The sequence below is a fragment of the Alosa sapidissima genome, chromosome 12 (assembly GCF_018492685.1).
Source record: "Alosa sapidissima isolate fAloSap1 chromosome 12, fAloSap1.pri, whole genome shotgun sequence".
Lineage (NCBI taxonomy): Eukaryota > Metazoa > Chordata > Actinopteri > Clupeiformes > Clupeidae > Alosa > Alosa sapidissima.
Genome location: NC_055968.1, coordinates 38,029,926 through 38,272,982, shown reverse-complemented (window position 1 = coordinate 38,272,982; position 243,057 = coordinate 38,029,926). Strand labels below are relative to the sequence as shown.

The 243,057-nt window shown below is 41.6% G+C and overlaps 7 protein-coding genes, 3 long non-coding RNA genes and 1 pseudogene across 16 annotated transcripts; 6 read left to right on the top strand and 5 right to left on the bottom strand.

Moving 5' to 3' along the window:
- The first annotated feature begins 8,467 nt into the window (after positions 1 to 8,467).
- LOC121678570 lies at positions 8,468 to 9,969 on the top strand. The gene is made up of 6 exons (XM_042058192.1): positions 8,468 to 8,549; positions 8,740 to 8,794; positions 8,933 to 9,214; positions 9,312 to 9,492; positions 9,635 to 9,733; positions 9,820 to 9,969. The coding sequence occupies exons 3-6, from the start codon at positions 8,934 to 8,936 to the stop codon at positions 9,967 to 9,969; spliced, it is 711 nt and encodes a 236-aa protein (XP_041914126.1). The 5' UTR covers positions 8,468 to 8,549; positions 8,740 to 8,794; position 8,933.
- Positions 9,970 to 21,294: 11,325 nt separating this feature from the next.
- LOC121678356 lies at positions 21,295 to 25,088 on the bottom strand (annotated as a pseudogene).
- Positions 25,089 to 31,691: 6,603 nt separating this feature from the next.
- On the top strand, positions 31,692 to 34,039 carry LOC121678569. Its single transcript, XM_042058191.1, has 9 exons — positions 31,692 to 32,101; positions 32,292 to 32,346; positions 32,485 to 32,766; positions 32,864 to 33,044; positions 33,187 to 33,285; positions 33,372 to 33,517; positions 33,697 to 33,759; positions 33,848 to 33,910; positions 33,994 to 34,039. Exons 3-9 carry the CDS (start codon positions 32,486 to 32,488, stop codon positions 34,037 to 34,039), a joined length of 879 nt encoding a protein of 292 aa, XP_041914125.1. The 5' UTR covers positions 31,692 to 32,101; positions 32,292 to 32,346; position 32,485.
- Positions 34,040 to 52,522: 18,483 nt separating this feature from the next.
- LOC121677697 (vitellogenin-like) lies at positions 52,523 to 74,284 on the top strand. Of its 2 annotated transcripts, XM_042056592.1 has the most exons (34): positions 52,524 to 52,611; positions 52,737 to 52,757; positions 52,871 to 53,022; positions 53,115 to 53,366; positions 53,474 to 53,620; positions 53,701 to 53,849; positions 53,945 to 54,095; positions 54,189 to 54,346; positions 54,629 to 54,794; positions 54,877 to 55,002; positions 55,092 to 55,310; positions 55,399 to 55,616; positions 55,701 to 55,798; positions 56,886 to 57,010; positions 57,180 to 57,284; positions 57,393 to 57,512; positions 57,630 to 57,816; positions 57,925 to 58,018; positions 58,638 to 58,823; positions 58,917 to 59,025; positions 59,106 to 59,307; positions 59,402 to 59,679; positions 59,823 to 59,867; positions 59,990 to 60,073; positions 71,932 to 72,138; positions 72,252 to 72,394; positions 72,473 to 72,611; positions 72,698 to 72,818; positions 72,907 to 73,090; positions 73,176 to 73,270; positions 73,356 to 73,450; positions 73,535 to 73,700; positions 73,795 to 73,950; positions 74,060 to 74,284. In XM_042056592.1, the coding sequence occupies exons 1-34, from the start codon at positions 52,572 to 52,574 to the stop codon at positions 74,167 to 74,169; spliced, it is 4,848 nt and encodes a 1,615-aa protein (XP_041912526.1). In that variant the 5' UTR covers positions 52,524 to 52,571; the 3' UTR covers positions 74,170 to 74,284. The 2 variants fall into 2 exon arrangements, with proteins under 2 accessions (XP_041912525.1, XP_041912526.1); XM_042056591.1 differs by having other exon boundaries at positions 52,523 to 52,611; positions 72,252 to 72,611.
- A 14,484-nt stretch (positions 74,285 to 88,768) lies between these two features.
- Positions 88,769 to 103,519, top strand: LOC121724871. The gene is made up of 3 exons (XR_006035317.1): positions 88,769 to 88,779; positions 98,536 to 98,542; positions 103,378 to 103,519. It is a non-coding gene; the product is annotated as an uncharacterized LOC121724871 (long non-coding RNA).
- Positions 94,666 to 118,637, bottom strand: LOC121724873. Its single transcript, XR_006035319.1, has 3 exons — positions 118,627 to 118,637; positions 113,200 to 113,207; positions 94,666 to 94,757 (listed from the first exon to the last, which is right to left on the bottom strand). It is a non-coding gene; the product is annotated as an uncharacterized LOC121724873 (long non-coding RNA).
- rubcn (rubicon autophagy regulator) lies at positions 104,746 to 167,968 on the top strand. Of its 6 annotated transcripts, XR_006035316.1 has the most exons (22): positions 105,178 to 105,332; positions 107,217 to 107,370; positions 111,721 to 111,804; positions 115,320 to 115,479; positions 115,777 to 115,883; positions 116,505 to 116,697; positions 120,282 to 120,758; positions 128,708 to 128,803; positions 134,728 to 134,849; positions 136,318 to 136,513; positions 137,130 to 137,234; positions 142,964 to 143,038; positions 146,008 to 146,068; positions 151,647 to 151,779; positions 156,507 to 156,652; positions 160,090 to 160,154; positions 160,308 to 160,546; positions 161,991 to 162,052; positions 162,169 to 162,322; positions 162,950 to 163,043; positions 165,827 to 167,482; positions 167,617 to 167,968. XR_006035316.1 is itself a non-coding variant. In XM_042111752.1 (21 exons), the coding sequence occupies exons 1-21, from the start codon at positions 105,044 to 105,046 to the stop codon at positions 165,976 to 165,978; spliced, it is 2,913 nt and encodes a 970-aa protein (XP_041967686.1). In that variant the 5' UTR covers positions 104,746 to 105,043; the 3' UTR covers positions 165,979 to 167,968. The 6 variants fall into 6 exon arrangements, 5 of the variants coding, with proteins under 5 accessions (XP_041967686.1, XP_041967684.1, XP_041967685.1 ...); XM_042111752.1 differs by lacking the exon at positions 105,178 to 105,332 and adding an exon at positions 104,746 to 105,081 and having other exon boundaries at positions 165,827 to 167,968; XM_042111750.1 differs by having other exon boundaries at positions 165,827 to 167,968.
- Positions 167,969 to 168,292: 324 nt separating this feature from the next.
- Positions 168,293 to 189,176, bottom strand: LOC121724869 (5-hydroxytryptamine receptor 3E). Its single transcript, XM_042111755.1, has 9 exons — positions 188,934 to 189,176; positions 188,242 to 188,405; positions 187,493 to 187,537; positions 187,270 to 187,379; positions 186,998 to 187,167; positions 185,942 to 186,102; positions 183,372 to 183,582; positions 169,113 to 169,388; positions 168,293 to 168,628 (listed from the first exon to the last, which is right to left on the bottom strand). The coding sequence occupies exons 1-9, from the start codon at positions 188,983 to 188,985 to the stop codon at positions 168,402 to 168,404; spliced, it is 1,416 nt and encodes a 471-aa protein (XP_041967689.1). The 5' UTR covers positions 188,986 to 189,176; the 3' UTR covers positions 168,293 to 168,401.
- LOC121724872 lies at positions 172,566 to 173,865 on the top strand. Its single transcript, XR_006035318.1, has 2 exons — positions 172,566 to 172,956; positions 173,704 to 173,865. It is a non-coding gene; the product is annotated as an uncharacterized LOC121724872 (long non-coding RNA).
- A 546-nt stretch (positions 189,177 to 189,722) lies between the features above and the next one.
- On the bottom strand, positions 189,723 to 222,496 carry LOC121724870 (5-hydroxytryptamine receptor 3E-like). The gene is made up of 5 exons (XM_042111756.1): positions 222,441 to 222,496; positions 213,448 to 213,611; positions 203,014 to 203,224; positions 200,467 to 200,667; positions 189,723 to 190,222 (listed from the first exon to the last, which is right to left on the bottom strand). Exons 1-5 carry the CDS (start codon positions 222,448 to 222,450, stop codon positions 189,945 to 189,947), a joined length of 864 nt encoding a protein of 287 aa, XP_041967690.1. The 5' UTR covers positions 222,451 to 222,496; the 3' UTR covers positions 189,723 to 189,944.
- A 55-nt stretch (positions 222,497 to 222,551) lies between these two features.
- LOC121678568 (5-hydroxytryptamine receptor 3A-like) lies at positions 222,552 to 224,905 on the bottom strand (the record flags this gene model as incomplete). Its single annotated transcript, XM_042058189.1, has 6 exons — positions 224,827 to 224,905; positions 224,611 to 224,674; positions 224,100 to 224,272; positions 223,954 to 223,998; positions 223,243 to 223,349; positions 222,552 to 222,687 (listed from the first exon to the last, which is right to left on the bottom strand). Coding segments are annotated over exons 1-6 (549 nt in total), but the record flags the coding sequence as incomplete, so codon positions are not given.
- Between the last annotated feature and the right edge of the window lie 18,152 nt (positions 224,906 to 243,057).

Genomic DNA, 243,057 nt, shown 5'->3' with positions numbered 1-243,057 from the left:
TCATATTATTTTATTTATAGACAGTTGACCTTTTCATACCCTATTCCCCTCCTTGTTGGTGTGGTTGGATCCAATCGGCCAGTGCACTCACAGTCACCCACTCCACCAAATATCATTTTCCCCTAACCTAACCCTAACCCTAACTGCGGATTCGTATATGATTCTGGCCCTAGCCAACCGCCTAGCTCCGCGACGCAAGGTCACAGCGAGACGGGGGTGGCGCCATTGCGTCCGGAGCGTCAGAAAACATGGGGGCGCATGGGGGTGCCGCCAGTCTACCACCAACGCTGCACGACTTGTGGCCAAAAAACCAACTGCACCCCGGTGCACTTGTGGCTATTACCTCCTATCCTAACCCTAACCCTAACCCTAACCCTAACCCTAACCCTAACCCTAAACCCTAACCCTAACCCTAACCCTAATCCTGGTGATGAGTGGGATGACCCTGACCTAACCCCTGACCTAACCCTAACCCTAAACCAAACCCCCCCCCCCCCCCCCCCCCCCCCCCCCCACCCCAACCAATTCCTTACCCCAACCAAATTCCTAACCCCAACCACAATCCCTACCCCCTACCAATTCCTAATCCTAACCCTAACCTCTACCCCCCTACCATTTCCTAATCCTAACCCCAATCCCTAATCCTAACCCTAACCTCTACCCCCCTACCATTTCCTAATCCTAACCCCAATCCCTAATCCTAACCCCAACCCGACTCTGGGGTCTTCCCCTCTGATCCGGGGGTCCTGGTAAAGGATAAACCCTAACCTAACCCTAACCCTAACCCTCAGCCACTTGGCTACATTCCTACCCCAGCCCCTTAACCTAACCCTAACCCAACCCTTAGGCCAACCCCAGCCCCTATCCCTAAACCCAACCCCCATCCCTAAACCCAACCCCCACCCCCATCCCTAAACCCAACCCCCACCCCCATTCCTAAACCTAACCCCCATCCCTCAACCTAACCTCCAGCCCCCCACCCCTTATCCTAACCCTTCATGAGTTGTTTGTTTATTTATTTATTTATTTTTCTTCTTTTTTTCCCTTTTCTAATTTACTTTTTTCTTTATTAAATATTTTTCATATTTATATTATTTTATAGACAGACAGTTGACCTTTTCATACCCTATTCCCCTCCTTGTTGGTGTGGTTGGATCCAATCGGCCAGTGCACTCACAGTCACCCACTCCACCAAATATCATGTTCCCCTAACCTAACCCTAACCCTAACCCCAGCCCCTTAACCTAACCCTAACCCCTAGGCCAACCCCAGCCCCTATCCCTAAACCCAACCCCCACCCCCATTCCTAAACCTAACCCCCATCCCTAAACCTCCAACCCCCCACCCCTTAACCTAACCCCCATCCCTCAACCTAACCTCCAGCCCCCCACCCCTTATCCTAGCCAGCCCCTTATCCTAACCCTTCATGAGTTGTTTGTTTGTTTATTTATTTTCCTTCTTTTCTAATTTACCTATTTCTTTATTAAATAATTTTCATATTCATATTATTTTATTTATAGACAGTTGACCTTTTCATACCCTATTCCCCTCCTTGTTGGTGTGGTTGGATCCAATCGGCCAGTGCACTCACAGTCACCCACTCCACCAAATATCATTTTCCCCTAACCTAACCCTAACCCTAACTGCGGATTCGTATATGATTCTGGCCCTAGCCAACCGCCTAGCTCCGCGACGCAAGGTCACAGCGAGACGGGGGTGGCGCCATTGCGTCCGGAGCGTCAGAAAACATGGGGGCGCATGGGGGTGCCGCCAGTCTACCACCAACGCTGCACGACTTGTGGCCAAAAAACCAACTGCACCCCGGTGCACTTGTGGCTATTACCTCCTATCATAGTCAGGGATAGTGAGAGTGAAAACACTGAGGCATAGCTGCCTGATTTCCACACGAGGGCGACACTAGTCACGCTAGGGAGGCGCTCACATGTGAATCCCCGACCCCCCCCCCCCGCATGTGGAAGCACGCTAACTGCGGATTCGTATATGATTCTGGCCCTAGCCAACCGCCTAGCTCCGCGACGCAAGGTCACAGCGAGACGGGGGTGGCGCCATTGCGTCCGGAGCGTCAGAAAACATGGGGGCGCATGGGGGTGCCGCCAGTCTAATACCAACGCTGCACGACTTGTGGCCAAAAAACCAACTGCACCCCGGTGCACTTGTGGCTATTACCTCCTATCCTAACCCTAACCCTAACCCTAACCCTAACCCTAACCCTAACCCTAACCCTAACCCTAACCCTAACCCTAACCCTAACCCCAACCACAATCCCTACCCCCTACCAATTCCTAATCCTAACCCTAACCTCTACCCCCCTACCATTTCCTAATCCTAACCCCAATCCCTAATCCTAACCCTAACCTCTACCCCCCTACCATTTCCTAATCCTAACCCCAATCCCTAATCCTAACCCCAACCCGACTCTGGGGTCTTCCCCTCTGATCCGGGGGTCCTGGTAAAGGATAAACCCTAACCTAACCCTAACCCTAACCCTCAGCCACTTGGCTACATTCCTACCCCAGCCCCTTAACCTAACCCTAACCCAACCCTTAGGCCAACCCCAGCCCCTATCCCTAAACCCAACCCCCATCCCTAAACCCAACCCCCACCCCCATCCCTAAACCCAACCCCCACCCCCATTCCTAAACCTAACCCCCATCCCTCAACCTAACCTCCAGCCCCCCACCCCTTATCCTAACCCTTCATGAGTTGTTTGTTTATTTATTTATTTATTTTTCTTCTTTTTTTCCCTTTTCTAATTTACTTTTTTCTTTATTAAATATTTTTCATATTTATATTATTTTATAGACAGACAGTTGACCTTTTCATACCCTATTCCCCTCCTTGTTGGTGTGGTTGGATCCAATCGGCCAGTGCACTCACAGTCACCCACTCCACCAAATATCATGTTCCCCTAACCTAACCCTAACCCTAACCCCAGCCCCTTAACCTAACCCTAACCCCTAGGCCAACCCCAGCCCCTATCCCTAAACCCAACCCCCACCCCCATTCCTAAACCTAACCCCCATCCCTAAACCTCCAACCCCCACCCCTTAACCTAACCCCCATCCCTCAACCTAACCTCCAGCCCCCCACCCCTTATCCTAGCCAGCCCCTTATCCTAACCCTTCATGAGTTGTTTGTTTGTTTATTTATTTTCCTTCTTTTCTAATTTACCTATTTCTTTATTAAATAATTTTCATATTCATATTATTTTATTTATAGACAGTTGACCTTTTCATACCCTATTCCCCTCCTTGTTGGTGTGGTTGGATCCAATCGGCCAGTGCACTCACAGTCACCCACTCCACCAAATATCATTTTCCCCTAACCTAACCCTAACCCTAACTGCGGATTCGTATATGATTCTGGCCCTAGCCAACCGCCTAGCTCCGCGACGCAAGGTCACAGCGAGACGGGGGTGGCGCCATTGCGTCCGGAGCGTCAGAAAACATGGGGGCGCATGGGGGTGCCGCCAGTCTACCACCAACGCTGCACGACTTGTGGCCAAAAAACCAACTGCACCCCGGTGCACTTGTGGCTATTACCTCCTATCCTAACCCTAACCCTAACCCTAACCCTAACCCTAACCCTAACCCTAAACCCTAACCCTAACCCTAACCCTAATCCTGGTGATGAGTGGGATGACCCTGACCTAACCCCTGACCTAACCCTAACCCTAAACCAAACCCCCCCCCCCCCCCCCCCCCCCCCCCCCCACCCCAACCAATTCCTTACCCCAACCAAATTCCTAACCCCAACCACAATCCCTACCCCCTACCAATTCCTAATCCTAACCCTAACCTCTACCCCCCTACCATTTCCTAATCCTAACCCCAATCCCTAATCCTAACCCTAACCTCTACCCCCCCTACCATTTCCTAATCCTAACCCCAATCCCTAATCCTAACCCCAACCCGACTCTGGGGTCTTCCCCTCTGATCCGGGGGTCCTGGTAAAGGATAAACCCTAACCTAACCCTAACCCTAACCCTCAGCCACTTGGCTACATTCCTACCCCAGCCCCTTAACCTAACCCTAACCCAACCCTTAGGCCAACCCCAGCCCCTATCCCTAAACCCAACCCCCATCCCTAAACCCAACCCCCACCCCCATCCCTAAACCCAACCCCCACCCCCATTCCTAAACCTAACCCCCATCCCTCAACCTAACCTCCAGCCCCCCACCCCTTATCCTAACCCTTCATGAGTTGTTTGTTTATTTATTTATTTATTTTTCTTCTTTTTTTCCCTTTTCTAATTTACTTTTTTCTTTATTAAATATTTTTCATATTTATATTATTTTATAGACAGACAGTTGACCTTTTCATACCCTATTCCCCTCCTTGTTGGTGTGGTTGGATCCAATCGGCCAGTGCACTCACAGTCACCCACTCCACCAAATATCATGTTCCCCTAACCTAACCCTAACCCTAACCCCAGCCCCTTAACCTAACCCTAACCCCTAGGCCAACCCCAGCCCCTATCCCTAAACCCAACCCCCACCCCCATTCCTAAACCTAACCCCCATCCCTAAACCTCCAACCCCCACCCCTTAACCTAACCCCCATCCCTCAACCTAACCTCCAGCCCCCCACCCCTTATCCTAGCCAGCCCCTTATCCTAACCCTTCATGAGTTGTTTGTTTGTTTATTTATTTTCCTTCTTTTCTAATTTACCTATTTCTTTATTAAATAATTTTCATATTCATATTATTTTATTTATAGACAGTTGACCTTTTCATACCCTATTCCCCTCCTTGTTGGTGTGGTTGGATCCAATCGGCCAGTGCACTCACAGTCACCCACTCCACCAAATATCATTTTCCCCTAACCTAACCCTAACCCTAACTGCGGATTCGTATATGATTCTGGCCCTAGCCAACCGCCTAGCTCCGCGACGCAAGGTCACAGCGAGACGGGGGTGGCGCCATTGCGTCCGGAGCGTCAGAAAACATGGGGGCGCATGGGGGTGCCGCCAGTCTACCACCAACGCTGCACGACTTGTGGCCAAAAAACCAACTGCACCCCGGTGCACTTGTGGCTATTACCTCCTATCATAGTCAGGGATAGTGAGAGTGAAAACACTGAGGCATAGCTGCCTGATTTCCACACGAGGGCGACACTAGTCACGCTAGGGAGGCGCTCACATGTGAATCCCGACCCCCCCCCCGCATGTGGAAGCACGCTAACTGCGGATTCGTATATGATTCTGGCCCTAGCCAACCGCCTAGCTCCGCGACGCAAGGTCACAGCGAGACGGGGGTGGCGCCATTGCGTCCGGAGCGTCAGAAAACATGGGGGCGCATGGGGGTGCCGCCAGTCTAATACCAACGCTGCACGACTTGTGGCCAAAAAACCAACTGCACCCCGGTGCACTTGTGGCTATTACCTCCTATCCTAGCAACAACCTAGCAACCACCAGAATATGACCACAGTAACCACCATAGCAACCACAGTATTTAGCATAGTAAACGCCATATGTACCCTAGCAACGCTATATATTTACTCACCTGATCAACATATGTGTGTTTTTTGGCCAAAAATTTGAAAATGGCTAAATGTTAAATCGCCAAAAAAGTAGTTTTTGCCGGCACATTGCTTTGCTTTACAGCTAGAGAGATGAAACTTTGCACGCTCCATCTGGGTCATGTGCAGAAGGTCTGACTTGAATTTCAGCCTCGTAGCTCCATGCTACCACCCACAGGTCCACCTCTGAAGTGGGAATGGTCAACTTTTTTATGTTTTTCCTTCACAGTTTTTTTTGTGGGTGTCTCAGAGATCCCACTTTTGGAACAGTTGTCAGGGGCCTCTAGGCAGTGCCTTGCGTCTTGGTCCCATCCCTCTAGCACCTAGCGTTACCGAGGCAGAAGAGGGAAACCTTGTATGTTTCGAACCGTTTATCTCCTTCCGGGAATAATCCACCCACTCCAAACTGAGCCTGGCTTGTTTGTGACGTCCCGTTGTTAAACATATTCTGATTTCATACTGATCGGACCAACATAAGGGAGTTTTTTGGCTAAAAATGTAAAATTGGCAAAATGTTAAATCGCCAAAAAAGTAGTTTTTGCAGGCACATTGCTTTGCGTTACAGCTAGAGAGATGAAACTTTGCACGCTCCATCTGGGTCATGTGCAGAAGGTCTGACTTGAATTTCAGACTCGTAGCTCCATGCTACCACCCACAGGTCCACCTCTGAAGTGGGAATGGTCAACTTTTTTTATCAAACTAGCTAACACCCTCTATGCTAAGCCCGCAACACAAAGTGGCAAACACCCCCCCCCCTCTGGGTACCACCCCCCCCACGGACAACCAGGCTTAAGCACCGATAAGTACTGGTGCACTGTGCCCCACTTAAGCTAACCTCGCAAGGGTTAAAGCCTTAAGCAGAGCCGAAAAAATCTCAAACCCATGGTATACCTGCAGGTTCGTATATGATTCCGGCCCTAGCAAACCTCCAGGCGCTAACTCAAGAGTCATATGTGATGAACATGTAACAGACTGTCATTCTCCCATACTGCCACTAAGGGGCCAAGACTGAAAAAGCGCTAACTCAAGACTCGTATGTGATGGAAAATGTAACAGACTGTCATTCTCCCATACTGCCACTAAGGGGCCAAGACTGAAAAAGCGCTAACTCAAGACTCGTATGTGATGGAAAATGTAACAGACTGTCATTCTCCCATACTGCCACTAAGGGGCCAAGACTGAAAAAGCGCTAACTCAAGACTCGTATGTGATGGAAAATGTAACAGACTGTCATTCTCCCATACTGCCACTAAGGGGCCAAGACTGAAAAAGCGCTAACTCAAGACTCGTATGTGATGGAAAATGTAACAGACTGTCATTCTCCCATACTGCCACTAAGGGGCCAAGAGTGAAAACCCGCTAAGTCAAGAGTCGTATGTGATGAACATGTCACGCTAGCTGCGGATTCACATACGATTCTGGCCCTAGCCAACCGCCTATCTCCGCGATGCAAGGTCACAGCGAGACGGGGGTGGCGGCGTTGCGTCCGGAGCGTCAAAATTAATCTAGAATCTCACCCAATCCTGAGCGCCCCCCCCCCCCAAACACACACACATTAGCTTAGGCTAAGGCCTTGTGAGAGGCCTACTAGCTACTGTGACGGGACGGGCCGGGAGAGGCCTGGGGATGAGTGCTTGTGCTCAGACGGGCTCAACTTGGGCCTAGGAGCAGGGAGAGACACAGAGAGCTGTGCTAGACCCCCCCCACCAAGCACAGCCACACACACGCATACAAGCGCGCGCAGGTGATAGAGAGGGACAGTGAGAGGGGCCTGTTGCTCAGAGAGGCCCCAACTTGGGCCTAGATGCTGTGCTATACCCACTGCAGCACCCCTACACACACACACACCCACCCACAGGCCCCAGCTGCTCACAGAGGCTCCAAAGACTCCTCTCTGTCCCCTGCGCGCGTGTGTGTGAGCCTGGGAGCATTACCCTGTATCCTACATCTAAACTTAACCCCGATTAATACACGAACAGAGGCCCAACCTCTTCCCTATCCCCTTTTCCACAGCTAGCACAACCTAGACTCTGTTCTCCCAAAATTAATTTACAATCTAATCCAATCCTCCAGCTTAGGCTGAGGCCTTGTGAGAGGCCTACTAGCTACTGCTGACCTCTGACTTGACCCCTGATGCTTGGAGAGGCTTGGGGAAGAGTGCTTGTGCTCACACAGGCTGCAGCTACTCACAGAGGCCCAAACTTAGGCCGAGGCCTTGTCAGAGGCCTACTAGCTACAGCTTGACCTCTGGTTTGACCCCTGACGCTTGGAGAGGCACAGAGAGGCCTAGGAGACAGTGCATGTTCTCACACAGGCTGCAGCTGCTCACAGAGGCTCCAAAGACTCCTCTCTGTCCCCTGCGCGCGTGTGTGTGAGCCTGGGAGCATTACCCTGTATCCTACTCCTAAACTTAACCCAAAATAAACACGCTAATCAAACTAGCTAACACCCTCTATGCTAAGCCCGCAACACAAAGTGGCAAACACCCCCCCCCTCTGGGTACCACCCCCCCCCCCACGGACAACCAGGCTTAAGCACCGATAAGTACTGGTGCACTGTGCCCCACTTAAGCTAACCTCTCAAGGGTTAAGGCCTTAAGCAGAACCGAAAAAATCTCAAACCCATGGTATACCTGCGGATTCGCATACGATTCCGGCCCTAGCAAACCTACTAGCTCCGCTAGTGAAGACCGCTGCCAAAAGTATCAAATGTGGAACACACTTCCAAATGTGGAACCCACCACCACAAATGCTCACTAACCCATAGTTGCATCATATGTGAAATCCACTGCTAGAGACATCACATCTGAAGACCACTGCAATGGCATCGTATATGGGGAATCCACTACATGATTGTCACATATGACGCTCACTCCCACAGTTTAAAAGACGACCTGAAAATTTTTGTTCACAAACTAGTGTGTCTGACTCGCCTTTTGACCCAGAGAGCGCTAAGAAGTTGGAACATTTCACTGACGGAAATTGGAATTGTGGAGGCTACAATAAACGGTATGGTACACAGTAAAACATATTTTTCTGTTGTTATTCTAAAGAAATCTGACCCATGTTTAAACTCTTTGGGACAGATGTGCATTCATGCTCTGAAGACAGCAAACTACATGTTGATGTACTAATAACCAGCAAGCTGACTAGACCATTTGAGTGAAATGATTTTTTCTTAAATTATTTTCCTTTTCAGGGCCTACATAACTCATCAGGATTGGTATTCCTTGGTTGTCAAGCAGCATTGACAAGTAAGTACCACATGGAGCAGATAGCAAAGCTCAATGGATCAGACATCCTACTCATAACATTGGTATTTCACTATTTCAATGAACTCTCTCTCTCTCTCTCTCTCTCTCTGTGTGTGTGTTTTTTTGCATTTATTGAAGGATGGCCGCTGATAGGCGTATTGTCTACTGCCTGTTATGTGAGAAGCCTCATGAAAATTTGTCAAGTCACCTTAAGAAGGCCTGTATGAAGGACAACACAGAAGAAGAGCGTAACGCTGAGTTGACCAAGGCCAAAATATCCCAAAAAGAATGGACGAGAGTGGGCAGACGTTGGGAGTACCATGAGGTTGATTCCTTAATGAATGAGGAAGATCCCCTCCGTGCCCTCATCGACCGGCTGAAAAGCAAGGGCTTCTTTATAGTCAAAGACCCATCGGAAAGGTTAGATTCTCCCTTTAAATGACTTATGGTTTCAATCTTTATTAGTGTTCATAAGGCGTCTAATATGTGTCTCTCATCTGTTGTTGGTTATAATTAGCTCTCCAGCTGAGCAACGGCAGCTTCTGCAAGACGTCACTCCGTGGATGCGCAGTATGGTTGCCAAACTTAAGACTGGAGTGAACGTGGCAACAAACTACACGACACAGTTCCGATACTTTTGTATGGGCGTGTTGTCTGTGGTATACAACAAATCTTTGAAGAGTATAGAGACTTTCAAAGTACGCAAGTGTCCAAATTTTATTCCTGCACAACAAAATTAAATCATCTCAGTCATGAAATGCTTTGCATACATTTAAAGGTAAGAAATTATACCTGTTTCAAAAAAATTGTGCTCATTCATGTATACCATCTGCTCTACAGACTGCAGGTTGGGTTGATAGACAGCAGACATCAAGTGGTGTGACCATCCAATTCAGTGATAATTCAGTGGCCTGTACACTCAGAAAGGAAGAAGAAGAGGTACTGTATGTTGCCACAGTCTAAACGACTTGAATAATGTATTCCAAATTCAATCTGGTTGCTGATATTTTCATTTAATTCAACAGTGGTTTGAGTTGTACTTTACCAAGATACGGCCACTGGCTTTACTTAGACAAGATGAATATACGGACGACGAAGGCTGCTTCTTTCTAGGACAGAATGGTGGTCCCATTGCAAACACAAAAACAGATTTACAACGTCTTTGTAAGTTGTAAGTATATGTACTGTGCACACACACACACACACATACACACACACACACAAGTACACTGTATAAGTTGATCCACAGACACCAGCTAGAAGATGTTTAAATTGGATCAGGTTCTATTTTTTTCACAGTTCATGTCATGCATACATAGGTAAAGCATATTTATCATACTTTAGCTAGTGGGAGGTGTGTGCAAGCAGTGGTATATGTTCTTCCAAGGTCTGTGTCATGCACACCAGTGTAAACCATATGTATTTTTTTCCCATTTACTCAGTTGTGAGCAGACGACTCAAAGCAGTGAGCCGATTCCTGAGGATACACAGGTGGCTGGTGAGAGGTGTGTATTGTGTTTGCAAACAATTATCTTTTAAGGTCCCTGTTACACCAATGTAATGCACATTAATTTCCCTATATTCTCAGTTGTGAGAACATCAGTCAGAGCAGTGTTTCCCAAAGACTGGGTTAGGTTATTTAGGTCGTCAGCAAAATTTATGTTGTGTAATAGGCCTAACTTATACCATTTAGCCAGGAAAGCTATCAGTTTTCTATTAGGATAGTTTACCACAGTCACGGCCCTCTGCGCAATTTTGCATTTAGAATAGCTCTGAAACTGGGGGGGGGGGGGGCAACACGTCGCACAGGGGACAGCGTGGACATCTCATTCGCAAAATGAAACATTTCTGTGCGGACCACGCAGTGGCAAAATGCAAGGGACATCAGCCTAATCAGCTATTGAACTTGAAATCCAGTCAACTAAAGCAGGCATCCGTATGCGGACATGGCTATTCAATTTGCGTCATAGGCTGTAGATAGTTTTGATTGTAGATTTAAAGTTAATAGCAACCTCCTCACATTCCTTATTATTTCGGATTTAAAATGCTCAACAGTGCATTATTAGGCTACAATTTAAAAGGACATTTTAAACGCTACTATTTCCTCTCGTTTTCCACCTCGCAAACTCTATACCGTAGGCTACAGTAAAGGCGCATTATCTTTTGACTATTACGCGAAAGCCTCTTGTTCTGATATTTATTCATTTCACATTCTTACAATCTGGTGAAAGGTATGTGCTATACGAATGAGTGAATGCTTTAATGTAGCGCTTTTGAAAGTACACCCAGCAGTCCTGAAATTAACCTATTCGCATAGCTCTTCTTCCTCAGCTTTGAATACAACAGCTCTTGACCAGTTTGAAACATTTGTTGAAATGTTTCCCGTCACTCTCAACGACGAACCACCCACAAAAAAGAGGAGGATGAGCGCTGGATTTGAAGGCCGTGACGTTTATGACAAGTGGAGAGGAGAGCAGTACAAGATGCGCTTAAATTATATCCTCGGTAAGCATCATGCCATGCATCATGTCATAAGTGTCATGTCTTTGAAAACAAAAAAGAATGTTGTAGATACTCTAAAAGAGAAGGTGTGCTGATTTTCATTGTTTCTGTACTGACACCAGCTTACAATTCCATCTCAGCTCACATTGGCAGGCATCAACCGACTTTGGACAAAGTCCGTCTCGTCATCTCCAAAGAAAAGTGGCACGCAAACCTCCCGGACCTTAAGGATATTCTTCAGGCTTGGATATCTGAACAGAAGACGAGCATTGAAAAGGATGGCAAAATCATAAAGGCAGTTTCGGAGCAAAAATGGAAAGGGCTTCAGATCCAGGACTTTGGTGGAGATAAGGGAAAAGGTGAGCAAACAAGAAACATAACAAATGAAAAGCAATGTCAAGATTTGAAATGGACATGGCCGTAAATATTCTAGTCTGTTCTGTTGTAGGTGTCGTTGCCACCATGCCATTCACCAAAGGAGATGTCCTTTGTGACTACCATGGCCGAATAATCCCGGCATCTGAAGGAAAGAAATTGCTTATTGCCAAAGCAGGTAATAAAGATGTAAAAAGAAAATTAATAAATAATAATAATAATATTTAAAAAAAAGAGATAAAATAGCAGTGAAATAGGTGAATAAATGTATAATAATAAAACATAACAATGATAATAATAATGACAATAAAAAAGAGCATTGTGCTTTGTTTATATTATTTGGTTGACTCCTCTCTCAAAATGTGGCAGGACTGTAGGTATTTTGAGGCAAGTTGGGTAAGTGACTATCTCACCCAGGAGGAATGGAAGTTTTAGTTAATTTTTGAGAGTAATGAATACAGGGTGAATATATTCTATATCATTGTAGAGTGTTTCTCTGAGGTGTTTATATTTGGGACAGTCGGTGAGGAAATGTAATTCATCCTCTATTGCTCCATTATTACAATGAGCACATAATGTGCACTGTCTCACACACACACACACACACACACACACACACTGTTAGACTGTAATCTCCCAATCTCTCTATCTCTCTCTCTCACACACACACACGCACACACACACACACACACTCTGCTAGACTGTGTTCTCTCTCATAGACACAGACTGTCATTATCCTATGTCACTAGAGGGCCCAGAGTGAAAACATGCTAATAAAAGTCATATGTGATTACATTTATGCATTTAGCAGAAGCTTTTATCCAAAGTGACATACATTTTGTCAGCTATCAATTACTTCAGGGCCCTAACATTTACACTCTTCCTTTTCCAGAAGCACTATCAGAAGCACTCTTTTTAGAGCTCATTTCACATCTCCCATTAGCCTACATTACCAGTGGCGGAGCCAACTGGCCAAAACAATTCCCTGCACCCTTTTCACTTTGAGGTTTTTTGCACATACACTTTAAAAGTGTTTTAAAGCTTACTACACACCAGAAAAGGACACAACCTGTTTTATAAATTTCTTGGAGTGTTCCTTTATTCGTTAATAATTTTTAGATTTGAATTATACCTTATTTTACAGGCTTATACACAAGGGAATATTTTACAACACTTGGAAACTTCATTTATTGCATTCACAATAGGTTTTTTTTTTCAACTTTCTTACTTCAGTCAACATTTCAGTTAACAATAACACACTTTAATATTCTTTTTTTTTTACTTTGAAACACTTTATATTCGTATTATAATTATTATGTCTGACTGTTATTTCCTCAAAGTCCAAATGGCAGGGCCTTGTTAAAGTTTAGGTTTACACATTGTGTTATACAATAACAATGGATGTGTGGATAGGATAGTCCACATTGTTAAGGGCAATGATGGGTTTGAGACAGTCGCAAGGTATGTCATGGGAAGGGGGTTTGTAGGAAACAGTCTTGCTAGATAATTTAGCCTACTTGACGCAAGTACTTGACGCAAGTTTGTCCTTTCCACCTGACGACCCCCTGGTTTCAGCACGGATCTCAGATTGCCTTTCAGACATAGCTACATGGATGAAGGCACACCACCTCCAGCTGAACCTCTCAAAGACTGAACTGCTGGTCATCCCAGCTAAACCTACCATACACCACGACATCAACATCAAATTTGACTCCCTGTCTGTTTCACCGACCAGGACTGCAAGAAATCTTGGAGTTGTTCTCGACAACCAACTAAACTTCTCAGATCATGTTGCCTCAGTCGCCCGGTCATGCCGTTTCGCACTCTACAACATACGGAAAATCAGGACTTACTTGACTCAAGATGCTACCCAACTTCTGGTTCAGGCAATAGTCATCTCACGACTCGACTACTGCAATGCCCTCCTGACAGGTCTCCCAGCCTGCGCAGTGAAACCACTTCAGATGATCCAGAACGCGGCAGCACGCCTGGTCTACAACCAACCCAAAAGGGCACATGTTACCCCGCTGCTCATCCAGCTACACTGGCTACCTATGGCGGCCCGTATCAAATTCAAGTCTCTAACGCTTGCCTACAAAGTAGTCTCCGGTTCTGCTCCCACCTACTTGAATGCCCTCATACAGACTTACACTACCTCCAGACCGCTGCGCTCCTCTGACGAACGACGTCTAGCTCTACCACCGGTACGCTCAAGCCAATCCAAACTTTTCTCATCTGTTGTTCCTCGTTGGTGGAACACACTGCCAGTTCCTACAAGGGCAGGGACATCCTTTTCCACTTTCAAAAAACTCCTGAAGACCCAGCTCTTTAGAGAACATCTACTCTCATAGCAACACTTACAACAAGTCTTACTGATCCTAGCACTCACCAGCCATTAAACTGACAAGTAACTGTTAAAATACAGCACTCACCGACGCACTTATTCTTACTGTACTCTAATGTGTTTTTTTTAAACTGTCCTAAAATTGTGAGAATTGTTATAAAACTTACTGTTTACCATGTTGTTAGTCGCTTTGGTTAAAAAAGCGTCAGCCAAATGTAATGTAATGTAATGTAATGTAAAGTATGGATGTTTAATCTGCTCACCAATATCGCCATAGGGGAGCAGTATTGCCATAGAGCAGTCTTTTAGGCTATCCTTGTCTCGGCCTATCATTGCAGAGCGCGACCTCCAAAACATGACGTAAGCCCGCCCTTAAAACAGGCACACACACCCCCGTCTTTAACTGAGAAGACGTAGCTTACAGACAGCAACGAAGAATTATCAGCAGCAAAGGAATCAGCTAAAGGTAAGCCCATGGAAACTTGATTTGTTGGATGATAAAGTTTGTCAGTGCAGTGATGTTAAGGCCTGTAAACGAAGTCTTTGGGGTCACTTTTAAGAGAGCCCCGTGCGCAGGGATGGAGTGAGAGAAAGCGGAGAGGGGATATGTGTGTTCTAACTGAATGAGATGCGTGTGGAAAAAGTATATGTGCTGTTGAGACTGGAGCTAGTCATAGTCAAAATAATGCAAAAATAAATCCGCAGATAAAACCTTGTTCATTTGCTAACCACTTTCAGATAGAATGTTAGGGAGTTAGCCCCGAGTACGGATAACTTCGGCTCTGGAGTGGTAAGAAGCTCCCTGTTCTCCGACTAGGTCAGAAGAAAAAAACAGTAAAGGTTAACGCTATCAAACAAACCCACATTTTTCTCCAGTAACTGTAATGTATTACTGTTACATTTATTTTGTCATTAATTTACGTAACGCAATTACATGTATCTCGTTACTCCCCAACACTGAGCATCAGAGACGTCTCTATCCCACCGGTGAGATACATAGCCTACCTATAGCCTATTTTTTTAAACCTGTTTTAGGCTTAGGGGAGAGCCGGGACGATTGAAACACGGGACGAATGAAACAATCCAGTTTTCTCCGAGTGTAATGGTGATAGACAGACGTCCTTTGGTCAAAACATAGAGCATGTTAACCTCCTTCTATCAGCCAAATATCTTCCTGCTATGTCATTTTATCACGGAGTTACAGGCGATAAACGAGTTTTAATGCGCAAAAGTAAACTTCATTAGCGGTTACATTTTTTCGATTATTAATCAGTGTTTTTCATTTAAAGTTTCGACTTAATGCTTATTCAGTACACCATTTAGTGTTCTCCACAATCCCAGACTTTCATATCGCATGCTTGTTTACATGGAAAGCAAAACAAGCTATAGTGTCATATGTCTGTGTCGGTACCTCCATGTATTTTAATTAAATGCACAAATATCTGTGTTTAAACAATCATCTATGGAGGTGAGACATGGAAAAACAGTTTTAGGAAGATGAAAATACATTTGGGCCCACCAGGTAGGGGGTTGAGTTTTCCCATGTTATCCTATGGAGACTGACGGCCGATGGGTCGTTAAGCCTACTTATTTGGATGTGCAGTGGTCTAACCCACGTAAAAACCTAGTGAAACGACATTTTCAACAATATAAACATGATATAAATGGGAAAGCTTACCATTCTAGCTATAAACATGGCAGAATCATCCACAGGACATGATATTTCAAAAACCGCTTCATACACGCTTCACGATGATGGCAATGAATTGTAAACAGACATGCACGAAGACGTATAGCCCTGCAACAATCTATCTAAAATAACACCTTTTGGGAGTACTATTCATGATATGTAGTAACATTTTGAAGTTGTGGGACGTTTATATGGCTTAAACTGTATGTTTCATTCGTCCCCTTATGTTGTTTCAACTGTCCCGACCAGGAGGGACGAATGAAACAAAACGCACGTCCCACTTTTGCTGTAATAATTCCTGAACGGTTTTGTTCAAAGCTGAAAATGCATTTGTATTTGACAGAGGACAGATGTAGCTTACTAGTGACCAAATATTAGCTTTCAGTGTGGTACGATCGCTTTGTAAATTACGTTTAATTTAAAAGTGTTTCAACTGTCCCGGCTCTCCCCTATTATTACAGTACTATTACTATTACTCTCCCCTACTATTACAGCTCCGCGAGTTTTTGTCCCAGAGACATAAAAGTATCGTCTAAAATGTGAATCTTCTAAAATGTAAGATTAAATTTGTTGTCAGAGATATGTAGGGATCAAGAAACCAATTTTTACCTGCTCCTAGGTAGATCACCCAGGAGATCGCGGGGGGTGCTTCGCACACACACACACACACACACACACTTTAAGATACACCCCTTTTGTTGCTGGGGACAGTGGTAGACACACAGAAAGTGAGTGACTAAATCAACTTCTTACCACTAGCCATGAACCTCACTGTTTGCGTGCTATATTAGCACATTAGCACATGTGCATAACCCCTCCCTCCTGTGTATACTGTTTTTTAGAATTGATTAAGTGTTAGTTAGTTAGTTAAGTCTTAATAGATTAAGTGTTTGTTAGTATAATTTGTATTTTAGTATATTTAGTATATTATTTCTCTTCTACTGTCCTTGCTTAGTTGTGTTTTTATATTATATACTTTAATTACTTTTTCTGCTGTTAGTGAATGTGTGTGTGTTGTCTGTATGCTACTGAGACCTTGAATTTCCCCTGGGGATCAATAAAGTATCTATCTATCTATCTATCTATCTATCTATCTAAATTCGCCTCATTCTGTGAAAAGTTTGCTTATAACAGTGTCATATAATAACAGTGTAATTTCCTTTATTTTTCATTTTGATTTCTAGGTAACCCCTGCCTTGAAGTGCAAAGGAACAGTGTACATCAATCAACAGGACCTTAACATGTAAATGTACCAGATTTAGTCACTAACTAGTTTTCATCTGCAGTCCCTGGCAGGTTGATGTTTTAAAAATGGGATTGCACATCCCAGTGATCTCATGACTCTGTGTATGTGGATTGTGATGAACCCCTTTAGGCCTATCCACTCTTCCGTTGTTTCTGCATGTGTTTGCACGTGTCTGCATGAGCCAGTTGTAACAGTGTGTAAATCATTGTTTATTTATGTTTTTTATAGGGACGGACCTGACAGGCGAATCCTTTACTGTCTCAACTGTAAAAAGCCATACGAAAATTTGTCCACTCATATGAGAAAGGTCTGCATGAAAAAAGACACGAAGGAAATGCGGAAAGAACGACTCAGGCAAGCAAAGATATCCCAAAAAGACTGGACCAAGGTGGCCAGAAGTTGGGAATACAGGGAGATTGCTGAGTTGGTGAACAGCGCAGATCCCTGCCGTGCACTAATCGACAGATTGGAGAGCAAAGGATTTTTTGTGCTAAAGAAGCCAGGATGCTCCACGGCAGATGTCGTGACAAACAAAAATGAAGTGGTATGATTTTTTCCTTAACTTGTTTTGTGTGTGTGTGTGTGTGTGTGTATTTGTTGTTTTCATTGCTGTTGTTTCTGTAGATGATCCAAGCTTAGGGGTTAGGAAATTTACATAAATCGCTGTTTGTTTGTATAGCAGGTGAACAATGTTCCGGGTAGCCCTGGGGAACAACAGAACCATGTCCTGGACAGGTGAATATTACATTACATTACATGTATGCATTTAGCAGATGCTTTTATCCAAAGCGACTTACAAACGAGGATTAACAATCAAGCTACATAGAGGGAAGTGTGTAGAAGAAAGTAGTGCTGTACAGGGTGGAGAGGGTAATGCAGGGTAAGTGCATTACAGGAGGTGCTCTCTAAAGAGTTGGGTCTTGAAGTTTCTTGAAGCTGGAAAGAGACACCCCTGTTCTCTTGTGTGTTCCTCAAAAAGACCAGATCTTGATTTCACAACTGACGATGCTGGGACCTCTGCCACCTATCCCCAGCAGTGCAGTGCTCTAAATATAAACTAAATTCATGTGTGTGTCACACTTCTTTTGTCAACTTTTATATAGCTAAAAACATGAATTCTGGTTAATGATCACTGTGGAATTGTTTTGTGTAAACATTTTGCATTATTACAATATTGTTTATGTCAAATGATTAAAGACATAACAAAAATGTATTTATATAGTGTTCATAACAGCATAATAATAACCACATTCATAATCTCATGTCAAAAACAAACAAGCACAAGGCACATTTTTGGACACATTGGGGACTGAAATGGATTTAAGAACCCCCTGAGATTGAATGTCATCACTGAGACATGGTGAAACACATGGATGCCAATCAACATACATGTGTATGAACACCAGTCAACACTAAGATATTACTCTGTGCTCTTCTGGGAGTACTTGATGCAGGCATTTCACATATATTTTTTACATCACTTTGGCTACGCAAGGCTCTGACTTGCACAACACTGACACAATGCAACACAGGACCTCAACAAGCCCCACTCTTTAACTTTTTTTTTTTCCTAACGAGGCGCTGTTGGATTCCCGCTGACCTACTCTATCCCATTAGTGTATCGAAGGAAAACCACTTGGTAAAGGTTAGGAAGCAGTCGAGGGCCAGGAGAAGGCGCTGCACCATCCTCCCTGGAATGTTTTACCCCCACACGTGTCGTTGAAGATGAGGCAGGAGTATCCAAGAGACCCGGGAGTATGTAATCCTCCAGGTCAATCAACTGATTTTCCCACCACGCTCTCATACTCTGGAACGCCCACCACAGATGTTTCATTTTTAACTTCACTTTTCTACGTTTTCACTTTTTTTTTTTTTGTGTGTGTGTGTGTGTGTGTGTGTGTGTGTGTGTGTGTGTTTTTCCTCCTTTTTTGTCCTTCTCCTATAATACATCCATTTCATTACAACCCAGCTACAGTTATTGTTTTATGCTTTTCTTGCCAGTGCTGAACATGACCATAACATGAGCTGTTTTAAATTTGCTTTAGAAATGACATGTATTTAGTTGCAGCTCTTCATCCTCTGTGGGCCACATGAGCCAGGAAGTACTAACTGTACTTTCCCTGACCATTCCTCTTTAATAATGACTGTATATCGCCAGGAAACAACTGTATTGTAATGTGGCGCTGCACAAATGCAGTCTGTAGTCTGGAAGACAGGCCATGAATCTTGCAGAGTTAGGAATGCCATGTTCATTCACTAATGTATTTTTCTCCGTTTCCATTCTGCTAAGTGAGCCAGAAACAAGTGGTGCCACAAATATCCCTGAGTGGCCAGATTACAGCCAAGACCCCATGGCTATCCTTGACCAACTGTTCCCACAAGAGGTTAATATGAATCTAGTAATCAAGTAACAAGTAATCAAGTGCATTCCCTCTATGTCCCTCCGCAATCTGTGTTCTCTCCAGTCCTGTGAATCCGCTCTTTGTTACTGACTTTAACTGTACATTTTTTGACAAAAGCAGACCATAATTATTCTTTTCACTTCTGATTTTCATGGCTTGTGAATCCCATTTTAGTTTCACTAGAGCAATATTCACATGTCTTCTGTCTTTTTGTTTTTTTTCAGTGCACGTATGACACAATTGATTTGGAGGAGTTTTTCGACATGTTATGGGGCAGCTCCCCCTCCCTGAGCAGACACTTTGTGTGTGTGTGTGTGTGTGTGTGTGTGATGGGGCAGCTCCCCCTCCCTGAGCAGACACTTTGTGTGTGTGTGTGTGTGTGATGGGGCAGCTCGCCCTCCCTGAGCGGACACTTTGTGTGTGTGTGTGTGTGTTTGTAAATATTGTGTATATAGTTTGTGTTTTATAATAAATATTATATAGTTGTTTTAATTGTTTTTGTTTTAAATAAACTTTTCTTTAAAAAAAACTTGCTATATCCTGCTTTTTTTTCTACCTTTAAAAATCTAGACTAGGTGCCTGATATCACTAAATCCCCACAAGTTAGTCACACATCACATCATTCCCTCTCCTCACTTCAAATAAGGGTCATGGGGGTCAAATCAGGGACAAGTTCAAAGACCACCTCTAAGGTAGAGACTAGGGTCTGAAATGGACAGTGTAAAACACAGGGTGCCGAGGCTCCTTCCCAACAGGGGGTGCCTACACACCTCCTGATGAAAACAATAGAGGTGCCGTCCTGCGAGAACATGGGGGTTTGACCGGACTGGTAGGTGTGTCTTGGTAGGTGAGGCAAAAACAGACTGTCAAATCATTCAACCACTTTATTTGAGCAGAATGGAAGGCAGAAAAGCAACACAAAAGACCAAACATCTGGAGTCTCTCTCTCTCTCTCTCTCTCTCTCTCTCTCTCTCTCTCTCACACACACACACACACACACACACACACACTCTGCTAGACTGTGTTCTCTCTCATAGACACAGACAGACTGTCATTCTCATATACTGTCGCTAAAGGGCCCAGAGTGAAAACATGCTATTAAAAGAGTCATATGTGATTACATTTATGCATTTAGCAGACGCTTTTATCCAAAGCGACATACATTTTGTCAGCTATCAATTACTTCAGGACCATTGTATTCTAATTGTTAGATTTTTTATTATTATTGTTATATTTTTATTATTATTACTATTATTGTCTGTTTGATTGCCCTGTTCTACATTTTAAATATTTTTAATAAACATTTCATTGATTACAACCTTGTCTTTGTCTATTTACATTCTTTTTAACTTTACTTTTTAAACCTGGAGCCATTCATAAGGCTAAAACCATGCAAATAACTCCAATACAATAATACTAATACATATTTTGTTTATTTAAATGCAGAAACAAGTCATAAAATCAATGTTTTACTTTACTTTACTTTACTTTACTAACTTTGAGCCATTCATAAGGCTAAAACCATGCAAACATAAATGCACCTTTTAAAAAACAGGCCTTGTTGCTTTAAATGTGTGCTGGTGCCTTTAATACGTCATATGGTAAGTAGCCATGTGCTCGGGGTGACATGAACAACAGCTTTTGAGTGACACGATGGGCAAAGGAGGATGAAAGGGGGTTTCGTTCCAAAAAGATTCCAGTTTTTACTGCAAAATTCTTCTTCTTCTTATTATTATTATTATTACATACCAAACAAGCAACTGACACAAGTGATAATGGATAAACCTTTGAAATGTTTATTTATGTCTGCAAATTGTTTAACAACATCATTGCATTTTGGTTTTAGTGTAGAACATCTCTTTTCCATCATATCGGCATAACAAAGATGACTCAGTGATTTTGTCTGTCAGAAATGTCCCATAATCCACGACCCGGTCGACTCCTGTACCCATCCAGTCAGCGCCAGCACGGAATTCCAGAGAGAGTCCCCGAAATCTGGAGGTTCGCTTTACATCCTCCGCTATCAGAGTGGGAACTTCACACTCGGTGATCCGGAATAGGTTCCTTCTCCTTCTGTTGCAGAAGCGTAGAGAAGTGGCCCAGTTCAGCGCTCGGGGAGGGTAATTGTCGGCACCCACTCGTACATGCCGCGGCTCTCTTTGCAGAACAGCCGGAGTTTGTCCAAAGCAGGATCCTTCCACGAGTCCACATTTGGGCTCTGCAATAACAAGGCACACAAGAATTAGTATGACCTAAACACGAACTTAACCTACAAATAGCTGCAGCATAAATGTCATGATAGGTTAAACAGGAACTGAAGTGATGCAAAAGTGTTAAGAAGTGATAAGAATGCAGTGAGCGTCTTTAGATTCCTCCGACTCGTCAATGCCAACGATACTGGCAAGGCGCTCGATGTCATTTACCCTCACGATGTTGATGTCGTTTTCAAAGCAAAAAGCCTGGAAGAGGGTGAAGTGAATCTGACGGGCAATGTGGCATTCGTACTCCTCGTCAATCACTAAGACGCAGCATGCCACATTGTCTGGATAACTGTTGAATGACAATGACACTTGGTTAGAAACTGATTCAAATAACCATGTCATGTAACAATAGCAGATATATTTATCAGGTTCCAGAAAGATTTCTTATCCAGAAATATTCGCTGCTTTACTTACACATTCATGACTTTTGCTGATTCATGTACCCCGACTGTCAAGCAATCTTGATTCTTCGCCGAAACGAGTAGCTCTTCCAAAGCAGTACCGATGACCTGCATTCTGTGGATAAGAGAATAACGAGTTAAATCACTATTGTAAGCAATTGCGCAGTAGGCCTAGGCTAAATCAGTGTTTCCCAAAGACTGGGTCGCGACCCACGGGTGGGTCGCAGGAGATTTTATTTGGGTCGTCAGCACAATTTATGTTGTCTAATAGGCCTAATTTATACCATTTAGCCAGGAAAGCTATCAGTTTTCTATTAGGATAGTTGGCTATTGGACATGGCTATTCAATTTGTGTCATAGGCTGTAGATAGTTTTGATTGTAGATTTAAAGTTAATAGCAACCTCCTCACATTCCTTATTATTTCGGATTTAAAACGCTCAACAGTGCATTATTAGGCTACAATTTAAATATACATTTTAAACGTTATTTTTAACGTTATTTCCTCTCGTTTTCCACCTCGCAAACTCTATACTGTAGGCTACAGTAAAGGCGCATTATCTTTTGACTATTACGCAAAAGCCTCTTGTTCTGATATTTATTCATTTCACATTCTTACAATCTGGTGAAAGGTATGTGCTATATGAATGAGTGAATGCTTTAATGTAGCGCTTTTGAAAGTACACCCAGCAGTCCTGAAATTAACCTATGCTCATAGCTCTTCTTCCTCAGCTTTGAATACAACAGCTCTTGACCAGTTTGAAACATTTGTTGAAATGTTTCCCGTCACTCTCAACGACGAACCACCCACAAAAAAGAGGAGGATGAGCGCTGGATTTGAAGGCCGTGACGTTTATGACAAGTGGAGAGGAGAGCAGTACAAGATGCGCTTAAATTATATCCTCGGTAAGCATCATGTCATGCATCATGTCATAAGTGTCATGTCTTTGACAACAAAACAGAATGTTTTGAGATACTCTAAAAGAGAAGGTGTGCTGATTTTCATTGTTTCTGTACTGACACCAGCTTACAATTCCATCTCAGCTCACATTGGCAGGCATCAACCGACTTTGGACAAAGTCCGTCTCGTCATCTCCAATGAAAAGTGGCACGCAAACCTCCCAAGATTTGAAATGGACATGGCCGTAAATATTCTAGTCTGTTCTGTTGTGTCGTTGCCACCATGCCCTTCACCAAAGGAGATGTCGTTTGTGACTACCATGGCCGAATAATCCCGGCATCTGAAGGAAAGAAATTGCTTGCAGAACAGCAGAGTGGAGAGTGGAGACATGCTATCTTTTTTTTTTTTTTTCAAGACCAGAGGTGGTGCCAGTCTTTGTATCCATGCACAGACCTTCCCTTGTGAATGTCACCCTCTCAAAGACACATTTGGGAGGAGGATGAATCATTCTAGAAAGCAATTCAATGTCAAGCCGGTACATTTCCAGTTGAACCATCCCTGATGGTTGCAGAGACACTATACTGTTATGGCATCAAGTCAAGTCAAGTCAGATTTATTTGTATAGCACATTTAACATGCACAGAGTGCAACCCAAAGCGCTTCACATATAAGACATTGTCATTGACACAGACTAACAAAGACAATAGATGCCGGACGGAGCGGCGTAGTCGCCAGTGTACCCGTGACACCAAGACATACAAGAAACAAATTAATAAATAAAATAAATACAAATTAAAAATAAAATTAGTCCAATTTCCAAACGGCTGAATATGTCCAAGGGGCAAAGATGACCCGCGTGACAACTGCGCACAGCTGTGTCTTCACGATGCAACACCAAAAGTTCTTAATAACTGACCAACCCGGAGAATCCACTGGCAGTCTGGAGAGCACTGGAAGGACAAATGGTCGCTGTCAATGTTCACCGAGTTGCTGATCTGTAGCATCACCTACGACTTCAGAGTGTTCATTGCTTCCAGTGCTCTCCAGACTGCCACGGTAACGTTAAATCCTCCGGGTTGGACACAGCTGTGTGCCTTCATCATTGCCCTTGGACTATTTCAGCCGGTTAACTAGATTCAACCAACTGGACTAAATTAACATGAGTTTTCTTTTTAAAATGTCTTATTAATTATTTATTTTATTATTTGTTTTTGGTTGTTTGTTTGTTATCCGTCTTGAATGTTTCATATGTTGTATGTTTCACGTGTCATGGGTACGCTGGCGACTACGCCGCTCCGTCCTGCATTTTTTGTATTTGTGATTTTTTAAATGTATGTCGATGTCATGGGCACGCAGACGACTACGCCGCTCCATCCGGCATCGTTTGTGTTGTTATGTGTCTTGTTTGTTGGAGCGCTTTGGATTGCACTATGTGCATGTTAAATGCGCTTTAAAAATAAATCTGACTTGACTTGACAAGACAGTCCGAATTTGTGATGGGCAACCCTGCTGATTATCAGCTCGGTGGTCCTAGACAGTGACCGTTTGTTGTTTCATGGTTGACGCGGTCATCAGAGTTTCTTAGCACTCAATCCAGACTCCAGGCACCGGTAGATGCTAGCATAGCAGCTCGCATGTCAGTCGCAGCTCGGTGGTCGTGGCAGCTGCAGATCTCTTGCAGATTGAGGCACCCTTGCTGAGCAATCCCTCCGTCCAGACATTGCATGTGCAGCGTCACGGATGGATGAGGGACTTCAGAGACATAAGGCAGGCTAGCCAAGGCGCTCATCAGCCCAATGGAAGCTGGTTAACGTTAACGTTAACTTGACGTTGATGGTGTCAGCCAAGTTTGTTAATCAGAAAAAAGGACTAAGAATAAAACAATCGAAAATAACATAAATAAAGAGTGATTACATTTAACTTGAAAAATAAATACAAAAAATTAACAGAACATTACATAAAATTACGAACATTACATAAATACAAACAAAAACATGATGCCAGACGGAGCGGCGTGTCTCGCCAGCGTCCCCGTAACCTAGCAACTGCCATCAAAGGATATCCAGTGCAATGACGAAATCTTGTGGGACTATGGCGTAAACAAGACTGGTTAGATGAATGAGTGACATTTCTCATTGCAAACAAAAATGTTTGCAGACGTTGCTGTGCTGGATCTGCCTCCTCTATGCCGCTTTTAAGCACCTAAAAAGAAAATATGTGTATGTTGATTTGCATTCAAATAAAGTTCAAAGTTCTAGACTCTGCACAATCTCTCTCTCTCTCTCACACAAACACATACATACACACATACACACACACTGCTAGATGTTCTCTCTCTGTCTCTCTATCTCTCTCTCTCAAACACACACACACTCTCTCTTCTCTTTCTCTCTGTCTCTCTCACACACACACACACACACACACTGCTAGATCAAGCTTTCCAGTGGGGTATACTACGAAGCACGTTAGACATATCTAGGCTATGTAGACATATCGAGGCTTGACAAAGCCTTGACTCAGGGGTATACGTTAAGTGATAGTACGATAGCAGTTATGTGATATATTTGTCAAACTAGGCTTTCAGCTCAGTGGGGTATACTACGAAGCACGTTAGACATATCTAGGCTATGTAGACATATCGAGGCTTGACAAAGCCTTGACTCAGGGGTATACGTTAAGTGATACTACGATAGCAGTTATGTGATATATTTGTCAAACTAGGCTTTCATCTCAGATTTGTGTGCGTTCTCGGTGTTGGGATGACATTGGCCAATCGTGAAACGTGGAGACGCACAAGACCGCCGCTATTTAAAAACAATTACTTCCGCATTCATGAGCGATAGCTTAATCTACACTGCGGTAATTTTTTGTGTCTAACATATAACATCAAATAAATCAATTGTCATCAGTTGTTGTATGGTATGCATGTCCACAGTGGGATATTTGCACGCACAGCACTATTAAAGCGCATTCGAGATCCAAAATGTTAGTAGAGGCGGAGCTCCACCTGTAAGATATATGACAGAATCCTACACGTGAGAACTTCGTTTTTAAGACAATTGATTGGTCAGTGGGCAGTAGATTACACGATTTGCCATGGTGATATAGCGACACTAAAACAAATCCACTTTCGTGTCACAGCATACCCTAGCTTTGAGCGCAACATACCTCGCTAACCCACTAATCGAGATTCGTAGTACACCCCACAGTTCTAGTACATCGTAATCTGTAGGAAATGATCCGTCCTTACTCATATGATTATCGACATCAACAACAAACACTTTGCCTGCAAAGTTTTCTAAGCTGTTTACGTTTTATATTTTTTTAAAAATTGATTAGCCATCACCTATACTAAAACTGAAAACAATAAAACACAGAATTCTGCTTTGTTTGCAATTTAATATTATGCTAGTATTTAACTACCAGTGGCTTGATGGTGCAACAATTGTATTGTAGGCCTACTCTACTTTTTTTAATTGTCCTAGAATTGTTGAGAGAATTGTTTAAAAACCTTAAACTGTTTACCCATGTTATTCGTTAGGTTATAATGTGTCAGCCTAATGTAATGTAACAACTTCACTTAAATACCTTAGTTGTATTGAACAATTGTACAATTGCAGACATTCCTTGTTTTGGTATAACTGTTAAACTTGTTTGCTTTTGCCTTTTAGGCTCCAGACCAGACCAGTGGTGATGACCGTGTATGACATTACGTGTGTGCCTGTCTGTGTGCACACCTGTCAACCATACATCTCTGACAATGTTGCTACCATATCTCAACATATCTGTGCACATACCATTTAACCATACTGAGACTTATCTGAGATCAACACTGAGATATTCTGAGAACTATATTGTTGTGTGAGGATTAAACTATATGGAACATGTATACCTGTGAATCGTATTTGTCAACTATTCATACTTTTGAATCATACCTGTGTTGTGACATCTGTGAAACTTAGCTGTGCTGTTAGACCTGAGCTGTGCTGTGTGAAAATCAGGATTCTAACCTAAGTTCTATCTAAAACTGATCATCTCTTTTATTCTTCAGTGTAGTATCACCATCAAATTTGACCTAATACCAATAACTGAGGCCTAGCTGTTGCTGCCAGTTCAGAATTAAAACTGATAAATAGATAGATAAGACAGCAATTCTATAAGTTCTATAAGAATGCAAATTCAGTAGACATCTGGTTTCTCCCTGATTATTGGTTAACTTTAAAATAGATTTCAACCTGGCCTACCCTGGAATTACATTTTCTAGTTCTTTTTATTCTTCCTCTTTAGCAGCAACCAAAACCATCAATGAGTGCAAAAAAGACATTTCTGATTTAATAAAGCAGGCACAGCCAAGCTCAAAACAATGTGTGTCAGACTTGATCCATGTCTGTCCAAGCACAAGATATTCATAATTACCAACAAACATTGACTGCATTTTGGTGGCAAAAGGAGAGAAGTGCCGCACACTCCCGAGTTACACAAATAAGCCTTTAATGTGACAACGTTTCGGCCTGTCGGCCTTCCTCAGGTCACGTGTAAAATAACAGGTAGTACCTTGCCTTTTAAAGGGGAAGCTTAATTGCTCCCACCTGACACATAATTAGGTTACAAACAGGTGTCAATTAGTGTTCAATTGGTTACAATGAAGGGTTGGACACAAGGTTTTCACATAACAATCAACATAAGTTTTTTTCAATCATAGTCCACATCTTTAGTACTACATTCTGTTATTTTAGGAGGAAAAAACAAAAGAAAAAGATCAAAGATCAAAAGACAATATTACAGCATCAGTCCAAATGGATCATCATAAATAATATCATCCGTTAATCATAGTAAGTCTATATGTCAAGTATCAATCACAAGACACATTTTAAATCAATCACAAGAAACATTTTAAATCAAAATCCACATTCAAACCGTGAGGTGCTAGAGTTCTAAGATGGTGAATCCAAAAATGTTCCCTTCTTGATAACAACAGATCTAGGTTACCACCCCTAGGGGGCAGAGTCACCTTCTCGATTCCAATGTATTTTAATGAAGAAATGGGGTGATTAAACTCCACAAAATGAGCTGCTACAGGATAATTTAAGTTCTTACATCTTAGTACTTCTGTGCTCTGCAATCCGCATTTTTAGATCTCTAGATGTTTTGCCCACATATGATTTACCACAAGGGCAAGTAAGTAAATAAATTACAGATGCATTTTGGTGGCAGCCATCGACAGGCGTAGGATGATCGAGGGCAGTCCCCAGACCATGAGGGGCCTGGACGACACGCTGGTGGGGTTCGGAGTCCATGGGGACATGACATACAAGGCCCTGTACGAGTTGACAGACTAGGGTTATAGCTCCTCTCTTTTATTTCTTCTTTTTAACTTTTATTTGATTTTTAGATGGGAATAGTGCGGCGAGAACAACTGGCCAGTGCATAATAGTCAAAACAACTACCCACCAAAATAAATTTTAATTCTAATTTCCTAAACCTAACCCTAAAACGTACTCCTATACACTTTCTGTGGGAACTTTTTTCAGAACCCACTTTTGGAAAAAAACGATTCATAATGGGAGTCAATGGATATGTATTGATGAGAGGAATGCATTGGACATGGTTTCCATATGTTTCGTGCTTGTTGGTACCTTGTATACAGATATTAGCCTGCTGTTGGTATATATTACCAATCAGCAGTTTCCAGCTGCACCACGTGGAGGTTTCTGTATAAGCAGCCCTTTTTATTTAAACTAAACTAACCTACACACTAACTACACACACAGAAAACCACACGCAGCAAACAACACACAGCAAACCACACTAAAACTATATACAACCTCAACTCTAATCTAACCCTAGCCAAAAACACGACTTACGGTTGCCATCATCAGGTCTCACACACTCATGCGTGTAAATAAAAAGTCAAAACAAAGTAAAATAAAAACACTAACCCTAACTCTAACTCTGCATTTCTAATCTCTTTTGCTTAAAGGCCCTGAACGACCTAGCAAGCAACCCAAGGTCCTGGCAGCTCTTCAAGTACTGGCTGTATGCCAGTCTTCCCTCCCCAGTCAGTGGCACCAAACTAAGCTCCCTGGCAGACCACACTCGGCTGGTGTTTGCAGGCATAACCATTGCCCTTGAGCGCTCAGGGACGTGGTCCTCTTCCTGCAACAGCTGCATTTCTTCCGGCTCTGGATCGCTCTCCTCTGCCGGAGGATTTTGCTGCACAGCTGGGCCCACCCTCTCAGGACCTACTTTATAGGAAATGCCCGGTCCGAACTGGTACAGCTGCATCCCCTTGATGTTATGGGGCAGCGTGAAATTTCCGAAGACTTTTGCATCCTTGAGCCCATTTGATTGTCATAGGTAAGGTCCTATAAAGATCCAACAGCCGCTCAAATTCGACAAATGTCCCGTTCTGTATAAGGCCTATGCAGCTCACGAAAGTCATGAGCTTCAGTTGTCTGTCCTCGTCCTGCGGGTTTTGGGGCAACTGAAGATGGAAGGAGAGCCTTTGTAGGACATCGGGGATCCACGGCATCCCCCACTCCCGATACCATTGCATCCCCGAGTCGAACGACAGGTTCCGGTCCACAATGAACCGGATGATTTCATTCTGGAGTGACAGGTTGGTTGTCGTCAACCGGTCTCCATCGTTGTTAAAAACCTCCAGAAATGACCTCCCGTCCCAATTAACCCGCCTGGTCCTCCCCTCAAAGTATTTTAAGGCGGGGAACCACCTTATCCCGACAGCAACCAGTCCCTCTATTAGGAGGAGCGTCATGTCCAACCCAGCAGAGGTGACCATAGCTTCGGCCCTTTTAAAGTATATATTTTTTGGGCTTTTTATGCCTTTAATTATATAGGATAGTGGAGATTGACAGGAAGTGAGTGGGAGAGAGAGTCGGGGTGGGATCCGGAAAGGACCACGGGGCGGGAATCGAACCCGGGTCGCCGGCGTACGGTGCCCCAGCCAGTCGCGCCACTGCCGGGGCCAGCTTCGGCCCTTTTAAAACACGCACGGGAACTTGAAATTTCCTACGTGATCCAACACCCCCTTCACAAAAGCCTCACAGCGCCAGAGCCCAAGCGGCTTCAAGGTTGCTGATGTTCTCAATGGCCGTGACAACATGGCCAGTGTCAACATCTTCAACTTCCATTGTACTGGATGGGGCAGTACTAGCAATACTAGCAATGGCAATGACTAGCTAGCAATACTAGCAATGACAATGACTAGCAATGGACACAGTGCAAGGACTAGCGATAGCGAATTGCTAGTGAAATGCTATCTACAATCGCCTGGTCCTGTGCAGCTCTGAATGGCACTCAAGCCAGAGCACCCCTATTTATACCTTGTGTTCAAAAACCGAATATTAAAATATTTGATGAAAATGTCTTTTCCATTTAATCTTCTCATATTTTTTTCTCTTGATAGGACTCCTAAACTTAACCCAAATTAAACACGCTAATCAAACTAGCTAACACCCTCTATGCTAAGCCCGCAACACAAAGTGGCAAACACCACCCCCCCCCCATGGACAACCAGGCTTAAGCACCGATAAGTACTGGTGCACTGTGCCCCACTTAAGCTAACCTCGCAAGGGTTAAAGCCTTAAGCAGAGCCGAAAATATCTCAAACCCATGGTATACCTGCGGGTTCGTATATGATTCCGGCCCTAGCAAACCTCCTAGCTCCGCGACGCAAGGTCACAGCGAGACGGGGATGGCGGCATTGCGTCCGGAGCGTCAAAATTAATCTAGAATCTCACCCAATCCTGAGCGCCCCCCCCCCCCTCCCTCCCAAACACACACACATTAGCTTAAGCTAAGGCCTTGTGAGAGGCCTACTAGCTACTGTGATCGGACGGGCCGGGAGAGGCCTGGGGATGAGTGCTTGTGCTCAGACGGGCTCAACTTGGGCCTAGGAGCAGGGAGAGACACAGAGAGCTGCGCTAGACCCCCCCAGCAGGCACAGCCACACACACGCACACACGCGTGCGCAGGTGATAGAGAGGGACAGAGAGAGGGGCCTGTTGCTCACACAGGCTGCAGCTGCTCACAGAGGCTCCAAAGACTCCTCTCTGTCCCCTGCGCGCGTGTGTGTGAGCCTGGGAGCATTACCCTGTATCCTACATCTAAACTTAACCCCAATTAATACACGAACAGAGGCTCAACCTCTTCCCTATCCCCTTTTCCACAGCTAGCACAACCTAGACTCTGTTCTCCCAAAATTAATTTAGAATCTAACCCAATCCTCCAGCTTAGGCTGATGCCTTGTGAGAGGCCTACTAGCTACTGCTGACCTCTGACTTGACCCCTGATGCTTGGAGAGGCTTGGGGAAGAGTGCTTGTGCTCACACAGGCTGCAGCTACTCACAGAGGCCCAAACTTAGGCTGAGGCCTTGTCAGAGGCCTACTAGCTACAGCTTGACCTCTGGTTTGACCCCTGACGCTTGGAGAGGCACAGAGAGGCCTAGGAGACAGTGCATGTTCTCACACAGGCTGCAGCTGCTCACAGAGGCTCCAAAGACTCTCTCTCTGTCCCCTGCGCGCGTGTGTGTGAGCCTGGGAGCATTACCCTGTATCCTACTCCTAAACTTAACCCAAAATAAACACGCTAATCAAACTAGCTAACACCCTCTATGCTAAGCCCGCAACACAAAGTGGCAAACACCCCCCCCCTCTGGGTACCACCCCCCCCCCACGGACAACCAGGCTTAAGCACCGATAAGTACTGGTGCACTGTGCCCCACTTAAGCTAACCTCTCAAGGGTTAAGGCCTTAAGCAGAACCGAAAAAATCTCAAACCCATGGTATACCTGCGGATTCGCATACGATTCCGGCCCTAGCAAACCTACTAGCTCCGCTAGTGAAGACCGCTGCCAAAAGTATCAAATGTGGAACACACTTCCAAATGTGGAACCCACCACCACAAATGCTCACTAACCCATAGTTGCATCATATGTGAAATCCACTGCTAGAGACATCACATCTGAAGACCACTGCAATGGCATCGTATATGGGGAATCCACTACATGATTGTCACATATGACGCTCACTCCCACAGTTTAAAAGACGACCTGAAAATTTTTGTTCACAAACTAGTGTGTCTGACTCGCCTTTTGACCCAGAGAGCGCTAAGAAGTTGGAACATTTCACTGACGGAAATTGGAATTGTGGAGGCTACAATAAACGGTATGGTACACAGTAAAACATATTTTTCTGTTGTTATTCTAAAGAAATCTGACCCATGTTTAAACTCTTTGGGACAGATGTGCATTCATGCTCTGAAGACAGCAAACTACATGTTGATGTACTAATAACCAGCAAGCTGACTAGACCATTTGAGTGAAATGATTTTTTCTTAAATTATTTTCCTTTTCAGGGCCTACATAACTCATCAGGATTGGTATTCCTTGGTTGTCAAGCAGCATTGACAAGTAAGTACCACATGGAGCAGATAGCAAAGCTCAATGGATCAGACATCCTACTCATAACATTGGTATTTCACTATTTCAATGAACTCTCTCTCTCTCTCTCTCTCTCTCTGTGTGTGTGTTTTTTTGCATTTATTGAAGGATGGCCGCTGATAGGCGTATTGTCTACTGCCTGTTATGTGAGAAGCCTCATGAAAATTTGTCAAGTCACCTTAAGAAGGCCTGTATGAAGGACAACACAGAAGAAGAGCGTAACGCTGAGTTGACCAAGGCCAAAATATCCCAAAAAGAATGGACGAGAGTGGGCAGACGTTGGGAGTACCATGAGGTTGATTCCTTAATGAATGAGGAAGATCCCCTCCGTGCCCTCATCGACCGGCTGAAAAGCAAGGGCTTCTTTATAGTCAAAGACCCATCGGAAAGGTTAGATTCTCCCTTTAAATGACTTATGGTTTCAATCTTTATTAGTGTTCATAAGGCGTCTAATATGTGTCTCTCATCTGTTGTTGGTTATAATTAGCTCTCCAGCTGAGCAACGGCAGCTTCTGCAAGACGTCACTCCGTGGATGCGCAGTATGGTTGCCAAACTTAAGACTGGAGTGAACGTGGCAACAAACTACACGACACAGTTCCGATACTTTTGTATGGGCGTGTTGTCTGTGGTATACAACAAATCTTTGAAGAGTATAGAGACTTTCAAAGTACGCAAGTGTCCAAATTTTATTCCTGCACAACAAAATTAAATCATCTCAGTCATGAAATGCTTTGCATACATTTAAAGGTAAGAAATTATACCTGTTTCAAAAAAATTGTGCTCATTCATGTATACCATCTGCTCTACAGACTGCAGGTTGGGTTGATAGACAGCAGACATCAAGTGGTGTGACCATCCAATTCAGTGATAATTCAGTGGCCTGTACTCTCAGAAAGGAAGAAGAAGAGGTACTGTATGTTGCCACAGTCTAAACGACTTGAATAATGTATTCCAAATTCAATCTGGTTGCTGATATTTTCATTTAATTCAACAGTGGTTTGAGTTGTACTTTACCAAGATACGGCCACTGGCTTTACTTAGACAAGATGAATATACGGACGACGAAGGCTGCTTCTTTCTAGGACAGAATGGTGGTCCCATTGCAAACACAAAAACAGATTTACAACGTCTTTGGAAGTTGTAAGTATATGTACTGTGCACACACACACACACACATACACACACACACACAAGTACACTGTATAAGTTGATCCACAGACACCAGCTAGAAGATGTTTAAATTGGATCAGGTTCTATTTTTTTCACAGTTCATGTCATGCATACATAGGTAAAGCATATTTATCTTTCCATGTTGTCAGTTGTGAGCAGAAAACTCAAAGCAGTGAGCCGATTCCAGAGGATACACAGACAGCTAGTGGGAGGTGTGTGCAAGCAGTGGTATATGTTCTTCCAAGGTCTGTGTCATGCACACCAGTGTAAACCATATGTATTTTTTTCCCATTTACTCAGTTGTGAGCAGACGACTCAAAGCAGTGAGCCGATTCCTGAGGATACACAGGTTGCTGGTGAGAGGTGTGTATTGTGTTTGCAAACAATTATCTTTTAAGGTCCCTGTTACACCAATGTAATGCACATTAATTTCCCTATATTCTCAGTTGTGAGAACATCAGTCAGAGCAGTGTTTCCCAAAGACTGGGTTAGGTTATTTGGGTCGTCAGCAAAATTTATGTTGTGTAATAGGCCTAACTTATACCATTTAGCCAGGAAAGCTATCAGTTTTCTATTAGGATAGTTTACCACAGTCACAGCCCTCTGCGCAATTTTGTATTTAGAATAGCTCTGAAACTGGGGCGGGGGGGGGGCAACACGTCGCACAGGGGACAGCGTGGACATCTCATTCGCAAAATGAAACATTTCTGTGCGGACCACAGACAACATCCAGTCAACTAAAGCAGGCATCCGTATGCGGACATGGCTATTCAATTTGCGTCATAGGCTGTAGATAGTTTTGATTGTAGATTTAAAGTTAATAGCAACCTCCTCACATTCCTTATTATTTCGGATTTAAAATGCTCAACAGTGCATTATTAGGCTACAATTTAAAAGGACATTTTAAACGCTACTATTTCCTCTCGTTTTCCACCTCGCAAACTCTATACCGTAGGCTACAGTAAAGGCGCATTATCTTTTGACTATTACGCGAAAGCCTCTTGTTCTGATATTTATTCATTTCACATTCTTACAATCTGGTGAAAGGTATGTGCTATACGAATGAGTGAATGCTTTAATGTAGCGCTTTTGAAAGTACACCCAGCAGTCCTGAAATTAACCTATTCTCATAGCTCTTCTTCCTCAGCTTTGAATACAACAGCTCTTGACCAGTTTGAAACATTTGTTGAAATGTTTCCCGTCACTCTCAACGACGAACCACCCACAAAAAAGAGGAGGATGAGCGCTGGATTTGAAGGCTGTGACGTTTATGACAAGTGGAGAGGAGAGCAGTACAAGATGCGCTTAAATTATATCCTCGGTAAGCATCATGCCATGCATCATGTCATAAGTGTCATGTCTTTGAAAACAAAACAGAATGTTGTAGATACTCTAAAAGAGAAGGTGTGCTGATTTTCATTGTTTCTGTACTGACACCAGCTTACAATTCCATCTCAGCTCACATTGGCAGGCATCAACCGACTTTGGACAAAGTCCGTCTCGTCATCTCCAAAGAAAAGTGGCACGCAAACCTCCCGGACCTTAAGGATATTCTTCAGGCTTGGATATCTGAACAGAAGACGAGCATTGAAAAGGATGGCAAAATCATAAAGGCAGTTTCGGAGCAAAAATGGAAAGGGCTTCAGATCCAGGACTTTGGTGGAGATAAGGGAAAAGGTGAGCAAACAAGAAACATAACAAATGAAAAGCAATGTCAAGATTTGAAATGGACATGGCCGTAAATATTCTAGTCTGTTCTGTTGTAGGTGTCGTTGCCACCATGCCATTCACCAAAGGAGATGTCCTTTGTGACTACCATGGCCGAATAATCCCGGCATCTGAAGGAAAGAAATTGCTTGCAGAACAGCAGAGTGGAGAAATGGGCTATCTTTTTTTTTCAAGGCCAGAGGTGGTGCCAGTCTTTGTATCGATGCACAGACCTTCCCTTGTGAATGTCACCCCCTTAAAGACACATTTGGGAGGAGGATGAATCATTCTAAAAAGAAATTCAATGTCAAGCCGGTACATTTCCAATTGAAATTCCCTGATGGTTGCAGACACTATATACTGTTCCTGGCATCAAAGGATATCCAGTGCAATGACGACATCTTGTGGGACTATGGCGTAAACAAGACATCATTCAGAGGTGAAGGTCTTGACTTGGACTGGTTAGATGAATGAGACAAACATTTTTCTGGTGTTTGCTGACATTGCTGTGCTGGATCTGCCTCCTATATGCCGCTTTTAAGCACCTAAAAAGAACATATGTGTATGTTGATTTGTATTCAAATAAAGTTCAAAGTTCTAGACTCTGCCCAATCTCTCTCTCTCTCACACAAACACATACATACACACACACTGCTAGACTATGTTCTCTCTCTGTCTCTCTCCGTCTCTCTCTCTCTCTCTCAAACACACACACACTCTCTCTCTTCTCTTTCTCTCTCTCTCACACACACACACACACACTGCTAGACTGTCATCTCCCAATCTCTCTCTCTCTCTCTCTCTCTCACACACACACACACACACACATACTGGGCTCTCTCTCTCTCACAAACACACACTGCTAGACTCTAGACTGTGCTGTCTCGCTCTCTCACTCACACACACACACACCCTTTGCTAGACTGTTCTCTCTCTCTCTCTCTCTGTCAAGAAGCTTTATTGGCATGAATGTAGATACAATATTGCCAAAGCAGGTAATAAAGATGTAAAAAGAAAATTAATAAATAATAATAATAATATTTAAAAAAAAGAGATAAAATAGCAGTGAAATAGGTGAATAAATGAATAATAATAAAACATAACAATAATAATAATAATGACAATAAAAAAGAGCATTGTGCTTTGTTTATATTATTTGGTTGACTCCTCTCTCAAAATGTGGCAGGACTGTAGGTATTTTGAGGCAAGTTGGGTAAGTGACTATCTCACCCAGGAGGAATGGAAGTTTTAGTTCATTTTTGAGAGTAATGAATACAGGGTGAATATATTCTATATCATTGTAGAGTGTTTCTCTGAGGTGTTTATATTTGGGACAGTCGGTGAGGAAATGTAATTCATCCTCTATTGCTCCATTATTACAATGAGCACATAATGTAGGTCTCACTGTCACACACACACACACACTGTTAGACTGTAATCTCCCAATCTCTCTCTCTCTCTCTCTCTCACACACACACACGCACACACTCTGCTAGACTGTGTTCTCAGAGTGAAAACATGCTAAAACATTTTGTCAGCTATCAATTACTTCAGGGCCAGTCTCCCCAGGCAGGATTCAAACACACACTAGAGGGGCTCCTTAACATGTCACAGACGGTCATTCTCATACTGGATCGCGTGGTCTTTTATTTTGAAATTTCGGCTAAATTTTTAGCAGAGACACTTTGGTTTTAGCCGCTTTTGCTAACATTGTCATGTCCGGTTTCAACGTTCTATTTTCATCGAGCTAGCCATCGGGATCATGGGAACAGTAGTAAGTTTTTCGCATTAACATATTAAATAGATAATGCTTTGTATAAGAAAATGTTTCAACTGAAGCAGCAAGTTCGAGTAACCTTATATTCTTGCAGCGTGTTGCAGCATGATTTACAAGTCTAAATATCGAATTTCATAGGATATTTTAACGATGGCTACATGGCTAACATCACTTTGAAAATGCATATGATACAGTCCCGGTTTTTTTCTTTTTCTGGCACAAACATTAATATGTTTGTTGTATCTTAGATTAGGTTACACATCCGGAAAAGTAGCTGATTTGTCGTTTTTTGAAAGGCAGTTAGTTAGCGTTAATGCCATTATGCTGGTGTGTTTTAACATGTTCGTGTGCATGGACGAACGTTAACAATCTGCCAACTTCACGTTAAGCGGTAGCAACGCTAATATTTGCATTTTTGTAGGTGGATATCAAGTATTTTTGTCCTATAAAAGTCCTATAAATCTAATACAAAGGTCTAAACGTGGATAGACTGAGTGGCGATTGAAATATAGCTAAGTTAATGTAAGATTTACAGATTTGGTTGATAATGGCAGACAATTTGCAAATGAACTTGCTTATCATGAGAAACTGGTGAGTGATCAAATGAACAACTTAATTTCATTTGCACCATCTTATTATAAACGAAGACATTTTCTAAAAACAAAGGCATCTTTGTGTTTACTTTTTTGAGGTACGACCACAGGTGGAGTTACAGGCACTGCTACAGCAGGCAGGTGCTGACAAACTTGTCTTCACCTTGAAAGTGGTGAGTCTAAGGACAAACTCCAGCTCACCTGGCACTAGTGTTTCCAAGCTGGGCACTAGTGTTTGCAAGCTGGGCCCATGCTTTTCACTTTAGTCTATGAGCACAATCTCTGAAGCACAATGCCTTCATTTTCACTAGAAAAACAGTTTTAAGCCTTTGAACATAATTTGGCAAGTGGATATTAACTTCCATATGTACAGAGATTTCTAACCATCTAATACATAACTACAGTAAAATTAGTGTACCTCATAGTGAATATGGTCTAGCTTCCCATTTCTGAGGTTTGGGTTAAAAATAAGTGCTTTTCATTACAAGGGCATGTGACTGGAAGTTGTTTGTGTTGTCAAACCAGTTTGATATTTGCCTCTGAACTGTGACATGGGTGCATTAGGTTTCAAAACCAATCCAGTCTTGTCCAGGCATATACTGTGCAATTTGCAACATTATCATTTTAATGGTACAATCTGTACATAACCTAATAGTTTTAAGCACCCTGGGTTCAGTCAAAATGTCCTGGTAGGCTTAAGTATTAATTTAACTTAAGTAGTAATTTGAATACTATGGCATTTTTTTCTTGCCATGGCTGTGGGCTCGAGGGAAGCTTGTATGAATTAGTAAGGAAGTGTTAGTCATCCCAGACCATGATAGACAGATTACATGTACTGGTCTACGGAGGCGAAGGCAATATGTGGAATAGTTTTTTACTCATCTGAGACAAGCTCTGCTCTCATCATTGGACTGAGAAAAGACTAACAGCCATGGTTAACATAATTGTTTCTGGGCGTGTAGAGTAGTAGAGTAGAGATACTTTATTGATCCCGAAGGAAATTAAGGTGTCCAGCAGCAGATAAATTTATCACAAAGCAAAAATCCAACATTTGACATATCCACATATCTACATATCACATATCCACATATCGCTCACTGCACATACCAGTATACATATATACATGCAGACATTCGTTAACTGTCAGTTTAGACTGTCGCCAGATAGAGAAGTGTCTGAAGACTGAAATGCCCACCATTGTAATAAATAGATAAGTATTAGTGCATGACAAGGTGTGTCTAAGTGTATGAGTTAAAAGTGATTGCTATTTGTTTTTGTAGGTGATGTATTACCTCGGTAAGTACATCAAGATAAAGCATCTCTACGACCAGCAGCAGCAGCACATAGTGCACTGTGGAGGCGACGCGCTTGGAGCTCTGCTGAGGGTCGAAACATTCTCTTTGAAAGAGCCACGGTACTTAATGATACATGAACACTTTTGTGGACGACACAGATATCTCTCTTTTTGTCCCTCCCCCTATTATTAATTTCTCTCTCTCACTCTCTCACACTTTCATACTATTTCTCTGTCTTAATAACACAGAAATTCTCTCTCTCTCTCTCTCTCTCTCTCATGCACACAGAGGGTATGTGTTGGGAGGGGTGGCAGTGAACAGCTGGGCTGTTGAGTAGTCCTCGGGGGCGTTTAGGGACAGGGAAGGGTTAGGAAGGGCTGGAGCACAGGTGTTGGTGTCTGTGCACACAGCTGCCCCCCACTGCTGTCCTTCTGTCTGACCCTGCACAGCTACGGTACTTCTTCACCCTCCTGTACTGAGTTAGTGCCGTAAACAAAAAAAAGCGTTTTGGAAAATAGTGTTGCTGTATTTGTGACCATTTACACTTCCATAAGTTGTTGTCACTGAAAGCTGACTAAGATAAGCAAATGAGCGCTCATAGTGAAAGCAAAAGCACTTTGCTGTTTTTGACTCTTAACTGTTCTTACATTCGCTCTGCAGAGTCTTGTTTGCTATGATAATGAAAAACCTAACTGCAGTGACAACCACTCAAACAACAGGTGTAGTATTTTTATGTATTCAGTTGTATCTTTACATACGTTTACTATGAGCTATTAAACATTAACCTAAAGTTTTGCTGCATTTAAAAAGTTCATGACTTCTCTCTTTTCTATGTAGAATCTCAACCTGCACTTTCGCAACTCGACAGCCAGAATAAAGCAGAAGGGAGATCAGAGGTAAAGACATTGGTTTGTTCAAAAGGAAAGAAAACAAAGTCCTGGTTTAATCTGGAGGCCTTGTTTTGTGTGGCTGTTTTTTTTTAGATTGTTTTTTTGTATGAATGAATGAAAATGAACATATGAAAATGAATGTGAGCTACAGTGGGCAGTGCTTCGAATTGGCCAGCTTCACTCGCGGTCCGCGCGTGGGATCACGCGACTTTAATTTGTATTTTTCCAGTGAGACGCTGCAACAACCCAAACAACCGGTAGATGGCTCAAGTGAGCAGGGTGTCTCGTAAAAAGAAATGGAGCCTGGAAAACCCTACACAGACTTCACTACAGACTTTAGCAGACTGGTTTAGAAATAATGTAATAGCCAGAAATATGCCTGCCCTAATAAAGAAATATTTGGTTAACTGCGAGTGAATCCCGTTTGCAGCCGTAGAGACGCAGGACAAATTAAACATTCTGGTTTTCTCCGAGTGCAACGATGATAGACAGACATCATTTGGACAAAATATAGAGTATTAACCTCCGTTGCTCAGCCAAATGCCTTCCTGTTACGTCCTGTTATCACGGAGTTAGGCCTACAGGCGATAAACGATTTTTGATGGTCACAAGTTTACTTCATTAGGGACTGTTCGTTATTTATTTAAGGGGCTACCGGAGGAGTTTGGGGAGCATTAGTCCAAAAAGACGTGACCCTCCCTCGCCAGCAATACATTTTTCTATGACCCTCCAAAGTGATTATGAAAAAATCACTGTCAACTTTTTCCGGGTTTATCGCCTACTGTATTTTAACGTTTTCACATATTTGGCCATAAGCCGTTTATCATAGGCTATCACGAAACCAAACTACAAAGGCGAACACTTTAACAGGGGGAATTAATTGGGCATGAATCATGCTGAACGCTATTTCGCTACCTTAGAATAATAAGGTTCTATCTGCGTTTTGAGTAGGTACAACCGGGACGATTGAAACGGGGACGAATGAAACATTCCGGTTTTCTCCGAGTGCAACGATGATAGACAGTCATCATTTGGACAAAACATGGAGCATATTAACCTCCGTTGCTCAGCCAAATGCCTTCCTGTTACGTCCTGGTATCACGGAGTTACGAGCGATAAACGATTTTTGATGGTCACAAGTTTACTTCATTAGCGGTTTATTTTTTTGGATTATTAAAGAGTGTTTTTCATTTAAAGGTTTGACTTCGTGCTTATTCAGTAGAGCATTTAGTGCTCTCCCCAATCCCAGACGTTCACATTGCATGTTTGTTTGTAATGGATGCAACCGCGAGATAGGCTATGCGTTTGACAATAAGTTGTTAACAGAACCAAGACATATAGCCCAGCAGCAATCTAGGGACTGATCGTTATTTATTGAAGGGGCCACCGGAGGAATTTTGAGTGCTTCAGTTGGAAGTTGCATGACCCTCTCTTGCCTGCTAGAAATTGTTCAATGACCCTCCGACAGAATTGTTAAAAAAGACATGACCCTCCCCTGCCAATTGTCTTCCGCCCGCGCCACAACCACACACTTTGTGATAACATTCTTAAATCAATCTTTCCTGTGAGCTTGCATGCTACCAGTCCTTCCTTTTCAAATGTGTTGCGCCTGTTTGCACAATTTCACAAATAATCATATGTGATTAATAGTATGACAAATAATCCCTGTGCACGGGGACCGAAACAATGCATGCCAACTTTTTCCGTGTTTATCACGTATTTTAACTTTCCCCGCTGTCTTGCCGTTTTAATGTTTTCCCTTAGAATATCCCATATTTTAATACTCTCATAACAGCCCTGCCATCGGGCCTGTCTCTGTGTTGCCCTGTTGCTACCCCTTGCCCTTCCAACGAAACAGATGTCTTCAAATCATCGTTTTCCTTGCTTGAAGGCGAACTTAGAGTGATGTTAACCTATTTAAGTTTAACGGCACGATTGTCGTGAGAGCACGATTCATTGGCGCTTGCATGTTCGGCCTTATGTCTACGTGCGCACCTGAGGCTACTCAGCTGCAAGAGAAATAATTTCCCCTGTTTGTATGTTCACTGCATGTTGGCCTACCATAACTTACCAACTCTGCACTGTAGACTGGCTATTTATATTTTTCTGTGAAATAAGCAAATGTATTTGTTCAACTTTATGAAGCAGAATTACGCATAGGGTACTTGGAACATAATACATTTGACAAAGGACAGATGAATGTTGCTAGTGACAAAATATTAACTTTCAGTGTTTTACGATGTCTTTGTCATGGGGAAGTTTTCCCCCATGCATTTATTCTAGGTTACTGTCAATGACTGCCGTGAGAGAAGCGGGTTCTGTGTTTCGTTCATGTCAGTGACTGACGCGAGAGAAGCGGGGTCTGTGTTGTGTTGCGTTGCGTTAATTTATTTTCATTGGGCATACCGTGCCGTGCCGTCCACAGCTCTTCAGTTCTGACAAAGCCAAAATTACTCCTTTTGAAACAATGAGTGCAGGAAGCGTGTTTGTATGGTTATATTGCTTGACGGGGGGGGGGTTGTCCCAAGCAGCTTTCAGCCATAAGGCTACTTTGAGAACATTTCAATTCACCCGACACATATTCAAAATTTTGAAAACTATTTCGGCATAGCCTATAAAGCAGTTTAATTAAATGGAATGTTAGTTGTAAACAAACGAGCTACTTGGTGAGGCTTGGCCTCACAGATGCACTCGTGCCTTAGATGGCAGGAAAAATCTTCACGATAGGCCTATTAACTAACCACCCGATTCACGTTGGCTGGGGGGAAGGGGGGCCATCAGACAATTGTGCCCAGTTAATCCGGCCCTTCCCCCAAAAAATCACACCTTCCCACCTCAGCTTAAAAGAAGTCAAGAGGACTCCTTACTCACAGACCTATTCACAAACCTGCGGTTTTGAAATCCTATGCAGCTACAGGAGCTTCCGATCGCGAGGAAGCAATTTTGCATTGTAGGCATAACTAACATGCAATAACGCCGCCAACAACAACCAAAACTAGGCTAATCATTGTCAACATGTAAATTAAATGTAACATTATTGTGAATCAAATTAAAATGTTCTCTTTTGCAAACATAGGCATAGTAACAGAATAATTTAATAATGTTACAAAGATACTACATCAATCCGTATGTTTCATTGGGCTACTAGGGTATTTGTTCTGCCTTGATTCATTTAGGCTAGGCCTTTTTATTCAGGGGCCATATTCACAAAGAATTTTAAGGCTAAAAGTAGCTCCTAACTGGCGAATTTAGGAGCAACTCCTAAAAATAATGGGCGTGTCACTCCTAACTTTAAGACTCCTAATTTTTTCACAAAAAGTAATTCACGAAGCATTTTAGACCTAAAAGTAGCACCTAAGTCTGGGACAGCTTAAGTCGAGAGGACTCCTAACTCACTAAGACCTATTCATAAACAGCTTTTTTGTGGCATTTTACGTTGCGATGTTTTGAAATAGCCTATGCGCAACAGGAGCTTCCAATCGCAAGGGAACAATTTTGCATTCATAAAAGGGATGCAATAACGCCACCAACAACAACCAAAACTACTCATTGTTAACATGTAAATGAAATGTAACGTTTCATTGTGAATCAAATTAAAATGTTCTCCTCTTTGCAAACGTAGCCTAGGGATATGGTGACAGATTAATTTAATAATGTTGCAAAGGTAGGCTACTGCATCAATCCATAGGCCTATGTTTTATTAGGCTACTAAGCTATTTGTTTTGCCTTACTCTTTATTCATTTAGGCTAGGCCTTTTTATTCAGTTCTTCCGTCCTTCGCACTACTTGTGTAGCGCACGCATTCTCCGACCTGTCACCTGTCAGTCATCATCGGAAGAGAGGTGTTTGGAATTCCCGCGTTACAATCGTCAGCCAATCAAGGTGGTCACTTCAGTCAAGCTCGTGCATGAATAATGACGTCATCCAATACGAAGGCTTTGTGAATAACTTTTAAGAGAAAACTCCAATCTAAAATCTTTAAGTGCGATTTAGGAGTAGCCTACTCCTAGTAGTAAGATAAAAGCCTTTGTGAATAGCCTACGGCCCCAGTTATTCATCATCTTCCGTTCCGACCTTCCGTCCATTCTGAGACCTGTCACTCATCATCGTAAGGGAGGTGTTTGGAATCATGCCCGCGTTACAATCATCAGCCAATCAGCCAATCAAGGTGGTCACGCTTGCCCATTTACCCAAATTAATGGTCGAATATTACTGATGATCATTGTTATTTAAGAACATGCAGTGTGCATAGGGTACCAAAAACATCTTGCTCGTGAAAAAGCATCATAACGCACATTCTGGCGGGTCTGTTATTTACTGTAGGCTGCGCAAACCACATGCCTTTATTTTGGGCAAGCCTGCATTCATTCATTCATTCATTCAACCTTTATTTATTCTCGGAGGGTCATTGAGGGAAGCCCTCATTTTCAATGAAGCCAAAATTACAGAAGCGAAGCAAAGCGCTCCACAAACAAAACAACATTCGAGGCCTTCTGTTGAAGAATTTTATATAAAGCCTGCGCTGACAGTAATCCTCCTGCCCCTGATAGGCCTACCACAGCTGTGGATAGTGTGGAATGTTCAAGTAATAACACAATCCAATGTGTGTCTCAATTGTCCCCCGCTGACCACCTCACACATTTCTCTAGATTTTGCAACGAACTTACATGACACAATGCCATAAAATATGCCAGTTTTAGGACACAGAATAATGTTTGTAATGATACCAGGTAGGCCAGGTATTGTCGAAGGTGCATGGTGAAGTGAAATTCTTACTTTGGAAAACAAACATTTGCCGATATCATCGCCGATCATCAGAATATTGCAACAGATTCTGTGTTCTGGACTGTAGGTAACTTGTTAAGCCAGTGGTTCTCAAACTTTTATTTAATTCCCCACTTTGATCAAGGGGCATGACTGATGATAGTGGAGATAACGTGTTATCCCGAGGCTTTTGGAAGTCAGCATCTTCGACGGTAGTCTATTAAAAATATAAGTTTTCGATGTCCCAAACGGAGAGCCATACTTTATTGTTTTTAACGATCTCTATGCTACTCACAAAAATGTAGGCATGGGGACATGATGAAGTAGGCTATCCAACTGTCGTGTGTTAAATTATTGTGATTACGAGCCAGTGGTTTTCAAACATTATGCGTGACTCGGACATCTAACTAAATGCAACAGGCTCATATCGTCCTCGCATTCGCAAAATGAGGACCAGTGTTTTGTCAAATTGCAAATAGCTATTCGTTTTAACTATTTTTTTATGATAGTAGCCTATACAAAAAGCACTTCATACTATCTTAATCTTGGAATATGGGGAGGGAAGTGGCGCGTCTGCAGTCAGCCAAATATGAATGTAATTCTGCGGCATAAAGCAGATGTAATTGTTTATCGTACAGAAAAATAAAAATGACATGTCAAGCAGTCAATTGACTACATTGCAGTCAAGAAGTAGGGCAAATTAATTTACGAAACCAAAACGTGGGTCATAGTTGTCTAAGCCTCTATTGCGTAGCCTGTTAAAAACGTCGCCAGATAGTATTAAATCGGCAACAACATTGTTTTCTGCAGAAGCCTACCCAAGGCTACAGATTAATTCTGAACAGTTATTTCTCTACTGGCTCAATTATCACACCACTGTTTTGATTTGCGTAGTTGCGTTAACCCCAACACTGACAATAATGTAGACAGCAAATTTCGATTTCGATTTTCGTGTAGTCAAGCCTTAAGCCATACCCAAGTAGCCTAAATCGAGGTAATGTTTAATTATGCATGATTTATTTTGTTATTGAATTCGTAGGCTGGGATTACTCTCGGCAACAATTATGTAAGTGAATAAAATATAAAAATGTATAGCATAATGACAAGACTTGATGTGCAAAATTGTACTGCAAATTACAAAAACATTTAATAAAACAGATATATGTGGGTTCTGTAGAATCAGTACGGGGTCCACCCGTTATTATGACCGCCGCGCAGCGAAGCGGCGGTCATATAGGTTTAGTCAGATTTTTTTTTCTTTTTTCTTTTTTTCTTTTTCGCATGCCCAAATTTCTGTCAATGATTCCCGGGACACTGAAAGACCGGGGTACACGAAACTTGGTGGGCATGTAACCCCACATGGATAGCATGGAACCATCGTTTTTCGTTTTGATCTGTAGCCCCCCCGCTGGACTGGACCCCCCGAAAGGAGGGTAGGGCAGACACAGTTTTCTGTGAATATCTCGAAAACCGTAGGGTTTAGGAGGACCATTTTTTTTTGTATGTTGATCTCAAGGGGCCATGTCAACCCATTCCATAACCACTCATTTCATGTATAGCGCCACCTAGTTAAACACAAAAAAGTAAAAATGAAGTGTTGTAATTTAAGGTATCTGTGACCTAACATAGTCAAAACTGCACGAAATTGGAAGTGTAGGATCATTATTACACCCTCTGTATGCACGCCAAGTTTTGTGGAATTCTGTTCATGGGGGGGGCCACACAATAAATTAATTTATGTTACTATACACCAACTGGCCTGTAGGTGGCCAGAGACAGTTTTCTGTGAATATCTCGAGAACCGTAGGGCCTAGGAGGTCCACCTTTTTTATGTATGTTGGTCTTAAGGGGGCATGTCAACCCATCCCATTACCACTTATTTCATGTATAGCGCCACCTAGTTAAAAATTAAAAAGCAAAAAATTAGGTGTTTTCATCACAATATCTCTGGCTGACAAGGTCAAAACTGCACGAAATTAAAAGTGTATGATCATTATGACACCCTCCGAATGCATGCCAAGTTTTGTGTACTTTCGTTCATGGGGGGCCTTACAATAAAATAATTTATGTGTACATTTAGTGACGTACACCAACAAGGATTCCCGGGACACTGAAAGACCGGGGTACACAAAACTTTGTGGGCATGTACCCCCACATGGATAGCATGGAACCGTCATTCTTCGTTTTGATCTGTAGCCCCCCCCGCTGGACTGGACCCCCGAAAGGAGGGTAGGGCAGACACAGTTCTCTGTGAATATCTTGAGAACTGTAGGGCCTAGGATGACCAATTTTTTCCGTATGTTTGCCTCCAGGGGTCATGTTAACCCATTCCATGTGCACACATGTGCATAAACAGATACACACGCACACACGCATGCATGCACATGCACAAACACACATACGCAGGCAAACACACAAGCACGCACACACACACCCACACACATAAACATAAATTTGTACACGCACACATGCACACAATTCAAGAATTTTTCCCGTCATCTACTCCCTGAATTTTTGGTCATTGATACCCGGGACACCGAAGGTTTTTCCTAAATAACTACCTGAACCGTGGCACTGAGGATGAAGAATCTTTTATGGTATGTTGGTCTCAAGGGCCCACATCAACCTGGCTCATAATCACTCATTTGTGATTTGCACCCCCACCCCCCGGTAAAAAATGAAAATGCAATATTATTCTGCTTTAATCGCCCCTATCTTCAGTTAAGATGTTCAGAACTGCACCAAATTTTATGTGTATGATTGACCTGGCATTCTCTGTGGGTATGCCAAGTTTCGTAGAATTTCATCCATGGGGGGGTCTAAAAAAATTGGGTTATGTGTACATTTAGTGACTGTACACTCATTGGCCTGTAAATGGCGGTGCACACATATACACATGCACACACACAGGCACCCACATACTATCGGTATTAGAACGGCCGATACATAATTACAAATTCAGTAGGATTAAAAGAAAGCCAAAATAAATATTCATCATCATCATCATAGCTGCATTTTCAGTATTGGCGATAAGTAGTCGTTTGTCCACTAGATGGCGCATCGTTGCAATGAGACGTAATTTTGTTGGAAGTTAAAAGTGGGTTGGAAAAAACAATGAACGCTTCCTACCAGGACTGTAATTTACCGCAGCGAACATCTAATAAGGATAGGACGATGTTCACATGAAGTGTAATTCCCATTTCTTCTTGAAGCCGAAATAAATCTGAGGATGTTTATCGGACATGCTTGGTTTTTACTGCAGGTACGTTCATCTTGTAATATCAATAAGGACCTAGGTAATGTTACCGTTAGCGTTGGTTGAGTGATGGAGGAATTTGATTGATTGCATTTGTAGAAAACTATAAATGCGGTTATACCAAGCAAATTGATAGCAGCACTGTTTGTATCTTTCGACTGTCATTTATTGCACGTGCTACAAAATCATTCTGTGCAATGGAAGATTTACCAACGTTACACCGGTCTGATACAGTTTTGCCTATACATTCGTGAGACTGAGACGCCTGTTTATTTAGTTTTAAGTGCGTGCAGGGTGTGAGAGGGGAATCGATGTGCTTTGATTACAGCTTGGTAGTTGTAGTCTGTGAAATTAAAAAGCACGTGTGTGTGAAGTATCCAAACAATGACACCTTCATTTCATTATGGCTGCTTTAGCAACACACCTTAAGCTACTGTGTAGTGAGTCCCATTTAGAAGTGGCTACTTCATTCGCGCTTTCCTTGACACATGGAGCTGCGTGAATGTTATTACAACTTTTCGCCACGATATGACAGTTTAAGTCAGCTTGATACTGTAAGGCGTAAACCATTGGTTTCCAAAGGAGATTTTATTTGTGTCGCCAGCATAGCCTATTGACAATTTATGTTGTAAATAGGCCTACCTTATAATCCTACCTGTAGCTTAGGGAAGCTAACAGCTTTCTATTAGGATCTAGTTTGTTATTTACCGTTTTGTCATAACTCCCTGATGCATTTTTGCATTTAGAATAGCCAGAGCGTGTATTTCTCAATCGGAAAATTAAACAATATCGGGTGCCTATGGACTAGGCTGGGTGAACCCAGCCTGATCTGCCCGCTATTTATTTTTTGATTTCTTAAAAGATTGAGCTTGGTCTGATGAAAGCCAGACTAGCCATGGACCTCAGTTACACAATGCAAGGGAACATGAATCAGCCTATATTTGCACGAACAATAACGGACAAAAGCTCTTCAACTTTGACCCGTTAAAATGTGTATGAACAGTCTAGCGACGCATTTCATCAAGACCCATTTGGACATGTCAGTTATTTGCACCACTGGTTAGATGTAAAACAGCATTTCGTTTCAGACTAGGCTACTGTTACTTAATTTGTGCATTAACAATAACGTTTCAGACTACTGTGCATTGACAATAAAGTATTACATGAACTAAAGATGACTAAAATCTTATGTAGAAGAAGAAACATTCACAAAAAATCCATCCATCCAAAAATGACCTTTGTTTTTGATAGCTGTTGAAAACGGCATGGAACTGACAGAGATGTTTTTGTTTATAAATACATATAAATAAATAAATAACATTATGCTGATACCTTTTGCTTTTCCCAAATACAATGTAGCCAACAGGTGTAAGTGACCTTTCATCAATCCAGTTGCAATGGATGAACTGTGATGAACTGCCCTACTTGTGATTGTTTAGAGATTTTAAAGGTTTTATAACAATGCTACTTCTTTGGCTATTCTACAATCTATTCACCTTTTCAGCGCCAGTAGGCTACTTTCTGTGCAGCCGCACACACACACACAGGCATGCCAAACAAGCATACACAAAAGTTTCAAGGGTGGGGGATGGAGTAAAATATGGAGACAAATTGAAGTGTGATTTATTTTCGCGGAACGGATGTACAGGACTGAGCGGCAGTCATATTTTGTACCGCTATGCGGTACATCTAGTTACAACATACCGTTATTACGACAACCCTCTATTACGACATGACGTTATTACGACATGCCTCTATTTAGACATGCCCCTACTCCGTTTTTTTTTAGTACCGCTATTGCGACATGACCTATCCACATTTCTTTTTTTAAATCAAATTTTTAGTAGGCCTACCTCTATTCTGACATTACCAATCTTCATTTTCAATTTATCTCTGCAGTTCCTGAGCTGTAGTCATGTCATCTGCACCTGCAGCTACATCAACAATCCACCCGCCATCCACTCCAAACAATGTTTTTCCCAATAATTGATATCGGCACACATTTCAGTCAAAACCTTAGGTGATTTTGAACTGGCCATGTGAATAAATGTTACACATTATGTAAAACACAGGTAGCTCTCCTCATTTTATTCTCTAAGCTCTCAGGAGAAAAAGGTCGGAAACTCCATGCATCAAACAAACTCTGTGCGTGCAGGCCAGGCTACTTAAAAAATAAATAAGAAGAAGCACGAATAAGGCTGTAGGACCTGAAGTTTGGACTTTTTCGTTAGAAATCAATTTCATTTGAATTATGGACTGCTTTTGAATGAAGTTTGATCGGACTTGATAGAACGAAGTTTCAAGATGTAGGCATACCTTTTTGCGCTGTGGAAGCCTAATTTAAGAACGGCAAAATATTATTTTTCCGCCGCCCCCTCTTGATTTGCTATAGGCTAGTATGCGTTGTACTCCGACAACTAGGCCTATGTCACACGAATGTTGCATTACCTTATTATTCCCTGTGATCATGGCCAGGCGCGTAGCCACATGGTTATGATTGACAGCTGGCCTATCAGAAGTGCCCGGCATTAACTTGAAACTCAAGGAATGAAAAAATAGCCCATAATAATGTCGTCAATTGTAGGCCAATATTTTATAATTTGAGGTGCATTACCTTTCATCTGCCTCTACCAAATAGGCCTACGAACAATAGCCCTTGACTGATTCTTGCGTGTTTTAAGGGAATCTTTTTTATATCACGACTCTCGTGAGACAAGCATCAAGAATAGAATAGGCTAATCTATAGCATACCCGCTGTCCAAACCCCTTTCAGGAAAACTAATTGACTGAAAGAAATTACATATTTTTGTGTCGGTATGGTTAAATGAACCCCATGATGGTCATTGTAGAGCAAACAACCTACTTTACATTTCATTCGTTGTCTTCATCCTTTTTTTTTATTCAAAACAATTCTTAGGTATCCATACTCAAGTCTAATTACCACCAGACACAAATAATCATCACCTAGGTTATATGCTCTCTCTCTCTCCAAAATCTCTTCCTCTGAGATGCACGCGCTATATGCTATAATTTAGGCTACCCGACATTTCAAATGTGACTCTCTAATCAACTTTTTTTAGCTCTTAAACATGACAAATACACTGTTCAACAGAGCTGGTGTGTGTGAGGTACACTCTTGGACTCCTTGAGACGCGACTAACCTTTCGGTTTAATTCGGTTAAAGTTCTTGTGTGTAGGCTATATAGAATCCAATCCTGTCGATGCCCCTGCTATTTATTAAAATGTAGCCTTTTATTGTTTTTTTGCCATGAATTGTCTTAGCTGTGATGAAATTGTGTGTTGTTTAAAGTTCGTGAGATTGCTGTAGGCCTAGGCTACTGCCCATATTGGAATAAAAAAAATAAAGGCCCACCCTACTTTGCAAAAGTCTACTCTGTTGAAAAATCCTGGCTACGCCACTGTTGATGACCTCATGTCGGAATGGCAGGACGTTTGAAAAAAGGTAAAGTGCCGCTACTCCGACAATGGAAAAAAAATGTTGCAGTAGTGGGACGCTTGAAAATTAATGTTAATGCGGCCACTTCGACAATTAGACGCCAATGTCTAAGTAGCGGCATGTCGTAATAGCAGCATGTAACCAATCAGTACATGGTTTCATGGATATGTTTTTTTGCTTTGTTAATGATCTGATTTGGTTTTGTTTCCCAATAGTATTTATCACTATTTACACACATCAGTGTTGCAGGGCCGTCCTGAATCATAGTTTTCTTCAGTTCATAATGATTCTAAATATCAGGTTAATTCCAACACTTAACTTTATTATAAGGTCCAGTAAAATCCAGCAATCCAGTTAACTCAACTCATGTGATGTCAGACAGTGTTTTAAACTTGCGACACCACACATGTCATAATGACATCAACTTTGATTAAGGTCAGACTGACATCTGATGACACAAGGTGCATTTTGTGTAGAACAAATCCCACTGTAGAGAAATCTACTAGCTTTCTAGTGGAAAATTGAAATGAATATTGTTTGGGGTGAACACCTGAAACATGATCATATCATGAAGTACATGAAATCTATTACACCATTCCTCACCATACCACAGACCAAATAACCCTTTCCATGAATGCAAATTCTATTAATGCAAATTCTACAGAGGGCAACTACAAATGCCTTTATGCCAAATGCTGTAGTGTTAGCCACACCAGGCCCAAGGGGGACACACACTGATGGAAACATACACACACACTGTAGTACAAGTGGTCTGTTGCATGAATACAAGTAAATGTAAATTGATTCATTTAGAAATATCTGCTATTCTGTCCTTTTAAATGCTATGTTATGGAAAAATACAGTATATAATATGTATTGGAGTTATGTGTGGAGAATTCATTCCTTCTTCCATTTGATCAATAAAGTATCTATCTATCTATCATTTGGTGATTATAATTGATGGAAAAGCCAAATATCTAGGGTGTTTCTTCCTACATTCACATTTCCATATGGGGATTTGTAAATATTGACCAATCTCTGAGTGCAGGTAGAAAAAAAACAATCAACCAACCATACCACTGGTCCTAGGATACTCAAAGAATATGGTCAGGTTAACCTAACTGTTAATTTAGTTGTTCCATGTCATAGCCTGAACGTGGGCTGTACAAAAAAGGGTCAAACTAAGAGTTTAGTTAATGATACATTTCAGATTAAACATGTTCTCAGCAAAATTTGGAGTATAAAAGGGGACCATGCTGGTGTTGTTCTTTACATCCATCCGACAATGAGAGTGGTTGTGCTCGCACTGACTCTGGCCCTTGTGGGTAAGTTGACTCATATTTTTTAATTCAGGTTTAAAATACGTGTTCAGAGTAGCAATGCCATGGAACTTATTCAAGACTTTAAATCAACTTCTTACAAAAATCTTTTTATTTGTATTATTTTCTAGCAAGTCAACATATTAATCTTGGTGAGTGTAAGCACTTGTTAACTTTATCTTAAGTTATTATATTTTTAGAGTTATTGGGGAAAAGATTCAAACGCAATAGGTTCTCAAAACAACCTGTTTAACTCTTTCCACAGCTCCTGAGTTTGCTGCCTCTAAGACCTACATCTACAAATATGAGGCGTTGCTTCTTGGTGGGCTTCCTGTGGAAGGTCTGGCCAGAGCAGGAATGAAAGTCAGCAGCAAGGTTCTCATCAGTGCTGTGGCTCAGAACACCTACTTGCTGAAGGTAAGATAACATCCTATTTTAGTTCAAAAATGTGTTTTAAAAAATAAATTCAGTGAATGATTATTAATGAATGGTCAATTTAATTTAATTAGCTCGCAGATCCTGAGATCTTTGAGTACAGCGGTGTCTGGCCAAAGGACCCTTTCGTCCCAGCCACCAAGCTCACCTCAGCACTGGCTTCTCAGCTTCTGATTCCCATTAAGTTTGAGTATGCTAATGGTGTGGTTGGCAAGGTGTTTGCCCCCGCTGGAGTCTCTGCTACAGTTCTGAATGTTCACAGAGGTATCCTCAACATTCTTCAGCTTAACCTCAAGAAGACCCAAAATGTTTATGAGCTGCAAGAGGTGAGAAAATAAACATGAATGATTATATCATACTGTTTTCAGATAATATTCTGAAATGAATGAAAAATGAATGTCATCTCATGAATATGTCCATCTTTGCTCTTAAGGCTGGAGCTCAGGGAGTGTGCAAGACCCAATACATCATTAGTGAGGATGTGAAGGCAGAGCGCATTGTTGTCACCAAGTCCAAAGATCTCACCAACTGCCAAGAGAGGATCATCAAGGATTTGGGCCTGGCTTATTTGGAAACACTGGTCAGTAGAACAAGATCATTTAGTTTAGATCTGGTGATGTCTAGTGATCTTATAATAACTGTCCAATCTCACACACACAGCAAGCAAAGAGCCTGACTGGAGCCGCAACCTACAGCTACATCATGAAACCAAGTGCCACTGGTGCTCTGATCACTGAAGCCACAGTTCGGGAACTTCATCAGGTCACACCTGTTGCTGAGATGGGTGGAGTTGCACAGATGGAAGCCAAGTATGTATTATTACATGTTGTATGATCCTATCATCACAAAATATATTGATAGCCTATGAATTAAATGCCTTATAACTATCTATTTCTCTTTCCAGGCAAAGCCTGACCTTCCTGGAGATTAAGAAGACTCCCATTGTGCCCATCACTGCAGACTATGTGGCCCGCGGATCCCTGTTCTATGAGTTTGCCACTGAAATTCTTCAGTCTCCAATTCAGCTTCTGAAGATTAGTAATGCACAGGCTCAGGTGAATTTATAATGTGTCATATAATGTGTCACCTGCACACCTCATTGTCTCAACTCATTTTCAGATACTTCATCATTTCAATTCATTTTCCAGATTGTGGAGATTCTGCACCATCTTGTTGCCAACAATGTGGCTAAGGTCCATGAGGATGCTCCTCTGAAGTTCATCCAGTTGATCCAGGTCTTCCGTGTGGCCAGTTTGGAGAACATCGAAGCCATCTGGACCCAGTTCAGGGCCAGGCCAGAATACAGGTAATACATTGCAGACGAATACAGGTAATACATGGCATAGTTCAAGGCCAGAATACAGGTAATACACTGCAGACAGAATACAGGTAATAGATGGCATAGTTCAAGGCCAGAATACAGGTAATACATTGCATAGTTCAAGGCCAGAATACAGGTAATACATTGCAGACAGAATACAGGTAATACATGCCAGGCCAGAATACAGGTAATACATTGCATATTTTCAGTATTTCCCAGCACCTAAATTGAAATATTTGTACATCATGTATGTACATCTTGTTTTAGACGTTGGATTTTGGATACCATTCCACTTGTTGGAACACCAAATGCTCTGCAGTTAATCAAGGATAAGTTTCTGGCTGAAGACATCAGCATTCCTGAAACTGTTACGATTCTTTTGGCTGCTGTGCATATGGTTCCTGCTGATCTAGAGATCATCAGACTCGTCAATGTAAGCATACCAAAGCAGCATAGCTTTTAATAAAACATTTATATTAAAAAACCCTAATATGTCTACTCTATCAATCACACAGATCCTAGCCCTGCACCCCAAGATTCAGACAAACCCTGCTCTGCGTGAGATTGCTATACTGGGATATGGCACCATGATTTCCAAGTACTGTGCTGCAGTTCCTACATGCCCAGCTGAACTTCTGAAGGTTCATATTTCCCTTAGTCATCAGCATTTGCCTGAATTTGCATAGTTTTTCTTTATAATTGACAGAAAATATTAAAATTCTTTCTTTAGCCCATCCATGAACTTGCAGCTGAGGCTATTTCTAAGGCTGATATTGCTGAGATCACCCTGCTGGTCAAAGCTCTCGGGAATGCTGGTCATCCTGCCAGTCTTAAACCAATCATGAAGATCCTCCCTGGATTCGGTTCCGCAGCTGCTGCTCTCCCTATCAGAGTGCAAGTCGACGCCATTTTGGCTCTCAGAACCATTGCTAAGAAGGAACCCAGATTGGTAAGTCTAGTATGCATCTGCCAACAAGGACAATTACAAACCCAACTCTTACTGATGTTTAACGGTATAGTTTAATTTGGTCTTGTAGATCCAGCCATTGGCCCTGCAGCTGTTTGTGGACAAGGCCCTCCACCCTGAGCTGCGTATGGTGGCTGCTGTGGTTCTGTTTGAGACCAAACCCACAGTTGCACTGGTATCTACTATTGCTAGCATTCTGAAGAAGGAGACCAGCATGCAGATTGTCAGTTTTGTGTATTCCTACATCAGATCCCTTGCCAGGAGCACTGTCCCAGACTACGCCACAGTGTAAGCACACTTTGCCTTTGTGCATTTTGCTTTCCTCTTGAACCATGGTTAGTTGTCTAACACAGTCATTCATGCCCATGTTAGTGCTGCTGCCAGCAATGTTGCTATCAAGATCTTGAGTCCCAAGCTGGACAGACTGAGCTACCGTTACAGCAAAGCTATCCACCTTGACATCTACAAAAGTAAGTTTATACCCCTCTGCTCTACTAAATAAGAATAAACATTACTAGTTAAATTACGAGAAGTGCTGTATTCAAGGTGGGTTTAGACCAGTCTAGGTTCTAAATAAGGGGGGGGGGAATTAACAATGAAACAATAGGTAAAGTGATATAAATAAATAATGCAGGTTTATTAAATACAAGTATACATTTTCTCTAGGAGAATAGAAGAGAGAATATTAATAAATAAAATAAAAAAATAAATAGAAACCCCACAAAATAATAAGAGCTCTTAAAATACAAAGTATCAAATCAATAGTTAAAAACTCAAATGTCCAAAAGAAAAAGAAATACTCGTGAAAGATAGTGTGAGTGTACAATGTGTATGTGTGAAGGCTTATCTGTGTCCAGGGAACAGAATAAGGGTTTGGGCCAAGGGGTCAAGTTCCAAAGGTTGGGAATCCAGTATCAAAGGGCAGAACAGTTCAATCGGGATCCAAGGGGACTGACTCGCCATTCAACGAAATCCAGAGTACATAAAAAACAATCCGCTTACAGCAGTTTGAGAATACTAATCAATGTAATATATTAAATATTAAAGTTATGACATCTCATTAAATTCCAATTCTAAAACAAAGCTCTTCAAGCTTTCTAGATAGCAAAAAAATATATAAGGTAAGCTGATTCAGATAGGTAGACTTTGAAAAAAGTTTGAAGTAAAAAGTATTATTTTTCTCAAGAGGGTCATTAATAATGTCTAGTTATGTTCATTCAAGTGGAGCATCCAGAGTGAAAAAACAAACCAGTCACCTAGGAGATGACCAAAATAAAAGTCTTTGAGAATACTTTATAATCATGTAAACTTAGCTTCTTGTTCTTGCTATTTATTCATATTTATTTTATTTATCCATATTATATATTTATTTAGTTATTGGACTCAGACCATTCTAATACTAAAGTTATGGTCTTAGCAACCAAACTTTAAGGTGGGTTACATACGCATGTTTGTATTTAGCATTTTCCTGAATTTATCCAGGTTAAAATGAAAAGCAGAATAATTGTTTTTAAAGTCCCCCCTGTTCTGAAGTAAAATTCTCTATTATCTATAAAGGTCCTGTGATGGCTGGTGCTGTCGGTACTGCTTTCATCATCAATGATGGTGCCACCATTCTGCCCAGAGCTGTTGTGGCCAAAACTCGTGCCTACCTGGCTGGAGCTGCTGCTGATGTTCTGGAGGTGTGATACCAACAATGTTCTCAGATCAATCTCATCTTGTTCTCATATACATCTCATCTTGTTCTCATATCAATCTCATCTTGTTCTCATATACATCTCATCTTGTTCTCATATAAATCTTATCCATTTTTCCATCATTTTATCTAATGTGTTACTTTTTCACTCTCAGTTTGGAGTGAGAACTGAGGGAATTCAGGAGGCCCTTCTGAAAACTCGTGTTTTGGAAGATTTGGAGAATGACAGGATCACCAAGATGAAGCGTGTCATGAAGGCGGTATGTAAAACTGAAATCACTTTTCACTTAATTATTTTCAAACGTAAATATCTTGAGAATATTGAAAAATATAATATTTGACCGTGATAACATCTTATCTTCATGAAGATTGCTGAATGGAAGGCCTTGCCAACTAGCCAGCCACTCGCATCTGTCTACGTGAAATTCTTTGGACAGGAGATTGCTTTTGCCAACATTGACAAAGCTATTGTTGATCAAGCAGTTCAGGTATACAATAATGTCTTCCCCCTGCTTGTTCATGAGGTGACACTGTCATATGTATTTGGTTTGACTTCCAATGATATGATTAAAGTGTGGAAATGTTATCGTCCTGTTTATCTCCAGCTTGCCACCAGTGCCGATGCCAAGACCATGCTGAAGGATGCTCTGAGGACACTGCAGACTGGCATTACCGCTCAGGCTGCTAAGCCTCTTCTGGCCGCGGAGATTCGCCGCATCTTCCCCACTGCTGTTGGTGTGCCAATGGAGCTCAGTCTCTATTCTGCTGCTGTTGCTGCTGCTACCATCAAAGGTAGGTAGGATTAGGATAATTATGCAATAATGAATGGGCATAATTGGCATATTTCAATGCTATTTGTTTTTTAATACAATACATCTCCCCTCCATCCAATATCTACAGTGAAATCAACAATTACTCCTCCTCTTTCTGAACCTCTCAATGCTGCGGAGCTGCTGAAAGCAGACATCCAGTTGGAAGCTGAGGCCACTCCAAGGTACATCTCAACATTTAGTCAACATTCAGCTTTCAAAACACAGGAGATTTGTTTCTGGGAGCACTCTTATGTACGTTTGAGAACTGACTTGTTTGTGCTTGTTTTTGCATTCTTATAATTTCTGCAGGTGTAAAGTATAATAGAATATATAGAATAGAATATTTATAATATTATTTATTTAATTTTATTATATAATAATAATAATATATATAATATATATAATAGAATGTAATCATTTATTATATATTTTAATACAAATATTATTATTATTTTTAAGAAAATAAATTTCACTATTTTACAACCCATTAAGGTATTTGAAAATAAATAAACGAATAACACTTTTCCACTTTTTATACTGACTAGTAAATATAATAACTCATTTACTGTTCAATTCCTGCTGCAGAGCTTTCACTTCAAAGCATGTGTCATATACTGTAATCAAATTGTCTTCCTCATGTAGTGTATAATTTACGGTAGAACCTGTTGCCTCAGCCTCAATTTGTGTGCACACGGCCCTGCAGTATCATGTCCTTTTATGGGGATTGATAAAGATATTGATGAATGAAGCCCATTTACTTTAATAGAAAACATACAAAATGTAGATCTTCTCCTTCCTCAGCATCTCCATGCACACTTTTGCTGTGATGGGAGTCAACACTGCCTTCCTTCAGGCTGCCGTCATGGCCACAGCCAAGGCTGTCACTGTGCTTCCTGCTAAGCTTGCTGCAAGAGCAGACATTCCTAAACTGAACTTCAAGATTGAGGCTCTTCCTGTTGTGACACCTGAGCACATTGCAGACATTCGGTAATATTACCCGTGTTAAACGATGTGAAAAATAATATAGATATTATATAGACATTCATGACTATAAGCCTGTATGATATTTATTGCTCCTAGTGTTGAGACACTGGCTATTGCACGTAACATTGAGGACCTTGCAGCTGAGAGAATAACACCAATGGTACCTGATGTTGCTGCACAGCGTGTTTCTGCTGAGTATAGTTTGGTAAGTCTAATGGGAACGGTTCTTTTCTTACTTTGAGGTATTTTCTGATGTGCTGATGCGCTGATGATTCTCTCTTGCAGTCTCAGTCCGCTGATGTATCATCTGAAGTGCAACCTCAGCTGAAAGCAAATGCACCAATCCACAAGACACTTTGTGTCCCTGCTGCTCTCCTGGGAATTAAGGGATGTTTCGAGTTCACCTCTAGCAATGCTGCCTTCATCAGGAACGTTCCCCTACTCAACCTACTTGGACAGCATGCAGCTCTTGTTGCCGTGAAACCAGGTCAGTTATTTATATATATATATGTTATGAATTTCTGGAGTGGATAGGAGTAATCAGATAGTTCAACTCAACCCATTTTTCGTCTTTTGTGTAGCTGATGGCCCAGCAATTGAAAGACTGGAGGTTGAAGTTCAAGTTGGACCCAAGGCTGCAGAAAGGCTCCTGAAGGAGATCAACATCATTGATGAGCAAAGCGCCGAGGGCAGAACCATTGTTTCTAAGCTGAAGAATATCCTTGAGCCTACTCTGAGAAACAACTCTTCCAGCTCGAGCAGCTTCAGCAGCTTGCTCAGCTCCAGCCTGTTTGGCGTTAGCAGCTTGTTGAGTTCCTCTAGCTCCAGCTCTAGCTCCTCCAGCTCCCGCATGTCAAAGGTCAGTTTGGGCCATATCACATGGTATCATTGATCAAGAATGTTAATGTGTCAGGACTGAGGACATGCATGATTCATTCACTTTTTGTATTTATGGCAGAAGTTATTACATCTTTTACACATTATTATCCTACTTTTCTGTAGACTTCTTTTAAGGACTACCCATTCAAGAAATTCCACAAGAACCAGGTATAATCAGTGTTGAAAAAGCTCAAATATATAAAGTATAGTGAAACATGTCTAACATGTCTCAAATATCTAAAATATAGTGTGAAACATGTCTAACTCCAATATGTGTGACTGGATATCAGCACTTGGTCTCTCAAGGAGTCTCTGCTCAGAAGCTCAGAAGCAGCGGAAGCAGCGCATCCAGCTTTGAAGCCATTTACCAACAAGTAAGGCCCATGAAATGACACGAGCCATTTACCAACAAGTAAGGTCCATCAAATGACACAAGCCATTTACCAACAAGTAAGGTCCATCAAATGACACAAGCCATTTACCAACAAGTAAAGTCCATTAACCCTCTAGGCGCCACGGTCGAGTTTACTCGACAAGATGCGGTACTGAATAAAACGGCCGATTTAGTCAAATAGGGTGTCATATTTCGTTCGACCTCCACTCCACTAGATGGCAGACATGTCATACGTCATCCCGAGTCGAAAAAACGGCATGCTTTAAACAAAACTTTCTAGCTACAGCGCATTGAATCAGTGCGTGAAATACCGGAGCTAGTGTGCATGTGAGCCACTTTGTCAGAGCGATATTGTCAACGTCAGCGAGTATTTGCATTAGATTATCGTCTAATGGCATCAAAAAAGTTTACCTGAAATGAAGTGTTGGGTCTTCTATTCGCGGACCCTGATTCTGAAGGGGAATATCTGCCTTCAGAAAATGACGGTGATTCGTTTAGTGAGGCTTCAGATGCGTCCCTGCCTTGCAATGATGCAGCTGGACAAAGTGAGAGTTTATTCCATAGTTTAGCTTACACCAAGCACAAACGTTGAATCGTTTGCCCAATGTCACTGGTGGGAATAATGTTTCACGGGTTCGGAGTGTTCATCGGGAAGTTAGCAGGGTGTTAGTGATGTGGCGAACGAGGCTGGAGGTAGCCTAATGTCCATAGCGCTAGCTTCTGTCTTCTGAACGTGTGCCTCTCCGCAATCGCGGCGACAGTATGCCACTGGGTATGTTAGACGAGGTCGAAGTGCTCATAGGACAGTTAGGGGGGAACGTAGAGGCAGTGTGGGGAGTCGCAATGAGAATGACAGTAAGCCTAGTCCGAGCTGCGCAAATTCTCTCCACTCGACGCGAGCGCGAGGCAGATCTGGCCATGCTGCTCGCAGCAGGAGCAGAGGTGGTGACACGGGGCAGGAGAGCCATTAGGCCATGCATAGTCTATCACAAGATGATGGGAATGCCGGCCCTGTATGGATATGGATAGTCATTATCTCTACAGCAAAAGGCCTGCTACATAAAAAAAAAAAAATGTCAGCCATTTATTAGTAATGATTTACACTGTTGATTATCTATTTCCCTGACCATTTAGGACATGTTGTGTGTTCATGTCCTTGTGATGTGTGTGTCTTTGTCAGCTAAGAAAAAAACAACAAAAAAACATCAACAAAAACAACAAAAAGAAAACAAATACTAACATTGTCTCTTGTCTTGTCTCGTCATCTCACTCCCGACCTGTGCCTTGCCGTGGCAAGTGAGCTTTTGAACTAAACAGGTCTTGTCTACTTGTGTTTGTGTGTCATCTGAATAATATATATGCCCCATACATGGAATCAGAGTGCCTACTGTATGTAGTAAATGGGGAATCTCTACAGCAAAAGGCCAGCCTACCGGTACATGCATTTGATTTGTTTCTGCCATTTATTAGTAATGATTTATACAGTTTGTTTACTACTTACTATTTACCTGAGCATTCAGTATTGTGCAATATAGCATACAGAAAGTGAGGGACATTTTGGGGGAAAAGAAGTGGTGCATTTTATCATTCAAACATGCAACTTTTCATGAAAATTCTATAATCCAAGATGGCCGCCACCATATGACGTCATAATATGCAAATTACATATAAACATTTAATCTCTACATAAACTTTGGGTCATCCTTAATATTTCTCTAATATTTCTAATTTCTAATTTAAAAAGAAAGTCTCTATCTCTTATCACTTTTAAGATATAGCCTTTTGAAATGAAGATGTCAAAATCGAACGTTTCGAAAAAAAACCTCTGGCGCCTAAAGGGTTAAATGACACAAGGCATTTACCAACAAGTAAGGTCCATGAAGGTCCAATAATGCATCAACCATTTAACAACAAGTAAGGTCCATTAAATGATACAAGACATTTACCAACAAGTAAGGCCCATTAAATGACACAATCCATTTACCAACAAGTAAAGTCCATTAAATGACACAAGCTGTAGCCACTCCCCCATCTGTGTGTTTGTGTGTTAACAGCATATCTGTTGAACCATTCGTGGGATTGATTTCAGACTTGGCAGGTGTCTTGCTTGCACACAATGATTCCGCGTATGTTGCAACACGGCAACAAACACAGATATGCAGTGGCTAATTAAAATGACGTGAAAATGCTGTGCAATAAACTAACGATTGGAATAGCCCAGGCTACTTTGGACTTGAGACTTTGAATAAACAAACGATAATTCCGACTGCAAGGTCCCAAATTGAAACGAGCGAAGGAAGTTATTCAATAAGATTAACAATAAACATATAGGGCCCTATCATGACATTCTAAAGTGCATCGTCACTCGTCAAAAGTCTATTCAAATTTAGTAGGATGTCCAGTTCACATTGGGAGGGCTTTCGTTATCAAACGTGGAGCGCATGGCGCAACAAGGTGTTCCTAGGTTTTTTAATCAGTCATATGGGTGTGTTTGGGGTGTAACATCATTTAAACCAATGAGAATGACATCTGTCATTCCCTTTAACAGCGCAAAGCGCGATATGTCAAATAAATGCATCGGTATTTTGGCATTCAACGGCGCATTTGAAGGAGGCTGCTTCATTCTTAAACCATGCTTTACTAAAACCTAGCATAGCCTTCACGCATTTGCACTCGTCTATTATTTGAACTCATTGGCAAAGTGAAACTAACTTCACCAAGGTGTCAGTCAACGAAGACAGTTATATGCAGTTACTTTCACTATTGACTGACAATGGGTTACCATCGAAAACATAGGCTGGAAAAAGCAACACTTATCCTTAACAACATTTATCCTGCAGATGAGTTGCTTATATCTCGTGACAGTGCGTCTTTAGCTGTGCTCCATACGTGTCTCTCGCCTCTCCCCTAATCACTTCTCTCATTACCAATTTGCAAATGATGGTGAATAACTACTCATCATGAGATTTACAGTATTTCGTAATATCTTTATTCTAATTATGTTTCCCATTGTAATCGAGCAATTTGTAATGCTTTGCATGGACCTGCGCTGGTGTGCGTTCATGAATGATAGAAGGATGGTGCGTGCACCACTCGCCATTGACTTCTGACCAGGTTTAGGTGGTGTACGATAGCGATTTTTAGACAACGTGCCAGGCCCCTCCCTAGGTTGTTAATTGCCACCCCCCTGGGCGCAATGTTTAAAAAATAAATGTGCAAAATACCGAATTAAACTTTGCATGGGTGGAAAACGAATTTTTACGCCATGCGCTGGTGTGCAAAATACAGCCCATAGCCTTAACTCAAAGCAGCTATTAGGCTTGTCATTTTTATATGTAAAAATGTCACTTTGGCTGGAGTGAGATTTTGTGAAGTCATAGTGCGTGTGTGTTAAATTTTTCCCTAAACCTAATTTTAAAAATGTCTGTCTCCTGACTCTTTTGCTATGTATAATCACTGATTTATGTAAAAAAAACCTAATAGAATGGAAAAGTTTCTTCAAAATGTACAATTAATTAAATTACATGAAAATGCACTTGAAAACAAGACCAGTGTTTTTAACCCTGTGTCATGGAAGGATTATGAGCCACTGCGCCCCTGGGCACAGACATGAAAAGGGGCGCCCTGCCCTGCCCACCTGAAAAAGGTAGTAGCTCAGCAATTGTAGGGGGGTCTGGGGGCATGCACCCCCCGTAGAAAAAATTGAAAAATAACCCCTTAAATAATGACTTCTGGCGAGTTTTGTGGAAAGAAATAGACGGATTGAGACTTACACATATGAATGTGTGTATGAATGTACGTATGTATCAGGGATGGAAATACAATATTTTTTTCCATCCTACCATTGTGGCTGGTGGATTCCAAAGTCTACCAGCCACTCAACTTTACTACCAGCCACTAGAGATACAGTATGAACATTTGATGAAAAATCATGACCAAAATGATCACGGTTATTGGTATTATTGCGATATGATTGTGTTGACTTTTTTATCACAGCAAATAGCGTTTATAGCACCGTATAAAAGATGAGAAAAAGTTCTTTCATGTGATGTCTGGGCTACTTAGCGAGTAGTTCAACAGAGAAGAATGGGCGGCCAGACTTTGTGTCCGTCTGCCTCATGTCTAAATAGCAGCGTGTTCCGAAGGTGTCGCCGGACCGGATTAAAATAGCCGTCAGCATGGTCTAGTATAGTCACATCCATAACCCCAGTTAAAATAGCCTAGTCAGCACGGTCTAGTATAGTCACATCCATAACGCCAGTTAAAATAGCCTAGTCAGCACAGGCTAGTATAGTCACATCCATTACGCCAGTTAACCCTTTAGGCGCCAGAGGTTTTTTTTTCGAAACGTTCGATTTTGTCATTTCATTTCAAAAGGCTATATCTTAAAAGTGATAAGAGATAGAGGCTTTCTGTAAATTAGAGAAATATTAAGGATGACCCAAAGTTTATGTAGGGATTAAATTGTCATATCTAATTTGCATATTATGACATCATATGGTTGTGGCCATCTTGGATTATAGAATTTTCATGAAAAGTTGCATGTTTGAATGATAAAATGCACCACTTCTTTCCCCCCCAAAATGTCCCTCACCTTCTGTATGCTATATTGCACAATACTGAATGCTCAGGTAAATACTAAGTAGTAAACAGGCAGAAACAAACCGAATGCATGTAGCGGTAGGCTGGCCTTTTGCTGTAGAGATTTTCTATTTACTACAGTGGGCAGTGCTTCAACTTGGCCAGCTTCACTCGCGGTCCGCGCGTGGGATCACGCGGTATCACGCGACTTTAATTTGTATTTTTCCAGTGAGACGCTGCAACAACCCAAACAACCGGTAGATGGCTCAAGTGAGCAGGGTGTCTCGTAAAAAGAAATGGAGCCTGGAAAACCCTACACAGACTTCACTACAGACTTTAGCAGACTGGTTTAGAAATAATGTAATAGCCAGAAATATGCCTGCCCTGCCCTAATAAAGAAATATTTGGTTAACTGCGAGTGAATCCCGTTTGCAGCTGTAGAGACGCAGGACAAATCAAACATTCTGGTTTTCTCCGAGTGCAACGATGATAGACAGACATCATTTGGACAAATTATAGAGTATTAACCTCCGTTGATACGAATGCCTTCCTGTTACGTCCTGTTATCACGGAGTTACAGGCGATAAACGATTTTTGATGGTCACAAGTTTACTTCATTAGGGACTGTTCGTTATTTATTTAAGGGCTACCGGAGGAGTTTTGGGAGCATTAGTCCAAAAAGACGTGACCCTCCCTCGCCAGCAATACATTTTTCTATGACCCTCCAAAGTGATTATGAAAAATCACTGTCAACATTTTCCGGGTTTATCGCCTACTGTATTTTAACGTTTTCACATATTTGGCCATAAGCCGTTTATCATCACGAAACCAAACTACAAAGGCGAACACTTTAACAGGGGGAATTAATTGGGCATGAATCATGCTGAACGCTATTTCGCTACCTTAGAATAATAAGGTTCTATCTGCGTTTTGAGTAGGTACAACCGGGACGATTGAAACGGGGACGAATGAAACATTCCGGTTTTCTCCGAGTGCAACGATGATAGACAGTCATCATTTGGGCAAAACATGGAGCATATTAACCTCCGTTGCTCAGCCAAATGCCTTCCTGTTACGTCCTGGTATCACGGAGTTACAAGCGATAAACGATTTTTGATGGTCACAAGTTTACTTCATTAGCGGTTTATTTTTTTGGATTATTAAAGAGTGTTTTTCATTTAAAGGTTTGACTTCGTGCTTATTCAGTAGAGCATTTAGTGCTCTCCCCAATCCCAGACATGTTTGTTTGTAATGGATGCAACCGCGAGACAGGCTATGCGTTTGACAATGAGTTGTTAACAGAACCAAGACATATAGCCCAGCAGCAATCTAGGGACTGATCGTTATTTATTGAAGGGGCCACCGGAGGAATTTTGAGTGCTTCAGTTGCATGACCCTCTCTTGCCTGCTAGAAATTGTTCAATGACCCTCCGACAGAATTGTTAAAAAAGACATGACCCTCCCCTGCCAATTGTCTTCCGCCCGCGCCACAGCCACACACTTTGTGATAACGTTCTTAAATCAATCTTTCCTGTGAGCTTGCATGCTACCAGTCCTTCCTTTTCAAATGTGTTGCGCCTGTTTGCACAATTTAACAAATAATCATATGTGATTAATAGTATGACAAATAATCCCTGTGCACGGGGACCGAAACAATGCATGCCAACTTTTTCCGTGTTTATCACGTATTTTAACTTTCCCCGCTGTCTTGCCGTTTTAATGTTTTCCCGTAGAATATCCCATATTTTAATACTCTCATAACAGCCCTGCCATCGGGCCTGTCTCTGTGTTGCCCTGTTGCTACCCCTTGCCCTTCCAACGAAACAGATGTCTTCAAATCATCGTTTTCCTTGCTTGAAGGCGAACCTAGAGTGATGTTAACCTATTTAAGTTTAACGGCGCGATTGTCGTGAGAGCACGATTCATTGGCGCTTGCATGTTCGGCCTTATGTCTACGTGCGCACCTGAGGCTACTCAGCTGCAAGAGAAATAATTTCCCCTGTTTGTATGTTCACTGCAAATTGGCCTACCATAACTTACCAACTCTGCACTGTAGACTGGCATTTTTCTGTGAAATAAGCAAATGTATTTGTTCAACTTTATGAAGCAGAATTACGCATAGGGTACTTGGAACATAATACATTTGACAAAGGACAGATGAATGTTGCTAGTGACAAAATATTAACTTTCAGTGTTTTACGATGTCTTTGTCATGGGGAAGTGTTTTTCCCCATGCATTTATTCTAGGTTACTGTCAGTGACTGCCGTGAGAGAAGCGGGTTCTGTGTTTCGTTCATGTCAGTGACTGACGCGAGAGAAGCGGGGTCTGTGTTGTGTTGTGTTGTGTTGCGTTGCGTTAATTTATTTTCATTGGGCATACCGTGCCGTGCCGTCCACAGCTCTTCAGTTCTGACAAAGCCAAAATTACTCCTTTTGAAACAATGAGTGCAGGAAGCGCGTTTGTATGGTTATATTGCTTGGGGGGGGGGGGGGGGTGTCCCAAGCAGCTTTCAGCCATAAGGCTACTTTGAGAACATTTCAATTCACCCGACACTAATATTCAAAATGTTGAAAACTATTTCGGCATAGCCTATAAAGCAGTTTAATTAAATGGAATGTTAGTTGTAAACAAACGAGCTACTTGGTGAGGCTTGGCCTCACAGATGCGCTCGTGCCTTAGATGGCAGGAAAAATCTTCACGATAGGCCTATTAACTAACCACCCGATTCACGTTGGCTGGGGGGAAGGGGGCCATCAGACAATTGTGCCCAGTTAATCCGGCCCTTCCCCCAAAAAATCTTCCCACCTCTGACAGCTTAAAAGAAGTCAAGAGGACTCCTTACTCACAGACCTATTCACAAACCTGCGGTTTTGAAATCCTATGCAGCTACAGGAGCTTCCAATCGCGAGGAAGCAATTTTGCATTGTAGGCATAACTAACATGCAATACCGCCGCCAACAACAACCAAAACTAGGCTAATCATTGTCAACATGTAAATTAAATGTAACATTATTGTGAATCAAATTAAAATGTTCTCTTTTGCAAACGTAGGCATAGTAACAGAATAATTTAATAATGTTACAAAGATACTACATCAATCCGTATGTTTCATTGGGCTACTAGGCTATTTGTTTTGCCTTGATTCATTTAGGCTAGGCCTTTTTATTCAGGGGCCGTATTCACCAAGAATTTTAAGGCTAAAAGTAGCTCCTAACTAGCGAATTTAGGAGCAACTCCTAAAAATAATGGGCGTGTCACTCCTAACTTTATGACAAAAAGTAATTCACGAAGCATTTTAGACCTAAAAGTAGCACCTAAGTCTGGGACAGCTTAAGTTGAGAGGACTCCTAACTCACTAAGACCTATTCATAAACAGCTTTTTTGTGGCATTTTACGTTGCGATGTTTTGAAATAGCCTATGCGCAACAGGAGCTTCCAATCGCAAGGGAACAATTTTGCATTCATAAAAGGGATGCAATAACGCCACCAACAACAACCAAAACTACTCATTGTTAACATGTAAATGAAATGTAACGTTTCATTGTGAATCAAATTAAAATGTTCTCCTCTTTGCAAACGTAGCCTAGGGATATGGTGACAGATTAATTTAATAATGTTGCAAAGGTAGGCTACTGCATCAATCCATAGGCCTATGTTTTATTAGGCTTATTCATTTAGGCTAGGCCTTTTTATTCAGTTCTTCCGTCCTTCGCACTACTTGTGTAGCGCACGCATTCTCCGACCTGTCACCTGTCAGTCATCATCGGAAGAGAGGTGTTTGGAATTCCCGCGTTACAATCGTCAGCCAATCAAGGTGGTCACTTCAGTCAAGCTCGTGCATGAATAATGACGTCATCCATAGCCACGAAGGCTTTGTGAATAACTTTTAAGAGAAAACTCCAATCTAAAATCTTTAAGTGCGATTTAGGAGTAGCCTACTCCTAGTAGTAAGATAAAAGCCTTTGTGAATAGCCTACGGCCCCAGTTATTCATCATCTTCCGTTCCGACCTTCCGTCCATTCTGAGACCTGTCACTCATCATCGTAAGGGAGGTGTTTGGAATCATGCCCGCGTTACAATCATCAGCCAATCAGCCAATCAAGGTGGTCACGCTTGCCCATTTACCCAAATTAATGGTCGAATATTACTGATGATCATTGTTATTTAAGAACATGCAGTGTGCATAGGGTACCAAAAACATCTTGCTCGTGAAAAAGCATCATAACGCACATTCTGGCGGGTCTGTTATTTACTGTAGGCTGCGCAAACCACATGCCTTTATTTTGGGCAAGCCTGCATTCATTCATTCATTCATTCATTCAACCTTTATTTATTCTCGGAGGGTCATTGAGGGAAGCCCTCATTTTCAATGAAGCCAAAATTACAGAAGCGAAGCAAAGCGCTCCACAAACAAAACAACATTCGAGGCCTTCTGTTGAAGAATTTTATATAAAGCCTGCGCTGACAGTAATCCTCCTGCCCCTGATAGGCCTACCACAGCTGTGGATAGTGTGGAATGTTCAAGTAATAACACAATCCAATGTGTGTCTCAATTGTCCCCCGCTGACCACCTCACACATTTCTCTAGATTTTGCAACGAACTTACATGACACAATGCCATAAAATATGCCAGTTTTAGGACACAGAATAATGTTTGTAATGATACCAGGTAGGCCAGGTATTGTCGAAGGTGCATGGTGAAGTGAAATTCTTACTTTGGAAAACAAACATTTGCCGATATCATCGCCGATCATCAGAATATTGCAACAGATTCTGTGTTCTGGACTGTAGGTAACTTGTTAAGCCAGTGGTTCTCAAACTTTTATTTAATTCCCCACTTTGATCAAGGGGCATGACTGATGATAGTGGAGATAACGTGTTATCCCGAGGCTTTTGGAAGTCAGCATCTTCGACGGTAGTCTATTAAAAATATAAGTTTTCGATGTCCCAAACGGAGAGCCATACTTTATTGTTTTTAACGATCTCTATGCTACTCACAAAAATGTAGGCATGGGGACATGATGAAGTAGGCTATCCAACTGTCGTGTGTTAAATTATTGTGATTACGAGCCAGTGGTTTTCAAACATTATGCGTGACTCGGACATCTAACTAAATGCAACAGGCTCATATCGTCCTCGCATTCGCAAAATGAGGACCAGTGTTTTGTCAAATTGCAAATAGCTATTCGTTTTAACTATTTTTTTATGATAGTAGCCTATACAAAAAGCACTTCATACTATCTTAATCTTGGAATATGGGGAGGGAAGTGGCGCGTCTGCAGTCAGCCAAATATGAATGTAATTCTGCGGCATAAAGCAGATGTAATTGTTTATCGTACAGAAAAATAAAAATGACATGTCAAGCAGTCAATTGACTACATTGCAGTCAAGAAGTAGGGCAAATTAATTTACGAAACCAAAACGTGGGTCATAGTTGTCTAAGCCTCTATTGCGTAGCCTGTTAAAAACGTCGCCAGATAGTATTAAATCGGCAACAACATTGTTTTCTGCAGAAGCCTACCCAAGGCTACAGATTAATTCTGAACAGTTATTTCTCTACTGGCTCAATTATCACACCACTGTTTTGATTTGCGTAGTTGCGTTAACCCCAACACTGACAATAATGTAGACAGCAAATTTCGATTTCGATTTTCGTGTAGTCAAGCCTTAAGCCATACCCAAGTAGCCTAAATCGAGGTAATGTTTAATTATGCATGATTTATTTTGTTATTGAATTCGTAGGCTGGGATTACTCTCGGCAACAATTATGTAAGGGACGGCAGGCAGAGCGATGTACAGTGGCAGAGCGACGCACAGTGGCTGAAAGTGGTACTAAAGCTTCACGCAGCTTCACGCCGCGTAATGCGCGAATGAAGTGGTCATTTGAAAGCGATGCCCACTGTACATACAGTAGGCACTCTGATTCCATGTTTGAGGCACAGATATCTTATTCATATGACACACAAACACAAGTAGACAAGCCATGGCAAGGCACAGATCAGGAGTGAGATGACGAGACAAGACAAGAGACGATGTTAGTATTTTTTTTCTTTTTGTTGTTTTTGTTGATGTTTTTTTTTATTGTTTTTTTCTTAGCTGACAAAGACGCACATCACAAGGACATGAACACACAAAACAGAACACATATTGTACTAAATGGTCAGGGAAATACAGTAGATAGTAAATCAACAGTGTAAATCATTACTAATAAATGGCTGACAAAAAAAAAAAGAATTTATGTAGCAGGCCTTTTGCTGTAGAGATAATGACTCCCTATCCGTATACATACAGGGCCGGCATTCCCATCATCTTGTGATAGACTATGCATAGCCTAATGGCTCCCCTGCCCCATGTCACACCACCTCTGTTCCTGCTGCGAGCAGCATGGCCAGATCTGCCTTGCGCACGCCGAGTGGAGAGAATTTGCGCAGCTCAGACTAGGCCTACTGTCATTCTCATTGCGACTCCCCACACTGCCTCTACGTTACCCCCTAGCTGTCCAATGAGCACTTCAACCTCGTCTAACATACCCAGTGGCATTAGACAAAGGCTCCACCACGTTACTGTCGCCGTGATTGCGGACAGGCACACGGTCAGAAGACAAAAAAGCTAGCGCTGCATGGACATTACCTCCAGCCTCGTTCGCCACACCACTAACATGCCTGCTAACTTCCCGATGAACACTCAGACCCCGTGAAACATTATTCCCACCACTGACATTTGGCAAAGGATCCGCGAATAGAAGACCCAACACTTCATTTCGGGTAAACTTTTTTGATGCCATTAGACGATACTCTAATGCAAATACTCGCTGACGTTGACAATATTGCTCTGATAAAATGGCTCACACGCACACTAGCTCCGGAATTGCACGCACTGATTCAATGTGCTGTAGCTCGAAGGTTTTGTTTAAAGCATGATGTTTTTCGGACTCGGGGATGACGTAGGACATGTCTGCCATCTAGTGGAGTGGAGGTAGAACGAAATATGACACCCTATTTGGCAAAATCGGCCGTTTTATTCAGTGCCGCATCTTGTCGAGTAAACTCGACCGTGGCGCCTAGAGGGTTAAAGTTGATTTTTCAAGAAAAATCCCTACTCACTACTATCTTGCTTCATGTCCCTTCATTTGTCAAAAACATTTTTAAACCAGGTGTACCTGCGGGCATGTAATTGGGCTACGAGTCTCCTACAGGAATGGCATGTTTGAACAGGCACTGCACTAGAAATATGTCATTTTTAATCCATACTTTCAGAATAAGTTCCTTGGTAACGGTGTCGCTCCTGCGGTGGTGGTCCTCTTCCGTGCTGTGAGAGCAGACCAGAAACTGCTGGGATACCAGGCTGCTGCTTATCTGGACAAGGCCAACTACAGACTGCAGACCATCATCTCTGCCCTGGCTGAGACGGACAACTGGAAGATGTGTGCTGATGGTGTGCTTCTGAGCAAGCACAAAGTCATGGTGCGATTCGGTCACACATTTGACCTTTTCAGCATTTTCTTCAGATTTGGCTTGAAAGTAAGTTTCAACCATTATTGTAAATGGTTGAGTGTTTGACATTTTTGTGCAATCAGGGTAAGATTGCATGGGGAGCAGAGTGCCAGGAATACGCCACTATCCTGAAGGCGGAAGCTGGTCTTCTTGATGCTAGCCCTGCAGCCCGTCTTGAGCTGGAATGGGTGAAGATCCCTAAAATTGTCACCACCTATGCAACCAGGTACTTTGTCATTCATCAAAAACTGTCAGCTATAATGTACAATCCAGGAATATTTTTTGAACATATTTTTCCACCCAGGCTGTCTAAGTATATCCCTGAAGTCGCTCTGGTGGCTGGAGTCACTGTCAACAAAGCCAAGAACAGTGAGAAGGAAATTGAACTGACTGTTGCCATTCCCACAGAGAGGACCGTCGATGTCATTGTGAAACTGCCAGCGGTGAATATCTCCAAATAGCCTCATAATTATTTTCAAACGAATGAATCATGCTGATGTTCATCACACCGCATGTTTTGTTTGTCTAGATGACTCTCTCCAAACTGGCCCTGCCTCTGCCCATTGCCCTGCCTATTGGTGCTGATGCAGCCGTTCCCGAGGACAACATCCTGGACAAGTTGCATTTCCTGTATGCTGAGGCTACCTCTGGTAGGAACAAATAAATACGCAGTGAAAGATGTGTGATTCACTTTTGGTCCCTGCTCATTTACATGAAAACGTTCATAATTACTTTCAGCCCAATGTAGTTTGGTCCAGAAGAAACTGACCACATTCAACAACAGGAAATACACAATTGAGATGCCACTCTCTTGCTACCAAGTGCTGGCTCAAGACTGCACTCCAGAGCTTAAATTCATGGTGTTGCTGAAGAAGGATCAGATTACCGAACAGAACCACATCAATGTGAAGATTGCTGATATGTGAGTATTCCTAAATACTGAATGCCATATTGCATCATAATGGTGTAGCTAAGAATGCTGATGATTTTGCTGTGTCCTCCTGTAGGGATGTTGACCTGTACCTCACTGACAGTGATGTCCTAGTGAAGGTTAATGGTGTTGAGGTTCCTATTTCCAACCTTCCCTACCAACATCCCTCAGGTAAACTGAACATTTTCCTTTTCCTTTGATGCAAAAATACTTATTTTTCCACGACTGTTCTATAACAATATGTTTCTGGCTTTAGTCCCAGTTCAGATTAGACAGAAAGCTCAGGGCCTGTCACTTCACGCTCCTAGCCTTGGTCTTCAGGAGGTTTACTTCGGCAAGGACACATGGAGGGTAAATAGAGCTAAGATGTCACATCAGCAGTGTTTTTTTTAGAAGAAATACAAGTGGATAAAACTCAATAAAAATGTTCTTTAGGTCAATGTTGTGGACTGGATGAAGGGCCAGACTTGTGGGCTCTGTGGTAAAGCCGACGGAGAGATCAGACAGGAGTACTCCACACCCAGTGGCTACCAGACCAAGAGCTCCATCAGCTTCGCCCATTCCTGGACCCTTCCAGCCGAGAACTGCCGTGACAACACTCGTAAGAAAGATACCTTTCAATATCCATCGGAAGCTTTGGCAGGAATGTTCTTCTCTTGACATGATGTGTTGAAATGCCGTTCTTTTTGTTTCAGAGTGCCGTCTGAAGCTTGAATCTGTGAAGCTGGAGAAAGAGTTGATTGGCCAAGATTCTAAATGCTATTCTGTTGAACCAGTGCTGCGTTGTCTGCCTGGTTGCGTCCCCGTGAAGACCATGCCAGTCACTGTTGGATTCCACTGCTTGCCCTCAGGTGAGTCTTATACATCACTTGGTGGCTAATAAACTGATTTCCTAGTTGATCTAAACATTAACGTTGTGAAAAGCTTAACTGAACCTACGCTTATTTTTCTTTTCTTTAGACTCCATCAGCCGCTCGGTGGATCTTAGCAACATCTCTCAGAAGAGTGTGGATCTGAGGGAGACTGTAGAAGCTCACATGGCTTGCCAGTGCAATGCAGATTGTGCATAGAATGTTTTAAATTCCAGCCCATATATTTATCAATTAGGTCTGTCTGCCCCTGTCGTGATGCTAAATCCCATGTATGCAATCTATGCAAATGAATGAAATAAATAAACATTGAGCACTTACATTGGCAATTTCATCAATTTTGTGCCAATATGCACATGGTTTATCAGTTAGTCATCCAGTCTTTGAATATGGTTTTTGGGGTAAAACTGAAGTAAAAAGTTGGAGAGGCAGACAGACTAAGCAGAGAAGTCTATCTCTCCTCTTCCCTTTAGTGAGGCATTGAACAGTTCAATGGCCCTTGGGACAAATGACTTCCTCAGCCTTTCAGTTGTGTATGGCAGTGAGCGAAGTCTCCAGCTGATCAAGCTCTTTTGCTTTTTAATAGTGCTGAAGAGTGGATGACATTCATTGTCCAAGATGTTGATCAGTTTGTTCAGGGACCTTTTGTCAGATATTGAAGTGATGCACTCCAGTTCATCTCCCACTACAGAGCCAGACTTCCTTACCAACCTGTCAAGTCGCCCAGCATCCTTCTTCTTTGTGCTTCCTCCCCAGCATACCACTGCATAGAAGAGGACGCTGGCCACAACAGACTGGTAGAACATCCTGAGGAGCTTGCTGCACACATTGAAGGACCGCAGCCTCCTCAGGAAGTACAGCCTGCTCTGTACTTTCTTGTAGAGTGCATCAGTGTTGGCTGACCAGTCCAGTTTATTGTCCAGGTGGACACCCAGATACTTGTAGGTGCTTACCACCTCCACGTTGACCCCATCAATGGAGTCTGGTAGCAGAGCGGGCTTAGACCTGCGGAAATCCACCACATTCTCCTTGGTCTTTGAAGTGTTGAGTTGAAGGTGATTGAGTTTGCACCACTGGACAAAGTCCTCCACCAGGCTCCTGTACTCCTCCTCTTGCTTGTCCCTGATACACCCCACAATTGCAGTATCGTCAGAAAACTTCTGCATGTGGCATGACTCGGTGTTGTAGCAGAAGTCAGATGTGTACAGGGTGAACAGGACTGGAGAGAGCACAGTTCCCTGTGGCGCTCCGGTGCTGCTAATCACAGTGTCAGAGAGGATATTGGTCAAAGGAGTTTGGAAGGAATGCATTTTAGAGCGGGATACCAAAGAGACAATCAGTTGTTTCTCACACACATTTTATTATACCTTGCATTGTATCAAAGTACCATTGTATCATTACACCTAGTATGGGGAATTGTGTTATTTTAGGAACGATTCATATAGATTTTTGCAACTGGTGTTTTTTTACTTGCTAGGACCCCACTGAATACAAAACAACCTGTTTCCAATTTTTTTCTTCATTTTCAGTGCCAAAATTCAAGATGGCGGACAATATATGCGGAAAAATAATATAAAGGCTTAAAGTGGTCAACTTTTTGATAAATATACACCTAATAAGGTAGACAAGTGAGATACAGACTATTTTCAAAAGATGTATTGCATCATTTGCCAAAAAATTTGGAGAAAAAATGGAAAAAATGAAAAAAAGATTAAAAAAATCTGCATCTTGTTTCATTATTGAAGAGTTCAACAAAACATTGTCAGTCACTCAAGTATTTATACTCACCACTGTCACTGTCTTTTTAATATTGGTGTACATCTCCTCAGAGCCTTCACACCTGCAAAGTTGCGTGAATGGTAAGTTGTTACTCTTGCAAGAACACCTTATACTGCATTGGCTGGCAAGACAACAACACTTCACAAGTTCCACAACAGCCTCTGGTGCTGGTGGAAGTTTTGACAGAACAGGAGCCGATTGCCCCTCAACAATTTGTCTCCATCTCAGTGATAGTGAGTCAAGAATCTTTGGAGCAGGCACTGTATCTTGTGCCCAAACATTTGCTTGCCTGTGTGCTTTCAGAATTTCAATTGTATTTCCCTCACGGGATCAAAAAAGTATATATACTTATACTTAATTTAATTTCAGTTATAGAGCGTCTAAACATTACACATGTCTCATGGCGCTTTACAGAGTGTTAAACATTCAGACAGAGCCCATGAGTTACAGGGGCGAGGAAAAACTCCCAAGAATGGGAGAAACATATAGGATGAAACCTCAAGCAGATCCACGACTCAAGGGCCTGACCCATCTGCCTGGGGTCAGTTACAGGACAGTAAGGTCTATATACAGAGAATAACATGGTATTTAGAGCCACCTGAGGTGTTACAAAGTGGTTGGATGGTTACATAACCAGTATGATAATGCATGAATCCTATTTAGTGTTAAGTTCAAATAGTCCAGTTGTAAGGGTCCGGTGCCATGTGTTCCTTTGTTTGTTCCCCATGTGCTTTGTGTTTACCTGCCTGTCGCCTGTCTTTGTCTCTGCCCCATCTCCTTATTTGGTCTGTGCTTCCTGTCTTGTTAGTTTTCCCTCCGTTTCTGTGTCCACACCTGTTCCCCGTTAATGTCTTGTTGGTCTCGTCCAGTCCTCTGTCTTTCTGTTAATTAGTCTGTTAGTTTAATATTGGTTTCCACCTGTCTCTTGTTTTACCTTGATCATTGTCCACCTGTGCCCTGTTACCTATTGTGTATGTAAACCCTCTGTCTCCTCTCAGTCCTGGTCGGTTATTAGTCTATGTGGGTTGTGTTCTAGAATAAAGATTCTTGTATTTCAAAGATTCCCTTGCCTTGCCATACTTTGCCCGTGCAGCCGTGACACCAGTGTAGGGGATGAATTGTCCATAGGAATTAGGAGTTGTCATCGGGCAAATAGTGGGTCGCTAGGCTGCGCAGGCAGGAATCCGAGCATGGAGACAGCAATAGGCGATGGTAGGGCAATCATAGGGATGGGATTTCCCTAGTTTTTCCACTCCCTGGTTGGGTTTTAGAGTTTTAAACATGTTCCACCGAAGGGCTTTAGCTGTTTGAAAACCATGTTTTGAGGAGCTGACACACAAATTTCTCACATCCAGCTAACACGTCTGGAGATGGATGAGGACCTACTACAAGCCTACAAAGTGTGTTAATGACTTGATTGACTTGAAACAGAAACCTTTCCTTTCCCACGGGATAAACGGTTGACTTTCAATTTCCTGATAGGATAGGATACAATAGGATACCCGATAGGTCCACCGACTCTATACACGATGTGATTGTCCTGAGCGAAGTTTGGTTTTTCCACCTCACAAGCCGGAGAGTTGTTAGACTACCCTGACTGCAAAGTACATTTGCTGCCGCTAGGGTGCTTCAAGATTTCTAGGCTGTATCTTTTGTCGACCTTCTCCAGTGCCCATGACAATGAGACTGTCTTTGTTGATGTCTGGTACCCTGCGAAGGGCAAGCACCAAGACATCTGTGTGACATGTAGATAGATATATGGGGTTTTGCCAAAATGACTTACTGCTACTGCCACCTTTGTAAACTGCCAGTCAGTTCACACACACATAGTTCAACAGCTTTATAACCAAGGTAGAGGATGAGGTTGGCTTTGGTTTCCTTCGATCCCAGGAAAGCTTTAAAGTCTTTGATTGGTGTAGAGTCTTGTATTTTGTATCCCTTATCATGTGCTTTTCCCATTGTATGGACCTGTCTCGTCTTGTCTTTCATGGAGTTTGTGATGGTGTATAGTTGTTAAATAATAAGTATATGTCATTGTAGCCTCATACCTTACTTTCAACATTTTCAAAGAAGCATTCTGCCAGATCTTGGCAACAGTTTATGTCACTTTTCCTGACAACCATCTCCTGCACAACAGCCATGCCATCTATTAAGATGGTATCCAATGTGTGTGTTAATTGCACTGAGCTACTCTCTGTAGATTGTTCAGAGGATGCTGTTTCTGAAACCAGTCACAATTCATGGATGAAGGCCGACTTAGCTGTAGTGGGCAGCATTAGGCTTGCATATAATCAACAAATTCATATGTTCCCACAATTTCTCCACAATAGAAATTCTCCACAAAGTCCTGTTAACAGAATTATTGAAGACTAAAGAGCTCATTGTGGACTTCAGGAAGTCTAAAGCTAGCACACACACCCATTCTCATCAATGGGACTGAAGTGGAGTGTATCACCAGCTTCAGATTTCTGGGTGTCCACATCTCTTGGACCTCTCTTGGACCCTCAACACCTCTACCCTGATCAAGAAGGCTTACCAGCATCTCTTCTATCTGAGGAGGCTAAAGAAGGTCCACCGGCCTCCTCAGATCCTGGTGAACTTCTACCCCTGCACCATCAAGCGTTTTTTTTTATTTAATTTAATTTAATTACTTTAATGTAAATTTAATTAATTTATTGTGCTTATAGAGCGCCAAAACATTACACATGTATCATGGCGCTTTACAGAATGTAGGCAATCAGAGAAAAAGGAAAGAAAGGAAGAAAAGAAAGAGAGAGAGGCCCATGGGTAACAGGGGCGAGAAAAACTCCCTAGAGTTGGAGATACATATAGAAACCTCGAGCAGATCCACGACTCAAGGGCCAGACCCATCTGCCTAGGGTCAATACAGGACAGTAAGGTCTGTATACATGACAAATGCATATGATAGTCAGGTGTAGAGAATAAGACATGGTGTTAATAGCACTTGAGCTAAAAGTTACAAGAGGTGGGGTGATTACGTATCTGGTTTGATAATTCATTAATCCTGATTTAGTGACAAAGTTCAAATAGTCCAGCATTGGATTTGTCCAGGGGAAGGGAGTTGTCAAGTGGGAATGTGGTGGGTCGGCAGACAGGCCAGGAATCCGGGCAGAATTGTCGTAGGCAGGTGATGGGCCGCTAGGCTGTACAGGCCAGGAATCCAGATAAGGGGACAGTAGTAGGGCAGTCGAGGATGGGACTTCAGGTGAGATGGGTGAGAGGAGACCTGTGTCACAGCCAACACAAACCAACTGTGTCACAGTTTGGTATGGCAACTGCTCTGCCCACAACCGAAAAGCACTGCAGAGGGTGGTGAAAACTGCCCAACGCATTCCTCACTCCCCTCCATTGAGGCCATCCAGGGCAAGCGATGCTTGCATAAGGAGCACAGCAGGTTCAGAGGAAGCTTCTTTCCTGCAGCTGAAGTCTAGCTCTCCATTTCAGTGACAACCAACCAACTAAGCCCCCCCACCCACCCCTGTCCAATGCCTCCTTGCCTGTGCCTGTTGAGGTGTCCATGACCATGGCAACCTTGACAGGGACAACAAGGAGGCAGACCCCCACAAATGTATGTTGTTCATACATTGTTCACATTACATAGACATATTTATTCTGCTTTTATAAGGTAACTGTTAATACACTGCACATATTTATATTAGTCTATACCTCTCTACTTTATACAAATCAACTGTATACTACTGTCTACACTGTACTATATTTCTTGACCTGTCTATGCACCACCTGTCTATACTTTGCAGTGTTTCCCACAGAATTCAGTTCTATTTGTGGTGGTAGGTGATGGTGGGGGTTGCAACAGTTTTGCGCAGCATGTTTATGATGCTAACCTGATTTAATCACGATTTAACCAGTCATCTTCTATGCCAACAACAATCCTTACACAAATAACAATGTTTTCTTTAAATGTGCATGCAGAGGAGGGGCAGGTTCGTTGAGAGAGAGAAAGAAAGAGAGACAAGGAAAGGCTTTGCAAAGGTGCCCATAGCTCTACAATTAAAGGATTTCATCCAATTTAAATAGTACAACATGGCAAATCATTGTGTGGTGGTCAAAGTTAATATTGTGGTGGGCCGCCACAAGTAAGTCAATGTATGGGAAACACTGCTTTGTATATCACATTGCACTTTTCTCCTTTTTTGCACTTCTGGTTAGATGCAAAACAACATTTCGTTGTCTTCATACTTGTACTCTGCAATGACAATAAAGTTGAATCTAATCTACTCTAATCTGATCTATTGGGGTGCAGAACATTACTTCTGGAGTGCAGAACATTACTTTAATTCAAATGATTATTAGAATTGTTATGTGAAGGTAACTTTTTAATCAGTCAATGTGTTTTTCTGGGTATGCCAATAAATAGCATAATGGTGGTTATCATGTCACCCATGGTCATATTTATTACCTCAAGTCATTCAATTTTATTAGAAAATGTATGTATACAATGATACCTAACATATATCCATTTAAAATGTTTAAAAAGGCGATTATTTGCAATTTTTGGTGATATATCCGCCATCTTGGATTTTGGACCTGTGCAATCCGGGAAACAATTGGAAACAGGTAGTTTTGCAAACTATAGGGTCTGAAGAAGTGAAAAAACATAATTTGCAAAAATCTATATGAAATGTTCCAAACACCTTTTTTTGCTACATATCGCCCTGCACTAACCTCCCTGCACACACACACACACACACACACGCGCTGTTGTCAACACAAGTTCGGTATTTTACACTTAAAGTTTTACACTTCCAGATTGTTTCTGATGAAATAGAATGGTTAAGATTGAAATTTGGACATATGCTGCTGGTCTGAGAGTTTTCGGTTTCTGTGGTAGCGTCCCCCACCTCCACAATGGCTGCATAGGTGCACTGGAACAATCCTTTCTAAAACGCGGTGGGGGGGCCCTACCACAGAAACCGAAAACTCTCAGACCAGCAGCATATGTCCAAATTTCAATCTTAACTGTTCTATTTCATCAGAAACAATCTGAAAACAGGGCTTTAAGTGTAAAATACCGAACTTGTCCTTTAAGAACATTTCTGTTCACACAACACATCATTTGCGATCTACACACCAATTACAGATACAGAAGTATCAAATAGAAACATAAAGTCAAGTCAACTTTATTTATATAGCACATTTCATAGGTCATTCAATTTGTAGTTTCTACATCAGGTAAGTTGTATTCGTCCATAGACTGTACATAAGATAAGCTTACTGTTCAAAGTCAAAGTCAAAGTCTGCTTTATTGTCAATTTCTTCACATGCCCAGACATACAAAGAGATCGAAATGACGTTTCTCACTATCCCACGGTGAAGACAAGACAAATTTTACCAATTAACCCTTTAGGCGCCAGAGGTTTTTTTTCGAAACGTTCGATTTTGACATCTTCATTTCAAAAGGCTATATCTTAAAAGTGATAAGAGATAGAGACTTTCTGTAAATTAGAGAAATATTAAGGATGACCCAAAGTTTATGTAGGGATTAAATTTAAGTTTATATCTAATTTGCATATTATGACATCATATGGTGGCGGCCATCTTGGATTATAGAATTTTCATGAAAAGTCGCATGTTTGAATGATAAAATGCACCACTTCTTTCCCCCCAAAATGTCCCTTACCTTCTGTATGCTATATTGCACAATACTGAATGCTCAGGTAAATACTAAGTAGTAAACAAACTGTGTAAATCATTACTAATAAATGGCAGAAACAAACCATGTAGCGGTAGGCTGGCCTTATGCTGTAGAGATTTTCCATTTACTACATACAGTAGACACTCTGATTCCATGTATGGGGCACATATATATTATTCAGATGATACACAAACACAAGTAGACAAGACCTGTTTAGTTCAAAAGCTCACTTGCCACGGCAAGGCACAGATCAGGAGTGAGATGAAGAGACAATGTTAGTATTTTTTTTCTTTTTGTTGTTTTTTTCTTAGCTGACAAAGACACACACATCACAAGGACATGAACACACAGTGTATGTCCTAAATGGTCAGGGAAATAGATCAACAGTGTAAATCATTACTAATAAATGGCTGACAATTTTTTTTTTTATGTAGCAGGCCTTTTGCTGTAGAGATAATGACTCCCTATCCCTATCCATACAGGGCCGGCATTCCCATCATCTTGTGATAGACTATGCATGGCCTAATGGCTCCCCTGCCCTGTGTCACCACCTCTGCTCCTGCTGCAAGCAGCATGGCCAGATCTGCCTCGCGCGCGCGCTGAGTGGAGAGAATTTGCGCAGCTTGGACTAGGCCTACTGTCATTCTCATTGCGACTCCCCACACTGCCTCTACGTTCCCCCCTAACTGTCCTAAGAGCCCTTCGACCTCGTCTAACATACCCAGCAGTGGCATTAGACAAAGGCTCCACCACGTTACTGTCGGAGGCACACGGTCAGAAGATAGAAGCTAGCGCTACATGGACATTAGGCTACCTCCAGCCTCGTTCGCCACACCACTAACACCCTGCTAACTTCCCGATGAACACTCCGACCCCGTGAAACATTATTCCCACCACTGACATTGGGCAAACGATTCAACGTTTGTGCTTGGTGTAAGCTAAACTCTCACTTTGTCCAGCTGCATCATTGCAAGGCAGGGACGCATCTGAAGCCTCACTAAACGAATCACCGTCATTTTCTGAAGGCAGATATTCCCCTTCAGAATCAGGGTCCGCGAATAGAAGACCTAACACTTAATTTCAGTTAAACTTTTTTGATGCCATTAGACGATAATCTAATGCAAATACTCGCTGACGTTGACAATATCGCTCTGATAAAGTGGCTCACACGCACACAAGCTCCGGTATTGCACGCACTGATTCAATGCGCTGTAGCTCGAAGGTTTTGTTTAAAGCATGCCCTTTTTTGGACTCGGGGATGACGTATGACATGTCTGCCATCTAGTGGAGTGGAGGTTGAATGAAATATGACACCCTATTTGCCTAAACCGGCCGTTTTATTCAGTACCGTGGCGCCTAGAGGGTTAAGTCCACAGACAAACATAACATTCAAGTAAACAATAAATGAGTAAATAAGAAGGCACATACAATGAAGAAATAAGAGCAGCAAAATTGGGTTGAAATTGTGCATAGACAGTCAATATAATAGTGCAAAGTCAGGCCAATAAATGGCTGAGGTAGTTCTGTTTGACCTAAGTAAGCAAATGGCATAGTGGTGCAAGTTATGTAAGAGCAGCAGAAGTGTTGTGTTTCCAGGACAACAGGACAACAACAACAAGTTGCAAAGTGTGCAAGTGTACAAGTGGAGTAGTGCAAGGCAGCCATTGTGGGTCCAAAGTCCAGGATGTTATGTAGCTGAGGGTGGAGGGGGAGAGGGGGGAGAGAGTTCAGCATCCTAACAGCCTGGTGTATGAAGCTGTTGGTGAGTCTGGTGGTGCGGAAGCGCAGGCTTCTAGTAAGTAATTGGTAATTCATTTTTATTTATAAAGGCTGGCTGGAAAAGAAGATATAGTTGGCTCAATATTGATCATATGTTCGTTTCATTATTTTTATTATTACCTAGCAGTGGTAAAAGTAGTCAATTGTTGTTTGTGTCAGATCTAACAGTGCTATGAGACAACCCCATATTCTTTCCACGCATGCAGAAGTCCAAGCAGTAACGTTAATCAAGGATCTTTGGTTTGCTCACTATCAATCTTTTGACATGATTTGCCAGCCTGGGGTTGGACTAGGACAGCCCAACTTTTCAAGGTAGGTTATCTGCTTTTTATCTCTGTTTTATTCAGAGACAACAACAAGCAACGGAGCGATTGATAACTTTAAGGATACTATTATTTTCCAGCAATATGGACTAGGCTACTACCTTAGCTTAAGCAAAACCGCCATCACAATAACTATTTTGGAAAAAACATTGATAACGCTAACAGGATCACTGATGATAAAAAACGTGTGTAATTGTGACTACCTATTTTCAAAAAGGAATAAATGGCTAATGTTTATTTTGTGTTGATTCAGATTGACCATGGAGATGACTGAGGAAGACAGCCTGAATATCGATGGGAACAGTGGAATTAACACGACTTAAACTTTGTCTGGGATTGCACTTCTACAGCCAGGTTGTTGAATAAAAAAATAATTAGACACTTATGTGTAAAGTTTTTTTTACCCCCCTTTTGTGTTTGTAGCCTAGCTTATGTTTATCGGTTGAGCTGTTGGGAAAACGTTACGAACTTTAGCCTGGGTGAACCTATAACGAACCTGTTAGCAAACAGATTTTTCAGGATAATTAGGCCTAATTACCAATCACATTTCACATGTCAAATAAAGCCGGCTGATGTCTGATAAACGGGTCCGTACCACACACAATAAGCGGACCCGTATTGCATATGATAAGCAGATCTGGAACACGTCAGTAACACAGACTACCATACGGAACTGGGCCAGTCTTAGCCCTTATTGGTACCAGATCCGTCAAACAGATCCAGACCAATTTTGGACCGATGTGCGTTTGGACGCCGGATCAGGTCCATTATGCAGATCCGTGCCGGACGTTGTGGTAGGTATGGCCCAGTTCCGTCCCAGTGTATGTTTGCTATCTGGGATGACTCATTACTAAACGCATCCCCTTTTGCAGAATGCCAAATTTGACAGCAATTTGTTTATCAATAAAACAAATTCGCCAACCGTTACACTCCAGGGCCATACAAGCTACTTTAGTTTTATTATGTACGTTTTTTATAACTAGCTCCTGCTGTACAGGAATCCCAGATAGCAAACATACACTGGGACGGAACTGGGCCACACCTACCACAACGTCCGGCACGGATCTGCATAATGGACCTGATCCGGCGTCCAAACGCACATCGGTCCAAAATTGGTCTGGATCCGTTTGACGGATCTGGTACCAATAAGGGCTAAGACTGGCCCAGTTCCGTATGGTAGTCTGTGTTACTGACGTGTTCCAGATCTGTTTATCATATGCAATACAGGTCCGCTTATTGTGTGTGGTACGGACCCGTTTATCAGACATCAGCCGGCTTTATTTGACATGTGAAATGTGATTGGTAATTAGGGCTAATTATCCTGAAAAATCTGTTTGCTACACATTTGCTAACAGGTTCGTTATAGGTTCACCCAGGCTAAAGTTCGTAACATTTTCCCAACAGCTCAACTGATAAACATAAGCTAGGCTACAAACACAAGGGGGGTAAAAAAACTTTACACATAAGTGTCTTATTATTTTTTTTATTCAACAACCTGCCTGTAGAAGTGCCATCCCAGACAAAGTTTAAGTCGTGTTAATTCCACTGTTCCCATCGATATTCAGGCTGTCTTCCTCAGTCATCTCCATGGTCAATCTGAAACAACACAAAATAAATATTAGCCATTTATTCCTTTTTGCAAATAGCCTAAGTCACAATTACACTCGTTTTTTATCATCAGTGATCCTGTTAGCGTTATCACTGTTTTTTCCAAAATAGTTATTGTGATGGCTGTTTTGTTTAAGTTAAGCTAGTTTTGAGCTAGCCTACGCCTTGGACAAGTTCCAACACTGTGGAAGACATCATGTCTCACCCCTGTCCCTAAGAAGCCACACCCTAGTGAGCTTAATGACTACAGGCCTGTCACTCTTACATCACATGTGATGAAGACAATGGAGCGATTGGTCTTAGGCATGCTCAGACCCCAGGTACGCCATGCACTAGACCCGTTACAGTTTGCTTACCAGGAGAAAGTGGGCGTGGACGATGCCATCACTTATCTTCTACACAGGACACATTCCCACCTGGACAAGGGGAAAAGTGCTGTGAGAATCATGTTCTTTGATTACTCAAGTGCTTTTAACACCATCCAGCCCCTCAGATTGGGAGACAAGCTCTTGCAGATGGGTGTGGACGCTCACCTGGTAACCTGGATTACAGATTACCTGACCGAGCGACCACAGTTCGTCAGACTGAAGAACTGTCTCTCTGACACTGTGATCTGCAGCACCGGAGCGCCACAGGGAACTGTGCTCTCTCCAGTCCTGTTCACCCTGTACACATCTGACTTCTGCTACAACACCGAGTCATGCCACATGCAGAAGTTTTCTGATGATACTGCAATTGTGGGGTGTATCAGGAACGGGCAGGAGGAGGAGTACAGGAGCCTGGTGGAGGACTTTGTGCAATGGTGCAAACTCAATCTTGCTGTGGGGCGAATTGACAGGCTGGTAAGGAAAGCTGGCTCTGTAGTGGGAGCTGAACTGGAGTGTATCACTTCACTATCTGACAAAAGGACCCTGAACAAACTGATCAACATCTTGGACAATGAGTGTCACCCACTCCACAGCACTATTGTTAAACAGAAGAGCCTGATCAGCTGGAGACTTCGCTCACTGCCTTGCACAACTGACAGACTGAGAAAGTCATTTGTCCCCAGGGCCATTGAACTGTTCAATGCCTCACTTAAGGGAAGAGGAGAGATAGACTTCTCTGCATAGTCTGTCTGCCTCTTCATCCCCTCCATGTTTGGTACTGTCTGTCCACTAGCCACTTGTACCACTGTCTTTATGCCTCACTGTTTGCGTGCTATATTAGCACATTAGCACATATGCATAACCCCCCCCCCCCCCCCCCCCTCCATGCCACAGCCGAACTGTGACCACACTTATACATATTCTTAAATAGTTAAATATATAGATATATAGACTTTACTTTAATTTATTTCTGCATTGTTGCACTGTTGACTTACTCATTTGCACTATCACCATGACCACTATCACCATTGCACTACCACCATGACACTCATTCACACAGAGCACCTTAGAGCACCTTACCATACCTTACTATGCACAGAGAATCACAGGCTCAGTCCCTGCCTCAGTCATTGCAAGCGCCTCTGATTTATTAATCACCACTATGTGGATACTGTTTTTAGAATTGATTTAGATTAAGTGTTAGTATAATTTGTAACTTTGTTATTTGTATTTTAGTATATTTTTTTATATTGCATTAAGTGTTAGTATAATTTGTATTTTAGTATATTTAGCATATCCTTTATCTTCTACTGTCCTTACTGCTTAGTTGTGTGTTTATATTATATACTTTAATTACTCTTCTGCTGTTAAAGAATGTGTTTGTGTTGTATGTATGCTGCTGAGACCTTGAATTTCCCCTGGGGATCAATAAAGTATCTATCTATCTATCTATCTATCTATCTATCTATCTAGTTGTTGTTGCTGGAAAATAATAGTAAAGTTATCAATCGCTCGGTTGCTTGTTGTTGTCTCTGAATAAACCAACAGAGATAAAAAGCAGATACTACCTTGTAAAGTTGGGAAGTCAACCCCAGGCTGGCAAATCATGTCAAAAGATTGATAGTGAGCAAACCAAAGATACTTGATTAACATTACTGCTTGGACTTCTGCATGCGTGGCAAGAATATGGGGTTGTTTCATAGCACTGTTAGATCTGACACAAACAACAATTGACTACTTTTACCACTGCTAGGTAATAATAAAAATAATGAAACGAACATATGATCAATATTGAGCCAACTATATCTTCTTTTCCAGCCTTACTGTAGAAATGAAGTGGCCATGGGAACATAGTGCACCCCCATGGTTTCTAAATTTGTGCAATTCCAAAATACCTTTTTTTTTCTTTAGCAGCCAGTTGACAATGAAGTAGGGAAAGGACAGACAATTTAGCAGAATCAGCACCTTAACTAATATCATTACCACCTGGGTCTGCTGTGAACAAATGGTCCTTCGGCTCATATCCGTATCACAGGTTTGGGGAAAAACAGTGTTTTGTATTTTAAACGCATCTCCTGATTTCCAGTTGAGTTGCGGAAATTGGACCTGGGACAAATCTGTAAACTGGTGATAAAACAGCATTGCTAGCAGAGCTGAAACCTGTATCAGGAGTAGACCTGGCCCACAGTCAGATACCGTATGTCCGCTACAGGTGGATCTAAAGGCTTTTATGCGGATCTGGCCCAAAGGAAATTGCTATCTGGGATATGTACTTGATGGAAAGACGACAGAGTAGTAGTTGGAGCAGCTGAAGGTGAGGCTGAAATTTCAACGGAAATGCCTACCAGCTGTTGTGATAGATTTCCTCCAAATTCTTTCTGGTTGTACCTACCAAACCTAGGTTCAACACCAGATTCTGCATTGCATTGTCAAACTTGAAATAACAAGAAGCTACTGACAACGCCAATGTCAATGGAGAAAAAGTGCTTTCTGGTATTCTGCGTTTTTTGGAGTACACAATATGTATTCATCATTTGGTCAATGTCCCCTGATCCCTGCCAAGACTTGGTTCCCCAGTAGCAATGGATATTAGGGAGGGAAGTGAACCCCATGTAAATGATCAATCCCAGAAACCAAGCACAAGCTCCCATTCCTTCCAGTTGGTAAAGCCACATATGCCTGGGACAACAATGTGAGTAAAAAAGAACATAACAAGTCTATTTCACACAGTGTTTTAGTCTGCGCCTACGCATGGCAGATACATCTATACCTTCTTCCTCCATCCCCTCATGGTCTTCAGCATTGTGAGCGCAAGCTCATGAGCAGTCAGCTACCTCTTCAGGCTTGCGAGAAGGTCTGTGTAGGTCTTGTCATCCTCCATCTGAAACAAGAGCGAAATCATACAAATACCTTTATTAATGTAAAAAATAAAATCACAAAACTACAGATTTGTGCATGTATGCACACAAAAGAAGAGGTAGCCTAAACTATTGAAGCATCCTCAAAATATACTCGAAATATTTCTAAGTAGGCCTATGAAAAGTCATTGTATTACACATGGGTTTAGCTACCCTAAATCTGATTGCCTGGCTGGCATCAAGATAAAGACAGATTACATTTAACCTAGTAACAAACTGCTGAAATGCAATAATGACATTTCTGACAGAATATGTGATTTCACATCATGTTTTCTATAACTAAATATTGAGGAGTTGTGCTTCATCTATTTCAAGTCATGCCATCTTAGAAAATGTTGAGACAAGCACGTCTGATGTTTGTCATTTAGAATTTAGCAAGTTAAATAGTTCACTACAGACTGCACTACAGATAACAACCGGAGGAAAGGCAATAAGTTAATCACATTTCTGACAGAATATGTGATTTCACATCTTATTTTCTACAACTAACGTTACATATTGAGAGGAGTAAAAATATTGCTCAACTTATTTCATGTAAGAGAACGCAACTTAGAAACGCGGCGCCCATTGATTTATTCAGCTTTGGTTTGCTATAATACTGTCTTGCCAATATAATGCTTACCTAACAAGCAAATTGGTACTAGAAAACAAACTTACCTACAGGTTATATACTAACAGGTTTTTAAATGAAACTGTTAAATGAAAATAACTGACATCAAAAGCAAACAATAATATTGCAAGCAGTTCACAATTATTAGCTAAAGTTACATGACGATGCACTAGCTCCCCCCGCTAAGCCATAATGTTGACACTGATGAGAAAGCATATTACTGTCAAATAACATGATTTAAGGACTTCAAATTAAGATAAACCATAACTAGAACCGATGTAAAAACAATATTACCTCAGTTTATCCAGCTGTGTAGTTTAAGTGCAGGTGGCATTCGGCTGTCCACATCAAATGCACCGACTCAAGTGAAAATATTTTTTCAAGACATTTCAAGTATCCAAAACATTTCGCGCCATAAACCCCTTAACCAATCATATCAAATTGAAGCTTATGTTGTCGGCATTACGGAGAAGATTTCAGAAATAAAATCAGTCATTGGACAGCTGAGCTATTAGACGATTGGCCATCGTTACTTTTGTAACGAAATTAGAACGGTCGGGTTCGTAAGGGTTAAGGCAAGCAGGGACAGTACCCGATGACAGACAAGAATTTACAATAAGTTGAAGGGAGGGGCCTGTGGCATCAAAGGTTTCCTGTAGAATGGAACAGGGAATCTCATCACTAGGGGAGGAGGTGGATTTCATGGGGAGGACAATGTCCTTTAAATCGCCCAGGGAAACAGGGTTGAAGTGGGGAAAAGTTGCTGTGGGGTGAGGGGTGATATGTGGAGATGGAGCAGGAGGAGGGAACAGAGCTCTGATGTTCTCAATTTTGTTGGTGAAAAAATGTAGGAAGTTCTCACAGATGTCTGAGTTTATAATGGGGGCTGGAGAAAGAGGTGGGTTGATGGAGTTTATTGTGTTGAACAGGATTTTGGGTCTATTGGAATGTCGGTTAATGATATCTGAGAAATGTCTGGCTCTGGCATTTTTGGCAGTGGTCTGAAAAGATGATAACGCAGCTTTAAAAATTTGGAAGGAGATGGTGAGGCAGTCTTTCTTCCACTTCCTTTGCTCTGCGACAGGCCTGCCTGAGTGAGCGAGTATGGTCATCATACCTCACCTTGGGTTTAAAATTGGGCTGTTTGAATTTGAGAGGGGCTACTGAGTCCAAAATCTCAGAGCAGGAAGAGTTAAATAAGACAATTAAATCGTCAGGGCTACATGAGGCATCAGCAGCTGCCACCATAGCTGAGGCTACATCTTTACTTAAAAAAGAGTCAGTAAATTGGGCTGTAGCCTGTGGGTTTAAGCGACGAACGAATTTTCCGGGGGCTTTGACTATCTGAACATTTCCAATGTTAATGTTAAAAAAGATTGGCTTGTGGTCTGAAAAAATAGCACTGTCCACTGTGATGTTCTCAACAGAAAAACCATAGGATAGGACGAGATCTAGAGTATGACCCAGTATATGGGTAGCTTGATCAATGTGCTGGGTGAAGCCAAACGAATCCAACACGTCACAAAACTCCTTGACCATGGGTTTATCAGGACAGCAGACGTGGATATTAAAATCACCAAGTAATAATAGGCGATCATACACTGACACAAAATCAGATAAAAAAGATGAAAATTCTGTAATAAAGTCTTTATCAGGCTTTGGAGGTCTGTAAATCAATATGCACAGCAGTGGATTCCGAATTGATTCCACAGTAACACATTGCAGTTCAAAAGTAGAAAAGGTTCTCGTGGATAGCGGCTGAATTTTTAAAACGCTTTTATAAACGAGAGCTACTCCACCTCCGCGTCCAGAGCGCCTGGGAGTGCTAATGAAAGAGCAGTTTGTAGGGCACAGTTCACCAAAGGCAGTGGCCTCACCGACTCCGGCAGAAATCCAGGTCTCAGTCAAAAATAATAAATCCAATTCATTTTGGGAGAAAAAGTCATTTAGTATGAACGTCTTAACACTGATCTGCTGTTGACAAGCACCACTTTCGCTTCAGTCTGTGTCGCGAGCTGCACACAACGAGAGAATTCCAACTGTCGGATGTTATCCGGGTTAACTCCACCACTGCAGATGCGAGGTCTCGATCGGATGGGAATGACAGGTTCCAAGGGAAGCCGTGGGACAATGGGTATATGGCAGGAGTAGTTCAGGTCCCAGGATCGCCGAGTCAGGGAAAGATCAACCCGACCTGTGTGGGGTAGGCGGCGACCGCGCAACCCTGACCATGGCTGTGAGACAGCGAGACGGGCCCAGGCCTTGATCTTCACTCGGAGACCTCCGCGTTTACCCCGCCGCTTCCGACGTTTCTGGCGGCGAGCAGAGCAGCAAGGGAGCCGGGGAACGCACTCCACTGGCAGGTGAGAGAACGTAGGATGGTGTTTGAAACTGGCAGCCGGATTTCCACTCGTGTATTGCTCGAAACAGTTCTTAATATGCAACAGAGACTGGCAATCATAAGTATGAAAAGCCACTGAGGGTTCGCACAGCAGCAGAAGAATTAGCAGTGAGAGACACAACAAACGAACAGGTAGGAACTCTCGGAGCAGACGGCAAGCCGACAAACACACTGGCGCCATCTTGCTTTTTGAAATGATAAGCTTCTGTACCTCTTCCCAGAGGGCAGTAGATCAAACAAATTGTGAGCGGGGTGACTTGCATCACTCACAATTGTGGTCGCCTTGCGGGTGAGGTGGGTAGTGTAAATGTCCTTCAGGGAGGGGAGTGAAGCACCAATAATCCTTCCAGCTGTGTTCACTATGCGCTGCAGGGCTTTCCTGTTGTATTCAGTGCAGCTTCCGCCCCACACAGCGATACAGCTGGAGAGGATGCTCTCAATGGTGCCTCGGTAGAATGTGGTCATGATGGCTGGTGGAGCACTTGCTCGCCTGAGTTTCCGCAGGAAGTAGAGGCGGCGCTGAGCTTTCCTCGCCAGTGATGCAGTGTTGGTGGTCCAGGAGAGGTCTTCACTGATGTGCACCCCCAGGAATTTGGTGCTGCTCACTCTCTCCACCACAGCACCGTCAATGGTCAGTGGCAGGTGTTGGGTGTGACCTCTCCGGAAGTCAACAACAATCTCCTTGGTCTTGCTGACTTTCAGCAGGAGGTTGTTGTCCCTGCACCACGAGGTCAGAAGGTCGACCTCCAACCTGTATTGAGTCTCGTCGCCTTGGTGATGAGACCCACCAGAGTTGTGTCGTCAGCAAATTTCACTATGTGATTGTTGCTGGCTGTAGGTTGCAGTGCATCAGCAGGGTGAAGAGCAGCGGACTGAGCACGCAGCCTTGGGGGACCCCCGTGCTCAGTGTGATGCTGCTTGAGATATTGTTGCCAACATGTACTACTTGAGGCCTCTGACAGAGGAAGTCCAGTAGCCAGTTGCAGAGGTAGGTACTGAGTCCCAGTTTGTCAAGTTTGCAGATAAGTTGTTGTGGTATTATGGTGTTGATTGCAGAACTGAAGTCTATAAACAGCAATCTCACATATGAGTCTCCTTTTTCCAGGTGGGTGAGGGCTGGGTGGAGGGCAGAGCAGATTGCATCCTCTATGGACTGTTTGGCTCGGTATGCAAACTGGAAGGGGTCCAGGTTGGGGGGGGAGAAAGGATTTGATGTGTGACATGACAAGCCGCTCAAAGCACTTCATGATGATGGGTGTCAGTGCCACAGGGTGGTAGTCATTGAAGCAGGATGGAGCAGTTTTCTTCGGCACAGGTATGATGGTCGCAGCTTTGAAACATGATGGGACGATGGCTTGCTTCAGGGAAGTGTTAAAGATGTCTGTGAAGACATCCTTAAGCTCCTCTGGGATGTTGTCTGGGCCTGTTGCCTTACGCGGGCTTGCAGTCCGTGAGGGCCTGAATGCCCTGCCATAGGCTTTGTGCATTCCTGCTGTCTTTGAAGTGGGTGGTTATCTTGTGAGTGTATTCCTTTTTTGCTTCCTTGATGCCACGGGACAGGTTGGCTCTCGCTGTTCTCATGCCAGCTTCATCCCCAGCTCTGTAGGCTTTGTCTCTGGCCCTCAGCAGCCTGAGGACATCCCCTGTCAGCCATGGCTTCCAGTTAGCCCGAGTGATGATGTCTTTTGTGTGGGTCACATCATCGATGCACTTGGTGATGTAAGAGGTTAAAGTGTCTGTATACTCCTCTATGTCTGTCTGGTTGTTGTAAGTGGCTGCCTGCTTAAACATTTCCCAGTCTGTTGTGTCAAAGCAGTCTTGAAGAGCATCAGAGGCTCCCTCAGGCCACACTTTTTCCTGCTTACGAACCGGTTTGTTTGCTTTTACTCTTTGTCTGTATGCGGGCATTAGCATAACAGTGATATGGTCAGAAAGTCCAATGTGGGGGAGGGGGGTGGCTTTGTATGCTTCTTTTGTGTGTAGTGTAGACCAGGTCCAGGATGTTATCTCCTCTTGTTGGAAAATCAACATGCTGGTGTAGCTTTGGAAGTACAGTTTTAAGATCAGCATGGTTAAAATCTCCAGCGAAGATGGTGAAACCGTCTGGGTGTGCCGTCTGTTGTTCACTGACAGCCTGGTACAGTTCACTAAGAGCCGCGTTCCTATCGCTGTTATTGTTGGTAGGCGGGATGTATACTGCGACTAGCAGAATCGCAGTAATTTCCCTTGGCAGGTAAAAAGGACAGCACTTTATGATCATAAACCGCCAGTGGTGAGTAGTGTTTGCATACTACTACAGTGTCCCGGCACCATTTGTCACGGATGTAAAAGATTCCTCCTCCTCGTGATTTTCCTCCCTTTACAATGGCACTGTCTGCTCGATAGCATGCTAGCTGCTCCAGTTGTACAGCAGAGTCCGGAATGTTGTCATTTAACCAAGTCTCTGTTAAGTGACAGGCAGCAAGATGTAACCGTTAACTAGCATAACAGCTAATCTTATCGTTTCATTATGTTGGTGACGTATGTAACGGAGTTAAATTATAAATAAATATTTCATATTTTATTTGCAATAGCTTCGTGAACCTTCACCAAATCCTGATTTATTTTCGTTTCCCTGTATTAGTTTTAGAGCATGTGAACCTGTACTGCCCCTTTAAGAGACTAAGTTTCGTTTTGTTGGCACCTCCGGTTTTTCTTCAGTCTGCGGTTGCTGATCTGAGGAAAGGTATACTTGTTTGTTAGCCGCATTATGAACATTTGTTTTACTCTATAAAATATCCTTTATAATGCAGTCATAAGGGTGTAGGTAATAATCTTAGTGAACAAACAAACTTAGATACATACGGTGTGAGTTTGTATTTGATGCATTTAGATTAAGTACACTGTTTTCTCTGCTAACAGGCTACTGATATCATGTGTGTATGAAGACTGCATGTCACAAGTTTTCTTGTTTTATGTCAATGTGTACAGCTCCACTTCGATGGAATAAAGCAACCAGAACACCAGTGCATGGCCATTCTTTACTTCAAAAGCAGACTCACACAGAACACAACGCAGGGCCCGTTACACGTACATCGTTCGAGACTAGAGATGTAGTCCACTGAGCGGATTCGCAAAAAAACAACATAACTTCTCATAAGTCTATCGAACAACAGTACCTTCTTTTCGTGAAAAATTATCTTTTAAATTCACACACATCATATGTGACATTCGTGGCACAATGCAAACGGGACCAAAAAATAATTGTTATCTCTCCATTAACTCCTGTTCATATTTTTTTTGAAAGATAGGTCCCATGGACTGGAAGTAGAAGGGCGTGACTTCGGCTCGCTTGCGTCAGAGCCCGTCTACGGAGAGCCTCCCCACTCTATTAATCCCATACAAACCGAATTTGGCTGCAGTTCACCAGAGTTCACCTAGATGGCGATCACGGGCGAGTCCAAAATACATGGGGTCCTATGGAGCTACATGGCTACATTTATTGTTTTCACCTATTTAACAACTGAAACCCTCAGATTTTATTTTATTTTTCACAAAATGGATATGGATTATCAATCAAAAGTGAAATAATCCGGGAGTCATGTCCTTTATTTTTCGTAGAGGTTGGGTCGTTGTTGGCCATAACACGCTAGCATTGATGCTATGCTATGATCATGCTAATGAATGACGTCATTGACACGTTTGAAAGGCTTTTTAGAACAATTAAGTGACTTTAAAAAATATAATACTCAACCAAGTGTATTGTCTTTGTCTCCCCTTTCGAATACAATATTCAAATTACTTGAAAAAAAATTATATCCCGAGAAAAGTGGATTTTGAGGGGTACAGCTCCATAGACCTCCATTCATTCTGGACTCGCCTGCGAGTGCCCCTAGATGCAGTACCACACCGGAAGAGTTCCGAGAGTGAAGGTTCTCCCTTTATTAGACATTCTCTGCTTGCATCGAAAAGTTCCAACTTTTCAACTTTTCCTGCACCAACAAACAACAACAGAAGGCACCAGCCAATCAAATTACGGTTATACAACAAGTCATTTGCATAGCTTCCTACTTGCGGGAACGCCCACTGGCATGCATTGACGGAACGTGTGGGAGCAGTAACTGCTCAGAGCCATAGAGAGAAAGAGTTGCGACACTCCCATTGGACTCCGTTGTACGCTTTTTGCCGCCTACTTCCGGGGTATGCAGCCTCGCGTAGTTCCAAAAAGCCATTCTATGGCGTTGGACATCATTCACTTCCATTGCTGACTGTCGAGTAACTTCTGAGGTAAGTTGATTAAATAGCTACCTGTTTTGAATTGTCAACTGTCTATATTGTATCATAGGCCCTTTATGATGCATATACTGATCTTTTGTTGTATGTACACAGCGTAATTATATATATATATTTTTTATCTTGGTAGACAACCAATTGCCTGCTAGTTTGTTAGCTTGACTTGCCTTCTGTGAAGGTAACGTTATATCCAGGGGTAAATTGATTAAATAGCTACCTCTTTTGAACTGTCAACTGTCTATATTTTATCAGAGGCCCTTTATGATGCATATACTGATCTTTATTTGTATGTACACAGCATAATTATATATATGTTTTATCTTGGTAGACCACCGATTGCCTGCTAGTTTGTTAGCTTGACTTCGCCCTCTGTAAAGGTAACGTTAACGTTATATCCAGGCGTAAATTCATTAAATAGCTACCTCTTTTGAATTGTCAACTCTGTATATTATATAAATAGGCCCTTTATGGTGCATATGCTTATATTTATTTGTGCACAGTGCAATTTATATATATTTTCTTAACTTGGTAGCCAACCGATTTTCAGTCATTGCCTGCTACTTAGTTATCTCGATTTTGCGAGCTGTGAAGAAGGTATCGCTACACCAAAAATTACGAAGTTCAGTAGTGAATCTCTGACATATTTTATTTAGTAAATTATTGATGTTAGATTACTAGGATCATTAAGGTTGATTAAGGACGTTTTTTTTAGGTTGTATCTGATGCTAGTAGAAATAAGGTTTGTTTAATTACACCCTTGAAAGGGCTGTTGAATTGCATGTACAGTGGGTCCCAGTTAAAAATTGACACTTCATTCACGATCATGGTGAATGGTGAAATGTAAGTACAACTGCAGCCGCTTGGGGGCAGCATAGTCCACTGTGGAGTTCCACGGTCGAACCAGACGGCGCATTCAACAGCAAGGGCTGTGATTGGCCGAGTTTTCAGTGCGTTTCTCTGTGTTTTTAGCAGCCCCTGCAACATGCTAGTCCACTGTAGCCTAAGCCTTGTACATAATGTTAAACATAGTTTTGGATTCAGTGGCAAGATTTCTTGATTGTACAGTGTCTGTCTCTCAGTAATGTTTTAAAATGAGAGCTTCGTCAGCTGGCAGTAGGCTACTTTGTCGGTAGTCATGAGAAGTTCGCTTGCTAACAGAACATAAATATGTTGCCCAGAAACCTTGTGGATAGTTCAGATTTTTTTTACTACACTAACGAGGTTGAAATATAGACTTTGCCTACAGCATCTCCTTAACAGTAATGTTAACAAAATGACAGCATTCATATGACAAAGAAAAACGAATTCGGTCACTCAAGACTGTGCCACAGCAACCAGTGTAGGCTACAGTCCTACCCAATAGGCCTACTGAGACATTGACATTCTGTAGAAAATATTACAGATTCACGCCCCCCAGGTATTGATTCGAATGGCATTATACATGTGGATGAGTCTGAGAATGTTTTCTGCAGGGTAACATACAATACTACTACCATAGATCAAGCTGTGTCATGCAATAGCATGACTTATGCTCATAGTTCTATTCCAACGTTGATTTCTACCCAACGTATAGTAAAAAGAAAAGACAAATTTAAAACTAGAAACCTAACAAATATTCTTTCCATACCTCAGCATATTCCTCAAAAGCCAGAGGCATTTTCAGCTAACATGGGTTTACTAAATATAGGTGCACTTACTACCAAAACCTTTGCAATCAATGATTTTATTAGTGAAAAAAAATTGGATTTTCTGTTTCTTGTTGAAACCTGGCTGACTTCAGACAGCGAAGCTGTTCTTGTTGAGACTTGTCCCCCAAATTATAATTTCTTCCACTCAATTAGACAAGGCAAACGAGGTGGTGGAATTGCCTCCATTCTCTCAAACAAATATAGTTGCGCACGAGTCAACTTTGGCGAATTCGCTTCCTTTGAGTATATTGCCCTCACTCTGAAGGCTGACCCAGCTGTACTTCTATTAACCTTATACCGCCCTCCTAAACTATGGACTGGCTTTCTCGACCAGTTTTCTGAACTTATGTCGCTCATCATCACTAGCTATGATCGGATAATTGTAAATGGCGACTTCAATATTCATGTCAATAAGACAACTGATGCTAAAGCCAGTAAGTTCCTTAATGTGTTGGACAGTTTAGAGCTAAAGCAGCATGTTACAGGACCCACCCACAACCTTGGCAACACCCTCGATCTAGTCATTTCCAGAGGGATAGAAGTCACAGACTTATCAGTAAATGATATAAATATGTCTGATCATTATTGTGTATCTTTTAATATTGTACTACATACTCCAAAAATTCATCCCGAAATTGCAATCAAATCGCGACTCTTGGACATTAGAGCAGAACAGCAGTTCATAGCTCTTATAGACTCCATAAATTTAGATATTTTACATCATCCCATTGATCAAATGGTAGAGGCTCTCAATCGTGAATTAGGCGCTCTGCTTGACAGAGTGGCACCCTTAAAGACTAAAAAAAGGCCCTGTAGCAAACTGACACCTTGGATGAACGAAAATATCCATGATCTAAAAAGATCATGTAGGAAAGCTGAGAGAACATGGAGAAAAACTAAGTTACAGGTTCGCCGTGCCATTCTAAAAGAAAAAATTGCAAATTATAATAGAGCTATTCGGAATGAGAGGAGGAACCACTTCTCTAAGGTAATTGCTGAAAACAGTGGAAACTCTAGGGTGTTGTTCTCTACCATTGATAGGCTATTGCATCAAACACCTTTTGATACACTCAGTCAGGCATCCTCTCTAAGATGCGCAGAATTTGCAGACTTCTTCAAAAACAAAGTCATTTCTATAAGGGAGGCTATTGGTAACACAAGTAATATGTTTGATAGTACACCCAAAAACAGCCCCCCAAAATTAAGGTCCTTTAGCACTATTACTCAATCTGAGCTTGGTAAAATTATAACTCAAACCGGCTCCTCAACATGTGTTTTAGATCCAATCCCTACTACATTCCTCAAAAAAGTATATGATGGCTTAGCTCCCTTTTTTCTCAAGGTAATAAATACCTCATTAGAAACAGGTATATTTCCAACTGCTTTTAAAACCGCTGTTGTGAAACCTTTACTTAAAAAGTCAAATCTTGACCATACCAATCTGAGCAACTACAGGCCTATATCAAATCTATCGTTTTTGAGCAAAGTACTTGAAAAAGTTGTTTGTAATCAGTTAAATACCTTCCTCAACGAAAACAGTATCCTTGAAAAATTCCAATCAGGTTTTAGATCAAATCATAGCACAGAAACGGCTCTAGTAAAAATAGTCAATGATCTCAGACTAGCTACCGACTCAAACAACGTCTCAATCCTTATTCTTCTGGATTTGAGTGCGGCATTTGACACCATTGATCATAGCATCCTAATTCACCGCCTTGCGAAGTGGGTGGGTCTCTCTGATAATGCTCTAAACTGGTTTCAAACCTACATTACTGGCAGAGATTTTTATATCAGTCTAGGAGATCATGTATCTGAAAAACAAGACTTGCCTTTTGGTGTGGCCCAGGGGAGCTGCCTTGGTCCCCTGCTATTTTCTCTATATATGCTTCCATTGGGAAACGTCATAAGTCAACATAATGTAAACTTCCACAGCTACGCAGATGATACCCAATTGTATCTTTCTGTGGAGCCAACTAACCCAGATGGCCTTTGCTCCCTCACTGCATGCCTAACCTCCATTAATCAGTGGATGAGCAAAAACTTTTTGAAACTAAATGATGACAAAACAGAGGTACTTCTGGTTGGACCAAAACTAAAGCGAGATATTATTCTTAGTAATCTGGGGAACTTGGCACACCAGGTCAAACCAAAAGTAACAAGCCTCGGTGTCATCTTAGATGCAGAGTTAAGTTTTAAGCCCCATATCAGTAAAGTTACTCAGACAGCCTATTTCCACTTGAGAAACATTGCCAAAGTGCGGCCCTTTTTAACTCAACAAGATGCAGAAAAACTAATTCACGCCTTTATCACTAGCAGGTTAGACTACTGCAATGCACTTTTCACTGGTCTTCCCAAAAAACATCTAAAGAAATTGGCACTCATACAGAACTCTGCGGCTAGACTTTTAACTAAGACTAAGAAGAGAGAACACATCACCCCTGTGTTGGCTGAACTGCACTGGCTCCCTATTTCCTATAGAATTGATTTTAAGGTTATGTTAATTACTTACAAAGCTCTGAATGGCATAGCACCTTCATATATCTCTGAGCTTTTAATATCTTATCAACCACAAAGGAAACTTAGATCATCCAATTCTAATCTTTTAATCGTACCCAAAGTGCTCCACAAACAAAGTGGAGAAGCTGCGTTTATCCATTATGCCCCCAAACTATGGAACACCCTGCCTCTGTACATCAAGCAGGCGAGTTCAGTAAATATTTTTAAAAAAGATCTGAAAACATACCTGTACAGGAAAGCTTTTAGTTAACTCATCTTATCCTGTAGACTACATTTTCAGATTATTCTACATCTGCTACTATTGGAGGGCGCAGCCAGCCAAAAGCAGATGGGCTCCCCCTATTAAGTCAGGTTCTGCTCAAGGTTTCTTCCTGGAATATGGGAGTTTTTCCTTGCCACAGTTGCCATATGGCGTGCTTGTGGGGGGTAAGAGGGTTAAGGCTGCCAGTCTTATGACGTCATTTTCTATATTTTTGATATGTTGCTGAGTATATCATAAACAGCAAAGAAAAGTGATTGATAATGACTGACTATTATTGTGTTACATGCTTCAAATGTAAAGCACTTTGAGCTGCATTCTGTGTATGAAAGGTGCTATACAAATAAAGCTTTATTATTATTATTATTATTATTATTACTCGAAGCAGATAGCGTTGTCTGACGGTCGAGTGGGTTAATGCACGTATTTCCAGAACAGGTCTGCAACTTTCAGGTAGTTCTGAGTTCGAATCTAGGCAGGAGCAGAGCCATATAAAGGCCTAGGCCTGTTGTTATCATTTTTTGCAAGGTGTTGCTCCTGGCAATACTTGTTTATAAGACGTTTGGTGATTAATTGATAGAGGTTTTTGGGACACGTTAAACGTTCTTTATAATGAGCGCATCCGGGGAGTAAAACGACTGTTACGCGCTGTTACAACTGTAGGCTACAATGATTGCAATACAAAAATATGCGCGTGTTAGTTTAGTTAGTTTTGTGATGTTTTGCACTTTTGCCTCATATGTTTTCAGGTTTAAGGGCTTTTTTGGCAAGATTGACCTTGGTTAGACTCTGCATATGTTATTTCTCCGTATGGAAAATAAAGTCAATTTTCGACACACATCTGTTATTAGTTCAATAACAAGTGTTGCTTGTTAAAACATGTGACTAGTGAAACTCAAATGATTTTAGAAATATTTAGCCAAAGCCAAAAAGTGTTAAGAGAGAAGGAGAGACGCCGGTGCAGCTCAGATGTCTTTTTAATTTTCTTTATTCTTTAGTAAAAGGTGCAGAACATTATTAAACTTTGACTAACGTTTCGATGTTCGTTAGTCAAAAACATCGAAATGTTAGTCAAAGTTTAATAATGTTCTGCACCTTTTACTGAAGAATAAAGAAAATTAAGAAGACATCTGAGCTGCACTCTCTAAAATATCTGTCCTGGCCTGGTTGCAACGGATTGTGGCCAAACGACAGAAGCGCGGAGAACCCTCCTTTGTCTACCAAAAAGTGTTACTTTGTGCCCTGTGCTCCCCCACTGCTTGTGAAAGAAGGGGATGGGGGAGGGGGGCTTAACGTGAAAAAGCTTAATGTCACAAAATGGCAACGAGTCGTTTTAGGCTACAGCCCTTCATAATGGTAGGCTACAGGAAGTGGGGGGTGGGTATGGGATGACCAGAGCCGTCATCTATCGTCTTTCCAGGCACACAGCTCGTTATATAGCCTATCGACTGCCTTAACAGATAGGCTTTGCTCTTGGGTTTGGCCTTACAGCGAACTCAATGCTCTTGTTGCTTGCAGTTTGTTAAATAAAGCGATGCAGATTACATTATTTATTTCTGATTAATTGCGTCTTTTGATGTATTTTGCAACATTTGCTTGTTAGGCTGGGCTACTGTCAATGTCCTGTACAGGTCAATGTTCAACAATTGCTGGTGTAGGCCTAGGCTATTAATCAATTAGGGACTAGCCTATAACATTAGCTGAGTCACATATTTGGCCATATGGTGTTTATCATAGGCTACATCACGAAACCAAATAGTGTAACAAAGGCGAACACTTTAACAGGGGGAATTAATTGGGCATGAATCATTGTGCTGAACGGTATTTGTCATTGAGCAGAAACACACACGACATTCAAACTATTGCTAAGATGTACTGGTCTGTATGTATAGGCTAACATTGGACAAATAAATGACACTGACTCGCCATATCCTGACTCAGGAAAAAAAAACATTTTCTTGCTTTGCCGCAAACTCAGCAATGAAATCATAGGCCAGTTTGCAGGTAGCCTAACGTCTTTTTCATAGAAGGGAGAGCCCAGTCTCTCCTGTGACATGGAGGTGCGCAAATAGTTTTTAATAGCCTGTTCAACTTCGAAAAGCTTCGTTCACCCGATGCCAGTCACTGATCGCAATTTCAAAGTTCGGAAAGCTTCATCTTTTTAAGTTTTAAGTGCAGTGGCCCCTATCTGCCCCCTTTGGAATTATATCTCGAGCCTATTATAAGGTCCAGTGCGTTATGTCCTGGGATTCGGATGTGCTCAAAAAGAAAAGAAAAAAACACTTTTTTTATAGATGGTTATGAGGAGCAATGTGAGAGAGAAATTTGATAATCATTGATCGTTGTTTTGGGACGTTAAGCCCTTTTCCATAGGCGTCAGTGAAGGAGATTGAAGAATGACCATTTTTTTTATACGAAAATATTTCTTAACTACAAAAACTCAGTGTCTAAAAACTCAGTGTCATTCAGACTCAACCCTCTTGTTTTATTATCTTTTTCGTTGTCGTTTCAACGTTGGCAAGCAGGCATGTTGCGGTTGCAATTTAAGTGAAATTTCTACAGTAGGCCTACAACATGCTGTTAGGCTGGGCTACTGTCAATGTACTTGTACAGGTAAATGTTAAACAATTGCTGGTGTACAGTTTATATAATCAATTAGCTAAATCATTTGTCCAGCTGTTTAAACATTTTTTCGTGCTACATTCAAACGCAAAAGGTGCTTTGATATATTTTTCGTTTGAACGTCGGCAAGCAGGCATGCTTTGGTTGCAATGAATGAGGATAATTGCTTTTTTTTTGCATTATTTTGAATATGACTCGCTCCAGTCTCAACAGCACATACTTTTTCCACACGCTAAGTTCTAACACACATAGGCCTATCCCCTCTCGCTTTCTCTCTCTCCATCCCTGCACACGGTGCTTTCTTAAAGGCGCTGCACCATTTTACAACAATTGCATCTACATTTTCATATTAGAATGTTTTGTCAAGTGTAAGCTTAAACTACCGTGATCAATTTAAGTTCCCGTGCCCCCGCTGCGTCATGGAAGTCGCATCAAAAATAGTAGTGGCACCCAAGTGACACCTTGTGGTTGTTTGTGTCAACTGCAGTTTGTGCCATTTCTGCTGAGAAAATGGGGTGCGTGATTCATGAAGGAACCCATCCAAACTTAACGGGGACCCACTGTATGCAAGAGAAAGTATTTTTCTAGGCAGTCCTGAGTGAACTGGCTTGTTAGAATATATTTGTGCCCCTGTCTCAACAGATCTTGCTGGACCACCAGTATCGTTGTTGTGGCCACTGTACGTATGTTTGTTGATATTATTCATGCTTATTAAAAAAAAATTTTTGTTCCACACTGTTCATTTTTATCTTATGCCAGGTACCTTTATTATGAATGTTGTCCTTCCTTTCAGCCCTGATGCATTCTGAAGCCTGATGTATGTGGAGGATTTTTTTTTAATGTATTAATCACTTATAATATTCCTCCCTGTTCCTTCACTTTGTTCTTGTTTTTCCAGTTAGATACACACATCTACACACACACACATCTTGTTGTCTCACTCAGTATTTTTTATTAAACAATATTTGATTCATTCATCCAAGCTTAATGAGTTGTTATTCTTTAATATATTTGATTCTTTGTGCATGGCTTAGTATTAAAATTATCATGGTTGTGTGGTCAACTCCTGCCTCATCAGAAGAACTGGGTGTAAATGCCGAATGGACTGTTCTTTCTCAAAAAGCAAAAAGGTACAACGGAGTCCAATGGGAGTGTCGCCTGTCACTGTTCTCTATCACTCTCTGCAGCTAACCTTACTCTTACTTTGTGCATTAACCCAGAGCCGTAGAGAAAATCTTAATAGCTCTGCACTTACCTATAGACCCAAACATATAAGCATAATGCTTTTGATAATATGTGAATGGCTTAATCTTAAAATTATATTCTTAGTCTTAACATGATCATGTTTCACGTTCTGGTCTGGGGGTGACCACTTATCAGAAGTGAGCTAGCTGCTAGGCGAATTCTGAATGGACCACGGCAGACGCTACCACGAAGGTAAGCTAATGGCTGAATCGGAATTTATAAGCAAAATCACGGTAATCAATAATACAGCCCAGTTGCGATAAAATGAAAATCATGAGACATCTGTCATCACATGAATGATATGGAAAAGAAAACTTAAGTTAGAGCCGTTCTACCCTGTACTTCTGTCCATGCGAACATGAACATAAGCTTTTCCCTCCAAAAATGTAAAACGTATCTAAGTTATATACAGCTTTTTCGTTGTCACCCTGTCTCTCAAAATGCAAAACTGACATTAACAAATATGTAATCATGCAATAACAGCTGAAAAAGTAGTAGGGTGTATGTTTATATATATATTTACCGTTAAATAACGCAATCGCTGCTGTCTGTCCCATAGAAGAACATGACAGCCAGCGTATGTTTTGGAACTATAGCGGTTTACACGAACCACGTGACTGCACTGGCGGTGACATCAAAGAGTGTCGCAACTCTTTCTCTCTATGGCTCCTTAAGTCAGAGCAATATTTTAAATTGTTCTCTGTTATATTTAAGTATTATATTGTTTTGTATTTCTATGTCGCTTTGGACAAAGGCATCCGCCGTTGCCAAATCACATAACCATAATAACCATATAAATTGAATGGCCAAGGCGTGGCGTTTGTGTTTGACGTACGGCCCGGAAAAAAAATACCACAAGGGTCATGTTTGGAGGGTTGGGTCTCACAGGCGAGCTAGCTGGCTAGCTTCCCTGTCAAGCGATTTGTGCTTGTGACTTTTGATTTTACAAGACGCAAGATTACGGGGGGAGGCTGACCTTTATATCGGTTTCCCCCCCGGATCTGGAGACATGGAGTCACCTACAGAGGCAGAACTTTTGGAACGCAGGTAATTGACTCACAAGTCTACTAGATTTTATCTCCGGTTTTGACAGCTAACCTTAGTGGTAGCCACCTATCGCCCAAATCCGTAACAGCTAGTCGGTGAGCTAAGTAATTTAGCAACGCACATCTTGGAGATTTGCATATCTGCCCTTACTAATTGTTACGGTATTTCTGTGGAACTTACCCACTCTGCATGAACATATTGACAACGGCTGAAATCATAATATACGAAACTGAGCAGCTAATGCAAGAACTGTAAGTTAGGTTAACGTCATTGTAGCTAACGTGAACTTACAGTAACGTTCATGTTAGTCGAGTCGTAACGTTTTAGTCGTTTGGTAGACTTTAACTCTACAGACAGGCTTTTATTAGTTGTGTGGCATAGCTAGCCGCTACATGTGGTGATGACACTAGGTAACACAATAGATTAACAGTAATTTAATAAATGCATTCACCGCGGATATGAGGAGGCTAGTTTTCAATAGCGAGCTAACGTTAGTTAACTTCTCCACCGGACGTTTTGGCTTTTTTTTTTAGCCCATGTTGGTTGTTAACATCACACTTTTATCAGGGCACATCTAGAACATGAAATGGTCAAATTTATATTATTTGTAAATTTTCTCCTCTTCAATTTAACCAACTTGCGGGAAATCCGTTACGTCCGTGACGATACCTATATGTAAGCTTAGATATAGGTATTAGTTAGCAGTAGACCGTAGCAAACGTTGACTTGATCTGTTACCAAAGATCCTTGATAGAACTACCTGCTCCGCTTAAACCCTCTCTGGTTGTTACCATTGACTGTAGATCTGGAATGATTCTATGTCTAGTTCTGTGGTTGTTACCTTAACTTTATTTGTCATAACGTAATGTCATTTGGGGTAACGTTAGGTTAGACAGCCTGCTTTCCTCCGTCAGTATCCTTATTATCGACAGAAAAACGTTATGCTGTAAATTTGCCATTGCAAAGCTTCAGTATTGATTGTCAGCCACTAACCATTCGTTGTCTTGTCTTGTCACTTTTAAACAGTGATGCGTTTAGCTTGAAATAGAAATTAAAGCAGTTTCATGGTATTTTCTTGTTGTAGTTATGGGCCAACCAACAGTCTCCTACCAAACTGACAGTCGTTTCATGGGAAACCCTATGTTATTGTCTTAGTTGTATGGGTTGAATAATGTATGCAGTAAAAGCATCGTTTTTCTCCTTTTAGTGTTTCGTCTCCAGTGCAGTGTTTATTTTCACAGTAAGACTTGGCATGTTTGTGGATATTGTCAATACCATTTGTATCAGTAGTCAGCACTCTGGACTAGGAAATGGGTGGTTGTGGGGATGTAGAGTTGCTGAGGGCACATCTGAGGGAAGAAAGTTACAGATGCCTTCAGCAATCTTTTGTATACAGGCCTTGTAGTTCTAACCTTTTAGGCTACATTTAATTGGAGAGCAAGCATGTGATGCTACTTATTCAAGCCCCATTCGGCACATCAAACAGGTCTGCTTAAAGATGATCTGTTTTTAGGTCAACAACACAAGACTGCGTTCTTACCTTACTGGCCGGTCTGTATTTGATCAGCAGGGGCATTTGTTAATGATATGAAATCAACTTTTTCCTACCAAAATGCAATAAATGAGGCTTTTGTGGTTTGCGTAACCTACCCAAACCACTTTGTCTTCAGGCAGGGGAACATGTATGTTTTCTTGTGGTTTTGAATAGTAGGCTGAGATTGTTCTGAAAATAACGCAAAACTCCAGAGCTCAGTGCTGATGCCAGAGAAAAGGAGGAAGTCCTGGATCTGAGCTTGCAGTTTAATTGTCAGACAAGCTACTTTTCAGGATTATCGTCACATGCTTGTTCTCCAATTAAATGTAGCCTAAAAGGTTAGAACTACAAGGCCTGTATACAACATGCCAGATAGGCTACATCTCTGTTTCCCACTATGCGTCTGCTAATCCTCTGAAAGGAAATTTCAATCCAGACAGGTACCAGCTACTGCAGCCTTGGTCTAATCTTGGGTCAGTCTCGGTGTGTGTTCCTCTGGGTCGGTCTCGGTGTGTGTTCCTCTGGGTCAGTCGTGGTCTAATCTTGGATCGGTCTCGGTGTGTGTTCTGTTCCTCATGTTCCATGTGTTGTCCTCTCCCAGGAGGGAGCTTTGGAAGCTGCTGTCCAGCCTGAAGACCACAGTGGAGGGGCTGCTGTCCACAAACAACCCCAACGTGTGGTCGCGCTACGGAGGTCTTCAGCGGCTGCACAAAGACATGAGCAGCATTCTGAGTCATGGGCTGAAGAATGAACAGGTATGCTTAGCCAGAGCAACAGTCCTACGCTGGGACCAATCATATTAATGGCAGGGCCCAAGAGAAGGCACACACAATAGGCTTTCTTGAGTCTCACAGTTTTAAGCCAGAGACTTTCTAATGAGGAGACACAGCACTCAAAAAATCCTCCATAGAAATGCATGGGGTTAGTTTGTAACGCCGTTGTCTACACATATCCCACCCCTTCCCCGGCAAAACGTTGACATGTGAATACATTGAGCCAATCATGTGTTGTGAAGACATCTTCCCAATCATGTGTTTGCCGCTGGAGCAAGATTGGTGTCGTGAAGCCTCGTGTACGTGCATTTCTGCTGAATAGGATGCCCGATGAGTGCCCAAAAAGTGTTGCTATATGGCCGCCGAGTGGAGGGACTTGCCTAAAAGGACTTTGTTTAAGCGAACTTGTGCATTGTGCAAGGATATGTGAATGAAATTCATTATGTTTTCCATGTTATTTGGAAAAAAAAGTATAAGTACAGAAAGTATTCAGTGGGGAGAATAAGTATTTGAACCCATGCTAAAGTTGACTAAAAAGAAAAAATATAAAAACATCTGTTAGAAATTGATCTTAATGCCTTAATTAAAACAAATAGTAAAAATCCAACCTTTAACACTGCAAAAAATGAATTCTAACCAAGTGTTATTGATCTTATATTAAGATTAAAAAATCTATTTGGTATTGTTTTTAGTATGAAAAGACTTGCCTAGCGCCCTCACAAAAGATCATTTTGACTTAATTTAAGAAGACTTTAACTTATTTTAAGGAGTCTTATCAAGACAAATTTGCTCAACGCACTGGCAGACAAATTTGCTTGTTTTCAGGACAAATTTGCTTAACGCACTGGCAGACAAATTTGCTTGTTTTCAAGATGAGATGTCTTAAAATAAGTCAATTTTTTTTTTTTAAATTAAGTCAAATGATTTCACAAGAAAGTGCTAGGTAAGTTTCTTTATACTGAAAACAATACCAGCTAGTTTTTTTATCTTGATATAAGATTAATAACACTTGGTTAGATTTTGTTAGATAAGCAGTTTTTGCAGTGAACCCTCTAGGCGCCGCGGTCGACTTTTGTCAAAGATGCGGTACTGAATAAAACGGCCGATTTAGTCAAATAGGGTGTCATATTTCGTTCGACCTCCACTCCACTAGATGGCAGACATGTCATACGTCATCCCCGAGTCCAAAAAAGGGCATGCTTTAAACAAAACCTTTGAGCTACAGCGCATTGAATCAGTGCGTGCAATACCGGAGCTAGTGTGCGTGTGAGCCACTTTATCAGAGCGATATTGTCAACGTCAGCGAGTATTTGCATTAGATTATCGTCTAATGGCATCAAAAAAGTTTACCTGAAATGAAGTGTTGGGTCTTCTATTCGCGGAACCAGATTCTGAAGGGGAATATCTGCCTTTAGAAAATGACGGTGATTCGTTTAGTGGGGCTTCAGATGCGTCCCTGCCTTGCAATGATGCAGCTGGACAAAGTGAGAGTTTAGCTTACACCAAGCACAAACATTGAATTGTTTGCCCAATGTCAGTGGTGGGAATAATGTTTCACGGGGTCGTAGTGTTCATCGGGAAGTTAGCAGGGTGTTAGTGGTGTGACGAACGAGGTTGGAGGTAGCCTAATGTCCATGTAGCGCTAGCTTCTGTCTTCTGACCTGGGTATGTTAGACGAGGTCAAAGTGCTCATAGAACAGTTAGGGGGGAACGTAGAGGCAGTGTGGGGAGTCGCAATGAGAATGACAGTAGGCCTAGTTCGAGCTGCGCAAATTCTCTCCACTCGACGCGAGCGCGAGGCAGATCTGGCTATGTTGCTCGCAGCAGGAGCAGAGGTGGTGACACGGGGCAGGAGAGCCATTAGGCCATGCATAGTCTATCACAAGATGATGGCAACGCCGGCCCTGTATGGATAGGATATGGATATGGATATGGATAGTCATTATCTCTACAGCAAAAGGCCTTCTACATAAAAAAAAAAAATTGTCAGCCATTTATTAGTAATGATTTACACTGTTGATTTGCTATCTATTTCCCTGACCATTTAGGACATACACTATGTGTTCTTTTTTGTGTGTTCATGTCCTTGTGATGTGTGTGTCTTTGTCAGCTAAGAAAAAAACAACAAAAAAAACATCAACAAAAACAACAAAAAGAAAACAAATACTAACATTGTCTCTTGTCTTGTCTCGTCATCTCACTCCTGATCTGTGCCTTGCCATGGCAAGTGAGCTTTTGAACTAAACAGGTCTTGTCTACTTGTGTTTGTGTGTCATCTGAATAATATATATGTGCCCCATACATGGAATCAGAGTGCCTACTGTATGTAGTAAATGGAAAATCTCTACAGCAAAAGGCCAGCCTACCGCTACATGGTTTGTTTCTGCCATTTATTAGTAATGATTTACACAGTTTGTTTACTACTTAGTATTTACCTGAGCATTCAGTATTGTGCAATATAGCATACAGAAGGTGAGGGACATTTTGGGGGGAAAGAAGTGGTGCATTTTATCATTCAAACATGCGACTTTTCATGAAAATTCTATAATCCAAGATGGCTGCCACCATGTGACGTCATAATATGCAAATTAGATATAAACATTTAATCCCTTCATAAACTTTGGGTCATCCTTAATATTTCTCTAATTTACAGAAAGTCTCTATCTCTTATCACTTTTAAGATATAGCCTTTTGAAATGAAGATGTCAAAATTGAACGTTTCGAAAAAAAACCTCTGGCGCCCAAAGGGTTAAGGACACCAATTTTCTTAGTGAATGAAGAATGTATCGTAAATAAATAAATGTTCTTCCTTAAATTACCGGGGCAATAAGTATTTGACCCCTATGTTAAATTCCCATAGAGGCAGGCAGATTTTTTTATTTTTAAAGGCCACTTATTTCATGGATCCAGGATACTATGCATCCTGATAAAGTTCCCTTGGCCTTTGGAATTAAAATAGCCCCATATCATCACATACCCTTCACCATACCTAGAGATTGGCATGGTGTGTTTTTCAGTTAGCCTATTAGCTGGTTTGATTTGCATTGAACCCAATGAGCATTTTAGTAAACTTTAGCATGGGTTCAAATACTTATTCTCCCCACTGTATCCTTATGATCCCGTGAGGGAAATTTGGTCTCTATCCGCATTTATTCCAATCCGTGAATTGTGAAACACACTCAGCACACAGTGAACACACAGTGAGGTGAAGCACACACTAATCCCGGCGCAGTGAGCTGCCTGCTACAGCGGTGCTCCGGGAGCAGTGAGGGGTTAGGTGCCTTGCTCAAGGGCACTTCAGCCATTCCTACTGGTCGGAGTTCGAACCGGCAACCCTCCGGTTACAAATCTGAAGCGCTAACCAGTAGGCCACGGCTGCCCCGTGCCTACTACTCAAATTCCATTAAACCCAACAGTAGGCTAGACCTTAATTTCACAGCCTAGGTATGTTAGCAACACAGTGCTTGAGAGCATTGATTGTATAGAACAAATAAAAAAGAAACCCTGCATGGAATTTATCTGGGAATACTGAAGGTAGGGGCGAGCTACCTCGCTGGCGTGTTTTAATTAGGTTCCTTGGTTAAAATATAATGTAGGCTACGTAGGTTTTTCACAAAATTGCATCTGCTAATAAACTTAAACATGAACACAAACAAACGTGATTTCCTGTGAAATCCCTGACTGTTAGCCTACTATTATTTGTTGACACCAAACCTGGAGAGGAACTAACGGCAGCTGTTCCTGCAGTTCACTTGCATGTTTTTATTGTTTAAAAAAAAAAAAAAAAAAAATTAGGCTACTGATCATGTGATTCTTGTGGCGGCGCTCAAATTGTAGGTGCGCCACTGCTGAAGTAGGGAAGTGGGGAAAACGCTGCCCAGGCACACAACTAGCGTCCAGTGGGGAAAACGCTGCCCAGACCCTGCCCAGGCACACAACTAGCGTCCAGTGGGGAAAACGCTGCCCAGACCCTGCCCAGACACACAACTAGCGTCCAGTGGGGAAAACGCTGCCCAGACCCTGCCCAGACACACAACTAGCGTCCAGTGGGGAAAACGCTGCCCAGACCCTGCCCAGACACACAACTAGCGTCCAGTGGGGAAAACGCTGCCCAGACCCTGCCCAGGCACACAACTAGCGTCCAGTGGGGAAAACGCTGCCCAGACCCTGCCCAGACACACAACTAGCGTCCAGTGGGGAAAACGCTGCCCAGACACACAACTAGCGTCCAGATGAGAGAGGGTTTCTGATTGGAGAGGGTAGTAATGCTCTAATTAATGTCCATTTGGCTGTTTCTGGTTGTTGTCTGATCTATGCTATTGTGTGTTTCAGGTGTATAACAAGCAGAAGGACTACTGGCGTTTTGTGTGGTGTGTTCGGTACATCAGCCCCCACCTGGCCTCACATGTGGAACAGGTACGGTACAACTCGCTCTCACTAACTCACTCTCCTAACCACTATCATCCAGCTCTCACTAACTCACTCTCCTAACCACTATCAGCCAGCTCTCACTAACTCACTCTCCTAACCAGTATCAGCCAGCTCTCACTGACTCACTCTTTTCACCACTATCAGCCAGCTCTCACTACTTAAACACTATCAGCCAGCTCTCACTAACTCACTCTTTTCACCACTATCAGCCAGCTCTCACTACTTAAACACTATCAGCCAGCTCTCACTAACTCACTCTTTTAACCACTATCAGCCAGCTCTCACTAACTCACTTTCTTAAAGGGGAACTATGCAGTTTTTTTTTTTTTAGCTTCATTTACCTTAACTGAACAGCTTCAGAGTCAGTGAAATGGTTATATGACTTTTTTGGGTTGAATGGTGGCCGTTTCGCTTCCCCCTAGCGCCTGTGAGCTGAAAAATCACCCGTGCAACTTTGGGACGGCAGGCCAACGTCTCGCAGCCGAGTCAGACAGTTAACTTTTAATTTTTTGAACTTTATTGCCTTTGGCTGTCTCTGACCTCCTGCACAGCTTGACCTCCACCAGCCCTTACAGGCTTACACTGTCTGTCCATGAACTCTATGAAACACCTGACGGTCCACAGAATAGTAGTATTACTGAAAAGAAACGCATCATCAATGATCATACTAGTACTCTCTTTAAACAGGCACTTTTATCTTCATCCATTCAGTCATCTCTCTGCTCTCCTGAACAGTCGACTGGGTCTGCAGATGCCCTGTTTGATTCTTTCAACTTAAGGATGACAAACCTTATGAATCACATTGCTCCAATAAAACACTTGAGAATAAAAACAGAGCACCATGATTATCTAATCCCTCCATCAAACTCCTTAAAAGGGATTGTAGAAAGTCTGAAAGGAAGTGGCGAAAATCAAATCTCCAGATAGACACTTTTAGAGGGAAGCTCCGTATATAATGATGCAATCTGCAGGGCTAGGCAGTTCTTCTCAAATATTATCAATCATAACCTTAACAACTCTCTGGTGCTATTTTCTACTGTTGAAAAGCTAACATCTCCTCCATGTCAACTCCCCCTCGATCTGCATTCAGCAAAAACATGTAATGACTTTGTCTCTTTCTTCACAGAAAAAAATTAACACAGACTCACAAACAGCATCAGTGCTAGTCTTACTGGACCTAAGCGCAGCATTTGACACAGTGGACCATGCCATTCTTCTCCATAGACTGGAACACTGGGTTGGGCTATCAGGCACAGTTTTAAACTGGCTTAAATCCTACCTTGAAGATAGGAGTTTCACTGTAACCATTGGTAGCTGGTCCTCTTCACCCACTCCACTAACATGTGGTGTCCCCCAGGGGTCCATCCTGGGCCCCTTTACTTTTTAATCTGTACATGCTTCCACTTGGACAGATTATTCAAAAGTACCAGATTTCTTACCATAGTTATGCAGACGACACACAAATCTATTTATCTCTGTCACGCAATGACTCAAGCCTACTGCAAGCTCTATTACAATGTCTTGCAGATATCAACATATGGATGTGTCAGGATTTTCTCCAGCTAAACAAGGAGAAAACTGAAGTGATAGTATTTGGTAGCAAAAAGTATAGGCTTGAACTAACATCACTTTCTAATAAGGGATTCTAGGTTAAGGCCACTGTAAAAAACCTTGGTGTCCAAATTGACAGTGATCTCACATTTAACAACCATATCAAGTCAGTCTCTAAATCGGCCTTTTATCACTCAAAATGAAGAAGTCTCATGACAAAATCAGATCTGGAGAAACTCATTCATGCCTTTGTATCTAGCAAGCTTGACTACTGTAATGGTCTCCTTACTGGCCTACCAAAGAAAAACATCAGGCAGCTCCAGCTGATCCAGAATGCAGCTGCAAGGGTCCTTATGAAAGCCAGGAGGTCAGACCACATCACACCCCTACTCAGAACTTTACACTGGCTCCCAGTCAGTCAAAGAATAGATTTTAAAGTACTGCTCCTTGTTTTTAAATCACTAAATGGCAGGGGGCCCACTTATCTTGTAGACCTCCTCCAATATCACACCCCCTCTAGACCCCTTAGATCCCAAGACAAACTGCTTTTATCAAAGCCAACTGTCAGAACCAAAAGCAGTGAAGCCACCTTTAGTTTTTGTGCTACTCAGCTAGGGATGTAACGGTATGAAAATGTTGGTCACTATAACCGTGAGGTTAAATTATCACGGTTTTCGGTATTATCACGGTATTTCTAAAAGTGTGTTCAATATGTTCAGAAAGCACTGATAGGCCTACACAAGCTGAAATAGTTTCAAAAAATGTCCCGTTCACTTTTTTCTTCCATGTTTGGCTATGTGCTTATAGCTTAAATTACCCTAACCATAACTTGGAGTTTGCTATTTCTGTTATTTGGATGCAATGAGTGAGACTGAAGTAAGCGTTCAAAATAAAACTTTAGGCTACTGTATTCTCCTGATAACGTGAGTGGAATGGATTTAATGTGGACACAAACATAAAAAGAGTGGCTACATGATACAGTGCACATTTTGTGGTGAAAAAGTTCCGCCTTTGAAAATCAGGTGTAGCCTAATCCGAATCGTAGTTAAAACCATCAATTAGACAACAGAATCAGTAGGGTACCAGTTTTGTTCCATTGTACCAGGCCTACTGTATGTCAAAAGCAGGCTCGGATGAAGCTGGGAAGGATTAAACACACGGTTTCCACACCGCGGTAATCAACAGTGATAATCATGATGTTTGAAATGAAAACGGTAATTATTATCGCCAACATTTTTATCGCGGTTTACCATTATACCGGTAATCGTTACATCCCTATACTCAGCTGTGGAACCAGCTTCCCATCTCAATTAGAACTGCACCCTTAATTGATACCTTTAAAACCAGTATCAAGACCCATCTATTTTCTGTTGCCTTTTCTTAGGTCATCTTTTTTGCTTCATCTGCCTCATCTGTTTTTCTCTATTCTACATTGTTACCTAACACTCCTTCAAACTCTCCATTATGTAATACATTTTGTTTTTTATTTATTTTATCTTATCTTCATTTTATTGTGTAAAAGCACTTTGGGTTGCCATTGGTATGAAATGTGCTATATAAATAAAATTGCCTTGCCTTATGGCAGAGCCAGTGAAAAGAAGCCGAAAGTGAGTAAACCGTTGTCGGAGGAACATGGAATGAGGTAACGGCAGACTGACAGATTGAGGAGTGGCGTAAATCATACACTCTGAAGCTGTAGGAGGAGCTCTGCTGAGAAACCTGCGAGCAAAAAGCAAGAAAACCGCAAAGAAATTGCCAAAACTGCATAGTTTCTCTTTAACCACTATCAGCCAGCTCTCACTAACTTACTCTTTTAACCACTCTCCCAGTCAGTCATTATATAAAGGGCTGAAGGAAGACTGTAGTAATTTTAATTGGGGACAATGTCCATTTTAAAGTAAGCAACTGTGAAATATGCTCCAGCTTAACTCTATTCGCTGTTTTTGCAGTTCAGCCAGCTGGAGCCAGTGCTGAGCAGTGGCGTGCAGGCCCAGGGTGAGAGCTACAAGGCAGAGCGCTGGCTCCTACACAGCCTGCAGGGCCACCTGCTCTCTGCCCAACTCAAGCCCCTGCTCAAACACCACAACAACACCCGCAAATATTACAACGGTAAAACACATTGCAATACCTCTCTCTCATTCATGTGTCTGTCAAGAAGACTCTCTCTGTCGTTTGTTTGTAAAGATATCTCTCTCATGATGGCCCTGTTAGTAGTTTGCGCTTATCAAAGCCAGCAGAGTTATTTCTGTGGTTTATATCAAGTCATAGGATACAGGCAGAAAGTCAGTAAATGCAGGTTGGGGCACTCTTGTGCTGTAAACAAACTTGCCATGGGTCAGACTTGTATCTGTTGTCCCCTCTAAGCATACTAGGTTGTTAGCGAGTTGTTATCGTTTCTTGATCCAGATGAGGCGTTTGTGCTGAGCGAACCCCACGTCTCTGCAATGTTCCAGTGCTTGGAGGCCGTGGAGCAGAATGACCCGCGACTACTGGCTCTCATCGACACCGTCAGAGTATGTGCTCTGCTCTCACTCGCCCTGTCACTCACCTTGTTACTTGCCTTCTCACTCACCCTCTCACTGTCACTCACCCTCTCACTCACCCGTTCACTCACCCTCTCACTCACCCTGCCTCTCACTCACCCTCTCACTGTCACTCACCCTCTCACTGTCACTCGCCCTGTCACTCACTCTCTCACTCGCCCTCTCAGGTATGAGCTACACCAGGCGCGCAACTGAAGCATTACATTCGCGATGCGTAAAATCCATTTTAGATGAATGGTCTATTTTTTTCTCCCACTGTCACGTCTGGTGTAGCTACTTCCATTGATTATAATGGAAGATAATTGTTGCAGCAGACACAACGCGAACGGAACGCTTCAGTTACGCGCCTGGTGTAGCTCAGCCCTTACTCTCACTCACCCCGTCACTCACCCCGTCACTCGTCCTGTCCTGCTGCATGACGGTACCAATTCATTTCTAGACCTAGTGAATGACCTAGTAAATGTCTATCTCTGTGTCTTGTCTATCACTAATAACTCCCCTCCTTGTGTGCTGTGTCTTGTCTATCACTAATAAATCCCCTCCTCGTGTGCTGTGTGCTGTCTATCACTAATAACTCCTTGTGTGCGGCAGCTCTCCCATCTGAAGGAACCCTCCTCGCTGGGCCTACTGAAGAGCCAGAGCTTGTGTCTGCTTCCGGGGGCCATGGGAGCCTGGAGGACGCCAGAGGCCCAGAACGGGCTGTCGCGCCGCATGACCACGTCCCAGTGCTCCCTGAGGGAGGCGTCGGTCGTCACGCCCCTGGGTCTGGCCGAGAGCATCTCAGGTTAGCCGCTGCTCTGCTACACTGACATTACCTACGCTAGCATGTACATAGGAGGATCAGCACTGACATTACCTACGCTCGCATGTACATGCTACACTGACATTACCTATACTAGCATGCACATGCTACACTGACATTACCTACGCTAGCATGCACATGCTACACTGACATTACGTACGCTAGTGTGGGTACCTGATCTGCATGGGTTACCAGATCTGCATGATGCGTCACAAAATACATTCTGATTGGTCTATTAGCCGTTGCACTTCGAGAATTTAATTGGTCAGAATGTTGTTTGCTGTTCGATAATTCACCTGAGTTTATTGTTTTCTGTTGAAGGACCCAACGTGCAGGAAGGAGCGCAGTGTCTTTGAAATATTGAACTAGCCAGCAAGCCGCTAAACATCGATAGGCCTACTGTGTCCTACCTACCGTTTTTTTTATATAAACATATAAATCATTTGTTGCAGTATTAAATTGCAAACTTCTAGCCTGTCAATCCTTGAAAATACAAAACTAGCCAGCTAGCCACCAAACATCGATGTACTGTCTAAGGAACGTCACCTATTATCAACCGTCCCATATCTCCAACCTCTTACGTGTATGTGTCACTTAATATTCATTTCTATACAAACCAAGACGGCGGATTCCTAAAGAAACGCAAGCACCCACACCATAAGTGTATCTAAATTAGCTATGTACAAAACAATACATTTTACCGTGACTCGAAGAGCTGTAAACAGTGTTGTAAATTTAAGGCTGCGTGTACGAAACCTCTTGGAGCTCCAGTGTAAATTTGATTTGCGTTGCCTTGATGTGCCGTGAGAAAGGTTAGAAAATAGGCACCCACCAGCCCAGCACTAAACTCCAAGCGTGGTAAACAAAACCAGGATACCGTTTTTGTAATTTAAACAAAGGAAACATTTGTTGCAGTATTACATTGCAAACGTCCTGTCAATCCTTGCAATACAGAACTACAGCTAGCCACCAAACATCGATGCACTGTGTTACCTACCGTTTTTTTAATTTGAACAAAGAAAACATTTGTTGCAGTATACTAAATTGCCAACTTTTAGCCTGTCAAACTATATATGGCTGTGCTATTTCTTATCCTGGACTGCCACCCACTCGATAGAAAAGGGCAACAGCCTAGTAATTATGTGAATAAAAACCTACATGTTTGAATGACCAAAAACGGACTAATAGGTATACCACACAATTGCATGTCATTGACATTGAGTGGAAACTTTAGTCATTTGCATTTATCATGCTAAAAATCTGACATCAAAGGGAAAATTGTAAGTCTATAATGTTGGTTTGGCTCTTCATTGATTCACTCATCTTCCGAAAGTTTTTAAAATATGTTCCTAGCAGAAATTGATGCATACAATTAATTTAGATTAATTAATCACAGAGTATGTAATTAAATACATTTTTTTTTTCATCGCTTGACAGCCCTAGAAGAAACATATGACCTGACAACATTCGCCAGTGAATCGGTATTGGCACAACCTACTGACATGTCTTGAGGTTAAAACGAGACCCTCGATATATCAGACATTAAAATTTCTCTAATATGATTTACATGCAAACTACTGGAAACATTGACGTTGTTAACCCTCGACAAAACCCAATCAGACTAAAGAAATTGACGAGCTATACATGTATGAATAAAATGAGCAGCAAATGCAATTAATTTCTGTGAATCTTAAGTTTAAACACGCCATACTTACTTTAAAGCCACTCTTGTAAACTATCATTTCTAGGCTACCTTTGTTTGCTTCCAATTACATATACTAAAAGGCATCATATCTAAGATCAGCTGATTACACACATAAACTGTAAAATGTAGCTTGTCCATACATTTGGAAATCCATTACCACCAATGTCAAACAAATCACATGTTTATTAGTGTGTAAAGTGTTTCACAATGTGTGTTGCATCTTGTAAAGATATTCATTATGAGAAATCAAGTTTCAGTGTCCATGTCTGGTCGGTGCCAGTCCAAAGGTAGATCACTGTCTCACTGTCCATTGAGGCCTGTCAACCTGTGAAAATAAAACCAACAAACAATTAGTGTTTTAAAGCGGTTTTAAAAACTGTGGAAGAACTTTAGCTTAAAGGTCTATAAATACTGAGAGTCTGAAATAAGGTTTTTGACTTTCTCTTTAGTAGTTTATTAATCTCTGCGCAGAGGTCTCATAGACATCAGGCAAGTCTGTGCACCCAAGAGACAATCAGTTGTTTCTCACACACATATTTATACCTTACATCGTATCGTAATATCATCATCATTACACCTTCTGCACACATGAAAATAAGGACCCGTAGAACTTTGGGAAATCCCATTCAAGTCAATGGAGCGTTCTACTTACAAATAATAATAACTTTTACAAAATCTGCATGGAATCAACGAAGAAGCATAAATCAGCCTTTAGGAATACTCTTAATAGCAGGGTTCCTACGCAGTATGGAAAACCTGGAAAAGTATGGTATTTGAATTTAGTAATTTCCATGTCTGGATAAGTGTGGAAAAAAGGAGAAATATTTGTGTTTCCAGACTATTGCATTTGTTGCAGTACTAATCACTTCACTCCGGTCATAATGAACCGTTCCTACTGTTGGGTAACTTAACTGTCAGTCCCCATCGTCAAGATACAACTAAAAATGACCCAGCTAAATGGATGAATATTAAGTGTCATTTTTTAGTTCACTTCAGTTGTCCATACCTTTTGTTTTCACCAAGTTATACCAAACCAGATGTGGCCGCAATGTCGAGAATATGGAATGGAATATGGAAATTTGGAAATTTGAGTATGGAAAAAGTATGGAATTTTGAAATGGAAAATGTGTAGGAACCCTGTACCTACGCTAGCATGCACATGCTACACTGCATGTTACCTACGCTAGCATGCACATGCTACACTGACATTAGCTACGCTAGCATGTACAGGAGGAGCAGCATTGACATTAGCTACGCTAGCATGTCCATAGGAGGAGCAGCATTGACATTAGCTACGCTAGCATGTACAGGAGGAGCAGCATTGACATTAGCTACGCTAGCATGTCCATAGGAGGAGCAGCATTGACATTAGCTACGCTAGCATGTCCATAGGAGGAGCAGCATTGACATTAGCTACGCTAGCATGTCCATAGGAGGAGCAGCATTGACATTAGCTACGCTAGCATGTCCATAGGAGGAGCAGCATTGACATTAGCTACGCTAGCATGTCCATAGGAGGAGCAGCATTGACATTAGCTACGCTAGCATGTCCATAGGAGGAGGAGCAGCAGCAGTGCGAGAGGCCTTGGGAGGAGAATAGCTGCCTCTGTGTGCTGCTGAGGTAACACATCACTGAATAGCCCACGAGGTGTCTAAATGAGTTTCCTGTTTGGGCACAAAAAGTGCACAGTGTTGAAAATTCTTTGCATGTGCTTTTTGGCGTTCTTCTTGAGCGTGGGTGATTAGTATGAGGACATGGGGAATGTTATCTATTTTAAAAACATTAAGCTCACACAGTCTCTCTCTCTCTCTCTCTCTCTCTCTCTCTCTCTCTCTCTCTCTCTCTCTCTCTCCCTCCCAGGCGCTGCGAGCCGGCATACGGAGGTGTCGGACGGTGCAGTTGGAGCTCCGTGGGACTGCGCTGGTGGTGGCGTCTCTGGGGAGCAGCAGCATCATCCGTCCTGCTCTGTGCCCCACATCTCACTGACTGAGCCCCCGGCCGGGGTGGGGGTGGGGACGGGGGTAGGGGTGGGGACGGGGGTGGGCGTTTCGTCATCAGAGGCGCTGGAGCTGGACGACGGACCGGAGTACCTGGCCATCGGGAACCTGGGCCAGCGCAGCCGGCGGCGGGACTCGCACAGCTCCACGCGGAGCAGCGAGCAGGGAGAGGGCAGCCGTGGCGGTGAAGAGCCAGTGGGGGGAGGGCAGAGTCTTGCCACCGCAACGGTGCCACGGCGATGCTCCTTCTCGGAGGGCCAGCGGGGACCGGGACTGGCACACGGCAGGGGTCACACACGGTCACTATCTGACACTGGGCTCACGCAGAAGAGAAGGCTTGGTGAGTAGAGGACTGGTGTGTGTGTGTTAGTTTGAGACAAAAACAGAAAGAGAGATGTCAACTACGAGTGTTTGAGGGGTGGCACGGTTCACAAAACCCACAGTTTGGTTCGTATCACGTTTTTTGTTATTTTTCCTTTTAATCTTTAACACTCTGAGGAAAGTGGAAAGATGAGGTAAGAGGAAAGGAAAGAAGAGATTTTGATACAGCAAGAGTGAAGACATTGATGATTTTAAATTGCTTTTGAATTGAATGCCTTTATTGTCATTGTACTTTACACAATACACAACACAATGAGATTAGGAGCGCTACTCCACCGGGTGCCCACAATAAATACAATAAATAATCGTTACAGGACATATAAAAACCTCGTAAAAACATTAAAAGACATACAAACAGAATAAGAAACAGTAACAGAGCAGTGATCAGATAAGTGCAAGTATTGAAGTGCAGGTGGTGACTGTAAGGGACTGGATTTGTCTAGCTACATTTGTTTAGGGAAACTAGGGCTGAAACGATTCATCGAGTTACTCGAATAACTCGATTACAAAAATTACTCGAGGCAAAAACCCTGCCTCGAAGCCTCGTTAAATTCCTATGATGCACACTATACGCACAGGTATCTGATTGTTCCACACGGACTGTTGTTCAGGAAGCACACCACTAGCTCGTGAATCGTGATACATTCTGAATTTAGCTGCTGCGGAGTCAAGATGTCCATAAATGGCAGAGAATGTCTAAAGTTTTCAAGTAAAATTTTGGGATCATTACATACTCAAAAAGGAAAAGAACGAGCATCTGAACCGAAAACATCCACTCCATGCTGTTTCACCAAGCGTCTATAATGTAGGCTATCAATCTATCTAGCCTATCTATCTTTCTACGTAGCCTGTTGGCTGATTTTAATCACATACTATAGCAAATGGTAACCTAGGGCTCACCCCAGAAATTATTTTTTAGTAGCCTAATGGTAAAATTATTTGTTAGTAGCCTAATGGTAGGCTATTTTTAGTAATGGTGAAATTATTTGTTAGTAGCCTAATGCTGCAGGTGTAGAAATCTACATAAAACAGATATTTACTTTGATATCAGGTCTAGATTACAGCATGAAACCTGTTGTGCATATTAATACATTAAATTGCTTCCCCTCTTCTCCCTCCCATTACTTAACAACATAATATGGACAGCTTTGTTCACCCAGCTAAGTCATGCACAAGAGGTTGCAATTTTACAGAGAACATTTTGAACATTATTTAATTGTTGGCACTGGCACTTATAAACACTAAATGGGTAAATTGCAATAAATGGGCTTACTTTTGGAGCCAAATGTTGGAGTTAGAATAAATACCTCTGTGCCAATTGCTTAATCATTTTACAGCAATGTCATTTTCGTTATGCATTATTTGTTTTGGTCGTTTAAAAATGCAAAAAAAAACAAAAATATCTGATTAATCGATCGATAAAGTGCTAGATTAATCGATTACAAAAAGAATCGATAGCTGCAGCCCTAAGGGAAACTATTGCATTTGGAAAGAAGCTATTTTTAAATCTGGTGGTACTGGATTGTATCGACCTATAACGCCTACCAGAGGGTAACAGTTGAAACAGGTGATGGCCAGGATGAGTATTGCTCTTGAGAGAGTGCAGCTTTTCATTTGTTTGGCAAAAAAGTAGAATGTGTTATTGCCATCTACAGGAACGTTTGTGCCTTTGTAGCACACGAAGATTGACTGAAATATTACGGAACAGTTTATTTCTACATAAAGCGTAGCCTACCCGTGCTATGCAAAATAGCTTCTATGCTACCACATAACATTGACAAGCCCTGTAACTGCGCACTTTCTCTCCTGTCTCTGCCGAATTTAAATGATCCTGTAGAACACTCAGCTGAACTAGCGTAATGAATACTGAACTAGCATAATGACGTGTTGCACAATGCTTGCACACAGTTGCATTTCTATCTACCGTTTTCTTTCCACTGTCATCATAGGTCAATTTAAATCCAAAATGTTCCCACACACCATACTTATGCGACCCTGGTGCATCCTCCAACTCTGGGCTGCCTTTGTTATCTCTCCCACTTGCCATTTTTACAGGTGACCCACAGCACTCCACACTTCCGCTTTCACGTGAACTGTCTAAGGTCACATATGGGCATAAGGCTACATTACGCATGCCATCACATACAGTGGGTCCCAGTTAAAAATTGACACTTCATTCACGATCAAGGTGATTCACGCAGCTGGGTGAAATGTAAGTACAACTGCAGCCGCTTGGGGGCAGCATAGTCTGCTGTGGCGTTCCACGGTCGAACCGGACGGCGCATTCGACAGCAAGGGCTGTGATTGGCCGAGTTTTCAGTGCGTCTCTCTGTGTTTTTAGCAGCCCCTGCAACATGCTAGTCCACTGTAGCCTAAGCTTTGTACATAATGTTAAACATAGTTTTGGATTCAGTGGCAAGATTTCTTGATTGTACAGTGCCTGTCTCTCAGTAATGTTTTAAAATGAGAGCTTCGTCAGCTGGCAGAAGGCTACTTTGTCGGTAGTCATGAGAAGTTCGCTTGCTAACAGAACATAAATATGCTGCTAGAAATATTTAGCCAAAGCCAAAAAGTGTTAGAGAGAAGGAGAGACGCCGGTGCAGCTCAGATGTCTTCTTAATTTTCTTTATTCTTTAGTAAAAGGTGCAGAACATTATTAAACTTTAAAGACAGAATACGCACGCAAGCACATAACTAGGCTACTTGTTGTTTTCTTTTACTCGGCTATCTATATATGGTTATCAGCACACAATGTTGGGCTAATTCACTAGTTGTGGATATCACAAGTTTAAACAACGAAAACAGAAAGGATGGAGACAGCAAAGCTAGAGGAGTTTTCCAGATGGGCAAGAACAAGGTAGGCAATTGGTGTGCTTGTCAGAACGTTAGATTACAGCTGTTTAAAGCCAGACGTCACGGTACGCTAGAACAAAACTAAAGGTAACTTTAGCTGTAGGGCTGTATCAATTTGTCCAAATTAATAGGTCATCGTAGACGTTGTTGTTGTATTATTGCATGTGGATATTGTTATGCTATGTAGGCTACTTTTTTTGCAATGCACGGACCTAAAACCGGGAAACGGACAAATATTGTACACGCGTGAATTTGTTTTTGCGGGGGTGGGGGTGGGTGGGTGTACGTATCATAGCTCTCTCTCTCTCTCTCTCACTCACTCACTCACTCACTCACTCACTCACTCACACACACACACACACACACACACACACACACACACACACACACACACAGAGTACCTTTCTTAGCCACAGTTAATTTTAGTGGTGATATGTGTTATGGACATTGTTATGCACATTATTGACTGCAGTTTATTGTCATCAATATCAGTCCATGAATGCATATTGATCAGTTGTTAACTAATACTGTAGGCCTAGAAGTTGCATTTGAAAACGTTACTGTTGTAGGCTGTTTGTTTTTTTATTTCAGCCACACTGTTTTAACGTGGTTAGGACCATTACACACCAATTTTGAATAAGCCGTACTGCAATACCGATTTCATGGTTGCACCATGCACATGTTCGCCGATTATGTGGCCCTCAGTAACCTATAAATTCAATGATGTGGCCCTCTATGAAAATGAGTTTGACACCCCTGCTCTAAAATATCTGTCCTGGCCTGGTTGCACCGGATTGTGGCCAAACGACAGAAGCGCGGAGAACCCTCCTTTGTCTACCAAAAAGTGTTACTTTGTGCCCCGCGCTCCCCCACTGCTTGTGAAAGAGGGGGGTGGGGGAGGGGGGCTTAACGTGAAAAAGCTTAATGTCCCAAAACGGCAACAAGTCATAATGGTAGGCTACAGGAATTGGGAGGAGGGTATGGGATGACCAGAGCCGTCTTCGCTGTGCTATTCAGAAAGCATCTTATTGTCTTTCCAGGCGCACACAGCTCGTTATAGCCTATCCAGTGCCTTAGCAGATAGGCTCTGCTCTTGGGTTTGGCCTCACAGCGAACTCAACCCTCTTGTTGCTTGCAGTTTGTTAAATAAAGTGCTGCAGATTACATTATTTATTTCTTATTAATTGCGTCTTTTTTGCAACATCTGCTTGTTAGGCTGGGCTACTGTCAATGTCTTGTACAGGTATATGTTCAACAATTGCTGGTGTAGGCCTCCAGGCTATAATCAATTAGGGACTGTTCGTTATTTATTTAAGGGGCTACCGGAGGAGTTTTGGGAGCGTTAGTCAAAAAAGACGTGTCCCTCCCTCGCCAGCAAGACATTTTTCTATGACCCTCCAAAGTGATTGAGAAAAAACGCATGACCCTCCCCAGTCCCAACAATTTAGGCTATTGATGCCTTCTGTCTACTGGGTCAATTTGGGAGCTTGCATGCTACGACTCCTTCCTTGAAATGCCTTGAAAAGGCTGTCGTTTGCACAATTTCACAAATAAATCACTGGGACCGAAACAAACCTGTCAACTTTTCCCGGGTTTATCGCGTATTTTAACTTTTTCCTCGCTGTCTTAGGAGGAGCTGCAGGGCCGTCGCAAGGGGGTGCGAGGCCCTGTACGAACTTGACAGATGCATGAACTTACGTGCATGAAATCATGCGATAGCTTACTTTACACATAGCCAAGGCTACCGTCGGTGCATTTTAATAGCAGCCTAGTCTAATAAGCTACACCAGCTTGTCTTTAAGAGGGGAAATTGTATAGCCTATAACATTAGCTGAGTCACATATTTGGCCATATGGTGTTTATCATAGGCTACATCATGAAACCAAATAGTGTAAAAGGTGAACACTTTAACAGGGGAAATTAATTGGGCATGAATCATTGTGCTGAACGGTATTTGTCAATGCAGAAACACACACGACATTCAAACTGTTGATAAGATGTGCACTATGGAAATTGGTCTGTAGGCTAACAATGTACTTGTACAGGTAAATGTTCAACAATTGCTGTACAGGCTATAATCAATTAGCTAAATCATTTGTCAAGCTGTTTAAATTCGTGCTACATTCAAACGCAAAAGGTGCTTTGATATCTTTTTCGTTTGAACGTCGGCAAGCAGGCATGCTGCGGTTGCAATGAATGAGGATAATTGGTTTTATCTGCGGATTTATTTTTTGCATTATTTTGAATATGACTCGCTCCAGTCTCAACAGCACTTTCCACACGCATCTAAGTTCTAACACATATCCCCTCTCGCTTTCTCTTTCTCCATCCCTGCACACGGTGCTTTCTTAAAGGAGCTGCACCATCTTACAACAATTGCATCTACATTTTCATATTATAATGTTTTGTCAAGTGTAAGCTTAAACTACCGTGATCAATTTAAGTTCCCGTGCCCCCGCTGAAAGTCTCATGCGCTTATCGTTACACTATCAATTCTATAAGTAACCGTGACAAATAGGGTATAAGATATATAAACTCACGCTATTGTATTATCATATATGTTTGGTAATGGCTCAGCTTTCTCTTATCTACTGACTTGGAAAATGCATCATGGAAGCAGTAAGTCAAGTCGTATCAAAAATAGTAGTGGCAGAACTCCAAAGTGACACCTTGTGGTTGTTTGTGTCAACTGCAGTTTGTGCCATTTCTGCTGAGAAAATGGGGTGCGTGATTCCTGAAGGAACCCGTCCAAACTTAACTGGGACCCACTGTATGGGCATAAGGCTACATTACGCATGACATCACATATGGGCATAAGGCTACATTACGCATGCCATGAACCTTCAAAACCGTATGATGCACACATGGCCCGAACCGAGGCTAGCCAACCGAACGGTTTGGACTTTTGTCATGAGCCGAACGGTGCACACATGCCCCGAACCGAGACTAGCCAACCGAACGTTGCACACATGCCCCGAACCGAGACTAGCCAACCGAACGGTGCACACATGCCCCGAACCGAGACTAGCCAATCGAACGGTTTGGACTTTTGTCATAAACCGTGCCACCCCTAGTGCTTAGAGGCCTGAGAAATGACTTTGATTTCCTTATGTTTGTACATGAGGTAGGTGTGTGTGTGTGTGTGTGTGTGTGCTCGCATTTGCTTCAGTTAGAAGTGTGTGTGTGTGTAGGTTAGTGCAAGTGTTTAATTGCTTTAAAGTCTTTTCCTTACCTGGGCTCTTGCTTTCTATTATATCCCTCTGTGGTTCAGGGTAACCTTTGCCCCTCTCTCTCTCTCTCTCTCTCTCTCTCTCTCTACCCCCCTCTCTCTCTTTCTCTCTACCCCCCCCTCTCTCTCTCTCTTTCTTTCTACCCCCCCCCCCCCCTCTCTCTCTCTCTCTCTCTTTCTCTTTCTCTCTCTCCTCGTTTATTCTCTGCTGAAGAAGGGGGACACAGGAAAATCACCATAATAATAGAGGACCCTGTGGCAGGTTGGCAATGCTGAACGCCACTACTTCCTCCCATTTTGCTTTACATGCTCATGCTTCCTCCCATAGATTAGATATACCTATATCTATATCTATGCTCCCTCCCATAGATATACCTATATATATATATCTATCTATCTATCTATGCTCCCTCCCTCTCTCCTCCTCTCTGTGTTTGTGTCCCATCGTATCACAGCGCTATTGGCTAGCGGGTCCAACCGATCTGCTCTCTGATCACGTGTGTGTGTGGTTTGTGAAAGCAGCATGTACAGTAAATATATGGAGGATTCATTATTGTCTGTTTGTTACTTTGGCTTTATAAGGTTGTTCATTGTAGTGTTTTTTTTTGGTTAATTTATCATGCATTGATAGATCGACATATGTGTTCATTACATCCAAAGATTGTTTTGTGCTCAAATCCAGTTATGTGCAAAAGAGTCTTGGCCACAGCACACCTGACAGTACACCCATAATATGGAAGCTGGCACTGGGACGTTTGCCAGGCATGTTTGAATCAAAGTTCTGGGTTTTTCTCCCAGACCAGATCTCATGCTAACTGGACCTATTGAAATTCTCACTTCCCTCTTGGACCTTCTGCTGAGGGAAAAAAAACATATTTTAAGAAAAGATGATTGGTTAAAAGTTGGTTAAAAGTGTAACTATGCAGAGGAATTGTAGGGAGTGACCTGTCTAAACAAACAGTATCTTGAAGTGCCTACACACAACCTGAAACTGGAATTTAGTCATTTATAACATGCTTAGCACACAGACCGAGATTGATAGTGGGTCTGGAAAAGGTAAATTGACTTATGACTTCCAGCAGGGGCGTAACTAGCAGTGAAATGAAACTTAGATTGGTGCATTAAACGTGTGCACTGGACACAGACGCAGGACTATACCAGGGCCGCTAGAGACACAGACGCAGGACTATATGGACACAGACGCAGGACTATACCAGGGCCGCTAGAGAGACACAGGACTATATGGACACAGACGCAGGATTATACCAGGGCAGCTAGAGAGACACAGGACTATATGGACACAGATGCAGGACTATACCAGGGCCGCTAGAGAGACGCAGGGCTATACCAGGGCCACTAGAGAGACCAGGGGTATATGGTACGTTATTGTCCTAAGCAGGTGTAGTCGTGCTATGAAGTGGCAGTTTGGGGACGATGCAAAACATTCTTGCCTGTATGTGAACTGCTCATTCAGAATCAGCGCTTTTATGTTTTGAAGCTGATATCAGTATGGTTTAGGCTCCAACACATCACACTCATTTTGTTTTCATTTGTGCATGTATTTCATCCCATGATTATTTTCAATACCTTGCTGGCACAATTCAGGAAACTGGTGAATATTATTAATATGTGCCTTTTGTGTGTGTATGTGTGTGTGTGTGTGTATGTATGTATGTATGTATGTATGTATGTGTGTGTGTGTATGCGTGTCTTTCTTTGTGTGTGTGTGTGTGTGTGTGTGTGTGTGTGTGTGTGTGCTTTTCTTTGTGTGCGCGTGTACATGCGTGCTTTTCTTCGCGTGTGTGTGTGTGTGAATGTGATTTCAGAGTCGGCTGTTGATGACGCCTGTGGGAAGAGCTATGACCCCTTCTCCCCCCACAGCAGTGAACGTAGCAGCCCTAGCTCTCTCTACATGGAATCCAGTGAGTCACACACACACACACACACACACACACACACACACACACACACACACACACACACACACACAGCAGCCCCAGCTCTCTATATGGAGTCCAGTCAGTCACACACACACACACACACACACACACACAGCAGCCCCAGCTCTCTATATGGAGTCCAGTCAGTCACACATACATAGGGCTGGGCGATATGGTTAAAAAATGTATCACGATATAAGTGTATCATATCAGTCATATCAGTAATTATTGTTCACTTTTATTTTAAACTTTCCTGATTTTAATCACCTCAGTTACCAATCAAAGCAAACAGGGGGAAAAAATATCAACACAACCATGAAAAACACTCTATAGATATATAAATATATACTCTATATATAATAAATGTGCACATAAGTCTGAATGAAAAGCAGCACTGGTTGAAGCCTGGAAATACTGTAAACAAAGTAGCTTAATTGGCTAGTTTATCATAGTCTACTGGTTGGACTGTTCAGTTTCCCCACGTGCGTTTAAGTTTCAAATGAATACTTTTTCTCCTTGGGACAGGCACGTTTGAGTCTTGGAAAATACTTTTCCATTTACATCAGGATTGATAAGAACTTAGCAGTCAACTTGAATGCAACATTTTTTAACAGATTTGTGCAGCATGCTAATGATGCTAACAAATGTAATAGCAATTTATATATTTGTTTATTTATGACCCAGGGGATCCATATCATAGTAAAAAACACACAGGGTAAAAATACAAAAAAACAAAGAAGCCTCCCACAATGTTCACTGTCTAGCATACAGACATTTTCACCAAAAATCTGACAGAACAGGGTTAGCCAACACAGCAATAAGTCATTTTCTGACACAGATACCTACATATAAATCTATACATCAGATTACATAGGACAGCAGAGCAGGTAGGTACCAAAACACACACACACACACACACACACACACACACACACACACACGTAAAGCAGCAGAGCAGGTAGGTACCCAAACACACACACACACACACGTAAAGCAGCAGAGCAGGTAGGTACCCCAACACACACACACGTAAAGCAGCAGAGCAGGTAGGTACCCCAACACACACACACACACACACACACACGTAAAGCAGCAGAGCAGGTAGGTACCCCAACACACACACACACACACGTAAAGCAGCAGAGCAGGTAGGTACCCAAACACACACACACACGTAAAGCAGCAGAGCAGGTAGGTACCCCAACACACACACACGTAAAGCAGCAGAGCAGGTAGGTGCCCCAACACACACACACACACACACACACACACACGTAAAGCAGCAGAGCAGGTAGGTACCCCAACACACACACACACACACACACACACACACGTAAAGCAGCAGAGCAGGTAGGTACCCCAACACACACACACACACACACGTAAAGCAGCAGAGCAGGTAGGTACCCCAACACACACACACACACACACACACACGTAAAGCAGCAGAGCAGGTAGGTACCCCAACACTGACACATAACTGGCACTGGAGTTTGTTGGAGCTCTCAGCAGCAGCCTCATGCTGTCATTACACGCCACTGAGTTCTAATGCTGCCTTGTTTATAACGACACCATAGATGGGACCAGTGTATATATACACACACACACACACACACACACACACACACACACACACACACACACACACACACAGCAGACAGACACTACAGCAGACAGACACTACAGCAGCACAGAGCACTGCGAGTTTTCTAATGCTGTCTTGTTTATAACGACACCATAGGTGGGCAGTATACAAAGGTGTACAGTACGTGAGGTCTTCACAGATACATAGCACATGCTAAACTTACGACCCAACATGTTTGCTTGAGCATACAGCTTCCGTCGCTGCTATAGATATCTTTGTCATCAGACAGGTCATTTGCAATAATATGGCCCAAATATGTTATCTCACTACACATACTGAGTGCAGTGCCAGAGAGATAGAAGTCAGGGAAGGTTGACTGTCTGTCTTCTTTACTTCTGATAATCATGATCTTACTCTTTTTAGCATTGTATTTTATCAAAATCAATACCATACTGTGTGCATATTCACAGTAGCTGTTGGAGACCAGCACTGTATGGGCTAAAAATGACCAAATCATCTGTGTACATAAGGTGATTAATCACCAACTCTACAACCTGTACCACATGCAATTAAGATGCTTTAAGAAGGCCAAATCATTCATATATATATTTAAAAAGAAAAGGAGACATAATTCCGCCCTGCCGACACCATTAGTCACTTGGAATGGAACAGATGTTACATTCCCCCATCTCACTCATTGTCTGATGCAAAAATAATTTTGATTAACACGATCAATCATGATTAACACTATCACATGCTTTAAAAGCATAAATGAAGCACATGAACATTGTGGAATTTTGCCTATTATATTCATCTCAAATTTCCTTTAGTGCAAAAATACATAAATCAGTGCCATGCTTTCGTTTAAAACCAAATTGGTTTTGGACGTACCTCTCGCCTAGACAGCAGAACTGTCTCCAGCACTTTGGACATGACACTGGCCAGAGCTATTGGCCTGTAATTATCTGAACTGTTCAGCCTCCCCACTTTATCTTTGATAACTGGTACAAGCTCAACAGAGAGCATAGAATCAAGTAATACTCCATGAACAAAAAAACCTGTGTAGCATATAACCACCAGAGGACGGTTTCTTACTGGTAAGTTTAATTTGTTCAGCTGTAATATTATCCAGACCACAGGCCTTATTATCTCTTAACGTCAATATTGCTTCATGGACTTCAGCAGAAGTGACAATAACATCATCATTAAACTCTACATTATCCAACACAAACAGATTACTTTTTACACAGTTTAGCAGTTCATAATATTGGTTCAGCCATAACTGTGATATTTCATCAGGGCCACTCACACCATCTATGTTAGATGGAAGAGATATAGATAGATAGATACTTTTTTGATCCCCAGGGGAAATTCAAGATGAAATTCAAGATGTTAGGCAGTCGTCTTGCACGATTGTGAATGTATGGATTAAATGTGCATGCTCAGGAGGGATGCGTCTAAAGTGTAAAGCCCCTTCTCAAGAACAATAACTTAGATGCCACCATGCTAAACAACTACAAGCCCATATCCAATCCACCTTTTATTGGCAAAATCATTGAAAAAATACCCTCTAATCAAGTAACAACCTTCCTAACATCAAATGGGTATTTTTATTACTTTGTCAGGTTTTCAGGCAAATCACAGCACTGAAACAGCTCTTATTAAGGTTTTAAAGGACATACGCCTCAATAAAGATCAGGGCTCTACACTAACATTTTTTTTCAGGAGCACTTGTGTGTTAAAAAATTTAGGAGCACCGACAAAAATTTGGGCGCACAGTCAGTTCTGTACTTAACTTACACATAATCTAACATTATACTGCAGCTAACAGTTAAACATGCCAGTGCACCAATTGCGAATATTAAGAATGACTGACAACATTTAGGCTACAGGAAACAGGATTTTAAAGATCAATGCCTACTTTATTTTCAGTCTGTTCTATTTTCCTACATTTTGTTAATGTAAAATAATATAATACATTGCCATATTTGCATTTAGCCTGTATATCAAGTATCCTGCCAAATGTAGGCTAATTTATTTATTTGTGAATCCATCTATAGCTAATCCAAATATGCCCATGGTGACCTATCTGACCGCATACTGCCTAATACTAGGCTACTACTAAAACAGTCCATTTACTCTTCCACAAAACCCAACATGGGCTAATCAAGGATATATGTTTTATACTTTTAGTTTTTATTTGAAATATCTGCATTGATGGGGGCAGTAGGCAAACGTTAGGCCTACTTTCGTTTTGCACTTCAGCTTGTATTCGGTGTAAACAAACAAGCATGCGTGGAAGCCTGGAGTTGTCAGTAGCGTTCTACCTTTGAATAAAATGGGAGTATTACGGGAGGCTACTTTTGTGCTGGTTCGCTACAGCTATATTTTGCATATTGCAGCCAATAAGTCAACTGGGCTAAAAGGCATGTTAGGTTAACTTTCCTTCTCTCACTGCATTCTCAGAATCTCATCCTGTTCCTCCTATATCCAATGAATTCGGTGGATAGAAGAACTAATTTCTTCAATCTTTGCATCTTGGCTGGCTAGTCTAACTTTCCGCTTTTTCCTGCGCGCTCATGGATTTGTTAGAAGCGACTACTAGAGAGTCACAACGCGAAACCGCTAACGTTGATGGGAGGTGTAGTTTTTATGCTGCATTCGCGACGTGATTCTATGGTTTGCACCAGTAATGTTTCTCGATGTTGCGGTGTATTTTGTAGACAAACATTGACATGGTTAGAAGTCATTCGCACCAGTGCGCCTAAATATTTTTTTGCACTCGCACGGCATCATTTTTACTCGCATGTGCGAGTGAAATGGGCGCACTGTAGAGCCCTGATAAAGATGCAGGCAAAACATCAGTCCTAGTGTTATTGGACCTTAGTGCAGCCTTCGACACTATTGATCGCAACATATTACTACACAGATTAGAGCACTGGTTTGGACTTTTTAGGTATAGTCATCAACTGGGTCAAATCATACCTACAAGAAAGAAGTTTGTTTGTTGCTATCGGCAACTGTACCTCTACGCCAACGTCCTTGACCTGTGGTGTCCCCCCCTGGTGACCCCCTGAACCGGATTATGAACATGTTTTGCCATAGAGAAACACACGATAGCGTTGGATTATAAACATGCTTTGCCACAAAAACAGACAAAAACGTGGGGTATGTCCAGCTATATGAAGAATTATTTTGCTGTCACTTCGTCTGTTTTATAACCCAGAAGGATGCATTTGGTATCAAATGATAGCTCTGTGTCTCCTCTTTCATCTAACATAGGTGGCATATATATCTGATCACGGGTCCGCGAGTAATTACTCCGAGAGTAATGGGTGTGCAGCGTTGGTTTGTGTACATGACGTTAATATTTTGCAGTTACTTCGTCTGTTTTTATAAGCCAGAAAGATTGATATCCATGGTACCAATGGATAGCCCTTTTTCTCCTCTTTCATCTGATATGCTTGTCATATCTATGCGATCACGGGTTCGCGAGTAATTCGAACAAGAGTAATGGGTGCGCAGGTGAACGCAGAGAAGTATAGACTGTAAATATGATGCAATTTGATTTAATTTCATGATTTTTTTTAAATTTTCATACTTGATCGTACAGACACGTGCGTAGTCTCTTTGGAAAGCCCCACTTCTTCTCTGTCATAAAATAAAGGTTTTATCTCGTTGTGATGAACAGTCGCGGAGCAATGTAACAGAGAAGAAAGGGTGTGTTTTTTGACGCACTTTGCGTCAATCGGGTTCTAAGGGTTAAGGTTGCCACTCTCCTTGATATTAAAGGGCTTAAAGCAAAGGATACTGTTATAAATCTTAGTGTCATAATTGACAGTGATCTAAGTTTAAACAGCCACATGAAAGAAATAACTAAATCAGCTTTTTACCACCTCAAAAACATTGCCAAACTTAGAGGGCTAATGTCAAAACATGATCTAGAAAAACGTATTAATGTGTTCATCTCCAGTAGGGTTGCCTACGGCAATCGGCTTTTCACAGGCCTTCTTAAGAAGACTATCAAACCGCTTCAGATGATACACAAAAACATTTTATGCTTTTATGTACGATCACCTTGTGTGTTTCATGTTTTCTTCTTATTATTATTTTATTATTATTCTTTACTTTATAAAATAAACTTGACTTGACTATATGGAGTCCAGTGAGTGGCTTACATTTTACAAATTAGCGGCTACCGATATACAGCGTAATGGAACTTAAAATATGCTTGTGTGTGTGTGTGTGTGCCTGTGCGTGCGTGCGTGCGTGCGTGCGTGTGTGTGTGTGTGTGTGTGCGCGCCTGTGTGTGTTTATTGAGGTGTAGATGGCTCCCAGTACAGCAGTGTCCCAGATGGCATGTTTCGGAAGCCGTCGGAAGGCCAGAGTCTCATCAGCTACCTCTCAGAGCAGGACTTCGGGAGCTGTGCAGACCTGGAGAAGGTCAGCTAACACCCACCATTTAAACACCTCAGTGAAGCTAACACCCACCATTTAAACACCTCAGTGAAGCTAACACCCACCATTTAAACACCTCAGTGAAGCCAACACCCACCATATATACACCTCAGTGAAGCTAACACCCCAACCACCATTTAAACACCTCAGTGAAGCTAACACCCACCATTTAAACACCTCAGTGAAGCTAACACCCACCATTTAAACACCTCAGTGAAGCCAACACCCACCATACACCTCAGTGAAGCTAACACCCCAACCACCATTTAAACACCTCAGTGAAGCTAACACCCACCATATATACACCTCAGTGAAGCTAACACCCACCATATAAACACCTCAGTGAAGCTAACACCCCAACCACCATTTAAACACCTCAGTGAAGCTAACACACCCACCATTTAAAGACTTCAGTTAAGCCAGCGTTTCTCAAACTGTGGGTCGTGACCCACTACTGGGTCGCGGAGACATGCCAGGTGGGGCGCGAACTGACATGAAAAACAGGAGTTTTTTAAATTTATTTTTTATCTGTAGCCTGGGCCCAGGTAGCACCCGATGCGCAATGGACGCACTGTTATTCACAGGGAAGCGCTCGTGTCAAGGCAGCTTAGTTAGTCCCGACCTACATGAGATTTTGAACGTTGTTGTGAGAGTGGTGAATTTCATCAAAACCCGGCCCTTAAAAGCGCGTCTATTCTCCGCACTTTGCAAAGAGATGGTAGCTGACCAAAAGGCTGTACTGTTTCACAGCGAGGCAAGGTGGCTTTCCCGAGGTAAAGTGCTGTTGCGCGTGTTTGAGCTCCGAGTCACCTCTTCTTGGAGGAAGAGCGCATGTTTGAATCTGCAAGCACGTTCACTAATGAACATTTCTTGACGAAGCTGGCCTATCTTAGCGATATATTTGATATATCTTAGCGATACATTTGAATTAAAGGTCCAGTTACAAGGCAAAGACAAGCACCTACCTCACCTAGCAAATAAGATTACTGCATTCACCAAAAAAACTTGAGGTATGGGACAGGCGCCTCGATCGCGACAGTATTATGCCTTTGAGATTTCTGAGCGAAATCGCTGAAACGTCTGATTCGGGAGCCACTCTTGTGATCCCATGTATTAAACAGTAGGCCTACATCACATCCCTGCAAAGTTTATTTCAAAAATATTTCCCAACCAGCAGTGCTCAGTATAACTGGATTATGGATCCATTTAATGCTGCATGTTGTTGTTCATTGAATATATTGTACAACGCTGTAAAATGGCCTATGCTTCCTAATATGTTGCTGGAAACACCTCAGTGAAGCTAACACGCCCACCATTTAAACACTTAAGTGAAAGTCAAGTGTTTGTCTTGGGAATTTATGGATATATGTTGCCATATTGTGTGCTGCATGTATGTACATGCTATGGCTGTATACAAGTAAAACTGAAATACTGAGAGTATCTCTTTGTGCAGGAGAACGCTCACTTCAGTATCTCGGAGTCGCTGATCGCTGCCATCGAGCTGATGAAGTGTAACGTGCGCCGGCAGCAGGAGGCCGAGGAGGAGGGCGACAGCGACAATGAGATCCAGCAGCTCAAGCAGAAGATTCGTCTGCGCAGGCAGCAGATCCGTCGCAGCCGGCTGCCGCCCAACAGCCTCTCACACCACGGTAACAACCTCTTACATTCCACAAGAGCCACCTCTTGCACCATGGCAACAACCTCTTACATTCCACAAGAGCCACCTCTTGCACCAGCAACGTATGGAACCAAACGTGCCAATTACCAACCATTTCGTTTGAAAATTCTAAAACAACAATGTTTTTTAATACATCAAAATAACTTTTGATAAATGAACCTTACATTTTTCAGTAGCTATAGGTGTGTAGATTTGGTTCTAGTTTGGTTCTTACCGGGGCTTTTACTGCCTGAAATATCCGATTTTGTTTACCACGCTCGGAGTTTAGTGCTTGGCTGGTGGGTGCCTATTCTCAACCTTTCTCACGGCACATCAACGGTTAGCCCAAGAATTCTTGTCGCAAATCAAAATTCCACTGGAGCTCCAAGCGGATTTGTACACACAGCCTTACAACACTGTTTACAGCTCTTCGAGTCACGATAAAATGTAATGGTGTGGGTGCATGCATTTCTTTAGGAATCCGCCGTCTTGGTTTGTATAGAAATGAATATGGTTGGAAATACAGGACGGTTGATGATAGCTGACGTTATGATAACTACCGTGGAATGTATATGTAATCTTTTTGTTCCCCTGCTGTTCCATTCCAGCATTCCATTCCACAGACAGTGGAGGATCCTGCCGGAGCTCCCAGGATTCTGTTCACCTGTCGGACTCTGGCTCTGCTGGAGAGGTGGAGGAGTGTGAGCTGAAAGGTAGAGAGAGAGAGTGTGTGTGTGTGTGTGTGTGTGTGTGTGTGAGTATGTGCGTGTGTTGGTGTGTGTGTGAGTATGTGTGTTGTGGTGTGTGTTGGTGTGTGTGTGAGTGTGTGTGTGTTGGTGTGTGTTTGTGTGTGTGTGTGTTGGTGTGTGTGTGAGTGTGCGTGTGTTGGTGTGTGAGAGAGTTGGTGTGTGTGTGTGTGTGTGAGAGAGAGTATGTGCGTGTGTGAGTGTGCGTGTGTTGGTGTGTGTGTGTGAGTGTGTGCGTCTGTTGGTGTGTGTGTGAGTGTGCGTGTGAGAGTATGTGCGTGTGAGAGTATGTGCGTGTGAGAGTATGTGCGTGTGAGAGTATGTGCGTGTGTGAGTATGTGAGTGTGCGTGTGAGAGTATGTGCGTGTGTTGGTGAGTGCGCGTGTGTTGGTGTGTGTGTGTGTGAGTGTGCGTGTGTGAGTATGTGTGTGTGAGTATGTTGGTGTGTGTAAAGGAACACTTGTTGTTGTTGTCATTCTTCTGACGGATAATCATGTCCATCATGCTTCCATCATGCCTTCATCAATCATTATTCATATTGCCATGCAGTACTACAAACCATTAGCACAGGCTTGAATTCAGCTTTGCTTTTCAAAGAGCATAACAATATGCATGATTAAGCCCTTTGCACACAGACACACTCTATTTCAGGACCGTATCTGCAGTGCTTTGCACTGTTTGTGTTTGTTATCGGTGTTGCACCAACGTTGGCCTTTGGCTGGTCAGAGATGAGTCCAGTCTGGGGTCAGTCTGACACCAAAGAGGAGTGCTACTGGGGGTGTGCTCCCATGAGCCTACAGCATGGGCAGAGCCACACTAACAGCTGATGGAGTGTGTGTGTGTGTGTGTGTGCGCACGCGCGCACACACGTGTGGCCACTTGTGTCTCACTCACTGACGTGTGTGAGTGTTTATGTGTATGGTTCTTAGCAGGTGCTTTTGTTCAAAGTGACTTCAGGGTTCCTGCGGGGTCTTAAAAAGTCTTAAAAAGCCTAAAATTCAGAACTTTAAATTTAAGGCCTTAAAACGTCTTAAAAACGGACAGATTTTCTTTCCGAGGTCTTAAAATTCATTTAGTCAAGTCTAAAAAATATTTTACCATCGTTCATTTCCAGAAACCCTGGCCGCAGAAAGTTATTACAAAGTAGCAAAAAAGTATTGAGTCACTTTGTGTTAGGCCTACTATTTTTGTCATTTACCTTAGTAAAAGATATATTCTTTGCTTTTCTCTTGTCTCGGGGATTAACGCTCACGTTTTCAGCATGATGACTCACGTGTAATACCATGCAGCAACACAAACATAAACAACAATAGAGGGAGGAGAGAGATGCGCATTTTAACATGGTTAAACATGGTAACTTTAAGGTACGTTGTACACTCTGTGCTGGTGACAAAGTGCTGTCTAGCTAGAGATCCCAAGTCTCCCGAAGTTCTGGGAGTCTCCCGATAACGGCTTCCTGACGCCCGCAAATTAGATCAAATCTCCCGGAATCTAGAAGGAACAAGAACGTGCAAGCCAGACCGGGAATTCAAATCGCGTGTGCATCTGAGTTTAGCACGCACACGACGGAGAGGGAGAGAGAGGGGTGGTGCGTGTGTGCCTGAAGCGCATCCAAGACAGAGAGCATCCTGGCCTGTTTTGCTAAATCAACCAATCAATTTTCAGTGTAGGTGGGCTTTTATCTTTTTTCTCCCGAACTAAATTGATCAGTTCAGTGTATCTAGGAACAGGAGCGTCATGGCAGAGTCAGTGGCCCCCAAAAAGGAACATTTAAGACCCATTTCACATCAGACTACACAAAAGGGTATACCCTTGTCTCATAAGAGTAAAACATAATGAGTCTTGCACACTGCACTGTTTGTAGCATTGCCCAAGGCTGCAAAAGACTTGTTGAGGTGAGTTTAACAAGTGTCATTTAATTTGCTAGTATTCAGGCCTATACTAGATGGCTAGTTGCCAAAGCTACATTTTTTCAGAATTTCTTTGATTTGAATATTTTTTGGTAATGCGTCGTGTAGGTCTTAAATTTCAATCTTTATGGTCTTAAAATGTCTTAAAAAGGTCTTAAATTTGACTTACTGAAACTTGCAAGAACCCTGCAAGAACAAGTGTTGACTGTGACCTGGAGAGTGGGGATTTAGAGCTGGGTCAGAATATTATTATTAATAATAATAATAATAATAATAATAATAATAATAATAGGGCTGTCAAAATAACATGTTAATTTTGATTAATTACAGAAATATTAACGCATTAAAAAATGAACGCTGATTAATCGCATTTCATAGTGACATTTGACACAGGGCAGTCTGGCTATAGTGATTGAAGGAGGCAGACGAGAAAGCACTGCTTTGAATGAAACATTTGGCCTATAGGCTAGCTTTACCTAACCCTACCTTTTAAAAAAGAACGGCCAGACTAATCTGTTAAACTGTTGACAGGAACATCAATCTACTATTTCTGCAGTAAGGAATTTCCGTTGCCTACCATAGGAGTTCAAGTATCACCTCAATGCAAAGCAATACGGAAGTGCGAGTTAGCAGCACACCTCTTGATGATGATGCTAGCTGAGTCAGCAGCACACCTCTTGATGATGATGATGATAATGCTAGCTGAGTTAGCAGCACACCTCTTGATGATGATGATAATGCTAGCTGAGTTAGCAGCACACCTCTTGATGATGATAATGCTAGCTGAGTTAGCAGCACACCTCTTGATGATGATGATAATGCTAGCTGAGTTAGCAGCACACCTCTTGATGATGATGATAATGCTAGCTGAGTTAGCAGCACACAGTTAGCACACCTCTTGATGATGATAATGGTTGCCGCCAGCCGCCGTGTGCACTTGTAGGCTATGCTGCTTGTCTCGTTTTCCTACTGTTTAGTTTAATATTTTTCTACTCAAACGTGAACTGCTCCATTTCTTATCCTGGACTGCGGGACAGAAAAGGCAGCAACCTAGTAACTAGAAATGCAATTCCAAGGAATTACCAGTGCATGAAAATGCTAAAGTTGTGATGTAAAATATCATGTATAGTTAAAACAGATAATACAGAGATGGTTACTATGGTGATGCTAGGATAGACATGGTGGTTGCATAGCTTAATAAAAGTAGATAGTTTAAAAGTAGACTGTTTAAAAGCTGAATGTAGATAGTTTAAAAGTTGTTGATAGACAGTAGATAGTTTAAAAGTTGTTGATAGACAGCTAGTTTAATAGATAGTTTAATGATGGTTTAAAAGTAGACCGTTTAAAAGTTGAAGGTAAATAGTTTAAAAGTTGTCGACAGACTGGAAGTTTAATGAATGTTGATATTCAAATAGTTTATTTGACGATAACTGAACGTTGGAATGGCTCTAATGTTTGCTAGCAGTTATGCTAAGATTTTTAACTATGCTAACCATGTTACTTAGCATTGCTAGCACTGCTATAAAACATTAGCTAACATGCTAACCATGCTACTTAGTTAACTTAGCTAACGTTTTCTAGCAGTTTTGCTAAACATGCTAACTATGTTAGCAATGTTAACATGCTAACTATGTTAACCATGTGACTTAGCTAACCTAGCTTATCATTTTTAATAGTTATGCTAACTAGCATGCTAACAATGTTAACATGCTAACCATGTGACTTAGTTAACCTAGCTAATCATTTTAGCAGGTATGCTAACTATGTTAACTAGCATGCTAACAATGCTAACCATGTTACTTAGCTAATCATTTTTAGCAGTTTTGTTAAAAATGTTAGCAATGCTAACCATGCTAACTAGCTACAGTGGGTAGGAGTCATAGTTGATGACAAGTAACAATTACAATGGCTGAACAGTTAAAAAGTTAAGTAGTTTAAAGGGTTAAATTGTTTAATAGTGAAATATTGTAGTGAGGACTTTTATTTTGAAACAGTATTTGGCAGAGGAAGCAGTTGAACAGGATGTGTAGTCTTAATAGGGCCAGTTTGTATGCTTAAAGCCTGAGACTGGCAGTTGATCCAGGTGGCCTGAACACCTGCCATAGGATTCTAATTGCTTAACGGCCGTATTATAATGTCATAATCGGCAATGTTAAGTCTATGGGGATTTTTAAAAAGTTTTTCTTTAATAGTTTAAAAAGTGTAAAAGTTTCAAAGTTGAAAAGACATACCAACCTGATCTGTTTGAAGACCTACGTTACAAAGTTTGAATGAAGTTTCTAAGTTAAACTGTTCAAGAGAAATTGCGTACGGAAAAAGTGGTAAGCGGAATAATAAGAAGAAGAAGTTGCCTAGGAAGAACAGTACAGTGCATTTTCATGCACTGTAATTATGTGAATAAAAATCTACAACATGTTTGAATAGCCAAAAAAAGGATAAATCAGGGGGGGTATATCACATTTTACCTTGGTGTTAGGGTAGCCTACTCTGCACATGCCATTGACGGTGAGTGGTCAAAGTCAAAGTCAGCTTTATTGTCAATTTCTTCACATGTTCCAGACATACAAAGAGATCGAAATTACGTTTCTCACTATCCCACGGTGAAGACAAGACATATTTTACCAATTTAAGTCCACAGACAAACATAACATTCAAGTAAACAAAAAAAGTAAGTAAATAAGAGGGCACATATAATAATGAAAAAAATAAGAGCAGCAAAATTTGGTTGAACTTGTGCATAGACAGTCAATAAAATACTAGTGCAAAGTCAGGCCAATAAAAGGCCTGGGTAGTTCTGTTTGACCTAAGTAAGAAAGAAAGTGGCATAGTGGTGCAAGTTATGTAAGAGCAGCAGAAGTGTTGTGTTTTCAGGACAACAACAACAAGTTGTAAAGTGTACAAGTGTGCAAGTGGAGTAGTGCAGGCGGCCATTGTGGGTCCAATGTCCAGGATGTTATGTAGCTGAGGGTGGAGGGGGGAGAGGAGGGAGAGAGTTCAGCATCCTTACAGCTTGGTGTATGAAGCTGTTGGTGAGTCTGGTAGTGCGGGAGCGCAGGCTTCTGTACCTCTTCCCAGAGGGCAGTAGATCAAACCGATTGTGAGCGGGGTAACTTCAGTCATTTGTATTCATCATGCTAAAAATCACCAGGCACTACGCTGATGCCTGAGCCAAAGGGAAAATTATAATAAAAGGGAAAGACGTTGAACTTTAAAGTCTATAATGTTGGTTTGGCTCTTCATTGATTCACTCATCTGCCAAAATTGACTACGGTCTTTGGTGTTTTTAAAATTCCTTTTTAATACTACTACTACTACTAGGCTGGCTGCATGTATTAAACATGAACAGCAAAGACTACATAACAGACGGAGACTGTGCTCCACAGCGGGTACATAAGCTACGTTACCATTTCAAGCTTTCTTTAATAGGCTAATCCTACAGTCATATTAGCTACAAAAGACAGTGACAGCTCCACCAACCTGCCGCTGAGTGGGCTGTAAACAAGGCTGTGCTTTGCAGGTAATTGATGCCTATCGATTTCTACGTTCTAGGTAGCTGACAGATAGATCGTACATGGCTTCAGATGTATTTTTTGGTTACAAAACCTGACTTTTTATATTTAATAGTGCATATTTCTCGCTAACTTTTGTGAAATATCGGGCCACAAACCCTGAACTTACTTGTTGATACAGAAATAAGGGTTTCTATGAGTTAGCACCGCCATCTTGGATAACGTTTTTGAGTTAACTTTCAAGCAACGAATGTGTGTGTATGTGTGTGTCCTGCAGATGGCTGCGGGTGCGAGGCCTTGATGGTGGTTTCTCAGAGTGGCCTATCCCTGTCACTCGCTTCCCTCTTCTCAGGTACCTGCAGGGAGCAGGGTGGGTGGGCAAACAACGCCTGACAGATAGTCGCCAACTCTGGCTCACATCCGGCTCAGATTAGGGCCCAATCTAAGTATATATACTCTTTTGATGCCGTGAGGGAAATTTGGTCTCTGCATTTATCCCAATCCGTGAATTAGTGAAACACACACAGCACACAGTGTGGTGAAGCACACACTAATTCCGGCACAGTGAGCTGCCTGCATCAACAGCGGCGCTCGGGGAGCAGTGAGGGGTTAGGTGCCTTGCTCAAGGGCACTTCAGCCGTGGCCTACTGGTCGGGGTTCAAACCGGCAACCCTCCGGTTACATGTCCAAAGTGCTAACCAGTAGGCCACGGCTGCCCCTAAATCTGGTGCTGGTCCCAACCAGCTACTATGCAGATTTAGGCCTGTTGGTCTTTTTCACATCTGAAGACTGACCTGATGCCAAAAACACTCCAGAGTCTGTGGCTGTCTGTCAGCGCAGCTTGTTGCACTAGAGATAACCCTACAGGCTAAACACAAAGCAAAGCGAGTCTGTGGCTGTCGGTGCAGTTTATTGCAGTAGAGCCAATCATACAGGCTAAATGCAAAGCAGAGCGAGTCTGTGGCTGTCAGTGCAGCGTGATGCACTAGAGATAACCCTACAGGCTAAACAGTGCAGCTTGATGCACTAGAGATAACCCTACAGGCTAAACGCAAAGCAGATCCTGCTTACAACACCGGACCGCTCAGGCATGCACACGTTATCTGGAAAATGTACTGCAGAGTCTCTGGTAGGAACATTTTGTAAGTGTGTGTGTGCGCATGCTTATGTTAGACTGTGTGTGTGTGTGCGTGTGTGCATGCTTGCTTATGTTACTGTGTGTGCGTAGGAGGAATTGTTCACTTCAGTTCTGCAGTTTTACTCCTGAGTAGAATTAACTGCCATTTTTGTTTGTATTCGTCTAATTAACTTCGGTCGGTTTTCTGGCGTCCTGTCTTTGTTTGTACAGCTTGTGCTTTCTGATGGCTCTCTGAAATTCCATCTTGCTTTGATGATTAGTCAGCTCAGGCGACGCCAGACTCACCTCTACAGATTAGTCAGCTCAGGCATGACGCCAGACTCACCTCTACAGATTAGTCAGCTCAGGCATGACGCCAGACTCACCTCTACAGATTAGTCACCTCTACAGATTAGTCAGCTCAGGCATGACACCAGACTCACCTCTACAGATTAGTCAGCTCAGGCGACGCCAGACTCACCTCTACAGATTAGTCAGCTCAGGCGACAGACTCACCTCTACAGATTAGTCAGCTCAGGCGATGTCAGACTCACCTCTACAGATTAGTCAGCTCAGGCGACGACAGACTCACCTCTACAGATTAGTCAGCTCAGGCGATGTCAGACTCACCTCTACAGATTAGTCAGCTCAGGCGACGCCAGACTCACCTCTACAGATTAGTCAGCTCAGGCGACAGACTCACCTCTACAGATTAGTCAGCTCAGGCGATGCCAGACTCACCTCTACAGATTAGTCAGCTCAGGCGACGCCAGACTCACCTCTACAGATTAGTCAGCTCAGGCATGACGCCAGACTCACCTCTACAGATTAGTCACCTCTACAGATTAGTCAGCTCAGGCGACACCAGACTCACCTACAGATTAGTCAGCTCAGGCGACAGACTCACCTACAGATTTACTTCCTGAAAATGTTTTCTCCTTCCGCTCTCCCTCTTTGGCAGTTAATGTCCTGCTTTGGCTGCTCTCTTGTCTGGCTTGCTTGCACACACCCATATACTTCTGAATCCAGAGCACTAAATGTTACATGTCACCCAAAAGGGAGTGCTGCTCAGCGAGGCATCACTTGAAGAGATTATCTCTAAAATGGGAAATTAATATAAATTACAAAAATAAAGTATATAAAAGTTTATTATCGGCCATCAGTAGCCTATTAGTGCACTCATTTAGCTCATTTAGGTCATTTCCACCAATGGCGCGGCTCGGTTTGGCTCCGTTAAGTAAAGCGCGGTAGTTTTTTAGTGTTTTCATCTTCACTGGTAACGGTACTTTTAACTTGATAGGTGGGATGTATGTTGAGTAGCGTTGCATACAGTTAACGAGACCACAGCTTTCATAAGTATTACAAATATGTATTCAGTTCTACTGCTTTGGCTAGCTAACATTAGCTGCTAGTAAAAGACTGGAAACAATAGGTTTCTGCTCAGCACGGCTCAGTTGTTTTGGCACGCTTCGCAAATTCTGACCATGGAGACAGTAATAATTGTGTTCCGTACTGTACCGAACTTAGCCACGCTGTTGGTGGAAATTGAGAACCATCTGAAAGGGTTTTATTTTGTGTGAATAATAAAAAAAAATCTATTTAATTTTCTTTTCCCATTTTGGACTAAAACTCTTCATTCTCACATTCATCAACATTCATCCTAGTTAGAGAAATGTACCCAGCCAACAAAAAACCATGAACTCACCAAGACAGTCAGTATGAAGATTAAAATGAATTGCGATACGAACAGTATGCAATATGTAATTTTGCTTTCATCAAATATAACGATTTAATGATTTAATGTTTCACTAATTTATAGAGTGTAAATGAATATGTACCAGACTCATGTAGCTTTTATAAGTTAATATATATATATATATATACACACTCTTTTGATCCCATTGTTATGGCTTTTCCTGCTCAGCTGAATGTCATCACAAATATTTCTTTCTTCCATCTTGTTGGTCTTGCCTGTTAAGGTATCTTTTATATGGTAACTATTTTGATGGGCCTACTGGTTATTATTATCAGTAGATAAAATCTTAATTTTTATCCATGTTTATGTTCTATCACATCTTTGTCTCTCAAGGTCTATCTTCTAGTCATAGTTATGATGGAAGACTAAATTTTGATACGGTATTGTACAGGATTGTGTGCATTATGTGCTGATGTGTTCTAAAGGCAAATCTATTCCTTGCTAATAGATGCAGACATCAAGAGAAGCGTGACGTCAAGCAGCAGATCCTTTCTCAGCTCTGAGTCCATGTGAGTGACGTTTCATGTCTTCAGTCAAGAACTCACAGGATTACATCACAGTCCGCTGAGCAAATGTAATCACGATTTCAGATGTGGCTCAGGCTAATTGCAGGACCAGTGTGTTGTACTAGCGTTGTTGCTCTGTGAGCACGGTTGTCCCTGTGATCAGAGTAATGTCGATCTTGTAAATTTTTGTCTGGAGGTGTAAATCAAGAGTAGTCAAGTCAAGTTTATTTATATAGCGCATTTCATACACAGAGGTCATTCAGTGTGCTTTACATAAACAAAACTAAACAATAATAACAAATAAAAGCATAGAAAGGCAATATAGTCAAAGAATAGTTAAAAGGTAAATATCATAATAAAAAGAAAACATAAAACACAAGGTAAAATAGTTTAAAAATAAAGAATAATTAGTAAGCAAAAAACAAAGGCAAAAGTAGTAAAAAAATTAATAAAGACAAGGTAGAATAATTATCAAGGCAGATTCAGAATTTGTAACTCGGCACAGTTAGCAGAAAGCATCTGAGAACAGTTTGGTCTAGATTTAAAACTGCCTACAGTTGGGGCCTTTTTGATGTCATCCAAAAGTTGGTTCCACAGCTGAGCCGCATAGCAGCTAAAAGCTGCTTCACCATGTTTAGTTCTAACGGTAGGTTTTACTAGTAGGTTTTTCACCTGGGACCTAAGAAGACGAGAAGGTGTGTACTGCTGAAGCATGTCTGACAGGTATTTAGGTCCTGCTCCATTTACTGATTTATAAACAAGCAATAGTACTTTAAAGTCAATTCTGTGACTTACTGGAAGCCAGTGCAAGGATTTAAGAATTGGAGTAATGTGGTCAGTTCTTTTAGTTTTTGTTAGAATCCTAGCTGCTGCATTTTGTATCACCTGAAGCTGTTTAATAGTCTTTTTAGGAAGGCCTGTGAACAGTCCATTGCAGTAATCAACCCTGCTGGAGATAAATGCATGAATGAGTTTTTTTAAGCCCTCTGAGTTTGGCAATATTTTTGAGGTCGTAAAAAGCTGATTTAGTTATCGCTTTCATGTGGCTGTTGAAATTTAGATCACTGTCAATTAATATACCAAGATTTTAAACTGTATCCTTTGCCTTCAACCCTTTTGTGTTAAGGAGAGTGGCAACCTTAAGTCTTTCTTCCTTTTTACCAAATATAATTACTTCAGTTTTTTTTTTGTTCAGCTGAAGAAAATTTTGGGACATCCAGGTGTTGATTTGTTCTATACACTGACACATAGATTCAAGAGGACCATGGTCCTATGGAGCTATGATATGAAATCAAATTATTTTGGATGATTTGTCCAAGTGGTAGCATATAGAGGTTGAATAATAGTGGCCCCAAAATCGACCCCTGGGGAACACCACAGGTCAAGGACGTTGGTGTTGAGGTACAGTTTCCGATGGCAACAAAGAAGCTCCTTTCTTGTAGATATGATTTTAGCCAGCTGATAACTATGCCTGTAAATCCAACCCAGTGTTCTAGCCTGTGTAGTAAAATATTGTGATCAACAGTGTCAAATGCTGCACTAAGGTCCAGTATAGGGCTGGGATAAACAATTATTTTTTTAAACGATTAATCTAGCGATTATTTTTTCGATGCATCGATTAATCTAACGATTCATTTTTTCAGTCCGATTCGATTTCGATTATTGATTATCTCCTCATTAATTGGCTAATAGCAACTTATACATGTTTATTTACATATCTGAATGAATTAAACATGAATTCTTTAACATTGCAATATATGTTTATTGCTCTTAAGATTACAACATAAAAGACTATACAAGTGCAAAGTAATGCATTCTTAGTCAGAGGTAGCATTCAATAAAGTTCAGTAGTGTATAGGTCTAATTGAGTGCCTGTCACTTTTTAAGATGTCTTGCAATTAAACATTAACACAGTTAAAAGGCTGCTGATGTGTTTATGCAATTCATAACGTAGTTAGTTCAAATAACGGTTCGTACTTCCTTGGGACAAGCACTTTTGAGTCTTGGAAAACACCTTTCCATTTACATCCGGATTTTGCAAACATTCAGAGTCAATAAAATGAACCCTGCATGAGTAACGAAATACAAGCAGCTGTAAGTAAGCATGCTAAACTTGACATCCAAACAGTATTCTAACATTAGCTTTGAGAGACTGCTTGATTGCCTACTGTAACTTAACTTAATTTACTCTCCTCAATGTACTATGTTGTGATAAGACCTTAGCAGAGTTTACTTTAACTTTAATGCAGCAGTTTTGAACACATTTGCATGGTCACGATGCTAAGCGGATTTAATAGCAATTTAGCCCACTGTGTTCTATGCAGTGCTTCTATGTGGCAACAACAATCCTTCAACAATCGTGAATATCTTGTTAAATGCACATGCAGAGGAGGAGCAGCGGGCTCGTTACGAGAGAGAGCGGGCAGGGCGAGGAAAGGCTGTGTGAGTAAAAAGTGCAGCTCAATGAAATTATTTTATCTTATCTTTTAATTTAAATAGTAAGTTGATAAAAATATTAAGCAGCACACGTTATGCTTGACGAATCGACGCGTATATTTTGCGTCGACGTATTTTTTGCGTCGACGTCATGGATTACGTCGACGCGTTGTCCCAGCCCTAGTCCAGTAGCACTAGGACTGATGTTTTACCTGAATCTGTGTTGAGGCGTATGTCATTGGAAACTTTAATGAGAGCTGTTTCAGTGCTGTGATTTGCCCGAAAACCACACTGAAAGTAATCAAAATACCCATTTGATGTTAGGAAGGTGGTTAATTGATTAAAGACTACTTTTTCAATAATTTTGCCAATAAAAGGTAGATTGGATATGGAGTTGTTTAGCATGGAGGCATCCAGGTTATTCTTCTTGAGAAGTGGCTTTACAACAGCTGTTTTCAGTGACTTAGGAAAAGTGCCAGACAGCAGTGATACATTTACAATTTGAAGGACATCCGCCGCTATGAGGTGAAAAACAGTTTTGAAGAAATTGGTAGGCAGAGTGTCTAAGACACATGTGGAAGAGCTGAGATTCTGTACCGTTTTTTTAAGTGTTTCGTAGTCCATCAAGCTGAACTCTGACATCAAGTTTAGTTTCCCTCTGTTTGTTGCTGGAAGTTCAGGTTGTTGAATTTGTAATTGAGCAGATATGTTGAGTCTGATTTTGTCAATTGTACCTTTAAAAAAAGATGAAAATTCATATTAGTTGAGAGAAGTTCAGGCGCTAATTGTGAGGGGGGGTTTGTTAACTTATCAACATTTGAAAATAGAATACGAGTGTTATTTGAACTTCTATTGATAATGTTAGAAAAAAAGGACTGTCTTGCTTTGCATATTTCAGAGTTATATGTGCGGAGCATCTCTTTATGGAGTTCATAGTGGATCTGAAGTTTATATTCGCAATTTTCTTTCAGTCTTCCTACACTCTCTTTTTAGAAGTTTAACTGCTGGATTTTGCCTCCATGGTGCTTTCTGTTTGTCCTTAACTTTCTTGAATTGTAATGGAGCAATGTCATCCATAATGTTTGCCATTTTTGCATTAAAGTGATCAAATAAGTCTTCTACAGAGTCTGACAGTTGACTTGACTTTAGTGAAAGTGCTTGCTCAAAGAGAGCACTTGTCTGATCATTTATGATTCTCTAAGAAATTATCAGATAAGGCCAGTGGCCGGTTGCACAAAGCAAAGTTTTTCCCTTAAAATCTGATTAAGGGGTCCCTTAAAATAAAAACGGTTGCACAAACACCCTTAAGTTTTCTCCTTAAGGTTTCCTTAACATTTTCCCTTAGTATTTAAGGGTTTGTCCTTATCTTGTAAGAAATCCCTTAAACTGTTGCACAAACGACCTTAGTAGTCTAACTAAGGGGAAAAACCTAAGGGACATCTGACTCTACCTTAACCATATTATTAACCGAATTGATGCTGATAAATGAAGTTTATTAACTACTTTTGACAATTCAAAATAAAACCTCTCTGTTAATATGCTTCCTCTTCCTAGGCCTATCAGAAACATGCCGTATTGTGTGGTTTACGTAGGCTAATGTTAACAATTCATGTGGATGTCTTGTTAGCCTATGAGCTTCGGTTCGGTTCGCTAGGAAAAACGTTGGTGCACTGATGACAGTCAGGACCATCTCTAACTTGCCAACTAGTATTGTTCAGTTCATGTATTTAATATAACATGCTTTACTTTCTACCTGGATAATTTCCGTGAATATTAGGTAAGATGAATGATAAGATCATTAAGCTTTACTGTGTTTGGTGGGTTAACTAACATCACGGCAAAGGCAGTTAGCTGTAGTAGGGCTGTAGGCTACAGCTGTTGAACAATCTCCGTGGAAACTATAGAATTTTCGTGCCGGAAAATCCCTTTCAGTGCAGTAAATCCCTTATCGTTTCTCCTTAACTAAGGAAACATTTTAAGGTATTCTGTGCAACACCCTTAAGTAAATCCCTTACCTAAGGAGAAATTAAGTCTTAAGGGTCATACTTAAGGGGAAAAAATTAAGGTGCTTTGTGCAACCGGCCACAGGTCTTTAACAGCTGTAGAGACAGCGAGACCCTTTGTGATAACAAGGTCGAGGGTATGGCCGAGAGAGTGTGTTGGTCCCTGTACATGCTGTGTTAGGGAGAAAGTATCGATTAGTGCAATGAATTCCTTGGCATAATTGTTTTCAGGATTATCCACATGCAAGTGATATAATAAGACAGTCAAACTCTATGCAAACGACTGATAGCAGTTCACCTAGCTCTTCAAGAAAAACTTTTGCTGAATGTTTTGGAGGCCTGTAAATTGTCAGTAATAAAATCTGAGGAGAAGACTTAATGCCTGCACACAGATATTCAAATGAAGTAGTATCACCGAATGACGACTGATTGCACTGAAAAGACGTCTTGAAAATTGTGGCTATCCCCCCACCTCTTTTATTTGCTCTGGTAGCACTCAAAAAACTAAAATTTGGGGGAGCTGATTCGATAAGAGTAGCAGCACTGTTTGCTTGATCTAACCATGTCTCAGTTAAAAGTAAAAAATCAAGGTTGTGTGTGCAAATTAGATCATTAATTAAGAATGATTTGTTTGAAAGAGATCTAATATTTAGGAGTGCTAGTTTTGCTGTAAGTGTTGTTCCATGGGGGAAATCTGAGGTTGAATTGGTACGGGTAGGAGATTGGACTGGTTTACTCTATAAGCTCAATGTATTTGTGTTCTATTTCTTGTCAATACAGGAATAGAGAATGTCATGGGCTTACTGGGTCCCGGCATGTTCTCAAAACTACTGTCAGTACCATTTATATTGCAGGGACCCTGAGAATATCATACAATACCGTCATCATCATCATCAAATAATTGTCCCCTGCAGCTGCTATATGCCAGCTGAGAACATGAACTAAGAGGTTGTTGCTGCTTAAGAGATCCTTCTGAATGGAAAGGGGGAGGCCGTGGAGGTGCCATGCGCACCTTTGGTGCTAAGGGTCTTGGGGTACTAAAAAGTGCTATTTAAGATCTAATCTTGTGTTTTCCTAGTCATATGTCATGTTTTTGTGTCATCAGTACCATATATTTATCTGATGCTCTTATTTCACCATAGATCCCCTAGCTTCCTCCAGTCCAACTCTGCAGAGTCCGTGGCCATGGGGCTCCTACGGCAGTTTGAAGGCATGCAGCTCCCAGCAGCCTCAGACCTGGACTGGCTGGTACCAGAACATGATGCTCCTCAGAAGGCATGTGTACAATGCACGCGCACACACACACACACACACACACACACACACACACACACACACACACACACACAAACAAACAGACCAGGGCCCGTATTCACAAAGAATTTTAAGGCTAAAAGTTGCTGTGGTGAGAATTACAAATGACGTGGAAACAAAACCGAACTGAGATGTGTTAAGAAAGGGAGACGCTCCCAGGTTTATTACAAGCCGGCTCGGAGGAGAACGTGAAACAAGTTGCCTTGTTCAAGTCACCTCACAAACTGAGATGTCACAGCCTTATATTCTGTTAGTAGGCTCTTTGTCTGCTCCAGTGGAAAAGTTCAGACACGCCCCGGACATATGCGTGCTTAATTGGTGCCGACCACCTATGGTGAAGTCTGGCATAAGACAAAAGCTGGGCCGTCTAACTGCCGAATTTAGGAGAAGCTCCTAAAAATAATTGGCGTGTCACTCGTTTTTTTGTTGTTGTTTTTTTTTACTAAGAGTAATTCTCGAAGCACTTTTGCCCTAAAAGTAGCACCTAAGTCTAAGTCTGGGACAGCTTAGAAGTCGAGAGCACTCCTAACTCAAAAAGACCTATTCACAAACACTCCTAAGCCTCTTTTTGTGCCATTTCACGTTGCTATGCCGATGTTTTGAAATGAACATGCGGTTACAGGAGCTCTTGATCGCGAGGCAATAATTGTCATTGTAACTAATGGATGCAATAATGCTACCAACAACCAAAAACATTCATTGCATGTAAACTAAATGTAACGTTTCATTGTACATCAATTTAAATTGTTTCTCCTCTTTGCGACTGTACGTCTTCATACAGATTAATTAAAAACATGTTGCAAAGATACTGCTTCAATCCGTAGTGTATTTCATTATGCTACTAGGCTATTTGTTTTGTCTTACTCTTTATTCATTTAGGCTATTTATTCATCATCTTCACAGTACTTATAGCGCACACATTCTCACCAGCAAAGACCTGTCACCTGTCACTCATCTTCACAGTACTTATAGCGCACACATTCTCACCAGCAAAGACCTGTCACCTGTCACTCATCTTCACAGTACTTATAGCGCACACATTCTCACCAGCAAAGACCTGTCATCTGTCACTCATCTTCACAGTACTTATAGCGCACACATTCTCGCAGGGGAGGTTTTTGCCCTCATTCCCGCATTATAATCATCAGCCAATCAAGGTGGTCACTTCAGTCAAGCTTGTACATGAGTAATGACATCAACCATAGCGGAGCTCTTATCTGAGCAGTTGGCATTTTTCCTTACGAAGAGCAAGTAAGTCTGAGAGGCTTTGCGAATAACTTATGAGGGAAAACTCCTACCTAAAATCGTTTAGTGCGATTTAGTAGTACTCCTAGCGGTAAGATAAAATGCTTTGTGAATACCGGCCGAAACAATTCACCCTTCGCTAAGTCCCGCCCTCCTTAGTTACTGTTGCTATGCCTGACAAGCTTTAGCACCCTGCACGTCTATTACATAGGGGGAGAACAGGGACTTTTCAATGAAATGTAATTTACAAAGACATCGTACCACACTGGAAGCTAATATTTTGTCACTAGCAACCTACATCTGTCCTCTGTCAAATACAGTTGGAATTTCATCTCTGAACAAAACCGTTCATGAGTTATTTAAGCAGAAGTCGAATGTGCGTTTTGTTTCATTCGACTCTCCTGGCGAGAATGAATGGGACAGGCATGGGGGACGAAAGAAACATACCATTTAAGCTATGTACTTCCCACAACTTTAATATTTGACAACATATCATGAATGGTACTTCAAATAGGTGTTATTTTTAATAGATTGCTGATGGGCTATACATCTTGGTGAACTTCTGTTAACAACTTCTTGCCGTTATTGTGAAGCGTGTATCTCGCGGTTATGGAAATATCATGCAATATGCCATTTTTATAGTTAGAACAATATGTGTTCCCAATTATATCATGTTTCTATAGTGTAACATGCTATTTTACTGTGTCTTTACGTGGGTTAGGGCACCACACATTCAAATAAGTGCCCTTCATGACCCACAGGCCTTCAGTCTCCACAGGTTAAAATGGCAAAACTCGAAAAGCTTGTCAGACCTCCCGTGCCTAGTCACTGGTTGCTAAGCCACGATTGGCCTGTGGCGGTTTTCGGGTGTGGCTTAGCGAAGGGTGAATTATGGCTCGGTGATGAATCGATTTTATCAATTAATTCAAATTTGATGATCAGGGCCCGTATTCAAGAATTTTAAGGCTAAAAGTAGCTCCTAACTGGCGAATTTAGGAGAAAAATAATGGCCGTGTCACTCATAACTTTAAGACTCCTGATTTTTTGTCTAAGAGTAATTCACAAAGCATTTTAGCCCTAAAAGTAGCACCTAAGTCTGCAACAGGCTACAGCGCCCGTACCATGTATGGGTTCAAGTTCCCACGGGGTCCCAGGTTCGAATCCGACCTGCGGTCATGTCCCGATCCCACCCCATCTCTCTCTCTCTCCCACTCATTTCCTGTCTATCTTCACTGTCCTGTCAGAATAAAGGCAAAAAAAGCCCCAAAAATATATAACAAAAAAAAAAAAAAAAAAAAAGAAGTCGACGAGAGGACTCCTAACTCACAAAGACCTATTCACAAACCTCTTTTTGTGGCATTTCACGTTGCGATGTTTTGAAATGCATATGCGGCTACAGGAACTTCCAATCCCGAGGGAACAATTTTGCATTGTAGGCATAAAAGGGATGCAATAACGCCACCAACAACAACCAAAACTACTCCTTGTCAACATGTAAATTAAATGTAACATTTCATTGTGAATCAAATTAAAATGTTCTCCTCTTTGCAAACGTAGACACAGCCTAGATATGGTGACAGATTAATTTAATAATGTTGCAAAGATACTGCATCAATGATTTATTAGGCTACTAGGCTATTTGTTTTGCCTTACTCTTTATTCATTTAGGCCAGGGGTGTCCAAACTTTTTGACTCCAGGGCCACATCGGGTTTTATAATTGGCCGGCGGGCCGCACAACACCAACCCCCCCCCCCCCCCCCCCACACACACACACACACACACGCATACACATACACGACACACCCATCATTTAGTATCAAAAGTATTTGTATTAAAAATATTAATTGCTTAAAAATTACTGCTAATTTGATGCTGTTTAACAAATGTATAAATTGTGCACTGTCGCTTTAAGAACAATTCACTTTTATTTCTCAATGATCTTCTGCCCGCTCCGCTATGGCTAGTGCTGTACTCCATCACAGTTTTTAAATGGTCAGTAGTGGGAACTACTGTTGCCTTCATGATTTCCGTTTAAAAGTTTCTTATAAGAAGGAGATGGGCAGCCGTGGCCTACTGGTTAGCGCTTCGGACTTGTAATCGGAGGCTTGCCGGTTCGAGCCCCGACCAGTAGGAACAGCTGAAGTGCCCTTGAGCAAAGCACCTAACCCCTCACTGCTCCCCGAGCGTCGCTGTTGTAGCAGGAATCGAACCCCGGTCTCCTGCGTCATAGAGTGACCTGTTACTGACTGTGCTACATTCCTATCTATGTTTTTGAAGAAAATGTTCAAATTGATTCTATATTCCGATAATGTTCTATATCTTACCAGCTATGCTTTTTGCAAATATGTTTCTGATGGAAAAGTGGTGTTTAATTAATGCAGCAACAGACCACGAATGTTCGCCTCTGTTCAAGGCAAACTGCAACATGTTTCAAATCGATTGCGAACGTTCGCCTATGTTTGCGACTTTGAACGCACCCACTTGTCGTCTTTAAGCTTCGGTTGCTAGGTAACCGAACTATATACAAAGCTGGCATAATATCTTTAGACTGCTGACAAACTGACAAACTGTTTTATGCGTTCACTGAACAAAGATTATGGAAATTAAACACCACTTTTCCATCAGAGACAAATTTTGTAAAAAGCATAGCTGGTATGATATAGAACATTATCGGAATATAGAATCAATATGAACATTTTCAGAGTGAAAAGCAGTTTGCAGTAAAGCAAACTAACGTCTCTATCGCAGGAAAAAAATAGTGAGCAGCCTGATAACCAAATTAAATGCTCGGCGGGCCGGATGAAAGTGCTTGGTGGGCCGGATCCGGGCCACGGGCCGCAGTTTGCCCACCCCTGATCTAACCAGTTGTGCAAATGAGAAAGCTAACTGACATAAGTGCATCCATGACATGCATCACTAGACCGTTCCATACACATACTGTAGGTAGCTTATTGAAAATAGCTGCGTTCCATACACATACTGTAGGCAGCTTACTGAAGATAGCTGCGTTCCATACACATACTGTAGGTATCTTACTGAAGATAGCTGCGTCTGTGGCTAAAGCGGCACTAGTTAAAGTGTTTCGGAACTGATAATGTTCTTGTGAAGGCTAATTAAGACTAGTGTTATGTTGTGCATAAAGCATAAAGTGGGTTCAAATTTGACAGATCGAAATGAACAGTCCTGGTGGACATTTTTATTTTTTAAGTTTTAAATCTGAATGGTGTTGTGTGGATTCTAAGTTGTTTGTTTTAAACTGAACTAAAAATGCAAAGCAACAACGTGATTGCCACAAACTTCCACCTCTGCTTGTCTAATCTGAATACACCTTTGCTCGGTCGGAAGATACTTTCACTTTAGGCTAAACATTTATATATACACACACACACACACACACACACACACAGAGAGCTGGTTGACTGATTGGCGTGTGCTCCCGCAGCTCCTCCCCATTCCGGACTCTCTCCCCATCTCCCCTGACGACGGCGAGCACGCAGACATCTACAAGCTGCGGATACGAGTGAGAGGCAACCTGGAGTGGGCTCCCCCACGACCTCAGATCATTTTCAACATCCACCCCGCTCCAAAGTATGTTCAGCTATTATATATGTTAAGATATTTGGACCCAGAGTTATATGTGCCATCCATTCAAAACGTTTTCTAATGTTCGATGACTTGACCAAAGTGAGAACAATGTAGCACATTTGAGGGAAATCAGTTATTCTACTTTATTTGTGGGTGCTGATTCTGAATATTCTGTTTAACAACATATCACAGGCCTCAACATATTACTTAGGCCTCAGCATATATCACATACATATATGACATAGGCCTCAAGATATATCACATAGGCCTCAACATATTGCATAGGCCTCATTTTTTTTGTCAAATGTAAATCTGCGGAGGGAATGTTGGCTGTCTCCTCTTATTACTTTCCTCTGCCCATGGCTGCTCCTAGAACTGTATTTAGAACACAATTTAGAACAACCTCTTACATTCCACAAGAGCCACCTCTTGCACCATGGCAACAACCTATTGACTCTTTCAAGAGAGTTCCATTATCAGCATCATAGTTGGCCCCACAAGACTTCCTTTTTAACATTCCATATGCTATCTTAATGCAGAGGAAGTAGATTGGGAGCCAAATAGAATGTTCAAGCATTGTTTTTGTTTTTATTGTTGAAAGGGTCTATTGCACCAGCAGGGTGTGGAACCACAGTGACATTCTGTCTCGTATCACTTTCCTCTATTCATGGTTGTTCCTATAGGCCTATATGGTGGCAAGCCTGCTGTCTCCTCGTATCACTTTCCTCTGTCCATGGCTGCTCCTAGAGCTGTATGGTTAAGACAATAGGCAGTCGCGCTGCCTATAGGCCTATATGAAAACAATAGGCACACTTACTGGAGACAGTCGCACTGCCTATAGGCAGAGACTTTCTAATGAGGAGACACAGCTCTCTCAAAATCCTCAATAGAAATGCATGGGGATAGTTTGTAACGGCGTTGTCTACACATATCCCACCCCTTCCTCGGCAAAACGTCGACATGTGAATACATTGAGCCAATCATGTGGTGTGATGTGAATACATTGAGCCAATCGAAGACATCTTCCCAATCATGTGTTGTGAACTCGCTGCTGGAGCAAGATTGGTGTCGTGAAGCTTTGTGCACCCACATTTCTGCTGAATAGGATGCCCGATGAGTGGAGGGACTTGCCTAAAAGGACTTTGCTATAGGCCTATATGAAAACAATAGGCACAGCCGTGGCCTACTGGTTAGCGCTTCGGACTTGTAACCGGAGGGTTGCCGGTTCGAACCCCGACCAGTAGGCACGGCTGAAGTGCCCTTGAGCAAGGCACCTAACCTCTCACTGCTCCCCGAGCACCACTGTTGTAGCCGGCAGCTCACTGCGCCGGGATTAGTGTGTGCTTCACCTCACTGTCTGTTCACTGTGTGCTGAGTGTGTTTCACTAATTCACAGATTGGGATAATCCAAAAATAATTCAGTGGAAATGCATGGATTCCAGTTTCTTCCAGTAGCAGCAACTGGAATCCATGCATTTCCACTGAATTATTTTTGGAATCTGATCCCTTATCATAGCTGTTCATTCTTACTCGTTGCTCGACTTATCGTGACTAAATTCAAGATGGCTGCAAACGCTAAACTTTGTGAAGATACTGTCTGTATAAATCGTCTTGTAAGTAAACTACCAGTGCTTTTTCAAAGTTCTCAATGTCTCGTTTTAAATGTCAGGGCCCTCGGAAGTCTACCAATGAAGTGTGGAGATACATTGAGCCTCGTAAATGGGTGTAAAACAGTGATTTATTTGCATGGCTAGCCCGATGCCGAAGCACCACTATTGAAAAAGATGTTGGTAGCATCGGCTAACTAGCGCCAGATTTTGGAGTGCAGGGGACAAGCCGAGATGGGCTATGAGACATACGTTCACACTAGGTATCATGTTTCGATACACTTTAGGTCAATATCACACCGGAATTCTCCTTTAAGAGGGCCAAATGCCTAGAACGCCAGAGCTAGAGCAGCATTAAGAGGCCAAATGCCTAGAACACCAGAGCAGCATTAAGAGGCCAAATGCCTAGAACGCCAGAGCTAGAGCAGCATTAAGAGGCCAAATGCCTAGAACGCCAGAGCAGCATTAAGAGGGCCAAATGCCTAGAACGCCAGAGCAGCATTAATAGGCCAAATGCCTAGAACGCCAGAGCTAGAGCAGCATTAAGAGGGCCAAATGCCTAGAACGCCAGAGCTAGAACAGCATTAAGAGGGCCAAATGTCTAGAACGCCAGAGGGCCAAATGCCTAGAACGCCAGAGCTGGAGCAGCATTAAGAGGCCAAATGCCTAGAACACCAGAGCAGCATTAAGAGGGCCAAATGCCTAGAACACCAGAGCAGCATTAAGAGGCCAAATGCCTAGAACACCAGAGCAGCATTAAGAGGCCAAACGCCTAGAACGCCAGAGGGCCAAATGCCTAGAACACCAGAGCTGGAGCAGCATTAAGAGGCCAAATGCCTAGAACACCAGAGCCGGAGCAGCATTAAGAGGCCAAATGCCTAGAACACCAGAGCAGCATTAAGAGGCCAAATGCCTAGAACACCAGAGCAGCATTAAGAGGCCAAATGCCTAGAACACCAGAGCAGCATTAAGAGGCCAAATGCCTAGAACGCCAGAGCTAGAGCAGCATTAAGAGGCCAAATGCCTAGAACGCCAGAGCAGCATTAAGAGGCCAAATGCCTAGAACACCAGAGCAGCATTAAGAGGCCAAATGCCTAGAACGGCAGAGCTAGAGCAGCATTAAGAGGCCAAATGCCTAGAACGCCAGAGCAGCATTAAGAGGCCAAATGCCTAGAACGAACGCCAGAGCAGCATTAAGAGGCCAAATGCCTAGAACGCCAGAGCTGGCATTTGAATTGGATGTCCTCTGGCTGCATTTTCATGATCTAAAGTGCATGATCTAAAGTGCATGGTCTGAAGTGCATGGTCTGAAGTGCATGGTTTGAAGTGCATGTGCTGAAGTGCATGTGCAAGTTCATACAGGGCGTCTCCAAATCGACGTTTGCTCACGTAATAGATAATAGAATAGGTTATCTATTATGTAATAGATAATAGAATAGGTTTGGACACAAGGACCATGGTTCAAAGTTGTTGTACTTAAGATCTGTAATTAATCTTGTAACACACACCCAAAACACACCTTTGATTAATTACAACCCCCCCCCCCCCTTTTCTCTGTGTGTTCTGTGACCCTGCTGGCCATACTCATAATGCAGTGCAAGGGGTTATTATGGAGTATAAGGGGTTATTTTTAGCTGTAGGCTAGACATGGTATAACTAACTGGTATAACTCGTGTCCAGTGAATTATGCTAAACTAGGATACCAGTGTCAGACAGGGTTATTGCAGTGTTCTATCATAAGTGATCAAAGCCGTTGACTAAGCTGAATATAGACATAAACCTGGCTAGTAGAAATGAAGCCGACTGGTCTGTGTTCCCATTCTGCCCTATCAGGAGGAAGGTTGTGGTGGCCAAGCAAAACTACAGATGTGCTGGATGTGGAACGCGCATTGATCCAGGTACAAAAACATGCTAATGTGTTACTGTAAAAATGCCAAATGCCATGAACATATTGAACAAATAACATATTGAACACGTGAACATATTGAACAAATAACACATTCAACAAATCATTTTGTTGCAATGTTCACCCTTCAATCCTCTGGTTGCAGATTACATCAAAAGGTTGCGCTACTGTGAGTACCTGGGCCGTTACTTCTGCCAGTGTTGCCATGAGAACGCCCAGGCGGTGGTGCCAGGCCGCGTGCTGCGCAAGTGGGACTTCAGCAAATACTACGTCAGCAACTTCGCCCGTGACCTGCTCGGCAAGATCGCAGGGGACCCCCTCTTCAACCCCAATGACATCAACAGTGGCCTCTACAAGAAAGTCAAAGCACTGGAGACTGTCAGGGTAGGCACCGTCTGGTTTAACCTTACACGTGTCTGCAAACGGCAAGTGCTGGAGGTTATTTATGACCTGGATCTGTGAATTTCTTGAATTTATGTATTTGAATGTTCTAACAACAGTTAGAACTAATTTAAAGATTTTGACTTCGATATTATGTCTGCTTTTGCAATTGCCACCATTAATTACTTTCCCAAATGTAAATGTATATGTAGTGATCATGCAAACATGATGTTTAAGAATAGGCCAAGGCCATACTATGCCATACAAGGCCTTTTACTAGCATTTCCTCAGTTTTGCTTAGTTAAAAAAGAAAGAGACACAGATATGATAGCAGTTGATGAGTCTAAGGGTAGGTTATGTGCTAGTCTGATGCAATGGCCTGTGAGCATTCTGCTCAAAAAGCATTTTGCCTGAAATGGAGGAAATGACCAGCCCTCTGAAACACTCCAGGCAGTCTGTTTGAGGAAACACTGATTGTGCTTTTGAGTGTTAGAGGCTGGCAGATCAGCCCCAGATTATGTTGCACAGAAAATGCACATTCTTACATTCTAGTTCTAAATTCTAGCTCTTACATTCTAAATGCACATTCTTAGTCTTCTTTGATTTCCTTTCTTTACAGTGCATGAAAATGCACTTTTCTGTTATCCGAAGTCTTCTTCTTATTCTTCCCACCAAATTTCTGAGTCTAATTCAGCTTCAACCGTTTAACGTAGAAACTCCGTTCAAACTTTGTAAGGTAGGTCTTGAAAAGGACACTTGAGGAATGCATTTTTCGTTTTTGTAAATGTTTTGAGATATTAACATAAATCAAACTTATTTTTCCCCATAGACTTTGCATTGGCACTGTGACATCACAATGGGCTAATCAAACTGATTTGCACCTGTATTAACTGACAGCTGCTCAACTACGCCCCCTCACAGAGCCAATTAACGACTTAGAATGCAATCAACTGCACCTGTGCTCTCTCACTGACTGCAGCACCTTCAATGGCACCTCTTCTCTGTGTCTCTCTCCAGTGAACTGGATAGCTCTCTTACCCACTTTCTTTCACTTCTCTGTGTCTCTCTCCAGTGAACTGGATAGCTCACTTACCCACTTTCTTTCACTTCTGTGTCTCTCTCCAGTGAACTGGATAGCTCTCTTACCTTACCACTTACTTTCTTTCACTTCTTTTTCTTCTCTTCATCCATTAAACTATCTGTTTATCAACATCCATTAAACTATTTACCTATGCACATCTATCAATTCACTATTAAATAATTTAACAATTTAAACTATTCAACTATTTAACTGTTCAGCCATCACAACTGTTTCCAAATAAAAGTTTGTTTTGCATTTTTATGTTAATGTATGTGTGTGTGTGCGTCTGTTTGTGTGTGTGTGTGTGCTCTGAAATGTTCTCTTCAAATAAGTATTCAGTAATTAATATGAGGCATAATTTCATAGGTTTTAAGAGTTCAACTGTTCCACATGAAGAACCTCTTCAAGACATGTCGCTTGGCCAAAGAGTAAGAATAACTTTAATTGCATTACTGCATGCAGAAATATAAATGTTGAATTCCTCAATCAGTGACTCACTCTCTCTCCTCCCTCCCTCCATCATTCTCTCTCTCTCCCCCTGTAGTGTGTTAGATCAGTTTGACTCTGTCCCAGGCCATCTGACGGAGGACCTGCACCTGTTCTCGCTGAATGACCTAAGTGTGGTGCGCAGTGGAGATCTGGCCCCGAGGCTGCGTGAGCTGCTACGGCAAGGCTCCACCCACGTGGCCAGCTGTGTGGTGAGACAGCACCTCAATTAACACAGCAATTAACACAGCAATTAACACAGCAATTAGCACATCAATTAGTTCATCAATTAGCGGGTCAATTAGCACATCACTTAGCATCTCTCATCCACACAGGAGCTGTGTGGTGAGACAGCATATCAATATAGAATCCGTTAGCATCAACAGAAAGTAAATGCCCAGATAGTAGCCTAGATGCTACAGCACAGCAGGCCTGACTCTGTCCAGTTGTGACCCACCTGATGACCAGGGGCGTCCCCCAGGCTGAGATGCCTTTAGCGATCAGCTCACAGCATTTAAATTAATAGAGAGTGGTAGATTGATAGGTAGATAGATAGATAGGTAGATAGATAGATAGATAGATTGATTCCCAAGGGAATAGGTAGATAGATAGATTGATTGATTGATTGATTGATTGATTGATTGATTCCCAAGGGAATAGGTAGATTGGTTGATTGATTGATTGATTGATTGATTGATAGATAGATAGATAGATTGATTGATTCCCAGGGGAAATGTAGAAATTATTTTAAAAGTGTATTCTATTCAAACATCTCCAGACTCACCCTCTCATCTGTTTTTGTTTATCTTGTTTATTTTGTTTATCTTGTCTTTCTGCAGCTGTGCCAGGCTAAGGGCTTTGTCTGTGAGTTCTGTGGCAACGACAAAGACATCATCTTCCCCTTTGAACTCAACAAGTGCGAACGCTGCGAAGGTGAGCTCCCCCTGGTGGTGGGAGGACTGAGCGCCACACGCTCCTCTCAGACCCCCTCCTGGAAAGACTGGAGGTTTCCTGTCCCCCGCAGGCTGGCTAGACTTCTGTCCCAGGACAGGAGAGAGGGGGAGGGAGGGGAAGAGGAGGCAGAGAGAGTGAAGGCAAGGCAGGAGGAAGATAGCAGTGAGAGAGGAGACAGAGAATCAGGAAGCAGTTTATCCCTGGAGAAGAAGGGAGAGGAGGAGGAGGAGGAGGAGAAGAAGGGAGAGGAGGAGGAGAAGAAGGGAAAGGTTGAGGAGGAGAAGGAGGAGGGAGCTGGAGATGGAGCTCACACTGATGGGCCAAAAAAGGAGACCATAGTGACACTACTCAAATCCCACAAACCTGCCAAACTGATCCATGCTTTCTTCTCTGAGAAGAAAGATAGTGGAAAAGAGAGGGAGGGGGAGGGAGGAGTGGATAGGGAAATGGAGGATGGCAAGAGAGGAGATGGAAGGAAGAAAAAGGACAAAAGAAACTTGTTTAAAAAGCTCAAGTCTGGAGCATTTAGTCTGTCTTTCTCTGAGCAAAGGGAAGAGAAACTGTCAGACAAACAGTATGCGTCAACACCAGAAGAGACCACAGAGTGTGCAGGTGACCACATTGAAGTTCTTGGAGGACTTTCCGAGAAAATTAGCGATGCTAAAATAGATCCGTCACTAAAAGGGGAACTTGAAACTCCTGCAGGGAAAGACTCAGATGCTCTAGCCAAACTTGCACTGAAAGATGAAACCAAAAGTCACTCTGACAAGGTAATCAAGCCTGGTAAAGTGAGCATGAGCGGTGCTCACGAGAAGCTAGAGGATTCAGTCAAAAGCACTCCTGATGTCAGAGAGGAAGAGACAGGCCAGAGTGCAGGGGAGACCGCAGGGAGCTGGAGGTTGAGGAAAATGCGCAAGGCCAGGAGGCTGAGCCAGGGAAAGAGGCTGAAGGAGCGAGGCGAGGTTGAGAGAGGAGGAGGAGGCGAGGTAGAGGAGGGAGGTGGAGGAGGAACAGAAACTGGAGAATAGAGGAGAGCGGTCTGTGCCGGAACCAACAGTGTCCACTCAGAAACGGTTGACTGATTCTCTGTCTCCTCTCTCACTGCTATCTTCCTCCACTTGGAATGACCTGCTGCACAGCCTTCACAAGGCGTGTGTGTGTGTGAGTTTGTGTCATGAATGAAATATGTTCGTATGAAATAGATGTGACTAATAGATGTGGCTGTGTGGTTTTACGGTTCTTATTAAATATTTTTTTTTATTAATTATAGTTGTTGTGTGAACTTGTTTTGCCCATGCATATCTGGCTGCACTGAACTCCGTGGTATTGGGTGAAGGTGGTGGTGGTGGTATTGGGTGAAGGTGGTGGTGGTGGTATTGGGTGAAGGTGGTGGTGGTAGTGTTAGGTGAAGGTGGTGATGGTGGTTGAACGGTCATGTTCCTTTTGCACTTTCTGAGTTGGTGGTTTGACGGCTCTGCTTGAGTGTCAGTGCTGTCCAGTGTCGGTGGAAGGCCGGGGTGGTGGGCTGTGGGTTCTGTTGTCTTTTTCTCATGAAGTCTCTGGCCTCAGTAGAATGAATGTTATTATTTATGGGACGTAGTGCATAGTGCCTACTTGCTGCTAATGTGTTCTATGGTGGTGGTGGTCCTACCAGTTCATATTTTCATACTCTTGCTGTATTGACTAGCAGGGACTAGATTGTCATTGGCATTGATGCAATGCTTTTAGGTTCTTCATCTTGGCTGATTTTGGAAATCAACCGTTGAGCTTTGTAAAAGTGTTTTAAGTTTATTAGTTTTTAAAATGTTACATATTTTCATGAAGCTCTGAATGCTTATGTAGCATGAAAGCTGGAGAAAGTGTTGAAAGAGGCCTTCACAAGTGTAGACTCTCCAGAAGATTATATTTGAATGTATTTTCTAAGTAGCCTCCTGTTTTTATACTGAATTCCTGTCAACTACCACCAATATTGTTATTTCATTGTGTTGAATAAACGTTTTAATTATTTTATTCTGGTTTGTGATTTTAATGAATTCAGCATGATTTGAGGGCATTTGGGGCTATCTTTTATTCATTTCTGACATGAGTCGTTACGGAGTTCAGATGCTTCTGTTCCGATCCCCACAGTCCTCTCAGCTCATCTAGTAAACCCAATAGCAGAGTTCTGCGGCTATGTTCTCGTAGCAAAACAAAACCCTCCTTTGAGTCAACGTCCCTTAGAACAGACCATCGACTGTTAGGGTAGACTCTCTCCATCTTAAACTGCTTGGCTGTTAGGGTAGACTCTCTCCATCTTAAACTGCTTGGCTGTTAGGGTAGACTCTCCGTCTGAAACTGCTTGGCTGTCATGTTGAACTTTGTTTTTGTTCAGCTCCACCCTGTTAAAACCTGAAGTGGTGATTGGTTTGTTTTTGTTCAGCTCCACCCTGTTAAAACCTGAAGTGGTGATTGGTTCTCTGAAAGGCCTATCATAACACTTCCTCTTTTCATAACCTTGCTGGATGAACCAGTTTGTCCGGTTGAGTTGCTATTGGGGTAATGTGTGTCAGATGACACTGGAATCAGGGTTTGGATACTTGTGACTTGGCGCAACAGTGAAGCTATTTACTGTTGTTTTCACATATGGTCTGATTAGTTGATCACATTGCGTTAGTCAGAAATAAAGTGTCCTTGTTCTGGTTGCATAACTTTTTGACTGCTTCTCCAGTTGTTTGTAGAGTGAGTGAAACATTAACAAAAATAAACTCTCGTTTCCCTCTCAGACTGTAAGGCGTGCTACCACCGCATCTGCTTCAAGGGTGGCAAGGAGTGCCCACGGTGCCAACGCCTGGCGGCACGGAGGAGGAGCATGGCACAGAGGAACATGGAGGAGCAGGAGGACCTGGAGGAAGACCAGGGGGGAGGGGGGGGCTGAGCCGCCATGGAAACAGGTGAAGGAGGGAGTGCATGGACAGAGAAGAGTACTGACCCAGCCTTTCTCTCTCTCTCTCTCTCTCTCTCTCTCTCTCTCTCTCTGGTCTCTCTCTCTCTCTCTCTCTCTCTCTGAGTACAAACCCAGCCTTTCTCTCTCTATCTCTGAAACTGAAACAGAAACAGAGTACTATGTCCAACGAAGTGGCTTACTGGGCGATTATGCCAGAATCTGATGAATGTCAACCTTACTTCACAACCTTTTTTTGTTTTTTCATTTAATGTGTTTGAGATGTAATATAATAATCGTGTTTAAATATGTTTTTTATGGCTTGTAAATTCACGTATGAAAATGTTCTGCCTCATTAATTTAAGTTGATTTTCTTTTCTTTTTCTTTTTTTTTTAAATTTGGCGGTTTAAAAGCAAAAAATCTACTAAAAGCACTGAGAATCCTGTTATAATATTGTTATTGTCATAAAAACATCTTATGGGGTTATAGGAATATTAATCACAGAAATGTCTGTCTGCCTCAGTTCAGTGGTCCATTGTTTCTCAGCTGCTTGACGTTTTTGGAAGGACTCATGTTTGCTTATATTCCTAGCTATTCTTGAGCAATATCAAGATATTGGTCTGATCGTTCTTGTTGCAGGCTTTTTTTGCCTGTGTGTGTGTGCGCGCGCATGCGAAATGTAAATGCTTGAAATATGTGTGCACCAGTTGAAGTGGCCCCCACGCCAGCCTTGTGTGCTAAAGCAATGCCGCTGTCATTGGGGTCCTGCTGTGTTTTATTGCACTGGTATTTTGATAAGAGTGCTGGCTTCTATTTCATAGCTATGGTATGTTTCTGACCTCCTGGACCAGTTCAACCAGTTCACCAGCTGTTATGGTCATGGGTATCTCTGAAACTGATACCTTTCATTTGTCTATTATGGTCATGGGTATCTCTGAAACTGATATTCATTTGTCTTGCTTTTAAGGCCAGAGTCTGTGAATATACTTAAAGGCATCTATCTTGGAGCAAAACAGTCTGACAAACATTTTTGCTTTTTCCTGATGTGATCCTGCGATTTAAAACTTCCAAACTGCATGTTGTGCTGTTTGATCCTTCACCAGCCTTAAGCCAACTACCTGGAAACTGGTTTTAAATGGTCACTTGGTAAGCCAACTACCTGGAAACTGGCTTTAAAGGGTCACTTGGTAGTGCGGTGCTCAAGCATTTTCTTGCAGACAGTATCTCACTCTGGTAGTGGGTCAGATAGGATCTGCTCCAGAATCCACTGCTGTACTTGAGAGAACCATCTCCCATGCTGTGGTGTCACAGCACCCCCCTACGGGTGGAGACCAGCAATAACAACATACTTCCCCCCCCCCATTGCCAACGGTTGAAAGCCCTTATTTGCACTGACACAGGGTGATGTGACATGGGGTAAGAATGAGCACGTGTGTGTATGTGTGTGAGTGAGAGAGACACACACAGGGTGATGTGACATGGGGTAAGAGTGAGCAGGTGTGTGTATGTGTGTGAGTGAGAGAGACACACACAGGGTGATGTGACATGGGGTAAGAGTGAGCACGTGTGTGTATGTGTGTGAGTGAGAGAGACACACACAGGGTGATGTGACATGGGGTAAGAGTGAGCAGGTGTGTGTGTGAGAAGGTGAAGAGGCTGCTTATGAATTGTGTTCATATTTTATTGTGGCTGTTGTCCATTTTAAAGCCTGCTGACCGCCGCCCCAGTGTGTGTGTGTGTGTGTGTGTGTGTGTGTGAGACACACACTGGGTGATGGCTGTTGTCCATTTTAAAGCCTGCTGACGGCCGCCCCAATTGCGCCCCCTGCTGACGGCCGCCCCAGTTGCGTGGGGTTCTTTTTGTTGACGGCCTTTTTTATGTAGAGGCCTATTGTAAGATTAAGTGCACTACTGATAAAAATGTGTTTTAATATAAATATTATTAAATACTATTGTTGGACAATAAAATACTAATTTGACTGTTCTTCAGCACTGATGTTTATTCTTTCAAAGTTGCATTAAATTCTTGATTAACATCCATACAAACAAGGTCTAAGTTGATCACAGATTTCAAAACAATTGAATATTACTGAATTAATTGATAGTCCATTTTTAAGCTTCCACCTCTGAAGATTATTATAATAAAAACCTCAAAACTGTCCCACTAAAACTAGAAATGTTTTTAACATTTGGTTATTTTTATTAATAACCAATTCTCCAACAGTCCATACAGCTTCTCTTAATGAATAGTGAATACTATAATATGCACAAATCTAGTTATATTTTCGTTAAATTATTTACATGTGTGTGTAGTACCCCTCTTCTTAGTAACCAAACTTTAAGGTGGGCTACACGTGTGTGTGTGTGTGTGTGCGCGTGCGCGTGTGTGTGTGCGTGTGCGCGTGTGTGTTTGTGTGTCACTGGTAGATCCAGATGCACCACATGCAGATGATGACGATGGCGTAGCAGGTGATGAGGAGCAGGTAAATGCGGAAGAGCAGGAAGTCCAGGATGTAGCCCACGTGGCACCACTGCTCCAGCAGTACGTTCTCCTGCTGCAGCTCCGACAGGTGCGAGCAGATCACGTTTACATCCCGGCAGATCTGAGTCAACTCCGGCACGGCCAGGGGTAGCGCTCCCGACACTGGAGTGGGGGGACAGAAACAGACTTTATCTCAAGTGCAGACTTACGGGCAGCCAGCAATGGGTTCGTTGAAACACTGGAGGGTTCAACATGAGGGTTTTATCCCTGGTCAAATTGTTCAGATTATGAGAAAATACTTTTTCATAAAAAATAGGCTTTCTCCTATATTACTGTCTCCTGAACAAAGTCTGGTTTATGCCTTTAATGAATTTCAGCCACTTATGAGGCTTCAGATTAGATACCATTCTCCATTAAGAGACTTAAATAGCAGAAAGTTATTATAATTGTCATTGTGCAATAAATTATCTTGACTTCTTTTCAAATCGGGGAGGATTCAGAATTCAAAATCCACTGTTGGACAAAGCCTTGGTAGGGGTAATGGAATTTGGAACACATATCTCACTGTAAAGCCTGGGTAGGGGTAATGGAATTTGGAACACATATCTCACTGTAAAGCCTGGGTAGGGGTAATGAAATTTGGAACACATCTCACTGTCTCTGTTCCGGTTGGCCGCTGGGGTTTGGGTCGGAGGCTGTATGGCCAGGGAGCTCGAGTTGTCTGGCTTCTGGCGGATGTCGGGGCGGGTTTTCTCGGGCCAGCGATAGCAGATGAGCTTGGCGATGTAGCCCAGCACGAGCACCTGGACCCAGCGTGGTACGCCGCGGTACTTCATGGAGTTGTGGTGGAGCACGTTAGTGATGATGACCGTCTCCAGGAGACTAATGACCATCAGGGCCAGACACACAGAGAAGTAGATTCCTGAGGAGGCACACAGTAATGAGAAGTATTATTAAATTATTATAGTTATTAATATTATTATAATATTATGTATTATATTGTGTAATACAATATTACACAATAATTATTAAATTATTGATAAAGCACTGAGCACAAAGTGAAATCCCCTAGTGAGTGTTACTGACTGAGTAGGGAATTATTAATAAGGTGACGGAGTAGGGAATTATTAATGAGGTGACGGAGTAGGGAATTATTAATAAGGTGATGAGGTGACGGAGTAGGAAGTTATTAATGAGGTGACGGAGTAGGAAGTTATTAATGAGGTGACTGAGTAGGGAATTATTAATGAGGTGACCTGCTCAATGGAGAGGAACAAGTAATACCAGAGACAGAAATGTCCATGACACCATATATACTATACTATATACACCAAATATACTATATATACACCATGCTAGAATCCTTAGAATGCATCAAGGTGCCATTACAATATAATGAGATATATTCAAACATTACAATAGAGATATATTCAAACTCAACTGGCATTGCTGGGACACTGACCCCACTCACAAATCTGTCAACACCTTTAAAATCCCCCCCAAGTGCTGTTTCACCCCTTTAAAATCCTGCTCCCTCCATTAGTTAGGGAAAGTTAGGCTTTTTTTCCTGCCAATCTGCAAAAAAAAATTCTTACCAATAGCTTTTTTTACTCTGTGTTCCTATAGGTGTCTAGTAACACCTCCCAATTTATCCACGGCCAAATCCTCAGGGAAACACCTGGAGAGCCCATCAAGTTTGGGGTGCCCAGAGGGACTGGGCGAAAATAATGAAAACATTTTGTTGACCAATATTAGCTTTTGAGATGTCTAACTAGGGTTTTTTAGGGGTGCTGAATCTATCCCAGTCATACGTTTTGAGTAAAATTACTCCAAGTCCATAAAAAATCCATAACAAGTGGTTTTATTGAACAATTACAAAACAAAACTTTCTTAATCAGTTTAAAATTTAACAAACCTCATCCCTCAACTCCCCTGCACTTCCTCACTCCTGTTATCTTCTGGCTGGTTGATGTTCTGGCAAGAGTTACCATGACAGTTCCAACAAGCAGAAATACAGTTGACTCCTTGCTTTTTACAGCAGCACCTGAGAGTGTCACAGACGCCTGCACAGTTGCAGCTGACAAACTTCAGAAGGTAGTCTGGTGCAATGGGATCTGGTGTGACTGGTGCATAATCATGTTCTCCTTGTTTCTATCCACACTCAAGGACATCTAGTGATGGATTTTGTAGCAGTAGCCAATCTCTGGTCTGGAGATATGCCCGCAGAGAGTGCTATAGTGTATGCTGCACCTCCTGTAGTCGGAGGTAGTTTCTAAGGCTTGACACTAGTTATGTTGTCCTCATGAGTTTTACATGTTGCTCACTGTCCAACCCTAAACGTGACACTCTTTTCTCTCTCTATCTATCTCTCTCTCACACACACACACACATGCACATTGACTCTCTCACAAACACATTCACAACCACACACCCACACATCTATGCACATTGACTCTCTCACAAACACATTCACAACCACACACCCACAAATCTATGCACATTGACTCTCTCACAAACACATTCACAACCACCCACCCACCCACACAAACACATATGCACACACTTACAAATAAAGTTCACACCTTCACTGATACTGTCTCTCTCTGTCTGTCTCTCTCTCTCTCACACACACACACACACATGCACAATGTCCTTTCTCACACACACCATGTTGAGACAAAACTATCTGTGATTATAGTACCAGTGTGTTACACGCAAAGTGTGTGTGTGTGAGAGAGAGAGAGAGAGTCAGTCCAATGCGGAGAGTGGATGGTGATCAACAAAATGTAAAACTCATGAGGATTAACTGAGTTAATATTTTTGTAAATATTTTATTATATCTTTTCATGGGACAACACTGAAGAAATAACACTTTGCTACAATGTAAAGTAGTGAGTGTACAGCTTGTATAACAGTGTACATGTGCTGTCCCATCAAAATAACTCAACACACAGCCATTAATGTCTAAACCGCTGGCACCAAAATGAGTACACCCCTAAGTGAAAATGTCCAAAAGGCTGAAGCCTACATTTAAACACAATTGTTGCTGCCAGGCATCAGCCTATGAATTTTATAAAAAAGTAAATCATGCATAATTTAAAAAATAACTACATTTAGGCTATCTTAGACATCTTTGGCTATACGGAATAAGGTTTCCCTTGCAGCACAGCACACGAATGAATGAAAGCGCGGATACCTTATCTCGCAATAAGTGGATGGCAATCGAAATTCCCGACATTATGAAACTTAATAGTAAGCCATTAAATACCCCACAGATTTCAGTGGTCATCAGTCCCGATATTTAGCAATATAATCAACAGTCCAAACGTAAATTAAATCTCAAATTAAACATCTGCTTTTGATAGCCTACCCATGCCGCTCCAAACGAAAAGTAGGCCTATGTCTCACAATAAAACGCAAGAAATAAAGGACTATATTATAGCTGACTCGAATACAAGCCATGGCCAAATAAAGGTGCTGTGCTTTGCGCAGCCTAAATTTGAGGATTTTACGAGTCTCCTAAACATCCCTCACCTGTTATCTAGACATGCATGAAAACAAAACGCACTGCCATGTAATATTTGATCGCTGTTTTGCTACTAATTATCTTTCACGTAATGAATACGCACAGAAAGTGAAAGTAGGAATGTGCGCTCCGTGTCTGTAGCTGTCTGTTCACGTCCGCAATCGAACGTCAAATAGAGAAGTCATCCATGTTCTCTACGTTATAGCCTCCCATACAAAAATGTGATATATGGCAATATATGAACATATATGTCAAATAACAGGGACTTATAATTTTACTTATATGGACATATATGTGATTCAAATATTTATGTCAAACATATATTCAAAGCTATATGTCCATACATGCATACAAAATATTTTAATTTCCCATATAAGATGCTATATATCTTCATATACTACTGTAGATCCAATTATTTGTTTTCCAAATATATGGAGAAGTTTATGTGTGAATATGTGACGGAGTTATATGTAGTCTCTATATATGGTGGCATACATATCTATACACTAGATTCCGCTACTTATTTTCTAAATATATGGAGAACTTTATGTGTGAATATGTGGCGGACATATTTGTAGTCTTCATATATGGTGGCATACATATCCATACACTAGATTCCATTACTTATTTTCCAAATGGAGAACAGTGTGAATTTGTTTATGTCTTTGCGTCACAGGTATGATGTCGACTATGCTGCTCAGCATCTTTTGCCTTATGTGTCATTTTGTGTGGAGCACTTTGGGTTGCACTATATGCATACAAAAAATGTGTGAGGCCACAGCTACTTTAAATATAACGGATGCTTATCTCATCTTGATATGCGCATGCGCACACAGCAATACCCATCCCCCACCCTTGACTGACTTTTGAAATCCAACCCACGGTGACTTCAACCATCACTTTTCTGTCCTGTCATGCATCTGACTGTGTAAGCTGTACAAACTCTGCTGTCATCATATCCAAGGTAAGAAGGCCTTTAGTAAACAGGAATTAGAAAAATATTGTTTTTATAATGTAATGTTAACCAAATCCGTTTGTTAACAGTCTAACCATCATGTTAGAATTCGCAAACGTTAATGTTATCAATTGGCTATCGATAACGTTAGCGAGCTAATATTGCTAACGTTAGCGATGTTAGCTGTTAATGTTAACTTTTCCATTAACTAACTTTACCATTATGCTAAATATCTAGAATGGTAGTTAACATCATATCCAACAAAAAGCCTGTCTGAGATGTTGTTATGAATATAAGTTTTAGTTTGAATGAAATATCAGGTGTGAGTAAGTTAGCTAACCTAGCTATAGCTTACATTTAAAGTGGCTGCTAATAACCATGCAGGCTAACGTGAACATTAGTAGGCCTAAATGGATCTTTAGTTTGTGAAGGGTAGTGTTAAGCCATCCTCACAACAGAAGATTTTGACAAGATCTGGGAAAGATTCTTGAAAGAGTCTTTTGAGTAAAGCTTGAATGGGGGCATTAGTTAAAAGACTCCAATCTTTCAAGAATCTTTCCCAAATCTTGTCAAAGTATTCTGATGTATGGATCATTAGGCTACATGTTCTTCATCTCATAGCCCTTATTTAAGCTTACTTGTGCCAAGGCGTGTGTTTATTAAAGATGCATGTGAAGGTAGTAGTGCTTCAGTGATGGTCTTTTCATGTTCTGTGTGTTTTACAGCATATTAATCTTCTCTGTTCCCTGTTTGCAGGTGGTGATTTGTGAAGACTGCTGCCCTGAGAACACTGAGTGCATTCTGCATGCCAAATCAATGTGTGCCACTTCCATACAGGGAAAAAAGTTTCTACCTGTAGAGTGTAGCCTACTCACTGTTTGTGTGGAAAAACTAAACTTTAATAAAAGGTTAAACAAATATTTTGTGTGTTTTCTTTGTAACATCAACAATGTTATATTTCTGAAATATACATATATTGTGACATATTTCTATAACTGTGACATAGCAGAACATTACATATATTTTGCATTATATTAACCTAATATGAGTGCAAATATATGTCCATAGACATATATTTGCAATATATTGGTATCCCTAGTATGCGTACAAATACATAACTTATCATATATTAACATATATGTGACATATATAAAAACGGCCAATTTTTGTATGTGTATATATGTGACTTACATGTGTGAGACATACATTGACATATACATAATATATGTACTTTACATATATTGCCATGTATCATATTTTTGTATGGGCTAGGCGGTCATGCTCCTGTATTTGCAAAATTCCTGACGGTTCCTGATCGCTAAATGTTTGTTTTCCTTTCCTGTCGATAGCGGTTGATGTTGAAGCACCTAGGCTATAATTTGACTTCAGCGGTGACAAATCCTGCTGAGAGAGAGAGAGCAACGAAAAGAGAGGCACCCCCAAAGTGGTCCTGCGCGTGTGTGTGTCTCTGCATGGGGTTCAATTGAAGTCAGAGTTGGTCCGTCAATAGTCCCGCATTCAGGCCGCTCCATTATTATAGTAATGTCAGACAGGGTACAGGGTAAAATGTGTGGGAATCTCTCACATTATGATGGCTAGATTTGCGGGACTTTTATTATTATGCTCAATACTAAGTAATAATTTATTCGCAATACCCGCAATTCCGCGCTGGAATTTAGACCCTTTTAAATGTGCATCTTTTTTTCTCTCGCTCTCTCGGAGGTGGCCAGCCAAGCAATTGTTCTGCTGCATGCCAGCCTGTGCCAATATATCGTACAAAATGATTGATTGCATTGCATTCTCCACATTTTTAGCTACATTTTCATGTACCACATCAGCATTTGAGTTCAGTGATTTTTTTGTAAATTGCTTTACAATTAGCGTCGGGCCTTGTCAGCAGCCTTCGGCTTGCCTCTTGCCACTATTCACTCCTTCTTCATTAACATTCCCTGTAGAATTCTCAATATTTTTGGCCTCAATGTGTACAGTTACATAGTCTGTCTGTTCTTAGTCTTGGATTTTGTGAAATACATTTCTAAATATCACCTGCTTGCTGCAGCTTCGGTCTGCACGTCAATTTAAACCCGCATCTTTTTCTCTCTCGAGCATTTAATCTGCTGCCAGCTTGTATCTCCACATCGTCCAAAATGCTTGAATCCATTGCATTCTCCACATTTTTAGCTACATTTTCATGTACCACATCAGCATTTTTGTTCTGTGAATCTTTTGTAAATTGCTTTACAAATACCGTCGGGCCTATTGGCCTATTGCCATGGCCTGCCTCAGCTTAGGTCACGTCCTTTTAAAACCGTCTTTTTCTCTATCGTGAGCATTTAATCTGCTGCCATCTTGTGACTCCACATCACCCAAAATGCTTGATTGCATTGTATTCTCCACATTTTTAGCTACATTTTCATGTATCATATCAGCATTTTTGTTCAGTGAATCTTTTGTAAATTGCTTTACAATTACTGTCGGGCCTATAGGCCTATCGTTTCGGTCACGTCTAAAACTGCATCTTTTTCTCTCTCATGAGCATTTAATCTGCTGCCAGCTTGTGACTCCACATCGCCCAAAATGCTTGACTGCATTGTATTCTCCACATTTTAGTAACATTTTGGTGCACCTCATGGCATTTTCTTTCAGTGAATCTTTTGCTTTGCAATTACCTTCCTGCCCTCCTCTTGGCTGCCTTCACTCCTTCATCTTCATTAATCTTTTTGGCCTCAATAATCCAGTTACATAATCTCCGTTTTTGGTTTTGGATTTTGTGAAATACAATTTTAAATAAATGCGACTTATAGTCCGGTGCGACTTTTATATATGTTTTTTTCCTGCTCTTGACGCATTTTTTGACTGATGCGACTTATACTCAGGAGCGACTTATAGTCCGGAAAATACGGTAATAATAAATAAACTAGAAATGCAATTCCAAGGAATTACCAGTGCATGAAAATGCTAAAGTTGTGATGTAAAATATCATGTATCATAGTTAAAATAGATAATACAGAGATGGATACTACGGTGATGCTAGGATAGACATGGTGGCTGCATAGCTTAATAAAAGTAGACTGTTTAAAAGTTGAATGTAGATAGTTTAAAAGTTGTTGATAGCCAGTAGATAGTTTAAAAGTTGTTGATAGACAGCTAGTTTAATAGATAGTTTAAAAGTAGACCGTTTAAAAGTTGAAGGTAAATAGTTTAAAAGTTGTTGACAAACTGGAAGTTTAATGAATGTGTATAGGTAGATATTTGACGATAATTTGACGAAAGTTGGAATGGCTCTATAGTTTGCTAGCAGTTATGCTAAGATTTTTTACTATGCTAACCATGCTACTTAGCTAATGTTTTATAGCAGTGCTAGCAATGCTAACATGCTAACCATGTTACTTAGCTAATCATTTTTAGCAGTTTTGCTAAAAATGCTAACTAACATGCTAACAATATTAACATGCTAACCATGTTACTTAGCTAACTTAGCTAATCATTTTTAGCAGTTTTGTTAAAAATGCTAGCAATGCTAACTATGCTAACTAGCTACAGTGGGTAGGAGTCATAGTTGATGACAAGTAACAGATGTTGGCTGAACAGTTAAAAAGTTTAGTAGTTTAAAGGGTTAAATTGTTTAACAGTGAAATGTTGTAGTGAGGACTTTTATTTTGAAACAGTTTTTGGCAGAGGAAGCAGTTGAACAGGATGTGTAGTCCTAATAGGGCCAGTTTGTATGCTTAAAGCCTGAGACTGGCAGTTGATCCAGGGCCCACTTCCCCGATAACGACGGAGACACGCTCTTAAGAGGGTTTTCTACGATTCATCTTACGATCGTTCGTTTGGTTTTTCCGACTGTTTCCCGAACATGCTCGTAGCGTGAACGCACATGCACTGCTCTTAAGATGCTCTTAAGGGGAGCTGTCCACGTTAATAGTTCTGAAATATCCTCTGATTTGACGGTGATGTCAGGTGACTGCACGTCACAGCTATAGGCCTACCATTTAAACTTCGGATCTACACATTAATTCACATCAATACGAAAATAGAAACACTTTGACATCTGCATGTAAGCATCCCAAGTAGGTTATATACCACACAGAGACATAAATAATTGTAATTATTTTAAGATTAGATTGTTGCACCAAGCAATCATTTTTCGCGGTGCCACTTAAGAACACGTTTGAAGATAAGAAAGAAGTCGAGTAAGAAAGAGAAGAAATGTGTAGGCTTAGATTTTGATGCAGTAGGCTACAGACTAAACCACATGTTGCTTTCTCTGCTTTTTACCTCATAGGCCTAATAAAATATTCACTTAGCAAAGATAATGTCAAACTATTCTGGCAACGTCTCGTTTCATAACTTGATTGCATTTTTGTCCGCTTTTCATCACATTATTATGACCATTAAATGTAGGCTATTTTGCACGCTAAAATCTGATTCATCACGGGTAAACACAATAAAGAATGGGAACATAAATGTATTCTAAGTTGTAATTCCTCTGTATGTCCTGTTGGTGACCTCAGTGAGAAGTACTGTTAAGACGCTCTTAGCCGGTAACGAGTACTCTGGAGCACTCGTAGATCTACGAGTGTTTTCACGATGCTCTTAAGCTACGATGGTTTCGGGAAACAGTCGGCAAATCTTAAGACGTTCGTAAGAGGGACTTTACAACGCTCTTAGGCTTAAGATGCTTTCGGGGAAGTGGGCCCAGGTGGCCTGAACACCTGCCATAGGATTCTAATTGCTTAACGGCCGTATTATGATGTCACAATCGGCAATGTTAAGTCTATGGGGATTTTTAAAAAGTTTTTCTTTAATAGTTTAAAAAGTATAAAAGTTTCAAAGTTGAAAAGACATGGCAGCTTCGTCCGTTTGAATACCTACATTACAAAGTTTGAATGAAGTTTCTAAGTTAAACTGTTCAAGAGAAATAGCGTACGGAAAAAGTGGTAAGCGGAATAATAATAATAAGAAGTTGTTGCCTAGGAAGAACAGTACAGTGCACTTTCATGCACTGTAATAAATACATTATGCTGCTACCGCTTTTCCCAAATACAATGTAGCCTACAGGTGTACCTTTCATCAGTCCAGTTGCAATGGATGGACTGTAATGAACTGCCCTACTTGTGATTGTTTAGATATTTTAAAGGTTTTATAACAATGCTACACATTTTTTGGCAAGTGCTACAAATCTATTCACCTTTGCAGCGCCAGTAGGCTACTTTGTGTGCGGCCCGCAAACACACATTCCAAACAAGCATACACAAAAGTTTCAAGAGTGGGGGATGGAGTATAAGATGGAGACAAATTCATTAATATGATTTATTTTTGCGGAATGGATGTACAGGACTGAGCGGCGGTCATATTTTGTACCGCTATGCGGTACATCTAGTTTTACATAGGCTACCGCTTTTAGGCCATTGATTTCATTAAAACATATGCTAATCTGGTTTTATAAGACAAAGGCAAACACAAGATAATTTGAGAAGAACCCTCCACATTATTAATCACATTGTACAACAAGACACAGAGGCGATGCTTGTAAGTTTAGATGCAGAAAAGGCCTTTGACTCTGTCAGGTGGGCTTTTCTTTATAAAGTACTTTCAAAATTTGGCTTTCACAAACTGATCATTGACACATTCCAAGCTCTATATGATAGTCCTTCTGCCAGGATTAAAGTTAATGGTGCCCTTTCAAAGGCATTCATCCTGGAATGTGTAACAAGACAGGGTTGTCCAGCCTCACCCTTGCTTTTTGCATTATTTCTTGAACCACTGAGTCATTGGATACGACAGAATTGTGCTATTAAAGGGATAAATATAAATTTTGAGGAACATAAACTAGCACTATTCGCGGATGATGTCTTAGTCTACCTAACACAGCCGACTCAGACATTCCCTAAGCTAATGACTGCTTTAGAAAAATATGGCGCTCTTTCAGGATATAAACTGAATGTTCAAAAGACGCAAGTGCTTACTTTTAATTATGATCCACCAAGTTCTTTAGTAGAGAAGTACCAACTAAGATGGGAGGCAGACCATATACGATATCTTGGTGTCAATCTACCAAAGGATATTTCAACACTGTCCACCTTGAACTATGGGCCGCTAAACACGAATATTAAGTCTGATATACAGAGATGGAGCCTCATTCCATTCTTAAGTCTTAATTCCAGGGTAGAATATATAAGAATGAATGTGCTACCAAGATTATTATATCTCTTCCAGAGTCTCCCAGTAGAGATACCCATTAAACAGTTTTTGGAATGGGATAAAACGATATCAAGATTTCTGTGGCAGGGCAAAAAACCTAGGATTAGGTATAAAACCCTTCAATTACACAAAGATCGTGGAGGATTAGGTCTTCCTTGCTTGCGTGACTATTACCATGCAGCCCAATTAAGACCTCTAGTGTGCTGGTGCAACCCATCATATTCCGCAAGATGGAAAGATATAGAGAGCAATATGACCCACCCGATTCCTTTGGCAGCGATAATGGCAGATGTTAGACTGATGAACAACATGATGGATAAAAACAACAACCCCTGGATTAAAACTACATTGAAGACATGGCAGAAGACAATAAAACTCTGCGATTTGGAACATACTCTAAAAATATTAAGATGGTGTGCATTTGACACCGATTTCTCTCCTAATAGTCTGGACTCTAGATTTAAGACTTGGATCAAAGTGGGCCTTACCAATTACCATACCTTTGTAAATAAAGGAACACTTAAGAGCTTTGATTTGTTACAGCAAGAGCATGGACTACAACGCCAAGATTTCTATAGGTACCTCCAGGTTAGACACTACTTTCAGGAAAATTTAACTAGGGCGTTAGAAGGGCAAGAGACAGGTATTTTGGAAGTATTCAAAGGAGCAACCAATTCATCATTATGCAAGAAGGTTGTATCTAGATTGTACCACGGGTTGCGCAAAATTAGTCCTGATAATACTCTATATATTAAAGAGAAATGGGAAAGGGAAGGTAGTTTCTCAATATCTGTAGAAGAATGGGAAAATGTATGTATACTACAATGGGAAATAACATGTTCAAATACATGGCGAGAATATAGCTGGAAGAATTTGTCTAGATTTTTTATAACACCACTACAACAACGAACACAAATACCTAGCACAGCCTGTTGGAGGGCATGTGGAACAAATGAGGCCAATCACTTTCATGTGTTCTGGGATTGTCCAGTACTAACTGCATACTGGCAGGAAATTCATTTCCACCTGGAAGCGACCTTCAAAGTAAATATCCCATGCAGATTTGACACTTTATATTTAGGAAACATCCCATTTGATACATGGGATTACAGGGATAAAAAGTTGTTACTTATACTTCTGGTTGCATGCAAAAAAACAATATCAAGACGGTGGTTGAAACAAGAATCTCCTACAATAGGAGATTGGTTGGATGTGGTTCATTATATATACACTATGGAAAAGTTATCCTACTCCCTCAAAATTCAGACTGACAAATTTTCTAGGATATGGTCTAAATGGACTGGGTATGTTGAACATATAGGCTTAAGATCACATTTTGTCTGGTAATTTTGTTTTTTGTAATTGTCTATGAATATGCATGTCCTTTTTCTCTCTTTCTTTTCTTTTAGAGAAGTGTAGTGAAACTCCCCCTATGTTCTAAATGTTTCTATTGTTAATTTTACACAAATGTACAAAAAAAAAAACAAAAAAAAAAAACTTTGGGCCTGGGAAGAAATCTGATATTGGCATGAGGATCACTAGGGCCTCAGATAGAAAAGCTATGTGGTTTCTTTTCTATTATATTTTATTTATTTTATTTTTTCCTTTCCCTTACTGATCCTCTGTACCAGGAATCTGTAAACCATATAACAAAACAGAAAGTATGTAAAAAAAAAAAAATGAATTCCTACATTGTTTTGAAACCTGTTGGCTTCAATAAAGATAAAATTAAAAAAAAAAAACATATGCTAATGATATTGATGAGGGGGTGTTTACAAGGCGGAGACCTAAAGCCATCCTGCTGCGCACAAGTTGACGTTCATTTGTGATTTATAATGGGCACAGTTTTTTTTTTTTAGTTGGCAAAAGTTTGAACTAGCCAACTAGCTCCGCTGAGGGGAAAACGCATGGGACTCATAGCGCTGTCCTATTGCGTGCAGAGGGAATTTGAAAGACAACTGATTATCCCGCCTCTCGGACTGAGCACTGCCAACAGTGAGTGCCACATCTGGAAGGGTGGCATACGCACGTTTTTTTGTGCGTACGTTCATTTTCTCTGAATCACACGTACGATCATTTCAGAAATGATCTAAGATCAAATGAAGGATGGTTTCTACGCAACACTTTTATAAATGAGGCCCCTGGTTCCCGCCACACACACTTGACACCATCTGAATCAAATAAGTTTATCTTGGTCTCATCAGAGGACATGGTTACAGTTATCCATGTTCTTAGTCTCCTTGTCTTCAGCAAACTGTTTGCGGGCTTTCTTGTGCATCATCTTTAGAAGAAGCTTCCTTCTGGGACGACAGCCATGCAGACCAATTTGATGCAGTGTGCGGTGTATGATCTGAGCACTGACAGGCTGACCCCCACCCCTTCAACCTCTGCAGCAATGCTGACATCACTCATACGTCTATTTTCCAAAGACAACATCTGGATATGACGCTGAGCATGTGCACTCAACTTCTTTGGTCAGCCATGGCGAGACCTGTTCTGAGTGGAACCTGTCCTGTTAAACCGCTGTATGCTCTTGGCCACCATGCTGCAGCTCAGCTTCAGGGTGTTGGCAATCTTCTAATATTCTAGCCATCTTTATGTAGAGCAACAATTATTTTTTTTTAGAACCTCAGAGAGTTCTTTGTCATGAGATGCCATGTTGAATTTCCAGTGACCAGTATGAGAGTGTGAGAGCGATAACACCACATTTAACACACCTGCTCCCCATTCACACCTGAGAACTTGTAACACTAACGAGTCACATGACACTGGGGAGGGAAAATGGCTAATTGGCCCAATTTGGACATTTTCACTTTAATTTCAGGGTTGTACTCACAAGCGGTTTAGACATTAATGGCTGCTTGTTGTGTTATTTTGAGGGGACAGTAAATTTACAATGTTATACAAGCTGTACACTGACTACTTTACATTCTAGCAAAGCGTCATCTCTTCAGTGTTATCCCATAATAAGATATAATAACATATTTACAAAAATATTAACTCAGTTAATCCTCATGAGTTTTACATTTTGTTGATCACCGTCCACTCCGCATTGGACTCTCTCTCTCTCACACACACACTCTCACACACACACACTTTGCGTGTAACACACTGGTACTATAATCACAGATAGTTTTGTCTCAACATGGTGTGTGTGAGAAAGGACATTTTGCATGTGTGTGTATTTGTGCGTGTGTGTGTGTGTGTGTGTGTGAGAGAGAGAGAGAGACAGACAAAGAGAGGCAGTATCAGTGAAGGTGTGAACTTTATTTGTAAGTGTGTGCATATGTGTTTGTGTGGGTGTGGGTGGGTGGGTGGTTGTGAATGTGTTTGTGAGAGAGTCATTGTGCATGTGTGTGTATGTGAGAGAGAGAGATAGATAGAGAGAGAAAAGAGTGTCCAACATTGAGGGTGGACAGTGAGCAACATGTAAAACTCATGAGGACAACATAACTAGTGTCAAGCCTTAGAAACTACCTCCGACTACAGGAGGTGCAGCATACACTATAGCACTCCCTGCGGGCATATCTCCAGACCAGAGATTGGCTACTGCTACAAAATCCATCACTAGATGTCCTTGAGTGTGGATAGAAACAAGGAGAACATGATTATGCACCAGTCACACCAGATCCCATTGCACCAGACTACCTTCTGAAGTTTGTCAGCTGCAACTGTGTCTGTGACACTCTCAGGTGCTACTGTAAAAAGCAAGGAGTCAACTGTATTTCTGCTTGTTGGAACATCAACCAGCCAGAAGATAACAGGGGTGAGGAAGTGCAGGGGAGCTGAGGGATGAGGTTTGTTAAATTTTAAACTGATTAAGAAAGTTTTGTTTTGTAATTGTTCAATAAAACCACTTGTTATGGATTTTTTTATGGACTTGGAGTAATTTTTACTCAAAACGAATGGCTGGGATAGATTCAGCACCCCTAAAAACCCCTAGTTAGACATCTCAAAAGCTAATATTGGTCAACAAAATGTTTTCATTATTTTCGCCCAGAGGCTTAAACTCTTAACTCCACCCTTATTCCCTGGCCATTCTAGTCCTTTATATCTGTATTTATCTGTTTATTATATCATTTGTTTTATTTTGTACATCACTTTTGTGAGTGAAAGCTTTGTTTAAATGTGCTTTATAAATAAATGTACTTGTTTAACTTAAAGTCCCCTTCACAAAGACTGAGTCCATCTGAATTGCTGCTGTGTGCTGATGCTCTGACCTATGATGGGTGTTCCGTTTGCTGTGCTGGGCAGCAGGTCGTTCATGATGAGCAGGAAGACTGTGTAGCCCAGGATGAGGGTCATCTTGAAGGAGGCACGGTCCACACTGTGGGGCGGCAGGTAGAAGGACAGGATGTCGATGACCATGAGGAAGGAGCTGGGAATCAGGAGGTTGACCACATACAGGATAGGCCGTCTCTTTATCACCACCTACAGGGGGTGCAATGACCACATACAGCATAGGCCATCTCTTTATCACCACCTACAGGGGGTGCAATGACCACATACAGCATAGGCCATCTCTTTATCACCACCTACAGGGGGTGCAATGTCATGCAATGTGGGCAACCAGTGTTATGCATTATACACTCCCAAAGAATACAATGACCACTAAACAGAGAAAAAAGTGACGTTTCAAAACATCAGTCAAATAACTGCATTACCACTCCTCCAAGCTAGCCTGTAGAATGTAAAATGTAGGGTCTGGGCACTCACTGTTGGCAGTGCTCAGTCCGAGAGGCGGGATAATCGGTTGTCTTTCAAATTCCCTCTGCACGCAATAGGACAGCGCTATGAGTCCCATGCGTTTTCCCACCAGCGGAGCTAGTTGGCTAGTTCAAACTTTTGCCAACTAAAAAAAAAAAACTTAACTCATGTCACGCTGTTCGCCAACAGCAACATTTATCTTCTTTGTTTTCAAGTAGCAGGGAATTCAAGCCAAACCGTTGCAACTCTGCCATCAATCATTATGTTAAGCACGTCTAACGTCTCTATACACAATTTTGATTGGCCTGATAGAAGTTAAATTTTTCCAGCTCACAAGCCAACGGAGAGTTGCTAGACTAGCCCTGGCAGCAAATTACATTTGCTGCCGCTAGGGTGCATCTAGATTTCTAGGCTTCTAGGTCACCCACTCACACACACAGTCACACACTGATGGTGGAGGCTGCCGTGCAAGGCGTCACATTGGGGTTAAGCGTCTTGCTTAAGGACACTTCAACAGGATCAGGAGGAGTTGCATTTACAGTGCAATCACAAAGTTTCAGACCCTTTCAAGTTTTCCACCTTTTCTTGTGTTTCAGACTCATCTTCAAATGGATTAAATTAAAAAGATTTTCACATCAATCTGCATACAATGCTCCAACACTCCACTAAAAAACAGGTGTTTTTGGAGTGTTTTGTAATTTTATAAAAATAAAAGACTGAAATTTAGTCTGAAAGACTGAAAGTAGTCAGACCCTTTGTTATGATGCTTGCTATTGAGCTTTGGTGCATCCTACTTCTATCAATGGTCCTTGAGATGCTTCTACAACTTGATTGGAGTCCACCTGTGCCTAAATGAATTCACTGGACATTATTGTACCATCGGTGGATGTACATGTCTGATGTTGAATGAGTGTCTCCAAGAATGCAGTGTGAGTATATGCTATAATGTGTAATGTCGGTTATAATAGTTGTATTTGCGTTTACCATGTTGTGTATTTGTTAGCGTGTTAGTCTCTTTGGTTGTACCTCATGTGTTTATCCTCGTGTCGATGTGTGTGGTAAACCCTTATTGTGTGTTACACGTGCGGCTGAGACTACCCCTGTGTTGCCCTATGTAGTTGTCTGAGTCTGTCTGTGTTTTGCATTGATGCCTGTTCTAATAAATGGCCTTCCTGGCCAAAGGTGATTCTTGTCTGCGGGTGAGATCACTACATTATTATTAGAGGCACACATCTGTTTATATAAGGTCTCACAGTTGATGTGTATGTCAGAGTGAAAACCAAGCCACAAGGTCGAGATAATTGTCCGTAGACCTGCAAGACAGGGTTGTGTCAAGACAGATCTGGGGAAGGATACATGAAAATGTCTGCAGCATTGAAAGTGCCCAAGAGCACGATAGCCTCCATCATTCTCAACTGGAAAAGTTTGGAGCAACCAACAGTCTTCCTACATCTGGCCGCTCAGCCAAACTGAGTAATCTGGGACGAAGGGCATTCCAGAGTTCCTTGCAAGCGTCTTAACAAAGGGTATTTTATTATCTTTGTAATCTTTTATTTCTTACAAATTTACAAAACACTCCAAACACCTGACTTTTTTCTGGAGTATTGGTGTGTGTATATTTTTGAGAAAAAAATGAATTGAATCCATTTTAAGATGAGTCTGAAACATAACAAAATGTGGAAAACTTGAAAGGGTCTGAAAACTTTCTGGTTGCACTGTACATACAGACACATTTACAGAAGGCTTATGTCTGTTCATTACAGACACATTTACAGAAGGCCTATGTCTGTTCATTACAGACACATTTACAGTAGGTCTATGTCTGTTCATTACAGACACATTTACAGTAGGTCTATGTCTGTTCATTACCGACACATTTACAGTAGGCCTATGTCTGTGGTAAAATTGCTGTGGCAAATTGCTGATACCACCAAGGCCTTCCCATCAACCATACATGGGGATAGATATGAACATGGTGATAGATAGCATGAACATAGAGCTGGGTTTAAAGTCTAATAAATAAACATGTAGATGTAAAAATCCAAACATAATGTATTATTTAGTCTTTCGTTCTCTTTTTTACCCAGAATGTGATGATGTCCCACTCGTCGATCCCAAACTGCAGGATGCTGGACTCCCCCAGGATGACCACCAGCTCCCACTCACCACTGGCCTCTAGGTACTGCTTTGAGTTCCCCGACATCTCCGCAAAGGACAGGGCCGGGCTCACCCTCACGTCCTTTACTGGGCACCAGGACAGGAGGAGGAAAGAGGAAGGAAAGGACTCGCTTAAAGTCTAGATTATGGGTTGGACTATCTTTAAATCTAGATTATGGGAAAGGACTCACTTAAAGTCTAGATTATGGGTTGGACTATCTTTAAATCTAGATTATGGGATGGACTCGCTTAAAGTTTAGATTATGGGAAAGGACTCGCTTAAAGTCTAGATTTTGGGTTGGACTCGCTTGGCTAAAACCACACCAAAATCTAGATTATGGGTTGGACTAGCTTGGCTAAGACCACACCAAAGTCTAGATTATGGGTTGGACTAGCTTGGCTAAGACCACACCAATTCTCTGTTGAATGCAATAAACGCTCAGATTTGTGTGTTTGCCAGGCGATTGTTGTACAGTTATCCATGAGAAACAAATACAAATGTACAGTATGACAGTCATCTGGCATGTGCACAATAAGAGCTTGATTCCACTTGATTTGGTTGATGAGGAAAATGGCATTCCATGTTGCTTGTGTGTGTGTGTGTATGTGTATAAGTAAGTATAAGTATATACTCTTTTGATCCTGTGAGGGAAATTTGGTCTCTGCATTTATCCCAATCTGTGAATTAGTGAAACACACACAGTACACAGTGAACGCACAGTGAGGTGAAGCACACACTAATCCCGGCACAGTAGGCCACGGTGGTGTGTGTGTGTGTGTGTGTCTTTAGAGACTGTAATGTCCACTTGCTTATGTGTGTGTATGTGTGTGTGTGTCTTTAGAGGCTGTAATGTCCACTTGCGTGTGTGTGTGTGTGTGTATTTAGAGACTGTAATGTCTACTTGTGTGTGTGTGTGTGTGTCTTTAGAGACTGTAATGTCCACTTGCTTGTGTGTGTGTGTGTGTGTGTATGTCAACTTGCTTGTGTGCATGTAGGACCCAAAGGTGAAGGTGCAGTTCTGGATGTCAAAAGGGAAGCTGAATATCTCCAGGTTGCAGGCGCTCACAAGCCTCAGCATGCGGTCGTAGCGTATGTGCCCCGTGTGGTTGACATACACAAACGGGCAGGCTTGGGACACGTCGTCATCCACGCTGAACCAAACAGAAAGGATACACACACATACACACACAAAGTGAGTAAAGCACTGGCACTTCTCTCTCTGTGAGATGAAATAAGGATACAGAGAAGCTCACAATTCATATACGATGATGTCAGGCATCCAGAGATCCTTCACCGGGAGGGAGATTTTAGTGACACCGTCACATTTGTGAGGATCCCATATGAGGAACTCATGGAACCAGTACTATGACGGGAAAAGACACACACACACACAGTACGGTTACGAGTGTGAACTCAATACATGCAATGTGCAATACATGGCTTGTATAGTTCAAGCTGGGTGCAGTTCCTACTTACAAGTCTAAGCCAGAGGAACGTAGTGAGGATCTGTGTTTTCTCATTCTGTAGTAAGATATAGTCAGATAAGGCAAAAGTTATGGTTCTATGTTTACCTTTGTCCAGTACTTATGTCCAGATCAACATAGAGATGGTTTACTGAGCACAATTTTGCCGCTTTTCCCTGGTCAGAACTCCAGAGAGAGGAACTAGGAATCTGGACTGGATACTAGGAATCTGGGAATATTCTGTAATCTGGGGATATTCTGTAAAGAGCATTGCTCTGCTTTGAATTCTCCAACATGATTGGCTGTTATGGGAGGTCTTTACCAGGGGTATAGCTCAGAGCAGACACCTTTATCCAAAGCAGATTACAACATCATGACAATACACAATAACAGTAAGCAATATGTTAACTAAAATACATCGCAATATATTAACTAGGATACATCGCAATATATTAACTAACATACATCACAATATATTAACTAAGATACATCGCAATATTAACTAACATACATCGAGCATTTATTATACTAAACGCTACAGTAAGACTGAAAGCAGCCTGGTGGCGCAGCAGTGCTCTGTTGAACTCCAGAGATTCCCTTCACATCGTCACAGACGTCACAGACAGCCCTTACTGGTGAACAACGTAAAGCCAACGTAAAGCCAAATCATAAACCCATCAGCTGAGAGAGTCACAGATGCCATGCTGGTACAACATACTACATGTCCACTGAAGCACACGCCATCACTCAGCAGTCACTCACCACACCCAGCACTGCATAGAGAGTGAAGGAGATGTTGGCGATGGTCGGGTTGCTGAGATTAACCGCTGGTCTGAAGGGTTTTCTGTCAAACACGTCCTGGAGCGACTCGTAAGTAGGTCCGCTGTGACCCTCACGACAACTCAGTTCACAGAGGCACACACACACTGAGGGAGAGGACACAGCCAAAGGTCAACTAATACAAATTAATTAAAAAAGGTCAACTAATACAAATTAATTATAAAAGGTCAACTAATACAAATTAATTATAGGACTGAAGCATCTCCTCTTTTGATTTAAAGAATACGCCAGGTTCAAAATCAAGAGATTTGAAGTCACGAGAATAGCAGAATAAATGAATAAGAGGATATTCATACACACTGTACTATATGAAAAGTGAACCAAGAAATACCATCATCTTTTTTCATTGTCTGGTTTCTATGAAATGTCTGTTCTCTGAGGGAACACAGTGAGACACTCCTTATGTGAGCTGTGTCTCACAAATACCATCATCTCTTTTCATCAAAATGTCTGGTTTCTATGAAATGTCTGCTCTCTAACGGAACAGAGCAAAATACACTCCATATGTGAGCTGTGTCTCACAGAGTGACTGATGAAGAGCAGTACCAGATATAGATAGATAGATAGATAGATAGATAGATACTTTATTGATCCCCAAGGGGAAATTAACTTACCTGTCAGCAGAAAGATACAGGATGTGAACAGGTGTCCACGGGAAGGTCCCATCCTGCCAGTCAAACTTTATCTTGCTTTAACTTTAACTGCTTTATCTTGACTTTACCCTTATTTGCTCCTTGTTCATATAAAAACCCTTCCCGTGTCAGTTTTTAACCCACCAGTCTCCTACAGGTGGCTGCTTAAACTCCTTAGGAAACCGCTGGTAACAAACAGCATACAAGCCTACATGTTTTTTAACACCTTCAGTAACAACTCAAGCATAAAGATATTTTCCCTTAGTGATAAGCAACTGCAATGTGATTATTTTTTTTTCCATCTACACCTTTCTGCAAACATCTCTCTCATAATGTCACACCTTTAATTGGTGAGCAGAAATCATGTTTGTGTATTTGTATTGTGGCTTGTTTTGAACTATCTTCACATCTTAAATTACATCTGGTGTATTAATCCATGAATGGGTTCATATTCATGGATCCTACTTCTATTTATGTGGAAGTATCTTATCTTCTATTAATTACAAAATTAATTGGAAACATTTGTTTTGTTGTTAATCAATTTATGATTATTATCATGGGTAGTACATGTGTCTATATAGCAATCATACATTAATCTAACTTAATATACTAGAACCATTAGAATTTATATACTAGAACAATTAGTATTTATATATTAGAACCATTAGAATTTATATACTAGAACCATTAGTATTTATTCAGTTCCGAAAACAGATTCTGCAGTGGCATGTCATAACATCAATGTATGCATGTTTTTATGTCATGTTTTTATGTCATTCAACGATCAATGTATGCATGTTTTCATATCATGTTTTTATGTCATTCAACGATCAATGTATGCATGTTTTTATGTCATTCAACAATAAATGAAGGCTATAATAATCTCATTTACTGTAACACGACAAACTACTTCAAACAAATGGTTTTGAGCACACACTGAGTGAGCTCTGGCAAACAAATGGTTTTGAGCACACACTGAGTGAGCTCTGGCAACTAAACATTGTCCCAGTGGATCCATATGACGATGATGGTGATGAAGCTGACAGTGATGAAGATGGCGTAGGAGATGAACAGGAAACGGTCGACGACGTGGCCAATGTGGATCCACTCCTCTGTCTTGTGGTCCAGCTGAGAGCCCTTGGACACGTGCCGATGGATGGCCTGGACGTGTCGCCTCAGCTCCCTCAGCTCCACCACCGTCTCACTGGCCGTGTCTTTAGCAGGGGACTGGTCCACTGCATCAGCACCAGCTTTAGTCTCCACAACACTGGCTGAGAAAATATGTCAATGGGATCATATAGTTACTATGGTTATGTATTTGCCATTTTGACACTTCTAGCCAAAGCAAAATATAGGAAAAATAAACATTAACAACAGATATCATGGTGACAACAAATCACTATGATGTACAATGACTGGACAATCGTGGAAATCAGGCTCGGACTGGCAATCTGTACAACTGGGCAAATGCCCGGTGGGCCGGTCCAACATAACTTTTTTTAAAGTTATTTATTTAAGCTTCCATTTACTGCACCATGTAGGCTATTGTAGTGCGGTTTGTCTGTCAACATCAAAAAAACTACGAAGTCTCTCCACCGAGTATTACATTAGATGCACAATCAATCGCAATTCGGTGCAGGGAAAAAAATGGTTATCAACTGATAGGTTAGTAACGAAGGTAATTTTGCAAATGTGGCGACAGCACACAAACTTGGGCAAAAACGTTTAGTATGCACTTGTGGTGATAGCCTACAGTTAATGTGAATCATGGACTATAACCAAAGAAAGTAAAGAAGATGATTCGCACCAAATAAAGGCTGTGGTTGTGTTTCTACAACATGGCACAAAACGTAATTTCTGTCAACTATGACAATGTCCATGTTCAGTATGTTTTTTATTTAGTCATGCAGTGACGTGGTTTAATGCATGGGGTAACATGACGTGAGTCAGACAGAAGATGAGCCTGTCTTTAGTAGCCTATTCCTGAATCATGTCCCTCTCAAATCCCTTTAAAATGGTGTGATTAGCATGAATTAAACAAAAAAAAACTAGATGTACCGCATAGCGGTACAAAATATGACCGCCGCTCAGTCCTGTACATCCGTTCCGCGAAAATAAATCACACTTCAATTTGTCTCCATCTTTTACTCCATCCCCCACTCTTGAAACTTTTGTGTATGCTTGTTTGGCATGCCTGAGTGTGTTTGTGCGGCTGCACAGAAAGTAGCCTACTGGTGCTGAAAAGTAGCCTGGCGAGCCAGACCCACATTAAAATGTAGGGTCTGGGCACTCACCGTTCGCAGTGCTCAGTCCGAGCGGCGGGATAATCAGTTGTCTTTCAAATTCCCTCTGCACGCAATAGGACGCAATAGGATATTTGTTTTCAAGTAGCAGGGAATTCAAGCCAAACCGTTGCAACTCTGCCATCAATCATTATGTTAAGCCCACCAAACGACTCTATACACGATTTCAATGTCCTGATTAAGTTTCGATTTCTGGAGCTCACAAGCCAACGGAGAGTTGCTAGACTAGCCCTGGCAGCAAATCTAATTTGCTGCCGCTAGGGGCGCGTCTAGATTTCTAGGCTACCTGAAAAGGTGAATAGATTGTAGAATAGCCAAAGAAGATGTAGCATTGTTATGAAACCTTTAAAATCTCTAAACAATCACAAGTAGGGCAGTTCATCACAGTTCATCCATTGCAACTGGATTGATGAAAGGTCACTTACACCTGTAGGCTACATTGTATTTGGGAAAAGCAAAAGGTATCAGCATAATGTTATTTATTTATTCATAAACAAAAACATCTCTGTCAGTTCCATGCCGTTTTCAACAGCTATCAAAAACAAAGGTCATTTTTGGATGGATGGATTTTTTGTGAATGTTTCTTCTTCTACATAAGATTTTAGTCATCTTTAGTTCATGTGATACTTTATTGTCAATGCACAAATTAAATAACAGTAGTCTGAAACGTTATTGTTAATGCACAAATTAAGTAACAGTAGTCTGAAACTAAATGCTTTTTACATCTAACCAGTGGTGCAAATAACTGACATGTCCAAATGGGCCTTGATGAAATGCGTCGCTAGACTGTTCATACACATTTTAACGGGCCAAAGTTGAAGAGCCGTTGTCCGTTATTGTTCGTGCAAATATAGGCTGATTCATGTTCCCTTGCATTGTGTAACTGAGGTCCATGGCTAGTCTAGCTTTCACCAGACCAAGCTCAATCTTTTAAGAAATCAAAAAATAAATAGTGGGCAGATCAGGCTGGGATATCCACGCTCTGGCTATTCTAAATGCAAAAATGCATCAGGGAGTTATGACAAAACTGTAACTAACAAACTAGATCCTAATAGAAAGCTGTTAGCTTCCCTAAGCTACAGGTAGGCTTATAAGGTAGGCCTATTTACAACATAAATTGTCAATAGGCTATGCTGGCGACACAAATAAAATCTCCTTTGGAAACCAATGGCTTACGCCTTACAGTATCAAGCGGACTTAAACTGCCATATCGTGGCGAAAAGTTGTTATATAAATTCACGCAGCTCCATGAGTCAAGGAAAGCGCGAATGAAGTAGCCACTTCTAAATGGGACCCACTACACAGTAGCTTAAGGTGTGTTGCTAAAGCAGCCATAATGAAATGAAGGTGTCATTGTTTGGATACTTCACACACACGTGCTTTTTAATTTCACTTTTTAATTTCATCAAAGCACATCGATTCCCCTCTCACACCCTGCATGCACTTAAAACAAATAAACAGGCGTCTCAGTCTCACGCATGTATAGGCAAAACTGTATCAGACCGGTGTAACGTTGGTAAATCTTCCATTGCACAGAATGATTTTTGTAGCACGTGCAACAAATGACAGTCGAAAGATACAATTACAGTGCTGCTATCAATTTGCTTGGTATAACCTCATTTATAGTTTTCTACAAATGCAATCAATCAAATTTGCCTCCATCAGTCAACCAACGCTAACGGTAACATTACCTAGGTCCTTATTGATATTATAAGATTAACGTACCTGCAGTAAAAACCAAGCATGTCCGACTTCCGTTTCCGCCCCCTGCATGATGGCTGCTTGGTAATTGAGCTGCCGACCTTAGGACTATTAACCCACAGTTTACAAATTATTTAAAGTGGTTTCTCACTTATAAGTAAGTGTATTACTTTGTCTTTACTTTTGACTATAAAAATGAACCAAAACAGACGTAACAGAAACGAAGTAGCTAATAAATCCACGGCCACTCCAGAGGCTAGCGCAACAGTAGCTAATGAAGCAGCCAGCGCAGCAAGTGAGCTGATGGCTGAAGTTCTGACTGAGATGAAAGGAATGAGAAAGGACATATCGGAAAGGCTGGAGAAGATTGAGGAGTCCTTAAAAGGTGTGAATGAACAAATTCGAGGGTGTGAAAAGCGACTGGATGAAGTTGAACACAGAGTGAGCAACATAGAAGACCAGGGAGCTCGAACAGACCGACTACTATCCTACATGATACGCAAACAACGCCGCTTGGAAGCACACTGCGAGGACATTGAAAATCGTTCGAGGAGGTCCAATTTACGGATCTATGGGGTGAAGGAAGGAATGGAGGGCAATGAGAATATGCTAGTGTTCACGGCAAATCTGCTAAAAAAGGCTCTGGATATCCCTGCAGAAGAAGATCTAGGTATCGAGCGCTCACACAGATCCCTTGTGTCAAAGCCTACTGAACCCAACTCCTCCAGATCGATTGTGGTGAAGTTCCTTCATTTTCAAACAAAACAACGCATCCTGTATAAAGGTTGGAATACGAAAAACATACAATTTGAGGGTAGCCGTATCACATTGGACAATGATTATTCAGCAGCACTGCAGCGTAAGCGCAAGGAATATGGAGAGATTAAACGCCAACTGAAGGAACGCAACATTAAATTCAGATCATCATACCCAGCAGTGCTGAGAGTTACCTTGGACGACGGAGAAGTAACCTTCAACTCAGCGTGGGAGGCCGCAGAACGACTTAAGCAGTTGGGAATCGACGTAAGATTGTCGGAGGCCGAAATTATGGATAAAGAGCTACATCAGCTGGGATGGATGAGCCAGTTTCGCCCAGGCGGAGAGCAGATATCGCGCACCCTGGTGAAAGATATTGAAGCCCTTTCTAGTTAAATATCCGACGAGCTTGAAGTGGTAGAGAGCGTCAGACATGAAGTAAGTTTGTCATTCACTTTAAGTTGAGGTATAGGACCCCTTACAAAGACATTCAGCCTTACTGACTCTCAGGTTGTGTGCGCTAATAACGAGATGCTGTAATAACGAGGTGCCTTACTGGTTTTCACGTGTTTATTTGGACTTATGCAGAGATTAATATGTTTTGCCACCATTATCCTGTTACTTCTGGTTATTTCCTTTATTTTTAAAACAGTATGTTGGAACAATTCTCAAAAGTATAGACTTATTTGCAAGCACGGTGGACAAATTCCAGGCGCAAAAAAAAAAAAAAAGATGGGACATTAACCCTTAACGAACAATCTTTTGTTGGGGATAGAGAGTTAAGACAAGGTTGCTCTCTTTTCATTTGATAATTTACTACTCATAATAATTTCATAATACTCTTTACAACTTGGACCTTTTGGTGAATCCACTAGCATCTACATTGAAATAGTGGGTAGTCCGATAAGGACTTTCAGGGGAAAACTAACGCAAGGATCTCATTAATAACTTGCGTTACTGTCTTAACACCAGACAGTATTGGCCCAGACTCAGACGGTCTGGTCACTCCTTTCCTTCTCTGTCACTGCTCTTAGTTTGGGTAGGAGGCAGGGATCTTGACTCATAAAGGCATGGGTCAACAAGTGGAAGTTACGGTTTTTTTTCATGTTCCTGTAAATAGTTCTGTTTGTTTTCTTTTACCACTTTTATATGTTACGCACACACCTTGGAGTAAAATGCCTAAGAACAACGGTTGCAATGTTTCCTGCATTCAAGCTGATATACACCAAATCCCAACATGTCAAGCTGTACAGTAGTTACATATAATGTTAAGGGCATGCATAACCCCATAAAAAGAAGGAAAATACTAGACCAACTTAAACGAATGAACTGTAATATTGCCCTCCTCCAAGAGACACACTTATCCGATGCTGAACATAAGAAACTGACTAAATCATGGGCTTCACAGGTTTTCTATTCTTCCCATTCATCTGGACGTAGGAGAGGTGTAGCAATTTTGATAGGTAGATCGCTTCAATTCTGCTTTGACTCTCAGTTTCAAGACAAAGAGGGGAGGTATGTGTTGGTAAATGGTACAATAAGTGGAGTTTGGGTAACTTTGTTAAATGTTTATGCCCCAAATGATAATAGCCCACAATTTGTGAAAGCCATATTTGATTTAGTATTAGAGGAAGCACTAGGTATATTACTGATTGGAGGGGATTTCAACACCATGCTAAACCCGCTTTTGGATAAGAGCCCTATGTCTTCTGTCCATCCAACAACAATGAGTAGAACACTAAACAATTGTTGTGAGGAATTTGCTTTCATCGACGTTTGGAGACATTTACACCCAAAGGGTCGAGATTATACATTTTACTCACACCCCCACTCAATTTACTCTAGAATTGATTATTTTTTTATGCCTAGAAATGAATCATATAGAGCAGTTGACTGTCAAATCCATAACATAACTTTGTCAGACCATGCACCAGTGTCATTGGTTTGGGATGTGGGAAAGGCAGTGTCCTCCAGCAGATGGAGGCTTAATGCCTCTCTGTTGGGGATGCCATCATTTCAGGCTTTTCTGAGAATGGAGTTTGCCCTCTACTTAGAATTTAATGATAAAGAAGATATGTCCCCAATTATACTCTGGGAAGGTGCAAAGGCGGTGTTAAGGGGAAAGATCATTCAATTTGCCTCAGTTATAAAAAAAGTAAGGAAAGCTAAACAGAATGATTTGGAAAAGCAAATACATGACCTTGAAAAACAACATAAAGAAAATACATCCACTGAAAATCTTCAGAAGCTCAAACAGGCAAAACAGGAACTTGAGGAACTCCTGACTGAAAAAATTGAAAGAAACCTAAGGTTCCTGAAGCAGAAATATTATGAGCATGGGAATAGAGCGGGTCGTCTCCTGGCTTCCCAGTTGAGGAGAAAATGCAGTCTAGCTACTGTCCAAAAACTCAAAAGTAACGACCCTGGCAAACCATTCCTAACGAAGCCAGATGAGATTTCAGAAACATTTGCAACATTCTACAAAGACTTGTACTCAGACAAAGACACTGATGGCAATCCAACATTAATTGATTCTTATTTAAATTCCATAAACTTACCTAAAATAGATCATATTTCATCTGAGTTCATAGACAGGCCGATTACTAAACAGGAAATTGAGGATGCTATTAGAAACCTAAAGAATAATAAAAGTCCAGGTACAGATGGATACATTAACGAATTTTACAAAACTTTCATTGACCTCATCAGCCCAGTTTTGGAAAGAGCATTCTCCTCTGCCTTTGAGAGAGGGGAGTTACCTTTAACTTGGAGGGAAGCAATAGTTTCAGTAATACCTAAAGAGCATAAGGATCCTACAGATTGCGCATCATACAGACCAATTGCATTGTTAAACACAGATTGTAAATTATTAACATCTATACTAGCTAAAAGAGTGGAGTCTGTTATTGATACTTTAGTACAACCTGACCAGACAGGGTTCATAACCGGTCGCTACTTACCAGATAATATTAGAAGACTGCTTAATGTTATGGAAGGCAGCAGAAACTACGCTTATCCTTGCATGGCACTGGCTGTCGATGCTGAAAAAGCATTCGACCGTGTATCATGGCCATTTCTATTTAAGACCTTGGATAAATTTGGCTTTGGCCCTAAGCTAATTGGATGGATACAGCTATTGTATACTGCCCCACAAAGCATGGTCAGAGTTAATGGACATATTTCACAACCTTTTGGTCTACATAGGGGAACACGCCAGGGCTGCCCTCTCTCACCACTCCTTTTTGCTTTAGTCATTGAACCATTAGCACAGATGATAAGAGAAGATACACTTATCAAAGGAATTGAAATTGGCAATGAAACACACAAAATCTCCCTATATGCAGACGATATATTAGTTTATATTTCAGACCCTTTAAACTCAATCCCTAGACTAATGGACTGTTTTACTAAATTTGGAAACCTCTCAGGATATAAAGTTAATGTCAATAAGACAGAAGCTCTGGCACTAAATCCACTTATCACACAATATCTTAGATCATCACTCCCATTTAAGTGGCCTAAGGATGGTATTACATATTTAGGCACTACCATTCCCCATGATTTAGATAAATTATATAAAGCCAATTATACTAAATTAATGGACAAAATATCTGCTGATCTTAGTAGATGGACTGTGCTCCCCCTTACACTTTCAGGTAGGATAGAGAGTATTAAAATGAATGTGCTCCCTAGGCTGCTATTTCTTTTTCAAACGTTGCCCCTTACACCACCGAAAAGTTTGTTTGTAACTTTAGACCGTCTCATCTCCAGATTTGTTTGGCAGGGAAAACGCCCGCGAGTAAAATACAAAGTGCTACAATTGCCTAAACATCAGGGAGGATGGGGTCTCCCCCACCTGAGAAAGTATTGGTTGGCTTGTCAACTACGGGCACTAACCATTTGGATTACAAATAAGGTGGACACAAGGTGGCTAGAGATGGAGAAATCAGTCTGCTCCTCGGTACCACTGGCATATGCCTCATTTACCAAGAATAAATCCTTAGAAGATACTTTGAACAGATGGTCAAAAACTACTCTTAATGCATGGCGAGAGGTACAGCGAACCTTTGATCTGCCTGGCGACATATCAGGATTGTCAAGTATAGAGTATCTCAAAGATTTTATTCCTTTAAAATTAGACGTGGGATACAGAAGATGGAAATACTTAAATCTAACATTTGTCCATCAGCTGATTGAGACTCAGAAGTTAAAAACGTTTGAACAACTTGTTGAGGAATTTGATATACCTAGATCAGACTTTTTTAGATATCTTCAGATAAGGAGCTTTCTACTCAAGCACCCTACCTGGGATGGCCTGAGGACATTGGGCTCTCCGATTGAGCAGTACTTGATGAAGATTCAAGAGGGAAGACATACAGGGAAACCCATTTCTAATTTATATAATGTGCTATCTAGCATGGAGCAAACAAACACTCTACATGTTAAACATAAATGGGAAAGGGAGCTAGAAATAGAAATTAGTGAGGAGAGTTGGGGCAATATTTCCTTGCAAATACATAGAGTTACCAATGCTGGCATATGGCGAGAGTTCCAATGGAAAGTAGTTAGCAGATTTTTTAGAACCCCCCATATACTTTCTAAAATGGATCCCAGCCGAACAGGTGCATGTTGGAGGAACTGTGGGGAAGAGTCAGCAGATCACTCCCATATATTTTGGAAATGCCCTGTCTTAAATAACTTTTGGAGGGAGATATTTGATTTCCTTGATAATATATTTGGCCTTCAGCTGCCTAGGGAACCAGTATTGGCCATTCTTGGGGATGTTCCGGATGCAGGGATGAATGGCAAGACAAAATATTTATTACATATCCTTCTTGTAGCAGCCAGGAAAACAATAACACTTAGTTGGCTTAAAACAGACCCCCCAAAATGTGAGACATGGAAGTCAGTAGTTAAAGGAATTTACATAATGGAAAATATAACTTATAAACTAAGATTACAAGAAGCACAGTTTCTGGAACGATGGACACCATGGTTGGAACTGATGAAGGAGGATGGGACTTAGGCATATTTGGGAAACTTAATTGTCAGGAATAGTGTCAGATGTCATGCTGTGCAAAGATGGTGTATAATGGTAAATGTAGCAACTGGACTCATTGTTTCTGGACTAACCTTGTACATTATTTTTGGTGTGTGCATTTTTAGTTATTTATTTACTTATTTGTCTTTGGTGTGTGAGATATTCTTTTCTTTGTTTAAACCCCTTTTATTTTCTTTTTTTTTTTTTTCTTTCCTTTTTGTTTAATATTGGGTTACCAGATGTGGTAAACAACTTTGTATTTGAAAACGAAAATGTCATATTGATGTATATGAATGTGTAATTTTACCCAATAAACATAAAGTTAAAAAAAAAAAAAAAACCAAGCATGTCCGATAAACATCCTCAGATTTATTTCGGCTTCAAGAAGAAATGGGAATTACATTTCATGTGAACATCGTCCTATCCTTATTAGACGTTCTCTGTGGTAAACTACAGTCCTGTAGGAAGCGTCCATTGTTTTTCCAACCCACTTTTAACTTCCAACAAAATTACGTCTCACTGCAACGATGCGCCATCTAGTGGACAAACGACTACTTATCGCCAATACTGGAAATGCAGCCATGATGATGATGATGAATATTTGGCTTTCTTTTAATCCTACCGAATTTGTAATTATGTATCGGCCGTTCTAATACCTATAGTATGTGGGTGCCTGTGTGTGTGTGCATGTGTATGTGTGCACCGCCATCTACAGGCCAATGAGTGTACAGTCACTAAATGTACACATAACCTAATTTAGACCCCCCCATGGATGAAATTCTACGAAACTTGGCATACCCCCAGAGAATGCCAGGTCAATGATACACATACAATTTGGTGCAGTTCTGAACATCTTAACTGAAGATAGGGGTGATTAAAGCAGAATAATATTGCATTTTCATTTTTTACCGGGGGGTGCAAATCACAAATGAGTGATTATGGGCCAGGTTGATGTGGGCCCTTGAGACCAACATACCATATTCTTTATCCTCGGTGCCACGTTTCAGGTAGTTATTTAGGAAAAACTGCTTTTTTTGCGGTTCGGGGGGCCCAGCACGGGGGGGGGGGGGGGAGTGGCCCCCAGGGACGAAACAAAATTTTTTCCGTAAAAGTCTAGTGGGGCTACATACCCACCAAATTTCATGTGCACTGGTGTCCCGGGTATCGTTGACCAAAAATTCAGGAAGTAGATGACGGGGGAAAAAAAAAAAAACTTTGACAATCATTATATGACCGCTTCACTAGCGGCGGTCATAATAATCCCGGAGAGACACCCCCGGACCGGCGTGTTATTGTGATTAGGCTATTGTATACAACCATACTTCACCTGCACTTGGTATTTAATGCTCCTTTGCACTTCTGGTTGGATGTCAACTGCATTTCATTGGCTCTGTACCTGTACTGCTAAATGACAATAAAGTTGAATCTAATCTAATCTATAGGTACAAATCTAAATGTTTGGGTTCAGTTGCTACAGCATAATACTCTGTGTTTGTTATTTATGGGGGGAATCAGGGGGCGATTTTGGTATCGGTGGGCTTGTGTGTGTGTGTGTGTGTGTGGGGGGGGGGGGGGGTGGTTGGTATCAGTGGGCTTGTGTGTGTGTGTGAGTCCTCGGTCCAGTGGTGGGCCGGTCCAGGAGAAAATTGCCAGGGCCGAATTTTGTTCCCATTCCGACCCTGGTGGAAAGTTACATAACAGTTCAGACAGATACCTTGATTTTGGAAAATGATGACTCCATCATCCTTTTTCTTCCGGTATAGGCAGACGAGGCGTGCCATCACCTCTAGGACGAGGACCCTAAGCCAGCGTGGCACTGGTGGGAAATCCTTGGAGTTGTGCAGCATGTTGGTGATGACAATAGTCTCCAGTAGACTAGCCACCATGAGAGCCAGACAGATGGAGAAAAACACATCTGGGGGAAAAGTCAATAAGGCAGATGGAGAAAAACACGTCTGGGGGAAAGGTTCAATAAGGCATTAGTCAGCGTTAGACAGGAGTTAGTATCTCAAATTCACATTTCATATCAGTGTCACAGTTTTCTGTGTAGCAGACCAGATCTGAGGGAACTAAGGAGACACGTTCAGAACATACATCATGGTGTTGTTCTTCAAATACTGTACTGACCTTGCTCTTGTATTGTACTGACCTTGCTCTTGTATGCTCTTGTATTGTACTGACCTTGATCTTGTATTGTACTGACCTTGCTCTTGTATTGTACTGATCTTGATCTTGTATTGTACTGACCTTGGTGTTGACCTTGGTGTTGTTAATGCCAGTACAGGTTGTATGTCAGCTACTACTTAGAGCTGCAACTAGTGATCACATTCAAAATCAATATGTTGATTGTTTTCTCGATTAAGGCGAGACACGGCAGGTGAAAACCTCGTTTTTTCATGCACTGGTCAATTTCGAGATTTTGAGCTAGTCTGTTACCTTAGCATGTATTCTATCACACTACTACAACAAAAAATTCCGATTTACACATTTAGATGTTTATTTCATTATATTGTGTCTACTCGCGCCTGTATATTTATCCTAAATTCAGCGAAAGTTAGCATTCTAACCTTGCATGCACTCCCGCGACTGTGACCCAAAACATATCGTGTGTAGTACATAAGACAGTAAAAGAAATGGACCAACAGACTCTGTCGTTTTCAATGGGAGGGCACTGAGTCAAATAGAACGATTTTTCAGTTGGTCCCCCCAGTACTGCGCAGACTCACACTGAACTTCGTGACGTTAGCCATCGAACTGAATCTTGTAACTCATATGATAGATACACAGAAATTCTTCTCACACTTCCTTCGCCTTCAAAGTCATCAAAGTTAAACATTTATTTATGTATTATTATTAAAATAATTCTCACCAAGTCGTGTTAATGTTGAAGCTACTATACATGATCATCTTCAAAAACAGTCATGCTAAAACAAAACAAAAAAGTTATAGCCTTGAAGCTAATCTTCTTTCCACTTTTCTGACCTACGGTCAATCCATCGAAAACCTCTGAAATGATTAGTGCCGTTTTTTTAAAAATTAGGTTTACTTTTTTTATTATTATTAGGTTGCCTCTGTGTAATGCTTTACCTTAACATACAGTCTTGTATGCTAGGTTTTGCTTATGAGTTACCGTCATAGACAGTAAGGTGGACTGAGCTTCTTATCCAAACAATACGGTTATCTCCCTACGGCGCGAAAGAGAGATTACGTCAAAGCTAGCTTCCCTCCAACCGAACAAGCTAACCATTCTTACGGGTAGGTAATGGAGTCTGTTTTGCCTTTGTAGTGTTTATGTAGATTACACAAAAGCGACAATATCAGCACAGGATATATGTTATATGAAGTTATGGTATTTCAAAAAAATCCTAGAATGAATGGACTTCTATGGGAGTTAGCAGAGAGGTGGTCCCTCCAGCCTACGTCGATTCTTCTACTTCCGGGAATTCGCCTGCCCCCTTGGTGTAGTACCGTTGGAAAGCTCTGTTTTTCCTGTATCACGCTATGTGATCCATATATGGACACTTCCTTTGTATCAGCAACCAATCGCGAAAGTTCAAAGACGAGTCTAGGCTGAGAACGGAATCTCATTAGCTGTCTTTCAAGGCTGTTTTCTCAAAACGAGTTTCCTCTCCCACTCTGAGCAAGGAAACTCCACTTCAGAAGCACATACATACACCAAACTTTCTAGACTTATGCCTAACTATATTCCGAAGATTTTTACAGAGGGGTTTGTTGATATATTATTACTAGCCTGACTTACATGACATTATATGCCTAAAAACATGGCAAAAATCGATTTTTCAGGGCTGTTGACATCATATTCTGATTTACAGGATAACTAAAGTAGATATTCATAAATCCCTTTGTAAATGTTTCCCCATCTAATATCTGAACACAATGAAAACATAATTTTGAACCTGGCTGTATCCAATGCTCAGGTTTCTTGCTTTAAAATGTATGCAAATTAGCGCATATTTAATTAGATAATGCCTAATTTGCATATGTAAACATTAAATTACAGAAAACTTGTAATACATTTTTTTCTCATATTAATGTCAGTAATCAACTGGGTAAGTTTCATAGTGATATCTGCTTGTTAAAACTTTTACCCTATTCACCTGTAGTGTCTCGCCTTAATCAAGTGTTTTTGAAATCCCAAGATGACGTCCTCAAATGTCCCCCTATTAATTGATTATCGAAATGGTTGTCAATTAATGTAGTAACATATTATGTATAAGTGCTATTTTTTGCCAGTAAATACTCAGGAGTGGAATGGTGTTTCCAGTGACGGGCAGCAGCTCGTTCATGAGGAGCAGGAAGACGGTGTAGCCCAGAATGAGGGTCATCTTGAAGGCGGATCGGTCCACGCTCTGTGGGGGCAGGATGAAGCTGAACAGGTCCAGTGTGATGAGGAAACAGCTGGGGATGATCAGGTTCACCACGTACAGAGTGGCTTGCCGTCTCAGGGTAATCTGAGATCAAATTCAGTTAGATATGGGTCCAATTAAAGTCAAATGAGCCTCCAACATTTACATACAGTCACCATGCAGCAGAGGTGGGAGTAAGTCACACATGTGCAAGTCACAAGCAAGTCTCAAGCAAGTCCAAGTCATTTTTTGTGACAGTCAAGCAAGTCAAGTCAAGTCATAGCTTGGGTCAAGCAAGTCAAGTCAAGTCATAGCCAAATCATACAAATTAGTGATGGGGACGAGACCGCCTATGCCGAGTCCGAGACAAGACCGAGTCTTTGAAGGGTCGAGACCGAGTCCTTTGGTTTTCAAATACAGACGAGTCCGAGTCTTTGAGGAAGCAAGTCCGAGTCGAGACCGAGTCGAGACCAAGACCATAAAAACATGTCAGTTTTCATATTCATGATTTAATATCACCCCAATTAATAATCAACAGTTAGGCCCAGGCTTGGAATTTCACCATTTTAGGGGCAAGGCCACTTGGCCTTCAGTTGGGCATATTTGGTGGGGGGCACAAAGGCCACATGTCAGGGCACCAAGGCCAAAGTTAACTATACAGTAGTAGGCTATAAAAATAATCAAAGTTGTATTTAGCCTATTCACAGCAGTAGACCTGCATCACTGTATGAAACATTACAAAAACATGAAACATGACATATTACATAGAACTGTAAATCATCTGATATATTTAATATTTATATTTATTTTATATTTGGCCTGTTATGGAATCATGTATTGAACAATTTAAGCACAGCTCAGCTTTAAGAAACTGAAATAGCCTAGATGCGTGCTTAGCATTTTTTGATTATTAAGACTCCTTTCACAAACTCTTACTCAGCTGTATATCCTCTGATTTTAATATTTACCTATATCTAGGCAATATTTGTAACATTTATTTAGTATTTGGCCTGTTATGAAATCATTAAGAACGATTTAAACACATTTTGAAACCTAAAGACCAAAGTTGGAGACATGAATGTAGACCTTGCTGCAGATTACATTTTTAATTTAACCGGAATAGCCTACTCTGGAACGGCTTACTGTACAGGGGACTGCTTTACACCTTTGTGTTCGGTAAGGTCTGCTGTTTATTCTGATATATGGTTTGTCATGTGTTGAACGAAGGGTTCGTGAAGTATTCCACCTAGATGAATGGGTAGGGAGATGGATGTAGCACCTTATGTAGACGTTATGATTAAATTTAATTATATTATTTACTTTTCTCGCGAACCGTTCACCACAGCAATTAGCGGCTAACATCGTTTAAAAGCTGAGAAAAAGCTCTTTCATGTGATGTGATACATGTGTCTGTGTATTGAGTAGGCTTAGCGATTGCGAGTAGCCTATTTCAACTGAGAAGAATGGGTGAATTTGGACGCACTTTCTGTCTTGCCATGCGCTGTCATTTTCTCCACTGTGTAAGACTGAATTAGTTTGCGCTGTGATGCTAAGATTATTTTGACAGGCTATAGGCTAAATAAAAATCGCTATTAAACGGACGCAAAGCAGAATATTGAAAGAAGGGGGCACCAAGGCCAACGCAAGGGGCAAAGACGTGGCCGCCGTGAAATTTCATTTTGAATTTTTTTTTATATGAACATAAAAAAATGCGTTGGTCTCGAGGACTCGGTCTGAAATTACGAGTCCTTCTCCTCCCACTGTGGTCCGAGACCGAGTCAAGACCGAGTCTTTGAAGGAACAAGTCCGAGTCGAGTCCGAGAAAGCAGAAATCGGTCTCGAGACTGGTCTTGAGTCCGAGACCGGACTCGAGTACTACATCACTGATACAAATTCATGATGATTTACCCATGTTTTCATTTTAAAATAAACTACAATAGGCTAGTTATTAACTGCTGGAGTTTTATTTGTAACAAACAAATAGACATTGCATTCATTCAAGCCACATAGCCTACATCTGAACGGTTTATAGAATAAGATGAAATGTATACGAATAAAAATAAATGTATTTCAAGTAGACCTATTATAAAATAGCCTATTATTGTTTCAATATGCCTCAAATATTAGGTAGCCTAAGCTACATCAAATCATGAAAATATATTCAAACAGTTCAAGTTACACCTGTCCTGACCTGTCACATCTCCAGGGACCAAATAATGTTGAAAAAGTGAACTAATAAATCAATCAAACGCTGCCTGCCGCCAACATCATTGCCAAACTTTGACAAGCGTGACAGCGCAATGGGTTTTAGGAGGATTTAGGACCGTCAATGCTATATCATATTATAGCCTACATAAGCAGTGTTGTAATGTAACGGAGTACAAATACTTCGTTACTGTACTTAAGTAGAAATTTCACGTATCTGTACTTTACGCCAGGGGCGTCACTAGACCTTATTCACTGGGGCACGTGCCTTAGTAAAAGTCTCCAGTGCCCCAGTACAATTCTAGCGCGGCTCTAGCTGGAAACGGCATTCATGAGCGCATCTCCGTGCCTGCTTTAATCATGGCTCGAGCCTGTCACTTACCAGCCAATAAAAAAAAAAAACAAGGAATAAAGAAAGGGGCCATAATAGCCAATCAGGAAATAGCACCTCTGTAGCTGGGTAAGATTGAACGCAACAACCAATGAAAATCGTTCACATGATTCTTCCGAGTGTTTCGTTGTACTGCACACACATACACTGTGGAATCCGTTGGAGCTCGTTACATCACTTTGAGCAGAGTAAGTCGTCCCCTGTTTAATGTTACAACAAATTCACAACTTGTTTGACAGAAAAAATGACAAGTTGATCGCTGTTAGAGAGTGTTGCCCACATAACTAGCATCTGTTTTTCAATGCTTAGCGTCATTGTAGCCTAAATTTAGCAACAGTTTACCAGCTTGTGCTCTCTCCCTCACACACACACACCATGCTACAGTAGGCTGCATGCACACATGCGGACAATTAATAATGATTTATACGTACTGTAGAGAGAGTCCTGTAAAAGTAGCCTATACTGTTTGTGAAGCTGTCCTACTGTAAAACTAAACATAGCCTTCTGATAAACTATTCAGATGGACATCAGAAATTGTTTCCTGAACAGAGGCAGAGGGAGAGGAACAGTGAGGAGAGATGAGGAGGATGAGGGAGGTATGACAATTTTGCCCACATTAACGGTAACATTAACATTTATGCTGGTAATAGCCAGTGCTGTGATTTGATTAATGGTTTAATGGCAAACTTAAATAAGTTTACTGCATTTGCAAATGTAGCCTAAGAATCAGAATAACCATCTGTGTAGATTATTATAGGCTACATTTGCAAATTATCAGACATTATATAAATGTAATTATATTACAAAAGTCAGTATGAAGGCTTTAGTAGGCTATTTAAGCTACAAAGAACTGCAGTATTGCCAGGATGTCTATAGGACCCTTGCCCGGGAGGGAAGTATATCTCAATTTTGACTAAAAATAAGCTTCCCTTGTGTAGGAAAGCCTATTAAATTCATGCAGTGAGTATAGGCCTACTCATGCCTATGTGTTTGGATGTTGCTGCAGTTGCTGCTACAACAATTGAGGGAGAGAGTGCTGGAGGAGGAGGAGGAGGAGGAGGTCGAAAAGAAGGAGAAGAGAGGGGAGAAAAGAGCACAGGCTGGGCAGTCCAGTACCAGGCAGGGGGAGGAGGAGGAGAGAGACAGGCAAGAAACGGATGAGAACATGATGGGGGCTAGACGTAAAACTATTCAGAGTATGGAGGAGGATGTCTGTGACCTAGGGGAGATATGTGATGGTCCAAATCAGGCTAGCCATTTATTTCATATTGCGCGTGTTAATTTTTTTGTTTTTTAATGTATTGGGAGTTGGGGGCCTGTGCCCCAGCAAAGCTCTAGGTCTAGAATCGCCCCTGCTTTACGCTATTTAAATTTATGTCAACTTCCACTTTTACTCCACTACATTTCCTAGATAAAATGTATACTTTTACTCTGTTATATTTCCACTAAGCATCTTTGTTACTCGTTACTAAAACAAAAAATTTGAAAAAATGTGTGTGACTGCAATAAGGGAGGTTTGGCGAATCACTGCTCCTAGATTGCATTATGTACGCTACGCGCGCTGCGCACTCTATTTCAGCTCTTGTTTGTTGCTAAAGGAGGAGGACCGCCATGACCGCCATGGAAGCACGAGCACCTACTGGAGGACCTCCCGTTATCATAGACGACCACCCCGACGATAGTGGTGAACTCGGTGAACAGGGTAGTGGTGAATATAACGTCATACACCCGTGGCCGTATTTGCAAGAAATGTTTCTGTACATCGACTACCTGCCCTAGCGGCCTGTGAAAGGCTATTTATCCATAGCATCGCAGGAGTCTTCAGTCCAAGAAGAGTAAGACTGAATCAGGCCCGGGGTGGGTAATCGGGAGAATTCCCGATGGGCCGCTTCACTTTTGGGCTGGTCGAGGAAACAAATATTGACATTTGTCACGTTAGTCTATCTTTTCTTAAAGTAGGACACGTTCCGCATTCAGTGCATGACACCAATGCAATGCCTCTGCATGGGTTGTAGCCTACGTGAGGGAGTTCTCCCCTCCCAAAAAGAGTTGGTTGGGTCCATATAGCCCGTCTTTTCCAAAAAGTTTTCTCAGATACGGATAGCCAAGCCGGTGTTATACGGTAACTGGCTTTCATGTTAACTGGCTGGACTGTTTACTTTGCCTCTGGAGTTAACGTAACCGCCCCCTTCTCTTGCAGGTGTGTTCAGCTGATGATTTAGCCTCCGATACCTGGCCGCAGATTCATCTGTTTAGCTGAAGTTCAAATAGACATGTTTGTGATGCTGCACTTTGTTGTTTAATAAAGCTTCCTACAACACGATGTGTCGACGTTGGAAATGTCAGGTTGTCTGTAGTAGGCTAGGCTACATGCGCTGGACCATGAATATGCCACCAAATAACTAAAACTAAATAAACTCCACGTGGGTCTCGAACCACTACTAAATTAAACTACTTGCATGATAACCGGACATTAACCTGTTTGAGCCACTAACCAAGCTGACACTTCCCAGCGAAATTGGCCATACTTATTTACTAGGCCTACAAGTAAAAGAGGTCACCTAGTATGTTATTGTGTTTGTAGCAGGTTAACACAGTGGATCATGGTAACTGGCTACTGTGTTATCTTGCTCAGGGGCGGATTATGAACTTTCGGGCCCCTGGGCCCAGATGTATTAAGGGCCCCCCACTTATTGTCGTATATGTGGGAGGAGGGGTGGTTGTTTGATGTGATTTCCTGTATTCTGGTGCATTTTGGGGATGGGCAATACTACATTTAATCAGATTCATAGCCTACATCCTCATTTGTTGATATTGAGGCAATGATTCCATGCAAAGGCTTCAGGGCCCCCTGACCCCTTGGGCCTGGGCCCGGTAGGCCCGTGCAGTAATCCATCCCTGATCTTGCTACATTGCCCAAGCCATTTAGACCTTCAAAGTATAGCCTAGGCTTAATGTTTTTTACGTTTCACTGACTGCTGGTCAGGCTGCCCACGGCCACCTAGTCTATCTTCAGCCTGAGGAAGCATTGCTGGTCTAAAAATGTATACATTTAAAAAACTGTGAATGGCGAGGATTGAACCCGTAGGCTAGTCTGAAAAAACATTGTCAACGCATCAACCTGTTGAGCCACATACAACTTATCATTTGATAAGAAATAAATTATTAAAATATAATCCAATACATCTCAAACCTATGTTAACATGTCAAAACACGAACGTAAATAGCCTAGGCCTACGTGTATCTTGTGATATTTGATATTACATATCTTTTGTGATATGTAATTTTGTGTAAAATGAAGACATCCTGCACATTGTGCATTTCAATGCGTGTTTCACGTTCGTATGCATCAGGTTAATATGCAGATTATAGTTCTAGTTTTGTCATTCGAGTTCGAATCTCATAGTTGAACTTTTTTATTTTATTTATTTGCTGGCGTTCATAATAATAAGACACTTCAAGTAGAGGCGGCCACAGCCTGGCAGCAATCAGTGAAACGTTTGTAAACTGAATCATGATAGGCTACTTTGGGCAACATTGCAAGATAACACAGTAGCCAGTCACGTTAACCTGCTAAACACAATAACATACTAGGTGACCTCATTTACTAGTAGGCCTAGTATTACCAATTTCGCTGGGAAGTGTCAGTCAACTGGTTAGTGGCGTTACGTTAACTCCAGAGCAAAGTAAACAGTCCAGCCAGTTAACATGAAAGCCAGTTACCGTATAACACCGGCCCTACAGTAGACACAAGCGTCAGGAAGGATGGAGGGTAGAAAGAGGCCAGGAGAAACTGAGCAGCAGATCAACCAGTCGACCACTGAAAATGATGAGCCCGAAATTAGTGATGAGGAGGCCATGACTACAGGGACAAGTAGAGAGGATAAATTAAAGTTATTTAATGTAAGAACGAGCAATTACCCTACATGATAAACCTATGCCTTGTTTGCTCAGAAGAGGGTGTAGTAAAGGAGTAGGCTAAATCACCAAACAACAATATAGTCTACCCATGCAAAAAACATGTAGCCTAAACATTAGTTCAATATGCCTGTTTGTGGAAGCGTGGGATATTTTTGGGCTTCATTTTAAAGGCTGTCTTTCTTTCTTTCTTTTTTTTTTCTTTCTTTCTTTCTTTCTGTTTTGGTAACTTGTGGAATAGTGGAATATTTTTTGTTAACTTCTCAGTTGAAGTGAATTATTATATAACCTTTACACATTTGTTGAACCATGGTACTAATAAAAACTACAGGATAGTAAGAGCTGAAATGTTGCTTAATTTATCCAATTTCCACCACTATGGTCGGTCTTGGGCCTGAAACTTCCGGGCACTGAATTCTGGCAACTTTGAAAACCAGCTTCTTTTGAAGATGAACAGACACCTTTTCAGTTTCAACTAATGACTGGCATATTAGTAGCTGCTGGACATAGGTGGCCTGTGTGTGTGTGTGTGTGAGTGACGGTGACCTGGGGAGTAAGCCCTAGAAATGCTCATGCCACATGACCAAAATGTTCTCCCTACAAGCAGGTCTTTTTTTTTTTGTGAAAGAAATAAGTTATTGATTTTTCATTTCAGAGAATTGTGTTAAAAAGTCCTAGAAAAGAATGTGATTTGATTTGATGAGTGAGATTAAGAAGGTATGGGAACCCTGAATATGCTTTATGCTTTACTATAAGAAAGCCACATTAAATATCAGAAAATTACTTTTGATACTTAAGTACAGTATATCAGATACTTTAAGACTTTTACTTAAGTAATATTCTAAAAGGCAACTTTCACTTCTACCAAAGTCTTTTTCTAGTACGATACTTGTACTTTTACTCAAGTATTGCTTTCTAGTACTTTATACAACACTGTACATAAGCCTGTAAAGCCACAACATGTAAAGTAAGCTACTTTTCGCTGATTGCTGGCAGTTAGCTAGGCCTACTTACTGTTGTTAGCTTACTACTAGGCTGTAACATATGGAACAGGGACGTGATTAAGAGGGAGGGAGAAAGAGAGGCGCTTACTTTAGGTTACATTGTCAACATTTTCGCTATATATCAAGATTAAACTTAGACAAGAAAATGTTTCACTTTGCCATTTCACACATTTTAACCTAATATGACGTTAACTAAAAAGCATAATAGATTCAAAGCCAACTCTTAACATGCCTCAAATTTGACGTTAGGTTTCTAACACGACTAACTTCTGACGGATGAAAATCAACGTGGTGGTAGTTATGTTGCTAATTTGCGCACTTGCAGACTGCTGTTCATTTCTCCTTTGAGTTGTCAGATACATCATCTGTGAAGCCAAACAAACATTATTATGTTTTGGCATAAACGTAGAGCCTTCCATATTTGCAAGTTAGCCTACCTCAGTCTGTCTCATTTGATCTGGCACTTGCTGGTGTGGCGCCACAGAAGGTTGTGGCTGTTGTTAAGTACTTTGTTTCTTGTTTTGGTCAGACCCCCCATTCTTATTTTTGGTCTTTTAGAATTAAGACTCACAATATGCAGTACCGGAAAGTGTCATGGGGTGGCGCTGTGAGATAACGCTGGTATTAGGTAGCCACTAGCCAGCAGCAAGTCTCGGTTAGTTATTCGAAGCCAACGAGACGAACGAGTATCAAGCCACTCATGCACTTTTGTTTTGATGCTTTATTTGATTTCAGGTGAGTCCGAAATCACAGGAAGGATATGTAATTCATTTGTTAGTAATTTGTGTAATGTTTGAGCAGATGATACACGCTGTGAAATGTGTTCACTTGTTAAATACATGTTTATTTGTAATCGATGCTAGCTAGCTAAGCCAGTCTGCTCGAACCAGTAACTAGCCATCATAGCCTGATGTGAACGAGTAGGCTGGTTGGGATATTTGCGGGTGATTATGCAAACGAGAATGTTAATGCACTGCTGTTTGTAATGCGAGTTAATGTTAATGTAAAACAATAAGTCTCGGTTAGTTATTCGAAGCCAACGAGACGAACGAGTATCAAGCCACTCATGCACTTTTGTTTTGATGCTTTATTTGATTTCAGATCAAACTTTAAAAAAAATTAACTATGTGGCACTGAAGAATATTGTCTCTTCTCTGCGTGTGCAACACTGGTCTGTCGCGTCACTTGGTAACAATGACAGGTTCGCTCGCGTGACGCATGCAACCTAAGCAGATTTTCTAATCGTAAAGTTCACTCCTTAATATCTATGAAAAAAATAAAAAGTCAAGTCATTTCAAGTCATTTGTCTCAAGTCTAAGTCAAGTCTCAAGTCATGAATAGCAAGTCAAAGTCAAGTCGAGTCTTTTATACATGTTGATCAAGCAAGTCTCAAGTCCTAAAAAATGTGACTCGAGTCTGACTCGAGTCAAGTCATGTGACTCGAGTCCCCCATGTCTGCCATGCAGGGTTCAGAATCAACACTTAAAGGTTGTATCAGCGATTTCAGGCCCAAAAAAGGCCCAAACATAAATTATAACATTCATCTAATCTTTCCTAATGATCCGCTAGCTGTCTGCCCCATAAGCAGGCCGTCAAAAAAACGTGTCTAGGCTCCGAGATCTGTACACAAAAACAATTGCTACCAGCAAGGGTTGGCAACCCACTCAAAAGCAAAATGAAGTGTTTCAACCAATAACCGACGATATGTGCATTTAGGAGAGTTTTCATTGCATGGGAGGGAGGGGGAGGGAGTAGCGAGCAAGCTCTCTGTTTTGTTTGAACATCAACAAAAGTGACGTATCCCCGCTATCGCTGATACAACCTTTAATAATAAAATTCCTTCTCAGATTATAATGACAAGCTATTTGCTGTCACTATTCATAATATTTACCATCTTTAAAAGTTCAAGGCTCATGTATATGTTAACAAATGAATACTTCATCTGGGCCCTCTCTGTAAACACTGCATATCACAATCACAAGTAAACTATGAACATGGTGATCAGTTCTAGGTGATTCAGTTCTATCAGACCAGGTTCTATAGTTATTAACACTTTGAGTGCCAAAAACGCAATATTGCATTTTTAGCTGCTTTTAAATTACTGAAACTGAACTGAAATAGATGACGATCAAAAACTCATGAAAATACACAATCTGGACATTTAATCATAACTCGGCTTTTGATGGTTGCCGCTTTGGGTCGAATCAGTGATGCACGTGCATGGGTTTATCACTTGGTGGCAGTCTAGCCAGGTCTCGCTAGGTCACTTCCCGGAAACTTAAAAGGTAACACTTCATAAAACATTTAATAAAAGACGCTATATCTCCATATCTAGAAACAAAACAGGGATTTTGATGAAAACTAGCCACTGTTTAGCTTGGAATTTCTCAGGTACAGAGGCATGTAGAAATAAACGGTTTGTACCCACTCAGAGCTTAAAGTCTCACCTTTTAAACGAGCCATAGTATGTGTCCATAGCTATAACATAGAATACGCTGTGGCTCTACAAAAATAATCAACAATGATTTAGATTGCTGGCACTCTGGGCCAAAGCTTCCGAAAACAGCGCAGCATTCAAAGTGTTAAGACATTTCATAGGGTTAGTAAATGAAAACCGTTACATTACATTTTTTCATTTACCAGATGTTTTTATCCAAAGCGAGTTAAAGAATTAGGAATAACATTCAAAACCATCATAATACTTTCGGTTTCAGTACATTACAATAGCAGTTTCAGTACATTGTAAATGTAATAGCAGTTTCAGTACATTCTAATAGCATTTCCCTCCTGTTGGTGCGTTCAGTACCCACATAGTAGGTGAGCTCGTCCCAGCTGTTGCCGTCGAAGGTGACAAGGTTGTGTTTGTACGACGTCATGCCCAGCAGCTCCCACTCCCCCATAGTCTGCATCAGCTCATTGGAGCGCTGCAGGATTTCCTCCACCGACCTTCCAAAGTACATGTGGACCCTATCAGCTGCCCAGGGACGAGACCAAACACACACCAGATTAAGACCAAGCACACACCTTTAAAACTGCTTAAGCATCATCAACACACCAAGTGATCTATATATAGTTTAAAACTGCTTAAGCATCATCAACACACCAAGTGATCTATAGTTTAAAACTGCCGTAAGCATAATCAACAAAGGTTAAATACTCAGTTATGGTAATGTTTGGTAACGACTTATGATGGCTGCTTAACAAGGAAGAAGTAGTTGGAAAGTTTGGAAATCTGTCAATTAAATCACAGGAAAGAAAGATAAGATATTTCTTGACAAAACAATAAAACTGATTGGTGTGGTGTGAGATGCACTGTTGGGTCACTACCTACCATACCACCAAATGCAGTGTTGGGTCAAAATAACATACCACCAAATGCAATGTTGGGTCACTACCAACCATACCACCAAATGCAGTGTTGGCTCACTATAACATACCACCAAATGCAGTGTTGGGTCACTACCAACCATACCACCAAATGCAGTTTTGGGTCACTACCTACCATACCACAAAATGCAGTGTTGGGTCACTATAACATACAGTGGGCAGTGCTTCGACTTGGCCAGCTTCACTCGCGGTCCGCGCGTGGGATCACGCAACTTTAATTTGTATTTTTCCAGTGAGACGCTGCAACAACCCAAACTTACAACGAACTTTAGGACTCACAAAGCATTTTAGACCTAAAAGTAGCACCTAAGTCTGGGACAGCTTAAGTCGAGAGGACTCCTAACTCACTAAGACCTATTCATAAACAGCTTTTTTGTGGCATTTTACGTTGCGATGTTTTTAAATGCGTAGCCAATCGCGAGGAAACTATTTTTTTATTTTTTTTATTTTGGGCAAGCCTGCATTCATTTATTCATTCATTCATTCAACCTTTATTTATTCTCGGAGGGTTATTGAGGGAAGCCCTCATTTTCAATGAAGCCGAGATTACAGAAGCGAAGCAAAGCGCTCCACAAACAAGTCAACATTCGAGGCCTTCTGTTGAAGAATTGTATAAAAAAGCCTGCGCTAACAGTAATCCTCCTGCCCCTGTTAGGCCTACCACAGCTGTGGATAGTGTGGAATGTTCAAGTAATAACACAATCCAATGTGTGTCTCAATTGTCCCCCGCTGACCACCTCACACATTTCTCTAGATTTTACAACGAACTTAGGCCTACATGACACAATGCCATAAAATATGCCAGTTTTAGGACTCAGAATAATGTTTGTAATGATACCTGGTAGGCCTACGTTTAACAGTAACAAGTGTAATGAGCTATTCATTGTCGAAGGTGCATGGTGAAGTCAAGTGAAATTCTTACTTTGGAAAACAAACATTTGCCGATATCATCGCCGATCATCAGAATATTGCAACAGATTCTGTGTTCTGGACTGCAGGTAACTTGTTAAGCCAGTGGTTCTCAAACTTTTATTTCATTCCCCACTTTGATCATTGGACTGATGATAGTGGAGATAACGTGTTATCCCGAGGCTTTTGGAAGTCAGCATCTTCGACGGTAGTCTATTAAAAATATAAGTTTTCGATGTCCCAAACGAAGAGCCATACTTTATTGTTTTTAACGATCTCTATGCTACTCACAAAAATGTAGGCATGGGAACATGATGAAGTAGGCTATCCAACTGTCGTGTGTTAAATTATTGTGATTACGAGCCAGTGGTTTTCAAACATTATGCGTGACTCGGACATCTAACTAAATGCAACAGGCTCATATCGTCCTCGCATTCGCAAAATGAGGACCAGTGTTTTGTCAAATTGCAAATAGCTATTCGTTTTAACGATTTTTTTATGATATTACTGACTTTATTACTGACAATTTACAGGCCTCCAAAACATTCAGCTAAAGTTTTTCTTGAAGAGCTAGGTGAACTGCTATCAGTTGTTTGCATAGAGTTTGACTATCTTATTATATCAGGGGATCTAAACTTGCATGTGGATAATCCTGAAAACAATTATGCCAAGGAATTCATTGCACTAATCAATACTTTCTCCCTAACACAGCATGTACGGGGCCAACACACTCTCTCGGCCATACCCTCGACCTTGTTATCACAAAGGGTCTCGGTGTCTCTACAGCTGTTAAAGACTTGGCCTTATCTGATCATTTCTGCGTGTTCTTTGATGTGTCTCCACACACTCAAAACACAGCTATGATGGTAAAAAGGAGAATCATAAATGATCAGACAAGTGCTCTCTTTGAGCAAGCACTTTCACTAAAGTCAAATCAACTGTCAGACTCTGAAGACTTATTTGATCACTTTAATGCAAAAATGCCAAACATTATGGATGACATTGCTCCATTACAATTCAAGAAAGTTAAGGACAAACAGAAAGCACCATGGAGGCAAAATCCAGCAGTTAAACTTCTAAAAAGAGAGTGTAGAAAGACTGAAAGAAAATGGCGTAAATACAAACTTCAGATCCACTATGAAATCCATAAAGAGATGCTCCGCACATATAACTCTGAAATATGCAAAGCAAGACAGTCTTTCTTTTCTAACATTATCAATAGAAGTTCAAATAGCACTCATATTCTATTTTCAACTGTTGATAAGTTAACAAATCCCCCCTCACAATTAGCGCCTGAACTTCTCTCAACTAATAAATGCAATGAGTTTTCATCTTTTTTTAAAGGTAAAATTGACAAAATCAGACTCAACATATCTGCTCAATTACAAATTCAACAACCTGAACTTCCAGCAACAAACAGAGGGATGTCAGAGTTCAGCTTGATAGACTTGATGTCAGAGTTCAGCTTGATAGACTAAGAAACACTTGAAAAAACGGTACAGAATCTCAGCTCTTCCACATGTGTCTTAGACACTGCCTACCAATTTCTTCAAAACAGTTTTTCACCTCATAGCGGCGGATGTCCTTCAAATTGTAAATGTATCACTGCTGTCTGGCACTTTTCCTAAGTCACTGAAAACAGCTGTTGTAAAGCCACTTCTCAAGAAGAATAACCTGGATGCCTCCATGCTAAACAATTACAGGCCCATATCCAATCTACCTTTTATTGGCAAAATTATTGAAAAAGTAGTCTTTAATCAATTAACCACCTTCCTAACATCAAATGGGTATTTTGATTACTTTCAGTCTGGTTTTCGGGCAAATCACAGCACTGAAACAGCTCTCATTAAAGTTTCCAATGACATACGCCTCAACACAGATTCAGGTAAAACATCAGTCCTAGTGCTACTGGACCTTAGTGCAGCATTTGACACTGTTGATCACAATATTTTACTACACAGACTAGAACACTGGGTTGGATTTACAGGCATAGTTATCAGCTGGCTAAAATCATATCTACAAGAAAGGAGCTTCTTTGTTGCCATCGGAAACTGTACCTCAACACCAACGTCCTTGACCTGTGGTGTTCCCCAGGGGTCGATCTTGGGGCCACTATTATTCAACCTCTATATGCTCCCACTTGGACAAATCATTCAAAATAATTTGATTTCATATCATAGCTATGCAGATGACACACAAATTTACTTAGCTCTATCACCAAACGACTATGGTCCTCTTGAATCTATGTGTCAGTGTATAGAACAAATCAACACCTGGATGTCTCAAAATTTTCTTCAGCTGAACAAAGAAAAAACTGAAGTAATTATATTTGGTAAAAAATTAGGAAAGACAGGGTTGCCACTCTCCTTGACACAAAAGGGTTGAAGGCAAAGGATACTGTTAAAAATCTTGGTGTATTAATTGACAGTGATCTAAATTTCAACAGCCACATTGAAAGCGATAACTAAATCAGCTTTTTACCACCTCAAAAATATTGCCAAACTCAGAGGGCTGATGTCAAAACATGACTTAGAAAAACTCATTCATGCATTTATCTCCAGCAGGGTTGATTACTGCAATGGACTGTTCACAGGCCTTCCTAAAAAGACTATTAAACAGCTTCAGGTGATACAAAATGCAGCAGCTAGGACTCAATGGAGCAGGACCTAAATACTTGTCAGACATGCTTCAGCAGTACACACCTTCTCGTCCTCTCAGGTCCCAGGTGAAAAACCTGCTAGTAAAACCTACAGTTAGAACTAAACATGGTGAAGCAGCTTTTAGCTGCTATGCGGCTCAGCTGTGGAACCAACTTTCGGATGACATTAAAAAGGCCCCAACTGTAGCCAGTTTTAAATCTAGACTTAAGACCAAACTGTTCTCAGATGCTTTCTGCTAACTGTGCCGAGTTACAAATTCTGAATCTGCCTTTATAATTATTCTACTTTGTCTTTTATTACTTTTTTTTTACTACTTTTGCCTTTGTCTTTATTTTTAAATGATTTTACCTTGTGTTTTATGTTTTTCTTTTTATTATGATCTTTACCTTTTAACTATTCTTTGACTATATTGCCCTTCTATGCTTTTATTTGTTATTATTGTTTGGTTTTGTTTATGTAAAGCACATTGAATGACCTCTGTGTATGAAATGTGCTATATAAATAAACTTGACTTGACTTGACTTGTTGTATGAAGTGCTTTTTGTATAGGCTACTATCTTAATCTTGGAATATGGGGAGGGAAGTGGCGCGTCTGCAGAAGTCAGCCAAATATGAATGTAATTCTGCGGCATAAAGCAGATGTATTTGTTTATTGTACAGAAAAATAAAAATGACATGTCAAGCAGTCAATTGACTACATTGCAGTCAAGATGTAGGGCAAATTAAGACACTGTTTTGATTTGCGTAGTTGCGTTATCGGCAAATGTTTGTTTTCCAAAGTAAGAATTTCACTTCACCATGCATCTTCGACAATGAATAGCTCATTACACTTGTTACTGTTAAACGTAGGCCTACCTGGTATCATTACAAACATTATTCTGTGTCCTAAAATTGGCATATGTTATGGCATTGTGTCATGTAAGTTCGTTGCAAAATCTAGAGAAATGTGTGAGGTGGTCAGCGGGGGACAATTGAGACACACATTGGATTGTGTTATTACTTGAACATTCCACGCTATCCACAGCTGTGGTAGGCCTATCAGGGGCAGGAGGATTACTGTTAGCGCAGGCTTTATATAAAATTCTTCAACAGAAGGCCTCGAATGTTGTCTTGTTTGTGGAGCGCTTTGCTTCGCTTCTGTAATCTCGGCTTCATTGAAAATGAGGGCTTCCCTCAATGACCCTCCGAGAATAAATAAAGGTTGAATGAATGAATGAATGCCCAAAATAAAGGCCTGTGGTTTGCGCAGCCTACAGTAAATAACAGACCCGCCAGAATGTGCGTTTTTGATGCTTTTTTACGAGCAAGATGTTTTTGGTACCCTACGCACACTGCATGTTCTTAAATAACAATGATCATCAGTAATATTCAACCATTCATTTGGGTAAATGGGCAAGCGTGACCAACTTGATTGGCTGATTGGGTGATGATTTTAACGCGGGCATGATTCCAAACACCTCCCTTACGATGATGAGTGACAGGTGACAGGTCTCAGAATGCGTGCGCTACACAAGGACGGAAGATGATGAATAACTGGGGCCGTAGGCTATTCACAAAGGCTTTTATCTTACTACTAGGAGTAGGCTACTCCTAAATCGCACTTAAAGATTTTAGATTGGAGTTTTCTCTTAAAAGTTATTCACAAAGCCTTTCAGACAACTCCTAAACTAGGAGTGAGTCTTTGTGGCTATGGATGACGTCATTACTCATGCACAAGCTTGACTGAAGTGACCACCTTGATTGGCTGGCGATTGTAACGCGGGAATTCCAAACACCTCTCTTCCGATGATGAGTGACAGGTGACAAGTCGGAGAATGCGTGCGCTAAACAAATAGTGCGAAGGACGGAAGATGATTAATAACTGAATAAAAAGGCCTAGCCTAAATGAATAAAGAGTAAGGCAAAACAAATAGCCTAGTAGCCTAATGAAACATAGGCCTATGGATTGATGTAGTAGCCTACCTTTGCAACATTATTAAATTAATCTGTCACCAATATGCCTAGGCTACGTTTGCAAAGTGGAGAACATTTTAATTTGATTCACAATGAAACGTTACATTTCATTTACATGTTAACAATGAGTAGTTTTGGTTGTTGTTGGTGGTGTTATTGCATCCCTTTTGTGAATGCAAAATTGTTCCCTCGCGATTGGAAGCTCCTGTTGCGCATAGGCTACGCATTTCAAAACATCGCAACTAAAATGCCACAAAAAGCTGTTGGTAACACTTTATTTTAATTTGTCGCTGTTACAGTGTACCTACCTAATTAGGTACAGTGGTACAACCTGTGTAACAAGATGTACTATCAGGTACTATCATTGTACTTGCATTATGTATTTGTGGGTACCTACATATAGTTGTTACATTGTAATACTGAGTGCTTTTACAAAACTTTGCCAATTTGTCTAAATTTTCATCAGAGGCAAAGAGCTGACCTGAGACCTGCTGGATGGGGTAAATCTGGTCATGATAGATTTGATACACAAATCATTCTTAGCTCCAGTCAAGGCCTCATTGTCTTCAGTGTACATGTAACAGCTGTGCTGCTACAACCTTGTTACTCTTTGATACAGTGGAATAAACCTATTAAGTGTACCAGTTAATTACTTACATGTACATATGACATGTATGTTATGTCTTCGATGTTTTGGAACAGGTTTATTCCACTGTATCAAAGAGTAACAAGGTTGTAGCAGCACAGGTTGGAGCTAAGAATGGTTTGTATATCAAATCTATCATGACCAGATTTACCCCATCCAGCAGGTCTCAGGTCAGCTCTTTGCCTCTGATGAAAATTTAGACAAATTGGCAAAGTTTTGTAAAAGCACTCAGTATTACAATGTAACAACTATATGTAGGTACCCACAAATACATAATGCAAGTACAATGATAGTACCTGATAGTATATATTGTTACACAGGTTGTACCACTGTACCTAATTAGGTAGGTACACTGTAACAGCGACACATTAAAATAAAGTGTTACCAAAATAAATTAACGCAACGCAACACAACACAGACCCCGCTTCTCTCGCGTCAATCACTGACAGTAATCACTAGCAACATACATCTGTCCTTTGTTAAATGTATTATGTTCCAAGTAGCCTATGCGTAATTCTGCTTCATAAAGTTGAACAAATACATTTGCTTATTCCACAGAAAAATATAAATAGCCAGTTAGGGTCTACAGTGCAGAGTTGGTAAGTTATGGTAGGCCAACTTTCAGTGAACATACAAACAGGGGAAATTCTTTCTCTTGTAGCTGAGTAGCCTCAGGTGCGCACGTAGACATAAGGCCGAACATGCAAGTGCCAATGAATCGTGCTCTCACGACAATCACGCCGTTAAACTTAAATAGGTTAACATCACTCTAAGTTCGCCTTCAAGCAAGGAAAACGATGATTTGAAGACATCTGTTTCGTTTGAAGGGAAGGGGGTAGCAACAGGGCAACACAGAGACAGGCCCGATGGCAGGGCTGTTATGAGAGTATTAAAAATATGGGATATTCTACGGGAAAACATTAAAACGGCAAGACAGCGGGGAAAGTTAAAATACGTGATAAACACGGAAAAAGTTGGCATGCATTGTTTCGGTCCCCGTGCACAGGGATTATTTGTCATATTATTAATCACATATGATTATTTGTGAAATTGTGCAAACAGGCGCAACACATTGGAAAAGGAAGGACTGGTAGCATGCAAGCTCACGGGAAAGATTGATTTAAGAACGTTATCACAGTGTGTGGCTGTGGCGCGGGCGGAAGACAGCGACAATTGGCAGGGGAGGGTCATGTCTTTTTTAACAATTCTGTCGGAGGGTCATTGAACAGTTTCTAGCAGGCAAGAGAGAGTCATGCAACTTGCAACTGAAGCACTCAAAATTCCTCCGGTGGCCCCTTCAATAAATAACGAACAGTCCCTAGATTGCTGCTGGCTATATGTCTTGGTTCATGTCTGTTAACAAATCATTGCCGTCAAACGCATAGCATATTTCGCGGTTGCATCCATTACAAACAAACATGCAATGTGAACGTCTGGGATTGGGGAGAGCACTAAATGCTCTACTGAATAAGCACGAAGTCAAACCTTTAAATGAAAAACACTCTTTAATAATGAAAAAATAAATAAACCGCTAATGAAGTAAACTTGTGACCATCCAAAATCGTTAATCGCTTGTAACTCCGTGATAACAGGACGTAACAGGAAGGCATTTGGCTGAGCAACGGAGGTTATTATGCTCTATATTTTGTCCAAATGATGTCTGTCTATCATCGTTGGTTGCACTTGGAGAAAACCAGAATGTTTCATTTGTCCTGCGTTTTAATTTGTCCTGCGTTTTTTCTACAGCTGCAAACGGGATTCACTCGCAGTTAACCAAATATTTCTTTATTAGGGCAGGGCAGGCATATTTCTGGCTATTAAATTATTTCTAAACCAGTCTGCTAAAGTCTGTAATGAAGTCTGTGTAGGGTTTTCCAGGCTCCATTTCTTTTTACGAGACACCCTGCGCACTTGAGCCATCTGCCGGTTGTTTGGGTTGTTGCAGCGTCTCACTGGAAAAATACAAATTAAAGTCGCGTGATACCGCGTGATCCCACGCGCGGACCGCGAGTGAAGCTGGCCAAGTCAAAGCACTGCCCACTGTACCACCAAATGCAGTGTTGGGTCACTACCAAATGCAGTGTTGGGTCACTACCTACCATACCACCAAATGCAGTGTTGGGTCACTACCTACCATACCACCAAATGCATTATATGTTTGTGTGTCTCACCGGTGTGCATGTAGATTTGGAAAGTGAGCGAGCACTTTTGTATGTAGAAGGGGAAGGTGTAGATGTGTGTGTCTCACCGGTGTGCATGTAGCTTTGGAAAGTGAACGAGCACTTCTGTATGTCGAAGGGGAAGGTGTAGATGTGTGTGTCTCACCGGTGTGCATGTAGCTTTGGAAAGTGAACGAGCACTTCTGTATGTCGAAGGGGAAGGTGTAGATGTTGAGATTGCAGGAGCTCTTCACCTTCACGGGCATCCCATCGGTCACGTAGCCTGTGTTGTTCACCCGCACGTAATATGTGTCAGGAGCCTTGTTCTTGTCCACACTAGACACACATTACAGCAAGGCAGATAGCCACATAGGGTTCATTACAGCATGGCAGCACGGCAGGGCCAAATAGGGTTCATTACAGCATGGCAGAGAGATAGCCACATAGGGTTCATTTGATCTTTTTTAAAAATATAGAATTTCTGTTTAATTTAGCCATAGGACTATACCGTTACTTTTAAATGTTTCCCTATATTTTAATTGTTGTTCCTCAATAAATAATAAACATGCCATATTGACAATCAGTTTTAAATGAGAACTACGGAACTGTGAACAGCTATACGGTTAGGCTCAGGGTTAGAGTTAGGGTTAGAGTAAAGCGCTCAGGGTTAGGGTTAGGCTCGGGGTTAGAGTAAAGCTGGTGAAATATTTCCTACATATTTAAGGTGAGTTTGTAGCGCAGGGTATTGTGTACATAACAGGGCCTTCAGTGCTTCAGTGCAATTCATTAATCACCACATCTGGCCTTCAGTACTTACAATTCACTGATCACCACATCTGGCCTTTAGTACTTACAATTCATTGATCACCACATCTGGCCTTCAGTACTTACAATTCATTGATCACCACATCTGGCCTCCACAACTTTTCCCGGGGCACAGTGATGACGGAAGTGCCGCACTCCACTGGGTCCCAACTCAGAGACTCAATCCTCCACATCTACACAGAGCACAGTAACTTCACACATCTGGACCACTGAATCTTCACACATCTGGACCACTGAAACTTCCCACATCTGTACCACTGAAACTTCCCACATCTGGACCACTGGGGCAGTCGTGGCCTACTGGTTAGCACTCTGGACTTGTAACCGGAGGGTTGCCGGTTGGAGCCCCGACCAGTAGGAACGGCTGAAGTGCCCTTTAGCAAGGCACCTAACCCCTCACTACTCCCCGAGCGCCGCTGTTGTTGCAGGCAGCTCACTGCGCCGGGATTAGTGTGTGCTTCACCTCACTGTGTGTTCACTGTGTGCTGAGTGTGTTTCACTAATTCACGGATCGGGATAAATGCAGAGACCAAATTTCCCTCACGGGATCAAAAGAGTATATATACTTATACTTACTTATACTTATACACTGAAACTTCACACATCTGTACCACTGAAACTTCACATATCTGTACCACTGTAATGTTGTTGTTTTTTTGCGCTAGTTGTTGTTGTTGTTTTTACATGTATAGCGCTGTATGTGTTACAATTATAGGAGCAAAATCAAATGTAGCTGAACATTAGAGAAAGTTATGTTCACTAGAATAAAACTCTTACCATTGTCTGCCAGATAAATGTCTCTAGTATTTGTGCCTTTTCATCCTGAAAAGAGTATGCATGAGATCATAACTTCAGCTTACTTCAAATCAATGCAAACTGCATCTGTATAGTATCACAATAATACAATTCTTGTTGAAACGCACCACGCCTAAGATGGCATACAGGGTGAAGTAGATACTGATGTTAGTATGTGTGTTCTGGTTGTTGACAGGACGCACTGCGCTGAAAATGAAGACGTCTGTATTGAAGGCAGCGAGGAGGGACTGAGTGGTGGGTGCAGAGCAGTTCAGGGTCACCACAGGGCTCACACACAACGCTGTGCAAACAAAGATATTAAACAAAGATATTAAACAAAGATATTAAAAAGGGTGTTTTGATGGAAATGAAAGTTTAGTTAGGCTCACCACAGGACTCACACACAAAGCTGTGCAAACAAAGCGTTCTATATTAAAAAGGGTATTTTTATGGAAATGAAAGTTTAGTTTTGAAATGTTCTGGGTAACCATTTCCATGTTATGTTTGCTTAAAAATTGAGCCCAATTCAAGAAAGGAGAGAATACATCATAATTCAAAAACACTTTGCATGGACTAAATCTTTCTTTATACTGTGTACACATTTGTTAAACCACATGCTATCTATTCATGCTATCTTACCATGTATAAACAGACTACAGATGGTCACAAGTACTCCTCTATGGCAACGATTCCCTTTTGGACACTGCAGTATATAAATATGATCAAGTTAATTCATTAGCTATCAAATATTAGCAAAGAATGGTTGTTCATTAATGAATTAAAACATAATATATAAATGCAAATACTAGCATGTGTGTTGAAAAAATAAGCTTACTGTGATAAACATAATTTTACCTTTGATAAATGTGTGTAAATCATTGCCACTGATCATCTGACTTTGGCTTAGCAGCATACAATCTGTTCTCCGTGTGTGCTGTTTCTTATATCACTCGTAGTATTTAATCATCTCCACTCCACCGACAGCTCATTTCCATAGACAAATGCGTCAGACAGCATTTCCATGATCTGCTTGAGGCCTGCATTCCAAAGTAAAGCAAACAAATCAAATGTGCTGGTTGCTGTGGTGACAGTGTGTTCCTGCGGCCCGCAGGTGCTGCACAGTGCATGCTGGGTCTAGTTGTGGTCACACGTGGACAAACCTCACACAAAAAAAGGCCCACAGACTACACAGACCTGAATGCCAGAGGTACCATGGGTTACGCAAGTCACCAGGTGCCATGATCTGAGTAATCATGCCCCACCTCAGACCCCCAATCCCTCATGTTCTCCACTGAACTTGTGGAATCCGTAGGTGTGTGTGATGCTTGCAGTTTTGAATGTTTTGGGGCAAAATCAATGAAACTGGAAACACCCAAATTGCTTTGCCAATGATGCTACTGAGGTGAGCAAGACAGGGAGACTGACTCATTCTGAACATCTCATGCATTTACGAATAATCACAAGTCCCACACATTGGGTAACGAATTATTTAAACAATATTTCTCAATAGAGTTAGAGTCCAGGTAATAAAATGGCCTGTCTGCAGTCCAGATTTGTCAAATTAGGTGCATCATGGAATTAAAAACATGACTAAGATAAGCCCATTCTGTTGAGGAACTGAAATCCTATGGGGGAGTAATGGGGCAACATGTCATCCTCAAAACTCTAGCGACTGGTCTCCTCTTTCCTGAACTCTAGCGACTGGTCTTCTCTTTCCTCTTTCCTTTTTTTTAAACATGTTGCATCAAATTCAAAATCAACATATATTTGCTATGAAATAGTCAAAAAGTTCATTTTGAACATATTGATATGTTTGATATGTCCTTTTTGCTGCTAAACATGGGTTTACGAGACTTGTATATTATCACATCCTGTTTTTATTTGCACTTTACACAACGTCCCAACTTTTTCTGACTTGGGGTTGTATGTAAATATCCACTCATTTGCATACATTTCCATAAACTGAAAACTTAACTTTGAATGAAGACAAGTTCCAAATGAATGTTTCTCAAAATGAATGTTTCACGAGTGCAGTGGCCGTTCAAACATGCCATTCCTGATGCCTCCATAGTAATGCATGTAATCCTCCATAGTAATGCTAGTAATCCTCCATAGTAATGCTAGTAGTAATGCTAGTAGTCCTCCATAGTAATGCTAGTAATCCTCCATAGTAATGCATGTAATCCTCCATAGTGATGCTAGTAATCCTCCATAGTGATGCTAGTAATCCTCCATAGTAATGCATGTAATCCTCCATAGTGATGCTAGTAATCCTCCATAGTAATGCTAGTAATCCTCCATAGTAATGCTAGTAATCCTCCATAGTGATGCTAGTAATCCTCCATAGTGATGCTAGTAATCCTCCATAGTAATGCATGTAATCCTCCATAGTGATGCTAGTAATCCTCCATAGTAATGCTAGTAATCCTCCATAGTAATGCTAGTAATCCTCCATAGTGATGCTAGTAATCCTCCATAGTAATGCTAGTAATCCTCCATAGTAACGCTAGTAATCCTCCATAGTAATGCTGTTGGTGGGGCATATGGGGAATATGATGCTGTTGGTGGGGCATATGATGCTGTTGGTGGGGCATATTATGCTGTTGGTGGGGCATATTATGCATGGGGTTAGTTTGTAGTTGTCTACACATATCACAACCCTTCCACGGCAAAACGTTGACATGTGAATACATTGAGCCAGTCATGTGGTGTGTTGTAAAATACATTGAGCCAATCATGTGGTGTGCTGTGAAGACATCGTGCCAATCATCTGTTGTGATCTTGCCGCTGGAGCAAGATTGGTGTCGTGAAGTCTTACGGACACGCATTTCTGCTGAAATAGATGCACGATAAGTGCCCAAAAAGCGTTGCAATATGGCCTGCCGAGTGGAGAGACTTGCCTAAAAGGACTTTGGTCCTAGCTGGAGTTGCGGCAGCCAGCAGCTAAGGCAGCAATGTTCATGCTCCCAGTGTGTAGCGCTGTAGCTGCAGCAACTCGAGCTAGGTAAAACCGATTGTTTCAGTTTTGTTCATACCGACAGTACTCAGTGACGTTGAGAAATGGAGATCTGTGAAAAAATGTAAAAGAGTTCTCCTTTAAGTTTGAGCAGTAGTTGATTTTCAAAGTTAGTTGCACTCATCCTTGATCGCTTTGCAGTGAACAGTAATCCAGCACAACTGAAATGCCCCTCACAGGCAGCTGAGGCAGGCAGGCCAATGTTGAGTTGCAGAGAGTTTTTTAGATTTGGAAACGAGCAGAAGGTTCAGCACATTAAAGGGCGTCAGACTGGGGAAAGTGGGAAGTATAGGGCCCCAATGGAGGAGAGGGCCCTTGAAAAGTGGAATACGGGGGGCACAACATTTTCACCAGGCATTAGTAATAACTCAGGTAATCCACACATAAAAAATCCAAACAACTCCATAAGTAGAGTCATGTGTAATGAAGTGGAATAACACAGGGAAAAAGTATTGAACACGCTAAGAAAAAGCACTAAGGCAAGGAAAGGGAAGGAACGAGCTGGAATCTATAAGTAGTTAGAGAGTAGTTATCCTTTCTATCTGTGCAAATTAATATAAGCTTGGTTAGTAGCCTACATATTGATGGGCTATAAAAAGGTTTTTCATTACCAAGGTGTCACACAAGAAACATTTCATGATGGATAAAAGCAAAAAGCTCTCCCAAGACCTTTGCAACCTTATTGTTGCAAAACATATCAATGAAACTGGTTACAGGTGCATTTCAAAGCTTCAGAATCTTCTAGTAAGCAGCATGGGAGCCATTATCTGCAAGTGGAAGGAACATCACTGCATCATCAACCGGCCATGCACAGGATCTCCTCGCAATATTTCTGACCAGGGAGTCAGAAGGATAGTCAATTCCAAGGGCCAAGGACCACTCTGAGAAAGCTCCAAAAAGACTTGAAGGCAGCCAATTCAATTAAATTAAATTAAACAGTTCTGGAAGTAACTAAAGATCAGGATTCACAAGAGGGACCCCTGGAATCTGTTTAGAACAATGGGCCAAAATCACACCTGATACTGCGACTAATAAGTTTTGTCATACAGGAAATGTCTTGAAGCTGTCATTACAAACAAAGGCTTTTCCACAAAGTATTGAGGAAATTTCAGTAGGCACGTTCAATACTTTTTTCCTGTGTCATTCCACTTTATTACACATAACTGTTATGTTTGGATTTTTTATATGTGTTAATATAATGTGTGGTGAATTTGAATAGACTCACTAACCCTAACCCTAGGAAGTTCAGACTAATTACTAAAAAAAAAAAATGAAGTGTTCAATACTTATTTCCACCATATTGTAACCCGCGCAGGGCATGCTGGGATACGAGAGCGAACATTTGTGGGGTTTATGTCTGTATTTATCCTTAGTTTTGAGTGTAATGTTAGCGTCTTTATTGTGACATGTTTCCCTTTTAGTTCTCCCTCGTGTGTGATCCTTTTTGTGTGGGGGGCTGCGTCCTCCCCTGTATGTGTAGTGTGTGTGTCTGCTTGACCTGCCCCGTGTGTATTGTGTTCTGTGTCTTGGTCTTGGGCTGTGTGCTCTCGTTCTCAGCTAATAAACCTTTTGATTGGACAACTGTGTGTGTCGCTATCAAATTGTTACAATATATTTATTTTACCTGAATATTTTAACTTCCAAATTAAATGTCAAAATGACAGGACAGACTGGATTTTGTATACAAAACATAGTGAAAACTGTCTAAGGTCACTCTCACTCTCCCTTGCTAAAGAGCTAAATGGTTTAGTCCGCCTGCACGATGTTGGTTGGCATGATAGTCTATCTTTTGTTTATTTAGCTGAGCATCACTAGTAGTGGACCGCTAATTGTTGTGCTGCTGGTGCAATGTCTTTCTCCAAGAAAGCCAAGTCAGGTTACCAAAAACAAAGGCCGAAACAGGAAAAATAGACATCAAAATGAGGGGAAACAACTAATAAACTTCTTTCCAAAGAAAGGTGAGCACAAACATCAAAACACGAAATCCCATGGTGTTTGCTTGAATAGGCTATCTCCGCAATCATTAGTGCTAAAACGAACTGAGACAACCCACTGAAATAGCGGAAAATACTGTACACTTTCATAGGTTAGGCTACACATGTAATCTGAGGCATCTCGTGATCCAGCTCCATTTCCATCACTTTCAGAAAGACTGCATGGCGCCAGCTTGATTCATGTCCTGTTGTAGGCTACATGCTGACCATTATCACTAGGCTAGTGGTTTAGGGCGTGATTTTTTTTCTCTCCCTTTCTGTTTTCGTTAGTCTTAACTTTTTTTTTTACTCAAGTAACGGATGGGATTTTTGATGTAGCGAAGTACAATACTAAACTCAAAATGTAATCAAGTTATTTATAAACTACTTAAAAAATACAAAATACACAGAAAAACTACTCAATACAGTAACGTAAGTAAATTTATTTCGTTACTTTCCACCTCTGCACACAACATGCACTTACAGCAGAAATGGTAAACATAAGTATAAGTATAAACATATAACTAAACTCCACTGTACAATAAAGACAGTAGAAGATAAGACAGATAAGAAAACTAACAAAACTAAATACTAAATACACTATATAAATTAAATTAAGAAAGTCCAATGTGCTTGAGGGTGATCAAGCATAAGACGCTTGTAGTGACAGGGCCGGGACTGGTGAGGTGCTAAAGGGAGTGAGTGTCATGGTGAAGGTGCAAACAGTAGTCCAACCATAGTCCTTAGTTGTGTGTGCCTGGCAAGGTGCTCAAGAGAGTGGGTGTCATGGTGAAGGTGCAAAAAGTAGTCCAACATTAGTCCAACAGTGCAACAGTAAGGTCTAGAGACCAGCATAAATAATATAGACAAATAGGAGAGTAAAGTGTCATGTAGACAAGGTAAAATAAAAAACTATTTCAGTGCAAGAACAGGTTGAGGTAACAGTGTAGCAGTAAAACAGTAGTGAAAACACTGTGTACAATAGTAAAACAGTAGTAAGCAGTAGTGGGCAGTCAGTACTCAAAAAACATGGACATGGAGAGGGTGGAGAGGCAGACAGACTAAGCAGAGAAGTCTATCTCTCCTCTTCCCTTTAGTGAAGCATTGAACAGTTCACCACCTCCACATTGACCCCATCAATGGAGACTGGTAGCAGAGCGGGCTTAGACCTTCGGAAATCCACCACCATCTCCTTGGTCTTTGAAGTGTTAAGTTGAAGGTGATTGAGTTTGCACCATTGCACAAAGTCCTCCACCAGGCTCCTGTACTCCTCCTCTTGCTCGTCCCTGATACACCCCACAATTGCAGTATCATCAGAAAACTTCTGCATGTGGCATGACTCGGTGTTGTAGCGGAAGTCAGATGTGTACAGGGTGAACAGGACTGGAGAGAGCACAGTTCCCTGTGGCACTCCGGTGCTGCTGATCAGTGTCAGAGAGGCAGTTCTTTAGTCTGACGAACTGTGGTCGCTCGGTCAGGTAATCTGTAATCCAGGTTACCAGGTAAGCGTCCACACCCATCTGCAAGAGCTTGTCTCCCAGTCTGAGGGGTTGGATGGTGTTAAAAGCACTTGAGAAATCAAAGAACATGATTCTCACAGCACTTTTCCCCTTGTCTAGGTGAGAATGTGTCCTGTGTAGAAGATAAGTGATGGCATCGTCCACGCCCACTTTCTCCTGGTATGCAAATTGTAAAGGGTCTAGTGCATGGCGTACCTGGGGTCTGAGCATACCTAAGACCAGCCGCTCCATTGTTTTCATCACATGTGATGTTAGAGCGACAGGCCTGAAGTCATTAAGCTCGCTGGGGTGTGGTTTCTTTGGAACGGGGGTGAGACATGATGTCTTCCACAGTGTTGGAACTTGTCCGAGACGTAGACTCCAGTTGAAGATGTGCTTCAGTGGCTCCCCCAGTTCAGCAGCACAGGCCTTGAGCAGCCTTGGACACAGTCTGTCAGGCCCGGCTGCCTTACGAGGATGGAGTTTCCTTAAGAGATAACTTACTTGGTCCGCTGAAATGATGGGGGGGATGAGGGGAGTGGAGGGTGAGGAGGAGGAGGGGTGCTTCTGTGAGAGTTGTCGTGTGGCTAGAGACTGATGGCCATTGGCTGAAGCCATTGTTGTCGCACTGCTCGTGGTCACCATGTGGGGGAGAGGTGCGATAGCCTGATCAGCAGTGATGATGGAGGGGGGGAAGGGAGGGGAGGGGGGCAGCATCTGAGGTCTGTGTGTCTGATGGCTGTTGACTGAGGTCATTGTCACCTCTTTGTTCATGGTAGCCATGTGGGGGAGGGGTGCAATATCCAGTGATGGTGGGGGTGAGTGTTGCACTGGTAATGAGGCGGGGTGGGGGCTGGGGGGTGGGCAATCGAACCTGTTGTAAAAGTGGTTCAGCTGGTTCGCCCTGACCAGGTCTCCCTCCACAGAGCTGCTGCTCTTCTTAAGGCCAGTGATAGATTTCATACAGTCCCACACCTCCTTCATGTTGTTATCTTGCAGCTTCTGTTCCATCTTCCTTCTGTAGTCCTCCTTTGCCTCTTTCAGCTTAATCTTGAGTTCCCCCTGTACTCGCCTCAGCTCTGCCATGTCCCCCTCCTTAAACGCCATCTTTTTCCTATTGAGAAGGGTCTACGTTACAAAGTTTGAATGAAGTTTCTAAGTTAAAATGTTCAAGAGAAATTTGTATGGATAAAGTGGTAAGCGGAATAATAATAAGTTGTTGTTGTTGCCTAGGAAGAACAGTACAGTGCATCTTCATGCACTGTAACTAGAAATGCAATTCCAAGGAATTACCAGTGCATGAAAATGCTTAAGTTGTGATGTAAAATATCATGTATAGTTAAAACAGATAATACAGAGATGGTTACTACGGTGATGCTAGGATAGACATGGTGGTTGCATAGCTTAATAAAAGTTGATAGTTTAAAAGTAGACTGTTTAAAAGCTGAATGTAGATAGTTTAAAAGTTGTTGATAGACAGTAGATAGTTTAAAAGTTGTTGATAGACAGCTAGTTTAATAGATAGTTTAATGATAGTTTAAAAGTAGACCGTTTAAAAGTTGAAGGTAAATAGTTTAAAAGTTGTTGACAGACTGGAAGTTTAATGAATGTTGATATTCAAATAGTTTAATGGCTGTGTATAGGTAGATATTTGACGATAACTGAAAGTTGGAATGGCTCTGATGTTTGTTAGCAGTTATGCTAAGATTTTTAACTATGCTAACCATGTTACTTAGCTAATGTTTTATAATAGTGCTAGCAATGCTAACATGCTAACCATGCTACTTAGCTAACATTTTCTAGCAGTTTTGATAAACATGCTAACTATGCTAGCAATGCTAACTATGTTAACCATGCTACTTAGCTAACTTAACTAACGTTTTCTAGCAGTTTTGCTAACTATGCTAGCAATGCTAACTATGTTAACCATGTGACTTAGCTAACCTAGCTAATCATTTTTAGTAGTTATGCTAACTAGCATGCTAACAATGATAACATGCTAACTAGCATGCTAACAATGTTAAATTGCTAACTATGCTAACCATTTTACTTAGCTAACTTAGCTAATCATTTTTAGCAGTTTTGTTAAAAATGCTAACTAGCATGCTAATATGCTAACCATGCTAACTAGCTACAGTGGGTAGGAGTCATAGGTCTGTCTCATTCCGAATACTTCTGTCAGTGCACTGCTAATGTGCACTGACCACTTACTGCCGTAGTGCCCACTTTCGATCGTTAGTATTGTTCCAAAAGGAACACTTATGTTAAAACGCTTACCGGAAATGACGGGATGACGTGACGAATGCAACACACGTGAACGCGAATTTTCAGCCCGCCAAAAATATATGCCGGCGTTTGTTTACAAACACACACGTTCATTAACCAATCGTTCACAGCATGTGGAAACTACATCGCCTCCGACGCCAACGCAGGATCCTCCTACTATTGGCTGAACATGAGGTATGTTCATGTATTTTACAAACACCTATCATGCACAAATTGCAGTGCAGCAGTAGGCTACACCAGTAGGATTAATCAATCACTTTACCTTTTCAAAACAGTTAGGAGCAGTTCCTTGCATTAAGTTGATGAATTACTAAATGTACACAGCAGGTTCACAGACGTTTTACCATTTCATGTCACAATACTGAAATGCAATTACTAAATGTTTTTTCACTGTCTATATAAATGTTATGCAGGATGGTGACAGTAAGCTGCTAGTTATTATTTTACCATCAGTACTTCAGTGTGCTCCAAGTGGATAAACAATTAAAAGCTCTATCAGTATAAGACTTCACAAATATGTATGAATTTGTACTCAAAATGTTAAGTGATCTTTACACTAACATACACCAAGCAATAGGCAACAGAATAGACAGGCCTATTGATATGCTCTATCATGTACTAATTCTGATGAATGTTAAGAAAAGACAATGAATTAAGGAAAACACAGTAACAGAACCAGATATTAACTTTATTTTAAACAAAAAACATAATAAATTCACTTTCCTCTCCCCACTCACAGCGTCCTCCCAGCCCCAGAAAGTACTGCCAGATTAATAACACAGTGCCAGTGTTGGCACTATACTTTGATGGCCACAGTGACATGAGGGTTGACTATCGCCTTTCAAGGGTGTCCTTCAACGCACTCATGGATGTGTTGGGCAGGGAATGCGACCATGGCTGGGGCCCAGAAATCGACACCCTGATCTTTCTTTTCTGGCTTGCCACTCCCTCCTCCTACCGTGTGGTTGCCAGGGCCTTTGCCATGCCCCGGGCAACTATTCACCGGGTAGTCCACAGGGCGAGTGGGAAGATCGCCGCTCTACTGTACCGAGTGGTCCGACATCCCACCGCAGAAGAGCTCCCTCACCTCGGGGGTCGCTTTGCCCGTCTGGCCAGATCTGCAGCCTTCAACCGTGTGGTTGGTGCCATCGATGGCTGTCATGTCAGGGTGAAGCCCCCAGCACAAGATGCTGCCTGTTATTTTAACAGGAAGCTCTTTTACTCCATCCAGCTACAGGCCATCTGTGATAACGTGGGGAAGTTCCTCGATGTGTTCGTGGGGTACTGTGGGTCAGTTCATGACGCCAGAGTACTGAGGAACAGCCCCATCTACTATCAGCCGTCCTACCCTCCACCAGGATACAGCATACTTAGAGATGGGGGCTACCCCTGCCTATCCCAGCCCATCAGCCTCATCACACCCTTCAGACAGCCCGTTCGCAACCACCTCCAGGCTCGCTTTAACAACAGCTTGTCAAAGGCCAAGAGCATTGTTGAGCGGTCCTTTGGGATGCTGAAGACTAGATGGAGGTCCATCTTCTTCAAGGCTCTGGAAGTGGATGTGACTTACGTGCCGGATCACGCACCCTGTTCTGCATAACATCTGTATGAGCTACGGAGAGCTGCTGGAGCCAGATGCTGATGTCAGGAGCACGAAGACCAGCACCAGCACCAGCACCTCCAGGAGCCGTCTCTGGTGCAGAGCAGAGACAGATGCTGATGTCAGGAGGGCACGAAGACCAGCACCAGCACCAGCACCTCCAGGAGCCGTCTCTGGTGCAGAGCAGAGCCAGATGCTGATGTCAGGAGGCACGAAGATGCCTAACCCTAACCCTAACCCTGCTGGAGCCAGATGCTGATGTCAGGAGGGCACGAAGACCAGCACCAGCACCAGCACCTCCAGGAGCCGTCTGTGGTGCAGAGCAGAGACAGATGCTGATGTCAGGAGGCACGAAGATGCCTAACCCTAAACCTGCTGGAGCCAGATGCTGATGTCAGGAGGGCACAAAGACCAGCACCAGCACCTCCAGGAGCCGTCTGTGGTGCAGAGCAGAGATAGATGCTGATGTCAGGAGGCACGAAGATGCCTAACCCTAACCCTAACCCTGCTGGAGCCAGATGCTGATGTCAGGAGGGCACGAAGACCAGCACCAGCACCAGCACCTCCAGGAGCCGTCTCTGGTGCAGAGCAGAGACAGATGATGGCAATGGCATGTTATGTCCCTGATCATGATTACATTTAAAAATGTATGTTTGATTTCGTCTGGCATGTTAAAAAACAAAACAAATCTGAATAAATTACATGACCATTCTGCAAAATCTAATGTGTTCAACATTATTAAACATTGTATTAAGTATTGTATGGTTATATTCATACACCAGAGGTAAATACATTGTCTACTTATTATCAGTTTGATAAAGTAGGTAGGTAGTATTTTTAGGAATTGATCAGTCATGAATTTGACTTTACCAATTAGTTCAAAGGTAAACACACAAGTGTACAACCAATTCCTGTAAACCAACCAATTGAGAAGGTTTTACCAATTTACCAATTGAGAGGAGCCAGACTCTATTCACAATGTGAAAGTCTGGAGTAACCTAATCAGGAAAAAAGATGTTAAGGTGTGATATAACGAGTGACACAGTGTAAATTATTTGTTACATATTTATTTAATATTTATTTCACTTCTACAATTTATTGGAGAATTTATCTAAAATTGTCAGGAGGCGCTCCTTCCTGGCAGACGCCTCTCTCTCTCTGGCAGCCATCTCCCTCTCCCTCCTGTCCTCATCTCCCTGAAAAACCTCTCCTCCCTCTCTACATCCTCACGGTGCCGCCTCTCCTCCCTCTCCACAGCCTCTTGGTGCCTCCTCTCCTCGTACCACTTCCAAGAAGCAGCGGTGGCCTCACCCCCCTCTGTACTAACACCAGTACGAGGGTTCTTAAGTGCCTGTGGATGGAACGACAACAAAAAAAGCTGCACTATTTCACTATCAAATGCTAAACACTAACCATGCATTTACATTTCTTACTTACAAAAATACACTACCGTTCAAATGTTTAAAGTCTCTCAATCACCCTAGGTAAAAACACTGACAATGATTCCCAAACAATCCTAAAAGAGTTTTCCAAAAAGATATGTATGGAACAACCTTGTACTAACCTTGTATTTCTGGACCAAGTTTTCCCATCGCTTCCTGATGGCTTTGACATCCAGCCTCCCCTCCAGCCCCTTTTTCTTAATGAATTCCCTGGTAAAAAACACAACAGCAGATCATATCAATGCATTAAATGATACAGAGGTCCACTACCAGAACATTTAACATGACATGAGTACTGGGTTCGCCCACCTAATATGTTATGTTACACATGAAATGCAACTACAATATTTCGTATGTTTTGTTTGCAACAACAATATCACAACATTTATTTTGAGGAGATTATTTATCCTGGGGTTGGGCCAGAGATGCATAGACTGCTTTACATGTGTTTAGCCTCCAGTACAGCACTGTCAATAACAACGAGCATATGTGATCACGTTAGTTTGAAGTGAAGAACGTAGCGTAATACAACTGGTAATGCAATGTACTTACTCGAATCCAGTAAGGGTCGCATTTCTCCTCCCCGTAAACAAATCTGCGTTTGCAGCACGCCACGGGATAAGCTCCCTTGTATCTTCGTCCATCCCTAAAACAGATCAAAATACCTCGATGAGACAAAAGGAACTCAGCTTGCCCGTCAATAGTATACGTGATATCAAACATTACAACGGCACAACACTGTATTCACCAGCACATAATCTAAAATAGTCACGAAGCCAGTTTCATAACTTTCTAGCGTTCACACAGATAACATGCTCATCCCGATGGATGGATTAACGTGTTAGGTAGCATTAACATAAAACGTTATGTTACGTTAACTCGCCAAATGATTATGTCGGCTTCAATCTGTGAGGCCACGTAAGTAAAACATTATACGTCAGTAAACGTTTCGTATTACTGCTGTTACTTACATTAATACGATAGAGCTCACATTTATGTGCTCGTCCCAATGGATGGCTTAACGTGGCTTAACGTGCTAGGTTGCTAGGTAGCTAGGTAGCATTAACATGTAACTTACGCTAATTAACTCGCCAAATGATTATATCGGCTTCAGTCAGTGAGGGACATGTAAGTGATGCATTAGACGACGGTACAAATGATTATATCGGCTTCAGTCAGTGAGGGACATGTAAGTGATGCATTAGACGACGGTACAAATGATTATATCGGCTTCAGTCAGTGAGGGACATGTAAGTGATGCATTAGACGACAGTACAATGCCTCGTATTACCACCATTACTTACATCTATATGATTGCGGTGTCGCTGCTCCGGCTGTCTCGGCTGACATTATTTTCAAAATTGGAAAATCTTCCCGACGTCCCTGGTCCCTCCCTTTCCGCTTTGTAGTCAAGATGGCGTCCGTTTAGTGCGAGTAGGGTCCATCGTTGCACACTGAATTTTGTGACCGTTTTTAGGGGGTCATCCGGGTACCTTCAGTGCACTGACTTTTTGTGTTATCTACACTATATACTTAAAACTAAGTGTTCGAAGTGTAGAAGTAGGCGGAATGAGACAGACCCATAGTTGATGACAAGTAACAGTTACAATGGCTGAACAGTTGAAAAGTTCAGTAGTTTAAAGGGTTAAATAGTTTAACAGTGAAATATTGTAGTGAGGACTTTTATTTTGAAACAGTTTTTTGGCAGAGGAAGCAGTTGAACAGGATGTGTAGTCTTAATAAGGCCAGTTTGTATGCTTAAAGCCTGAGACTGGCAGTTGATCCAGGTGGCCTGAACACCTGCCATAGGATTCTAATTGCTTAACGGCCGTATTATGATGTCACAATCAGCAATGTTAAGTCTATGGGGATTTTTAAAAAGTTTTTCTTTAATAGTTTAAAAAGTATAAAAGTTTCAAAGTTGAAAAGACATAGCAGCGTGGTCCGTTTGAATACCTACGTTACAAAGTTTGAACAAAGTTTCTAAGTTAAACTGTTCAAGAGAAATTGCGTACGGAAAAAGTGGTAAGCGTAACTAGAAATGCAATTCCAAGGAATTACCAGTGCATGAAAATGCTAAAGTTGTGATGTAAAATATCATGTATAGTTAAAACAGATAATACAGAGATGGTTACTACGGTGATGCTAGGATAGACATGGTGGTTGCATAGCTTAATAAAAGTTGATAGTTTAAAAGTAGACTGTTTAAAAGCTGAATGTAGATAGTTTAAAAGTTGTTGATAGACAGCTAGTTTAATAGATAGTATAATGATAGCAGTTATGCTAAGATTTTTAGCAGTGCTAGCTAACGTTTTCTAGCAGTTTAATGAATGTTGATATTCAAATAGTTTAATGGCTGTGTATAGGTAGATATTTGACAATAACTGAAAGTTGGAATGGCTCTAATGTTTGCTAGCAGTTATGCTAAGATTTGTAATTCTGCTAACCATGCTACTTAGCTAATGTTTTATAGTAGTGCTAGCAATGCTACTTAGCTAACTTAACTAACGTTTTCTAGCAGTTTAATGAATGTTGATATTCAAATAGTTTAATGGCTGTGCAGTTTTGCTAAACATGCTAACTATGTTAGCAATGCTAACATGCTAACTATGTTACCCATGTACGACCGTATTATGATGTCACAATCGGCAATGTTAAGTCTATGGGGATTTTTAAAAAGTTTTTCTTTAATAGTTTAAAAAGTATAAAAGTTTCAAAGTTGAAAAGACATAGCAGCTTGGTCCGTTTGAATACCTATGTTACAAAGTTTGAATGAAGTTTCTAAGTTAAACTGTTCAAGAGAAATAGCATACGGAAAAAGTGGTTTTGGAAAATAACTCTTCATTTATTAAAACTAAAAGACTGAAATTAAGTTGCCATGTTCAAACAAGAGTTGCAGTACTGAAGTTCACCTACAGTGCAGTTTCAATTTATTAAAGTTACATACACACAGGCCTACTTAAAGATTGAATCCAGCTCATCAAGTTTACTGATAGCGAAATTGTTCGACTGGTCACTTAGTTTTACTGGGCTTACAGATAGCCTCGCCTTGCGTACAGTTTAAATTCGCTAATGAAAGAATATTTAAACTAAGCCTTATGAAAAGATCCAGCTAGTTGTTGATTGGACAGATACTGAAGTTTAAGGCCTACCGACAGTACAGTTTCAGCTTATTAAAGTTAAACATCTGACATTCAGCACACATACCATCTGACACCAAATACCATACTGGAACGGCACCTACACCGAATCCGCGAGTGGCATGACTTTTTACTGGCCATCCCAATGCACTACACAACTATACATAGTCTACTCCTCTGTCTCATGTGGTACCTTTCTGGCCTGATAGCCTGAAACAGTAGCCTAGAAATCTAGACGCACCCTAGCAGCAGCAAATTACATTTGCACAATTACACACAATTACATTTGCTGCTAGGGCTAGTCTAGCAACTCTCCGTTGGCTTGTGAGCTCGAAAAATTAAACTTCTATCAGGCCAATCAAATCGTGTATGGAGTCGTTAGGCGGGCTTAACATAATGATTGATGGCAGAGTTGCAACGGTTTGGCTTGAATTCCCTGGTACTTGAAAACAAATAAGATAGATGTTGCTGTTGGCGAACAGTGTGACACAAGTTAAGCTTTTATTAAGTTGGCAAAAGTTTGAACTAGCCAACTAGCTCCGCTGGTGGGAAACGCATGGGACTCATAGCGCTGTCCTATTGTGTGCAGAGGGAATTTGAAAGACAACCGATTATCCCGCCCCTCGGACTGAGCACTGCGAACAGTGAGTGCCCAGACTCTACATTTTAATGTGGGTCTGGCTCGTCAGGCTACTAAAACAGAGGTAGGCCTGGTATAATATTTTTTTTAGAAATGTCTTTTAATGGTTACTTAGAATACTATTTGACATGTAGAGCCATTTGTGAGGAAGACAGTTGATAACCTAATATTACATTTGGTTACTTTTTTTTTTTTAAAGCTGTCAGGAGATTAAAAATAAAATCTAATTAATTGCATACACTGTAAAAAATGAAAAGTCAGGGCTGTCAATTTTATCAAATCATATTATGTTACAATGACATGCAGCAGTCTAGTTTTGAATGAAACACAACCATATTGTGTTCAAATAGTAATGTCAATTGAGCAATCAATGTTTTCTAATTGAATGAACTGGTAGCCGTATATACTGGGGAAAAGGGAAAAGAGGGTTTGTCACACTTGCTAAACCACAAAACATGAAATTAAACAAACTCATCTTTCTTTCAAACACAATGTTATTTTGTTGAACTGAAATTTTGCCACAGCAAAGGATTTATCCAACAGAATCATGTCAGATTAATGTGAAGCACCTAGGCTACTGAACCAGCTAGGCAAATGAACACATGCAACGCCTTGGTGTCACCATTTCATTGTGTTCCCATGAGCCTTTGCAAGAATACGGAGATAATCACACAGCCAACAGTGTTGTAAGAAGTTTTCACATGGATTTTCCTAAAGAGGGTTATGCTTAGATTCGAGTAGGCCTAGAATTAGGATCTGAGTATCTTATGTTATGCTTTGAGATGAACCATGCTTTGCACCTTTATTGCGTATTGAACATGAACAAAATATCAGCAGTTATGGCACATGTTTTCAACTACTATGAATGCTTCTGAATACTGTGGCACAACATATGCCACTTCATCTTTAAGTCTTAAATATCACAGTTATCTACCTTTAACCATGATGTTGCAATACTATATATCTGAATGCCTAGTATGAGTACATGCAACCTGTATAACACAATCACGTTGAAATTACATTACTTTTGGCAAATGAGTGATTTAATTAAGGCAAACCAACATTATTCATTATCATTGTGTATTGTGAACTTCATTATCAGTTGTGACGCACTTCCATACATTTTCTGTAATGGCTCCTCTGCTGGTTGACTCACCTAGTTGGGACACAGCACTATGCCCAAAGCCATCCATCTGGCTTGGTAGCATTCAATTAGATCCAATTAGATTTCACCAAGGAACACACTTAATCATGAAGTCTAAGTGTTTGCTAATCATGAATAAAAGGTGTGTCACTAAACATTCTTTTTCATGTAAAAAAACTATCATTCTACCCTTTGCCACTCACTGACAGTTCATCACACAATCAATCTATTGGTACCAAAATAATCTACAAGGCCTCTGTTTTCAAAATAGGTCAATCACATGAATATAAGTCAAAGTATGTAGAAACAGGGCCATTGTTAGTAGGCAGTGTGCAATTTCGAGCAAAAATTCAAAATAGGAGATTTCAAACAATGGAATTTATTAAATAGTGTGTGAACTACACAATACAACAACAACAGAACTACAACTCTAACTATAACTCAAACATCAGATCCAGGTCCAGGTCCTCATTCTCCTGGTCCTCAACACCTTGGTCGACGGCCAGATTCTGTTGAAAATAGATAAAGCAAAGACAAGGACAACAATTAAGAATGCATAAACATATACTTTCACTGCATGTTATTTTTGTATGTGACAAATAAAATTTGAATTTGAATTTCCTTCTGCCAAAGTTATGTGCAGACATTCTCACCTCAAAAAGCTTGTGGGGGGACAAAACAAGGTCCCCCTTCAGCTCCAGCTGCACAGTGAGGGGGAGTCTCCTAAGGAACTCCTCCTCAGTTCCCTCCCATTGAATTATGGGAACCTGCACCTCCATGCCACTAAGGAGCATCAGGCGGATATACTCCTCTCCACCCTCAATCCCGGCGACAACACAGTCGAGCATACAAGGGGCTGCTTCGATGTGCTGTAGAAAGACAGAACACAGTCATTCATACCACTTCCATTTAAAGGTGCTCTAAGCCAGCGGTCCCCAACCACCGGGCCGCGGACCGGTACCAGGCCGCGGGACATTCCTAACCGGGCCGTAGCCTACGACATGAGTTTAAAAATATTCTTTGACACTTACTTTGACCACACTGTATGTGGACGTGTTCAGCTTAAACCCATAGCTGGAATGGTACTTTGACCACACTGTATGTGGACGTGTTCAGCTGGAATGGTTCGTTGGCCGAAGGTGGGATACCTCCAGCCATGTTTCCGCTTGCAGGTTAATCAGGTGTAGCCCTGTGCTATATTTTGGGTTCATTTCAATACATGGGATGTTTCAATTCATGTGCAGGTTTAATAATTAAAAAGGTTAAAAAATGGTTTTAATGCAATTTACAAGCTCTAGTAAAATTCCTATGACTAATGCTTTTGTTTCTACAATTTTGTATTTAATTTCTGTTTGTAATATTTGCCGAATTATTTTACTAATTCCTGATTGGTCGAGGATACTGACCCCTGAACTGTTGCGAAATCGGAAGGAGAGCGAGAAAGTGTTCAGTTCGTCGGAGGATGATTAAGAAGACAGTCTACCCGATTGTTTCTCCCTGTTAGCATATGCAAAACCAAAACTTTTCCAGGCTATGGGAAAGAATCTGCAGCCAAGTGTTCGGCTAGGACACTTAATGAAGCATCGGACTTTAGTGATGTGCTTCGGGACACTTTTCCTTTGTTTTATTTGAGAAGTTTAAAGTTAGACAGTCGTGAATAGGCCTACTGCACGCGACAAGCGCGAGAGCACGCTCGGTTCCAAGCTCGGTACCTGGTAACTGTGCTTGGGGAACTGTGTTAGAATCATCCCAATAGCCGGAGAAGTTGGGGTTTCGTTTGGACAAGACGGCCGAGATCAACGACACGGTAGGGACCGGGAGATTCGGTGCGGCAGGAGTCCATGCAGGATGCGAGTGCTGAGGGACGAGCCACGACAGGTCCACGCTTCAGCTGCGTGATCATGCAGTGAGCGCGTGAACACTCTACTCTTCACTTATCTGCAGCGATCAGGTACAGAGTCAGTTTCTTTTTATGTTGCTCATCGAGTGAAGCGGCCAGTGTTTAATTTCCAGGCCCCAACGCACCCAAGCGACGTTCAGGCCTGCAACGGGGTACTTTTCTGGGTCATTTAGTTTAGATTTAAAGCCGGTATAGCTTAGGATATTTACTAGTGACTTTGGTGACTTTGCATTTGAACTGAATGTTTGCTATTGCATGTACAGTGACATGAAGGGACACTGAAGTGGGTTTACATTTTCAACTTTAAAGGGTAATTTTGGAAGTTTAAAGGAGAACTTTGAATTTTAGGTTTTGTGCTAAGACACATTCATTGTGAGTGTACATTGCTATAAGAGCATTGTGAGTTTAATTTAAGCTTTGTGCCCACTCTTTTGAGTGTGTATTTT

Bases quoted from the DNA above. Each gene is read 5' to 3' on its own strand.
- LOC121678570 (XM_042058192.1), top strand. From the start codon at position 8,934: ATGGCCGCTGATAGGCGTATTGTCTACTGCCTGTTATGTGAGAAGCCT. The intron at 9,215-9,311 runs GTTAGATTCTCC...GGTTATAATTAG, and splicing joins GTCAAAGACCCATCGGAAAG to CTCTCCAGCTGAGCAACGGC. The intron at 9,493-9,634 runs GTACGCAAGTGT...TCTGCTCTACAG, and splicing joins AGAGTATAGAGACTTTCAAA to ACTGCAGGTTGGGTTGATAG.
- LOC121678569 (XM_042058191.1), top strand. From the start codon at position 32,486: ATGGCCGCTGATAGGCGTATTGTCTACTGCCTGTTATGTGAGAAGCCT. The intron at 32,767-32,863 runs GTTAGATTCTCC...GGTTATAATTAG, and splicing joins GTCAAAGACCCATCGGAAAG to CTCTCCAGCTGAGCAACGGC. The intron at 33,911-33,993 runs GTGTGTATTGTG...CTATATTCTCAG, and splicing joins ACACAGGTTGCTGGTGAGAG to TTGTGAGAACATCAGTCAGA.
- LOC121677697 (XM_042056591.1), top strand. From the start codon at position 52,572: ATGAGAGTGGTTGTGCTCGCACTGACTCTGGCCCTTGTGG. The intron at 53,023-53,114 runs GTAAGATAACAT...TAATTTAATTAG, and splicing joins AGAACACCTACTTGCTGAAG to CTCGCAGATCCTGAGATCTT. The intron at 55,003-55,091 runs GTTCATATTTCC...TTCTTTCTTTAG, and splicing joins GCCCAGCTGAACTTCTGAAG to CCCATCCATGAACTTGCAGC.
- rubcn (XM_042111750.1), top strand. From the start codon at position 105,271: ATGAACATATTGACAACGGCTGAAATCATAATATACGAAACTGAGCAG. The intron at 111,805-115,319 runs GTACGGTACAAC...CTGTTTTTGCAG, and splicing joins TGGCCTCACATGTGGAACAG to TTCAGCCAGCTGGAGCCAGT. The intron at 163,044-165,826 runs GTGAGCTCCCCC...TTTCCCTCTCAG, and splicing joins CAAGTGCGAACGCTGCGAAG to ACTGTAAGGCGTGCTACCAC.
- LOC121724869 (XM_042111755.1), bottom strand. From the start codon at position 188,985: ATGGGACCTTCCCGTGGACACCTGTTCACATCCTGTATCTTTCTGCTG. The intron at 188,406-188,933 runs GTAAGTTAATTT...CCTCTCCCTCAG, and splicing joins CTGTATCTTTCTGCTGACAG to TGTGTGTGTGCCTCTGTGAA. The intron at 187,168-187,269 runs GTGAGCTTCTCT...TGTTTGGTTCAG, and splicing joins GACATCATCGTATATGAATT to CGTGGATGACGACGTGTCCC.
- LOC121724870 (XM_042111756.1), bottom strand. The intron at 203,225-213,447 runs GTGGGTACTGAA...ATTTGATCTCAG, and splicing joins GGGACGAGCTCACCTACTAT to ATTACCCTGAGACGGCAAGC. The intron at 190,223-200,466 runs GTATCTGTCTGA...ATATTTTCTCAG, and splicing joins CATCATTTTCCAAAATCAAG to CCAGTGTTGTGGAGACTAAA.